The sequence below is a fragment of the Bos taurus genome, chromosome 16 (assembly GCF_002263795.3).
Source record: "Bos taurus isolate L1 Dominette 01449 registration number 42190680 breed Hereford chromosome 16, ARS-UCD2.0, whole genome shotgun sequence".
Lineage (NCBI taxonomy): Eukaryota > Metazoa > Chordata > Mammalia > Artiodactyla > Bovidae > Bos > Bos taurus.
The window spans coordinates 5,313,149-5,601,506 of record NC_037343.1 but is presented as its reverse complement, the minus strand read 5'-3'; the positions used below and the strand labels follow the sequence as shown (position 1 = coordinate 5,601,506).

Genomic DNA, 288,358 nt, shown 5'->3' with positions numbered 1-288,358 from the left:
GATAGTACTGCTGCCTTGTTTAACTCCAAAGAGAAAAACAGAATTTGATTAACCGAGTGCACATGTTCCTTTAAGTTACTCTTAATGTCCTTAGCTTGAATGCAATGCCATACAAATTTATGTGGCTGCTATTTTTATTTACTTTGCATTATTTTGATTAATATCTTAAATGGAAAGCCAAATATTCCCTCTTCACTGACCAGTAATGGCCCTTTAACTGCAGTAGGGAAAAAAAAAAAAAAACATGTTGTGTGAAAATTGGTGATAACTGGCACTTAAGATCATAAAAATAGTTCTTTATACTTGGCTGCCTTAAGATGCTGTTTGCCCAGAGCTCTGAAAGACCTTAAGATAGGCAGTAATACTACAATACTACTGAATTTTTGTAGAATTGTTACATTTGATAGTAAAACTTGCCTGTTTAATCTCAAAAAAAAAAAAATGGCTATGGCTATGTCACATTTCTGCAATGGTATCTTATTTTTAAAAAAGGCATGGTATCAATTTCACTATCATTATTCGGAATTCTTTATCAGGTAGATTCCCTATCTCTTCCTCTTTTGTTTGGTTTGGTGGGCATTTATCCTGTTATACAGAGTGAAGTAAGCCAGAAAGAAAAACACCAATACAGTATACTAACGCATATATATGAAATTTAGAAAGATGGTAACAATAACCCTGTGTACGAGACAGCAAAAGAGACACTGATGTATAGATCAGTCTTATGGACTCTGTGGGAGAGGGAGAGGGTGGGGAGATTTGGGAGAATGGCATTGAAACATGTATAATATCATGTATCAAACGAGTCACCAGTCCAGGTTCAATGCACGATACTGGATGCTTGGGGCTGGTGCACTGGGACGACCCAGAGGGAGGGTATGGGGAGGGAAGACGGAGGAGGGTTCAGGATGGGGAACACAGGTATACCTGTGGCGGATTCATTTCGATATTTGGCAAAACTAATACAATATTGTAAAGTTTAAAAATAAAATAAAATTTTTAAAAAAATTAAAAAGGCATGGTATCTTATTTTAAAAATAATGCAAATTGTTCCTTGTTGCAATATAACAAGGTTCATGTAAATAACTGATTAAAGCTTAAATCAGAAAAGGCTAGGTCCAGGGGTAGCACACTATACCCCCAGGTAAAGTCCAGCCCTGTGCCTTTTTTTATAAACAAATATTTATTACACATTTTGGAAATGAATCACTGTGGATTATTTTACTGTATGCATATTCTATGAAACATCATGAGGTGGAAAAACATACTAGTTCTGGAATTAGAAGAACAGGATTCAAATTTCTTCTCTATATCTTAATGGTAAAGTTAACTGAGTTCATTAAGACTTGGTTCTTGCAGATACAAAGACTCAAGCTTGCCCAACATAGAATTATTGCTAAATACACATATCGTGACATACATGATAAAATTTGCAAAATCCAAGGATGAAGAGAAAATATCCTAAATCTCCAAAACTAATTAAAAACAAAAACAAAAACATGCTAGACTGTTACTTTAAAAGGAATGAGACTAAATAAGCATTTCAAACTTAAAAATGTGGAGAAGCTTCAAAAAAGTTTAGAGACTCTATCAGTGATGAAAGAAATAAGAGTATAGGACCAGAGAAGGTATCATTGACCTTTGTTAAAGGTCCCGGTCTTTGTTAAAGAAAGGGATTAAGATATGCAAAAATTCAAAGTTTATAATTCACAAAGCAAGCATACATTTGAAAATTACTCAGTAAAAATAACAGTAAAATGTAATTATACTACATCTCATTTTAAATATTAATAAGAAATAGTGAAAAATGCATCATTCCCCAATTAAATTTAGATATAAACATTCAAATGGTTCCCCTGACCTCAATCATTTGGATATTAAGAATTATTCATTGTTTGTTTCTCTGGTTGGGTAAGAAGGTAAAATATATCTTAATGTCTAGTTTGAGGGATAAACAAGGATGTTATTTTTCTGTGTGATGTGATCAATGGAAAATTGTGCTTCTCTGTATTTATCATAAATTTTTAGTTAATAGAATGATATTATTCAAAAAACAAAAACCTGTTTTCTTCTGACAATTGACTTGATCTGAAAATAGACATCAGGATTCTGGTTTCTGAGGAGAATGGGAAAGAAAGAAAAAGAAAGCAGATGAGTTGTAGGATAAATCTGTACTTTCATCTGTTAGGATATTAATTAGTCAACCAAGGCTAGGACCATGGAGAATTCATTCAATACGTCTGTATAGTTTTCTTTCAAGAGAGCCCACATACAAAATTACATAATTTTACATAATACAACCCACAAGACATAATTTAATCTTCATTAATAAGTACCTCCAATTCAGGTACTTGTTTAAAAAAATCAGATAACTGAAAAAATTCAGTCATCTGAATTTTCTATAACTTTTCTTTACCTAGAAATCCTAATGCAGTGAGTAATTAAGTTAATAAGAGAATATATTAATAGACGAAAAAATTTTAATTTGATTGCTTAGTAAGGTAAACCATTATTCATACTTTAATTTTTATTCCACATGAAATCCTGTGATTTTCCAGTAATAAAACATGGAAGACTATATTATGTATATAGAGGATACTTTCCAGCTCGTGTAGGTAAACAGTTTTCTTATTGCTGTGATCAATATTTTGTGACTTCTTCACAAATTTCCTGTGATTTCATGATTTGCATAGCATAAGGTTGGTTTACATAAGTACCATGCCTCAACAAGTAAATCATTTTAATTTTCTATGTATAAATCTTTCAAACAGAGAGACACAACAGTATGTATGGGTTTATACTATTGTCAAAAGAAAAATAAGGCCAAGGGATAAGTTCTATGAGCAAAAACCCTCAAGTAGTTCTTCCTTTCATAAGGAGCTCTTCATGGAAATCACATGACAATTATATCTGCATCATTTATACATATTTTAATCATAAAAACTGAAGATAAATAACATGAAATGTTGATATTTAATTTTTAACAAGCATGTGGTAATAGTTTTCATTTCTATGAAGTTACATGTTATATTTGAATACTAATACATTCTTGTGTAAGTACTATAAAGTTAATTTTAGATGCGTTATTTTACCAAATTCATGTTAATTTTTCTTTCATATTATTTTTATGATCCTTAGGAAAAATGTACTTTCAATTCTTTGGAAAATGGATATAACCCAAGTCGTAAAGAAAATTATTTATAGGGTAAAACTGTAAGGGTTTTCTGCTATGATGGCTACAGACTTCAAAATAATTAGAACACAATAAGCTGAACAGAGAAAGGCTGGTCTCCTCCTCCCAGATTAATTACTAGTAGGTTAAAATATCATCACACCCTTCAGTTCAAGGCTTTTTCACTTTAAAACATCCTGTGATTAAAAACTAATTTAGCTAGGAGTCTTACCAGTTTTCTGATATAAACTCATTTATTTCTAGCTGAGACCTTTATGCTAATTGTATCTACTTCTATCTTAGGAGAGTTTTATGTCAGAGTCTTTTCTCCTAAGCCTAAAAGTTATGTTCCTAAGCAAAGGCATGAGTCCATAGTGCATAATCTTCAAATAATATGATGTATGATTTATATGTTAGAAACTCTAGGATAGATGAACTTGTGAAAAATTCTCTTATGAAGTCCTCATAAACCTCTAGTTAATGGAGATAGAGAAACACTTCTAGAGTGGGACAAATTCGGCTGCGCTGAAAGTTTTCCTGTACCACCACACAGATGTTTATGAAGATTTTCTATGAACAACTTGCTGAGTTTATCTTATTCATCGCAAAGTCACACAGTGGTATTTTTGAAGTTGGGGTACTTTGACCCCATATCAAACTCATTTTATACTAATTTGTGATCAATTCACTCTAACCCTCTTTTATAGAAGAGAGGAGGTGTCTATTATTATTTTTTAACTAGTATAGCTTTGCTTTAATTTCTTAAAGTTTTAAGCTAGCTGGCTATGTGATACATTATGAAATTTGAAATAAATTACTTAAATCTTTGTTACTATCACTCTATTGCAGTATTAGTGAAAATTAAGACCATTCTTTAACATTTTACTTTCTTGTAACTAGTTATAAACAATAGAATTATCTCTGCATTTGATCTTGATAAGAATAAAAGAATATACAACCATTAGAAATATATTTGGGAAAGCAAACTCAGCATATGAACTTTAAGTGTGTTTTACAGTAGAATTTTATTTAATCTTTAAAAATTGACTTGCCTTGTTGAAAATTATTATTTTTCCCAATTAAGTTTTCTTTGGTGTATATGTCACAGCTTCTAAGTTTTGCATATTAATTCAGAAAATACTGCTATAAAACAATATAACACATCTGTAGTGGCTTATTTTATTACTAGCATGGGAAAATGCATAAGTATAATTAAATTAAGAAAAATAGTCAAAAAATAAATATTTCAGAGACATTAAGTGTTGAGAAAATGTTTTTTTTATTTTGTATAATTAATTCAGAAGAGTAATCTATAACTGGTATTCTTGGATTTTTTCAATCCTTTGTACATACTAATTGGAAAATCCCTTTCCCCTTGAGGTGGGACTCAGTCAGACTGCCAACTAATTAATATTAGAAATGAATTTTTGATCCCATTATCCCTTAGAGTCCAGTGACAGGCCAGTATTTGAGAATTCCGGAGCCAAGAAAAGTGGTGTTGGAGAAGACCCTTGAGAGTTCCTTGGACTGCAAGGAGATCAAACTAGTCAATCCTAAAGGAAATCAGTATTGAATATTCATTGGAAGGACTGATGCTGAAGCTGAAACTCCAATACTTTGGCCACCTGATGTGAAGAACTGACTCATTTGAAAAGACCCTGATGCTGAGAAAGATTGAGGGCAGGAGGAGAAGGGGACAACAGAGGATGAGATGGTTGGATGGCATCACCAATTCAATGGACATGAGTTTGAGTAAGCTCTGGGAGTTGGTGATAGATAGGGAAGTCTGGCATGCTGTAGTCCATGGGGCCACAAAGAGTTGGACAAGAATGAGTGACTGAACTGAACTGAGTCAAGAGTGATGGCATGTGGTTCAGGCTGAATTACTAATACCTGGATGAGTATGAGAACTGAGATGGAGGCACCACAGTCTCCATAGTGTGTGGTGAGGATAGCTGGCCTGATAAACATACATCTTATGCTAAGTGCTCTTTCAGATGTTCTTTTCTTCAAGATGAACAGGATTAACATTAATTGTCAGAAATATTTTATTTTTTTAGTAAATTTGACTGGTCTAAAGTCATTTTTAAGGAATGATTATTAAAATTAAGGTTTTTCCTTCTAATTTGATGTAAACTGGAAGGAGGGGATGTTTTGAAGTCCAAAACTCACTCATTACAAGAATGATAGTGTATTACAACCTTTTGAATTATTTTGATCCTGAGTTTCTGTTTATGCCTCCTACTTTGAATGTTAATTTCTGCAGGCCCTGAGAGTAACTCTTCATTTTCCATCTTGGACAAAAATTGAGGACAATGATACGGATCTCTTTTATGTTTGCCAATCAGCTAGAAACAGAGGTTCAGCCTCTGGGAAGCTGAGTCTATGATGAGCATCCCAAGGCAAGGGAAGAGTTTTGTGTAGAGCTTTGGCAACAAACCAATATTTGGAAAATGTCAAGGTGAATAGATTCTACTCAAGATGTGGGAGAATTTTATGAGCTGAGGCTGATAGGAAGCAAAGGAAAGATTATCTGGGTTATTTCAAGGCATATTAACATTTGGATTGATTTTATGATTGATGAAAAGCCATAAGGAATTTTAAGGAAAGGAGTGATATAATTTTATTTGGGTTTTTCAACGTTTTTCTGTATGATATACTTATGATGGACAAGAGAAGACTCATACAGGGTGAGAAAGAGTGGGGATTAGATAGGGTCATGACTGAAGAGATGCAGAGAGGGGATTTGGTATATATTTCCCTGGTAGAAAGCATAGATAATGCCACTAAACACTGAGTGTCAGAGAGACTAAAAGGTGAAGGAATTTACATACTTGTTTACCATTTATAAATAAGCAAGAAAGTAAATGGAAATAACTTTGTAGGTGGGGAGGACAGAGAAGACTTTGGGAAAAGCATCACAACTTTGACTTGAACATCTTGTGGTTGGGCTGCCCGTGGACCATAAACACTGGATATGCCAACTACAGTATTAATACATGAATCTACTCAGGAGATATGCATGGGAGATGATCACTCTGTAAAAGGTGACATTGAGTTGGAAAAGAACGTGGAATGAAAATAGAAAAGAGCTCAAGACTGAGCCCTGAAGCATTCCGAAACTGAGGTGTTCAACAGAAGAGGAATAGATGGCAAAGTAGACAGAAAAATGGAGGACCCAGAGAATTTAAGGTAGACATGTCAGAGTGAATGTTTCATAAATGTGGAGAGAAGAAAATGATTTAAGAAAGACAAAATACAGTAGATTGATTAACACTGGTTCCTGAGGAATCAGGCTGAAATGACTATTGCTGTCTAAGGGTAACAACCAAGCTTATTTTAAGCTTTTTCATTCTTCCTAATCTGTAAAATGATTTTATATTTACAAATGCTCTAATATTTCAAAGGATTTTTTAGTTAATAAATTATTCATGTATAATTATTTTGGCAATGCCTGTCATACAACTAGGATTCCCAGGTGGTGCTACTAGCAAAGGACCCATCTGCCAAGGCAAGAGACATAAAGAGATCAGCATTCCAACCCTGGAAGATCCCCTGGATGAGGGCATGGCAACCCACTACGGTATTTTTGGCTGGAGAATCCCATGGATAGAAGAGCCTGGTGGGCTACTGCTCATGGAGTTGCAAAGGGTGGGACACGAGTGAAGCAACTTAGCACACATGTTCATGTCATACAATCAGTTTAAGGAAATTGTAACATAATTACATCATTAGAAAAGTGAACAGTGGTAAATAGTTCTAATTCAGTTGATACGTCCAGTTAGAAGACTACAAAAATGTGATGAATTTGGCTATATAGAGGCCAACAATAAATGTAATAGAGACTGTTTGGGATGGAGTAAATACAGCAAAACCTGCATAGAACCTGCTGAGAAAATGATTTAGAAACTTACAGCAAAAGAGATACTGATGTATAGAACAGTCTTATGGACTCTGTGGGAGAGGGAGAGGGTGGGAAGATTTGGGAGAATGGCATTGAAACATGTAAAATATCATGTATGAAACGAGTTGCCAGTCCAGGTTCGATGCACGATACTGGATGCTTGGGGCTGGTGCACTGGGACGACCCAGAGGGATGGTATGGGGAGGGAGGAGGGAGGAGGGTTCAGGATGGGGAACACATGTATACCTGTGGCGGATTCATTTTGATATTTGGCAAAACTAATACAATTATGTAAAGTTTAAAAATAAAATAAAATTAAAAAAATAAAACTGTAGCTTTTCACTGTAATAAACCATAACCGTAAGTAATAAAAAAAAAAGGAAACTTAATATAGCATGCAGACATAACTATTTCAAAGGTTTGGTTGTGGCAGAGAACAGGAGGTTCAGGAGATATTGCTTGGAGAATTATGCACTGAATGAAGTATCGTTTTAATGGGAAAGATGCGAGTGTGAAGCGGGTGAGCTAGAAAGGGAAGTGGGCAGAGACAGAACACAGGTGGGAGAGGAACCAGTGGGGCTGAGAAAGTTCTGGGCTTTGGTGACAACTGCTCTACTTTCCACTTTCTGTCAGGTGAAGGAAGGGAAATGGGTATGTAAATCTAATGCTGAAAAGAAACAGGTGCTGATGGTTCCTGTTTTCCTTTGAGGAAGGAAACAAACTCACATGAGACTGAGTGGTGCACAGGCGAAGAAGGAGAAGGAACTCTGGGTAGAGAAGAAAAGCCTGAAAATAGAGATTTCAGACAAACACACAGGGTGAGTTTATTATAGAAATGAGATAGGCTTATTCGACAATGTTAGAGCCCAGGTAAATTTCACTTTTCAGGCTGTCAGCAAACACCTCATATGTGAAAAAGGTCAGCTTTCTTTCCAATCCCAAAGAAAGTCATTGCCAAAGAATGCTCAAACTACTGCATAATTGCACTCATCTCACATACTATCAAAGTAATGTTCAAAATTCTCCAAGCCAGGCTTCAACAGTACATGAACCATGAACTTCCAGATGTTCAAACTGGATTTAGAAAAGGCAGAGGAACCAGAGATCAAATTGCCAACATCTGTTGGATCATGGAAAAAAGGATAGAGTTCCAGAAAAACATCTACTTCTGCTTTATTGACTATGTGAAAGCCTTTGATTGTGTGGATCACAGCAAACTGGAAAAATGGGAATACCAGACCACCTGACCTGTCTCCTGAGAAGTCTGTATGCAGGTCAAGAAGCAACAGTTAGAACTGGACATGAAACAACAGACTGGTTCCAAATAGGGAAAGCAGTACATCAAGGCTGAATATTGTCACCGTGTTTATTTAACTTATATGCAGAGTACATCATGAGAGACGGTGGGCTGGATGAAACACAAGCTGGAATCAAGATTGCTGGGACAAATAATAATAACCTTAGATATGCAGATGTGACTTGTGACTTGTGATATGTGACTTGTAGCTCCATTTAGCTACAAGTCAAATGGTGACCTATTTAAGATTCCCCCATTATTTATCCCACCCGTCCACTGTAGGACTGTTTGTTCTCACTCACACATCCATCCACGCTCGCTCTGTCGCACCTTGGTTTGTAATGCAGATGGGCTTTGCTTTGTCGTTTCGGTAGCCTGTGTTTCAGTTGGGGTGCTAACTCCCTTCGCTTCCCAAGGGGACCCCACTGCACTGCATATACATCTCTAGACGCTGTAATAAAATACCTGTTTTCACTTGAAAAAAAAAAAACTTATAGCAGAAAGCAAAGAAGAACTAAAGAGCCTCTTGATGAAAGTGAAAGAGGACAGTGAAAAAGTTGGCTTAAAACTCAACATTCAGAAAACTTTGATCATGGCATCTGGTCCCATCACTTCATGGGAAATAGATGGGGAAACAGTGGAAACAGTGACTGACTTTATTTTGAGGGGCTCCAAAATCACTTCAGATGGTGACTACAGCCTTGAAATTAAAAGATGCTTCCTTCTTGAAAGAAAAGTTATGACCAACCTAGACAGCATATTAAAAAGCAGAGACATTACTTTGCCAACAAAGGTTCATCTAGTCAAAGCTATGATTTTTCTAGTAGACATGTGTGGATGTGAGAGTTGGACTATAAAGAAAGCTGAGCACTGAAGAATTGATGCTTTTGAACTGTGGTGTTGGAGAAGACTCTTGAGAGTCCCTTGGACTGCAAGGAGATCCAACCAGTCCATCCTAAAGGAAATCATTCCTGAATATTCATTGGAAGGACTGATGCTGAAGCTGAAACTCCAATACTTTGGCCACCTGATGAGAAGAGTTGACTCATTTGAAAAGACCCTGATTCTGCAAAAGTTGGAATGCAGGAGGAGAAGGGGATGACATAGGATAAAATGGTTGGCTGATATCACTGACTCAATGGACTCGAGTTTGAGTAAGCTCTGGCAGTTGATGATGAACAGGGAAGACTGGCATACTTCAGTCCATAGGGTTGCAGTTAGACATGACTGATCGACTGAACTAACTAACTAACTAACTAGACCAAGAGAAAATGGTGAAAGACACAAGCCAAGAATCTGCCTTTCAAGAATTATCAGTCTAGTATGAAAAACAAAACAATGAATTAAGGTAAATAATGAATTGAAAGGTAACAATACTTCTATATTTTTTCAAACAAGTGTATTTGGAGAACAAAAATATCCAAGCACTTCAAAGTAGGAGGGGCTGAGGCTCTAGTTCATGTAGGAAGATATCTATTAAAGAAAGGGTGGAAACCGTTCATCAGCATAAAGACAGGAGTCTGTGCAGCAGTTGAGGCACCAAAGAAATTGACCTCTTTCAAAAATTGTGAATGGATTCCAGGGGGAGATGGATGACATTGGACATGTAGGCAATAAATTGATATTATAAAATTTGAAATTTACTCTAAGGGGAAGCTTTTCAGATCATAATGGCTTTCTTACAGGCACTCTCTTTATGTGAAGACAACAGTTGGAAAATCCCCTACAGCCAAGATCTAGTCTTGTTTTTGTTAGAATTGCAACAAATAAGAATAAATACAATACATTACAATAAAATAAGAATTTTATATAAGATAAGCACAAAAGACTTACCTGGAGGACCAGTGAATAAGAGTCCTCCTGCCACTGCAGGAAACCCAGGTTGGGTCTCTGGTCCTGGAAGATTCCACATGCTGTGAGGCAACTAATCCCATGTGCCACAACTACTGAGCCAAATGTTGCAGCTACTAAAGCCTGCATGCCAAGATTCCATGCTACACAACAAAAGAAGCACTTCAATCAGAAGCCTGAGCATCACAACTAGCCCCACTTGCCACAACCAGAGAAAGTCTGTGCATAGCAACGAAGACCTAGCACAGCCAAAAATAAATAAATGAATTTTTTTCTAAAGATAAGCACAAAATATATAAAGGAAAACACATACCAATAGAAGTATTGCTATGTGGAACTTTGGAGTAACATTTTAGGAAAGGAATCCCAAAGGTTCTCATCAAGAGTGATCTTTTCAACTAAGTTACAAAACTCAGCATTAAAACAAAAACGTGTATACCTGTGGTGGATTCATGCTGATGTATGGCAAAACCAATACAATATTGTAAAGTAATTAACCTCCAGTTAAAATAAATAAATTTATATTTAAAAAATTTTAAAAAAAAACAAATTTATTGAGTTATTTTTTGTGGCATTACTTTAAAAAGTCATTAACTTACATCTAGCTTTATGATTGGGCTTCCCTGGTGGCTCTGTAGTAAAGAATCCACCTGCCAATGCAAGAGACTCAGGTTTGATCCCTGGGTCGGGGGAATCCCCTGGAGAAAGAAATGGCAACCCACTCCAGTATTCTTACCTGGGAAATTGCATGGACAGAGAAGCCTGGCAGACTACAGTCCATGGAGTCACAAAGAGTTGGACACAACTTAGAGACTAAACAACAGCAACTTTATGATTAGGTAATCAGTTCAGTTCAGTAGCTCAGTCGTGTCCAACTCTTTGCGACCTCATGAACCACAGCACATCAGGCCTCCCTATCCATCACCAACTGCCAGAGTCTACCCAAACCCATGATTAGATAATAATCATTGACTTTTAGGTAGCATGAATGTTCTATTTTGGAAAGAATCTAATTTTTAAATTCCAGTTTGGGATTTTATAAATTACTTAACAAAATAGGAAGATTCTAAATAAGAATAATGCAATTGTTGATAATATGTAACAATGTCACGAATTTCATAAATTTTAAAAAATTTCAGGGACAAAGATGCTTGGGGCTGGTGCACTGGGACAACCCAGAGGGATGGTATGGGGAGGGAGGACGAAGGAGGGTTCAGGATGGGGAACACGTGTATACCTGTGGCAGATTCATGTTGATATATGGCAAAACCAATACAATACTATAAAGGTAAAAAATAAAATAAAATATTAATAAATTGAATCAGAATAAATAAAATGTATTAGTAGTTAAAGTACAGCAAGAGAAGATGCTGAAAGGTACTGCTGCTGCTGCTAAGTCGCTTCAGTCATGTCCGATTCTGTGCGACCCCATAGACAGCAGCCCACCAGGTTCCCCCGTCCCTGGGATTCTCCATGCAAGAACACTGGAGTGGGTTGCCATTTCCTTCTCCAATACTTACAGGTACAGCAAGAAGATATTTATATCTCATATATCTTTAAATATAAAGATATTTATATATCATATACGTAATAAAGACACTTAGAATTTGCCTTTGTGGCCTTGAATGTGTTTACTCATTTTGTTTCATATTTAAATTTGACATTTAGTATTTGCAGCCATAATGTTGAAATTTAGAGCTACCCTTGAAAAGGTAAGATCTTAAATTATAATCATTGTAAGCATGTTGTTTATAGTTTAATATGTGTCTAAAGAGGAAAAAGATAAACTAGTAATAGAATTTTATGAATCTTTCTGTCTTGATATTAACATCATTTATCTTGACAAGTGTGAAGCTATATCTTACTGATTGATAAATACTCATGTGATCAAACTGTGAGTAGTAGTTACCAGGAAAATATAACTAGCATTGCAGAAATACCATTTTTGTTTTTATATGATACTCTTTCTTTTAAGACCTTTGAAACCAGGAATTACAGTTGAGAAAATATCCATTTGATACATTCCTGTAGGAGTTTTACGTCTCTTAAACCTTCTGATAACTATAATTTCTCAGTCTGTTTCAAATTCAGCAAAGAGAATTTACTATGCTGGGGGAGGATGGGTTCAAGCCCTCCCTGTCAGTAGGTAACTCTGTCATTGGAGGCACTTGGGGTGGGGCCAGGAATCTGCCCTGACTGACATATTTCCCTGTAAGTGATTTGTCCTGACCTTTGAGTGACCATCTTGATGACTGACCAGAAGAATCTTAGTTACCTTCTTTCACATTTCTCTTAGAATAAATTCTTTCCTGTGGTTTTCCATATTCATGGTTTTCTGCATTCAAAGACAGCCCTGGCTGTCCAGACTTATTTACTCATCAGATTTCTAGTCATTAGTTATTCCAAGAAGAAGGTAGGGCTTAGGCTCAGTCTCTGTGAGAGTGAGGACTCACAGCTGTTTTGTTCCATGACATACTGTCTATACCCCAAAACAGGCTGACAGATGGGAGATATTCAATAGGGATTTATTGAGTTAGTCAATAAATTTCAGTGCTTATTTATCTTTGCTTTTCCTAAACACATTCTTGTCAATGATATTTCCAGTTTTTCAAAATCAAACCGCATTTTCCCCTCTTCTCTCTCTGCAAATGAGCTCACCTCATTTCCTGTCAGAAAAACCCAGGGTAACATTAGGCAAGAAAATTCTCAGCTGTTCTTTCTGCCTTCTACCACAACTTCTGCTTCAATCATTACTCTCAGAATTTTCAGATCTCAGAGTTTTCTTTCTTAAGATTAATCCTATAACTGTATTCAGTGTAAAACAATCTCTTTCAGCTATAACAGGCCTTATTATCCTCTCTATTTTTATTTTGTACCTCCCTCTAGTCTAGCTTTTCACTCTTCTCATATGTTTATTTTCTCTGAAGAAGCAAATTGGTTTTCCTTCCAGAAACAACTCTATCTGCTTTCAGTTACCACTTCTTGAAGATTGCTACTTTGTTTTGTTTCCCTCAGTACTCTGGACCACTCCTAAAAGCAGGGTAAATTCTCAAGCCTCTAGTGTGTTTTGAATTCATCTCCTTATTTTATTTTTCCAGGGTTGCATTTTGAAATAATTACTTTCTTTGGCCAGTCACCTGACTTTTTCTTTATGCTGTTCATCCTCCCTTGACTCTGATCATTAACAGTTTAATGCAGGAACACTACCAAAGACCTACACTGATATTTTGTCAAATTCTAAAAGAACTCCAAGATGTATTGAATATTTGAAATATATAGCTATATAAAATGCTTTCATAGACCATACTGAACTCCTGCAAAGGCCAGCAAAAATTTCTTGTTAGTTAGTGTTAGCTGCTCAGTCATGTCTTGACTCATTGCGACCCTATGGACTATAGCCTACCAGGCTCATCTGCCCATGGGATTCCCCAGGCAAGAATAATGGAGTGGGTTGCCATTCACTTTTCCAGAGGATCTTCCTGAGCCAGGGATCAAACCTGGGTATCCTGCATTGCAGGCAGATTCTTTAACGTCTAAACCACCTGGGAAACCCAAGTTATATGATAACCTGGAGTGAAAAACAGTTTCTAACAGTCTCAGAGTATATACTGGAAAAAAGGTGGCAACTTTAAGCCCTAGTTTCTTATTTCAGGTCTTTCTTGTTTTTTGGGGAATCATGCAAGAGATCTGCTTAAATATATTCAATATAATATAGGTATTTTTCTTATTAAATTACATCATCTTTCATGAAAAATACATTTAAATAAGAAACTATATATTTTATTTCTATAATCATTTTTAATGTTTTAAGATTGTGAATTAAAAATAATGCAGAACTCCCTGAGATCAAAAAACAAATGAATGTGAACATTTGCACAGAATCAAGTATAGGACCAAATTTGGTCAGATGATGACTATTTACTGTGTAGATAAGTGAATCTCTGATGCTTTTCCAGCCCCACAGTGCACAATATCTTTATAATGGGTACTTTCTCTGAAACTTCACAGACTGAATGCAGTACTTATGTGCACACTTAATATCCCATTTCATGCATTATGATCAAGAAAAACTTGGTTGGTGGACTTTATAGACAAACATTCTAATTTAATCATACTCTTTACTCCATAGTTACTTTTTGTAGCAATAGATGCTTTGGTTAGTCCTTTCAAGGGATATTTTCCTTTTATAGCAACAGATGAACTTCAGAAGTGTAAACCATTAAGATTAAGTGTACATGAGGCACGCCGGTCAAATGAGATGAATTTGATCATAATACCAAAATAAGGTACAGATGTCGAGGAAAACATAAACATTCAATCTGTATAAATGGTGGGACCCTGAGGTAACCTGTAGAGGTAAGCTCTTGCATATAATATTTACAAAAATTCATTCTATTTCTTTCTAACTTTTACAAGTAGTGTCTTTGTGTCTTTTAAAGACATCTAGTTATTTATCAAGCTGGAAGATAATTTAGAAACTCCAAAACACTGTCTCTAAATATTAACTGCATCATGTGCACTAGTCAATTAATTATGTACTGAACCATGCAGAAATTTGGTGGCTTTAAATTAACATCTGGGCAGTAAGTGTGCTCATTACTATAGGAAAATCAATGTTTCTTATTTGACATATTACACACAATTGTGCCTATGCCTGAAACTATTATATATTTATCTATGCATCTATCTTCCTATGCATCTATCTATCTAGACATCTATTTATTTATAGTTGTCTAAAAAATTCTGAGTTGCACTGACACCACCAATTCCAACTGAATAGCACAGGGTTCATTCCAGTGTTTCGCTTTTCACACACGTATTTCTCTTCTGCAACTGCAGGATACCTTGACTCACTATCTTCAATACTTTTATCAATCTCTACAAACCTAAGAAATACCTAAAAAAAAACCTAAGAAAGTAGCTTCATTTCAATACAAAAAGAAATCTACTGTGTACCATTCAACATGTTTACAGTTCTTTTTAAAGGGAAGCAAGTCACATTTATATGTAGAAAAATGCATGTGTACTACATTTTCTTCTGGAAGCTTTATAGTTTTAGAATATCTATTTATGTATTCCATCTACCTTATATTAATTTTTGAGTAAGTGGGGTTTAGTGTCATTTTTAAAATTATGAGTAGTCAGTTCTAACAACATGAATGGAATAGACTTTGAAATGAAAATCAACTCACTATGGAAATGCTGATTTATTTCTGGTTCTCTATTTAGTCCATTTGTCCATCTCTTCTTACTCTAACCACTTTGCCTTGATAACTACAGTTTTATAGTAAGTCTTGGAGTATGTTGCACATTTTCAATTGTGTTCTTATTCAAGATTGTTTTAGTTATTCAGGTCTTTTCAGTAACATAGAAATGTTAAGGAAAGCTTATTAATTTCTATAAAATATCCGTTTATATAATTAAAGGGACGGTATTGTATAAGGAAAGACAAGTTAGGGAGAATTGACATGTTAACCATATGGAGTGTTCAATCCATAAACATGATATATCTCTTCAATCATTTGCTTCTACTCCTGTTTTCCTAGAAATGTCTTAAATATAGAAAATTACACTTCTAAAAATTATTCATATTTTATTTATAACATCACAAATACAGTTCTTCAATGTTACATTTTCTATCTGATTTGTTGCAAATATGAATTAATGCACTTGATTTTTGTATATAGATTTTATACTGTGTACTATATTGCCTTATTCATATTAGGAATCGTTTTGTGGATCTGTTAACAGTATTTCTCCTGGCAATTATATCATTGTAAATACAAGATTTTTATTCTGCCAATTCATTTTTACTTTGATTTCTTAAACTTTCTTATTATATGGGTCAAGACTTTAAACTGTTGAAGAAAGTAGTGACTATAACCATCTTTGTCCTATTCTTTACACTGGTAGATGGTATACAACATTTTATATTCTGTGGACTTATTATTTCCTTCCTTAAAATTACTTGCTTTTTTAAAATATTACTTTCTCATATCTTAAGATAGAAAATTAACACATGCATCTAAACAATTCTTTTAAAAATATAACCTGTAAATTATACTTTTAAGTACTCTTTAGCTGTATCTCAAAAAACTTTACATCCATTTTTTTCTCTTTAAATCTATGTAAAATCATTTGCTCTCTTTTAAAGAGCTTTTTTGCAGTATGATCATTATATAAATTACTACACATATTTCTTGTTTCCAATTTAATGAGTATAGTAGATATTCACAGAAATAATTTATTCTTAATCATTTCTAATCTAATTCTGTTGTCACAGAACACACTGTAAAATTTCAATATTTTGCCTTTTTTCATGTTTTGTTATTGCACAGCATACTTTCTATCTTCGTGAAAGTTCCATTTTTAGATAAAAACATATATATACTCCAACTGCTGGATCAGGTTAAAAAGATTCATATGTTCTTCAAATTCATCTATGTCTTTAAATATTTTTCTAATTGTTCTATCAATCAAAGTAAGAAGGCTCTCAGTATGATTAACCAGGATTGTGAATTTGTCTATTTCTTCCTTTAGTTCTATCCATCTTTCCTTCATTTATTTTTGGATACATATACTTCTATGAATGCTCATCCTTGTGAATTAATCTTTTTATAAGTATAAACTATTTCTTTAAAATTTTTAATATTCCTTGTCTTGAAGTCTACATTGTCTTATAATAATACAGTTAATTTAAAAGAGTGGATTTCTTTTATGTAATAAATTCTCCTGATATTTGAAGTAATTAATCTTCTAAAATCATTCTTTCTAAATTAGAGGCAAAAATAAAATAATAAAAGCAGACTAGCTACAAGCTTATTCCCTCATCTCGCAAATCTGGGGAAACCAAATTTATTTACTAACAGAAAAAGAAAATGGCAATAATAGCAGTACACATTGAAATCAATGGCATACAGAAAAGAGCAACGATGTTTATAGCTTTAAACCATGCTATAAAGAAATAGCAAACTAAAATAAATAGGCATTACAGTCTAGAATCTAGAAAAGAATATAACCCAAAGAACATGTAAGAAAAATAACTAAAGCACCAATTATTATTTTTAAAAACATAAGAACATAAACAACTTGTCTGCATAATGACAGCTTTTAAGGAAATTTAGTAGCTAGTTCAGCTTCTGGAAAGATGTAAAAGAAAGTACAAATTAAGATTATTTAGACAAAAATAGCTAGACATAGAAGAAAATAAATCCTTGAGAATACACTGAAAAAATATGGCAAGATATCTAAAAGATAAATAAGAAAAGTATTTTTAAATTTTATTTTATTTTTAAACTTTACAATATTGTATTGGTTTTGCCATATATCAACATGAATCCGCCACAGGTATACACACGTTCCCCATCCTGAACCCTCCTCCCTCCTCTCTCCCTGTACCATCCACCTGGGTCGTCCCAGTGCACCAGCCCCAAGCATCCAATATCGTGCACCAAACCTGGACTGGAGACTCGTTTCATATATGATATTATACATGTTTCAATGCCATTCTCCCAAATCATCCCACCCTCTCCCTCTCCCACAGCGTCCAAAAGACTGTTCTATACATCAGTGTCTCTTTTGCTGTCTCGTATACAGGGTTATTGTTACCATCTTTCTAAATTCCATATATATGCGTTAGTATACTGTATTGGTGTTTTTCCTTCTGGCTTACTTCACTCTGTATAATAGGCTCCAGTTTCATCCACCTCATTAGAACTGATTCAAATGTATTGGATAAGAAAGCTGTGGTACATATACACAATGGAGTAAAAAAATATTTTTTATAAAATGAAAAACACTGATCTATATGTATGGTTCAGTTCCTCAGTTTTGTCTGACTCTTTGCCACCCGATTAACTGTACAGCCCACCACGCTTCTCTGTCCATGGAATTTTCCAGAAAATAATACAGGAGTGGGTTCCCATTCTCCTCTTCATGGGATCTTCCCTACCCATGGATTGAACCTGCAGCTCTTGTGTCTCCTACTTTAGCAGGAGGGTTCGTTACCACTAGTGCCGCCTGTGAACCCCACAGTTCACTGAAGGATCATTTATACCCTACTGGTCACACAACTAAAGCCTGGATCTCTAACCTGTTAAAGCAGGTGCGTTCAGCAATGTGTATATCCCTTAACAGTGTAGGCGAGTTAGTAAACTGTACCTCCATGATAGTTCTAAACTGTAAACAGTACACTCTGTGAACAGTACCAGTGAACAAATCCAGGTCTTACCTTCTTCAAGAATCTGTTTTAAATTAATTGATTATAAACTAAGTGTAATTTCTCCTTTAGATAATCAGCTCCCACTGACAGAAAATCTTGTGAGAGTTTTAATCCAATACCAATATATCTGATTATAGATACCTGTTTCGTTTTTTATTTAAGGACCCTGATATCAGATTTCATTTAGTGCCTGTAATTGAGTGAGAAGTTCACTCAGAACATCCTAATGATTAGAAATAATTAAAATCAGTTTTACACATATGACACAAAATGGACCAAAGGAAGAACATACAAGGAAGACCATGACACTATAAACCAAATATGATATACTAGGGTGCTAAATAAGCTTAAGAATATGATATATATATAAGCATTATTGTTCTATCATTTATGTTATATTATTAGTGCCTTTTTATTGAAAATTATTCCTTTACTATTTTAACAGGATTTTTAATCAATAAGTCAGATTTTAATACTTTTAGAAGCACAAATACAACAACGCTCACCTCCATCTCAGATCCCCAATACTCAAGATATGACAACTACAATGAAATATCAGGATGGAGAAAACATATCTATTCTCTGTGAAGAAAATTACCAATTCAAGATGCAGAAGAAATTGTGTGCAAGGATGGTAGATGGCAGTAAATCTTACATTGTGTTGGTCAACAGTACATAACTTGCTTTATAACATTCTTTTAAATAAGATATATATTCCTCTATGCTTTGTACAAGCTGGAATCAAGATTGCCAGGAGAAATATCAATAACCTCAGATATGCAGATGACACCACCCTTATGGGAGAAGTGAAGAACTAAGCCTCTTGATGAAAGTGAAAAAGGAGAGAGAAAAAGTTGGCTTAAAGATCAACATTCAGAAAACTAAGATGATGGCATCCAGTCCCATCACTTCATGGCAAATAGATGGGGAAACATTGGAAACAGTGTGGGACTTTATGTTTTGGGGACTCCAAAATCACTGCAGATGGTGATGGCAGCCATGAAATTAAAAGCTGCTCATTCCTTGGAAGGAAGGTTTTGACCAACCTAGACAGCATATTAAAAAGCAGGGACATTACTTTGCCAACAAAGGTCCATCTAGTCAAGGTTATGGTTTTTTCCAGTAGTCGTATATGGATGTGAGAGTTGGACTATAAATAAAGCTGAGCGCCAAATAATTGATGCTTTTGAACTAAGGTGTTGGAGAAGACTCTTGAGAGTCCCTTGGACTGCAAGGAGATCCAACCAGTCCATACTAAAGAAGATCAGTCCTGGGTTTCATTGGAAGGACTGATGAAGCTGAAACTCCAATACTTTGGCCACCTGATGCAAAGAACTGACTCACTGGAAAAGCCCCTGATGCTGGGAAAGATTGTGGGCAGGAGCAGAGGGGACGACAGAGGATGAGATGGTTGGATGGCATCACTAACTCAATGGACATGAGTTTGGGTAGATTCCAGGACTTGATGGACAGGAAGGCCTGGCGTGCTACAGTCCATGGGGTTGCAAAGAGTCTGACATGACTGAACGACTGAACTGAACTGAAATTTTGTATGGATCAAAGATGAAGGTCTCTTTACCTTGAAACAATAAATCACAGTTTAAATATATATATTAATGAACATTCTTTTACTTCTGCTGCTGCTGCTGCTAAGTCGCTTCAGTCGTGTCCGACTCTGTGCAACCCCATAGATGGCAGCCCACCAGGCTCCCCTGTCCCTGGGATTCTCCAGGCAAGAATACTGGAGTGGGTTGCCATTTCCTTTTCCAATGCATGCAAGTGAAAAGTGAAAGTGAATTCACTCAGTCATGTCTGACTCCATGGACTGCAGCCTACTAGGCTCCTCTGCCCATGGGATTTTCCAGGCAAGAGTACTGGAGTGGGGTGCCATTGCCTTCTCCATCTTTTACTTCTAGTATGAAGTAAATAGGGGAAAAATTTAGGGGTTACTATGTAAATACCAGGTAAAATTTACACTTATGCATATTTTTTTTTCTTAATGATCAAAAGGACAATAATAAAGGACCAATTTGTCTCCTTAGTATGGGAGTTGTTGACCTGGAAGATGAGTCCCCAGAATATCTGACATAAAAGTACAGTGTAGGGTTATAGGAAACAGAGATCCTGTTCTTAATAGTAAATAGGGGAAACATTTAGGTGCTACTATGTAAATACCAGGTCAAATACACTTATGTGTTGGGGGCCAGAGTGAGGTACTCCGCCCATGTCAAAGGTCATGAGGAAGGAGGCTCGGCATACGCAAAGGCGGGATCCAGCCTCAGGAGTCCCCCTGGAAATCCTCGAGCGTCTACCCCCATAACCAGAGCCTGCCTACTTTACTACTTTGTGCTCTCACCTACACCTCTGACTTTACGGGGGGCTGTCCCCCACCACCTCTTTCGGAGAAGGAGTTAACCTAGAGCTCCAGTCAATAAAAACTCTTGGGCGTGACAAGAGTGTTTTAACCTACAAACTCCTCTGAAGTTTCTCTAGCCTGCCTGACAGGCTCGTCCGGCCACATGTGATTGCTCACAGCCTCGTGAAAGGCACGAGATGCTTTAAACCCTCTAAAAACAGGTTCTTTAGAGAAGTTAGAAAACTATAAGTATAGTGGGCTGATTAGAAATTGTGTTGGTGAAGGGTTTTCCATTTGTTGAGCCAATGTTTGTTGCTAAGTCTCCATATCCCCTGCCCTTACACACATTAATGAATATATAGAAGGAATAAGTATTAACCTTTGATATTAATCACGTTAGACCTTAGGCTAAGTAAATTCTTTCCTTAACTAAAACCCACTATACCCTCACCCTGTAGGAATATAACTTTATTTGGGTGGCGTCTGTTTTGAGAATAATCACCCCTGGAGAAATAAGTGTCCTGGTTGACTGACCGCTGTCACAAGGAGAGGGTCGTAAATTGTCAGCAGGCCCCCCTGGCCAGAAGATGATGTAACACCCCTAAGACCTCTGTATACATTTGTATGAAGCACCTGACTTTGATAAAAGTCAGGACTGCTGACCCCGCATGACTTTTGCATAACATCTCAGTGTATAAAAGTAGACCATGGAAAATAAAGAATTGGGATCAGTTTCTCGAAATACTGGTCTCCCCATGTCTCTCTCTCACTCTGGCTGAGTCTCCATCTGGAGCGCGGAACCCACCAAGCTTACTAATTTTGCCTGGGCTTCTAAGATCCGACCGGGGAGGCCTCAGTGTCTCCTCTCCTTTGGGAGAACGGAAGGACGCCTGCGGCCTATGTAAGTGGTGCAAGCTTCTTGTCTTGAAGTTTTATTGGTCCCCCGCGTAAACCAAGCTACTCAGCCTCTTTTCTCCACTGAATTTTCCTACTGAGCTATCCTCATTCTATTTCTCCTTACATCTCTAATTAATATCTAATTGAAGCTATCGTATCCTGATCCTCACCAACGCCGTCCCTGCTTCGAACTCCCTCGATCAACCGAGGCTGGACCCCGGCACTTATGCATATTTTTTTTCTTAATGATCAAAAGGAGAAGAATAAAGGACCAATTTGTCTCCTTAGTATGGGAGTTGTTGATCTGGAAGATGAGTCCCCAGAATATCTGACATAAAAGTACAGTGTAGGGTTATAGGAAACAGAAATTTTGTTCTTAATAGGCACACAAAAATCTCACATGCTCCATGTCCCAAGGCAAAGGCAATAATTGGAAAGAAGCCTGGATTAGACTGACTTGCTGGTCTTTGTGAACCTCTCAGAGAGTTGGGGGGGTGGCAATTTTGGGGACATAGATGCTGGTGTGAGCCATTATGAAAGTTCATTTTACTATGTAAATGCCACTGCCAAGTGCCACACTGGAGTCCTCCTTATAGATTACTAGCACCAGAGGCTTCCCAACCCATGAGTATGACAGCACCAACTCCAGGCCCCACTGGGCCCCAGCTGCTACACCTGGATCTCATCCTGCTCCTGTATATGATAGCACCAGCCCAGGTACCTTTGGGCCCTGCAGCCGGCTTTCCCAGGACGTCATCTTGCCAAATAGTAGGCTGCAGCCACTGCATAATGCACTTACAGCTGACCAAGTTGGGGTACTAGCCCTGCTTACCAGTGTCCCCACAGTAGTTGGGCTTGCTACAACAGAAGGACATCCCTATAGCATTTATATCTGATGTACAGATCCTACAGAGGGTAGGATGTACCCTACATGCTTCAGGGCCCCAAAGACTTTTCCTACATAAGACTACCTCTCCAAGCTCAGGAATACACCTAATGTTAGGAAAAAAGCACAGAGAATTAGGTAAAATGAGGAGACAAAGAAATACATTTCAAAAGAAGGAACAAAATGAAATCTCAGAAAATAACACTAAACAAAATGGAGGTATGCAATCTACCAAGTAAAGCATTCAAGGTAATGACCATAAAGATGCTCAATAAACTCTGGAGAAGAATGGATGAAAAAAGTGAGAGTTTTAAGAAAAAGGTAGAACATTTAAAGAAGAACTAAATAGAACTAAAGAATGTAATAGCTGAAATGAAAAATACACTAGATAAAATCAACAGCAGATTAGAGGATTCAAAAGAATAGATCAGTGATCTGAAGACAGGGTAGTGGAAACCACCCAAATAGCACAGGAAAAAGAAAAAATGAATTTTTAAAAATGAGTATATTAAGAGATATATGGGCAACAGCAAATGCAGCAAAATTCTCATTATAGGAATCCCAAATGGAGAGAGACAGAGTCTTATTTGAAGAAATAATAGCTGAAACTTTCTAACCTAGAGAACAAAACAGACTTCCAGGCCTGGAAATCAGATTCCCAAATAAGATGAACCAAAAGAGATCTAACCAAAGCACATTGTAATTTAAATAGGAAAAAAATAAAATAAAGAATCTTAAAAGCATCATGAGAAAAGCCACTAGTTACATACAGTGGGACTCATAAGACCATCAGCAGTTACTGCAGAAAGTTTGCAGGCCACAAGGGAGTGATACAACATACACAAAGTGATGAAAGGGGGGGAAAAATTACAACCAAAACTACCATATCCAGCAAGACTATCATAGGATAGATCACCAGTTTTAGAGATCTGCAAATAATGTGTTCAGCAGCATTAAACTTACTTTACAAGAGATATGAAAGGGACTTTCTAAGATGAAAAGAAAAGACTGCAATTAGACATAAGAAAATTACAGAAGAAAGAAGTTTACTGGTAAAAGCAAACTTATAGTAAAGGTAGTAGGTGCTAGTGGGAAGATTAAAAAATAAAAACAGTAACATTATCTGTATCAGCAATAAGTAGTTAATAGAAACACAAAACAAAAGTATATAAAATACGAGGTGGAGAACAAAAATGCAGAGTTATTAGAACATTGAAATCATAACAAGAGTCTTTTGTTGTACAAATGTACAAGACTAAAAATCAACTATCAGGAAAAAATAAAAACTGCCAGAAGTACAAATAGCTAGAGGTTAAACAATATGTTACAAGACAACCAAGGGGTCTCTGAAGAAATCAAAGACAATGTAAAAAATACCTGCAAACAAGTGAAAATGGAAATAAAATGATCCAATATGTACGAGACTCAACAAAAGCAATTCTAAGAGGGAAATTTATAGTGATACAGGCCTATCTCAGAAAAAAAGAAAAATCTCAAATAAGCAATCTAATATAAATCTAAAGAAACTAGAATGATAAATATAAACACAACCCAAAATTTGTAGAAGGAAAGAAACAATAAAGATCAGAAGAGAAATGAATGAAATAGATACTAAACAAAATAGAAAATATCAATGAAACCAAGAGCTAATCATTTGAAAAGATAAACACAGTTCCTAAACCTCTAGAAAGATTCATCAAGAAAAAGAGGAGGGTTTGAATCAATAAATCAGAAACAAATGAGGAAAGGCCATAGAAATATAGAGAATTAAAAGAGATTACTGTGAATATTACACACAAATAAAATGGACAATCAAGAAGAAACTGATAAATTCCTTGAAATATGCAATTTCTCAAAACTAAATCAGGAAAAAAGTAAAAAATACAAACAGACTGATTATTGATATTAAAACTGAATCAGTATCTTGAAAACCCAAGAAATAAAAATCCATAGCCAGATTCACAGGTGAATTCTGCCATTTACAAAAGAGTTAACACTTATTCTTCTCAAAATAGTCCCAAAAGAAATTGAAGAGGAAGGACACTTCTGAACTTATTCTGCAAGGTCAGTATCATCCTGATGCCAAAATCAAAGACATTACATAAAAAGAAAATTACAGTCCATATCATTTATGAAAATAGGTATAAAAATTCTCAATCAAATATTAGCAAACCAAATTCAACAATACATTGAGAGGATTACACACCATGAGCAACTGTGACTTTTCTCAGGGATTCCAGTATGTTTCAATATCAGCGAATCAATGTTATACATACCAACAAATTGAGAAATAAAAATAATATTATTATCTCAATAGATGCAAGCAAAACTTTTGATAAAATTCAATATCTGTTTATGTTAAAGCTCTCCATGTAGTGGGGAAACATACCTAAACATAATAAAGGCCACATACAAGAAACATCCAGCCAACATTGCATTCAACAGTGAAAAGCTGAGGGTCATTTCCTAAAACCCAGGGAAAAGATGAGAATGCTCAGTCTCTCCACTTTTATTCAACATGGTATTCTGCTAAGATGGCGGAGGAATAGGACAGGGAGAACACTTTCTCCCCCACAAATTCACCAGAAGAACATTTAAACGCCGAGTAAATTCCACAAAACAACTTCTGAATGCTGGCAGAGGACATCAGGCACACAGAAAAGCAACCCATTGTCTTTGAAAGGAGGTAGGAAAAAATATAAAAGACAAAAAAAGAGACAAAAGAGGGAGGGACAGAGCTCCGTCCCGGGAAGGGAATCATAAAAAGAGAGAAGTTTCCAAACACCAGGAAACATTCTCACTGCCGAGTCTGTGCCGAGCCTTGGAAGCACAGAGGGCAACATAACAAGGAGGAAAAATAAATAAACAATTAAAACCCACAGATAACCAGCCCTACGGTAATTCCCCCAGCAGAGAAGCAGCACAGACGCCTGCATCCGCCATTAGCAAGTGGGGGCTGGGCAGGGATGCGCTGCACGGGCTGCATCGCTTAGAGTAAGGATCTGGCCTGAATACCCCGAGCGCTACCTGAGCGAAATAATTTGGGCTAGCAAAGCAGACTGTGGGATATCTACCACGCAAAAAGCCAGCCCTAACCTAAGACACCGCCAGGCCCGTGCACAGAACAAAGGACTGTACAGAGATAGCCGGCTACAGACCATCCCCCTTCAGTGACAGGCAGCCAGAGCCAGAAGGGGGCAATCGCAGCCCCAGAGAGACATTATCTACAAAACTGTAAGCAGGCTTCTTTGCTAACTAAAACTTCTTGGGGTTCTGGACAGTCAACATCCACCTGAGAAGGTGCGCCAGTTGTACACCCAGATAACCGAGCGGCGGGGAGGCGATAAGTCGCAGCAACCGTGCTCACCAAACACCTCATCATCTGAGCTGCTCCGACCTGGGAAGGGCACAAAACTCAGGCCCAACTGAGTCTGTGCCTCTGAGGACTACCCGAGTGCCTGAACCTGAGCAGCTTATATCTGGGAGGTGCAAGCAGCCCAGGGCCAGCTGCGGATGGTTCCCGGCAGAGCAACCTAGAGCCTGAGCAGTGTGGGAATGGACGCTACACGCACCGTGAGCAGGGGCAGGCCCAGTGTGGCTGAGGCACTGGGAGCACACGCCAGTGTTACTTATTTGCAGCGTCCCTCCCTCTCCACAGCACGATTGAACACGTGAGCCTTAAAAAAAAAAAAAAAAAAAAAAGTGTCCACCACTGCCCCCTTTGTATCAGGGCAGAAATCAGACACTGAAGAGACCGGCAAACAGAAGAAGCTATAACAGAGGGAACCGCCTTGGAAGCAACAGGCAATAGATTAAAACCCCATGGTTAGTACTGACTACATAGGAAGGGGCCTATAGATCTTGAGAAATATAAGCCAGAACAAGGAACTAGCCAAAAATGAACTGACCCTACAATACCCACAACAACATCAGAGAAAGTCCTATATATATTTTTACTACATTTACGATCATTCATTCTTTCTTTTTTTTTTAAATTTTTAAAAAATTTTAAGTCCTCTATTACTCCTTTAATTTTCACTTTTATAACCTACTTTTTCACTTTTTTACTTTGCAAAAAAAAAAAACAAGAGACCCTTTTGTTTTTTAAAAAGGCAAACTTCATATATATATATATATATTTTATAACTTTTGTGACCTTGTTTTTTTTTTTTTTTTCCTTCTTCTTCTTTTCTTTAACATTGTATTTTGAAATTCCAAACTCTGCTCTAGATTTTTAATTTTAGTTTTTTGGTATTTGTTATCAATTTTGTACCTTTTTTTTTTTTTTTATAACTTTTGTGACTTTTTTTTTCTCTCTTTCTTTCTCTTCATCTTTTCTTTAACATTGTATTCCTGAAATTCCAAAGTCTACTCTAGATTTTTAATTTATGCTTTTTGGTATTTGTTATCAATTTTGTACCTATATCTTCTTTATAATTTTTGTGACTTTGTTTTTGTTTTAATTTTTCTCTTTCTTTTTCTTCTTCTTTTCTTTAACATTGTATTTTTGAAATTCCAAACTCTACTCTAGATTTTTAACTTTTGCTTTTTGGTATTTGTTATCAATTTTGTACCTATATTTTCTTTATAATTTTTGTGACTTTTTTTTCTTTTTCTTTTTCTCTCTTTCTTTTCCTTCTTCTTTTTTTAACATTGTATTTTTGAAATTCAAAACTCTACTCTAGATTTTTAATTTATGCTTTTAGGTATTTGTTACCAATTTTGTACATTTAAGAACCCAATCTTCAGTACCCATTTTTTACTAGGGAGCAAGATTACTGGCTTGACTGCTCTCTCCCTCTTCGGACTCTCCTTTTTCTCCACCAGGTCGCCTGTGTCTCCTCCCTAACACCTCTCTACTCTACCCAACTCTGTGAATTTCTGTGTGTTCCAGACGGTGGACAACACTTAGGGAACTGATTACTGGCTGGACCTGTCTCTCTCCTTTTCATTCTGCCCTTTTATCCTCCTGGCCACCTCTGTCTCCTTCCTCCCTCTTCTCTTCTCTGTATAACTCCATGAACATCTCTGAGTGGTCCAGTTGTGGAGTGCACATAAGGAAGTGATTACTGGTTAGCCCACTCTCTCCTCTATTGATTCCACCTCATCTCATTCGGGTCACCTCTAACTCCCTCCTCCCTCTTCTCTTCTCCATGTAACGCTGTGAACCTCTCTGGGTGACCCTCACGGTGGAGAAACTTTTCATCTTTAACCTAGATGTTTTATCAATGGTGCTGTATAGAAGAAGTTTTGAGACTACTGTAAAAATAAGACCAATAACTGGAAGCAGGAGGCTTAAGTCCAAACCCTGACTCCAGTGAACATTAATTGACAGGGGCTCATCAAATGCCTCCATACCTACACTGAAACCAAGCACCACACAAGGGCCAACAAGTTCCAGGGCAAGACATACCAAGCAAATTCTCCAGCAACACAGGAACACAGTCCTGAGCTCCAATATACAGGCTGCCCAAAGTCATCCCAAAACCATAGACATCTCATAACTCATTACTGGACACTTCATTGCACTCCAGAGAGAAGAAATCCAGCTCCACACACCAGAACACTGACACAAGCTTCCGTAAACAAAAAACTTTGACAAGCCACGTGTACAAACCCACACACAGTGAGGAAACACCACAATAAAGAGAATTCCACAAACTGCCAGAATACAGAAAGGACACCCCAAACTCAGCAATTTAAACAAGATGAAGAGACAGAGGAATACCCAGCAGGTAAAGGAACAGGATAAATGCCCACCAAACCAAACAAAAGAGGAAGAGATAGGGAATCTACCTGATAAAGAATTCGGAATAACGATAGTGAAATTGATCCAAAATCTTGAAATCAAAATGGGATCACAGATAAATAGCCTGGAGACAAGGATTGAGAAGATGCAAGAAAGGTTTAACAAGGACCTAGAAGAAATAAAAAAGAGTCAATATATAATGAATAATGCAATAAATGAGATCAAAAACACTCTGGAGGCAACAAATAGAATAATAGAGGCAGAAGATAGGATTAGTGAATTAGAAGATAGAATGATAGAAATAAATGAATCAGAGAGGAAAAAAGAAAAACAAATTAAAAGAAATGAGGACAATCTCAGAGACCTCCAGGACAATATTAAATGCTACAACATTCGAATCATAGGGGTCCCAGAAGAAGAAGACAAAAAGAAAGACCATGAGAAAATACTTGAGGAGATAATAGTTGAACACTTCCCTAAAATGGGGAAGGAAATAATCACTCAAGTCCAAGAAACCCAGAGAGTCCCAAACAAGATAAACTCAAGGCGAAACACCCCAAGACACACATTAATCAAATTAACAAAGATCAAACACAAAGAACAAATATTAAAAGCAGCAAGGGAAAAACAACAAATAACACACAAGGGAATTCCCATAAGGATAACAGCTGATCTTTCAATAGAAACTCTCCAAGCCAAGAAGGAATGGCAAGACATACTAAAGTGATGGAAGAAAATAACCTATAGCCCAGATTACTGTACCCAACAAGGATCTCATTCAAGTATGAAGGAGAAACCAAAAGCTTTACAGACAAGCAAAAGCTGAGAGAATTCAGCACCACCAAACCTGCTCTCCAACAAATACTAAAGGATATTCTCTAGACAGGAAACACAAAAACGGTGTATAAATTCGAACCCAAAACGATAAAGGAAATGGCAACAGGATCATACTTATCAATAATTACCTTAAACGTAAATGGGTTGAATGCCCCAACCAAAAGACAAAGACTGGCTGAATGGATACAAAAACAAGACCCCTACATATGTTGTCTACAAGAGACCCACGTCAAAACAGGGGACACATACAGACTGAAAGTGAAGGGCTGGAAAAAGATTTTCCATGCAAATAGGGACCAAAAGAAAGCAGGAGTAGCAATATTCATATCAGATAAAATAGACTTTAAAACAAAGACTGTGAAAAGAGACAAAGAAGGTCACTACATAATGATCAAAGGATCAATCCAAGAAGAAGATATAACAATTATAAATATATATGCACCCAACATAGGAGCACCGCAATATGTAAGACAAATACTAACGAGTATGAAAGGAGAAATTAACAATAACACAATAATAGTGGGAGACTTTAATACCCCACTCACACCTATGGATAAATCAACTAAACAGAAAATTAACAAGGAAACACAAACTTTAAATGACACAATAGACCAGTTAGACCTAATTGATATCATCAATTTGGGACATTTCATCCCAAAACAATGAATTTCACCTTTTTCTCAAGTGCACACGGAATCTTCTCCAGGATAGATCACATCCTGGCCATAAATCTAGCCTTGGTAAATTGAAAAAAAATTGAAATCATTCCAAGCATCTTTTCTGACCACAATGCAGAAAGATTAGATCTCAATTACAGGAGAAAAACTATTAAAAATTCCAACATATGGAGGCTGAACAACATGTGGCTGAATAACCAACAAAATACAGAAGAAATCAAAAAAGAAATCAAAATTTGCATAGAAACAAACGAAAATGAAAACACAACAACCCAAAACCTGTGGGACACTGTAAAAGCAGTCCTAAGGGGAAAGTTCATAGCACTACAGGCATACCTCAAGAAACAAGAAAAATAAATAAATAATCTAACTCTATACCTAAAGCAACTAGAAAAGAAAGAAATGAAGAACCCCAGGGTTAGTAGAAGGAAAGAAATCTTAAAAATCAGGGCAGAAATAAATGCAAAAGAAACAAAAGAGACCATAGCAAAAATCAACAAAGCCAAAAGCTGGTTCTTTGAAAGGATAAATAAAACTGACAAACCATTAGCCAGAATCATCAAAGAACAAGGAAGAAAAATCAAATCAATAAAATTAGAAACGAAAATGGAGAGATCACAAGAGACAACACAGAAATACAAAGGATCATAAGAGACTATTATCAACAATTATATGCCAATAAAATGGACAACGTGGAAGAAATGGACAAATTCTTAGAAAAGTACAACTTTCCAAAACTCGACCAAAGAAATAGAAAACCTTAACAGACCCATCACAAGCACGGAAATTGAAACTGTAATCAGAAATCTTCCAGCAAACAAAAGCCCAGGTCCAGACGGCTTCACAGCTGAATTCTACCAAAAATTTAGAGAAGAGCTAACACCTATCCTACTCAAACTCTTCCAGAAAATTGCAGAGGAATGTAAAACTCCAAACTCATTCTATGAGGCCACCATCACCCTAATACCAAAACCTGACAAAGATCCCACAAAAAAAGAAAACTACAGGCCAATATCACTGATGAACATAGATGCAAAAATCCTTAACAAAATTCTAGCAATCAGAATCCAACAACACATTAAAAAGATCATACACCACGACCAAGTGGGCTTTATCCCAGGGATGCAAGGATTCTTCAATATCCGCAAATCAATCAATGTAATACACCACATTAACAAATTGAAAAATAAAAACCATATGATTATCTCAATAGATGCAGAGAAAGCCTTTGACAAAGTTCAACATCCATTTATGATAAAAACTCTTCAGAAAGCAGGAATAGAAGGAACATACCTCAACATAATAAAAGCTATATATGACAAACCCACAGCAAACATTATCCTCAATGGTGAAAAATTGAAAGCATTTCCTCTAAAGTCAGGAACAAGACAAGGGTGCCCACTTTCACCATTACTTTTCAACACAGGTTTGGAAGTTTTGGCCACAGCAATCAGAGCAGAAAAAGAAATAAAAGGAATCCAAATTGGAAAAGAAGAAGTAAAACTCTCACTGTTTGCAGATGACATGATCCTCTACATAGAAAACCCTAAAGACTTCACAAGAAAATTACTAGAACTAATCAATGACTATAGTAAAGTTGCAGGATATAAAATCAATACACAGAAATCCCTTGCATTCCTATACACTAATGATGAGAAAATAGAAAGAGAAATTAAGGAAAAAATTCCATTCACCATTGCAACAAAAAGAATAAAATACTTAGGAATATATCTACCTAGAGAAACTAAAGACCTATATATAGAAAACTATAAAACACTGGTGAAAGAAATCAAAGAGGACACTAATAGATGGAGAAATATACCATGTTCATGGATTGGAAGAATCAATAGTGAAAATGAGTGTACTACCCAAAGCAATTTATAGATTCAATGCAATCCCTATCAAGCTACCAACGGTATTCTTCACAGAGCTAGAACAAATAATTTCACAATTTGTATGGAAATACAAAAAACCTCGAATAGCCAAAGCAATCTTGAGGAAGAAGAATGGAACTGGAGGAATCAACTGGCCTGACTTCAGGCTCTACTACAAAGCCACAGTCATCAAGAGAGTATGGTACTGGCACAAAGACAGAAATATAGATCAATGGAACAAAATAGAAAGCCCAGAGATAAATCCACGCACATATGGACATCTTATCTTTGACAAAGGAGGCAAGAAACGGAGAAAAGACAATCTCTTTAACAAGTGGTGCTGGGAAAACTGGTCAACCACTTGTAAAAGAATGAAACTAGAGCACTTTCTAACACCATACACAAAAAATAAACTCAAAATGGATTAAAGATCTAAACGTAAGACCAGAAACTATAAAAATCCTAGAGGAGAACATAGGCAAAACACTCTCTGACATACATCACAGCAGGATCCTCTATGACCCACCTCCCAGAATACTGGAAATAAAAGGAAAAAATAAACAAATGAGACCTAATTAAACTTAAAAGCTTTGGCACAACAAAGGAAACTATAAGCAAGGTGAAAAGACAGCGTTCAGAATGGGAGAAAATAATAGTAAATGAAGCAACAGACAAACAACTAATCTCAAATATACAAGCAACACCTACAGCTCAACTACAGAAAAATAAATGACCCAATCAAAAAATGGGCCAAAGAACTAAATAGACAGTTCTCCAAAGAAGACATACAGATGGCTAACAAACACATGAAAAGATGCTCAACATCACTCATTATTAGAGAAATGCAAATCAAAACCACTATGAGCTACCATTTCACGCCAGTCAGAATGGCTGCGATCCTAAAGTCTACAAGCAGTAAATGCTGGAGAGGGTGTGGAGAAAAGGGAACCCTCTTACACTGCTGGTGGGAATGCAAACTAGTACAGCCACTATGGAGAATAGTGTGGAGATTCCTTAAAAAACTGGAAATAGAACTGCCTTATGATCCAGCAATGCCACTGCTGGGCATACACACTGAGGAAACCAGAAGGGAAAGAGACATGTGTACCCCAATGTTCATCGTAGCACTTTATAATAGCCAGGGCATGGAAGCAACCTAGATGTCCATCAGCAGATGAATGGATAAGAAAGCAGTGGTACATATACACAATGGAGTATTACTCAGCCATTAAAAGAATACATTTGAATCAGTTCTAATGAGGTAGATGAAACTGGAGCCTATTATACAGAGTTAAGTAAGCCAGAAAGAAAAACACCAATACAGTATACTAATGCATATATATGGAATTTAGAAAGATGGTAACAATAACCCTGTATACGAGACAGCAAAAGAGACACTGATGTATAGAACAGTCTTATGGACTCTGTGGGAGAGGGAGAGGGTGGGATGATTTGGGAGAATGGCATTGAAATATGTATAATATCATATATGAAACGAGTCGCCATTCCAGGTTCGATGCACGATACTGGATGCTTGGGGCTGGTGCACTGGGACGACCCAGAGGGATGGTATGGGGAGGAAGGAGGGAGGAGGGCTCAGGATGGGGAACACATGTATACCTGTGGCAGATTCATTTTGATATATGGCAAAACCAATACAATATTGTAAAGTTAAATAAAATAAAAATAAAAAAACATGGTATTCTAAGTCCTAGACACAGCAATCACACAAGAAAATAAATTAAAGGAATTCAAATTGCAGAAGAAAAAAAAAAGTAAAACTGTCACTATTTATAGATAACATAAAACTGTACATAGAAAAACATCATCAAAAGCTATTATAACTAATAAATGAATTCATTAAATTTGAAGGATAAAAATTAATATACAGAAATATGTCACATTTCTGTGCTTGAACATCAAATTTTTAGAAAAGAAAATCAAGAAAACAACCCCATTTACAACTGCATCAAAAGAATAAAATAGCTAGTAACAAATCTAACCAAGGAGGTAAAAGACTTGTACTCTGAAAACTGTAAGATATTGATGAAAAAAACTAAAGATGACAAAACAAATGGAAAGATATAATGTTCATGAATTTGAAGAATTTGTATAGTTAAAATAACCTTGCTACCCAAGGCAATCTACGACAATGCAATCCCTCTTAAATTACTAATGGCATTTTTCACAGAATTAGAAGAAAAAAAAAGTTTGCAATTTGTACAGAAGCACACAAGAACCAGAATAGCCAAAGCAATCTTGCAAAAGAAAAATGGAATTGGAGGGATCAGACTCCTTGATTTCAAACTCCATTACAAAGCTGTGATAACTAAAATAGTATGACACTGGCACAAAAACAGATACATATATCTATGGGAACAGAATAGACAGCCCAGAAATATACTCAAAATTATATGGCCAATTTATCTATGACAAAGGAGGCAAGAATATAATGGGAAAATTATTGCCTCTTTAATAACTGGTGTTGGGAAAACTGGAGAGTTACATTCAAAAGAATCGATCTTGGCTAACTTTCTCACACAATATGCAAAAATAAACTAAAAATGAGTTAAAAACTTAATTGTAACTCTTGAATCCATAAAACTCCTACAAGAAATCATGGGCAATATGCTCTTTGACATCAGTTTTAAAGCGAAGAAGAACTAAAGGGTCTCTTGATGAAAGTGAAAGAGGAGAATGAAAAAGTTGGCTTAACTCAACATTCATAAAACTAAGATCACAGCATCCAGTCCCGTCACTTCATGGGAAATAGATGGGGAAACAATGCAAACAGTGAGAGATTTTATTTGGCGGGGGGAGGGGGGAGGGCTCTGAAATCACTGCAGATGGTGACTGCAGCCATGAAATTAAAAGACACTTGCTCCTTGAAAGAAAAGCTATGACCAAGCTAGACAGCATATTAAAAAGCAGAGACATTACTTTGCCAACAAAGGTCTGTTTAATCAAAGCTATGGTTTTTCCAGTAGTCATGTATGGATGTGAGAGTTGGACTATCAGAAAGCTGAGCACTGAAGAATTGATGCTTTTGAAGTGTGGTGTTGGAGAAGACTCTTAAGAGTACCTTGGACTGCCAGGAGATCCAACCACTAAATCCTAAAGGAAATCTGTCCTGATTATTCATTTGAAGGATTGATGCTGAACCTGAAACATCAATACTTTGGCCACCTGATGTGAAGAACTGATTCATTTGAAAAGACCCTGATGCTGGGAAATATTGAAGGAGGGAGGAGAAGGAGTCAACAGATGATGAGATAGTTGGATGGCATCACCGATTCGGTGGACATGAGTTTGAGCATGCTCCGGGAGTTGGTGATGGGCAGGGAAGCCTGGCATGCTGTAGTCCATGGGGTTGCAAAGAGTTGGACATGACTGAGCAACTGAATTGAATTGAACTGGAGGGGATATGTCTCCTCAGGTAATGCAAGCAAAAGTAAAAGTTAGAAAATGAGAGTACATCAAACTAAAAATCTTTCCCATAGCACAGAAAACTATCAATAAAATGAAAAAAGGCAGCCTACTGAATGGGAGAAGATATTTTGCAAAGGATATATCCAATTAATATTCAAACTACACAAAGAATTCATGCAATTCAACATCAGGAAAAAAAAGAAAAGAAATCCAACTCAACTAAAAAAAAAAAAAAAAATGGCCAGAAGACCTAAGTAGATTATATTTCCAAGAAGACATAGAGATGGCCAACAGACCCATGAAAAGATGCTCAACATCATTAATCTTCAGGCCAAGTTCCAAGTTCAGTTGCTCAGTCATGTCCGACTCTTTGCGACCCCATGAATTACAGCACGCCAGGCCTCCCTGTCCATCACCAACTCCCAGAGTTCACACAGACTCACGTCCATTGAGTTGGTGATGCCATCCAGCCATCTCATCCTCTATCGTCCCCTTCTCCTCCTGCCCCCAATCTCTCCCAGCATCAGAGTCTTTTCCAATGAGTCAACTCTTCGCACAAGGTGGCCAAAGTACTGGAGTTTCAGCTTTAGCATCATTCCTTCCAAAAAACACTCAGGGCTGATCTCCTTTAGAATGGACTGGTTGGATTTCCTTGCAGTCCAAGGGACTCTCAAGAGTCTCTCCAACACCACAGTTCAAAAGCATCAATTCTTCGATGCTCAGCTTTCTTCACAGTCCAACTCTCACATCCTTACTTGACTACTGAAAAAACCATAGCCTTAACTAGACGGACCTTTGTTGGCAAAGTAACGTCTCTGCTTTTGAATATGCTATCCTGGAATGTGAAGTCAAGTGGGCCTTAGAAAGCATAACTATGAACAAAGCTGGTGGAGGTGATGGAATTCCAGTTGAGCTATTTCAAATCCTGAAAGATGATACTGTGAAAGTGCTGCACTCAATATGCCTGCGAATTTGGAAAACTCAGCAGTGGCCACAGGACTGGAAAAGGTCAGTTTTAATTGCAATCCCAAAGAAAGGCAATACCAAAGAATGTTCAAACTACTGCACAATTGCACTCATCTCACACACTAGTAAAGTAATGCTCAAAATTCTCCGAGACAGGCTTCAGCAATACATGACCCGTGAACTCCCAGATGTTCAAACTGGTTTTAGAAAAGGCAGAGCAACCAGAGATCAAATTGCCAACATCCACTGTATCATGGAGAAAGGAAGAGAGTTTCAGAAAAACATTTACTTCTGCTTTATTGACTATACCAAAGCCTTTGACTGTGTGGATCACAATAAACTGTGGAAATTTCTGAAAGAGATGGGAATACCAGACCACCTGACCTGCCTCTTGAGAAACCTGTATGCAGGTCAGGAAGCAACAGTTACAACTGGACATGAAACAACAGACTGGTTCCAAATAGGAAAAGGAGTCCGTCAAGGCTGTATATTGTCACCCTGCTTATTTAACTTATATGCAGAGTACATCATGAGAAACACTGGACTGGAAGAAGCACAAGCTGGAATCAAGATTGCCGGGAGAAATACCAATAACCTCAGATATGCAGATGACACCACCCTAATGGCAGAAAGTGAAGAAGAACTAAAGAGCCTCTTGATGATAGTGAAAGAGGAAAGTGAAAAAGTTGGCTTAAAGCTCAACATTCAGAAAACGAATATTGTGGCATCTGGTCCCATCACTTCATGGGAAATAGATGGGGAAATAGAGGAAACAGTGAGATATTTTATTTTGGGGGGCTCCAAAATCATGGCAGATGGTGATGGCAGCCATGAAATTAAAAGACACTTACTCCTTGAAAGGAAAGTTATGTCCAACCTAGATAGCATATTCAAAAGCAGAGACATTACTTTGCCAACAAAGGTCCATCTAATCTTCAGGCCAATGTATTAAAACCATAGTGAGATGTCCCTTCACACTTGTAACAATGGGTAATATAAAAAAGAAAATAGCAAGTATTGGCTAAATGTGGCCAAAAGGGTGTCTTGGTGCACTGTTGGTGGAATTATAAATTGATAGAGCCACTGTGGAAAAGAGTATGGAGTTTACTTAAAAAGTTAAAAGTAGAACTCCCATATGATCTATCTATTCCACTTCTGGGCATTTGTTCAAAGGAATCAAAAGCACTAATCCAAAAAGATATAAGCACTAGTGTTCATTGCAGCATTATATGCAGTAGGCAAGGATAGGAAGATGAGTGGATAAACACACACACAAAATGAACTATTACTGAGCCGTAGAATAGGATATATTTCCATTTGGAACAACATGAATGGGTCTAGTGTGTATTATGCTAAGTGGTGTAAGTCAGATAGAAAAAGACAGATACCACATGTTCTCACTTATATGTGAAACATAAATATAAAACAAACAAAATTAAAGGAACAGGCTCACACAGAACTAATGGGTTGTTGCAAGAATGGAGGTGGGGGTTGGCAAAATAGATGCAGAGGATTTAGAGGTACAAACTCAAGTTATGCATTAAAGAAGCCATGGGGATATAGTATACAGCATACAGAATATGGTCAATAATATTGTAATAACTTTGTATAGGGACAGATTTTTACTAGATCCTGGTAGTCATTTTATAATGTATGAAAAACCAAATGATTTTGTAGCACACCTGAGGTTAACATACTGTTATACATCCAACATTTCAATAAAAATTCATTAAAAAAAAAAAGAATGCAGGGGCATACTGAACAAGTGGATAGTACAAGAGTATTTATAGAGACAGTTGGATTGCAAGTTTCAATTATTTGTCAGTCTTAAAACCCTTTAACTTGTTCAACTTATTCTATTTTAATTTAAACATTATATTTATACTTCACCCTTTGATCTCTGTTCTTCATATAGAAAAATATTCCATGTTTTCAACCATGTTTTCAACCCTCAAATAGACCATTAAATCATCTAGCTCTGTAGAAGAAAGGAGAGAAATACATGACATGGACCAAAGCTGTATGCACATGGCACCAAGTTAAGTTATATTTGTGAAGAAGGCTTCAGGATATTTGAAGAAGATGTAATAACATGCTATATAGGAAAGTGGAGCTCTTCCCCTCAGTGTATAGGTGAGGACAGTATGCAAACCAAATTTCTATATTAAGTATCATTCATTGAAAATGATCAATTGCAATCAAAGTCATGAGACAGGTTCCTTTAGATTTCTAAATATATCAAATAATTTATTTATTTATAAGTTATTTAGGAATTAATGTACCAGGGTAGCTCAAACAGTAAAGAATATGCCTGCAATGTGGGAGACCCAAGTTCAATCCCTGGGTTGAGAAATCCACTGGAAAAGGGCATGGCAACCCACTCTAGTATTCTTGCCTGGCAAATTCCATGGACAGAGGAACTTGGTGGGCTACAGTCTATGGAGTCGCAAAGAGTTGAAAATGACTGAGTGACTAACACTTTTAGGTTTTAATATGTAATTTCTATATTTATACACTTAATTGATTTTTACATACTCCAATTAATCATTTGTGTTAATTTAATTTGTTCCATATAGAATCAGTTTTCAATCTGGCAATTTTTTTGTAATCTTAGCAACTGCATGTGTAATAAAATTAAACCTAACTATTCATATAGGTAAACATATTCATAGTCCTACCTATTCATAGAATTTGCAGCATTTGCATTGCCACCAAGTTCTTTTCTGAAAAATTTCTTACGTTCTTCCTACAATGTCCCTTTTAATTTCTTACAATATATAGTACTTTTCCTAAGGTGATGAAGTCCTAACGTGTTTATTTTTATTACTCATGATTGATTAGAGAAGCACTGATAGTCTTTTTTATATATCAGTGTTGTTGGTTTCAAGTTTGTGCTCAAGGGGATAGTTGGACAAACACCAGAATGGTAATTTTAGGACATATTCTTGTACTTCTCTCTGATTTTCTAGAAGTTATAGTATAATCATTCATTATGTTCAAATAAAACTACCAAATATGATGAGCAGTTCATCAAAGTAAGTTTCAGAGTTAGTGAAACATGAAATCGTTGTTTTATGTATTCCTAGGACTCATTTGTGGACTTCCACCTTATATATAGAATGGTGCTATATCTCATTAGAGAGACATTTACCAATATGGAGAAGTTACTTAACAACAGCGATGAGGGGTTTAGGATAGAGGGACTCGCATGCATCTATAGGACATTTAGGAGGGAAATGCTCCCGTTCACCAGAATGCATAAGTATAGTGTTTTTCAGTCTATTCTAAAGCTGACAAATATCTTTAATTCAGAGCATAAATGGTATAAATATGAAATTAACCAGTAATTCTAGAATCTAACAACGTATCTATGGGAAGTTCTGAACTGAATTAATAACTCTAGTAATTGTAAACGTTTGTCTCAAATTGTCTCATCTTAAGAAGCTAAATAGTAAAAGTTTGGTAACACGAGCTAAATTATCTCCCTTTCACATCATCTTGGATGTAGTTTGGACATCCTCTAATATACATTCTCAGATTTCTTGTCTCTGTTCCTTCATCATGGCTGACCTCTGCTCATCAGTCTTATCACTACTCCATTTGCTATCAATTTATCAATCATTTCTTTATAACATGCAATTTTCTAAGATATTTAACAGAGTTCAAGGTAACAGATTTTGAAAGAAGCAAGAAATAGAAACACATTCATAATGTAGGTGACTTGAAATTGGGAAAAATAATTTAAATGTGAGAAGTATGCATTCCTCTCTCTTAGAACATCACCATTCCCATATCATAATTTTGATGAATATAGAGACAGTCAATGTGACTGACTCAAGACTTCTGACATTTAAGTTATAAGAAAAATGTTATACAATATTTATTGGTTTGATATGTACCTATTTTTTTGGAATATAATTATTGGGTGGTATGTATTTTTAAAGATGTATTAAACAAATACATCCTTTTTCTTTCAGATACAGATTGTGTTAACTTGCCCAGCTTTGAATATGCAGTCCTCATAGGCTGAGAGAAAAAATTATGTAGGTCAGGAGAACAAGTGGCTTTTAAATGTTGACCATATTATCAGTTGGATGGATCCAATATTATACAGTGTATTAAGAGAAAATGGACAGGAAGGCCAGCATGCAGAGGTACTTAGGTAAAATTTTTTAATTTATGTATTAAAATATATTAAGAAACACAGTGAGGAAAATTGCCTCCACCATGATGAGAAAGACATAGATTATTCTTAAGCCAAGTCAAAGAAGGTTTATGCCTGAGCATAAAAAGGGATGGGAGTTTCCCAGGTGGCACTAGTGGTAAAGAATACACCTGACAGTGAATGAGACATGGTTTTGATCCCTGGGTTGGGAAGATCCCCTGGAGGAGGAAATGACAACCCACTCCAGTATTATTGCCTGGAGAATTCCATGAATAGAGGAGCCTGGTGGGCTAGAGTTCGTGAGGTCGCAAAGAGTCAGACAGACACCACTGAGCATCTGAGCATGCTCACACACATAAAAAAGGATGGAATTGTGTACTCAGTGGTCAGTCTATAGCCAAATAATTCTGTAGCCCAGTACATGGTCCATGCACAGCAATCTCAGCATATTCTGTAAACTGTTAGATATGCAAGCAGATTCACAGGTTCACTGAGATCTGATGAATCAAAACCACTGGGACTGCAATTCTGGCACTATTTTAATGATTCTCAAGGGATTCTGTGCACATTTCAGTCTAGAAGCCATGGCAACAGCCTCTTGTACGTTACATGCTCTGAATCTCACTGAGGAGTTACACATCACTCACTAGGGTGTCCTTAAGCATTTGTCATTAAGTTCATTAATATCATTAAAGAGCAGTTTTGTAAATTTACACTTATTTTTCTATATCTTATGTTTGGAACTTTTAATTAATCATCTTCTTCCTTAAAATATGGTATTATTCAGTGTGTTAATTCGTAAGTCTCTAAAGAAGTACTTACTGTGTTTATTTTTCAAAAGGCCTAAAGTTACAGCTCTTTTTTTAATTTTAATTAATTAATTTATCTTAATTGGAGGCTAACTACTTTACAATATTGTGGTGGTTTTTGCCATACATTGACATAAATCAGCCATGGGTGTACATGCGTTCCCCATCCTGAAACCCCCTCCCACCTCCCTCCCCATCCCATCCCTCAGGGTCATCCCAGTGCACCAGCCCTGAGCACCCTGTCTCATGCATTGAACCTGAGCTGGCGATCTGTTTCACATATGATAATATACATGTTTCAGTGCTATTCTCTCAAATCACACCACCCTTGCCTTCTCCCACAGAGTCCAAAAGACTGTTCTTTACATCTGTGTCTCTTTTGCTGTCTCGCATATAGGAGGAAAGAATATTTCTAAATTCCATATATATGCATTAGTATTGCCAGGAGAAATATCAATAACCTCAGATATGCAGATGACACCACTCTTAAGGCAAAAAGTGAAGAAGAATTAAAGAGCCTCTTGATGAAAGTGAAAGAGGAGAGTGAAAAAGTTGGCTTAAAGCTCAACATTCAGAAAACTAAGATCATGGCATCCGCTCCCATCACTTCATGGGAAATAGATTGGGAAACAGTGGAAACAGTGACTGACTTTATTTTTCTGGGCTCCAAAATCACTGCAGATGGTGATTGCAGCCATGAAAGTAAAGATGCTTACTCCTTGGAAGGAAAGTTTTAACCAACCTAGACAGAATATTAAAAAGCAGAGATATTACTTTGCCAACAAAGGTCCATCTAGTCAAGGCTATGATTTTTCCAGTGGTCATGTATGGATGTGAGAGTTGGACTATAAAGAAAGCTGAGCACCGAAGAATTGATGCTTTTGAACTGTGGTGTTGGAGAAGACTCTTGAGAGTCCCTTGGACTGCAAGGAGATCCAACCAGTCCATCCTAAAGGAGATCAGTCCTGGGTGTTCATAGGAAGGACTGATGAAGCTGAAACTCCAATACTTTGGCCACGTGATGCAAAGAGCTGACTCACTCGAAAAGACGCTGATCCTGGGGAAGATTGAAGGCAGGAGGAGAAGGGGATGACAGAGGATGAGATGATTGGATGGCATCACTGATGCCATCAATGGACATGGGTTTGGGTGGACTTTGGGAGTTGGTGATGGACAGGGAAGCCAGGCGTGCTGTGGCTCATGGGGTTGCAAAGAGTCAGACACGACTGAGTGACTGAACTGAACTGATACTGTTTTGGTGTTTTTCTTTTTTATTATTATTTTATTTTATTTTACAATATTGTATTGGTTTTGCCATACATCAACATGCATCCACCATGGGTGTACACGTGTTCCCCATCCTGAACCTCCCTCCCACCTCCCTCCCCATACCATCCCTCTGGGTCATCCCAGTGTACCAGCCCCAAGCTTCCTGTATCCTGCATGTTTTAATGCCATTCTCCCAAATCATCCCCCCTCTCCCTCTCCCACAGAGTCCAAAACACTATTCCATACATCTGTGTCTCTTTTGCTGTCTCACATACAGGGTTGTCATTACCATCTTTCTAAATTCAATATATATACATTAGTATACTGTATTGGTGTTTTTCTTTTTGGCTTACTTCACTCTGTATAATAGGCTCCAGTTTCATCCACCTCATTAGAACTGATTCAAAAGCATTCTTTTTAATTGCTGAGTAATATACTATTGTTGTATATGCACCACAGCTTTCTTATCCATTCGTCTGCCGATGGACATCCAGGTTGCTTCCATGTCCTGGCTATTGTAAACAGCACTGCAATGAACTTTGTGGTACACGTGTCTCTTTCAATTATGGTTTCCTCGGTGTGTATGCCCAGCAGTAGGATTGCTGGGTCATATGGCAGTTCTATTTCCAGTTTTTAAAGAAATCTTCAAACTGTTCTCCATAGTGACTGTACTAAGTTACATCTCTTAAACAGGATGAATGTAAACCAAATCCTAATGTCAAATGATATTTTATTATGTTTTTCTTATGGCTTATAAATTCATATTGAATTTATATACTTTATAATTATTATGTTACTATCCTTAAGAAAGAGATGTCTAGAAAAGCTCTTATTTTTGCTGGCCTAGAAAATGTGCATCACATTTCTAGTGAAGGATAAGGGAGAGATTTAAGACACAGAAACTTAATTCATACTGAAAAACATTGTTTTATTTCCTTTCCCTTAATCTTACATGTAAACTGATTAAAACTAGCAGTCTTTCATAACAGATTAACTATTGAATCTAAACGACCATGGAATATATTTGACCTCCCATTTCCTCCTTGCTGTTCATGATGATCATTATATTAGACATACTTTTCTTTCCTTTCTATTCAGATGCTTCCTGTGTGTATCCACCTCAAGTGGAAAAAGATATTATACAAAATCAGGAGTCTAGATATCAGAGTGGTGAGAGAGTATATTATGAATACATTGGGAATTATGACATTTTGGGGGAAATAGATGTGATATGTTTAAATGGAACTTGGGTAAAACCACCTCAGTGCAAAGGCAGAGTATCTTATCCATCCCAATAATCAATTTAGAATACATATTAGGGACAAAAATCTGTTATTATAAATATATGATGAAGTAGCTTTTCTGTAATAATTTTATTTTTTTTAATTTATTTATTTAAAGATGGTGCTTATTTTTTTTATTTTTTCCTTTTTTTTAAATTTAAATTTATTTATTTTAATTGGAGGCTAATTACTTTACAATATTGTATTGGTTTTGCCATACATCAACATGAATCCCCCACGGGTGTACACGTGTTCCCCATCCTGAACCCAAATCTAGTTCTATTATGAACTGAATAAGTATTTGACATTTATTTTATGAAAGAGTTGGACTTCCCTGATAGCTCAGTTGGTAAAGAATCAGCCTGCAATGCAGAAGATTCCGGTTCCATTCCTGAGTTGGGAAGATCTGCTAAAGAAGGGATAGGCTACCCAGTCCAGTATTCTTTAGCTTCCTCTGTGGCTCAGCTGATATAGAATCTGCCTGCAATGCGGGAGACCTGGGTTTGATTCCTGGGTTGGAAAGATCCCCTGGAGAAGAGAAAGGCTACCCACTCCAGTATTCTGGCCTGAAGAATTCCATGAAATGTGTATAGTCCGTATGGTTACAAAGAATCAGACATGGCTGAGAAACTTTCACTTCATCACTTCCCTTTCTCCATCACTTCCCTTCACTTCACCTGAAAGAGTTAGCAAGATTTGAACAGTTGGCATCGTGGAACATTTCCTATCATAAATATTAAGACAGTTACTTCTTGAAGAATAAAAGTGTTAAAGATACATTTGACTTGTATAAGTACATTTGACTTTTGATAGATATTATGCCATACTTTTTTTGGAAAAAGTGCTCAAATATCAGGATCAATAGAGTTTTCATCCATGACCATAGAGCCAGGAAGAAGTGACAACAGTTTTCCAGTGCTGGAAATTGGAGCCCATCCATTTTAAATATAGCCCAACAAAGCCAATACAATATTGTAAAGTAAAATAATAATAATAATTTTTTAAAAGAAAAAATATATATATATAGCCCAAGAAATTCTGCTTTGAGACATGGAATAGGCAGCCAGGACCTGGTCACAGAATGTGACATAAATTGGGGCTCTTCACATATGGGTGATATTTAAAAGTATGTAACTAGCTGAACTCATTCAGAGAATTAGTGTACACATAAACATAAAGAGTCTGAATCTTGGTCCTGGAACACTTCAGTGTTTAGAGTTCAGGAAGGGAGGGAATCCAACCAAGAAATACGTTACCCACTTCTAGTTTTTCAAGTTAACTTTTGCCTGGTATATATTTTTTGCAGTCTTCCACTTGACATGTTTTCATGTTTGAAGTGACTTTCTTGTACACAGCATACAGCCAAGATTTGTTTATGTGTTCACCTTGCAATTTTCAGTCTTTTATTTGATCTATTTAGACCATTTACATTTAAAGTAACTATTAACTATTTTAGGGATAATGTCTGCCATTTTACTGTTGCTTTATATGTGTTTTCTCTGTTTCTCAATCCCACTTTGTTTTCTTGTCCTCCCTGTGAATTTTTGAATATTATGAAATAATTTAACTGTGATACATCTGCATTGCTTTGCATGGTTTTGTTAGTAATTGCATTAGTTATTAAGATACACAAAGGTAGCTTATCACTCCCTACTGTTGCTGACATTTTACCACCTCGGGTGGCTTACTTCCATTTGCATTTATTTATTCTCCCCAAGTTTTTAACATAAATGTCTGTAGTACTCTCTCTATATCCATAGAGCACCATATCAAATGATAATTTTGCACAATCATAATCTAATAAAATCAGTAGGGAAATTATAGTCTTATTATATTTGTCCATATTTAAAAGAAATCAATTCCATTGTTTTTTCCTTCCTAAAGTCTCAATTCTTTTTCTGTTTGCTATTTGAAGAATTCTTCAAGTACAGATCTGCTGGAGGAAGATTCTCTCAGTTTTCTTTTGCCCAAGAATGACTTTATTTCTCCTTTTATTCCTAAAGGATAGTTCATTCATTATGGAATTTGGAGTTTCCAGTTCTTTTCATCCAGCATTGGAAAACTGTTGTCACTTCTTCCTGGCTCTATGGTCATGGATGAAAACTCTACTGATGCTGATGTTTGAACACTTTTCCCAAAAATGTATGGCATAATATCTATCAAAAGTTACTGAGATTTTCCCCTGAAATTTCTGGCAATTTGATTATGATGTACCTTTGTTAACTTTTTATTTTGTATTAGTGTATAGCCAATTAACAATGTTGTGCTAGCTTCAGGTGAACAGCAAAGGGGCTCTATATGCATCCATTCTCCTTCAAACTCCCCTCCCACCCAGGTTGTCACATTACATTGAGCAGAGTTCCCTGGCTATACAGTAGGTCCTTACTGGTCATTCATTTCAAATATAGCAGTGTGTGCATGTCCGTCCCAAACTCCCTAACTATTCCTTCCCCCATCATTTATCCCAGCAACCGTAAGTCCCTTCTCTAAGCCTATGAATCTGTTTCTGTTCTGTAAATAAGTTCATTTGTATAATTTCTTTTAAGATTCCACTTATAAGAGATATCATATGATTTTTCTCTTTCTCTGTCTGACTTAACTTCACTTAGTATAATACTCTCTAGGTCCATCCATATTGTTGAAAATGACATTATTTCATTTCTTTCAATGGTTGACTAATATTCCATTATATATATATATATATATATATATATATATATTAGTTATTAAGATACACATTTTTAGTTATTAAGATACACATTTCTCATAATGTATTCTGCATAGAAATTAAATAAGCAGGGTGACAATATGACCCCATGAACTATACAGTCCATGGAGTTCTCTAGGCCACAACACTGGAGTGGGTAGTTTTTTCCTTCTCCAGCAGATCTTTCCAACCCAGGAATTGAACTGGGGTCTCCTGCATTGCAGGCAGATTCTTTACCAACTGAGCTATCAGGGAATCCCCATATATATATATATATATATATATATACACATATACATCTCACATCCTCTTGATCCATTTCTCTGCTGACGGGCATTTTCATTGATTCCATGTTTCATGTCTTGGCTATTGTAAACAACGCTGCAATGAGCACTGGGGCACATATAACATTTTGGGCCATGTTTTTCTCCAGATAAATGCCCAGGTGTGGGATTGCAGGGTCACATAGTACTTCTATTTTTGGTTGTTTAAGGAACCTACATACTGTTCTCTATAGTGGCTGTACCAATTTATATTCCCACCAACAGTGTAGGAGGGTTGCCTTCTCTCCACACCCTCTCCAGCATATTGTTGGTGGCTTTTTTATGATAATCATTCTGACTGATGTTAGGTGATATTGTATTGTAGTTTCTATTAGAATTTTTCTAGCAATTAGTGATATTGAATATCTTCATGTACCTCTTGGACATCTATATGTCTTCTTTGGAGAAGAATAAAATATCTACTAATAAACCCACCTAAGGAGACAAATGACCTGTAATCTGAAAACTACAAGACACTGATGAAATCATTAAAGAAGACAAAGATGGAAAGATATACTATGTTCTTCAATTGGAAGAATCAATATTGTCAAAATGACTATACTACCCAAGGCAACCTATATAGATTTAATGCAATGCCTATCAAATTATCAATGGCATTTCTCACAGAACTAAAACAAACAAACAAACAAAAAAAAAACTTAAAATTTGTATGGAGACACAAAAGACCCCAAAGAGCCAAAACAATCTTCAGAAACAAAAATGGAGTTGGAGGAATGACACGTCCTGACTTGAGACTATACTACAAAGCTCTAATCATCAAAAGAGTTTGGTGCTAATTATGATGTATCTTGACATTATTTTTTAGGATTTATCCTGTTTGGAATTCACTCAGCAATTTTAATATATAGATTTGTACCTTATGCCCTATTTGAGAAATTTCATCCATTACTTATTTTCAATAATTTAAAAAGTATTTGTTTTACAGTGTTGTGTTTGTTTCTACTGTACATTATAGTGAATCAGCTATAAATATACAAATATCCGCTCTTTTCTTTGCCATTTAGGTCATCACAGGTACAGGGGACTCAGCCATTATTCTTTTATCTCATTTTCTTTACATTTGCTTTCAGAATCGTATTTCTCATGGGTCCTTGAAGCTCTGTACATTTTCCTTTCAGACTATTTTCAAAGTTAGCTTATATTCAAATTTATTTATCCTTCTGCCATTTGCAATATATTATTGAGCCATCCCATATGGTCTTTTAGTAAATTAATCTATTTTCCAGGTCTATCAATTGAATTAGATTTTTAAAAATCATTATCCAATAATTTCAATCTATGTCATCTCAGTGTTGTCTTCTGTTGATTGTTTTCTTTCTGTTGGGGCTTTCATGGCTTTTGGTATGATGAGTGATTTTCAACTGTATTCTGGACATTTGAGGTATTATATCTGGAGACTAAGGACCTTATTGGAATCCTTTAGTTGGTCTCTTATTTTCACTGTTGGCTATCCAGTATAGAATTATCAGTATTAATATTAGTACTTAGAAAGCATCACTACAAACAAAGCTAGTGGAGGTGATGGAATTCCAGTTGAACTATTCCAAATCCTGAAAGATGATGCTGTGAAAGTGTTGCACTCAATATGCCAGCAAATTTGGAAAACTCAGCAGTGGCCACGGGACTGGAAAAGGTCAGTTTTCACTCCAATCCCAAAGAAAGGCAATGCCAAAGAATGCTCAAACTACCGCACAATTGCACTCATCTCACACACTAGTAAAGTAATGCTCAAAATTCTCCGAGACAGGCTTCAGCAATATGTGAACCATGAACTTCCTGATGTTCAAGCTGGTTTTCAAAAAGGCAGAGGAACCAGAGATCAAATTGCCAACATCTGCTGGATCATAGAAAAATCAAGAGACTTCCAGAAAAACATCTATTTCAGCTTTATTGACCATGCCAAAGCCTTTGACTGTGTGGATCACAATAAACTGTGGGAAATTCTGAAAGAGATGGGAATACCAGACCACCTGATCTGCCTCTTGAGAAATTTGTATGCAGGTCAGGAAGCAACAGTTAGAACGGGACAGGGAACAACAGACTGGTTCCAAATAGGAAAAGGAGTTCGTCAAGGCTGTATATTGTCACCCTGTTTATTTAACTTATATGCAGAGTACATCATGAGAAACGCTGGACTGGAAGAAACACAAACTGGAATCAAGATTGCTGGGAGAAATATCAATAACCTCAGATATGCAGATGACACCACCCCTATGGCAGAAAGTGAAGAGGAACTCAAAAGCCTCTTGATGAAACTGAAAGTGCAGAGTGAAAAAGTTGGCTTAAAGCTCAACATTCAGAAAACAAACATCATGGCATCCGGTCCCACCACTTCATAGGAAATAGATGGGGAAACAGTGGAAACAGTGTCAGACTTTATTTTTCTGGGTTCGAAAATCACTACAGATGGTGACTGCAGCCATGAAATTAAAAGACGCTTACTCCTTGGAAGGAAAGTTATGACCAACCTAGATAGCATATTCAAAACAGAGACACTACTTGCCAACAAAGGTTCGTCTAGTCAAGGCTATGGTTTTTCCTGTGGTCATGTATAGATGTGAGAGTTGGACTGTGAAGAAGGCTGAGCACCAAAGAATTGATGCTTTTGAACTGTGGTGTTGGAGAAGTCTCTTGAGAGTCCCTTGGACTGCAAGGAGATCCAACCAGTCCATTCTGAAGGAGATCAGGCAAAACTAATACAATATTGTAAAGTTTAAAAATAAAATAAAATTAGAAAAAAAAAAAAAAAGAATGGGATTTCTTTGGAAGGAATGATGTTAAGCTGAAACTCCAGTACTTTGGCCACCTCATGCCAAGAGTTGACTCATTGGAAAAGACTCTGATGCTGTGAAGGATTGGGGGCAGGAGGAGAGGGGGATGACAGAGGATGAGATGGCTGGATGGCATCGCTGACTCGATGGACGTGAGTCTCAGTGAACTCCGGGAGCTGGTGATGGACAGGGAGTCCTGGCGTGCTGTGATTCATGGGGTCGCAGAGAGTTGGACATGACTGAGTGGCTTATCTGATCTGATCTGATCTGATCTGAACACATTCAAATATTTGCTAGAAAGTCAACCCAATTTATACCTTCTTCATACAAGTAGGGAAGATTTCCTGAGTCTCAGTCTATTGATAGATTTCCCCTAACACTTTCTTTTTTTGCACTTCTATGACAAAAATGTAGTAATAATGTATATTATATCTAGATTTTTTTCTCAGTGCCCTCTCATTTGCTGTACAAGGCTAATATGGGTTGGTGGAAAAACTGTATGATTGCTCTCTGCCCTTGTATCAACCACAACATTTACCAATCCATTTCTACAAGTTTTCCTTATGCCAGCTATTGTGGCATATAAAGATAAAACCAGGCATGAAGAACAAAAGCCCCTAATTAAGCCAGTCATTATAATGAGAGGACAAATTTCTTAGAGACCAGTCAGGTCAAAATGTAGCAGTCTCCATTCACAGACTTTTCAATGTGTTTTCAGGGCATTAGAACATATTTGAATTTCATTTAACCTGTATCTCATTAAAGATGAATGGAAAAATCTGTTTATCTTTGAGGAAGTTACTTGCACTTTCTATTTCAGACTCCTAATGATATAATGTAGGAAATAGACCAAAACAGAGAATTTCTAAATCCTTGTCACTCTTCTGAGCATATGATATCTTTTTTCATAAGCCAGTTTCTTTCTGTGACAGATTCCAATAAAAACATTTCCAAAACAAGAGGATTCAACTTCCAGGGGCTAACACACTGAATTCTATTCCTGGGTATGCCACTTCAGATCAGATCAGATCAGATCAGTCGCTCAGTCATGTCCGACTCTTTGCAAGCCCATGAATCGCAGCACGCCAGGCCTCCCTGTCCATCACCAACTCCCGGAGTTCACTCAAACTCACATCCATCGAGTTGGTGATACCATCCAGCCATCTCATCCTCTGTCGTCCCCTACTCCTCCTGCCCCCAATCCCTCCCAGCATCAGAGTCTTTTCCAATGAGTCAGCTCTTCACATGAGGTGGCCAAAGTACTGGAGTTTCAGCTTTAGCATCATTCCTTCCAAAGAAATCCCAGGGCTGATCTCCTTTAGAACGGACTGGTTGGATCTCCTTGCAATCCAAGGGCATATAATTGAGATAATTTATTTAATCTCTGAATGTTGAAGCTAATTTTGCTGTGTGGATAAAAGAATAGCACTGTTTCATCAAAGCTAATGGAGGTGATGGAGAAGGCAATGGCACCCCACTCCAGTAATCTTGCTTGGAAAATCTCATGGATGGAGGAGCCTGGTGGGCTGCAGTCCATGGGATTGCAAAGAGTCGGACACGACTGAGCGACTTCACTTTCACTTTTCACTCTCATGCTTTGGAGAAGGAAATGGCAACCCACTCCAGCGTTCTTGCCTGGAGAATCCCAGGGATGGCAGAGTCTGGTGGGCTTCCATCTATGGGGTCGCACAGAGTCGGACACGACTGAAGCGACTTAGCAGCAGCAGCAGCAGCAGTGGAGGTAATGGAATTCCGATGAGCTATTTCAAATCTTGAAAGATGATGCTGTGAAACTGCTGCCCTCAATATGCCAACAAATTTGGAAAACTCAGCAGTGGGCACAGGACTGGAAAAGGGCAGTTTTCATTCCAATCCCAAAGAAAGGTAACGCCAAAAAATGCTCCAACTATGGCACAATTGCATTCATCTCATATGCTAGTAAAGTAATGCTCAAAATTCTCCAAGCCAGGCTTCAACAGCACGTGAATTGTGAAATTCCAGATGTTTAAGCTGGATTTAGAAAAGGCAGAGGAACCAGAGATCAAATTGCCAACATCAATTGGATCATCAAAAAAGCAACAGAGCTCCAGAAAAAATCTACTTCTGCTTTATTGACTACACCAAAGCCTTTGACCATGTGGACCACAACAAACTGTGAAAAACTCTTAAAGAGAAGGGATTAAAAGACCACTTGATCTGCCTGTTGAGAAATCTGTATGCAGGTCAGGAAGCAACAGTTAGAACTGGACATGGAACAACAGACTGGTTCTAAATAGGAAAAGGAGTACGTCAGGGCTGTATATTGTCACCCTGCTTATTTAACTTATAGTCAGAGTACATCATGAGAAACGCTGGGCTGGAGGAAGCACAAGCTGGAATCAAGATTGCCAAGAGAAATATCAATAACTTCAGATATGCAGATGACACCACCCTTATGGCAGACAGTGAAGAAGAACCAAAGAACTTCTTGTTGAAAGTGAAAGAGGAGAGTGAAAAAGTTGGCTTTAAGCTCAACATTCAGAAAACGAAGATCATGGCATCTGGTCCTATCATTTCATGGCAAATAGGGAATCAGTATAAACAGTGACAGACTTTTTTGGGTGGGCTCCAAATTCACGGCAGATGGTGATTGCAGCCATGAAATTAAAGACCTTACTCCTTGAAAGAAAAGTTATCACCAACGTAGACAGAATATTAAAAAGCAGAGACATTACTTTGTCAACAAAGGTCTATCTAGTCAAAGCTATGGTTTTTCCAGTAATCATGTATGGATGTGAGAGTTGTACTATAAAGAAAGCTAAGTGCTGAAGAATTGATGCTTTTGAACTGTGGTGTTGGAGAAGACTCTTGAGAGTCCTTTGGACTGCAAGGAGATGCAACCAGTGCATCTTAATGGAAATCAGTCCTGAGTATTCATTAGAAGGACTGATGCTGAAGCTGAAATCCCAATACTTTGGCCACCTGATGTGAGGAACTGACTCATTTGAAAAGATCATGATGCTGGAAAAGACTGAAGGTGGGAGGAGAAGGGGGCAACAGAGGATGAGAGGGTTGGATGACATCACCGACTCAATGGACATGAGTTTGAATAAACTCTGGGAGTTGGTGATGGATGGGGAGGCCTGGAGTGTTGCAGTCCATGGGGTCACAAAGTGTTGGACTCGACTGAGTGACTGAACTGAACTGAACTGATTTCAAAGAGGTGTTGTAAAGAGTTGCTTTTGTTGTTTAGTCGTTAAGTTGGTTCAACTGTCCTGTGAACCTATGGACCATAACTGGCTGGGCTATTCTGCCCATTGGATTTCCGAGGCAAGATTATTGGGGTGGATTGCCATTTCCTCCTTTTAGAGATACTTCCAACCCAGGGATTGAACCTGAGTCTCCTGCATCGTCAGGGGGATTCTTTACCATGGAGCCGCCAGGGAATCCCTGTAAAGAGTAGACAAGATTATTTGTTACGAGGCTGACCAGAATGTCCACATCGTTCTTCAACACAACTGAGAGATACTTGCGTTGATACTTTGCCTTGAGAATTCCCCAATATGATACTCCCCAAATAAACCCCTCTTTGATTAATTGAGCTTTTGCTTCAAAAAATGAAAGCATTTACACATAAGTGCACTAGTTTTCTTAATTTCATTCTTCTTCTCCCCACACTTACTCTCACTGCTTACCATATATCTGTACCCCAGAGCAAACAAGAATTTCCCAATGCTCCTACAACTTATTACATTCCTAGGCCCTTAGCAGCTTCAGTCAGACTCACCTCTGGAGCAACTGGGCAACTCTAGCTCCCTTGGAGGGTCCTTTCATGGTAAAGCCAGTTTAATTCAGTTCAGTCCTTCAGTCGTGTCCAGCTGTTTGTGACTCCATGAATCGCAGCATGCCAGGCCTCCCTGTCCATCACCAACTCCTGGAGTTCACTCAAACTCACATCCATCGAGTTGGTGATACCATCCAGCCATCTCATCCTCTGTCGTCCCCTACTCCTCCTGCCCCCAATCCCTCCCAGCATCAGAGTCTTTTCCAATGAGTCAACACTTCGCATGAGGTGGCCAAAGTACTGGAGTTTCAGCTTTAGCATCATTCCTTTCAAAGATCACCCAGGACTGATCTGTTTTAGAATGGACTGGTTGGATCTCCTTGCAGTCCAAGGGACTCTCATGAGTCTTCTCCAACACCACAGTTCAGAAGTATCAATTCTTCGGCACTCAGCTTTCTTCACAGTCCAACTCTCACATCCATACATGACTACTAGAAAAACCATAGCCTTGACTAGATGGAACTTTGTTGGCAAAGTAATGTCTGTGCTTTTGAATATGCTATCAAAGTTGGTCATAACTTTCCTTCCAAGGAGTAAGCGTCTTTTAATTTCATGGCCGCCATCACCATCTGCAGTGATTTTGGAGCCCCTCAAAATAAAGTCTGACACTGTTTCCACTGTTTCCCCATCTATTGGCCATGAAGTGATGCGACCAGATGCCATGATCTTAGTTTTCTGAATGTTGAGCTGTAAGCCAACTTTTTCACTCTCCTCTTTCACTTTCATCAAGAGGCTCTTTAGTTCTTCACTTTTTGCCATAAGGGTGGTGTCATCTGCATATCTGAGTTTATTGATATTTCTCTTGGCAATCTTGATTTAAGCTTGCACTTCCTTCAGCCCAGCATTTCTCATGATGTACTCTGCATATAAGTTAAATAAGCAGGGTGACAATATACAGCCTTGACGTACTCCTTTTCCTATTTGGAACCAGTCTGTTGTTCCATGTCCAGTTATAAGTGTTGCTTCCAGATCTGCATATAAGTTTCTCAAGAGGCAGGTCAGGTGGTCTGGTATTCCCTTCTCTTTAAGAATTTTCCACAGTTTGTTGTGATCCACACAGCTTCCCTTGTGGCTCAGACGGTAAAGCGTGTGCCTACAATGAGGGAGACCTGGGTTCAATCCCTGGATCAGGAAGTTCCCCTGGAGAAAGAAATGGAAACCCACTCCAGTATTCTTGCCTGGAAAATCCCATGGACAGAGGAGCCTGTTAGGCTACAGTCCATGTGGTCGCAAAGAGTCGGACATGACTGAGCGACTTCACTTCACTTCACTTCACACAGTCAAAGGCTTTGGCATAGTCAATAAAGCAGAAATAGATGGTTTTCTGGAACTCCCTTGCTTTTTCCATGAGACAGTGGATGTTGGCAATTTGATCTCTGGTTCCTCTGCCTTTTCTAAAACCGCTTGAAAATCTGGAAGCTCACGGTTCACATTTTGCTGAAGCCTAGCTTGGAGAATTTTGAGCGTTACTTTACTAGCGTGTAAGATAAGTGCCATTGTGCGGTAGTTTGAGCATTCTTTGGCATTGCCTTTCTTTGGGATTGGAATGAAAACTGACCTTTTCCAGTTCTGTGGCCACTGCTGAGTTTTCCAAATTTGCTGGCATATTGAGTGCAGCACTTTGACAGCATCATCTTTCAGGATTTGAAATAGCTCAACTGGAATTCCATCACCTCTACTAGCTTTGTTCGTAGTGATGCTTTCTAAGGCCAACTTGACTTCACATTCCAGGATGTCTGGCTCTAGGTGAGTGATCACACCATCGCGGTTATCTTGGTTGTGAAGATCTTTTTTGTACAGTTCTTCTGTGTATTCTTACCATCTCTTCTTAATATCTTCTGCTTCTGTTAGGTCCATACCTTTTTTGTCCTATCTTTGAATGAAATGCCCCTTGGTATCTCTAATTTTCTTAAAGAGATCTATAGTCTTTCCCATTCTGTTGTTTTCCTCTATTTCTTTGCATTGATCACTGAGGAAGGCTTTCTTATCTCTTCTTGCTATTCTTTGGAACTCTGCATTCAAATGCTTATATCTTTCCTTTTCTCCTTTGCTTTTCACTTCTCTTCTTTTCATAGCTATTTGTAAGGCCTCCTCAGACAGCCATTTTGCTTTTTTGCATTTCTTTTCCATGGGGATGGTCTTGATCCCTGTCTCCTGTACAATGTCACGAACCTCCATCCATAGTTCATCAGGCACTCTATCTATTAGATCTAGTCACTTAAATCTATTTCTCACTTCCACTGTATAATCATAAGGGATTTGATTTAGGTCCTTTTCCAGTGGTCATGGTTCCACTTGGAATTTCCTTCACTATCAACCATTGGTGTTGGAGAAGACTCTTGAGAGTCCCTTGGACTACAAGGAGATCCAACCAGTCCATTCTGAAGGAGATCATCCCTGGGATTTCTTTGGAGGGAATGATGCTAAAGCTGAAACTCCAGTACTTTGGCCACCTCATGCGAAGAGTTGACTCATTAGAAAAGACTCTGATGCTGGGAGGGATTGGGGGCAAGAGGAGAAGGGGACGACAGAAGATGAGATGGGTGGATGGCATCACTGACTCGATGGACTTGAGTCTCAGTGAACTCCAGGAGTTGGTGATGGACAGGGAGGCCTCGTGTGCTGCGATTCATGGGCTTGCAAAGAGTTGGACACGACTGAGCGACTGATCTGATCTGATCTGACTAACCATTAGGAGGTTTTTAGGGTCCTTATTTTCTCCTTACCTACTGTTTGGTAGATATATTTGTATCCCTGTTTAATCAAAGAAATAATGCAATTCTTCTATACCTCAGTTCACTGTCAGTTAAAAACACCTTTTTTTTTAAGGTTACTCCCACCTTTCAGCCCACTCACTTAGAGCCGAAGGCTCTTTACTTCCTACTGCAGGAGGAGCTGGTGAATTTCTCTGGGGAAATAGGCTAGAGGTTTGATGTTTCCCTTAGAGGAGCAATCCCACGTCCAAGGAGCGGTGGCTACATGGGTGGAGGAGGACTGAGAGGAGCTACTCCACGTTCAAGGTCAGGAGGGGTGGCAGTGAGGAGATAAGCCTCGTCCAAGGTAAGGAGCAGTGGCTGCGCTTTGCTGGAGCAGCTGTGAAGAGATACCCCACGGTCAAGGTAAGAGAAACCCAAGTAAGATGGTATGTGTTGCCAGAGGGCATCAGAGGGCAAACACACTGAAACCATAATCACAGAAAACTAGTCAATCTAATCACATGGACCACAGCCATGTCTAACTCAATGAATCTAAGCCATGCCGTGTGGGGCCACCCAAGATGGCAGGTCATGGTGGAAAGATCTGACAGAATGTGATCCACTGGACAAGGGAATGGCAAACCACTTTAGTATTCTTGCCTTGAGAACCCCATGAACAGTATGAAAAGACAAAATGATAGGATACTGAAAGAGGAACTCCCTAGGTCAGTAGGTGCCCAATATGCTACTGAAGATCAGTGGAGAAATAACTCCAGAAAGAATGAAGGGATAGAGCCAAAGCAAAAACAATACCCAGTTGTGGATGTGACTGGTGATAGAAGCAAGGTCCGATGTAAATAGCAATATTGCATAGGAACCTGGAATATCAGGTCCATGAATCAAGGCAAATTGGAAGTGGTCAAATAGGAGATGGTAAGAGTGAACATCGGCATTTTAAAAACCAGCAAACTAAAATGGACTGGAATGGGTGAATTTAGCTCAGATGACCGTTATGTCTACTACTGCAGGCAGGAATCCCTCAGAAGAAATGGAGTAGCCATCATGGTCAACAAAAGAGTCCGAAATACAGTACTTGGATGCAATCTCAAAAATGACAGAATGATCTCTGTTCATTTCCAAGGCAAACCATTCAATATCACAGTAATCCAAGACTATGCCCCAACCAGTAATACTGAAGAAGCTGAAGTGGAATAGTTCTATGAAGACCTACAAGACCTTTTAGAACTAACACCCAAAAAAGATATCCTTTTCATTATAGGGGACTGGAATGCAAAAGTAGATATGGAATGAAGCAGGGCAAAGGCTAACAGAGTTTTGCCAAGAGAATGCACTGGTCATAGCAAACACCCTCTTCCAACAATACAAGAGAAGATTCTACACATGGCCATCACCAGATGGTCAACACCGAAATCAGACTGATTATATTCTTTGCAGCCAAAGATGGAGAAGCTCTATACAGTCAGCAAAAACAAGACCAGGAGCTTACTGTGGCTCAGACCATGAACTCCTTATTGCCAAATTCAGACTGAAATTGAAGAAAGTAGGGAAAACCACTAGACCATTCAAGTAAAGCCAGACTGACACCTAAAACTCACAGTTTCATGTAAGGAAAATAAGCTTTTGTTCTCAGACATCTTTATTCCATTTTCAATGAGTAGTTCAGTTCAGTCGCTCATTCGTGTCTAACTCTCTGTGACCCCGTTGACTGCAGCATACCAGGCTTCTTCCTGGTCCACCACCAACTCCTGGAGGTTTCTCAAACTCATGTCCGTGTCCAGACTCAATGACTGGATGTATGCATTTATTAGGTATAATGCACTGAGTGGAAGGTCCACTCCAGATGTCCACTTGATTGTCTTCGCTGGTGCAATACATTGATGTCTTATCCACCAGGTCAGACCGTCTTTTCCTTCTCTCTCCAAGACTGCAGTGGTAGGTTACCACTGTTCTATATTGAAAATATTCTCTCTTGGGGCTAATGAAATCTCCATTGGTGATGGCTGGGGGTGGCCCTCAAGGAATGCCTAGGAAATGGAGAGGCAAGTTAAAATTTCATGGGTATTTTTTGTTGTTGTTGTTGCTATATTTAATTACAAATTTGAGTAACTAGTTTAAAAAATGATCAAATGTCAATATTGAGAACCTTTCTGCACTTGTATAATATTTGCTAATGTATAGACATGTTTTTACAAGATTGCAGATTCAGTTCAGTTCAGTCGCTCAGTCATGTCTGACTCTTTGCAACCCCATGAATCGCAGCACGCCAGGCCTCCCTGTCCATCACCAACTCCCAGAGTTCACTCAGACTCACGTCCATTGAGTCAGTGATGCCATCCAGCCATCTCATCCTCTGTCGTCCCTTTCTCCTCCTGCCCCCAATCCCTCCCAGCATCACAGTCTTTTCCAATGAGTCAACACTTCGCATGAGGTGGCCAAAGTACTGGAGTTTCAGCTTTAGCATCATTCCTTCCAAAGAAATCCCAGGGATGATCTCCTTCAGAATGGACTGGTTGGATCTCCTTGCAGTCTAAGGGACTCTCAAGAGTCTTCTCCAACACCACAGTTCAAAAGCATCAATTCTTTGGCGCTCAGCTTTCTTCACAGTCCAACTCTCACATCCATACGTGACCACTGGAAAAACCATAGCCTTGACTAGATGGACCTTTGTTGGCAAAATAATGTCTCTGCTTTTGAATATGCTATCTAGGTTGGTCATAACTTTCCTTCCAAGGAGTAAGTGTCTTTTAATTTCATGGCTGCAGTCATAGGTAACCTCAATATTGTGATCTTTGATCCTCTCAAGTATTGCTGTTTCAATAAATGGGTCCACATATTATTATAGTCCATATACTTCTTATTTTAAGTGAGAATTTATATGTTAACTTTTTAAAATTCAATTATTTCTCTTTAGAGAGCATTTGGATTTATTCTATTGGTTTTTAATATGTATAACATACAGGATAGATTATCAAATAAATAAAAATCAAAGTTCTAGCACAACTAATAAAAATAGATAAAGCACAAATACACAACATTATACAGGACAAACACAACAATCATAGATTCAGAATTATAAAACTGATTGAATGTTTCTACTCTGCTTAATTTTCAAAATAAGAATGTTAGAAATAAAAATATATTTTGCCAGTATTGACTCAAGATAAGGTAGCATATAAAAAGACAGAAAAAATTACATCAAAAACTACTGCTGAAAAGATATGAAACACAGATATGACCATGAACAGGTTTCACATAATATTTAAGTAAGAGGCAATTCTTAGTTAATTTAAATTATTCAAGAGCATATAAAATATTTCTATCACATTTGGTATGAATATCTTAAAGTAGACGTTTATTTTTGGTTAAGAAAATATTTTATACTGTGAAAAAATTTCATAATTACTGTTGAATTCTTTTTAATTTAAATAAAAATCAATGTTAAGTCCATTGTCTAGACAGAACCATTGCTAACTATTATATCATATTACATAATGTGCAGTCTTATTTATATATCATATATATATATATATAAATGTGTAATCTTAAGTAGACAAACATATACAGATAACATATTTTTTTAAATGTATTTTTCACCTAAGGACTACTAAAAAGCAAAGACATTACTTTGCCAACAAAAGTTTGTCTAGTCAAAGCTATGGTTTTTCCAGTAGTCATGTATGGATGTGAGAATTGGACTAGAAAGAAAGCTGAGCACCGAAGAATTGATGCTTTTCAACTGTGCTGTTGGAGAAGACTCTTGAGAGTTCTGTGGACAGCAAGGAGATCCAACCAGTCAATCCTAAAGGAAATCAGTCCTGAATATTCATTGGAAGAACTGATACTGAAGCTGGAACTCCAATACTTTGGCCACCTTTTGCAAAGAACTGAGTCCTTGGAAAGGACCATGATGCTGGGAAATATTGAAGGCAAAAGGATAAAGGGACGACAGAGATGGTTGGATGGCATCAGCAATTTAATGGACATGAGTTTGAGTAAGCTCCAGGAGTTGGTGATGGAAAGGGAAACTTGGCAGTGCTGGAGTCCATGGGGTCGCAAAGAGTTGGACATAACTGAGCAACTGAACTGAACTGGTGTACTATTTAAGAGTACAATCATACTGTCTGATTACATTTGGAATAGTTCTCTCTTTCGTCTAGCGAATTTTCTCATTTTTTTAAGGGCTGCTTCTAAAGTCTCATTTTTATTTATTTATTTTTCTCTCCAAACTTTAGACTTTTTATTTTATATTGGGGTATAGCCAATTAACCATGTTGTGGTAGTTTCAGGTGAACAGTGAAGGGACACAGACATACATATATATTTTAATTTTTATTAGAACATGTGCATTGTTTCTTCTAGCAGATCATTTCCAGACATTGTTTAGAATGTGCACAATATTTCAATTCTATTTATTTTTCATTATCATAAAATAATAATGAAGGTAAAATTTGTACATTAGTCCTTGTAAAAACTCATAGCGATTTCTTAAAATTATAGATTGTAGAATTTCTGGATTAACAGCAGGCATACAGTTAAGGTTTTTGATATATACTGTGTCCTGGTCTGTTAGAAAATTCATCACCAATCATTCTACTGCCAGATGAGTTAGATAATGTTGATTTCTTTACATTATCACCAAGCCCAGGCTTATATCCTCTTTATACCCTTTGTAAATTTGCTAAGTACTTCTTCCTTTGTATGTATTAAAGCGTAAAGAGTTCATACTTCAAACAGCTCATAGGAGAGATATCATGTCACTGTTTAGACAAAGAATAAGAGAGCAGGGAGAGCCCAGGGCTTGAACAGATGACTTGAGGTTAAGAGTTGACAGAGAGGAGGCAAGACAGTTTCACTAATCTTGGATTCATTTCCTTCACTAGAGAGAATAAGTTTCAAACTGGAAGGTGTTAAACCAACAAAACAGGAATTTGGGGACTGTTCTAAATAAGTTCAAGACTTTGTTTAAAATAAATGATACCGCAAAATGTAGGAAAAAAAAAAAAAAACAAGAGGAACTAGATGCTAGGGACATTGTGAGCACCTTTAAGAATGTGAGTGTTTTCTTCAAATATCAGAGAGATATTATTACCAAAAGGAAAGAAATTTATTTTTTGTAATCCAAGAGGGAAACTCTAGAATAGAGCATGGAATAAAAGGGGCTAGGGGTTTCAACTCATGTTCACAGTTGGTGTCTCCGAATCCCAAAAGACAGTATTGCCTGAGAGAATACATTCAGCAGCTGATGGGCTACCCTGGATCAGCCGGGGCTGGTCCTCGGCAATGGGCCAATGAGTTGATTGCTAGAGGCAAAGATAAAAAATAACTATGTTGTACACATTCCATTAACTTCCTCAGCATGCATAACTCCATGACAAATGTGAAAGGCTACAGTTTGAAAGAAGTTCAAGGACTAGACTGAACTCCATGTATTTTATCTGGCTTTTCTTATTTCTCATTTTCTATCCTCTCATTACTGAAAGAAATATTTCATCTTTAATTTCTTATGGCTCACTCTGTTTCTTAATTTCTTGGTTTCATTTGAATTGTACCCAGTTCCAAAATAAAACAATCCTTTTGTAGATAGACCTCTCTGATAATTTTCTCCTTAAAATCTATTTTTTCTTACAGTAGAATTGCCACTATTTTTTTTTTCTTTTTGGCATGTTCTGGATATGTTGTATATTAACACTGCTATATCATTTGATTTTAGGCAAGTTTCTTGTAAATGCAACAAGATTTGTGATGCTTTTCTGATCCTATTTGAAAATTTTGTTTTTCAAAAATGATTTTAAACCATACATATATACTGAACTAAATATGTTTTACCTTGATTTTGTCATCACTTCATTATGCTCCTGAATAACAGTCAATGGTAAGCTTGTAACAATGAAAAGCAGATTTGTCCCCAAATAATAAAGGGGCTTATTTCTGGCAAAAGTGACAGATACTATCCATGCTATTTTCTTTTCTTTCTTCTTATTTCCTACCTGAAGCAAATAGGTGAACCTCTTTTAGTTGCTCTAATAATTTGAAAGATAAATAACCAATTTTTTGTTCCATTAGGAATTTATTTCATGTATGTTATATACACAAATGACACAGGTATTGATGTATTTTCTCCATTTTGGTGTCCAAATATTTATTTTCTATTCATGTCTGGAATGATAGGTCCATGAATCAAGGCAAATTGAATGTGGTCAAGCCGGAGATGGCAAGAGTAAACATCAATATCTTAGGAATCAGTGAACTAATGGGTGAATGGGGAATGGATGGGAATTTAATGGGCAAATTTAATTCAGATGATGATTAAATCTACTACTGTGGACAAGAAACCCATAGAAGAAATGGAGTAGCACTCATAATGAACAAGACAACAAAATATACACTTTTGGGTGCAATTTCAAAAATGACAGAATGATCTTGGTTCATTTCTAAGGCAAACTATTCAACACCACAGTAATCCAAGTCTACACCCCAACCACTAACAGTAAAATATATAAATATCCTTTTCATCATAGGGGATCAGAATGCAAAAGCAGAAAGTCAAGAGATACCTGGAGTAACAGGCAAATCTGGATTGAGAGTACAAAATGAAGCAGGGAAAAGGCTAACAGAGTTTTGCCAAGAGAACACATGCATCATAGCAAACACCCTCTTCCAACAACACGAGACAACTCTACAAACAGACATCACCAGATGATCAATACTGAAATCAGATTGATTATATTCTTTGCAGCTGAAGATGGAGAAGCTCTATACAGTCAGAAAAAAAATAAGACCGGGAGCTGACTGTGGTTCAGATTATCAGCTATTTATGGCAAAATCAGACTTAACCAAAGAAAGTGGAGAAAACCACTAGGCCATTCAGGTTTGATGTAAATCAATCCTTTATGATTATACAGTATATGAGACAAATAGTTTCAAGGGATTAGATCTGGTAGAAAGTGCCTGAAGAATTATGAGTGGAGATCCATAACATTGTACAGGAGGTAGTGTGCAAAACCATCCCAAAGAAAAAGAAATGCAGGAAAGCAAGTGGTTGCCTGAGGAGGCTTTACAAATAGATTAAGAAAGAAGAAAAGTGAAAAGCAAAGGAGAAAGGGAAAGATATACCCAACTGAATGCAGAGTTCCAGAGAAAAGCAAAGAGGGATAAAAAGGCTTTCTTCAATGAACAATGCAAAGAAATAGAGGAAAACAATAGAATGGGAAAGAGTAGAGATCTCTTCAAGAAAACTGGAGATATCAAATGAACATTTCATGCAAGGACAGGCATAATAAAACACAGAAATGGTAAGGACCTAAAAGAGGCAGAAGAGATTAAGAAGAAGTGGCAAGAATACACAGAAGAACTATACAGAAAAGTGTTAAAGACCACACACAATGATGTGATCACTCACCTAGAGCCAGACATCCTGGATTGTGAAGTTAAGGGTGCCTTAGGAAGTATTACTATGAATAAGGCTAGTAGAACTGATGGAATTCCCACTGAGATATAATACTAAAAGTATTATATACTACTAATGCTGTTAAAGTGTTGCACTCAGTATGTCAGCAAATTTGAAAAACCCAGCAGTGACCACAGGACCAGGAAAAGTCAGTTTTAATCCCAATTTCAAAGAAAGGTAGTGCTAAAGATTTTTCAAACTAATGAACAATTGTGCTCTCTTCACATGCTAGTAAGGTTATGCTCAAAATCCTTCAAGCCAGGCTTCAGCAGTACTTGCATCGAGAACTTCCAGATGTAAAAATTGGGTTTAGAAAAAGCAGAGGAAGCAGAGATCAAATTGCCAGCATCCGTTGGATCATAGAAAAAGCAAGGGAATTCCAGAAAATCATCTACTTCTGTTTCATTGACTTGTAAAAGCCTTTGACTATGGGTCACAACAAACTGGAAAATTCTTAAAGAGATGGGAATACTAGACCATCTTACCTGTCTTCTGAGAAATCTGTATGCAGATCAAGAAGCAACAGTTAGAACCCTACATAGAACACTGACTGGTACAAATTGGAAAAGCAGTATAACAAGGCTGTGTGCTGTCACCCTGTTTATTTAACTTATATGCAGAGTACATCATGCAAAATGCCAGATTGGAAGAGTTAGAAGTTGGAATCAAGATTGCCGGGATAAGGAGGGCCGCTCTCTGGCCTGAATAGACTAAGACAATACTACTTGGGTTGGCTGGACAGCTGGGGGATTGGGCTGGAGAGGCGACATAGTAAATTGGGAAGAGGATGGACGGGATAGTCTGGATGCTTGAACCAGTGTAGGGAGGGTTGATGACTGCAAGACCCGAGCAGCAGTATCCTTTATACCAGAAAGCTGGCAGGAACTATGGGGAAAAAAAAAAAAAAAAAACAAGAAGAAAAGTGGAGGAGGTGCTAGAAGAAGAGGAAGAAGAAGAATATGTGATGGAAAAAGTTCTAGACCGTCAAGTGGTAAAGGGCAAAGAGGAGTATCTCCTAAAGTGGAAGGGGTTCTCAGATGAGGATAACACATTGGGAGCCAGAAGAGAACCCAGATTGCCCTGACCTCATTGCTGAGTTTCTGCAGTCACAAAAAAACACAAGACAGATAAATCAGAGGGAGGCAAGCACAAAGCTGATTCTGATTCGGAAGATAAGGGGGAGGAGAGCAAACCAAAGAAGAAAAAAAAAAAGAGTCAGAAAAGCCACAAGGCTTTGGCTGGGGTTTGAAACCAGAGTGGATTACTGGAGACACAGACTCCAGTGGAGAACTCATGTTCCTGATGAAATGAACTCTAATAAGGATGACCTGGTCCCTGCCAAGGAAGCCAATGTCAAGTGTGCACAAGTTGTCATACCCTTCTATGAGGAAAGGCTGACATGGCATTCTTACCCCTAAGAGGATGATGACAAAAAAATGACAAGAATTAACTCTCTTGAATACCAGCCCCTGTCACATCCAACTGGGGGTTTCAAGTGGGGAAAGAAGGAGTTCTACTTGTCTTGACACCATAAAGGTGGCTTGAGAAGATGTCCTTTGAAGAGCCAGTATAGTTTCTGTGCCCTACAGCAGCCCAAGTGCTTTAAAGCCATTCAGTGCTGTATAGTTTGCACACCCATCCTGGTGGAGGGGAAGGAGTGTCGGTGTTTCAAGGCAGCCTGTTCTGAACTTTGCTTAAGAAAAAAGCGGATTCATTTCGATATTTGGCAAAACTAATACAATATTGTAAAGTTTAAAAATAAAATAAAATTAAAAAAAGAAAAAAGAAAAAAGCAGAGGGCCTCCTATGAAGGACAAAATGCAGAATGGGATATGGGAGAGCAAGAGACACTGTAGATCTTCAAAGAGTGTCTCCACAACCCACACAGCCTTCTTCCCGATAATGTTAACTCCACATTTTTACAGCGTGGCATGTGTGTATCTTTTGTCTATTACTGGTGTATTATTTGGGATGGGTGGGATGGGGTGGGAAAGAAGGGAGATGGGTTAGGATAATTCTTGTTAAGATTTGGGGAAATGGTGAAGCAAAGGCAAGAACAACTAATGATAATTGGGTTCTGTGTCCATAATATTGTATCCTTTCAAAAAATGTCATTGGCAACCTAAATGAGGACTGTGAGAGACTGTTTAAAAGCTGTGAATGCCTGAAACTTAGAAGCCAAGGTATTCCCTGCCTGAGCTTAATGCTGCTCCCAACAAAGGACTAAGAAGCTACCAAAGCTGCCATTTGGGGGATGGAAATTGGTTGAGGAGAAAAAGTCTTATTGGAGTGTATACACAGGTAGATCATTCTGTCTTAGAGGTATTAATTCATGAAATTGACAAGCCTTTCTTTTCCTATTTTGAAGTTATAAATATCAGCTTCTCCATCCAAGCCACTGGTGAAGTATTTAGGGAAGGGTAGAGAGTAGTATAGGAGGGAGGTGAATAGGGAAAGACAAGGGCCATTGCTCATAGGTTCGAAAACTCTTGGAGCCTCTGTTTTTTTAACTTTGAAACTATTGGTGGCAGGGTTCAGCACAAGTTCAAGAGTTTCAAAAGCCCTGGTCTCAGGAGAAGATTTAATTTTCATACTGGGGCAGTGGTTGACTTTAAAACAAAACAATTTTTTTAATCCTAAGAATGAACTAAAATTCAAAATGCTGTCTTGAATCATGAGATCCATCAGTTCTTGACATCGTCTAGAGCTGCATCTAGAAAGGAAAAAAAAAGTGAAAAGTGAAGTCTCTCAGTCGTGTCTGACTCTTTGTAACCCCATGGACTGTAATCTACCAAGCTCCTCTGTCCATGGGATTCTCCAGGCAAGAGTACTGGAGTGGGTTGCCATTTCCTTCTCCAGGAGATCTTCCCAACCCAGGGATCAAACCCAGGTCACCCATGGTAGATGCTTTACCATCTGAGCAATGTGTGTTAGGTTTCTGTGAAAACTTTTGTTTAAAAGTAAACTTCATATCAACACTGTCAGTTTTTTGTCTTAATAAAGCTATATAGATTTATAAAAAAATGCTTGGAGAAATATCAATAACCTTAGATATAGATGACACCACTGTAATGTCAGAAAGCAAAGAGGAACTAAAGAGCATCTTGATGAAAGTGAAAGAGGAGAGTGAAAAGCTGGCTTATAACTCAACATTCAAATAAAAAAGATCATGGCATCTGGTCCCTTCATTTTATGGCAAATAAAAGGTGGGGAAGTGCAAGCAATGACAGATTTTCTCTTCTTGGGCTCCAAAGTCACTGTGGATGGTGACTGCAGCCATGAAATTTAAAAATCACTTGCTTCTTGGAAAGAAAGCTATACAAACATAGACAATGATTCATGTTCATGTATGGCAAAACCAATACAATATTGTAAAGTAATTAGCCTCCAATTAAAATAAATAAATTTAAATTTTTTAAAAAAGGGAAAACAAAGAAAAAGAAAACAAGCAAACATAGACAGCATATTAAAAGGCAAAGACATCATTTTGCTGACAAAGGTCCATTTTAGTTAAAGCTATGGTCTTGCCCGTAGTCATATATGGACATGAGAGTTGGACTATAAGGAAGGCTGAACACCAAAGAATTGATGTTATTTTGAATTGTGGTGCTGGAGAAGACTCTTGAGAGTTTCCTGCAGAACAAGGACATCAAACCAGTCAACCCCAGAGGAAAGCAACACTGAATACTCATTGGAAGGACTTAAGCTAAAGCTGAAGCTCCAGTACTTTGGCCACCTGAGGAGAACAACTGACTCATTGGAAAAGACCCTGATGCTGGGAAAGATTGAAGGCAAAAAGAGTAGAGGGTGACCAAGGATGAGATAGTTGGATAGCATCACCAACTTAATGGACATAAGCTTGTTCAGACTTGGAGAGATAATGAGAGATAGGGAAGCCTGGTGTGCTACACTCCATGGAGTCTCAGATAGTCAGACATGACTTAGTGACTGAACATCAGCAACAATCCATCTCTTATATAATAAAAGTGTAGCCTGTGGGGTTTTTTTTCTTTCATTTTCTAGTTTTATGGATATAGTTTATGACTTTAGAAATTGTTTTCAAATTGTTATTACATTGCAAAGTTTCACTATTTAACAACTAGTTCTGTTACTGTATTTACTTCTACAACTTTGTTGAAAATATAACATTCTTCGAAATTTGTTTCTGCCAGTTTTGTTTTTGCCAATTTTCTACCTCACCAGTACTCATCATTATCCTTTAAAAATACTTACGATTGCATGAATTTATCTTTCTTTCTCCCAGGAAGTATGCTTCCTGGAAAGTATACAGGTGTTATTTTTGCGTCCTTGCTTATATTCTAATGTACATGTGTAGTCTCTAGATGTTAATAAAACATTAGAAAATCTATCTTCTGCAAATTAGTGTTGTGAAGGATTGATGTGATGTCAATGTATATTAATTTCTTTTGCAGATATTATTCTTATTAATTTCCCATCTGCACTCAATTTTTTTTTTCTCATTTTTCCCTGAGATACAGAATATTCTCTAGTAATGGCTAGGTATGGACTTACTGTTTTCCCTTCTGGAACTTTTGTTACATATATTTTGAATCATCTTACTCTTTTATACATAACTTCTCTTTTCTTCTTTCTCCTTTTGCTTAATTCTAGGAGAATTTGATTAATTTTTTTATTAGTCTCCAATTTTCTACAATATTCAGTGTGTTTATTCAGATTTTTTTAGTCTGATATTTGTGCTTTTTGTTCATATGCAAACCTGTAATATATCATAAGATCAATGATTTTTATTTTATACCATTGAGAAGGTCACTCTTATTCACTAACACACACAAAAAAGAGAGTACTGTCAGAGAATGTATACATTGCACTTGGAGAAAGAAGTGTTTACATTTATCCTAATTTTATTTTATTGGGTTATAGATTCTATGATCGGTAAAGTCTTTGTTAACGAAGTTGCTGAAGGCCATAAGCTATTTTGGGGTGTTCATCAGGACAGTATAGATTCACCAATTTTCTCTAACTAGTTCAGTGGCTCCCACTGGGAGTGAGATTGAGATTGCACCATATGCTGAGCAACAGTGAACACCAAAGGTGGGGCTGCTGCCCACTAAACATAAAGTCTGACATTTTCACGGGATCTCTGTTGTGGGTTGAATAGTGTTCCCTAAAAATGTGTGTTGAAAATCTAATCCCCAATGCCCGTGAATGTGACATTATTTGGAAATAAGGTAGTTGTAGACATAATCACATTAATATGATGTCATTAGGATGGGCCCTAATTGAAAAGATTGGAGTACTTATTAAAAAAAAAGAAACTTGGACATCAAGACCCACACAGAGGAGAGTGCCAGGTGACGATACAGACACAGAGAAAAGATGGCCATGGGAAGACAGAGACAAAAACCCGAGTGATGTATAAAAGGCCAAGGAAGGCCTGAGATTAATATAATCTGGAAAAAAAAATCAAGAAGGGATCCTGCCTCAGAGGCTTTGGAGGGAACATGTTCTGCTGACATGTTGATTTTTTACTTCTAGACTTCAAAACTGTAGAAGAATAAAATTTATTGTTGTTCTGAGCTACCCAGTTTGTCACACGTTGTTATGGCAGCCCTAGCAAACAAGCAGTGACATCACCTTTAAGATCTGCTTTCTACACAGCTGCTTCATGATCTCTTTCTTACAGCAATGTCTTCTCTGGGTTCTGGCTCCATGTGTGGTTTGCCTGTGCCCTCTCCACATTTTCTCATTTTCTTACTTTCTACCTAGTGAATACCTAACTTTTGTTGTATGCACTGCTCTGGTTTCCGGCAAGGATACAGAATTTTCCTCAGATCTTATCATACCTTTCTTCATTTCAATTAGGCGTTGAAAATCTGTCTTCAACCTTTTTAAGAGCAAATGGAAACAGCCTAGTCCTCCTTTCTGGGATATGCCCAGAAAGTAGAATTTCTGTCCTGCAACTCTTGAACCAAGAGCTGTTGCTTGCAAATCACCCTCTATTACAAGAAAAATTGACTCTGGATCCAAGTAGCTGTCTATATCTATGTGAGCCACACCATTCATGGGAGTTTAATATGATTTTCCTTGGGAAAGAAACAGAATTGGAGTCAGGTAGACTAATCTGAAAGTGAAAGTCGTGTCCGACTCTTCGCAGCAGCAGCAGACTAATCTGAACTTTTGATAGTGTATAACAAGTTATTCCCATCTGACTATTACTTTCAGAAGAGCACATGCAATTCTGATGGTTCTGTAGATTTTTTACATTTTGCAGAACCTCACCAGACTGCCTCAGAATTAGCCACCCACTAAGCATCACTTTCAAAGAGATCTCCACTCTAGATTTGCCTCTAATTTCTTATTAAAATATAAAGTTACTTGTGGACTTGTGTCCCACCAGTATAATTTTTCTTTCTTGGTTATTCAAACAGTTTGCATCTCCTAAAATATTTTTTTTCCTTATCTTGAGTAATTCATTATTTATTTCCCTGTAACAAATGGAGTTTTCCTGCAAATATTCCTTGAAACTTTCTTATGAAATAAGCATTTCAACCAATTATTAGAGATAACCTGTAAGACCAACTCTTACATCTGCCTGATTGCACATGTTTGACAAAATTGCCTTATCACTAAAATTTGGAAAAATTGTATATGATCTTATTGATACTTTGACACCGTGGGAACACTCCAGTGATGGGTTTACTCACATTTACAGACATCTTTGGCACTTGACTATGTGAGACTTTGTAGACACGTGATAGAGAATGATTTCCTGTGATACCCAGGATAGCGTTCATATATTAATGATGTCCCAATGGGAAACTCAGTTTCATTGGTTTGGATATTCAGTTTAGCAAATTGGAAATGATCTAGGGCATTACAGTGACCTAGGGACCACAAACTCAAGAACATAAGAGTTAAAAAAAAGATATCTAATGCCATTCTTCTTTCTCTAGTATTAGATTTGAGGTCACACAAAATAAACTTTTATTTTGGAAAGATAATGTCCTTGTAATCTTTGAAGGGAAATTTCCATTAGCATGTATCCATTAGAAAGCAAACTATCTGGAAGTCTATTTTGCTATCTGGACCTTCTATTTATAGCATTTACTGTAAAAGACAGCTTCCATTCAATATTTCACATTTTCAGGGAGACAGAGAGAGTGTTTCTGCCCAGCTTCCACTTGGTTTGGTGTCTGTGTACTTCAGTGCATCAAAACCCCAGTAAAATAAATTTAAATTAAAAAAAAAAAAAAGAAAACAGTAGAGGGCTTATAAGCATGAATGCAGAACTCAAGATATTTTCTGAAACTTAGAAGCAATCACTAGCTTTCTAGGTCTGATTCCTAGGAAGGGCATTGCAAAACAATGAGGTAATAAATATCTCCTCAAAATGAAACCAACAACAACAAATCTACAGTTATTATAAGAAAACATGGTTTGACATGTATGTTGAATAAAAGTCTAGCTTTAGCTTTAAAACCCTGTGCTTATAGCTCTAGGCTCAATGAGTAAAGACTCATTTTGTATTCACTTAGCAGGAAATCAAAAAATATATATATACTTTGAAAAATAGAAATCATTTCCACTTTGTTTTGATAATTTATCCTTTAGTTTCTATTGAGCTCTCCTCTTCTTCCCTTTCAATTTTTTTCATAGAGTGAAAGTTATGCTAGATACAATTCTGCACCCAGACAATTCTGTCTGATTTGCAAACCAATTTATCCTCTCTTCAACATAATTAAATACTTATCCTCAATATGAAAATTTGATTCATTTTCAATATATTTCAATTTATTTACCCTTTACAGGATATATTTTGATCTGTATTGCCAGTTTCTTTTTTAACTTAGAACTTGAATATTAGATATAACTAGATTCTAGCTCAAGGAGTTTCCCCTTATAAATAAAACCTACTGGACAGAGGAGGCTGGTAGGTTCCTAGTCCATGGGGTCACAAGAATAGGACATGACTTAGCGACTAAACCACCACTACCAAAGGCCAAATGAATATGAAGATGGTATGGCAGATCTCCAGTCTAAAAAATCTCCCTGATAAAATTATGGCTGCCATCTCAGTACAGGTTGTTATTGTTCTGCCATCCAGTCATGTCTGACTCTTTGCCTCCCTGTCCCTCACCATCTCCCGAAGTTTACCCAAGTTCATGTCCATTGCATCAGTGATGCCATCCAGCCATCTCATACTCCAACTCCCTCTCCTCCTTTTGCCCTCAGTCTGGTGAAAAAAAAAAAAATCTCAGAATTTAGATGATTGCCTCTCTCTGTTAATTCAGTGACTCTAAACTAGGTCTCTGTATTTGTAAACAGGCACATTAGGAAACTCCAAGTTGAAACCATGGTGTTTCTGGAGAAGAGTGAGGACAAAAATGACTTGAGTGTCTGTTCTTGGTCTGTTTCTTTTGAGAACCGCTCTTTTCTTTCAGAGATTTCCAGAAGTGAATATGTTATGTGAAAGAGTCACTTCAACAATTTCCTTTCTCCTTCTGTCTTCACTTTCTGAACGTTCATGTCTTTGTGGTGTTGATTACCTTAGGAAACCTTCTCCAGACCTTAGAAATACACTCTTTTGCATGTTCTCATTCAGTTTATGTTTCTTTGTTTTTTGTTTTTTCTTTTCACCAGAGAAGGAAAACTTCAACATCTGAAATTAGTGTAAAGCTAAGGGGCAAGTCTGGAGAAGGCAATGGCATCCCACTCCAGTACTCTTGCCTGGAAAATCTCATGGATGGAGGAGCCTGGTGGGCTGCAGTCCATGGAGTTGCTAAGAGTCGGATAGGACAGAGCGACTTCACTTTCACTTTTCACTTTCATGCATTGGAGAAGTAAATGGCAACCCACTCCAGTGTTCTTGCCTGGAGAATCCCAGGAAAGGGGGAGCCTGGTGGGCTGCCATCTATGGGGTCGCACAGAGTCGGACACGACTGAAGCGACTTAGCAGCAGCAACAGCAGCAGCAGCAAGGGGCAAGTCAGCCTTCTATTCACTTAGAATTTGGTTCAGATGGTAAAGAACCTGCCTGCCAACTCAGAAGATGCAAAAGACTCAGGTTCTGGTCCTGAGTCAGGAAGATCCCCAGGAGAAGGAAATGGGTACCCACTCCAGTATTCTTGCCTGAAACATTACATGGACAGAAGAAAGTCTGGCTCAGTCTGTCAGACATGACTGAGCATGCACACACATAGCCCATATTGGCTAAAACAATCTTTGTGTTTAGTTTACAATGTAGCCCAATTTCTATAGGGAATGCACAGCATTCTCCAGCCAAATAGGCTATATATAGCAATTTTGCATGCTTTGTTTTCTGCTTGTCTGTGTTTCTCTCCAAAATTTATGAAGATGGTCAATTTACCCCAATTTAGGTTCAATGATATTTTCTTTCAGTTCCTATTCTTTGACAACATTTTGCTTCTAATTATAATTAGATGGACTTTCCTCGTGGTCTGGTGGTTAAGAATTGTCCTTGCAATACAGGGGATTCAGGTTCCATCCCTGATTGGGGAACTGTGATCCCACATACTATGAAACAACAAGGCTGAACACCAAAATTGCTGAGCATGTGTCTCTGGAGCCCACGTGCCACAACTAGAAAGACTGCATACCACAGCTACTGAAACCCTGTGCTCTGGGGCCCAAGCATAGCAACTATTGAGCCGTGGCTTCACAACTAAACAGCTTGTGCACACAGAAAAAGACCCCACCTGACCCTACAAAGATTCCTCATGCTGCAACCAACACCTGATAAAGTTAAATATATAAATAAAATAATCTAAAAGGACGTATTGTATAGCACAACACCTGCTTCCTCAATCTGCAAGGCAGGAAGCCTAGTTCGATCCCTGGGTCAGGAAGATCTCCTGAAGAAGGAAATGGCAATCCCCTTCAGTATTCTTGCCTGGAGAATGCCATGGACAAAGGACCCTGGTGGGCTATAGTCCATGGGGTCACAGAGGGACACGACTGAGTGACTAGAACCAAAGATCATCAGAATCTTACATGTTGATGTCTCTTAAAACTATTTATGATTGATTTGGCATTTAATTTTGTCAAGTGCACAAATAAGCACCACCTTGTAATTACAAAAATTTGGAGAGTCTTATTTAGATATTCTGAAGCCTTTTGGAATGTGAGGTAGTGTGCAGTAAGCTGGAAGTGCACAGCGAGGGGCAGGACCTCTCCAGATTCCTTTCCCCTGACTGTCACTGGTGCAGGAGATGGTGCTTGCCCCAGTGAGGCTGAAGCTCATCCCTTTCTAGATGCAGGTCACACATATAACTGACTTCTTTTCTGAAAGGAAGGGCTTCCAGAGGTTTTCCTCTGTGTCTCCAACTAAGGATATCAGGTTGATGTGGACATAAAATTTCTGGAAAGAAAGTAAAAGGTATGTTTTATTGAAGAGTTTTCACCAGAGGTAATCTGCAGTCATAGGGTGCTATGGTTGGTACTACCTAAAAACACAGAATGGACTAGATCAACTGAGATTTCAATCTCAATTTTTAATCAAAACTGTATAAAAGAATTTGTTTGTCCTGAATAGTCCAGGCTTTTAAGTATTCTGAATAGAGAAATTTACACCTTTAGTTAAGTACCAAAACTTTTAAAGAAGCAAAAGAATCTCTTGGAGGATAAGTCATTCATTTACTCAATGTATATTAATTGAGTACTTATTCTGTGTAAGCCATTCATCAGGGTCTGGTGATAAAATGGTGAAAAACATAGATAAATTCCTTGTCTTCCAAGGAGCTTACATTCTCAGGAAAGATTTCTACATATATATTCCACATATACTAATCATCTAATCATTGCATATTGGAGACTCATAATCAGCTTATTGTTGCTGAATCTTTCAGCATAATTACCTAGATACAAGTTCTGAGAATTTAAGGAGTCTTAAACAGCTCAGCCCAGAGAAGGCAATGGCAACCCACTCCAATATTCTTGCCTGGAAAATCCCATGTATGGAGGAGCCTGGTGGGCTGCGGTCCATGGGGTCGCTACGAATCGGGCACGACTGAGCGACTTCACTTTCACTTTTCACTTTCATGCATTGGAGAAGGAAATGGCAACCCACTCCAGTGTTCTTGCCTGGAGAATCCCAGGGACACGGGAGCCTGGTGGGCTGCAGTCTATGGGGTCGCACAGAGTCGGACACGACTGAAGCGACTTAGCAGCAGCAGCAGCAAACAGCTCAGCCTGTGTAATGTTGTTCCCCATTTTCCCCTTATTCCTGCACTGCTTTGATCTACCATCTCCATAAAAAGTACTTTAATTTTTTTTTTCTCTTTCTTGTGCCGCCTCTCCACTTAAAGTATAAATAACACAGGACAGGGAGTTTGCTCCTCTTGTTCACTGCTATAACACCAGTGCCTGGAAGAACAGCAAACACAGAGTATACACTCAATAAATTGAATTAAATGAATGAATGTTTTATACTTGTATATTAGCAAATGCAAAAACCATAGAGTACTTCAATGACATTAACCAAAAATGAAGAAAATAATAAATTGGTCAAAGCTTCACATTAGCTAATCTTTCCTGATTTAGAGGCAAACTACAGCAGGGTTTATCATGTTAAACAAAGAATTCTAAATGGCAGAGCCTGGTCAGATGGTTCCCAAAACATGTGATGAACTTGAAAGTGAATTACAAAAAATTGAATCACAATAAAATACTCATAAAACAAGCAAATACTTGTCAATAATTAGAATTAGAAAACAGAGAAACAACTGCTGGAGAGGCCAGGACTCAAGTTACAAACAGATTAAAGGGAGAGATAGGCCTTCCCTGTTATCCCTTCTATGCACATTCACTGAAGCACTGCTATTTCAAAGGCTTTCCATTCCAACCAAGACACAGTAACTAGCAGAACTGCCTTTTAATTGGAATCTAAGGAAGTAAATATTTGTGAATATGGGAACAGTTTCAACCAAAATGCCATTTTATTTGCAAAAATCTCATCATTTTGAGGATCCGAAACCAGCAGGTGGCAGGGGTGCGGAGACCACATCAGTCTTGAAAAGTCACAGCTTCCGGAATGGTGAGGGATAACAGCAAAGCACAGTTGAATGGTCACATTATACAGACCCAGCCAAAGATGAAGAAGGCATTTGTAGCATAGCTGCCATCTCCTTGATCCTGGATCCAGACTCAGAGAAATCAGTCTCTCTCTGAGCATCCCATGCTGATAAATCGTCTCATAGTCATTGTTAGAATAAAACATCCTCCAAGTGTAGGCACTGGAACAGCTAATAAAGCAGCTGCCAGTTTGGATTAATAAAGCAAAGAACATCTGGAAAGAGAACAATGACTATTCATTTATCTCTATATTTGTGGTGGTGATGTAGAAAGTTCACAACAGCATGTTGGGCTACAAAAGAGTAACTGTGAATATCCTGGGAGCAAAAATGAAAGGAGATTGGAAAATCCTCCAAAATTCTCAATGTATGTTGAACCCTTGAGTGTGTGTGTGCTCAGCCACTCAGTCATGCCCAACTCTTTGCAACCCTATGGACTGTAGCCCATCAGGCTCCTCTGTCAATGGGATTTTCCCTGGCAAAAATACTGGAGTGGGTTGCTATTTCCTCTACCAAGGGATCTTCCTGACCCAGGGATGGAACCTATGTCTCTTGCATCTCCTGCATTGCAAGTGGATTCTTTAGCACTGAGCCACCAGGTAAGACTGGTGGCTTAAATTTATTATGGTTCCTAAATTTATTAGGTGCTGGTATTTGGCTGCTGGCAAGGATTCTTTGGAACATTTTGAGATCAGGTGTTTTATGGCTCATGCTTTATACTTCCCATGTAGAGATGTGCATGCTGTGATGGGTCTAAGATGCTGATAAACAAGTGAATGACTTTAGTTAAAACATTAACATCAGCCACCATAATCCCATTTCAGAGCCCTTAGCCTGTTACTAACCAGGTGACATATGATTGGAAGAACTATAATTATACCTTCACTCCTACTACAAAATTTACTTTTGATGGTTAAAAGATTTCTGAAATAATTCTTAAATGATCTCAGTTATTTTTAATAAGCTTTTCCCACATATCAATCTTTTTCTGGATCTCTGAAAATTGCTCTTTTTCTTTAATGCTTGGAGACTATGATTTCTTCACTTAATGTGTCACCTATATATGTTCATAACTAGTAGCTGTACTTGTGTTTTTGAACTTGCCATTTAATTTATGTTTCAGGTTTTCCTTCATATCTCATGTTACTAGTTCCACCTGTTCTTCACTCTTACTTTCCATATACACTTCCCAAACTTAATACCTCTGAATATTTCCTTTATTTTTTTCCAAATCACACTAAACCCTTTTTTAAATGAAGTTCAGTTTCAGTGTTCAGCAGGCCAATCAGCTCACACTCATCCCTCATCACAAATGAAGGATACTTTTGCTCCAAGGTGGAAATTAAGTGCAAAGAGTACACTTCCATTAGGAAATTAGTACAGAAAGTCAGCACAAAATTTCACTAGGGGAAAAAAAAAACACCAGGAATGAGATTTTCCCATGAGGGACAAAGAGACTGATCTGCAAACCAGAGAGTATAGGCACACTGGGGGGCTGCCGGGCCCCAATCTCCCTGGGATGTGCAGCACAGAGAAGCAGTCCCTCTGAGATCATAGCTGGGCTATAGAACACTTCCTGTCCAGGAGAAAAGTCATCCTTGTGGCTTGGAGTGTGTTTACCATGCAGAATTTCTGGAGGTGGCTGACATACTGGAGAAAGAGAAACAAAGTCCTCTTAATTGTGTGAAAATAACTTTTCCTCATTGATGAGCTAGCCAAGAGACTCATAACCATATGTCTATAGTTTTAACAGTTGTGGTAGACTAACATTTTATTGATGGCAAATTTAAACAGAGAAAGAGAGTCTTGTTAAAAGAACTGATACATTGCAGCACAGTGACTAGAACTGAGACATCCTCGGTTCATGGTTTTCCACCTAAAGTATACTTCTGAAATGACATAGCAGACAGTTCCCATCCACATTTTGTTCTATTGATATCACTGTTCACTCAATATACAGTTGTTAGATTGATGGATTTTTATATCTTCATACCTCCTTTCTAGAAAGGCATCACCAATTTACATCCACCTTCTTGGCAATAAGAATTGCTTGTGCTCAAATCTCATCCAACGTGTTGCCCAATCACCTATCACACTATGCTGTGACCAACAAAATTCAGACATCTCTTTCCAACTCTGCAGTGTCCACCTGCCATGTTTTGGCAGAGAAAATCAGTCTCCTTTCTGCACTCTATAGAGCCAAGTCCTCCTCAACCATTCATTTCATTCCAATGAAAAGAGAATCATTGAGTGAAATCTTCTGAAAAGCCTACAGTCCTCACAATAAGGCTGCATATTCTATACCATAATTCGTATCTGAGTCTCTGTCTCTATATACAGTTGGTTTGAACCCAGAATCAGAATACATTTGAATCTCTTAAATTACGTAAAACTGTAGTAACATGAAAAGTCATTTCAGCTTGGCTTAAATCAGGTCAGTTTCTCAGCCTAGACTTTAGCTTTCTCAAGAATAAAATGGGGCATTGCACTAGAATAAATTACCCCTTTAAGGACTTTGTAAATACTCTGATGTTGTAATATCGAATTTCAGGGCTCATCAGTCCCTTGTTTCCCTTGATTAATAAGTGCACTGTGGTGTGATATTTAAGTACCATGCTGTTAAATCTCTGTTGACTAAGCCTCACACTTCTGCATTCTCCTTTGGCTGCTGAGGCTACAAGCCTGAAAGCTAAAATTGATTGTCTTTCTTGCCAGCTGTGTCCTGGTTAAGCTGACAGTTGAAGGCATATATACTAAATTAAAAGGCAGGAAGATGATAGAAGTCATTCTTGTAGACGGGCTCAGGAAGTGGCAATTGATGGCTCTTTCTTAGTAGCAGCAACTTTAATTCCAGCAATGGCAATGACTGCATGCTCCAGCAACCTCAGCTACCTTCTGGCAGCAGTGGCAGCTTCTGCAACATGAGCAGCTGAAGGAAATACCTGTTCACTGACAGTTTCAGGCACCTGTGCTCTAGTCCAGAGGAAATGGCAGGTTTCTGAGCTCTGGTAACATTTCCTGCCTCCTTTAGCTCTTCTTGCCCTTTTAACACTTACTGCCTGCACTAAACCCCTCACTCCTTCAAATATATAGACTAGTTTTTTTGTTTGTTTGTTTTCACGGCTCTAAAATCAGGTAGACTTAGGTTCCGGTCCTCCCCATAGTTCAGTTCAGTTCAGTCGCTCAGTCGTGTCCAACTCTTTGAGACCCCATGAACTGTAACATGCCAGGCCACCCTGTCCATCACCAACTCGCAGAGTCTACCAAAATCCATTTAAATTGAGTTGTTGATGTCATCCAATCATCTCACCCTCTGTCATCCCCTTCTTCTCCTGCCTTTAATCTTTCCTTCAGTCTTTCCCAGGGTCTTTTCAAATGAGTCAGCTCTTCGCATCAGGTGGCCAAAGTATTGGAGTTTCAGCTTCAACTTCAGTCTTTCCAATGAACACCCAAAACTGATCTGCTTTAGGATAGACTGGTTGGATCTCCTTGCAGTCCAAGGGACTCTCAAGAATCTTCTCCAAAACCACAGTTCAAAAGCACCAATTCTTCGGCACTCAGCTTCCATCACAGTCCAACTCTCACATCCATACATGACCACTGGAAAAACAATAGCCTTGACTAGATGGACCTTTGTTAACAAAGTAATATCTCTGCTTTTTAATATGCTATCTAGGTTGGTCATAACTTTCCTTTCAAGGAGTAAGCGTCTTTTAATTTCATGGTTGCAATCACTATCTGCAGTGATTTTGGAGCCCAAAAAAGTAAAGTCTGACACTGTTTCCACTGTTTCCCCATCTATTTGCCACAAACTGATGGGACCGGATGCCATGACCTTAGTTTTCTGAATGTTGAGCTTTAAGCCAACTTTTTCACTCTCGACTTTCACTTTCATCAAGAGGCTCTTTAGTTCTTCACTTTCTGCCATAAGGGTGGTGTCATCTGCATATCTGAGGTTATTGATAGTTCTCCTGGCAATCTTGATTCTAGCTTGTGCTTCATCAAGCCCAGCATTTCTAATGATGTACTCTACATATAAGTTAAATAAGCAGGATGACAATATACAGCCTTGACATACTCCTTTTCCTATTTGAAACCAGTCTGTTGTTCCATGTCCAGTTCTAACTCTTGCTTCCTGACCTGCATACAGGTTTCTCAAGAGGCAGATCAGATGGTCTGGTATTCCCATCTCTTTCAGAATTTTTCACAGTTTATTGTGGTCCACATGGTCAAAGGCTTTGGCATAGTCAATAAAGCAAAAATAGATGATTTTCTGAAACTCTTTTGCTTTTTTGATGATCCAGCAGATGTTGGCAATTTGATCTCTGGTTCCTCTGCCTTTTCTAAAACCAGCTTGAACATCTGGAAGTTCACGGTTCCCATATTGCTGAAGCCTGGCTTGGAGAATTTTGAGCATTACTTTACTAGCATGTGAGATGAGTGCAATTGTGTGGTACTTTGACCAATCTTTGGCATTACCTTTCTTTGAGATTGTAATGAAAACTGACCTTCTCCAGTCCTATGGCCACTTCTGAGTTTTCCAAATTTGCTGGCATATTGAGTGCAGCACTTTCACACCATGTTCTTTTAGGATTTGAAATAGCTCAACTGGTATTCCAAGATCTCCACGAGCTTTGTTTGTACTGATTCTTCCTCAGGCCCTAATGTGAATGACTTCACATTCCAGGATGTCTGGCTCTAGGTGAGTGTGAGTGATCATACCATCGTGATTATCTGGCTCATGAAGATCTTTTTGGTACAGTTCTTCCGTGTATTTTTGCCACCTCTTCTTAATATCTTCTGCTTCTGTTAGGCCCATGCCATTTCTGTCCTTTATTGAGCCCATCTTTGCATGAAATGTTCCCTTGATATCTCTAATTTTCTTGAAGAGATCTCTAGTCTTTCCCATTCTATTATTTTCCTCTATTTCTTTTCACTGATCACTGAGGAAGGCTTTCTTATCTCTCCTTTCTATTCTTTGGAACTCTGTATTCAAATGGGTATATCTTTCCTTTTCTCCTTTGCTTTTGGCTTCTCTTCTTTTCAAAGCTATTTGTAAGGCTTCCTCAGACAGCGATTTTGCTTTTTTGCATTTCTTTTTCTTGGGGGTGGTCTTGAGACCTGTCTCCTGTACAATGTCATGAACCTCTGTCCATAGTTCATCAGGTACTCTGTCTATCAGATCTAGTCCCTTAAATCTATTTCTCACTTCCACTGTATAGTCCTAAGGGATTTGATTTAGGTCATACCTGAATGGTCTAGTGGTTTTCCCTACTTTCTTCAATTTAAGTCTGAATTTGGCAATAAGGAATTCATGATCTGAACCACAGTCAGCCCCATAGTTGCTATCTTAATAATCCTGAACAGTTATCTAACCTGTCTAAGACTCAGTTTCTCTGTAAAACATGAAAAGAATATTAATTACCTCATGCCTTTATTTTAAGAATTAAGTGCAAGGGCTGACCTGATAGCTCAGTTGGTAAAGAATCTGCCTGCAATGCAGGAGACTCCAGTTCCATCCCAGGGTCTGGAAGATCCACTGGAAAAGGATAGACTACCCACTCCAGTATTCTAGGGCTTCACTTGTGACTCAGTTGGTAAAGAATCCACCTGCAATGCAGGAGACCTGAGTTTGATCCCTGGGTTGGGAAGATCCCCTGGAGAAAGGAAAAGCTACCCACTTCAGTATTCTGGCCTAGAGAATTCCCTGGACTGTATAGTCCATGGGGTCGCAAAGAGTTGGACACAACCAAGCAGCTTTCACTTTCACTTCATTTAGACTACATAATGGTGCTTAACAAGAGGACTCATTATGTATTAGCACTTACAGTACTCAAGAGTAACTAATGCATTTTTTAAAAAATATTATTTTAACTTAAAAGAAGAAGTAACTGAAAGATTATAGAGAGTATCAGTGGTGATATGTGCAGAAAATTTGTTTATAAAAATCGCAAGGGGATTGTGCATTCTTTGCCCTGATTTATCTTTGCTTCTGAGTTTGAACATGTACACATATGCACATACCTGCTTTATTTCATGTTTCCTCCCAAGAAAGTGTACTCTTACACACTGCTCATTACACATCTTCCCCCCCGGGACAAAAACAAATCTCCTTAGCCTCCTACAACTCGTGTCATTTGTAGGCACCTTCATGGCCTCAGTCAGACTCACCCCTGGAGCAACTGAGCAGCTCCAAATCCCACATATTTTGGGCCTGGAAATGAACAATGGAGAGTCCTTTCATGGTAAAGCCAGATTGACACATAAAACTCATGATTTCATATTAAAAAAAAAAAAAAAAAAACAACTTTTGTTCTCAGTTCAGTTTAGTTCAGTCGCTCAGTCGTGTCCGACTCTGCAACCTCATGAATCGCAGCACACCAGGCCTCCCTGTCCATCACCAACTCCCAGAGTTCACTCAGACTCATGTCCATTGTTCTCAGACATCTTTATTAAATTTTCAATGATTAGAGGTGTGCATTTATTAGATATAATGCACTGAAGGGGAGGTCTGCTCCAGATGCCCACTTGATTGTCTTCGCTGTTGCAATATATTGACAGTTCGTTCACCCATGAGGTCAGTCAGCTTTTGCCTTCTCTCTCCAAGATTGCAGTGGTAGGTCACCACTGTTTCATATTTAAAATATTCCCTGTTGGCGCTATTGAAATCTCCATTGGTAATGCCTGGGAGTGGCCCACAAAGAATGCCTAGGGAAATGGAAAGCAGTGAATTAAAATGACTATTGAGAGAAATCAAATGAGTCACTAAATGGCAACTATCTTTATTTTACCTTTATTATTAGATTTGAATCTTTGCTAACCTAGATAAGCTTTTACAAAGTTTTAATTTACATGGTCATGCCTAAATACAATTTGAGTATATTTGGGTAAGCATGAGAAGATTTATGAAGCTGTAGACTATGCTGAATATTTTGAAAATCTAAATGATGTAAATAGAAATATAAATTACTAATATTCACTAAAGTAGATATAGAAAGATAGTATAGACCAAGAAATTGTAAAAATAGAAAAAAAAATTCACAAAAAAGTTATATCATAGTTTCATGTAGTATATACTTCTAAATGTAATTTTGAATGTTTCACAAGATATAAATGATAAAACTTACCAATTCATTTTATCAAGCCTAAGTTTGATTTCATAATAGTGTACGCCTGTAAAAGTGACCACAGAGTAGCCTACAAGAAATGTCAGACACAGTTTTAAATGTAAAAGTAGGACATGACACATGACAGGACATGGAAAAAGTTGTATTTTTCTAACACTATATAACTGGAGTAAATAACATCAACCAAATTTCTAAAACAAAATTAAAAATGAAAATTCTTAAGGAAGTCTTTGCTTCTGGTACTTTCAATAATTGACATTAATTATCTCTCCACCCATTTCCCACTTACCTCTGGAGAAAAACTAGAAGTGATGTAAAAATATAAAATATGTATCAGGGTGCTAACAAATGAGGGACTATGGTCTCATAGAAGATAAAAATCCAGGAAAGAATCTAGCATTTGAGCTGCTTTTCCCTTGGGAAAATTAGTTGATTCAGGAAGGGGCATTTGATAGGCTTATTGAGTCAAAGGCTTTCCTGATATCAGGGCTTCCCTGAAAGCTCAGTTGGTAAAGAATCCACCTGCAATATGGGAGACCTCAGTTCCATTCCTGGGTCGGAAAGATCTGCTGGAGAAGGGATAGGCTACCCACTCCAGTATTCATGAGCTTCCCTTGTGGCTTAGCTGGTAAAGAACCCGCCTGCAATGTGGGAGACCTGGGCTTAATCCCTGGGTTGGGATGATCCCCTAGAGAAAGGAAAGACTACCCACTCCAGTATTCTGGCCTAGAGAATTTCCTGGACTGTATAGTCCATGGGGTCCCAAAGAGTCAGACACAACTGAGCGACTTTCACTTCTCTTTGAGTCAAAGGACAAAAATTGCAGTTCAGGGCCTTCAAATTAGAAATTTTATTAATATCTCTTGATATGTACTGAGACTTTAAAAAACCAGGCTCTGTGACTCAAGATTATTGGAATTATTCTTCAGGCACTGGTGGCCCAGAAAAATTAGTTTTTGAAATTGAATTAAAGTCAGATTGCTAGGGTCCCCAGGTACCTGGCAGGAACAACAGCAACAATAAAATCCCTCTCTGGAAGAAAATTAGTCATCCAAAACCTTGAATTTATTTCTACAGAAAAGCTTGCAAATATCATTCCTGATACACAATTAAAGGTATCCAGGTACTTGAACAAGTAAAATAACAAGAACAAAACCTAGCACAATCACTGACAATAGAAAGTGACCCATTAGTACTCCAGATATTGGAATTTTTGTTATCAGATTTTATAAAACTATATCATTATTACTAATAAAGGATAAAATACACAAAATGGAAATTTTTGGTAAAAATTAAAAACAATTGAAGTGACAGGGCAAATTTTGAAAGAACCTAATAAAAGTTCTACAATTATAAAATGCAGTTAACTGAAATTCTGAATTTGGATAAGATTAGTGGCAGTTTAGATACAGTTGAAAATTTAATCATTGGAAATTAGAATAGAAGAAAACATCAAGAACACAGGGCAACAAAAGAAACCTAAATACAGACAGGAGAGTAACAGTCTTGTAGAATAGAGGAATAAGGATAAGCACATGTTTAAGATAGAAAAATAAGGCATCCCACAATGAAGGGAGAGAGATAATAGTGCATAAACAACATGTGAAGAAATAATGATAGAGATTTTTCCAAAACTGTTGAAAGACATCGAACCACAAATTCAAAACACAATACAAACCCCAAAAAAACAAATACAAAGAAATCCCTACCTAGATGCATTATTAATATTGTAAAATATCAGAAGCAATTTTAAAAGCAGTCAGAAAACAGGATAACTTTCAAAGAATCATACTTAGAATAATGTTTAAAACCTTTATTGCCAGAAGACTTATAATACAGAAATGCTTAAAGATTATTCTTTAGGCTGAAGGAAAATAGTGTCACATAGAACTGATAGAAATGCAATATGGAAGAAGTATAACAGAGTTAACATGTGGATAAATATAAATAAATACCACTTTTATAAAAGCAGCAACTATAATGTCTCATGAGATACAAAATGTATGTAAAAAATAGTAGGAAATGGCAGGAGGACATAAATGGAGTTAAGATTGCTATGGGTTCTTGCATTGTTTGGGATGTGGTAAAATCATTATTTATAATAGATTATATAATTATAATAGGTTATAATTAAGATAAATTCAATTATAATAAATCAAGGATCTATATTGCAGTCTCTAGGATAATAAATAAAATATACAAATAAATAAAATAACAAAATTTGCTTGAGGAGAAAAAATAGGGTAATAAAAATGATTAATTTAAAAATGTTAGGAAGAATAAAAGAAAAACTTAAACAAAAAATAAATAACAAGATGCTAGACTTAAACTTTACTATATAAGTAACTATATTAATTTGAAATATTCTAAGCATTTCAATTAAAGGCAAAGATTTTCAGAGTGAATGAAACAACAAAATCTGAGTATATGATGTTTACAAGAGATAAATTTTATTTTATTTTTAATTATTTTTTGGCCATGCTGGGCAGCTTGCAAGCTCTTACTTAGTTTCCTGACCAGGGATTGAACTCAGGCTCTCAGCAGTGAGAATAAACAGTCCTAACCACTGAACTTCCAGGGTATACCCTGATAAATTTTAAATGTAAGACAAAGAATGGATGAAAGTAAAAGATTTGAAACATATGTAATACAAAATCAGAAAAGAAAGGTCAATATTTCTATATTAATATTATAAAAATAGATTTTAATGAAAGAAATATTATGAAAGGTAAAGAGGGACATTTCATTATGATAAAAGAGTCAATTCAGCAAGAAGGAAAAATAATAGAGATAGACAAATCTAGTCATATTCAGTAATCATAGTGGTTTGAATGGCAACTCCCTAAAAAGATATTTCATGTCCAAATCCATGGAACTTGTGAATGAGAATTTGTTTGGAAAAAGAGTCTTTGAAGATATAATTAAGTAAAGAATCTTGAAATGAGATCAACTTGGATTAACAGAGTGGATCTTCAATCTAAAGTGAGCTTGTAAGAGAAGAGAAGGGTAGACATACACAGAGGAAAGCATGTGCAATGGAGGCAAATAGTGGAGAAATATATCTGTAAGTGAAGGAATGCCAAGTATTGCATCAACCACCACAGGTAGGAAAGAGGGATAGGACAATTTTTTTTTTTTTTTCCCTCCCAGGAAAAGGAATCAATCTTGCTGACATGTTTATTTTAAACTTCTGGATTTTGAACTGTGAGACAAAATTTTCATTTTAACCTATTAAATTTGACTACACTAAAGGCTTTGACTGTGTGGATCACAACAAACTGGAAAATTCTTCAAGAAGTGGGAATACCAGACCACTTTACCTGTCTCTTGAGAAACCTGTATGCAGGTCAAGAAGCAACAGGTAGAACTGGACATGGAACAATGGGATGGTTCCAAATTAGGAAAGTAGTATATCAAGGCTATATACTGTCACACTGCTTATTTAACTTATATGCAGAGTACATCATGTGAAATGCCAGGCTGGGTGAAACACAAGCTGGAATCAAGATTGCCAGAAGAAAATATCAATAACCTCAGATATGCAGATGAAACCACCCTTAGAGCAGAAAGTGAAGAGGAACTGAAGAGCCTTGAGATAAAGGTGAAGAGGAGAGTGGAAAAACTGGCATAAAACTAAACATTCAAAAAACTAAGATCTGGAGCAGTTCCAAGATGACAGAGGAATAGGACAGGGAGACCACTTTCTCCCCAAAAATTCATCAAAAGATCATTTGAATGTTGAGCAAATTCCACAAAACAGCTTCTGAACACTGGTGGAGGACACCAGGCACCCAGACAGGCAACCCAACCTTTTCAAAAGGAGTGGTCTTAAGGCTACTATAAGAAAAAGACTGAAAGCCAGAAAGCCAGAGACAGAAGGCTTAACTCCAGAACTTTAGAACATCAGAAAACTCCTGACTCCAGAGGATGTTAATAGACAAAAGCTCAATCAAAAGTCTCCATACCTACACTGAAACCAAGCTCCACCCAAGAGCCAACAAGTTCCAGTGCAAGACACACCATGTTAATTCTTCAGCAAAACAGGAACACAACCCCAAGCATTAAAGAGAAAGCCCAGAGATAAATCCACGCACATGTGGACACCTTATCTTTGACAAAGGAGGCAAGAATATACAATGGATTAAAGACAATCTCTTTAACAAGTGGTGCTGGGAAATCTGGTCAATCACGTGTAAAAGAATGAAACTAGAACACTTTCTAACACCATATACAAAAATAAACTCAAAATGGATTAAAGATCTCAATGTAAGACCAGAAACTATAAAACTCCTAGAGGAGAACATAGGCAAAACACTCTCTGACATACATCACAGCAGGATCCTCTATGACCCACCTCCCAGAATATTGGAAATAAAAGCAAAAATAAACAAATGGGACCTAATTAAACTTAAAAGCTTCTGCACATCAAAGGAAACTATTAGCAAGGTGAAAAGACAGCCTTCAGAATGGGAGAAAATAATAGCAAATGAAGCAACTGACAAACAACTAATCTCAAAAATATACAAGCAACTCCTACAGCTCAACTCCAGAAAAATAAATGACCCAATCAAAAAATGGGCCAAAGATCTAAATAGACATTTCTCCAAAGAAGACATACAGATGGCTAACAAACACAGGAAAAGATTCTCAACATCACTCATTATCAGAGAAATGCAAATCAAAACCACTATGAGGTACCATTTCACACCAGTCAGAATGGCTGCGATCCAAAAGTCTACAAATAATAAATGCTGGAGAGGGTGTGGAGCAAAGGGAACCCTCTTACACTGTTGGTGGGAATGCAAACTAGTACAGCCACTATGGAGAACAGTGTGGAGATTCCTTTAAAAACTGGAAATAGAACTGCCTTATGATCCAGCAATCCCACTGCTGGGCATACACACTGAGGAAACCAGAAGGGAAAGAGACACGTGTACCCCAATGTTCATCGCAGCACTGTTTATAATAGCCAGGACATGGAAACAACCTAGATGTCCATCAGCAGATGAATGGATAAGAAAGCAGTGGTACATATACACAATGGAGTATTACTCAGCCATTAAAAAGAATACATTTGAATCAGTTCTAATGAGGTGGATGAAACTGGAGCCTATTATACAGAGTGAAGTAAGCCAGAAGGAAAAACACCAATACAGTATACTAACGCATATATATGGAATTTAGAAAGATGGTAATGATAACCCTGTATACAAGACAGCAAAAGAGACACTGAAAAAATATATATATAAATTTATTTATTTTAATTGGAAGATTAAAAATGAAAAAAAAAAAAAAAAGAGAAAGGCTGCCCAAAACCATCCCAAACACATAGACACCCCAAAACTCACCATTGGACATTTCATTGCACTCCAGAGAGAAGAGATCCACCTCCACCCACTAGAACACAGATGCAAGCTCCTCCAAACAGAAAGTGTTGACACACCACTGATCCAACCCCACCCACAGGAAGCAGATTCCACAATTAAGATTAACCATGAACTCCCAGACTGCAGAAAGGGTACCACAAACACAGCAATCTAAACAAAGTGAAAGGGCAGAGAAATATTCAGCAGGTTAAGGAACATGATAAAAACCCAACAAACCAAACCAAAGAACAGGAGATAGGAAGTCTACCTGAAAAGAATTCAGAATAGTGGTAGTAAAGATGATCCAAAATCTTGAAAACAAAATGGAGTTACAGATAAACAGACCAGAGACAAGCACTGAGAAGATGCAAGAAATGTTTAACAAGAACCTGGAAGAAATTATGAAGATTCAATCAATAATGAATACTGCAATAGCTGAGATTAAAAGCACTCTGGAGGGAGCCAATAGTAGAAGAACTGAAGCAGAAGAGAGGATAAGTGATGTGGAAGATAAAATGGTGGAAATAAGTGAAGCAGAGAGGGAAAAAAAAAAAGAAAAAAAAAGAATTAAAAGAAATGAGGACAACCTCAGAGACCTCTGGGACAATGTTAAGTGCCCCAACATTCGAATCATAGGTGTCCCAGAAGAAGAAAACAAAAAGAAAGGGCATGAGATAAATATATGAGGCTATTTCCCTCTCCCTAAAATGGAGAGGGAAATAGCCAACCAAACCCAAGAAACCCAGAGAGTCTCAAATAGATAAACCAAGGCAAAACACCCCAAGAAACATATTAATCAAACTAACAAAAATTAAGCACAAAGAGCAAATATTAAAAGCAGAAATTGAAAAGCAACAAATAACACACAAGTGGATCCCCATAAGGATAACAGCTTATCTTTCAATAGAAACTGTTCAGGCCAGAAAGGAATGGAAAGACATACTTAAAGTGATGAAAGAGAAAAATTTACAACCAAGATTACTCTACCCAGCAAGGATCTCATTCAGATATGAAAGAGAAATCAGAAGCTTTACAGACAACTAAAAGTTGAGAGAATTCAGCACCACCAAACCAGCTCTTCAACAGATGCTAAAGGATCTTCTCTAGACAGGAAAGACTAAAGGTTTATAAAAACAAACCCAAAGCAACAAAGTAAATGGTAATGGGATCATACTTATCAATAATTACCTTAAATGTAAATGGGTTAAATGCTCCAACCAAAATGAAAAGACTGGCTGAATGCATACAAAAACAAGACCCCTATATATGCCATCTACAGGAGACCCACCTCAAACCTAGGTACATATACAGACTGAAAGTGTGGGGCTGGAAAAAGATATTTCATGCAAATGAGACCAAAAGAAAGCAGGGGTAGCAATACTCCTATCAGATAAAATAGACTTTGAAATAAAGATCATGTTAAGAGACAAAGAAAGACACTACGTGATGATCAAAGGATCAATTCAAAAGAAGATGTAACAATTATAAAGATATATGCACCCAACATAGGAGCACCACAATATGTAATGCAAATTCTAACAAGTATGAAAGGGAAAATTACAGTAACACAATAATAGTGGGAGACTTTAATATCCCACTCACACCTACGGATAGATCAACCAAACAGAAAATTAGCAAGGAAACATGAGCTTTTAAATGATACAATGGACCAGTTAGACCTAATTGATATCTACAGGGCTTTTCACCCCCTTAAAAAAAATGGATTTCACCTTTTTCTCAAGGGCACAAGGAACATTTTCCAGGATAGATCATATTCTGGGCCATAAATCTAGCCTTGGTAAATTTTTTAAAAAATTGAAATCATTTCAAGCATCTTTTCTGATCACAATGTGGTAAGATTAGATGTCAACTACAGGGGGAAAAAAAGGCTATTAAAAACACAAACATATAGAGGCTAAACAACACGCTTCTGAATGACAAGCAGATCATGGAATAAGTCAAAAAGGAAATCAAAATATGCATAGAAACGAATGAAAATGAACACACAACAACCCAAAACCTATCGGATTCAGTAAAAACAGTGCCAAGAGGGAGGGTCATAGCAATACATGCTTACCTCAAGAAACAAGAGAAACATCAAATAAACAACCTAACTTTACACATAAATCAACAAGAAAAAGAACGGAAGAAGTTCAAAGTTAGTAGAAGAAAAGAACTCATAAAAATCAGAGCAGAAATAAATGAAAAAGAAATGAAGATGACTATAATAAAAATCAACAAAACTGAAAGCTGGTTCTTTGAGAAGATAAATAAAATAGACAGTTCTATTTCCAGTTTTTTAAGGAATCTCCACACTGTTCTCCATAGTGGCTGTACTAGTTTGCATTCCCACCAACAGTGTAAGAGGGTTCCCTTTTCTCCACACCCTCTCCAGCACTTATTATTTGTAGACTTTTGGATCGCAGCCATTCTGACTGGTGTGAAATGGTACCTCATAGTGGTTTTGATTTGCATTTCTCTGATAATGAGTGATGTTGAGCATCTTTTCATGTGTTTGTTAGCCATCTGTATGTCTTCTTTGGAGAAATGTCTATTTAGTTCTTTGGCCCATTTTTTGATTGGGTCATTTATTTTTCTGGAGTTGAGCTGTAGGAGTTGCTTGTATATTTTTGAGATTAGTTGTTTGTCAGTTGCTTCATTTGCTATTATTTTCTCCCATTCTGAAGGCTGTCTTTTCACCTTGCTAATAGTTTCCTTTGATGTGCAGAAGCTTTTAAGGTTAATTAGGTCCCATTTGTTTATTTTTGCTTTTATTTCCAATATTCTGGGAGGTGGGTCATAGAGGATCCTGCTGTGATGTATGTCAGAGAGTGTTTTGCCTATGTTCTCCTCTAGGAGTTTTATAGTTTCTGGTCTTACGTTTAGATCTTTAATCCATTTTGAGTTTATTTTTGTGTATGGTGTTAGAAAGTGTTCTAGTTTCATTCTTTTACAAGTGGTTGACCAGATTTCCCAGCACCACTTGTTAAAGAGCTTATCTTTAATCCATTGTATATTCTTGCCTCCTTTGTCAAAGATAAGGTGTCCATATGTGCATGGATTTATCTCTGGGCTTTCTCCAGCAAACCTACTGCTGGGCATGCACACTGAGGAAACCAGAAGGGAAAGAGACACGTGTACCCCAATGTTCATCGCAGCACTGTTTATAATAGCCAGGACATGGAAACAACCTAGATGTCCATCAGCAGATGAATGGATAAGAAAGCTGTGGTACATATACACAATGGAGTATTACTCAGCCATTAAAAAGAATACATTTGAATCAGTTCTAATGATGTGGATGAAACTGGAGCCTATTATACAGAGTGAAGTAAGCCAGAAAGAAAAACATAAATACAGTATACTAACGCATATATATGGAATTTAGAAAGATGCTAACAATAACCTGGTGTACGAGACAGCAAAAGAGACACTGATGTATAGAACAGTCTTATGGACTCTGTGGGAGAGGGAGAGGGTGGGAAGATTTCAATGTCTACATGACATCGAAACATGTTGAATATCATGTAAGAAACGAGTTGCCAGTCCAGGTTCGATGCACGATACTGGATGCTTGGGGCTGGTGCACTGGGACGACCCAGAGGGATGGTGTGGGGAGGGAGGAGGGAGGAGGGTTCAGGATGGGGAACACATGTATGCCTGTGGCGGATTCATTTTGATATTTGGCAAAACTAATACAATTATGTAAAGTTTAAAAATAAAATAAAATTTTAAAAAAAATAAAATAAAATAGACAAACCATTAGCCAGACTCAAGAAAAAAGGGGAGAAAAACCAAATCAATAAAATTAGAAATGAAAATGGAGAAATTACAACAGACAACACAGAAATACAAAAGACCATAATAGACCTCAGCTGCTGCTGCTGCTGATGCTAAATCACTTCAGTCGTGTCAAACTCTGTGCAACCCCATAGATGGTAGCCCACCAGGCTCCTCTATCCACGGGATTCTCTAGGCAATAATACTGGAATGGGTTGCCATTTCCTTCTCCCCATAAGAAACTACTATAAGCAATTATATGCCAATAAAATGGACAACTTGGAAGAAATGGACAAATTCTTGGAAAAGTATAACCTTTCAAAATTGAACCAGGAAGAAATAGAAAATCTCAACAAACCCACTGCAAGCACAGAAATCAAAACTGTAACCAAAAATCTTCCAACAAACAAAAGCCCAGGACAAGAGGGCTTCACAATTGAATACTACCAAAAATTCAATGAAGAGCTAACACTTATCCTAATTAAACTCTTCCAGAAAATTGCAGAGGAAGGTGAACTCCCAAACTCATTCTATGAGGCCACCATCACCCTAATACCAAAACCAAACAAAGTTGCTACCAAAAAAGAAAACTACAGGCCAATATCACTGGTGAACAAAAATGCAACAATTCTCAACAATTCTAGCAAACAGAATCCAACAATATATTAAAAAGATCATACATCATGACCAAGTGAGATTTTATGCATGGATGCAAGGATTCTTCGATATTCCCAAATCACTGTGATACACCATATTAACAAACTGAAAGATAAAAACCATATGATTATCTCAATAGATGCAGAGAAAGCCTATGACAAAATTCAACACCCACTGATGACCAAAAACTCTCCAGAAAGCAGGCATAGAAGGAACATCAATTCAATTCAATTCAGTCACTCAGTAATGTCTGACTCTTTGTGACCCAATGGACTGCACCACTCCAGGTCTCTCTGTCTATGCCAAGCCTCTCTGTCCACGCCAGGCCTCTCTGTCCATCACCAACTTTTGGAGTTTATTCAAATTCTTTTCCATTGAGTCGGTGGTGCCATCCAACCATTTCATTCTCTTTCGTCCCCTTCTCCTCCCATCTTCAATCTTTCCCAGCATTGCGGTCTTTTCCAAGAAGTCAGTTCTTCACATCAAGGTATTGGAGTTATAGCTTCAGCATCAGTCCTTCCAATGAATATTCAGGACTGATTTCCTTTAGGATGGACTGGTTGGATCTTCTTGCTGTCTAAGGGACTCTCAAGAGTCTTCTCCAGCACCACAGTTCAAAAGCATCAATTCTTCGGTGCTCAGCTTTCTTTATGGTCTAACTCTCACATCCATACATGACTACTGGAAAAACCATAGCCTTGACTAGATGGAACTTTGTTGGCAAAGTAATATCTCTGCTTTTTAATATGCTGTCTAGATTGGTCATAACTTTCCTTCAAAGGAGTAAACATCTTTTAATTTCATGGCTGCAGTCACCATCTCTAGTGATTTTGGAGCCCCTCAAAATAAAGTATCTCGCTGTTTCCACTGTTTCCCCATCTATTTGCCATGAAGTGATGGGACCAGATGCCATGACCTTAGTTTTCTGAATATTGAATTTTAAGCCAACTTTTTCACTCTCCTCTTTCACTTTCATCAAGAGGCTTTTTAGTTCTTCTCTTTCTTCCATAAGGGTGGTGTCATCTGCATATCTGAGGTTATTTATATTTCTCCCAGCAATCTTGATTCCAGCTTGTGCTTCCTGCAGCCCAGTGTTTCTCATGATGTACTCTGCATATAAATTAAATAAGCAGGGTGACAATATACAGCCTTGATGTACTCCTTTCCCAATTTGGAACTAATCTGTTGCTCCATGTCTAGTTCTAACTGTCGCTTCCTGACCTGCATGCAGATTTCTCAAGAGACAGGTCAGGTCCCACCTCTTTCAGAATTTTCCACAGTTTGTTGTGATCCACACAAAGGCTTTGGCATAGTCAATAAAGCAGAAATAGATGTTTTTCTGGAACTCTCTTTCTTTTTCATTGATCCAACGGATGTTGGCAATTTGAAGGAACATACCTCAACATAATAAAAGCCATGTGTGACAAACTCACAGCAAACATTATCTTCAATGGCAAAAAATTGAAAGCATTTCCTCTAAAATCAAGAACAAGACGTGGATGCCCACTCTTACCACTACTATTCAACATAGTTTTGGAATTCCTAGCCGCAGCAATCAAAGAATAAAAAGAAATAAAAAGAATCCAAGTTGGAAAAGAAGAAGTAAAATTCTCACCATTTCACATGATCCCCTACTTAGAAAACCCTAAAGATACCAAGTAAAAACTACTAGAGATAATCAATGAATATAGTAACTTTGCAGGATATAGAATAATACACAGAAAAGTATAAAACAGTGATGAAAGAAATCATAGATGACACAGATAGATTTAGAAATATACTATGTTCAAGGATTGGAAGTATCAATATAGTGAAAAATGAGTACAACACAATCTATAGATTCAACACAATCCTTACCAAGCTAACAAGGATATTTTTCAAAGAACTAGAACAAATTATTTCACAATTTGTATGGAAACACAAAAACCTGGAATAGCCAAAGCAATCTAGAAAAAGAAGAATGGAACTGGAGGAATCAGCCTTTCTGACTTCAGATTATACTACAAAGCTACAGTCATTAAGACAGTATGGTACTGGCACAAAGCCAGAAATTTAGATCAATGGAACAAAATAGAAAGCCCAGAGATAAATCCATGCACCTAAGGTCACCTTGTCTTTGAAAAAGGAGGCAAAAATATACAATGGAGAAAAGACAAGCTCTTTAACAAGTGGTGCTGGGAAACGTGGTCAATCACCTGAGAAGAATGAAACTAGAACACTCTCTAACACCATACACAAAAAATAAACTCAAAATGGATTAAAGATCTAAATGTAAGACCAGAAACTATAAAATTCTTAGAGGAAAACATAGGCAGAACATTCCCTGATATAAATATCAGCAAGATCCTCTATGAGCCACCATTCAGAATAATGGAAATAAAAAACAAAATAAACAAATGGGGCATAATTAAACTAAAAAGCTTTTGAACAATGAAGGAAACTTTAAGAAAGGTGAAAAGACAGCCTTCAGAATGGGAGAAAATAATAGCAAATGAAACAACTGACAAAGAATTAATCTCCAAAATATACAAGCAGCTCAATACCAGAAAAATAAATGACCCTAAAAAAAAGTGGGCCAAGGAAATAAACAGACACTTCTCCAAAGAAGAGATACATATGGATAATAAACACATAAAAAGATACTCAGCATCACTCATTATTAGAGAAATGCAAATCAAAACCACAATGAGGTACCATCTCACACAATTCAGAATGGTTGCCATCAAAAAATCTATAAACAATAAATCCTGGAGATGCTGTGGAATAAGGGGACCCTCTTACACTGTTGGTGGAAATGCAAACTAATCCATCTACTATGAAGAACAATATGGAGATTCCTTAAAAAACTGGAAGTAGAACTGCCATACAACCCAGCAATCCCACTGTTGGCGTAAACACTGAGGAAACCAGAATTGAAAGAGACACATGCACCCCAACATTCATTGCAGCACTGTTTGCAATAGCTAGGACATGGAAGCAACCTAGATGTTCATTGGCAGATGAATGGATAAGGAAGTTGTGGTACATAGACATAATGGAATATCACTCAGTTATTTAAAAAAAAAAAAAAAAACATGCATTTGAGTCAGTTCTAATAAGGTGGATGAAACTGGAGCCTGTTATGCGGAGTGAAGTCAGAAAGAGAAACACCAATACAGTATATTAAAGCATATTAATGAAATTTAGAATAACAGTAGCAATGAGCCTATATGCAAGATAGCAAAAGAGACAAAGATGTAAAGAACAGACTTTTGGACTATGTGGGAGAAGGTAAGGGTGGTATGATTTGAGAGGATAGCATTGAAACGTGTATGTTACCATATGTAAAATAGATGATCAGTGCAAGTTCAATGCACGAAGCAGGGCACACAAAGCTGGTGCTCTAGGGCAACCCAGAGGGATGGGGTGGGGAAGAGGTGGGAGGCAGGTTCAGAATGGGGGATACATGTGCACCCATGACTGATTCATGCTGATGTATGGCAAAAACTATCACAATATTTAAAGAAATTAACTTCCAATTAAAATTCATTAAAAAAAAAAAAAAACGAAGATCATGGCATCTGGTCCCATTACTTCATGGCAAATAGATGGGAAAACAATGGAAATAGTGACAGACTTTATTTTCTTGGGCTCCAAAATCACTCCAACAGTGACTGCAGCCATGAAATTAAAAGATGCATGCTCCTTGGAAGAAAAATCATGACAAACTTAGATAGAGTATTAAAAAGCAGTGACATTACTTTGCCGACAACAGTCTGTAAAATCAAAGCTATGGTTTTTCATGTAGACATGTGTGGATGTGAGAGTTGGACCATAAAGAAGGCTGAGCACTGAAAAATTTATGCTTTTGAATTATGGTGTTGGAGAAGACTCTTGAGAATCCCTTGGACTGTAAGGAGATCAAGGCAGGCCATCCTAAAGGAAATCAGTCTTGAATATTCATTGAAAGGACTGAAGCTGAAATTGAAGCTCCAATACTTTGGCCACCTGATGCAAAGAACTAGCTCATTTGAAAAGACCCTGAGGCTGGGAAAGATTGAAATCGGGAAGAGATGGGGATGACAGAGGATGAGATGGTTGAATGACATCACCGACTCAATGGACATGAGTTTGAGTAAACTCAGGCAGTTAGTGATAGACAGGGAGGCCTGGCATGCTGCAGTCCATGGGGTCGGAAAAAGTCAGACCTGACTTAGCAACTGAAAAACAACAACAAAATTTGTGGTAATTTGTTTTGGCAGTCCTAGGAAGGTAACATATATTTTACACATTCCTCTCAATAACAGAGAATGCAAGTGGAAAGAAAAAAAAGCATCAGATCAGATCAGTCGCTCAGTCGTGTCCGACTCTTTGCGACCCCATGAATCACAGCACGCCCGGTCTCCCTGTCCATCACCAACTCCCGGAGATCACTCAGACTCACGTCCATCGAGTCAGGGATGCCATCCAGCCATCTCATCCTCTGCCGCCCTCTTCTCCTCCTGCCCCCAATCCCTCCCAGCATCAGAGTCTTTTCCAATGACTCAACTCTTCGCATGAGGTGGCCAAAGTACTGGAGTTTCAGCTTTAGTATCATTCTTTCCAAAGACATCCCAGGGCTGATCTCCTTCAGAATGGACTGGTTGGATCTCCTTGCAGTCCAAGAGACTCTCAAGAGTCTTCTCCAACACCACAGTTCAAAAGCATCAATTTTTCGGTGCTCAGCCTTCTTCACAGTCCAACTGTCACATCCATACATGACTACAGGAAAAACCATAGCCGTGACTAGACGAAATTTTGTTGGCAAAGTAATGTCTCTGCTTTTGAACATGCTATCCAGGTTGGTCATAACTTTCCTTCCAAGGAGTAAGTGTCTTTTAATTTCATGGTTGCAATCACCATCTGCAGTGATTTTGGAGCCCAGAAAAATAAAGTCTGCCACTGTTTCCACTGTTTCCCCATCTATTTCCCATGAAGTGATGGGACCGGATGCCATGATCTTAGTTTTCTGAATGTTGAGCTTTAAGCCAACTTTTTCACTCTCCTCTTTCACTTTCATCAAGAGGCTTTTTAGTTCTTCTTCACTTTCTGCCATGAGGGTGGTGTCATCTGCATATCTGAGGTTACTGATATTTCTCCTGGCAATCTTGATTCCAGCTTGTGTTTCTTCCAGTCCAGCATTTCTCATGATGTACTCTGCATAGAAGTTAAATAAGCAGGGTGACAATATACAGCCTTGACATACTCCTTTTCCTATTTGAAACCTAGGCTGTTGTTCCATGTCCAGTTCTAACTGTTGCTTCCTGACCTGCATACAAATTTCTCAAGAGGCAGATCAGGTGGTCTGGTATTCCCATCTCTTTCAGAATTTTCCACAGTTTATTGTGATCCAACAGTCAACCGCTTTGGCATAGTCGATAAAGCAGAAATAGATGTTTTTCTGGAACTCTCTTGCTTTTTCCATGATCCAGCAGATGTTGGCAATTTGATCTCTGGTTCCTCTGCCTTTTCTAAAACCAGCTTGAACATCAGGAATTTCACGGTTCACATATTGCTGAAGCCTGGCTTGGAGAATTTTGAGCATTACTTTACTAGCGTGTGAGATGAGTGCAACTGTGCAGTAGTTTGAGCATTCTTTGGCATTGCCTTTCTTTGGGATTGGAATGAAAACTGACCTTTTCCAGTCCTGTGGCCACTGCTGAGTTTTCCAAATTTGCTGGCATATTGAGTGCAGCACTTTCACAGCATCATCTTTCAGGATTTGGAATAGCTCAACTGGAATTCCATCACCTCTATTAACTTTGTTTGTAGTGATGCTTTCTAAGGCACACTTGACTTCACATTCCAGGATGTCTGGCTCTAGGTCAGTGATCACACCATCGTGATTATCTGGGTCATGAAGATCTTTTTTGTACAGTTCTTCTGTGTATTCTTGCTGTCTCTTCTTAATATCTTCTGCTTCTGTTAGGTCCATACCTTTTCTGTCCTTTATCGAGCCGTCTTTGCATGCAATGTTCCTTTGGTATCTCTGATTTTCTTGAAGAGATCCCTAGTCTTTCCCATTCTGTTGTTTTCCTCTATTTCTTTGCATTGATCACTGAAGAAGGCTTTCTTATCTCTTCTTGGTATTCTTTGGAACTCTGCATTCAGATGCTTATATCTTTCCTTTTCTCCTTTGCTTTCCACTTCTCTTCTTTTCACAGCTATTTGTAAGGCCTCCCCAGACAGCCATTTTGCTTTTTTGCATTTCTTTTCCATGGGGATGGTCTTGATCCCTGTCTCCTGTACAATGTCATGAACCTCATTCCATAGTTCACCAGGCACTCTATCTATCAGATCTAGGCCCTTAAATCTATTTCTCACTTCCACTGTATAATCATAAGGGATTTGATTTAGGTCATACCTGAATGGTCTAGTGGTTTTCCCTACTTTCTTCAATTTCAGTCTGAATTTGGCAATAAGGAGTTCATGGTCTGAGCCACAGTCAGCTCCTGGTCTTGTTTTGCTGACTGTGTAGAGCTTCTCCATCTTTGGCTGCAAAGAATATAATCAATCTGATTTTGGTGTTGACCATCTGGTGATGTCCATGTATAGAGTCTTCTCTTGTGTTGTTGCAAGAGGGTGTTTGTTATGACCAGTGCATTTTCTTGGCAAAACTCTATTAGTCTTTGCCCTGCTTCATTCCGTATTCCAAGGCCAAATTTGCCTGTTACTCCAAGTGTTTCTTGACTTCCTACTTTTGCATTCCAGTCACCTATAATGAAAAGGACATCTTTTTTGGGTGTTAGTTCTAAAAGATCTTGTAGGTCTTCATAAAACCGTTCAACTTCAGCTTCTTCAGCATTCCTGGTTGGGGCATAGACTTAGATTACTGTGATATTGAATGGATTGCCTTGGAAACAAACAGAGATCATTCTGTCATTTTTGAGATTGCATCCAAGTACTGCATTTTGGACTCTTTTGTTGACCATGATGGCTATTCCATTTCTTCTGAGAGATTCCTGCCCGCAGTAATAGATATAATGGTCATCTGAGTTAAATTCACCCATTCCAGTCCATTTCAGTTCGCTGATTCCTAGAATGTCGACATTCACTCTTGCCATCACTTGTTTAACCACTTCCAATTTGCCTTGATTCATGGACCTGACATTCCATGTTCCTATGCAATATTGCTCTTTACAGCATCAGACCTTGCTTCTATCACCAGTCACATCCACGGCTGGGTATTCTTTCTGCTTTGGCTCCATCCCTTCATTCTTTCTGGAGTTATTTCTCCACTGATCTCCAGTAGCATACTGGGCACCTACTGACCTGGGGAGTTCCTCTTTCAGTATCCTATAATTTTGCCTTTTCATACTGTTCATGGGGTTCTCAAGGCAAGAATACTGAAGTGGTTTGCCATTCCCTTCTCCAGTGGACCACATTCTGTCAGATCTCTCCACCATGACCCGCCCATCTTGGGTTGCCCCACAGGCATGGCTTAGTTTCATTGAGTTAGACAAGGCTGTGGTCCTAGTATGATTAGATTGACTAGTTTTCTGTGAGTATGGTTTCAGTGTGTTTGGCCTCTGATGCCCTCTTGCAACACCTACCATCTTACTTGGGTTTCTCTTACCTTGGGTGTGGGGTATCTCTTCACAGCTGCTCCAGCAAAGCACAGCCATTGCTCCTCACCTTGGACGAGGGGTATCTCGTCACCACCGCCCTTCGTGACCTTCAATGTGGGATAGCTCCTCTAGGCCCTCCTGCGCCCATGCAGCCACGGCTCCTTGAACGTGGGGTTTATATTATAAACTGATGGTCACAGAACTGGAGATCCCTTAACTGGCCAGAGTTTCCAGGCCCTGTGTCTGGGGAAAAAAAGAGCTCCTGCTCTGAAGGATTTGCACATGGGTCTGCCTGTTAATGGGGATGTGCTGGTGTAATGAGCTTTTAATTAGGTCAGCTCAATGCTTGACCACACAGAACTGTTGGGCCCGCGTCTAAGGAGCCTACTCACGGGTATGGGTTACAGTATTTTTACTATACTAAAAAAAACATAGTAAATCATATTTCCCTAAGAGACAGTTATAGAAAATGTCATAAAACAACTACACCTTCTTTTCTAGGGCATACATAACTTTTTTCCAAAACTGTTAATATTTGGGGCTATAAAACACTTTTCAATAAATTTCAAAGAATTAAACAAAAATATCAATAACTAAAAAATCTCCAAGTGTTTGAAAATTATGTTACATACTTCTAAATAAACTATTGATAGAAGAAGAGATCAAGAGGGTAATTAGGCAATTTTTTCATATAGTGATAATGAAAATGTAAAGATTGTGAGATGCAAATACAGAAATTTTTGAGAAAAATTTATATATGTAAATGTATCTTTTATAAAAAAATGAGTCAAAAACAAAAGTATCTAAGCTTGTATATCAAGAATTAATAAACAGAGAATACCAAATTAAGCTCAAAAAAAGTATCAGAAAGGAACGAATAAATCATGTCAATAAAATAGAAAATAATTATACACTATAGAAAATTAAAAGTTGTTTTTCAATAAATCTTGATAAACTCAGTAGAAATAATCAAGAAAAAGTAAACGTTAAATATTGTCATTAGCAAGAAATAAAGTAGGAATATCACTACATATCTCATAGCTATTAAAGCATAATAAGAAGCTGTAATAAACAATATTATACCAATACCTTAGCAAATGTAAATGAAATATATTCATTGAAAAATACAACCTATCATAACTTATTAAATAAGATATTAAAAATCTTAAAAGATCACAGCTAGTGAAGAAGTTAAATCAGTAATTAAAAGCCTAACAACAAAAACTCCCATCCAGATTACTTTACTACTGAATTATTCCAAAGATATAAAGAAAAATAATATTGTTATATAAATAATTCCAGAGAAGAGAAAAGAATGAATACTTTCCAAAACACTTTGTAAGACCAGCATAATCTTGATACCCCAAACTGACAATGGCATTAAAAGAGAGAAAAAAAAAAATTAGAGTTCAACATCTCTTGAGAACATAAATGCAAGTTTTCTAAACAAAATATTAAGAAATTGAATGTAGAAGTATTTATAAAGGATAGTATAATGGTCAAATAGAATTTTTATTAACAAATTTGAAATATTAATCCAATGCTATAATCTTGCAGTAAAAATATTAGCAACCACACACACATCATACACAACAATCATTTATAACACATTATTAGAAAGATGGATTTACTCTAGTAACTCTATTTTAGCTTTCTAATGATCAATCAGTACAATAGAAAATATCAATAAATGAGAAACATGTGATTATCTCAATAGATGAAGAGTGATAAATTAGAATGCACATTCATCATAGTTTCCAAGGATGTGGAGCCGCTGGACAATTCATATTGGACATATTGGACAATCATGCTTCTGATAGGAGTGTAAATTTGTACAACCATTTTATAAAATCTTTTGGCGGTATCTACTAAAACTGAATAGGTTTATACTCAGCAATTCCACATATAGAAATATAAAAAATTTGTACATTTTGCATGCATAGATTTGGACATATACAAAGATTTGCAAGTTTATATAGATTTCCATATGTACTTGCAAAAAAACTGCTGATATTTAAAGTTAAATTTAGAAATTAATTAAATTCTTACAATGAAATATAGAGCAACAGAAAAGATCCAATTAATCTTACATGAATGAGTCTCCTAAGTATAACACTGATTAGAAGCTGGACACAAGAATAAACATTTTTTGATCCCTTTTATATAAAACTTAAGAGGAGGCAAAGCTAAACTTTGGTGATAGAAGTCAGAATAATAGTTACCTTGAAAAGATAATAACTTAGAAAAGGCAATAGGGGAAGCCTGAGCTGTTGATAATGTTCTATATATTATCTGAATTCTGTTTACATGGGTGAGTCACTGTGTAAAAATTCATTGAACTGAATGAATAAGATTGTATGCCTTACTATATATGTGTTAAACTTCAATAAAAAGTCTGTATAGTTCTATTTCTAGTTTTTTAAGGAATCCCCACACTGTTCTCCATAGTGGCTGTACTAGTTTGCATTCCCACCAACACTGTAAGTGGGTTCACTTTTCTCCACACCCTCTCCAGCATTTATTGCTTCTAGACTTTTGGATAACAGCCATTCTGACTGGCGTGAAATGATACCTCACTGTGGTTTTGATTTGCATTTCTCTGATAATGAGTGATGTTGAGCATCTTTTCATATATTTGTTAGTCATCTGTATGTCTTCTTTGGAGAAATGTCTGTTTAGTTCTTTGGCCCATTTTTTTGATTGAGTCATTTATTTTTCTGGAATTGAGCTGCAGGAGTTGCTTGTATATTTTTGAGATTAGTTGTTTGTCAGTTGCTTCATTTGCTATTATTTTCTCCCATTCTGAAGGCTGTCTTTTCACCTTGCTTATAGTTTCCTTTGTTGTGCAGAAGCTTTTGATTTTAATTAGGTCCCATTTGTTTATTTTTGCTTTTATTTCCAATATTCTGGGAGGTGGGTCATAGAGGATCCTGCTGTGATGTATGTCAGAGAGTGTTTTGCCTATGTTCTCCTCTAGGAGTTTTATAGTTTCTGGTCATACATTTAGATCTTTAATGCATTTTGAGTTAATTTTTGTGTATGGTGTTAGAAAGTGTTCTAGTTTCACTCTTTTACAACTGGTTGACCAGTTGTCCCAGCACCACTTGTTAAAGAGATTGTCTTTTCTCTGTTGTATATTCTTGCCTCCTTTGTCAAAGATAAGGTGTCCATAGGTGCATGGATTTATCTCTGGGCTTTCTATTTTGTTCCATTGATCTATATTTCCGTCTTTGTCCCAGTACCATACTGTCTTGATGACTGTGGCTTTGTAGTAGAGCCTGAAGTCAGGCAGATTGATTCCTCCAGTTTCATTCTTCTTTCTCAAGATTGCTTTGGCTATTTGAGGTTGTTTGTATTTCCATACAAATTGTGAAATTATTTGTTCTAGCTCTGTGAAAAAATACTGTTGGTAGCTTGATAGGGATTGCATTGAATCTATAGATTGCCAGAGGGACGGTATGGGGAGGGAGGTGGGAGGGGGGTTCAGGACGGGGAACATGAGTTCACACGAGGCAGATTCATGTCAATGTATGGCAAAACCAATACAATATTGTAAAGTAATTAGCCTCCAATTCAATTCCAGAAAAATAAACGACCCAATCAAAAAATGGGCCAAAGAATTAAATAGACATTTCTCCAAAGAAGACGTATAGATGGCTAACAAACACATGAAAAGATGCTTAACATCACTCATTATCAGAGAAATGCAAATCAAAACCACAATGAGGTATCATTTCATGCCAGTCAGAATGGCTACGATGCAAAAGTCCACAAGCAATAAATGCTGGAGTGGATGTGGAGAAAAGGGAACCCTCTTACACTGTTGGTGGGAATGCAAACTAGTACAGCCACTATGGAGAACAGTGTGGAAATTCCTTAAAAAACTGTAAATAGAACAGCCATACGACCCAACAATCCCACTGCTAGGCACACACACAGAGGAAATCAGAATTGAAAGAGACATGTGTACCCCAATGTTCATTGCAGCACTGTTTATAATAGCCAGGACATGGAAACAACCTAGATGTCCATCAGCAGATGAATGGATAAGAAAGCAGTGGTACATATACACATGGAGTATTACTCAGCCATTAAAAAGAATACATTTGAATCAGTTCTAATGAGGTGGATGAAACTGGAGCCGATTATACAGACTGAAGTAAGCCAGAAAGAAAAACACCAGTACAGTATAAATGGCACCCCACTCCAGTACTCTTGGCTGGCAAATCACATGGACAGAGGAGCCTGGTAGGCTGCAGTCCATGGGGTAGCTAGGAGCTGGACACGACTGAGCGACTTCACTTTCACTTTTCACTTTCATGCATTGGAGAAGGAAATGGCAACCCACTCCAGTGTTCTTGCCTGGATAGTCCAAGGGACGGGGAAGCCTGGTGGGCTGCTGTCTATGGGGTCGCACAGAGTCAGACACGACTAAAGCGACTTGGCAGCAGCAGCAGCAGCAATGCATATATATGGAATTTAGAAAGATGGTAATGATAACACTGTATGCAAGACAGCAAAAGAGACATAGATGTATAGAACAGTCTTTTGGACTCTGTGGGAGAGGGAGGAGGGGGATGATTTGGGAAAATGGCATTGAAACATGTATAGCATCATATAAGAAATGAATCACCAGTCCAGGTTTGATGCAGGATACAGGAAGCTTGGGGCTGGTGCACTGGGATGACCCAGAGGGATGATATGGGGAGGGAGGTGGGAAGGGGGTTCAGGATTGGGAACACATGTACACCCATGGCAGATGCATGTTGATGTATGGCAAAACCAATACAATATTGTAAAGTAAAAAAAATAAAATAAAATAAATAATTTTTTTAAAAAATCTAGCAAACTTTTAAACGTAGAATCTAAACAAAAAATATACAGATGTTCAGTGTAAACTCCTTTTGATTTTTGTATACATACAGCTTTTTATAATAAATACGATGATTCTAAAAAAAATAATAAATAAAAGAGAAGTAATGCCAATCTCACCTAAATTCTATAGGAAAACAAATACAAGGGACATTACAAGATGGTTTTATGAGATTATCATAAGTTTAATACTGAAATGTGATTTTTTAAATTATGAGAAAGAAAATTACAGTCTAATCTCCCTAAAAGATATTAAGGATAGAGTAATAAAAGTGTTCTAAAATTAATGGTATTGGTTATACAAATGTGATTTTATTAAAAATCATTGAACTCTATACTTCAAAAGGCTTTTTAATATGTGAATTATACATCAAAAATATATAATATGTGTTACAAAAGCATATTAAATAACAAATAAAAATTTTAACATGTTATGACCAAGTTGATTTATTTCAAGAATGTAAAATTGGAATATGAATCCGTTTTTTTTTCCAAAAATTCTTAGCAATGAGAAATATAAAATATAAAGGAACTTCCTTAATCTGAAAATGGCTATTTACAAAAAGCCCACAACAAATATCAGATTAATAATGAATTATTTTGTTGAATTTTTCCCTTTGAGATGAGGAACAAGACAAGGATTCCACCAGTGTGAAACATACTAGCAGTCCTACCTAGCAAAAGAAAGAAAGAAAGGAAGAGAGGTAGGAAGGAGACAGAAAGAAAAAACAAAAGGTGGAGAAGGGACAAAAGGAAGGGAAGGGAAGAAAGAGAGAGAAAAAAGGTAAGAAGAAAGAAAGGAGGGACATTCCCTGACATCCAGTGGTTAGGACTCAGTGCTTTCACTGACATGAGACCAGGTCCAATCCCTGGTTAAAGAACTAAGATCCTGGAAGCCATGTGGCACAGCCAAAAAATTTAACAAAAAAAAAAAAAGAAAGAAAGAAAGTAAAGCAATGGCAAAACAGAAAGAAAGAGCAAGGAAGGAAGGGACAGAGAAAGAGAAGAAAGAAGTAGGAGTAAAAGGAGGGAGGGAAATAGGAAACTTACAGTTATCTCGTGTTTTTCTGAAATGTCATTCAGGTCAAATTGGAGTTGGTTTTCCCAGACTTACTTTGTTTGGAAGGTTCTAGATTGGGGTTAGAGCTTTAGAAGTCAGCATGAAATTCTGAGGCAGAAATGAAGCAACAGTCATTCCACTCTGAAGGTCGTCCTTGGTCAGTGGAGGCAAGGGGATAAATGCACAGAACAAATGGTCAGGTTCCCATTTGTCCTTGCTCTCCTTCTACACCCAGCTCACTTCAACTGCTGTCCTGCTTCCCTACAGTGATTCCATCCCACTCTCAGATGCTTCACTGTGAGCTTACAGAAGCAGTAATCAGGAAAAGCAAAAATCTTTCATAGATTTCTACACCAGTCCTCTTCCCAGGTCTATCCCAGCTGTCAGATGTGCTTAGTTTGCTAAAAGCCTCAACTCCAAGACAGCTGGTTAGTGACTCCTCTGATCTTTTTAGACCAACTCCTCAGGAAACTGGATAAAGTTTAATTCCACAATAAATCTCTTGTTGCATAATAAGAATAATAGTTCTGCTTTCATATTTGAACCAAAATTTATCCCAGAATAACAGTGGAGTCTGGGATTGGTTCTTTGATACAATTAGATTTAAAGGAATTAAAGCTGCCCAAGAAAAAGGCACACATGTAGTTTATGGAATGTAGGGGAAAATCACCTCAGTCAACACCCACTGACACCTACAATCAACAGAATTAAGATTTGGGATGACCAAGTGGCTGCTGTCCTATAACATTTGAGGGAAGGCATATAATGGGGTTGCTGCTTGCTTCTAAGTGCATCAGAGAACTTAAGAGAAAGAAAATGGTGAGTTATAAAGCTTTCAATTACTGCTCAAGGTTTGGATAGGAAAGCTTCTATATCTACCCTAAAAGAAACACTTGTATCCTGTAGCCACAGGACCAAGATTTTTGAAAACCAAATACACTACATAATACTGGGAGTGAATTGCAATACAAATTGAATTCACAAATTCACAGAGTTTCTTACACTAAAGTTTGGCCATTGATTAGAAGAAGGATTGACTGAAAATTGAGATGGAGATATATGGAAAAGTTCTAATTAAACTGAACACCTTGAACCTGGAAATTCTACTGAACCTCCTTTACTAGAAGGAGCAGCCATTCCTCCTTGGTCTGAGGAGACACGCTTTCTATTTCCTGAAGAAGTATTGCTATGGAATCAGAATGCTCAGTTAAATCTGAATTTCAGAAAAAATAATGAAAATTTTCTAAGTATAGAAGTATATGCCAAATATTGCATTGCACATATTTATACTATAGAAATATCTGTTGCTTCTCTGAATTCAAATTTAACTGGGCATCTTGTAATTTTATTTGCTAACTCTGGCAACCCAAATTGCAAAGACTGCTAATTCTCCTCAGAACATACCCCTACCTCTTTGCACTGTTTCTAGTCCTTTAACCAGATTTGAGCCTTGGTAGGACCAGGGAGAGTAAGGGAAATAACACTTATGACTTGTGAGCAGAACAAAATACACCAAAAGAATTGAGATTCCGAATTCAATATGTTAGCTTGAATGTGGCTTAACAGAATGAAACGGAAATACCAGGACACGATCATTGTACCACAGAGGAAGACACCCTGTGGCATGGGGACTTAGGAACACAAGAGTGAATTTATCATTTGCATGTGTGTGCTTAGCTGCTCAGTCGTGCCCGACTCTTTGCGACCCCATGGAGACCTGTTTATCTACTCCCTGTCTCCACGGTGCGCATAGGCTGAAAGTGAGACCTTTTATCCAAGGCTTTGGGAAACTCATTTATGGAGAAGTTTCAGCATTCTTGAGGAACTCTGTGCTGGCTATTTTCTGTAGGACAGGAATGACAGTGGGAATGGTAGCTACTAAATGAGGTTCTCTGAATCCAATGGAGATGAAAGGACTTCAGGATCACAGAGGTCACATAGTAGCACTTAGCTACCAGAGACAATTGAAAGAGAAATCAGAATGATTTTTCTGCAAAGATCTTTGCATTGGCTAGTTGATCATGGAATCTCTAAAACTGAAGCAGATGTATAGTGGTCTAAAGTATTATTTGATTTGTATGAGCAGAGAAGATGATGTTGTTCAGTCAATAAGTCCTGTCTGACTTTTGGTACTCCATGGACACCAGGCTTCCCTGTCCTTTACTATTTCCTGAAGTTTGCTCAAACTTACGTCCATTAAGGAAGTGATGCCATCCAACCACCTTTTCTCCTCCTGGCCTCAATCTTTCCCAGCATCAGGGTCTTTTCCAGTGTGTCAGCTCTTTGCATCAGGTGGCCAAAGTACTAGAGCTTTAGAGAAGATCTAGATCTAGTGAACAGAAGTCTGATTGAATCAATACAAAAGAAAGCAGTAGTTATTTGTCAACCAATTCTAAGACTTGAGACCAATGTGGAGACCTAGAGCAGCTTCAATAAATGGGAGACTGACTAGCTCTTCTTGAGGAAGCATATGCTATACAGCCAAAACGTATACCGTTGTTTCCTTGCTACCCTTCATCAAGGAGGCTTAAAGCCATTTGCCAGGGTTGAATATAGAAAAAGTTACAGAATTATAGAGATGAAAATATAAAAATAGGTCTAGATATACTACTTTTATAGTCATCGTTATATTACTGTTTCTTCATGATATTCTGTTATGACTGAATATAATTCCAATGTATGGAGGTATTTCTTCTAATTATGCATGGATATTTTATGTTTATTAGGGGACTCTCTGTAGTCATTTTCAATAAGTCTTTTTCCTTCCAGTAGTTATTTCCAAACCATAATTTGAACCATGAAATGCATTTAGGTTAGTTTAATGTGCTTGCCATTATAATGTATACTGCAATAAAAATTTACAATCTGCTTTATTTCCTAAGTATAAATTCTAGGGCCCCTGATGGCTCAAAGGGTAAAGAATCCATCTGCAATGCAGGAGACACAGGGGACATGGGTTCAATCCCTAAGTCAGGAAGATTCCCTGAAGGAGGAAATGGTAACACACTCCAATATTCTTGCCTGAAAAATCCCATGGACAGAGTAGCTTGGCAGACTACAGTCTAAAAGGGTTGCAAAGAGTCTATAAGAGGAGAATATGGTTATATATATAGCATCACCAACTAAATGGACATGAATTTTAACAGACTCTGGAAGATAGTGAAGGAGAGGGAAGCCTAGTGTGCAGTCCATGTGGTCACAAAGAGTCAGACACAGCTTAGCGACTGAACAACAACATAAATTCTATGTAGCAGATCAAAATACAAGCTCATTTTTGAAGCTTATATTACATTATGACTTTCAAGAAAGTGTGTTAAACATTTGGTACATGAAAGCAAATTACTCCATAGCTTCATCAGCCTTGGAGAGTATCAGTTTAAAAATTTATGTGAGACAGCAAAAGAGACACAGATGTATAGAACAGTCTTTTGGACTCTGTGGGAGAGGGAGAGGGTGGGATGATTTGGGAGAATGGCATTGAAACATGTATAATATCATATATGAAACAAATCACCAGTCCAGGTTCGTTGCATTATACTGGATGCTTGGGGCTGGTGCACTGAGATGACCCAGAGGGATGGTATGGGGAGAGAGGAGGGAGAGGGGTTCAGGATGAGGAACAAGTGTAAAAAAAAAAAAGACTCCAAGCTTCCACTGCAGGTGGCGTGGTTGGTTCAATAACCCTGCAGGCTGTGTGGTGTGACCAAAAAAAAAAAAAATTTTAATTTTATAAATAAATCGAGTGTTTTAGAAAGACTCAAAAAATTTGTTTTTACTAATTTTCTATGCAGAGTGGTTATTATACTGGGATTGGCAGAACCAACATAATTTCAAATTAATAGACATGAAAATGAAATTTGAAGGCTTTTATGCATTTAAGTCCCTAGGTTCAGAAACTCTCAACCCAGAATAAAGAAGTACTTTGAAAAACAGTTGCCAGAACCTCACATGTATTTCTGAGACCATTATAACTATATTCAGCTATCTGATTGACAGGATGCAAAAATCAATTAAGATTTTTTATAACTTCAGGGAAAAATTGAGAATCTCTTGGTAAAGTAATGGACAAGAATATTTAACTCACTCTCACAAATCTGTGGGTCATTATCCCAGGTGACAGAGTTGCCAGAGATGATGAGTGCAGCAGAGGATTGACTCTACTCGGTATCTAGAGACAAAGAATAATGAATACTGTATTGTAAATAAACACTTAATCCTGCTTAAACTACAATCTTGGAAAATTCAGAAAGACAATTTCCATTTATCAAAGTACTATCACTTTCCCAAATGTTATGCCTTTATTTGGACATTAACATGAAAAGTGTATTAAAAAGCAGAGACATTACTTTGCTGACAAAAGTCCGTATAGTCAAAGCTATGGTTTTTCCAGTAGTCATGCATAGATGTGAGAGCTGGACCATAAAGAATACTGAACACTGAAGAACTGATGATTTTGAACTGTGGTGTTGGAGAAGACTCTTGCAAGTCCTTTGGAGTGCAAGGAGATCCAACCAGTCAAACCTAAAGGAAATCAACCCTGATTATCCATTGGAAGAATTGATGCTGAAGCTGAAGCCCCAATACTGATAGGTGAACAATGTTGGATTCATGATCTCCAAAGAAGATGTAGCTTCAGGACCAGGGACCAGCCTTGATCACTCAAGAGCTTTTGTGTAGCAGAGTTTTATTAAAGTAAGAAAAGGGAAAGAGAAAGCTTCTGACATGGATATCAGAAGGGGGACGGAGAATGCCCCCAGCTAGTCTTATCAAGGCCTTATATACTTTTTTCAGACCCACTTCCACAACATACATTTTAAATTAACAATATTAGAATGAACAATAGAAAGATCTTACCAGACCCACTTCCATAATATACATTTTAACATGACAAGTTTAGTCAGAAAGTTCTTGTTAAGGAGAAACATGTCCTCAAGCAAGATACATTGTTATATTGACTAAGACAAAACAGTGTAGAAAAGAACATTTGTCCTTTTCTCCTTGAGAGCCCCAGACCTCTTTCTCCTTCTTGAGGGCTCTGGACTCCTTTCTTCTCCTCAGGAACCCTGGACTTCTTATCAACCTAGCTAGGAGATGACTCTTTCCATACTTTGGCCACCTGATGCGAAGAGCCTACTCATTAGAAAAGACCCTGAGGCTGGGAAAGATTGATGACAGGAGAAGAAGGGGGGCAACAGAGAACGACATTGTTGGATGGCATCACGGACTCGATGGACATGAATTTGAGTAAGCTCCAGGAGATGATGAAGGACAGGGAAGCCTGGCATGCTGCAGTCCATGGGGTCACAGAGAGTCAGACATGACTGAGCGACTGAACAACAAATTTTCTTCTTCAGATCTTCTAAATTAGATATCTCTTCTTTATTAGGTTAAGGCACATTTTTATATACATCTAAGATAAATGATTCATCAAATTAGAATCAAAGGAAATCCAAAGAAGATAAAATTAGTTGAGCACTTATTTCATATCATAAACGTTACAGGCAAAAATTCTCAATTAGTATGCCAAAAGGTGTTCAAAGCTTGCCATACAATTTAGAAAAACTGATGACATTTATTTCTGTTTCAACTGAAATTCTGTGTACTCATGGACTGTTGGGCTGCATTGTTCATGAAAATTGGTGGAGAATAAGATTGGATATTACTAAAAGTTAAGAGAAATAGTGTCAAATAAGTCAAGTGTTTCTTTGGTGTGGCTTAGAATATTGTCTTATGAATATATAAGAGACTATGGCACAAAATTTTTTCAAACAACAAAATAGATCAAATAGAGATCAAATGAAAAGAGTGACAGCTGTGGAAGTTCTTGGAAAAACCTGAAGCATTGCTACGTTGAAGTAGTGATTGTGTTGTCTTTATTAATGCCTTCAGGATTGTTTTCAGGTTTCTTAATGCCTTTCGGAACATCTTCAGAAATGAACATATTCTAAATTGCACCGCAAATTCGCAGAAACACAAATAGACAACAAATGGAGGAAAGGAAGGCTGCAATCCTCCCACTATGTGTGCCCTTCCTTCTATCTGTTTGCCATAGAGGCAGAAACCACGGAGACGCTTCTGGCTTTTGACTTCACAGAGATTATTTCTCAAAGTGCTCTTTTTATTTTCTAATCATGACATTGGGGATAAAAATGGTGAAGTTCTAACTTGAGTCCACAGTTCTCCTTTTACTACTATTGTTTAGTGTTGCATAATGAACACAGAATGAATCAAAATGTAACCTTGTTTTCATTGGTTATGGGGACCCTTAGAGAATGTTTTCATGTACTAAATTTGTCTCCCAAAAATACATTAAACAATTGAGTAAACAATAGCCAGATTTCTTCCCTTTCATGATGTTGAGAAAGAAAGAGAGGTAAAACTCACGCTTCTTTTTAAAAGAGGAATCCAGAATTTTTATATCCATTTCAACAGTCTGTAGCCTTTACATCCATCCTACCTTCTTGGGTCACCTGGGGAAGAGGGAGTTGTAGGGTCATATCAGCTAAGCCACGGTTCAGGAAAAGTCATGACAAATTCAATGCCAGAAGCCACAAGCAGTCTGTTAGTAAATGTGTCTAGATATTTGATAATCTTCTACATAGAGCCAAGAGTAGAACAGAGAGACCTTTCAATATTTGTGTCACTTCCTTTTTTATTTTCTATTTTTTTTTCAGAATGATAATTTTTTATTTTTTAAGAATGTCCTGAATCTATGCATACATGAACCAGATAGATGAGTTAGCAAAAAAATAAGAAAAAAAAATATTTGTGAATTATTTAGATTAGGACATTGAAATCTTTGATAAGAAGAACCTCTCTTTAGCAACTTCATAGTAACTTAAAGTAAACCTTTTTATTTTGAGATAATCATAGATTCATATGTAGTTGTAGGAAATAATACAGAGAGAGCCCAGGCACCCTCTACTAATTTTTTCCCATTGGTAACATCTTGCAAAACTATGGTATTATGTTAAAACCAGGATATTGACATAGATATGATCCATTAATTTTATTTATATTTATTGTTTTATTTGTATTAATTTGTGTGCATGAATGCACATGCTTGCATGTGCATTTATATCTATGCAATTTTTAGTAGACTATTTTTAAGAGCAGTTGAAGGAAGACTGACCAGAAGGTACAGGGATTTACAATAGACTCCCTGCCTTGACATATGCATATCCTCCCACATTTTCAGCATCTCCACTAGAGTTGTGCAAGCTTCCTTGATGGCTCAGCTGGTAAAAACAAAAAAACAAAAAACTTCCTGTAATGTGAGAGACCGGGGTTTGATCTCTGGGTTGGGAATATCCACTGCAGAAGGGAATGGCTATCATTCCAGTATTCTGGCCTGGAAAATTCCATGGACTGTATAGTCCATGGGGTCACAAAGAGTCAGACACGACTGAGCGACTCTCACTTACTCCCTCAGAGCTATGCATTTCTACACTGATACATCATTATCACTCAGAGGTTGCTATAGTCCATGGATCACAAAGAGTCAGACACGACTGAGCGACTCTCACTCACTCCCCCAGAGCTGTGCATTCCTACACTGATACATCATTCTCACTCAGAGGTTGCTATACATCCCATGGGTTTGGATAAGTGTAGAGTGACACACGCTCACCAGTGTAGTATCACATGGACTAGTTTCACTGCTCGAAAAACTTCTGAGCTCAGCTGATTCATCCGTCCCTACTCTCAGTCTCTGAAAACCATATTATTACTCCATAGTTTTGCCTTTTCCAGAATGTCATATAAACAGAACCATACAATAGCTAGCCTTTCTAGATCAGTTGCTTTCATTTAGTAAAATACATGTAAGTTTCTTCCATTTTCTTTTCATGGTTTGATAGCTCATTTATGTTTTCCAGAGTGAATTTCCCATTTTAAATTCCTATCAACAATGTATGAGACATCTATTTCCTCCACATCCATGCTAGCATTTGGTATTTTTACTGTTTTTATAGTACTCATGCAGATAGATGTGCAATGCTGTCCCACTGTTGTTTTAATCTGCACTTTCCTAATGGCTAATGAAGTCGAATATCTTTTCATGTGCTTGCTTTCCAAGTGTATATTCTGTTCAGTGAAATATATATTTGTGTCTGTACTGGGTTTTACAGTGTGCCTCCAAATTTGTGTCCACCTGAAACCTCAGAATGTGACTTTACTTGGAAATAAGGTCTTCACAGATGTAATATGTTAAGGCTTTGGTTAGGTAGGCCCCATCCACAAGGACTGGTGTCCTCAGGAAGAAGAGGTAAATCTGGGCACAGAAGGAAGATGGGGTTAATATATAGAGAGAGGCAAAGCCATGGGAGATAGAGGCAGAAATAGCAGTTTTCAGGCATGCAATGGACATTTTTTATAGACATAGAATTCATATTTGATAAGTTCTTTTATTTCAGTAGCTGAAATAGGTTGTGCCAAATCCCTCTTATATCCACATTTTCAGATAAGAAAATGCCATCGCTCTCATTCCAACTGGAGTTCCCCTAGAGATAAGGTGTCCTTTCTCTCTGGTTGCTTCAAAGATTTCTTTTCAAGAGGGTTTATAATAACTTGTTTAAATAATTTTGTGATGGCTGCTTTAAAGTATATATAATAGTTCCAACATCTAATTCATCTTGGTATTGGCATCAGTCGATATCTTTTATCAATCAAGTTGTGAGCTTCCTGGTTCTTGATGTGACAGTTTTCTACTGTATCACAAACATGTTGAATATTATAAGATTCTCGATCTTATTTAAACCTATTTTATCAGGCAACCATCTTCTTTAGGTTAGTGTGTAGATTCTGGACTAATTTTATGAGATTTAGTTCCAGTTTAGCTTTAGTTTTCTAAGTCTCTCAATGGTATTCTGATCTGCTTTATTTTTCTGGCTCCCACTTTAATCTTCAGTGTATCTCTGTTGATGCTGCCTGTAAGAATAAAACTGCTTCCCTGGGCTGCCTGCTGTTGCTAGGTGTGGAATGGGGGATATTCAAACCTTGAGATAGAGAGTAAATTCTCTGGCCTGCTCTCTGGCTACTTTCTAAGGGTGGGCTTCCCACTTCACCAGAGTTGGTGCCACCAAAGGAGGGAAGCATCTAATGAGGCTGCTTTTTGCTGCTGGGTAGAATACTAGGGCTTCCCAGGTGGCATTAGTGATAAAGAACACACTCACCAATGTAGGACACATAAGAGACTCGGGCTCTATCCCTGGGTCAGGAAGTTCCCCTGGAGGAGGGCACGGCAACCCACTCCAGTATTCTTGTCTGGAGAATCCCATGGACAGAGGAGCCTGGCAGTTTACAGTCTATAGGGTTGCACAGAGTCAGACATGACTGGAGCATCTTAGTATGCGGAAGACTAGGAGACTTGAGTCTGGGCGCTTTTTCCCACCATGTGGAGGATCAAGAGACCCTGAGACTGGTTCATCTTCTGCTGCTGGATTAGTGGTACACTACCATAGGTGTAGGGTCAAGAGATACTGATTCTGATCTGTTTTCTGCTACAGTGTGGAAGGCTGGCACCCTGGGCCTTCTGGCATGTCTGATGTGAGTGGAGGAGTCTTCCTGCTGCTATCTTGAAGTCTAGGTCTCACCAAGCAGGTTCTTCTGGTGCTATTGGAAGCAGAGAATAAACCCACTGCTGTTGGCCATTGTAGGGCATAAGATATGTCAGTCACCCAGGTTCTGCTATTGACATGGCTGCTGGTGGACTGAGATGTGCTGTTTCTGATGGGTGGGATGTGGGAAGGACAGGCTTCCCCCCTCCCTGATTGCTCCCTATTGTGCTAGGCAGACTGGGCCAATGCTATCCCTAAGGATGGGTTTCTTCACTACATCCCTGCTGAGCTTCCCCTCCTCCAGTCCTTTAATGGGAGAGTAGCCTTCTGTTTCTCTCTGCTTGTTGACTATTCTGGCTTACAGTCTTCTACAGCACTTATCTTTTGAGATAAAAGGAAAATCCAGGGAACTCACCACAGGATCATTCTTTAAGGTCTGGGGCCCCTAACCAGCCCACTTTCTTTCTACCTTTTGTGGTTATCTTATGGTTGTATGTTGAACAGTTTCCAGGGTATTTATTCATATGCAGAGAGAGAAGCAGGGAAAAGCGAAGCTGGAACTAGAAGTTCAGTAACAGGTCTTTAAAAACCGTCTATAAAAGTTAATAATCAGTCATTGTAGAAAAAAGTGAAAGACACAGAAAATTCCAGTAATGACAAAAAATTACCTAAAATCTCTCTTTCAGCATAGTTAATGGTTTAGAGAAGAGCTTCTCAAAATTCTCATTTGCATGGAAATCACCAGGGGATCTTGTGAAAATGTGATTATGATTCAGTGGGTATGCAGATTTTGCATTTCTAACAAGCTTCCAGGGGATGCTGACCTTGCTGGTCTGTGCACTGTGCTTTGGGTCCAGAACTTAGAGGAAGTTCTTTCAGTCTCTTATGTGAAGAAATACACGTGTAACATGAATGTTAGCTGTCAGGTGGTTGTGGTTAAACTGGACTGGGACCTATATTTCACAGCCGTATGAGAGTCCTCCTTCACCCGCATGATGTCTGTGTGTCTTAGGGCTTATTTTCCCACACTTCTTTCTGCTTCCACTCTGCTGTGTCTATCCCTGCTGGCTTTGGGTTCTGTACTACATTTCATCTAGCAGCAAAACCCAGGACTTTGTGGGTTTCTCCCCCAAATCCACTTGTGCAAAGAATTTTTGTTGCATTTTGGGTGAGTTTTAGAAAGTGTTACCCTGGGAAGTGAATGCCATCAGTGATTTTATTCCATCCCTCACTTGTCTTTCTCCTCCTTCTTCTCTGAAATAACAAGCAACTTTCTCTCCTTGCTTTGGTTTGGAGTTGCCTTAGTCCTGAGTTTGGAGTCTCGCCTTTTTTAAATATAACCTCTATCCTAAAACTGTTTTCATTATATACAATAGCACACCTACATTTGCTCTTCAGATTTCCTTTTGGGGCCTCATTGAGACTGATACTCCTGGGTTCTCTCTTTATCTCTACCTGCCCATCATGAATTCTCAGACTGGTGAGTTTGGGAGAAGGATAAGGGCAATTAATTTCAAACTTCTTCATCTTGCACCACACTCTCACTCTTCATGCCTGCAGAGAGGATGCATTCTGGTTCATTCCCAGCCATATGCTAAAGTGCCTCTCCTACCCCTGTGGTGAGTGGGGGTGGGTGGGGGAAGCTGACTGTTATTCATCTGTGCCCAAGAACAGGAAAGTACATTTAATTGCAGGATTTTAAAAATTAGTTCATTGATCCCTGACCTAAAGTTATATTCTCTACCAATCCCTTTCAGCAATAAAGATATAATTTGAGCTTCATCTGTCTGATTCCTCAGTTGGTCCAGAAATTTGGTGGTGAAAATATGTGAATTGCTCATTGGAATCCTTCCTGCAAGCTCTAGCAAATATACTATGATCAATCCCCAATATTTTATTGCAGAATAATATTCCATCACTTAAAGTGAAGTCGCTCAGTCGTGTCCAACTCTTTGCGACCCCATGGACTGCAGCCTACCAGGCTCCTCCACCCATGGGATCCTCCAGGCAAGAATACTGGAGTGGGTTGCCTTTTCCTTCTCCAAGGGATCTTCCCGACCCAGGGATTGAACCCAGGTCTCTCACATTGCAGGCAGACGCTTTAATCTCTGAGCCACCAGGGAAGCCCATTCCATCACCTAAAATGGACCACAATTTACTCAAACAATCCCCTATTGTGAATATTAGGTTATTTTCCAACCTTTCCAAACCTTTAGATTCTTTTAGACTCTTCAGAGGGCTTCCCTTGTAGCTCAGTTGGTAAAGAATCAGCCTGCAATCCAGGAGACCGAGGTTTGATTCCTGGGTTGGGAAGATGCCCTAGAGAAGGAAATGGCAACTCACTCCAGTATTCCTGCCTGGAGAACCCATGGACAGAGGAGCCTGGCAGGCTACAGTCTATGGGATTGCAAGAGTCAGACACGACTGAGCGACTAAGCACAGCACACACAGACTCTTCTGATAAGTTTAACTTCTTGGCAAAAATATATTGCTTAAATTGTGCTAAATGGTATAAATTTGTATCAATTTATACTCTTACTAAGGAGATCAAACCAGTCAATGTTAAGGGAGATCAACCCTGAATATTCATTGGAAGGACTGATGTTGAAGCTGAAGTTCCAGGGTTTTGGTCATTTGATGCAAACAGATGATTCATTGGAAAAGTCCCTGATCATGGAAAAGATCAACGGCAAAAGAGGGCATTAGAGGATTAGATGGCTGGATGGCATCACTGATGCTATAAACATGAACTTGGGCAAACCCCGAAGATGGTGAAGGACAGGGAGGCCTCGCATGCTGCAGTCCATGGGGTCTCAAAGAGGTGGACATGACTGGGCAACTAAACAATAACAACAGTACTGTTATTAGAAGTTATGTCAATACCCATTACACTGAACTTCATCAATAGCAGCTGTACATAAGGATTTTTCCTCTTTTGTTTATTGCTATTCTTAGTATTTGTGGGCTCTGAATAAATACTTTTGTATTCAGATCACATCACATCAGTCATTCAGTCGTGTCTGACTCTTTGTGACCCCATGAATCACAGCATGCCAGGCCTCCCTGTCCATCACCAACTACCAGAGTTCACTCAGAGTCATGTCCATCGAGTCAGTGATGCTATCCAGCCATCTCATCCTCTGTCGTCCCCTTCTCCTCCTGCCCCCAATCCCTCCCAACATCAGAGTCTTTTCCAATGACTCAACTGTTCGCATGAGGTGGCCAAAGTACTGGAGTTTCAGCTTTAGCATCATTCCTTCCAAAGAAATCCCAGGACTGATCTCCTTCAGAATGGACTGGTTGGATCTCCTTGCAGTCCAAGGTACTCTCAAGAGTCTTCTCCAACACCACAGTTCAAAAGCATCAATTCTTCGGCGCTCAGCCTTCTTCACAGTCCAACTCTCACATCCATACGTGACCACAGGAAAAACCATAGCCTTGCTTAGACAAACTTTTGTTGGCAAAGTAATGTCTCTGCTTTTGAATATGCTATCTAGGTTGGACATAACTTTCCTTCCAAGGAGTAAGAGTCTTTTAATTTCATGGCTGCAGTCACCATCTGCAGTGATTTTGGAGCCCAGAAAAATAAAGTCTGACACTGTTTCCACTGTTTCCCCATCTAGTTCCCATGAAGTGATGGGACCGGATGCCATGATCTTCATTTTCTGAATGTTGAGTTTTAAGCCAACTTTTTCACTCTCCACTTTCACCTTCATCAAGAGGCTTTTTAGTTCCTCTTCACTTTCTGCCATAAGGGTGGTGTCATCTGCATATCTGAGGTGACTGATATTTCTCCCGGCAATCTTGATTCCAGCTTGTGCTTCTTCCAGCCCAGCATTTCTCATGATGTGCTCTGCATATAAGTTAAATAAGCAGGGTGACAATATACAGCCTTGACGTACTCCTTTTCCTATTTGGAACCAGTCTGTTGTTCCATGTCCAGTTCTAACTGTTGCTTCCTGACCTGCATACAAATTTCTCAAGTATGTCAAATAGGATACTATTGTTATTTTCATTTGTATTCTATTAATAGCAAGGCTAGACCCTTCCACACCTATTGACAATTTATACCTTTTTCTTTTGTTAATTGCCACTTTGTATCTTTTGATCATTTCTCTATTTAGATGTTCATGTTTTGTTTATAAGGTCTTTCCATATTTTTTTTCATTTCCATTTCATTTGTTTTTAGTAGTAATATATGTCTCAATTCTATTAATCTCTCATTGGATTCTGCCTTTGCTTGAGATCAACCCATTGACTTGGAATATTCTTAAATTTGACACACTTATTCCTTTTTATTTAATTTTATCTAGGAGTCATATATAATAACATTTATTTATTTTATCAATAGGAAATTTATTGTGGTACATAAAATGCAATAAGCATTTAATATTATTAAAAAATACTAGTATGCTTATGCTTTGAAACACTACATGATACCTTCGTATCACATGATTCCCTTTTACAAATTTGGGTCTATTTCCACTATTCTGTCTTCCAGATCACTGATTTGTTCTGCATTTTCTATTCTGTAATTGAGTCCCTCTCATTAATTTTTCATTTCAGTTATTGTATTATTCAGTTCTGATATTTCTTGTTTGTATTTTCTCTTTATTGAAATTCTCACTATGTTCATCCATTCTTCCCCTGAATTTGATGAGCATTTTTATGACTATTATTTTGAACTCTTTATCTGCTAAATGCTTATCTCCATTTTGTATAGTTCTTTTTCTGGGCTTTTGTCTTACTCTTTCACTTGAAAGGTATTCCCTTGTTTCCTATTTTGCCTACCTCTCTGCATTTGTTTTTATATATTAGGGACATCGGCTACATGTGCCAATCTTAAAAGAGTGGCCTTATGTAGATGGTGTCCTGTAGAGCCCAGTGACATAATCCCTCCTGGTCACCAGAGCCAGGCACTCAAGGCTATCCCCTGCATGGGTTACCCGCATCCTTCTGTTGTGTTTAGGTCATGACTTCTACAAACACACTGGTGGGAAGGACTGATCCCCAGCCCTGGTGTCTGGGAGGCCTAGTTGCAATTACTGCAGGCTTGCTGATGGGAGGGGCTAGCCCCCCCCCCCAGAATGTGAATCACTTTGGAGGGTCACTTGTCCTGACCAGAGACATGCAATGGGTAGGATGGGGTGGGAGCATCTTTAGAGGAACTGATTGAAGCTGGAGGGTTGGGTAGAGCAGATTCTTAATGGAATGTTGGGATAGGGCACACAGTGTTACTTATGTTTGTGGAGAGTGACAGAAAGGCACCTACCAGCACTGGGCCAGCTATATGGAAGGAGAGAGAAAAATGGCACCTACCAGCACTTTCATCCCCTGGTACATGTACCCCTGGTACATCCCCTAGTGCCCTAAAACTAGACAGTAAATCACCTTCTTATAAAATCCAGGCATTTTTAAACTGCTGCTCTGTCTGTGTGGGACTCAGAGCAAGTGAACCCTTTAAGAGAAGAGTCTCCCACTGCCCTCTGGATCTCCCAAACATAAGCCTGCTGTCTTTCAAAGCCAGACACCATGGTAATTTTCTTTTTGGTGCAGATGCCATAGGCTGCAGAGCTCAACGTGAGGCTTGGGCACCTCACTCCTCAGAGGGGAACCCTATGGTTGTGATTTTCTTCTGGCTGTGGGTCACTGTATTGGGGATGTGGGTTCTGATGAGATCACATCTCTTCTCCTCCTCTGCATCTCAATGTGACCATGTATATATATATATACTTAGTTGTTGACAATCTGTTCCATTAGTTTTCAGAGATAATTATTCTATATATATATTTGTAGCCTTGGTATGGGTCACTAAAAGTCGGACATGACTGAGCGACTTCCCTTTCACGTTTCACTTTCATGCATTGGAGAAGGAAATGGCAACCCACTCCAGTGTTCTTGCCTGGAGAATCCCAGGGACGGGGGAGCCTGGTGGGCTGCCGTCTATGGGGTCGCACAGAGTCAGACACAACTGAAGCGACTTAGCGGCAGCAGCAGCAGCAAGAAAAGGCATGCTTAGAAATTTTCTACTCCACCATCTTGATCGGGCCTCCAAACACAGACTGTCTTTTTTTTTTCCCTTAGTTTTATTTATTTATTTTTTCTTTTTTTTATTTTATTATTATTATTTTTTTTTTTTACTTTACAATATTGTATTGGTTTTGCCATTCATCAACATGCATCGGCCTCGGGTGTACACGTGTTCCCAATCCTGAACCCCCCCTCCCACCTCCCTCCCCATACCATCCCTCTGGGTCATCCCAGTGCACCAGCCCCAAGCTTCCTGTATCCTGCATCGAACATGGACTGACAATTTGTTTCTTATATGATATTATACATGTTTTAATGCCATTCTCCCAAATCACCCCCCCTCCTCCCTCTCCCACAAAGGCCAAAAGACTATCTTAATTTCAGAGATTGCTTTAATTCTCCTTTCCAATATAGATGCCTTTTATTTATTTCTCTTCACTAACTGTCCTGGCTAAAATTTCTAGTTTAATGTTGAATAGTTGTGTGACACTTTGAATTTATACAAATGTGTATGTGATGTGGTATACATGTGTCTCTATGTGTGTTTGTATACTATAGAAATATATTTCTAGTTGTTGATCATGATAAAATGTTTGAAAACCACTGTTTTATAGAAGCTTTTGCCCATTTGCACTAGGAAACCTGTATAAGAAAGTTTATATCAAAGATGCTTATAAAAACAAAACAAAGCAAAACAAACTAGAAATAATCCAAATATCTAATAAAAAGAACAAAGAAATAAATTGTATTGTATGTGTAAAAGAGAGTACCAATCTAAATGAAAATGAGTTAACCACAATCACCTGAATGAATGTCAGAAAAAAATCATTAAATCAAAAGCAAGATGCATAAAAGTACATACAAAATCATGTCATTTATATAAAGTTCAAAATATGTATAATAAAAAATATAATGGTTAGGACTACATATGAGAGAAATAGAAAACAAATGTAAGGGATAGACAAAATTCATGATGGTGGTTACTTTTGGAGAAGTTTTGAAGAGTGAAGGAAAGAAAATAGAAAAGAGCACACAACATTAAAGGTATAGGTTCAGGTCAGTTCAGTCACTCAGTCATGTCTGACACTGTCCATCCCCATGGGCTGCATCATGCTAGGCTTCCCTGTCCATCACCAACTCCCAGAGTTTACTCAAACTCACATCCATCTAGTCAGTAATGCCATCCAACCATTTCATTTTCTGTTGTCCCCTTCTCCTCCCACCTTCAATCTTTAACAGCATCAGGGTCTTTTCCAAGGAGTCAGTTCTTCACATCAGGTGGCCTAGTATTGGAGTTTCAGCTTCAGCATCAGTCCTTCCAATGAATATGCAGGACAGATTTCCTTTAGAATGGACTGACTGGATCTCTTTGCAGTCCAATGGACCTCAACAGTCTTCTCCAACACCACAGTTCAAAAACATCAATTCTTCAGTGCTCAGCATTCTTTATACTTCAACTCTCACATACACACATGACTACTGGAAAAACCATAGGGTTTTGTTGGAAAAGTAATGTCTCTGATTTTTAATATGCTGCCTAGGTTGCTCATAGCTTTTCTTCCAAGTAGCAACCATCTTTTAATTTCATGGCTGCAGTCACCATCTGCAATGATTTTGGAGCCCAAGAAAATAAAATATCTGTCACTGTTTCCATTGCTTTCCCATCTATTTGCCATGAAGTGATGGGACCAGATGCCAACATTTTACTTTTTGGAATGCTGAGTTTTAAGCCAACTTTGATCTTCACAACCCAGATGATCATGATGGTGTGATCACTTACCTAGAGCCAGACATCCTGGATGGGAAGTCAAGTGGGCCTTAGGAAGCATCCCTATGAACAAAGCTAGTGGAGGTGATGGAATTCCAGTTGAGCTATTTCAAATGATGCTGTGAAAGTGCTGCACACGATACACCAGCAAATTTGGAAAACTCAACAGTGGGCTCAGGACTGGAAAAGGTAAGTTTTCATTCCAACCCCAAAGAAAAGCAATGCCAAAGAATGCTCAGACTATCACACAATTGCACTCATCTCACACGATAGTAAAGTAATGCTCAAAATTCTCCAAGCCAGGCTTCAACATTACATGAACTGTTAAATTTCAGATGTTTAAGCTAGATTTAAAAAAGGCAGCAAAACCAGAGATCAAATTGCCAACATCCGGTGGATCATTAAAAAACAAAGTGAGTTCCAGAAAAACTCCTACTCTGGCTTTATTGACTATACCAAAGCCTTTGACTGTATGGATCACAACAAATTGTGGAAAATTCTTAAAGAGATGGGAATATCAGAGTAACTGACCTGCCTCTTGAGGAATCTGTATACAGGTCAGGAGGCAAAAGTTAGAACTGAATATGTAACTCTAGACTGGTTCCAGTTGCGAAAGGAGTACATCAAGGCTGTATATTGTCAAAATGCTTATTTAACTTATATGGAGAGTACATCATGAGAAACGCTGGGCTGCAGGAAGCACAAGCTGGAATCAAGACTGCTGGAAGAAATATCAATAACCTTAGCTACGCAGATGACAACACCCTTATGGCAGAAAGCGAATAAGAACTAAAGTGCCTCCTGATGAAGTGAAAGAGGAGAGTGAAAATTTGGCTTAAAACTCAATATTCAGAGAAGTAAGATCGTGGCATCTGGTCCCATCACATTGTGGCAGATAGATGGGAAAACAATGGAAACAGTGAAAGACTTTATTTTGGGGGGCTCCAAAACCACTGCAGATGGTGACTGCAGCCATGAAATTAAGACACTTGCCCCTTGGAAGAAAAGCTATGATCAACCTAGACAGCTTACTAAAAAGCAGAGACATTACTTTGCCAACAAAAGTCTGTCTAGTCAATGCTTTGGTTTTTCCAGTGGTCACATATGGATGTGAGAGTTGGACTATAAAGAAAGCTGAGCGCTGAAGAAATTGATACTTTTGAACTGTGTGTTGGAGAAGACTCTTGAGAGTCCCTTGGACTGCAAGGAGATCCAGTCAGTCCATCATAAAGGAAATTAGTCCTGAATATTCATTGGAAGGACTGATGCTGAAACTGAAATTCCAATACTTTGGCCACCTGATGAGAAGAACTGACTCATCTGAAAAGACCCTGATTCTGGGAAAGATTGAGGGTGGGAGGAGAAGAAGACAACAGAGGATGAGATGGTTGGATGGCATCACCAACTCAATAGACATGAGTTTAAGTAAACTACAGGAGTTGGTGACAGACAGGGAAGCCTAGTGTGCTTCAGTCCATGGGGTTGCAGAGTCGGACACGACTGAAACAATGAACTGAACTGTACTGGATGCTTGGGGCTGGTGCACTGGGAAGACCCAGAGGGATGGTATGGGGAGGGAGGAGGGAGGAGGGTTCAGGATGGGGAACACGTATATACCTGTGGCGGATTCATGTTGATATATGGCAAAACCAATACAATATTGTAAAGTTAAAAAATAAAATAAAATAAATTTTAAAAAAAGATCTTTTCTTTCACTTTCTTTTTTTTTAATTTTATTTTATTTTTAAACTTTACATAATTGTATTAGTTTTGCCAAATATCAAAATGAATCCATCACAGGTATACAGGTTCTTTAGTTGTCTTCATTTTCTGCCATAAGGGTGGTGTCATCTGCATATATGAGGTTATTGATATTTCTCCCAGGAATCTTGTGGGATTGTGCTTCAATCTTGTGTTTCATCCAATGCAGGATTCCGCATAATGTACTCTGCATAGAAGTTAAAGAAGCAGGGTGACAGTATACAGCCTTGATGTACTTCTTTCCTGATTTGGAAGCAGTCCATTGTTCCATGTCCTGTTCTAACTGTAGCTTCTTGACCTGCATACAGACTTCTCAGAAGGCAGGTAAGGTGTTCTGGTATTCCCATCTCTTTCAGAATTTTCCACAGTTTGTTGTGATCCACACAGTCAAAGGTTTTGATGTAGTCAATAAAGCCAAAGTAGATGTTTTTCTGGAACTCTCTTCCTTTTTCCATGACCAAATGGATGTTGGCAATTTGATCTCTGGTTCTTCTGTCTTTTCTAAATCAAGCTTGAGCATCTGGAAGTTCATGGTTCACGTATTGTTGAAGCCTGGCTTGGAGAATTTTGAGCATTACTTTACTAGCATGTGAGATGAGTGCAATTGTGTGGTAGTTTGAGCATTCTTTGGCATTGCCTTTATTTGGGATTGGAATGAAAACGGACCTTTTCTAGTCCTGTGGCCTCTGTTGAGTTTTCCAAATTTGCTGGTGTATTTCATGCAGCACTTTCACAGCATCATCTTTTAGGATTTGAAATAGCTCAACTGGAATTCCATCACCTCCACTTGTTTTGTTCGTAGTGATGCTTCATAAGGTCCACTTGACTTTGCATTCCAGAATGTCTGGGTGTAGGTGAGTGATCACATCATCATGCTTATCTGGGTCATTCAGATCTTTTTTGTATAGTTCTGTGTATTCTTGCCACCTCTTCTTAATATCTTTTGCTTCTGTTAGGTCCATACCATTTCTGTCCTTTATTGAGCCCATTTTTGTGTGAAATGTTCCCTTTGTATCTCTAATTTTGTTGAAGAGATCTCTAGTCTTTCCCATTTTATTATTTTCCTCCATCTGTTTGCATTGATCACTGAGGCCAACTTTCTTATCTCTTCCTGCTATTCTTTGGAACTCTGCATTCAATCAGGTATATCTTTCCTTTTCTCCATAGTACTCAAGTACTTAGTAATCAAAGGGACTAGTGATGTTTTTAAGGCTGGTGGCATATGCACTGAAATTCATTTCATTTTATTACTATTTTTATGTTTCAGTTATATTATTTTGTATGTATTGTAAGTAAGCAATAAGTAATAAAAGCAGATCAGAACTTAAGATATAAGGTCCTCCTTCTTTTTCCTTAATTGGTTGTCTCCTGCAGCAATAAGCCAAGAGTATGTCCGCTGCATGATACCTGCATAGTGTACACTTCTGTAGGGGTGCTTGAACAATTAAGATTAGCCCATCCATCACATCTGCTCCATCATCCCAAATAAAGAGGTCTTTCCTACTTTTTCCTGATTCCAACATTTCTAAGCCTTATTGTTTTAAGAATGTAGGTATGTTTGTTTCATTTATATTTTTACAATGCTGGTCAATCTCATCTAGTGAATGTTTCACTTTGCTTTAGGTACCTTAATTCAGTATGAAAAGACTATCCTCACCCCTCTAATTTCTATCTTGGATACAGGTTTTTCCTATTTTTTTCAAATATTTGTTTAGTCATTGCCAAGTGTAGTTAAATGCCTGGGTTCAAGTCACCACCTCTACTTAGAAACCTTAAAGTTATATTTTGAGTGAATAAGTAGTTTGACTCTGAGACTATTATTTAGAGGCTACTGTTACAATTCTAGAACTGTTATCCAAAACAATGCTACTGCCAACTCACCCTTTATTACAAAAATAATTAAAAGTTGATCCAAACCAAGTGACTTTGTTGATCTTCATTTTGCCATTTATGGGCTCTAGAAAAGATCCACATGATTTACCTGTGGGAAAGAAGCAGAACATGGGAACTTGGGTGTAAAATACTCTGAACTTCTAGTAATACATAAGATCTCAACCTGGCCATAGATTACTGAAGGGCATTTGTAGTTCCGCAGATTTGCTACCTTGAGGAAACTCACAAGACTGCCTCAGAATCACATACCTTCCACCCATCATTTTAAAAAAGACCTCACCTCCAGATCTGTCTCATCCTCATATTGTTTGCCTGTCAAAAAAAAAAAAAAAAAAAGTAAACTTTATTACTAAAATGCTGACTCTGTAATTCAACCAATATAAATCAAAAGACTTGAAGTTTGGGATTCTCTCCCCACCTACACTTTCCTTCCTTTCCTGAGTCATTCATTAGTTAGTTTCAGTTGTATAAACGGGACATCCCCTAGCAAATTTTCCCTCAGTCATGCCTTCTGATGGTCATTTCCTGTGAAATGAATTTGTAATGAGCATGATAGGGACTCAAAGCAGTAGGAAGATACAATCTACAAAAATAAATCTCACGTCTATTATACTTTAGGCAAAGTTACCAAGACTTGTGTCTTCATTTCAAAATTTGAACAATTGATCAGATCTTAAGGATTACTGACTGATACAGAGGAGTTCTCAATCCAGATAGAGATAAAGGAAATCCCTGTATTCAGTTGTTACATGTACAGTTGTTTTCCGGGCTTGGCCAAATAGAGTTTTGTAGGCAGGTGATAGAGAACACTTCCATAATCACCAAGGCTGCATTTATACTTCAAAGTTGTTCCAACAGGAAACTCATCTTTGTCCATCAGTTCTGTAAGCATGGGGCTCCACTGGGGCTTTGCGTTGACCTGGAGAGAAAGACCACAGTGACATCAAAGTTAGTGGAGAAACTTCCGGTATACTTTATCTTTTTTTCTCTCCAGTGTGTTTCATAGGTGTAGCAGTAACCACTGTTGAAAGTCTGTTGCCAAGTCAATGATTCAGCACAAAGAAATTTCAGCACTTAGTTTGTAGACAAAACTCAACAAATATGAAGCAATATTTTAATGTGTATTTTAAATATTGGACTCAGTTACTATACCTTAAAACCTCAGGCATGTGTGCGTGTGTCTGTGTGCATGCGCTCTGTCACTCAGTCACATCCAACTCTTGTGACACCACGCAATGTAGTCCCTCAGGCTCCTTTGTCCATGGAATCTTCCACAAAGAATACTGGAATAGGTTGCCATTTCCTATGCCAGGGGATCTTCCCAAACCAAGGACTGAACCCTCAGCATCTCCTGCATTGGCAGGAAGATTCTTCTTTTTTTTTTTTTTCTAATTTTATTTTATTTTTAAATTTTACATAATTGTATTAGTTTTGCCAAATATCAAAATGAATCCGCCACAGGTATACACGTGTTCCCCATCCTGAACCCTCCTCCCTCCTCCCTCCCCATACCATCCCTCTTGGTCGCCCCAGTGCACTAGCCCCAAGCATCCAGTATCGTGCATCGAACCTGGACTGGCAACTCGTTTCTTACATGATATTTTACATGTTTCAATGCCATTCTCCCAAATCTTCCCACCCTCTCCCTCTCCCACAGAGTCCATAAGACTGTTCTATACATCAGTGTCTCTTTTGCTGTCTCGTACACCGGGTTATCATTACCATCTTTCTAAATTCCATATATATGCGTTAGTATACTGTATTTATGTTTTTCCTTCTGGCTTACTTCACTCTGTATAATAGGCTCCAGTTTCATCCACCTCATCAGAACTGATTCAAATGTATTCTTTTTAATGGCTGAGTAATACTCCATTGTGTATATGTACCACTGCTTTCTTATCCATTCCTCTACTGATGGACATCTAGGTTGCTTCCATGTCCTGGCTATTATAAACAGTGCTGCGATGAACATTGGGGTACATGTGTCTCTTTCCCTTCTGGTTTCCTCAGTGTGTATGCCCAGCAGTGGGATTGCTGGATCATAAGGCAGTTCTATTTCCAGTTTTTTAAGGAATCTCCACACTGTTCTCCATAGTGGCTGTACTAGTTTGCATTCCCACCAACAGTGTAAGAGGGTTCCCTTTTCTCCACACCCTCTCCAGCATTTATTATTTGTAGACTTTTGGATCACAGCCATTCTGACTGGTGTGAAATGGTGCCTCATAGTGGTTTTGATTTGCATTTCTCTGATAATGAGTGATGTTGAGCATCTTTTCATGTGTTTGTTAGCCATCTGTATGTCTTCTTTGGAGAAATGTCTATTTAGTTCTTTGGCCCATTTTTTGATTGGGTCGTTTATTTTTCTGGAGTTGAGCTGTAGGAGTTGCTTGTATATTTTTGAGATTAGTTGTTTGTTGGTTGCTTCATTTGCTATTATTTTCTCCCATTCTGAAGGCTGTCTTTTCACCTTGCTAACAGTTTCCTTTGATGTGCAGAAGCTTTTAAAGTTAATTAGGTCCCATTGTTTATTTTTGCTTTTATTTCCAATATTCTGTGAGGTGGGTCATAGAGGATCCTGCTGTGATGTATGTCGGAGAGTGTTTTGCCTATGTTCTCCTCTAGGATTTTTATAGTTTCTGGTCTTACGTTTAGATCTTTAATCCATTTTGAGTTTATTTTTGTGAATGGTGTTAGAAAGTGGTCTAGTTTCATTCTTTTACAAGTGGTTGACCAGATTTCCCAGCACCACTTGTTAAAGAGATTGTCTTTAATCCATTGTATATTCTTGCCTCCTTTGTCAAAGATAAGGTGTCCATATGTGCGTGGATTTATCTCTGGGCTTTCTATTTTATTCCATTGATCAATATTTCTGTCTTTGTGCCAGTACCATACCGTCTTGATAACTGTGGCTTTGTAGTAGAGCCTGAAGTGAGGTAGGTTGATTCCTCCAGTTCCATTCTTCTTTCTCAAGATCACTTTGGCTATTCGAGGTTTTTTGTATTTCCATACAAATTGTGAAATTATTTGTTCTAGCTCTGTGAAGAATACTGTTGGTAGCTTGATAGGGATTGCGTTGAATCTATAAATTGCTTTGGGTAGTATACTCATTTTCACTACATTGATTCTTCCAATCCATGAACAGGGTATATTTCTCCATCTATTAGTGTCCTCTTTGATTTCTTTCACCAGTGTTTTATAGTTTTCTCTATATAGGTCTTCAGTTTCTTTAGGTAGATATATTCCTAAGTATTTTATTCTTTCCGTTGCAATGGTGAATGGAATTGTTTCCTTAATTTCTCTTTCTATTTTCTCATCATTAGTGTATAGGAATGCAAGGGATTTCTGTGTGTTGATTTTATATCCTGCAACTTTACTATAGTCATTGATTATTTCTAGTAATTTTCTGGTGGAATCTTTAGGGTTTTCTAGGTAGAGGATCATGTCATCTGCAAATAGTGAGAGTTTTACTTCTTCTTTTCCAATTTGGATTCCTTTTATTTCTTTTTCTGCTCTGATTGCTGTGGCCAAAACTTCCAAAACTATGTTGAATAGTAATGGTGAAAGTGGGCACCCTTGTCTTGTTCCTGACTTTAGAGGAAATGCTTTCAATTTTTCACCATTGAGGATAATGTTTGCTGTGGGTTTGTCATATATAGCTTTTATTATGTTGAGGTATATTACTTCTATTCCTGCTTTCTGGAGAGTTTTTATCATAAATGGATGTTGAATTTTGTCAAAGGCTTTCTCTGCATCTATTGAGATAATCATATGGTTTTTATTTTTCAATTTGTTAATGTGGTGTATTACATTGATTGATTTGCGGATATTGAAGAATCCTTGCATCCCTGGGATAAAGCCCACTTGGTCATGGTGTATGATCTTTTTAATGTGTTGTTGGATTCTGATTGCTAGAATTTTGTTAAGGATTTTTGCATCTATGTTCATCAGTGATATTGGCCTGTAGTTTTCTTTTTTTGTGGGATCTTTGTCAGGTTTTGGTATTAGGGTGATGGTGGCCTCATAGAATGAGTTTGGAAGTTTATCTTCCTCTGCAATTTTCTGGAAGAGTTTGAGCAGGATAGGTGTTAGCTCTTCTCTAAATTTTTGGTAGAATTCAGCTGTGAAGCCGTCTGGACCGGGGCTTTTGTTTGCTGGAAGATTTTTGATTACAGTTTCAATTTCCGTGCTTGTGATGGGTCTGTTAAGATTATCAATTTCACCTTTTTCTCAAGCGCACATGGAACCTTCTCCAGGATAGATCACATCCTGGGCCATAAAGCTAGCCTTGGTAAATTCAAAAAAATAGAAATCATTCCAAGCATCTTTTCTGACCACAATGCAGTAAGATTAGATCTCAATTACAGGAGAAAAACTATTAAAAACTCCAACATATGGAGGCTGAACAACACGCTGCTGAATAACCAACAAATCACAGAAGAAATCAAAAAAGGAAGATTCTTTAACACTGAGCCAGAGTGTTAGAAATACTAACACTCTGAGATAATTACTCAGACTTTTTAAAATTTTCAGCTGTTCATAGTTTCTAAACAAAGAAAGCAGTGTTTTTAACAGTTTGACAGTATTCCATGAGTTATAATGTGCTTTTTTTCAATTTAAACATTTGATAATGACCATTGTTTCTTCATTGACCCACGGTTTACTTAGAATAGTTTTGCAGAATTTACACACATTTGAGGAAATGTCTTTAGATATATATTTATTACCAAATTTTGAGGTTAATTGAGTTTGTTTTATGGTTTAGTATATGATCAAATGAGACAATTGTATGTGTATATATTTGTAAAAACTGTGTGTCTGCAATAATGGGTGCAGTGCTGTAGGTGTATCAGTGAGGCAAAATCATATTTGTTTAAATCATCTGGATACTTACTGATTTGTGGGTGTCTGCTTATTGTACCAGATAATGTTCCATCTATTGTACATTTTTCTTATTTTTCTAACTCTGCTCTTTTTTTTTTTACTATACATATTTTAATGTTTTTATATATGTATAGTGATGTACTTTTATGTATTTTAAAATTATATTTCCTAGTAAATAGACTCTTTTATTATTACAATATATATCTCCTTATCTCTAGTAATGAATCTTGCCTCAAATTATATTTTCTATACTTTACTTGTAAGGCAAATAACAAACAAAAAAAAAGTTTACAGATTTAACCCTCAGTAAATTGAGGGAGATGGTGAGGGACAGGGAGGTCTGGCATGCTGCCATCTATGGGGTTGCAAAGAGTAAGATACAACTTGGCGACCGAACAACAACATATCTATATTTGTTTTGTTTTGTTTTTCTAATGTGGACCATTATTAAAATCTTTATGGAATTTTTTACAACATCACTTCTGTTTTCAATGGATCCATTGAATCATCAAAAAAAAAAAAAAAAAAAAAACCATAAGAATACCAGAAAAAAACATCTACTTCTGCTTTATTGATTATGCCAAAGCCTTTGACTGCGTAGATCACAAAAAAAAAAAAAAAAAGCTGTGGAAAATTCTTCAAGAGATGGGAATCCCAGACCATCTTACCTGCCTCTTGAGAAACCTGTATGCAGGTCAAGAAGCAACAGTTAGAACTGGACGTGGAACAACAGATTTGTTCCAAATTGGGAAAGGAGTACATTAAGGCTGTATATTGGTAACCCTGCTTATATAACTACTATGTAGAGTACATAATGTGAAATGCTGGGCTGGATGAAGCATACGCTGGAATCAAGATTCCAGGAGAAATATCAATAACCTAAGATACACAGATGACACCACCCTTATGGCAGAAAGTGAAGAAAAACTGAAGAGCCTCTTGATGAAATTGAAAAAGGAGAGTAAAAAAGTTGGCTTAAAACTCAACATTCAGAATAAAGATCATGGCATCTGGTCCCATCACTTAATGGGTAATAGATGGGGAAACAGTGGAAGCAGTGACAGACTTTATTTTGGGGGGCTCCAAAATCACTGCAGATGGTGAGTGCAGCCATGAAATTAAAAGATGCTTGCTCCTTGGAAGGAAAGCTATGATCAACCTAGACAGCATTTTAAAAAGCCAAAACATCACTTTGCCAACAAAGGTCTGTCTACTCAAAGCTACGGTTTTCCCAGTAGTCATATGTGGATGTGAGAGTTGAATTATAAAGGAAGCTGGGCGCCAGAGAATTGATGCTTTTGAACTCTGGTGTTGGAGAAGAGTCTTGAGAGTCCCTTGGACTGCAAGGAGATTAAACCAGTCCATCCTAAAGGAAATCAGTCCTGAATATTCACTGGAAGGACTGATGCTGAAGCTGAAGCTCTAATACTTTGGCCATCTGATGTGAAGAACTGACTCCTTGGAAAAGACCCTGATGCTGGGAAAGATTGAAGGCAGGAGGAGAAGGGTACGACAGAGGATGAGATGGTTGGATGGTATCACCAACTCTATGGACATGAGTTTAAGCAACCTTCAGGAGTTGTTGATAGAGAGGGAAGCCTGGAATGCTACAGTCCATTGGGTCACAAAGAGTTGGACATGACTGAGCGATTGAATTGAACTGAACTGCTTCTGTTTTATGTTTCGGTTTTTTGGCCATGTGGCTTGTGGAATATTAGCTTGCCAACCAAGGATCAAACTCACACCTATGCATTGGGAGGCCAGGTCTTAACCACTGGACCTCCAGGGAAGTTCCTATCACTGTTTTAAATATAAACACAGAATGATAATTCAAAGATGAAGATTGTCATAATGCCACATTTGTCAAATCAGCTTTCTTTTGGTTCATTTTTGCATAACATACTTTTCCATCTTTTTGTATTCATTCATTCTGTCTCTGGGGCTTCTCTTGTGGCTCAGCTGGTAAAGAATTCTCTTGCAATGTGGAAGACCTGGGTTAGATTCCAGGATTGGGAAGATCCTCTGGAGAAGGGAAAAGCTACCCATTCTACTATTCTGACCTGAAGAATTCCATGCACTGTATAGTCCATAGGGTTGCAAAGAGTAGGACACGATTGAGCAACTTTCTCTTTCATTCTGTCTCTGAACATGTGTATTATTTTTGTTTTATATGGAACAAATAGTTTTCATTTTTACTTTTATTCATTTTTTATTTATTTAGGCAGGCTGCTTGGCATGCCTTGTGGGATCTTAGTTCCTCGACCAGGAGTTGAACATGGGCCCAGGCAGCAAAAGCACATAGTCCTAACCATTGGACTACCAGGGAATTCCCTATAGTTTTTTTTTGTTTGTTTGTTTTTTAATTAACTTACTTATTTTAATTGGAGGATAATTTATTTACAATATTGTGCTGGTTTTTGCCATATATTGATATGAGTCACCCACGGGTGCACATGAATCCCCCTAACATGAACCCCCTCCTACCTCCCTCCCTACCCTCTCCTCTGGGTTGTCCCAGAGCACCATACATCGAACTTTGTGTGCCCTGCTTCATACATCAAACTTGCACTAGTCATCTATTTTACATATGGTAATATACATGTGTCAATGCTATTCTATAGTTTTTATTTTTAATTATGATAGAGTCCCCAAACTTAATAAGTTCACAGCACTCTTAGAGTCTTAGTAATTTTTTCATGTCATTTCTAGCCAAAGGAAAAATACTTAACAGTTTATTTACTAAATAACTAGGCCCAAACAGCTCAGTAAGTCTTGTGCCCCCCATAATTCTTAATAACAGAATGTCAAATGCTGCTCAGCTTTGCAAACCTTGAAATCAGATTGCAAACCATCATTTAATTTCTGATTCCAGATTAACTTTCACTTGGTACTTTTTCTTTATCACAGTCATTGCTGAAAACCCAGCTTTGCAAAGATTTGACATCATCCAGTAGAACTTACTGCAATCTAACATAACTGGGACCTACTCTGAGCTAGCAGTTTGCAAAATACGTGAGAGATATCAAATATTGCTGTGTTTCCACTGAATATTTAAAATATTCCATAGGCCCCTTGTGAATTTATAAAAGCCCCCGTGGTGCCTCAGTCCACAGTTTTGGAAATGCAGTACTATGACAATCTTCATCTTTAAAATAGAATTGTCTGTTCATATTTAATATAATTATTGATATATTTGGGATTCTAGCAATCATTTTACTATGTGTTTTTAATTTGTCCTATGTTTTCTATGTTCTTTATTTTCTTCTATGGTGCCTTCTTGTTATTAATTATATTTATTATTTTACTCATTTCTCTTTATTATTAAATTATTAATATACTAATAATTTTATTTTATTGTTATTTAAAGGTAATGTGCACCCTTAACATAGGAAAGGTAATTAACAGTTATAATTTCCCCAACAATGCAAGAACCACAGAAAATGTTAACTTCATTTACTTCCTGCCTGTCTTTTGTTCTATTATTATCATGTATTTAAATTCTACATACATTTTAAACTAAGGATTGGGGGAAGGAGGAGAAGGGGACGACAGAGGATAAGATGGCTGGATGGCATCACTGACTCTATGGACGTGAGTCTGAGTGAACTCCGGGAGTTGGTGATGGACAGGGAGGCCTGGTGTGCTGTGATTCATGGGGTCACAAAGAGTCGGACACAACTGAGCGACTGAACTGAACTGAATCATAATCAGATCAGATCAGATCAGTCACTCCCACCAAACCACTGACAAACATGAGAATTCCTGAAGAAATTGGATTGAACTAGCCATTAGGTCTGCATAGTTGCTATTTACGTTTTTTCCTATTTAATGGCTTTTATCAAAATTAAGGGATTTAATCTGTGTATCCTATCTGAGCAAAGGATGGTGATCCAAGAAAACACACATTTCTTACTTATTTTTTCTAACATTAGACAGTCTTATATCTATTACTACACATTCTCTTTATTAAATAGCAGCTATTAAGCTAGAGTGTCCTTGTCTATTTCTTTCTTCATCTTGTATCATCTTAGTCCTCTAGCTGAGCTATAGTCCTTCCCACCAAAGCCTTTTTACCTCTTCTTTAAGATATATGTTCTTTCTTCTGTCTGTGATATTCCCTCCATGTGATTACTTTTATCTTCACTGTAACTTTCACTCTTCCAGATGTCTACTAAAATGCTGCTTCCTTATAAATGATTGAGTCCCTTTGCTATTCACCTGAAACTATCACAGCATTGTTAATCAGCTATAACCCAACACAAAATAACACATTCCAAAATAAATTAAAATGCTACTTCCTTATTTAAGCCTTCCCTGACCCTCCCAGGGATTTCAAATCTGAACTATTTCCCTCTGCCCCATCACATAATAATTTCTAATAAGACCCTTGCCTTTTCCTTTTGTATCATTTAGGGTTTTTTTTTTTTTTATGTTCATATGCTTTTAAACATATCTAAGTGTCTCAATAGATATTAAACATGCATATTATGAAGGCAAGAAACTCCATGATTTTTGGTCTAGCACTCAGTTATAAGCAGTCAGTGCATATTTGCTGCAAAGAATAGGTGAATGATGAATTACCTAAAAAACTTTTTTAAATATCAAGAAATCAGGCTATATCCCTAAAAGCTGTAATTGAGTGGGTGTGGGTAATGGCCCAAGAAAACATCTTTTTAAAAAGTTTCAAGGTGATTTTGATAGATAATAGCACTTTGAGAACCACTGGGACAAATAGGAAAAAATTACCAAAACTACCAAAAACTAAAAAACAACTCCTGTGATTTCAAATAAGATGCCTTCACCTTTTCTATAGTTGTATGTATGATGAATATAATTTTGATAGTGATCTCATCCATTGGTTCTGAACAAGGAAAGAGATTCCAAGTGGAGCTTCTGGTGCCAAAGTTTTACTAGGAGAGGCTGAATGTCACAGCAAAGCTCACAAGAAGAAAGAGACCTAAAACAACAAAGCAAATGTAATGAACTATTCTTGGAATGGCATGCCCTTCCCTTCAGTTCAGTTCATTTCAGTCACTCAATCATGTCTGACTCATTGCAACCCAATGAACCGCAGCACGCCAGGCCTCACTGTCCGTCACCAACTCTCGGAGTCAACTCAAATCAATGCCCCTTGTGTCGGTGATGTTATCCAACTACCTTATCCTCTGTTGTCCCCTTCTACTCCTGCTCTCAATCTTTCCCAGTATCAGGTCTTTTCAAATGAATCAGCTCTTCGCATCAGGTGGCCAAAGTATTGGAGTTTCAGCCTCAGCATCAGTCCTTCCAATGAACACCCAGGACTGATCTCATTTAGGATGGACTGGTTGGATCTCCTTGCAGTCCAAGGGACTCTCAAGAGTCTTCTCCAACACTACATTTCAAAAGCATCAATTCTTCAGCGCTCAGCTTTCTTTATATTCCGACACTCACATCCATACATGACTACTAGAAAAACCATAGCCTTGACTAGATGAACCTTTGTTGGCAACGTAATGTCTCTGCTTTTTAATATGCTGTCTAGGTTGAACTTCCAGATGTTCAAGCTGGTTTTAGAAAAGGCAGAGGAACCAGAGATCAAATTGAAAACGTCCGCTGGATCATCAAAAAAGCAAGAGAGTTCCAGAAAAACATGTATTTCTGCTTTATTGACTATGGCAAAGCCTTTGACTGTGTTGATCATGATAAACTGTGGAAAATTCTAAAGGAGATGGGAATACCAGACCACCTGACCTGCCTCTTGAGAAACCTGTATGCATGTCAGGAAGCAACAGTTAGAACTGGACATGGAACAAAGACTGGTTCCCAATAGGAAAAGGAGTACATCAAGGCTGTATATTGTCACCCTGCTTATTTAACTTATATGCAGAGTACATCATGAGAAATGCTGGGCTGGAAAAAGCACAAGCTGGAATCAAGATTGCCTGAAGAAATAACAATAACCTCAGATATGCAGATGACACCACCCTTAAGGCAGAAAGTGAAGAGGAACTAAAAACCCTCTTGATGAAAGTGAAAGAGGAGACAGAAAGAGGAGGGTGAAAAAGTTGGCTTAAAACTCAACATTCAGAAAACTAAGATCATGGAATCTGGTCCCATCGCTTCATGGGAAATAGATGGGGAAATAGTGGAAACAGTGTCAGACTTTATTTTTTGCGGGGGGGGGGGGGGTGCGCTTCACAATCACTACAGATGGTGATTACAGCCATGAAATTAAAAGATGCTTACTCCTTGGAAGGAAAGTTATGACCAACCTAGATAGCAAATTAAAAAGCAGAGACATTACTTTGCCAACAAAGGTTTGTCTAGTCAAGGCTATGGTTTTTCCAGTGGTCATGTATGGATGTGAGAGTTGGACTGTGAAGACAGCTGACTGCTGAAGAATTGATGCTTTTGAACTGCGGTGTTGGAGAAGACTCTTGAGTCCCTTGGACTGCAAGCAGATCCAACCAGCCCATCCTAAAGGAGATCAGCCCTGGGATTTCTTTGGAAGGACTGATGCTGAAGCTGAAACTCCAGTTCTTTGGCCACCTCATGTGAAGAGTTGATTCACTGGAAAAGACCCTGATGCTGGGAGGGATTGGGGGCAGGAGGAGAAGGGGATGACAGAGGATGATGTGGCTGAAGGGCATCACCGACTCCATGCACATGAGTTTGGGTGAACTCTGGGAGTTGGTGATGAACAGGAAAGCCTGTCACGCTGCGATTCATGGGGTCGCAAAGAGTCGGACATGGCTGAGCAACTGACCTGAACTGAAATGAGGTTGGTCATAACTTTCCTTCCAAGGAGCAAGCATCTTTTAATTCCATGGTTGCAATTACTGTCCACAGTGATTTTGGAGACAAGAAAAATAAAATCAGTCACTGTTTCCACTGTTTCCCCATCTATTTGCCATAAAGTGATGTCATGATCTTACTTTTCTGAATGTTGAGTTTAAGCCAATTTTTCACTCTCCTCTTTAACTTTCATCAAGAGGCTCTTTAGTTCTTATCCACTTTCTGCCATAAGGGTGGTGTCAGTTGCATATCTGAGGTTATTTATATTTCTCCCGACAATCTTGATTCCAGCTTGTGCTTCTTCCAGCCCAGCATTTCTCATGATGTACTCTGCATAGAAGTTAAGTAAGCAGGGTGACAATATACAGCCTTGATGTATTCCTTTTCCTATTGGGAACCAGTCTCTTGTTCCATGTCCAGTTCTAACTTTTGCTTTTGACGTGCATACAGGTTTCTCAAGAGGCAGGTCAGGTGGTCTGGTATTCCCATCTCTTTCAGAATTTTCCACCGTTTATTGTGGTCCACACAGTCAAAGGCTTTGGCATAGTCAATAAAACAGAAAGAAATGTTTTTCTGGAACTCTCATGCTTTTTCCATGATCCAGAGGATGTTGGCAATTTGATCTCTGGTTCTCCTGAATTTTCTAAAACCAGCTTGAACATCTGGAAGTTCACAGTTCACGTATTGCTGAAGCCTGGCTTGGAGAATTTTGAGCATTACTTTACTAGTGTGTGAGATGAGTGCAATTGTGTGGTAGTTTGACCATTCTTTGGCATTTCCTTTTTTGGGGATTGGAATGAAAACTGCCTTTTTCCAGTCCTGTGGCCACTGCGAGTTTTCCAAATTTGCTGGTGTATTGTGTGCAGCACTTTCACAGCATCATCTTGTAGGATTTGAAATAGCTCAATTGGAATTCCATCACCTCCACTAGCTTTGTTCATAGTGATGCTTCCTAAGGCCCACCTGACTTCACATTCCAGGATGTCTGGCTCTAGGTAAGTGTGAGTGATCACACCTTCATGATTATCTGGGTAGTGAATATCTTTTTTGTACAGTTCTATGTATTCTTGCCACCTCTTCTTAATATCTTCTGCTTCTGTTAGGTCCAAACCATTTCTGTCCTTTATTGAGCCCATCTTTGCATGAAATGTTCCCTTGGTATCTGTAATTTTCTTCAAGAGATCGCTAGTCTTTCCCATTCTGTTGTTTTCCACTATTTCTTTGCATCGATTACTGAGGAAGGCTTTCTTATCTCTCCCTGCTATTCTTTGGCACTCTGCATTCAAATGAGTATATCTTTCCTTTTCTCCTTTGCCTTTCACCTCTCTTCTTTTCACAGCTATTTGTAAGGCCTCCTCAGACAGCCATTTTGCTGTTTTGCATATCTTTTTCTTGGGGATGTTCTTGCTCCCTGTCTCCTGTACAACATCATGAGCCTCCATCTATAGTTCATCAGGCACTCTTTCTATCAGATCTAGTCCCTTAAATCCATTTCTCAATTCTACTGTATAGTCATAAGGGACTTGATTTAGGTCATACCTTAATGGTCTAGTGGTTTTCCCCATGTTCTTCAATTTAAGTCTGAATTTGGCAATAAGGAGTTCATGATCTGAGCCAAAGTCAGCTCCTGGTCTTTTTTTTTTTTTTTTTTTTGCTGACTGTATAGAGCTTCTCCCTCTTAGGCTGCAAAGGATATAATCACTCTGATTTTGTTGTTGACCATCTTGTGATGTCCATGTGTAGAGTCTTTTCTTGTGTTGTTGGAAGAGGGTGTTTGCTATGACCCTTCCTTTAATTACCTAAAATTCACCTGTGTTCTGGCACAGTATATATAATAACTAAAAATGAAAATTTGGATGAAGTGAAAGTGAAAGTCACTCAGTCATGTCCAACTCTCTGCAACTCCATGGTCCATGGAGTTCTCCAGGCCAGAATATTGGAGTGAATAGCCTTTTCCTTCTCCAGGGGATCTTCCCAACCCAGGGATCAAACCCAGGTCTCCCACACTGTAGGCAGATTCTTTATCAGCTGAGACACCAGGGAAGCCCAAGAACACTGGAGTGGGTAGCCTATCCCTTCATTGGATCTTCATGACCCAAGAATCTAACTGGAGTCTCCTGCATTTCAGGCGGATTCTTTACCAACTGAGCTATCACGGAAGCCTGAAAACTTGGATAATATCCCAAATAAAAAGGAATATATGAATCTGAGAAAGGTTGATTTAGTTTCTTTGCCCTTCTTCATTGTCAATCCCTCAAATTAGGGCTTGTTCCTACAACAAACATATTAATATAAACTCTATAAGCTCAAGATCTACCATAGTTTAAAAAAAAAATTTTATAGCTTTATTAATATATACTGGGCTTCCCAGGTGGCGCTAGGGGTAAAGAACCTGTCTGCCAATACAGGAGACAAAAGAGATGCCGGTTCAATCAACTCACTTCAGTATTCTGGCCTGGAGAATCCCATGGATAGAGAAGCCTGGTGGGCTACAGCCCATGGGGTCAAAAAGAGTCGGACATGACTGATGCAGCTTAGCATGCATGCAAACATGCATTAAGCTATATTACATACAGTAACTATACAATTTGTTGACTCGACATATGTATACACTATGAAATGGTCACCAGAGTCAAGACAACAAACTTTTCCATCACAGTATCTATCTACAGTTTCCTAATGTTTATTTGTAATCCGTTCATCTCTTTATCTCCTTCTCTAGGCAAATTCCAACTTGCTTCCTGTTACACAAGTTGATCTGACTCCTAGAATTTTGGATAAACTGAATTACTCAGTTTGTACTTTTTATTTTTATCTAGCTTTCACAAAGCATAAATGTCTTGCAAATCATCTGGATTGTTACACATAAAAATTTAAGTGGTTTTGTTTGTTTACTGAGTAACATTCAGTTGTAAAAATACACCTTAATTTAGTTTACCCTTTCAGCTGTTGAAGGACATTTGTATTGTTTCTAGTTATTGGCTATTACAGATAAAGCCACTATAAAAATTCTTGAACAAGTCTTTATGTGAACATATGCTTTCATTTCTCTTGAGTAGATACCTAGGTGTAAAATACTTAGATATATGTGTATTTAACGTTTTAAGAAACTGTCAAAATTTTGTTTCCAAAGTGGTTGTATCCTTTTAACAATGAAGAATGCTTGATAACTACAGTTTACCTTATAGCTAATACTTGGTATAGTCAGTTTTTGAAATTTAAGTCATTCTAGTGGGTGTATGGAGGAAGCAATGGCAACCCACTCCAGTACTCTTGCCTGGAAGATCCCATGGACGGAGGAGCCTGGTAGGCTGCAGTCCCTTGGGTCGCTAAGAGTCGGCCTCGACTGAGCGACTTCACTTTCACTTTCATGCATTGGAGAGGGAAATGGCAACCCACTCCAGTGTTCTTGCCTGGAGAATCCCAGGGACCGGGGAGCCTGGTGGGCTGCCGTCTATGGGGTCACACAGAGTCGGACACGACTGAAGTGAGTTAGCAGCAGTAGCAGCAGTGGGTGTATAGTGTCATTTCATTGTTATTTTTGTCTTGGGTGTCACTGTCCACTTTGAAATACACCTGATTCAAACTTACTTAAACCAGGTTGATTTATTCTGTACTATAAGCACAAACTACCCACTATTTCTTTCATGTCTGTTCAAACATGAGCTGTCAACCTAGAGTATACTCTCTTCCTCATTCCTCATATTCTGCTCTTGATAAAGGGACCTGAAAATGTTTTACTTAAGTAATTCTATTATTTAAAAGAAAAAGAGCATGCACTTAAACATTTTTATTTATTTTATATTTAAATATATTCATATATTTTATGATGTATATTATATGCTATGCATTTGGTGTACTATATAACATTTAATATTATGCAGCACATACTTTGGTATAATGCATAATATATATTGTATTTTCTAGATGGTATAATATAATATCTACTTTGGTATAGTTTGGTATTAAATAATATATAATATTTAGTATGCATAATATACATTATATAGGTTAACATGTTATATATAAACTATGTATACAAACTATAAGAAGTCAATAGTAGATGTTAAATTATAATATATTATATGACATAATAAAGCTATTATATCTATGTTTAATTATACTAATATAACTTAATTATATTAATATCAATAATTATATACAATTATTATGCAAGTTATTTACAATTATTATATAAGCTATATATAATAATTATATATGCTATATAATATATATTGAATGTAAAGCTATATTTCAACTTGTCTCCTTAATTCTTCCTATATTTTTTTCATTTTTGTCAACTTTTGGTCAATCGTGATTAAACCAACAGGATTTCTTCCTCTTAATGTCTGTGTGGAGAGGACAGTCAGCCATGTCATTCAATTGCTTGTTTGAGTTGGCCCTATTAGAATTATTTTATTCATTATCTCTATATAGGAAAATTTTGAAGTTACTTGTCCAATTGTGAAAGTTATATTAGATAAAACCAGGTAACACAAGCATAAATCTTCTCATCTGAGCATATATAAACTGAAACAAGTCAGGAATTATAGAAAGCCAACTCCTTTCTACCCCACATCTTTACACAACACGGTAACAGTGAGATCTGACCTGAGGGCCAAGTGAGGGCACCAGAGTCGGCTCTATCTTCAACACAGTCCTAGCAAGGTTTGTGCTATGCTAATTTTTACCTAAAATAAATATATTCATGAAACATCCTTTACATTTTTTTTTTTTGATTCACTCTTCAATTGCTGTTAAAGCCATGCTTCTTCCACTAAGCCTAAGATCACTGAAGCTGAGATCTCTCCCTTTTCAATCACTCCGAGGCCCTCAGACTCTTGTATGACTTTTTAGTCATGGTTTTGTAGATCCCCGTGGGGATTTTCAGGTTACAAAACACTGTCACATACAGTAAGTCATCTGACTTTCACACTAACCCTCTCAGATAGCAGAATATTAATTATGTTTATTGTATATATGTGGACTCTCGAGATCAGGGATGTTACTGACTTGCTGGTCCAAGGCTTCCAGCTAGTAGATAGCGGAGGCTGGACAAACCAGAACCCTGGCCTTTTAGTTCAGATGTCCTAAAATCCCACCACCCTACTTTATGCACACATCTTGAAGGCACAGCTCTCTCTTCCATTTCTTACAAACTCCAAAGTGCTGTGTACACTGTCAGCATTCCATCAGCATTTTCTAAATTACTTTTAGCAAGTAAATTGCTAGATAGTTTAGGCTGTTTCACACTTTGAAGTTATTATAATAATCCTAGTAAAATTTTTTTTGCAATTAATAGTATCTGGGAGTGTACTACAATGGTAAACTTAATAAACACAGACAAGCTATAACAACATTTCAATAAGAAGGGAACCGGGTACTCACAAAGTCCACAAAAATTCTAAATACAGATTGCTTAAATTTCTTGGCATGCTACTCTTCTGAAAATAAAGCTTTAGGTTTTACCCCATTTCTTCACTTGACAGTTTCTTTATGACATCTAAGTAAGTAAGCGTTAGTTGCTCAGTCGAGTCTGACTCTTAGAACCCCATGGACTGTAGCCCACCAGGCTCCTCTATCCATGGAATTTTCCAGGCAAGAATACTGGAGTGGGTTGCCATTCCCTTCTCTAGGGGGTCTTCCCCGCCCAGGGATTGAACTGGGGTATCCCACATTGCAAGCAGATTCTTTACTGAGTCACCAGGGAAGCCTATGGCATCTAAAGAGATAAAATATTAATAACAATTTCTGTGGAAACTTAGTTTACTCTCTTAGAAGGGAAGGCATGATCAAATACTGAATGCAAAATGCCTAGCGATGACAAAGAGCAAACTGAGTTGCCAAGAAGAGGCTCGACAAAAAAGAAAAAGACTGTCACTTCAACCAAGATGTCCACTTGAATGAGTTGACCCAACTAAGAAGACTTCTAGGGAAGCCAAAAATAAGAAGGGTTCTAATCTCTGCTTGCCTATTTGAAGTGAAAGGAAAGAAGAGAGGACACCACCTCAAAATTTTCATAACACTTATAATAGGCTTTGTTTTGTTGTAAATGACTTGACTAAACTGGGACAATATGTAAATATTACTCTCCACTCCTACCTGCAGTCATTACACTGAGTGAGGGTTCTGCAGTTCAGCTAGCTCTTCTAACCCCAAGCACCTGGCATTTGTCTTAGCACAGGTGCTCAGTAAATGCATGTTCATGATGACAGTGGTTGTTTAGGGTGCTGAATGGGGAGTGAATATAACCAGATGCGAGCACTTTGCAAGTGATAATTGGCACCCCGGGTCTGCTTGTTCAAACACCCTCGTGTAGGAAGGGCTGAAGTAATGAGGATAGATATTAAGTGGCAGGCACCGTGTTAAAACTTTGACAGGCTCTCTGCCAGTCAGGTAGCAATTCCATGAGGTGCAGAGATGGGTGACGAAGAAACACAAGGAGTAATTTTCCTCACAGTTAACATGTTTCAAGGGTTAGAACTCACCTCAGTTGAATCCCCCAACACCCTTTTCTTTCCCTATGACCTTCGCCACATTCTGCTATAGACAGTCTCTGTACAAATAAGGTAAACGCAAGGAATTCCGTGCGGCACCCAGTCATCATCTGCACTGGGCACAGCATAAGCCCCACGAAGAGAGGTGGAGCAGTGCCACCAGGAGGCCGGAACACAGCGGGGAGTCCCAGAGCCGACCTGCCTTCTCGCGCGCTTAGCCCTTGGAAAGATACACTCTCGACGCGGGTGCCAGCGAGGACAACGCTCCCGCGCGCACCTCACCCCCGGCAGCCCGGCGCGCGAGTAGCGCCAGAACCGCCCGCAGGGCTCCTCCCGAGCCGGAGAGCGGGGCTTCGGCAGCTGGAGAGGGTCCCGTTTCCACGGAACAGAGGTTCCCATCCGTCCCAAGCGCCTCTAGTAACCAGAGACGGTCTCGGAGAAAATCGAAGTCGGGGAAAGTGCCGCGGAGAAAAGGACCACACACCGGATGTAGCTCCCAAGGTTTGGGAAGTGCAACGAAGGTTCCTCCCAGAAAACTGTTGACCACAACTTCCCTTTGGTGAGCGAGGTCTTGTTTACTCCGGGTTTCCCTTGTTACTAACAAGTCTCGCTCCCAAGGAACACCTTAGAGATCTTGGTACAGAAAGAAAATTAGGCAGAGCTTTCAGCTCCTTGATGTGTTCTATGTATGAGGATGGGCAGCTAGGGACAAAAGCGGTGGATTCTCACAACTTCGCTTTCATACACCCCTGAACGATTTTTCCCTTCTCAAGAATCCACGTGGGTAGTAGGTCAGCTAAAGAAATGCCTGCATTCTGCCTAAGAGACTGTTGCAGGCAACGTGAACAGTGTACAGAAAATGAAAATCCAATGTCTTTATGTTGAATTGAGATACACCAAGCCATTGAAAGTTCTTTTGAAAGAGAGGGACTCTGTGGGAGAGGGAGAGGGTGGGGAGATTTGGGAGAATAGCATTGAAACATGTATAATATCATGTATGAAACGAGTCGCCAGTCCAGGCTCGATGCATGATACTGGATACTTGGGGCTGGTGCACTGGGACAACCCAGAGGGAGGGTATGGGGAGGGAGGAGGGAGGAGGGAGGAGGGTTCAGGATGGGGAACATAGGTATACCTGTGGCGGATTCATTTTGATATTTGGCAAAACTAATACAATATTGTAAAGTTTAAAAATAAAATAAAAATTTTAAAAAAATGAGAGTGACTTAATCAAATTTGCATTTTTAAAAGTATGATTCTGATATGATACCCCTTATGTATGGTATCTAAAAAAATGATACAAATGAACTTAGAAAACAGAAAGAGACTCACAGACTTAGAGAAGAAACTTCTGGTTAGAGCAGGAGAAGGGATCCTTAGGACGTTCGGGATGGACATGTACACACTGTTATATTTAAAATTGATAATCAGCAAGAATCTACTGTATAGAACATGGAACTGCTGCTCAATGTTATGGGACAGCCTGGATGGGAGAGGGCTTTAGGGGAGAATGGATACATGTGTATGTATCCAGTCCCTTTGCATGGCTCAGTCCCTTTGCTGTTCACCTGGAACTACTACAACTTTGCTAACTGGCTATGTCCCTGATAGCTCAGTTGGTAAAGAAGCTGCCTGCAATGCAGGAGACCCTGGTTTGATTCCTGGGTCGGGAAGATCCCCTGGATAAGGGTTAGGCTACTCACTCCAGTGTTCTTCTGCTTCTCTTGTGGCTCAGCTTGTAAAAAATCCGCCTGCAATGCCGGAGACCTGGGTTCGTGTTGGAAAGATACCCTGGAGAAGGGAAAGGCTATTCACTCCAGTATTCTGGCCAGGACGAGTCCATGGGGTCACAAAAAATCAGACACAACTGAGTAACTATCATTTCACTTCACCTCAATACAAAATAAGAAGTTCAAAAAATAAAAAATTTAAAAATTTAAAAGTATGATTTTGTCTGTAGTTTAGAGACTAGATAGGAATAAAGGAATAGTGGATGGAGATACCAAGAAGGAGGCTTTTAACATCATCAGGATGAGATTTGGTGGTAACCATGACTGGGATTCGCTAAGAGTCAGACACGACTGAGCGACTTCACTTTCACTTTTCACTTTCATGCATTGGAGAAGGAAATGGCAACCCACTCCAGTGTTCTTGCCTGGAGAATCCCAGGGACGGAGGGGAGCCTGGTGGGCTGCTGTCTATGGGGTCGCACAGAGTCGGACACGACTGAAGTGACTTAGCAGTAGCAGCAGCTGCAGCATGACTGGGATTAAAGTAGATAATTAAGAAAGATATTGGACTGTTCTATACATCAGTGTCTGAAATGAGTCGCCAGTCCAGGTTCGATGAACGATACTGGATGCTTGGGGCTGGTGCACTGGGACGACCCAGAGGGATGGTACGGGGAGGGAGGAGGGAGGAGGGTTCAGATGGGGAACACGTGTATAGCTGTGGTGGATTCGTGTTGATATATGGCAAAATCAATACAATATTGTAAAGTTAAAAAATAAAATAAAAAGAAAGATATTGGAGATAGAATGAGCAAAATTTGCTCAAGCATTGGATTTTGGCAAATTTCTTAAAGTTACTGGTAAGGAAAAGACGAGAATCAATAGTTAGCTTTAGGATTCAAAATGAATGATAAAGGTGTTTATTGAAATAAGAAGTACGGGGGAGGTACAAGTAAGAATTAAAAGATGAGAGAAGTGGGGATGTGTGGTAGGCAGAAGAATGGTTCCTAAGATGCCCCTGTCCTATTCCCCACAACCTGTGTCATGTAACCTTATGTGGCAAAAAGTATTATGCAGGTGTAATTAACTTAAGGAGTTGGAGGTGGGGAGGTTATCCTCTATTATCTTGGTGGGCCGTTTAATCAAAGGGATTCTTATAAGAGTAAGGCAGCAGAACAGAGAGGGAAAAGGCAATGTCTGAAGCAGAGTTAGAGTGATGCCACCACAAGCCAAGGAATCCCAGCTACCTCTAAAATCTGGAAGAGGCAAGGAACAGCTTTTTCCCTGGAGCTTTCAGAAGGAGTCAGTCCCATCAACACCTTGATTTAGCACTGTAATACTCATTTTTAACATCTAACCTCCAGAACTGTTTTTAAAATCTACACCTTTTCAAAATTCAAGGTAATTTGTTATAGCAGTATCAGGAAACCCATATGGAGGGGATGGGGGTAGTCTGATCAGGGGAGAGTAATGAAGGTTTTTTGGATTTTTAACTGAGAAAGTTATGGAACTTTTAGCCATGGAACAAATGGAGTGTAGTGAGGGCCAAAAGGTGTGAGAATATTCTAGGAAAAGGTTGAGAGTATAGTTTGTTGATATGAAACTAGACTTCTAGAAAGGCCCATTGAGAGGACTTTTGTAAAGGAAATGGATGGAAGACAATCAAAAATCTCAGGAATTGTTGGATCTGTTAAGGAACAAAATGTACAATAAACAATAGATCAGGATAGAAACATATGAACCACATTGATCCAGAGGTCTTAAAAATTTTTTTGTTGAAGTATAGTTGATATACAATACTATTTTAGTTTCAGGTATATAACATAGTAATTCAAATTTTTATAGATTATATTCCATTTAAAGTTATTATAAAATATTGTCTATACAGTAATTCCCCTACATATGAATCTTCAAGTTGTGAACTTTCAAAGATGCAAATGTGTATTTACATGTCCAATCATGTAAGTTAGTCCACCTGTCTGGTGTACTTATCATGTTCACACCATCCTCTAGAAGTGGTTGCATTTTTTGCGTACTTTACTGTACAGTATGGTATAGAGTCCAATAGTGCAGTATCCTTATTTCAAGCCCAAAATGTCCAGAGGCAAGTGTAAAAGCAGCAGTGATGTAGTTGGTACTACTGTCCTTTTCAAGATACTATACTGTAAGATTTTAAATGTTTATTTTGTGTGTTTGTCTTTTTTTTTTTTGTATTTGTGTGAAAAGTATTATAAACCTATTATGGTGCAATACTAGACAGAAGGTTGTTAGTTGGTTACCGAGGCTAACTTTATGAGACTTACGAACAAATTGGTCTTATGAAGGTACTCTCAAAACAGAACTTGTTCATATGTTGAAGAATTACTATACTCAATATATTTCCTGTGCTGTATGATGTATCTTTATACCTTATGTATTAAAACATAGTGGTTTGTGCCTCCTAACCCCCTATCCCTGTCCTCTCCTCCCGCTCTCTCCCCACTGGTAACCACCAGTTTGTCCCTTATATCTGTGAGTCTATTTCTGTTTTGCTGTATTCATTCTTTTGCTTTATTTTCTAAATTCCACACACAAATGATCACATACAGTATTTGCCTTTTTTTGTCTGACTTATCAACTAGAGGTTTTTTAATATTTTTGTGTATTATGGACCCCTTTGCCTATTTGATCAAGCAGGACTCCTTCTCAGAATTGTTTTTATAAATGCATAAAATAAAGTACACAGAATTACAAATAAAACTGGTTATACGGAAATATAGTTCTAGTCATGAATTTTTGGAGGTCTGTGGTGACCAAGACAAAAACCCTAGATTTAAAAATTAGTAGAAGCAAAAGTCATTTGTTTCTAAAGCTAGAGTTAGAGCAAGTCATATGGAGAGTGGAGTAATTTCAAATATCAAATGCTGTAAAGGGGGAGGAGGGGTATGAGGATTGAAAAGGCTTCAAATATTTCAGTAAATATGTTAGCTCTTCTCTCCTCTGTGCATAGATATGGTTCATGGTGGAATAAAGACATTCAAGGTTGGAAATTAATCTTCACTCATTATCTCTTCACTGTTGGAGACCCACATACACACCGTCCAGCAAACCTGCACTCACTCAGCATGTACAGCCTTAGTTCACACAACAGTCCAAAATACTGTCTTACTTCATTAGTCCTTTTATTAAAGTCTCAGTTCCTACCCTCACTAGGTGAAGAAGGGCAGTGTCCCAAAGGCCAGATATGTTTTTAATCTTCCATTCTTGTCCATTAGACTCTCTCCTAAGGCGCTATTGCGATAAAATCAACTTTGATCACATCACATCACAACCCCCTTGTATTTTTTTAATCAATAAATTTATTTTAATTGGAGGATAATTGCAATGCTGTGATGGTTCCTCCTCCCCATCCCAACAGTTCAGGTCGTCACAGAGTGCTGGCTTTGGGTTTCCTTTGTTACACATCAAATTCCCATTGGCTATCTATTTTACACATGGTAATATATAAGATTCAATGCTACTCTCTCAAATCATCACACCCTCTCCTTCTCCCATTGTGTCCAAAAGTCTGTTCTTTACATTTGTGTCTTTTTTAATATTTTAATACTTTCCTTTTTAATACTTTGATACCACTCTTTCAAGGATTTGATATCATCCTTTCAAGATATTCTAAATAGAGCAATGGAAGAAGAAGCCAGATCATAGTAGGCTGTGGAAAAAGAAATAGAAGATTGAATTCCCCAGGCTTACATCACAAGCTATCAGAATATGCCACTCATTACCACTTCTTTTTACACTAGTCTCCTAGCATCTGCTTTCTTCCCTCATTTCTGAAAGGTTTTAGCTCCTACCTCATGGCAAACTTCTCTACCATTACTCCTGTCATAATCCTCAGTGATTTGATATTCAGTGATGGTATTTTCCAAATACCTTATCTTTTTTCAACAATCCTGTCCTTTCCTCTATTCTGCCGCTTATGCCCATGGCCATATCTTAGACCCTGTCATCATCCATAAATACAGTCCCTCTATAATTTTGGCCATCCCACTGTCCAACCACCAATCCTATCCTTCTAGTTCACCTCTAGTACCTTGATCCCAACAATCTTGGTATCTCTCAGTACCTACGATCCGTTTATCTTTTCTTTCAATTTCACACACCCTTAGTATCCCCACTTTCATCCTGACAAGATTCAATTCAATTCCATGGTCCATCATTATAATCACTATCTTGCATTCTGCCTCAGCCGCCTTGCCCTTCTCCCAAGTTATTGTATTTATTATGTGAACAATTTTGCTTAGATTCATTTCTCCACAATTTTGCCCCTGTACTCATGAAACTGAATGTGGCTGGAAAAAAAAAAAAAGTACGTCCATGAGGACTAGTCTAATGACAACTCACTTCAAATGGACCTTTGTAATGCGGGCTGGTGTTCTTACTATACTTACCTAATCCATTTACTCTCTCATTCTTCCAAGTGACTATCAATTTTTTTTTTTTTTTTTTTTGGCATTGAACTCTCACTTCTCCTCCATTGTTCTTAATATGTTTAGAGCTTTGCTTCTCTTTTTTTTTTAAAGGAAAAAATAGGAAAAAAATTAAAAAAAAAAAAAAAACTTCTCTCAAAATTTAATCTGAATATTTCTATCCGGTTTAGATAATTTATCTCCTGTTCATAGGGTTATATAGTTCACACCTTATCTAAGGCTAAATTTGCCACTAATGCACTAGATTCTATCTGTTCTTTCTTGCTCAAATACATCACTCTAGGAATTCCCCTCTCTCTCCAGAATTATTACTTCCCCTTTTCTACTGGATTTTTACCATAGCATGCAAACAAATTTCTCCAAATGCAGCAGACATAGTCCCTCTTTGATTTTTTTTAATTATTTTTTAATTTAAAAAAATTTTTCGCCTAATATTTCTTTTGCTTGCAACCCAATCTGATGAGATATCTATATCTGCAGAGCTACCTCCTTCATCCCCTTGAGTTTCTATTTTTATTTAAGTGTTACCTTCTCAATGAAGTCTTCTCTGGCCACTATTTACAGCTGCACATCCATTCAGAACTTCCTTTCCTCTTTATCTGCTTCATATAATGTTAAAATTTTTACTTATTTTTTCATTTTATTTCCATCTGACAATCTGCTTGTCATTTGCCTCTCCTCACTAGAATAAAAGCTACTTGAGAAAACATGTTCATTTATCACTGCTATATCCCACAACCTAAAACATTGCCTAGCACGCAAGAATGGGTACCATAATTATTGGTAAGTGAATAGATGAAATGGTTAAATCTGCTAAGTTCAACCACTTTTTCAGAAAATTTGATGGTAAAGAAAAGGGAGATAGTTTAAAAGAGAAAGCATGGATGGTTTGGGGGAGGATTTGTTTCAGGGTTGGGGGTGGATATGTGTTGCTTTAACTGAACCCATTCTTTTGGAATTAAGCCCCTGATTTTTCCTGATTCCACAGTTCCATATGGTTCAGATGGATCACAATTTCTCAAATATGACAGTATTGACATATTGAACCAGACAATTCTTTGTTTGGGGGCTGTCCTGAGCACTGTAAGATGTTTAGCAGCACCTCTGGCTTCTACCCACTAGATGCCAGTAGCATTCCCCTCCTCCAGCTGTGACAACAGCAAATGTCTACAGGTATTTCCAAATGTCCTCTGTGGGGTGTGGGGGACTGGGGGGAGAGAAGGGAGGGTGTGATTACCCCACTTGAGAAGAACTAAGGTAAATCAATTCTATCCCCAGTTCTAAGCCTAGGCAAACAGCTTAGCCCTTGTCATCTGCTTATTCACTGCTCTGATCTAGTAAGTGGTTCAGCTGAGAACATTGTCCCAATTTGGGCAAGTAAGAGTTAGTGAAGGCACTTTTGAAAGAGTTATTGGACCAAAGAAGTTCTTTGTGCTGGAATGCTAAACTGACAGGGCTTCCTAGGTGGTGCTAGTGGTAAACGACCTGCCTGTCAATATAGGAGACCCAGGTTTGATCCCTGGGTCAGGAAGATCCCCTGGAGAAGGAAATGGCAACCCACGCCAGTATTTTTGCCTGGGAAATCCCATGGACAGAGGAGCGTGGCAGGCTACAGTCCATGGGGTCACAAGAGTTGGACACGACTTAGTGACTAAACCACCGCCACCAGAGAAGGAGGCCAGCAGAAAAAAACAAAACCAGGGAATGAAACAGATTCCTAAAGATATGATTTGAATATTTAATTCCCATTTTGACTGAAACAAGCTGCACCCTTGACCTTTTCTGTCATGCGACATAAAATTCCTTCTTGGTTTAAACCAGTGTGAGATGGATTTCTGTCACCTGCAGCTGAATAAGTACTGGCTTGAACACATTTTGTAGGTGAAAAAAGGCAGGCAGTGATGAGAGAAAGTATAACTGAGGGAGCAATGTCCTGGAAGAAATAGAAAGGGATGAGAAAACTGTATAGTCTGTAAAAAGTGGTAAGTGGAATTGAGAATAAGGATGGATAAACTTGAGAGGTGAAGAAAGAGGAACTAGAAAGCTATCCTGTGATATTTTCATCCTCTGCTAAGATAAGGAAGGTGGTAAGATATAATATGGGGTTTTCCAGGTGGCTCAGTGGTAAAGAATCCACTTGCAATGCAGAAGACACGGGTTTGATCCCTGGGTCAGGAAGATCCTCTGAAGAAGGAAATGGCCACCCACTTCAATATGCTTTCCTGGAAAATCCAATGGACAAAGGAAACTGGCGGGCTATAGTCCGTGGAGTCGCGAAGAGCCAGACACAACTTAGTAACTAAAAAACAACAGGTTATAGTAGATGGCTTGAGGTGAATGAACAAATGAGTTGGAGAAATGAAAATGTACTGTGAATGAATAAGATACCAAACTACATACCAACTGAAAGCAATTTCTTAAGGAGATATCTGTACACTCATGTTCATGTGTGGGGAGGCTAAGTTGCTTCAGTCCTGTCTTACTCTGTGCAACCCTATGGGCTGTAGCTCGCTAGGCTCCTCTGTCCATGGGATTCTCCTGGCATGAATACTGGAGTGGGTTGCCATGTCCTCCTGCAGGGGATCTTCCCAACCCAGGGACCGAACCAGCATTTCCTGTGTCTCCTGCATTGGCAGCTGGGTTCTTTACTATTAGCACCGCCTGGGAGACCCATTCATGTTCATAGCAGCAATATTCACAATACCCACAAGGTGAAAACAACCCAAATGTTCATTGACAGATAATTAGATTTTAAAATATTGTATATACATACAATGAAATATTATTCAGCCTGAAAAAGAATTCTGACACATGCTACAACACAGATGGACATTGAGGACATTATACTAAGTGAAATAAACTTGTCACAACAGGACAAGTAACTGTATGGTTCAACTTATATATGAGGTATCTTGAAGTAGTTATGAAATTCATATAAATGGAAAGTAGAACGGTTGTTGGCAGGGGCTGAAAGATGAGGGGAATGTGGACTTACTCTTTAATGGATATAGAGTTTCAGTTTTGTAAATTGAAAAAGTTCTGGAGATCTGTTGCATAGCAATGTGAATATACTTACACTTCTGAAGTGTACACTTAAAAATAGTTAAGACTAAATTTTGTTACATGTTTTCTTTACTACAATTTATTTTTTAAAGATGTCAAAAACAGCCTACAGAATCTAGAAAAGTGGGAGTAAATCTGTGGTAGTGAATGAGCAAGATTTTATTTTCTCAATAATTTAAATACTGGAACAGAGAACACTGACAGCCAGATTTAGAGTGTGGTAGGAGACAATGAGTGCACTGGGGGAAGGTGTTGCTGGATAAGTGTTGAGGATGAGGGAATTCAGTTTGTGGGTTGAGTTTGACTAACGTGACAAAATGGTGGGCTCCAGGATGCATAATTGTTAAATCAAAAATTCTAAAAACCCTAAAACTATGTCTGCTATTCAAGAGTTCATTAACTCCAGAAAAAAGATCACAAAAGGCAAGATTTTTTTTAAGATAAAATTTACTTGAATGACTAATGTACACATTATCAAATGACATTTTACAAACAACTATAGTTACTTCTGAGTTAAAGCTTCAGAATTACAACTTGACTCCTATAATTTTAAAAAAGATGTGCAAACTGGAATTACTGAGTGATTATAGAAAGGCAAAAATATATTCGATGAGAAAAACTCAAATCAAGTGGAAATAAAAGTGAGATGTTTAACTAAATCAGAGAAGGATGCTCTTATTAAAATAAAAACAGGTTTCCCAACAAATGTATGCCTATCATAACCACAGGATATGCTTCATACTTTGCTTAAATAATTAAAACCACACTATAATTAAAAGTATATGGTAACATAAGTATGTTGATTGCAGTATATATGTCTAGATTCTTTCTAGACACAAGGAAAGCTCTTTTTAGTGCCTTCCTTAAAAATGTAACACTTCAGATATGTAACTGTTTATAGCCATAGCCTGTCTCCAGGTACATCACAGTGAGGCTTCAAAAAGTCCTTGAAATGCACATGGCGGTAAAACTGGGCTCCCATCTTTACCATCATCAAGCAACTTTTCTTTGTTCTGCTTGAGACCGATTGCATATAGGAGTTAAATCTTATGAAACAATCTCACTGATGTTGAGACCATACTAATCCACCTATTGATAGTAGAATGGTTTCTTTCCAACCATCAGTAGGGTTCCAAGCGGTGAGGCATACTGAAATAGATTAATTTCTATTTAGGAGGTGGCATGAAAAGCAGTGATGCAACTCAAAGTTTAAATATGAGTGTTAACCTTATCTTTATATATACCAATTACAAGTGCTAATAACAATGAAGTATCATTCAATTAAATGGTCCATCATATTACAAGAAGCAAATAAATAATAATTAAATTTTGCATTGATAGATATGAATAAAAATAAATGAGGAAGAAATTAAAACAATGGTCTCCTACTAACTTACTCATATATTCATTCAACAAACATTTACATGATAGCTTTACTTTGGGCCCCCAGGGCTTTGGTTTTAGAGATCACTCTGGCATAGTCTCTCCCATCCTCTTCTCTTTTTCTGCAACTCATCGGCAACAAGCCATCTTTTTCTTCCTCAACTGCCACAGCAGTTTTTCTCTGTCTAGTTTATGGCACTGAATGTTACACTATGATATGTATATGTCTTATTTCTCTGACTAAAATAAGTTCCAAGAGGGTAGAGGTGGTATCTTCATTTTATATTTTATAACTCATATAGGAGAAAGCAGCTTGAAGTCATATTTGAGCTTGAATTCTACCTTTGTCAACTACTGACCCCGAGTCTTTGGTCAAGAGAATTTTTTCTTCCTGGTTTTGTCACCGAGGATATTATATGCCCATTCAGGTATTGCTGCTGCTGCTGCTAAGTCGCTTCAGCCGTGTCCGACTCTGTGCGACCCCATAGACGGCAGCCCACCAGGCTCCCCCGTCCCTGGGATTCTCCAGGCAAGAATACTGGAGTGGGTTGCCATTTCCTTCTCCAATGCATGAAAGTGAAAAGTGAAAGTGAAGTCACTGAGTCTAGTCCGACTCTTAGTGACCCCATGGACTGCGGCCCACCAGGCTCCTCCATCCATGGGATTTTCCAGGCAAGAGTACTGGAGTGGGGTGCCATTGCCTTCTCTGACTAAGGTATTACCTTGGAATAATACACACCTTTTACAGTTGCAGTGAAGGCTAAATGAGATAAGGCATGAAAGAGCCTTAGCAAACCTCAGGGGGGCTCTTCATGTTGCCTGTCAACCTTTCTGTACTCCCTATCATTCAGGCTTCACCTATCATGGTGACAAATTAATACCTTCTCCTTCTCCTTCTCCTCAAGTCTTTAACATCTCCTTTTCTTATCTCCTTGTCAGCTGGTCATTTTGCTTTTTATTCACTGAGAACACAGAGGCATCAGAAGAGAGCTTCTACATGTGTTTTCCCAATCACATCTCCGCACCTGCCTTCATCTGCTCCCATGTGTTCTGCCTTTCCTGTTACTAAGGCCAGGCTCCTGGCTAAGGTCTACCTCCTGCTTGAACACTAGATCCCATTCCTCCTAGCTTAGGACATTGCTCCCACAATTTTTCCTTTTCTTTCCCTGTCATTTCCTTCCTTCCCCCTAGATCATTCTCTTCAGCTTATAGGAATAGCAGCTATTTCTCCATTGTTACAAATATGTCCCTTTGCTTCTTATCCTTGCCATTACTCTATTTATCTGCTCCTCCCTGTAGAAAAGATCCTTGAAAGAGAAATCTCCAATTTCTCCCCTTTCATTCTCTCTTAAACACTTCTGTCAGCTCCAATTTGCTTCTTTTCCCCTACACCAAAACTGTTCTTATCAAGATTACCAGCAAATCTTATGCCAAACCCAGGTCAGTTTTCATATTGATGTTCCTTGATCTATCAGCACATTTGACAGGGTCTATCACTCCCTCCTCCTTAACGTCCTCTCTTTGCATGACTCCTGGAACACCACACTCTGGGGTTCCCTCCTGTATCAGAGCAGCTTCTATGCTCTTGTGTCAGCTCCTTCCCACTCGATGACTCCTAATGTTGGAGGATCCAGGGCTCAGCATTCAGACCCATTTTCTTCCCTTGCCTATCTCACTCCCTTTATTGACCTTACTCGGTTTCATTACTCTGTATATCCATACACTGACAAGACCCAACTTTGTATCCCAAGTCTGGTCCTATTCCTAAAATGCTGAGTTGTACATCCAGCTATCTTTTTAGCACCTGTATGTGGATATCTATTAGATATCTTACATTTAACATGTCCAAAGTGAACTGCTCATGTTTCTCTCCGGTCTTGATTTCATTCTCAGTTGTCTTAATTAACAGCAATTCTATACTTCGGGCTGCTCAGGCCAAAAACTCCAGTCATCATCATTGACTTCTCCCTTTCTCTCATACCCTGATACAAACTGTCAGCAAATTCTACTGTCACTATCTCAAAAATGTATGAAGAATCTGACCTCTCCTCACCAGGCTGGTAATAGCAATTCACAACTTTAATTAGAGTTTTGTGATAGCGTCCACATGGAGGCCCCATCTTTCACCTCTGGCACTTACACTCTCTTCTTGATGAAGAAGTTAAAGTGATCATTTGCTTCCCTGTTTAAAATCCTTCAATGATTCTCATCTCAGAGCAAACACCAAGTTCATTACAATGACCTACCATACCCTATAGGGCCATCAATCTTCACCCTCCTCCTTGTGTGTGCCTCCAACGCAGCAAGAACATACCACCTGATCCGGTGTTTGTGCTCACTGTTCTTTCTTCCTCTATAAGGCTGTCCTTGCTTCACACTAGTCTTTGCTGAACTGTCATTTTCTTAGTGAGGACTTCCCTTCTAACTCTTCTTCCCTATCTAGCCCCTTTTCTGGTTTATTTTTTCTCACAGTATTTATTGATTGATTGATTCTTATTTTGTTACGTATTTACATATTTGTTGAATAGATGAATAAATTTAAAAAAACAGGGACATGAGTTGGTAATGTGAAGCAAGTAAACAGATTTTGTGCATAATTATTAAAGACCTATGCAACAGAGCCATATATATTTAGTACTATACTTATTGATAAATATAAATTGAAAGAAATTTTGACATAGAAATTAATAAAATATTTAAAACTTCATTAGATACCAGTTTGTCTTCTGATTAGTTTGCTGGGCTGTATGGGTCAACAGAGTATATGTCTAGTGTTTCTAAATGAACATCTTCTTTATAGTTTGTATTTGTGTAGTAATTGCTAAATGGAAAAAAAAAAGAAAAGAAAAAATAAATTCTTTATTCACTGGCCAAGATTACTATATAAAGGTGTAACAGTTGTTTTCTTTTTTGCAATTCCCAACACATAGTAAGTACTTTTTATGGATGATTTCATTTTATTGTCTTAACTATCTTATGAAGTAATCACTATAATTCTCATTTTTTGAAAAGACCCATAAAAATAATTTGCTAAGCTACTAAGTGTCCAAATCAGAAGTTGGCAAAACCAATACAATATTGTAAAGTAATTAACCTCCAATTAAGATAAATAAATTTATATTAAAAAAAATAAGTTTACATTGGGCAGCTTTATCCAGGCCTTTTAATGACTAATAATTAGGACTCCCAGATTGAAAAAATTTATAAAGAAGCTTTCACTTTATAATATGATTATAAACTTACCTTTGGAGGGTCAATCTTCCAAACTAACTTGAAAAGAAATTTTTATATTTGATATTTAATTCAAAATACTTATATAATCATGCAGCACTAAAAATTTTAAATGACTTTTAAGACATTTTTACTTTTTTTCTTTCAAAGCACATGTACTTTGCTGTGCTTCTAAAACATTTTGTCAAAATTAGCAAAAGACAATAAAAGGTGATTGCACTATCATGTAGAACTCTGAGATAAAATAATACAAAATTACTAGGAAAGAAAGTTTACCACTAAGGGTACTTACAACTTGCCACTCACTATCACATTTAAGAGGTCAATTTACATATTTAGCAGGAAGAGACATTAAAATTATTACAGAAGATAATTTTTAGGTTAATGTGAGATTTAGGTTTTATTGAAACATCTTAGAAGGCAAGAAGAGAATAACATAGTCTCTTCTTCACATGTTTGAATAACTTCAAAATATTTAATTTTGTTAGTAGACATTGATTTTTAAATTATCCATTACTCATCTTACTTACAAAAAGTATTTAAGGCAGTTCAAATGTCTGTATTAAGTATAAGAAACTAAACTGAAGTCAGTTAGAAAATGGAAATAAAACAAGTGATGCTTAGGAGTTTAATTAACATATATGTTTAGTTCATAATCAACTGAGGTTCTTATGTATAGTGTTTGATATAAACATGTTAATAACTTTGTTAATAACTTTAATAATCAGATAGGAATATTACAAATTATTTATGCTTATAGGTGTTCCCAAAGTTTACAAATTTTCCTACACATGTAATGCTCTGATAGCAAACTTTGTAAAAGGAAGGTAGGAGATAGAGACCACCTTTTCTATTTACTTAAATGTCTTTTTAAATTACTCTTGACTAAAATTATGTTCTAACTTCCTGTGAGAAAAGCCATGCAAATGACATCTCTATGTTTGTTTTCTTGAGACCTTTAACTCTCCTGAATTCTATGAAGCCATTTTCTCCCAACTTTCTTTCCTCTTACTTCTGACAGTTCCTTCCCCCTCTTGCCTTTTAAGTATTACTGTTATTCTTACATCTGTTTTCATCCTTGTTCTAATCTTCTATTTTGTTTGGTACCAAGGCTTAAATTGTGATTTAAGCATCATCTACCTGAGTTCAGGCCTCTCTCTTGAGTCCTGGAAGAGAGTACCTAGAAGTAGCAGATCAGAACTGCACCATTTTCCCCCACAAACCTATCCCTCTCCGTTTTTTGTGAACCATTGGATCCATCCAGTGGCACCCACTTGATTCATACTTTGTGTCCCCTTCTTCCCACATTTAAAAATTCACTAAACCTTGAAATACTGATTGAAGGCGGGAGGAGAAGGGGACAGCAGAGGATGAGATGGTTGGATGGTATCACCAACTCAATGGACATGAGTTTGAGTAAGCTCCAGGAGTTGGTGATGAACAGGGAGGCCTGGTGTGCTGCAGTCCATGGGGTCACAAAGGGTCAGACACGACCGAGCAACTGAACTGACTACACTGAAATCCTGAAAAGCCTATTGTCTTCATAGTGAAAATATTTCCTTTTAAGATTTTTTTGGACGTGGACCATTTTAAAAGTCTTTATTGAGTTTATTACAATATTGCTTCTGTTTTATGTTTTGATTTTTTGGTCAGCAGGCATGTGGAATATTAGTTCCTAATCAGGTATTGAACATATACCCCTGCGTTGGAAGGTGAAGTTTTAACCACTGGACCACCGGGGAAGCCCTTGAAGATATTTCCTACATCTATTGCATCCTCTTGATCCTCACCACTGCTGCTTTGGTTGACAACTCAGTACTGCCCCTTTTTAAAAAACCGAAAATCTGCACATATTGTTTCTTTGCTTAAGATTCTACAGGGTAAACACCAACTCCTTGTCGTGGCATACAAGGCTTTTGATGATCTAACTTTCAGACCATCTTTCCCCAAGACTGTTAAACATCAGTCCCATGAGACGTTAAAGGCATTTTATGAGAAAAAAGTTCAGCAGCCCAACTCGTCTGCAAGACTCGTTTTTGAAAAATTAAATGGGCTTCTTTCGTGTAGGACCTTAAATAGTCTCATGGTCATTGTGAATCCCCATGAGAAAAATGTAGCTTGAAGCATATCCCAATATTATTTGTTCATAGAACATCATTTCCCCTGAAATCATTCACAAAACAAAGGTTATGTGATAAACTCTGATAAACACTACTGCCTAAAGTACCTCCGACTGTAGACCCTTGCCAGACCTACTGCATTTAGGCCCTTCCAGGCTTAGAACAAACTATTCAGGTTCAAATATGCCATTATTACATAATTTCAGTGTTACCCCCTTCATGTCTGATGCCTACTCTAGGCATTACAGAACTGTGAACAGTGCAATCAGATCACTTAGATAGATCCAAATGATTGGCTTGTTAAAGTAATTTTGCTGGAATTTGTGGGTGACATGTTTATGGTGACATGATTTGGTCATCCCCCACTGGAAGTTATATGAGATTTGGTAAGACATTACCTGATTATCCTCCCTATCACTAGCATTTATTGATCCTTAAGAACCTGGGCACACAGAACATTCCCTGGCTGATAATTGACGATATCATTTGCTAAAAGTGTATCCTTTGTACCTACCAGAATATTCTGCAATTTCCATACGATTTTATGTATCAGAGGGGATCTTTTATGTCACTTAAACTTATGCTAACTTCAATGTTTCTCAGGCATGTCAATTGCTTATGTAGTTCTTATAATATATGATGGAAAAACAAGTCCCAAACTGCACCTTCTACTTGGAATACTTTTCTCTACTTGTCTACACTCTGTGAGGCATACCTGCAACATCTTCTCCACTATGAAAGCTTTTCTGATCAAAATTCCTAAGTACTGACCATTTGATTGCATCCCCACCAAACATTACTTAATCTACTCTGGCAATAATACTTTATGGATACAAATTTTTTTTAATAATAAATTTAAAATAAAATGAAAAAGTATGTCTAATTTATGTGTGATAAAACATAATATAGCAAAATGTAGAAACCTAGTAGTATATTTAAAGAGTCATGAAAACAACAATTGAGTTGTTTAAAGATTGCTTAAACAAATAGAAAGGCCTAGTATGTTTCTGTATGAGAAAGCATTTACAGAAAATGTGCCAATTCTCAAAGGTTAACCTATAGACATAAATGTAATCACAACATATATGTCTTTAGAAAATGACAGATCATCTAAAACTCCTATAAGAACAAACAGAAGAAAGAGGAAAATCTTTAAAAACTATAATGAGGGGATTCTTGTCTTGTTAGAAGTTATAATATCAGAAAACTATACTATTTGAATGCAAAGTGTTTGTGATAGAAAAATAGACACATCAATGAAACAATAAAAAAAGAATCCAGAAATACAATATATCCAGATATATTATTTGATATATGATCAAATTGGAGCTAACTTTCTGGAAAACCATTTGGCAATATTAACTAAGCATCTAAATGTTCATACACTTATTCCTAGAATTCTAAGGATCTAAGCTAAGGAAATATGGAGATGTAGAAAAAGTTTCTTTAGGTTTTTCTTGTTTTTATTTATTATGAAAATAAATGCAGAAGCAGCTTAAAACCTACACAATATGGATACATATTATAGAAAAATATGCAATCAAATTGGTAAAAAGAAAATGTGATTTAAATATAAAAATAGGCTAAATGAAAAAAAAATTAAGGCAGGATTAAAAAAAAATAAGGCCAATATTGCAGTTTAAAAAAAAAGAAATAAAATAATCATATAGGCAAATGCCAAATATCAGCAGTTTTTATGACTGGGACTTTTTCCTATTTTTTAGATTTTTTATTATGTATAAATAAATATTATCTTATCTGTATAAATACCATTCAAATAAAATGAATGCTCGTTATCTTTTAAGTTCTTGCAGAAAGGATATTCTATTTAACACAAGATGCCTTATTCCAGTTATCACATTGCAGTATTTATTTCATTTAACTTGTGCTTCTGTGTTTAGTTTCAGGAAAGAAGTCAAAATCTTTTGTGTATTTTTGTCAAGCAGGCCTCAAACTTACCGTTCTCTGTGTTTTGATATCATGTATAAGGCGACAGCACCCAAGCAGAAAAGAGCTATTACCCCAGCAGAAAAACCTAAAATACAAAACAGAGTATTAAACGATAGAAAAATGTAACCTACATTGTTTTGAAGTGATTGTGGGGCCTGTTCCTAGTGGTGGGGAAAATGTTATGTGACTTTTTTGCTTATTCTTCTTCAGCCATACAGATACTAAATTCCAAAATAGTTGTATGTGGGCTTACGTTTTGGATTTAATCCAGTTCATATTTATTCTAAAGCACCAAGCATTTGATCACAAGGTTCCAGTCAAGTTTAGGTTCAGCTTTTCTGTTCTTTTCAGTTTTATCAGTAATATTCTTGTCACTGGAGTGAAATTAGAAGCTCAGGACACCAGGATTCCGTGACTTTTCATACAATATTTAACTCTCAGTTGTGAAATATATTTTGCCACTGCAGAATAAATGAATCTGTTTTGATAGCAACCAAATTATGCAAAAGACCAATAGTTAAACGAAAGTTTTGTGTGTGGCACTCACTAGCTCAGTCATGCCGTACTTTTTGCGACCCCATGGACTATAGCCTGTGAGGCACCTCTGTCATAGAATTCTCCAAGCAAGAATACTGAAGTAGGTTGTCATTTCCTTCAGGGTATCTTCCCAACTGAGAGATTGACCTCACATCTTTTGCATCTTCTGCACTGACAAGTGAATTCTTTACCTCTGCACCATATGGGAAGCCCAAACTTTTAGTAAACCTAAACTTTTGAACTAAAAACTGGGAGTAGCTGATCAAGTCATTCATTTCATCCCATCCAAAAGTGACAGTTTGTGATGTGAAGTGCACATTAAAAGAGCCTTAGAACACTTAAAAAAAAAAAAAAAGTACAATTTCTCATGAGTTCAAATGAAAAACTTAACAGGCAGGATACAGGGCTTCCCTGGTGGCTCAGATGGTAAAGAATCTGCCTGCAATGCGAGAAACCTGGGTTGGATCCCTGGGTTGGGAAGATCCCCTGGAGAAGGGAATGGCAACTCACTCTAGTATTCTTGCCTGGAGAATTCCATGGACAGAGGAGCCTGGTATACCACGGTCCATAGGATCACAAAGAGTTTGACATGACTGAGTGACTAAGCACAGCACATATCAGTTCTGTTCAGTTGCTCGTCTGACTTTTTGCGACCCCATGAACTGCAGCACTCCAGGCTTCCCTGTCCATCACCAACTCCTGGAGCTTACTCAAAGTCATATCCATTGAGTTGGTGATGCCATCCAACCATCTCATCATCAGTCGTCCCCTTCTCCTCCTGCCATCAGTCATTCCCAGCATCAAAGTTTTTTCAAATGAGTCAGTTCTTCACATCAGGTGGCCAAAGTATTGGAGTTTCAGCTTCAGTGTCAGTCCTTTCAATGAATATTCAAGACTGATTTCCTTTAGCATGGACTGGTTGGGTCCCCTTGCTGTCCAAGGGACTCAAGAGTCTTCTCCAACACCACAGTTCAAAAGCATCAGTTTTTTGGCCCTCAGCTTTCCTTATAGTCCAACTCTCACATTCATACATGACTACTGGAAAAACCAAAGCTTTGGCTAGACGTACCTTTGTTGGCAAAGTAATGCCTCTGTTTTTCAATATGCTGTCTAGGTTGGTCATAATTTTTCTTCCAAAGAGCAAGCATGTTTTAATTTCATGGCTGCAGTCACCATCTGCAGTGACTTCTGAGCCCCCAAAAATAAAGTCTGTCACTGTTTCCATTGTTTCCCCATCTGTTTGCCATGAACTGATGGGATCAGATGCCATGATCTTAGTTTTCTGAATGTTGAGTTTTAAGCAGCTTTTCACTCTCCTCTTTCACTTTCATCAAGAGGCTCTTTAGTTCTTCACTTTCTGCCATAAGGGTGGTGTCATCTGCATATCTGAGTTTATTGATATTTCTCCAGTGCCTCAAAATTTACATATATTTGTATAAATTACCTTAGAAGTTTTATTGAAGAATTTAAGAAAACTTACCAGCAATAAGAGGAGCAAGTGAACCTAAGGAAAATACAAAATCATGAAAACATTAGTTTAGTTGCATGGCTCCACATAGCTCCAAATACCATGGATGTCCCAGAAATTAACACTCAGATCCCTCTTCTTTAAGTCTACTTAAAAAGATGTATCAGAACACTGAATTATACCCAATCTTTCTTCATTCTTTATGTAACAACTTCATTGGCCTTTAAATTTTTTTCCACTTTAAGGTGAGGTAGTTCACTCATGAAAAAAAAAAAAATAATAAGCTCAACTTTATAATCAGGGATTTCTCAGGTCAGAATGGAAACAACGATTACAACAGTTTAGTTAGCATATTTTTGGAGGTCCCTGTCATATCAGTAAGCACTTATAAATCAAGATTCAGCAATAGCAGAAGTCTCGGGAGCAACTTCTTTCAAAATACAGTCTGTCTTTTGTATCTGTGGATTCAACCAACCACTAATTAAAAAATATTTGAAAAAGTAAAATATTCCAGGAAGTTCCAAAAAGCAAAGCTCACGCTGTTAGCCCAGCATCTATTTACATAGCATTTACATTGCATTGGGTATTATAAATAATATAGAAATGACTTCAAGTATATGGGAGGATGTGCACAGATTATATGCAAATACTATGCCATTTTACATAAGGGACTTGAGAATCTGCAGATTTTTGTATCTGAGGGGGTCCTAGAACCAATTCCCCTGAAGATACCAAAGGACCACTGTATAAGGCTGTGAGCTTTGCACCTTTTAAATCAGTGCTCATCTCTCTTTATATTCTTTCTTTACTTTCCCAATCTTCAGAAAGTCTCACTTTTACTACAATAGACCACTGACTTCAAATTCTTCTGTTACTATACCACTGATCACAAACCTACGTCACTTTGAAACCCAGGAGTCCCTGAAATTGGATAACCCTCTGTCTCTTCTTTCCAGTGAAACAAGTAGAAGCTGCAGAGAAGCTCTTTGCACTTACTGGGTGATTTGCAAACAGCCAAGGGAGGGTTCCATCGGTGATCTTCCTGACACTGGCTCTGGGGACTGCCTTCTAGGGTATACCCGTCTTCACACATTAAAGTGACAACAGCTCCATATTGATACATTCTTCCAGGCTCCAGCCCATTCTGGATTCCATTTATATGTTCTGGGAAGCTACAGTTCACCTCTGAAATTAAAGGAATCTAATTGAATCTGTGTCATATTTTGACCTTTAACTAAGAATGTAGATACTGCCCTTAATGGAAAGATTTATGAAACCAATTTATTCTATTCTCAGTTAGTAAAACTTCACTGAAATAACACAAAATTATATCCTAGGCATAGACTTTTAGTGTCAGCCATCTACCTCAATAACACCCTGGTTATCAAATAACTTTCTTTCTTGTGCTTTAGTCTCTAAACCAATAATGAATAATTTTTGTGGCTTCTTAGAGAAATGATGCAGGATGAATGAGTAATGTTAAGACTTCTGAATTATTTCCTCAACTTCTACTCTTGTTCTCTAACTCTTCTTAGATGTGAATGCTTCCTCTTTTCTTCTTTAGTCTTTGCAGTGTAGTGGCCAATAGTGTGAGATTTTGGATTTGAACTAACTCTAGGGCTTTCAAGTTGTTTGACTCTGTATAAGTTATAAATCTCTCCATTCTTCGAGGACCTCATCGATAATACAGGAATAATGACACCAATCTCATACGGTTCTCATGAGGATTAAATGACAGAAGGCATGCAAAGTGCTGTGTGCCCTAAGTGCTCAACTAATATTTAGTAGTAACTCACCACTCATATTTCATATGCACTATTTATGGTAGTAAAAATGACATTCTGAAAAACTTTTATAAGTATACCCATAATTCTACCACCACTTACAGGGAAATATGCTCAAAAAAGTATTTTTAGGAGTATTTTGTCAAATGTACACTTATCATAACTAACCACAGTGCACATTCGATCTGTATTAGTTGTTTAATCTACATAAAGACTTCATCTTTCCATATTTAAGTGACTACATATATGATAGCTCATATAGACTAAGGCCTTCAGTCATTTTCTTTATTTTGCAATATTTAGATTACTTCATCTATTAATCCAATTAAATATATTTAATTGGATTAAATACATTAATTAAATGATCCAATCAATGCATCTATTTGGCTATTTTAAGTTGAAAGTACTTAGGAGAAGGCAATGGCACCCCACTCCAGTACTCTTGCCTGGAAAATCCCATGGACAGAGGAGCCTGGTAGGCTGCAGTCCATGGGGTCACTAAGAGTCAGACACAACTGAGCGACTTCACTTTCACTTTTCACTTTCATGCATTGGAGAAGGAAATGGCAACCCACTCCAGTGTTCTTGCCTGGAGAATCCCAGGGACGGCGGAGCCTGGTAAGCTGCCATCTATGGGGTCTCACAGAGTCGGGCACAACTGAAGTGACTTAGAAGCAAGTTGAAAGTACTTAACTGAAAATATCTACTTGGGACAAATTTTATTTAAAAAATAAGAAAACAAATAGAGAACACACCTTTACAATATGGAGCAGGTTGGTTCCAGGTTCCTTCATGTGTGCAAAGAAGGAGTGCCTCTCCCACAAGCAGATAGCCTTGGTTGCAGCTGTACAGGATTGACATTCCAGGAGAAAATCGAGTTATGTCTCCACCAGTATGATTTCCATGGGAGATTGTAAGTGGACGTTGACAGCCAAAGAAAGCTTAGACATCAATATGAAAGGATTTTTAATTTAGTACAGAGGAACACATAGCCAATACTCTCTGTAGTTGATAACAATACATAAAGAAGGCAGGCAACAAGCCAACTGATCAGTATCCAAAAATACTCATTCCACCCAAACCAAGCAGTATAGGACAGATATTTGCATTTCCTACCTACACCATATATGATCTGAAAGCAAATGTCAAAAGTAAGATAATGAAACATCAGTGGTTGCAGCCTACAATTGTAATCTATCAAAGAATAGTAATGTTTTCTCTTTATATGGTAGAAAGGCTATAGTCAAGTGTCACGCCTTCAAATATCTACAGGCACCAGGAAGTGATGCCAAGTTATAGAGCACCTATCTTTCTAAAAATGGCAGCCACTGCCTAATTCAAGCTACTGGTACCTTGCAGGAAAGCAAAGGGGATCCTCACTGTATCACAGATTCACAGTTTATCTTGGGCAGTAGGGATGGGTCTCACTTAAAATAAGACTGCTGTGCTAGACAAAAATAAACAGTTCTGAATTCAGTTCTTGGTTGCCAGTTGGCATTCTCTGTTGCAGATAGCCACTGACAGGGATAAAACCACCAATGACAACTAAAATTACAAGACAATTAAGTGGGTTTTAAGGCTAGTTCCATTCTCCAGAATACTCAAATATATCTTTCTGGCTGATAGCACAGCCTTAAATATGAAATTATCAAGCAATGTTACTGCCAAACATTTGCTGAAAAAGGTATGTGCATTTTTGCTATTCTAAACTAATAAAAATAATAAATTTGGAAGATCCTATCAATTTAGAAGTTAACTGTTATCCTTTCATGTACCTTTTGTCAACATGCTTGGAAAGAAAAAGGAAAACAAAAAATGAGCTGAGAAAATAAGACAAGCAAGTGTTTTGTAAAATAATATGATTACCTAAGCTTTTAACTTGCCTTTCTATAGGTGAAATGACAAGTGCACATTCAAAACCCCTTTTTAAAAATTCTATGTAACACCCCATATTTTGTTCCTTAAAATATCTTACCCTTTTTGATGCAAGTTGGTACACCTGGCACCCATTTGTTGTTGGTATGGCATCTAATCAAGTGACTGCCATTCATGATGAAGCCGGGATTGCAAGCAATATGTAATATGTCATTGTGGGAATATGAAGAATAGGTTTTATTTAGCTTGTGTCCATGCATGACTTCTGGGTTAGGGCAGTGAGTCACAGGAGGAGATTTTAAGCACTGCGGGGCACGTCCACTCCAAGATACAAGTCCTTTAGAATCACTTATGCACCGTATACTTTTCTCTCCCAGGAGATCAAATCCTTGATCACATTCATAAGAGACTTCGCTTCCATATGGAAAGCCTCCTGGCAGCACACCTCTGTACCTCCCATTGTTAATCACCGGTGGGTCCTGACAGTGGATAACTGCAGAAGAGAACAGGAAATTCTGCTTCAGCTGGTACACCATAGTAGACAGTCTTCATTCAGATACAAATGCCACTATGCAACTGTGTGTACTGCTGCTGCTGCATTGCTTCAGTCATGTCTGACTCTGTGCAACCCCATAGACAGCAGCCCACCAGACTCCCCTGTCCCTGGGATTCTCCAGGCAAGAACACTGGAGCGGGTTGCCATTTCCTTCTCCAATGCATGAAAGGAAAAGTGAAAGTGAGGTCTCTCAGTCGTGTCCGACCCTCAGCGACCCCATGGACTGCAGCCGACCAGGCTCCTCTGTCCATGGGATTTTCCAGGCAAGAGTACTGGAGTGGGGTGCCATCGCCTTGTGTGTACTGCACATAGCTATAAAGTTGTTTCTTGGAGGAGGAAATGTCAATCCACTTAGTTCTTGCCTGGAAAACTCCATAGACAGAGGAGCCTGGCAGACTACAGTCCATGAGGTTGCAAAGAGTTGGACATGGCTGAGTAACTGAGCACACATAAAGTTATTTAAATTTTAGATGCTGAATCATAATTTCTTTAAAAAACTTCATTGAATTTTTTGACTCTATGAATAATACATACTCATTCCAAAATAATTCAGAAAATAGAGTATAAATATAGACAAAGGAATAAATACAGCTATGTTCCCATGAAATAAATAGTTTATATTGTTATTTTTTTAATTTTTAGCAATTAGCAGGCTTACTGCAAATACAGTCATTCCTCAGTACCCACAAGGGACTGATTCCAGGGTCCCCCATCAGTACCAAATTCCAAGGAGGCTTAAGCTTCTTATATAAAATGGCATAGTGTTTGCATTTAACTTATGCACAGACTCCTATATATTTTAAATCACCTCTAGATGACTTATAATACTGAATACAACATAAATGCTATCTAAATATTTACAAATACAATGTAAATGCTAAGTAAATAGTACGCAGTGCATAACAAATTCAAGTTTAGCTTTTGGAAACTTTCAGGATTTAAAAATATATATAATATAAATAATATAAATATAAATAATGTAAATGTAAATAATATATAATATATATATTATTTACAGTTGGTTGACACAAAGTTATGAAGCCTGCAAATACAGAGGGTCAACGGTATTCATTTCCTACTTGACAGTTTTGTTTCCCACTGCCAGTACTATCTAAATACCAAAACATGTTTTATATAAACTAAGCTAGAACACATACACTGCTGAGGCATAGAATAGCTCTGCAGTGACCTATCCTCTTTACCTCTCTACAACCCCATGGACTTTTTTTTTTTTTTTTAACTTACTTTCACAAACTGGAATCCTTTGGAACCAAACCCTATTTTCATCATCTTGACATTTTTGAAAAGCATATTTCATCATCCGGTACCTAGAGAGAGATTATAATACATTTTCTCTTCTTAAAAATCACATCTCTGAAACCTAGCCTCCTCAAACCAGTAATATAGAGGCACTTCTAAATAAGAAATTTGGCACAAAAGAGTCAAAAGTCTTGGCCCTTCAAGTAAGAAAACTGCTTTAGACTTAGGGTGCTCCCAGCAAAGGCATTTTCATGTCAATAAAGGACTGAAAAGTTAGAGATGCTAGTTAGACCTTTATAACCTCGCATCCTCTGTTAAAGTGACAATGAAGAACCTTAAAAGGGAGTCACCAGGACAAATTGAGGCTAGAATTAATGCATAAAGCAAGATGGAGACCCTTTATGAGAATGAGTCTTACTAACCCTTCTTGGCAAGATATATTAGCTGGTACCACGAGTGAATCAACTGGAGGTTCTCGAACATCTTCTTCCAAAGGTTGGCATTGTGCTTCTAGAGGAGCAAAGTTGAAATTACTTATATATGCTTGATATAAAAGAGAAAGACAACTCAGGAACTGAAAATACCTTCACACCGAGGGACAGACGGACTCCAATTTCCTGAAGGCATACAATGAATGGATCTGTTTCCCACAAGCAAGTAACCAAGGTCACAGGTGTAGTCTACAGTCATCCCAGAGACAAAGAGGACCCTATTTCCACCTGTATGCCGACCATGGTGGAGCCCAGAGGGTGGCTGACAGCCTGGAGAGAAAACTTCCCACATAAATACCAACAAAAACTCAAGAACACTAAATACACAACATTTGACAATAGACAATCTGAAACTTTTAAGCAAAACAGCAAGCCCTTATTCATTACTGAGTGCTTTCTGCTCTTTTGAAGGAAACTGCCACCTTAAAAACAGATCTTCTGAATTATCTACCTTGACTTTATCCCATATCCAAGGGAGCATTTGGATAAAGAACATATACAACACGAATAGACTGTTTTAATACAGAATGGGATGGTAATCTATGCCCCTTTGCTTTTTCCCACAACTCTAGCTTTGAGTGGGAGGTAACAAACAAGAATAAACAAATAAATACCTCCATTTTTTCTCCACTTGATTTTTACCTTTTTCACAAACTGGTATTTCAGGATCCCAGGTGTTATTGGCTTTGCAACGAACCTGACTGCTGCCCTTCAAAATAAATCCATCATCACACTTGAATATCACACTGTCATTGTAGAAATATGGAGCTTCCTTTCCAGATATCTTGTATCCATTTGCAACATGGACATGCGAGCATTGAACAGCAGGGAGGGAGAGTTTACAGAGAGGAGCAGGGCCACTCCAGATGCCTGTCTCTTGATCATTGCTTATACAACGAATTGTGCTCTCCCCAATGAGGTTGTACTTCACTCCTCTTTCTGGCCCAGGGTTACATGTGTAAGTGACTGTAGTTCCATACAGGACATCTTCTGAAGAACTGCCTGTGTGTACTCCATTGTAGATAACAGGAGGTGGTGGGCAGGTGATATCTGGAGGGAGGAAAACTTACTCTACAATTCTGTTTCAGTATTAAACACCAAAGAAAAGAAATGAAGCTGATTATAAATCTTTTATCAGGTTTCCTAGAGAATATGGGTGAGATATGATTATGTTTTGTGTCAAAACTCATCATGTATGTAAAATTCAATTTAAAAGATTTCATTGAAAAAATCTTTGCAATGTGTTAAAAGATGTATATAAATATCATATTGTGACTAAAGTCTGATAGCAAATTATTAAGAAAAGAATTCTTTTTATAACAACCAATACGTCAATAGGCAGACAGAATGAAAATCACAATCACAGAAAACTAACCAAACTGATCACAGGGACCACAACCTGTCTAACTCAACAAAACTATGAGCCACCAGGATAGATGGGTCATGGTTGTGACTTATGACATAATGTGGTCCACTTGAGAAGGAAATGGCAAACCACTTCAGTATTCTTTCTTTGAGAACCCCATGAACTGTATGAAAAGGCAAAAAGATATGACACTGAATGATGACCTCCTCAAGTTGGTAGGTGCCCAATATGCTACTGGAGAAGAGTGGAAAAATAACTCCAGAAAGAATGAAGAGACAGAGCCAAAGTGAAAACAATCCCCAGCTGGGGATGTGACTGATGATGGAAGTAAAGTCTGATGCTGTAAAGAACAATATTGCATAGGAACCTGGAATGTTAGGTCCACAAATCAAGGTAAATTGGAAATGGTCAAACGAGACGACAAGAGTGAACATCAACTGTTTAGGAATCAGTGAACTAAAATGGACTGGAATGGGATAATTTAGTTCAGATGACCAATATATCTATTACTGTGGACAAGAATCCCTTAGAATAAATGGAGTTGCCCTCAAAGTCTACAAAATAGTCTGAAATGCAGTACTTGGGTGCAATCTCAAAAATGACAGAATGATCTCTGTTCATTTCCAAGGCAAACAATTCAATATCACAGTAATCCAAGTCTGTACACCAACCACTAATGCTGAAGAAGCTGAAGCTGAAAGGTTCTAGGATGACCTACAAGACACTCTAGAACTAACACCCAAAAAAGATATTCTTTTCATCACAGGGGACTGGAATGCAAAAGTAGGAAGTCAAGAGATACCTGGAACAACGGGCAAGTTTGCCCTGGAGTACAAAATGAAGCAAGGCAAAGGCTAACAGAGTTTTGCCAAGAGAATGAACTGGTCATAGCAAATATCCTTTTCCAACAACACAAGAGATGACTCTACACATGGACGTCACCAGATGGTTAATACCAAAATCATATTGATTATATTCTTTTCAGGAGAAGATGGAGAAGCTCTATACAATTAGCAAAAACATGACTGGGAGCTGACTGTGGCTCAGATCATGAACTCCTTATTGCAAAATTCAGACTTAAATTGAAGAAAGTAGAGAAAACCACTAGACCTTCAGGTAAGACCTAAATCAAATCTCTTCTGATTATACAGTGGAGGTGACAAATAGATTCAAGGGATTAGATCTGATAGACAAAATGCCTGAAAAACTATAGATAGAAGTTCATGACATTGTACAGGAGGTAGTGATTAAGACCATCTGAAAGAAAAAAAAAAATGCAAAGAGTCAAAATGGTTTCCTGAGGAGGCCTTACAAATAGCTAAGAAAAGAAGAGAAGTGAAAGGCAAAGGAGATAAGGAAAGATAAACCCATCTGAATACAGAGTTCCAAAGAATAGCAAGAAGAGATAAGAAAGCCTTTTTCAAGTGATCAATGCAAAGAAATAGAGGAAAACAATAGAATGGGAAGAAACTAGAGATCTCTTCAAGAACATTTAAGATACCAAGGGAACATTTCATACAAAGATGGGCACAATAAAGGACAGAAATTGTATAGACCTAACAGAAGCAGAAGATATTAAGAAGAGGTGGCAAGAATACACAGAAGAGTTATACAAAAAAGATCTTCAAGACTCAGATAATGATGATCCTGTGATCACTCACCTATAGTCAGACATCCTAGAGTGCGAATTCAAGTGGGCATTAGGAAACATCACTGCAAACAAAGCTAGTGGAGATGATGGAATTCCAGCTGAGCTATTTCAAATCCTAAAAGATGGTGCTATGAAAGTGTGGCACTCAATATTCCAGAAAATTTGGAAAACTCATCAGTGACCACAAGAATGGAAAAAGTCACTTTTCATTCCAATCCCAAAGAAAGGCAATGCCAAAGTAGCTTCACACTACCACACAAATGTTTACCCACTAGTAAAGTAATGCTCAAAATTTTCCAAGCTAAGCTTCAACAGTACTGAACCAAGAACTTCCAGATGTTCAAGCTGGATTTAGCAAAGGCAGAGGAACCAGAGATCAAATTGCCAACATCCATTGGATTGTAGAAAAACAAGAGTTCCAGAAGAACATCTACTTCTGCTTTATTGACTATGCCAAAGCCTTTGACTGTGGATCACAACATCACAACAAATTGTGGAAGATTCTTAAAGAGATGGGAACCCCAGACAACCTTACCTGTCTCCTGAGAAATTTGTATGCAGGTCAGGAAGTGACAGTTAGAACCAGATATGGAACTACAGACTGGTTCCAAATTGGGAAAGGAGTACATAAAGGCTGTATATTGTCACCCTGCTTGTTTAACTTATATGCAGAGTACATCATACAAAATGCTGGGCTGGATGAAGCACAAGCTGGAATAAAGATTGCCAGGAGAAATATTAATAACCTAAAATAAGCAGATGACATCACCCTAAGGCAGAAAGTGAAGAGGAAGTAAAGGGCCTCTTGAAGAAAGTGAAAGAAGAGAGTGAAAATGCTGGCCTAAAACTCAACATTCAAAAAATGAAAATCATGGCATCCAGTCCCATCACTTCATGGCAAACAAATGGAGAAACAATGCAGTGAGAGACTTTATTTTCTTGGGCTCCAAAATCACTGAAGATGGTGACAACAGCCATGAAATTAAAATATGCTTGTTCCTTGGAAGAAAACCTAGACAGCATATTAAAAAGCAGAAACATTACTTTGCCAAAAAAGGTCCTTCTAGTCAAAGCTAGAGGGCTATGAGGGCTTCCCTTATAGCTCAGTTGGTAAAGTATCTGTCTGCAATGCAGAAGACCCGGGTTCAATACCTGGGTCAGGAAGATACCCTGGAGAATGAAATGGCAACCCACTCCAGTATTCTTGCCTGGAGAATCCCATGGACAGAGGAGCCTGGCAGGCTGCAGTCCATGCGATCACAAGAGTCGGACATGACAGAGCAACTAAAGAGAGAGAGAGAGTCAAAGCTATAGTTTTTCCAGTAGTCATGTGTGGATGTGAGAGTTGGAGCATAAAGAAAGCTGAGCAACCAAGAATTGATGCTTTTGAACTGTGGTGTTGGAGAAGACTCTTTCAAGTCCTTTGGACTGCAAGGAGATCACATCAGTCAATCCTAAAGGAAATCAGTCTTGAATATTCATTGGAAGGACTTCTGAAGCTGAAACTCCAATACTTTGGGCACCTGATGCAAAAGACCCTGATGCTGGAAGGACTGAAGTCAGGAGAAGAAGGGGACACCAGAGGATGAGATGGCTGGTTGGCATCACCTACGTGTTGGACATGTGTTGAGCAAGCTCTGGGAGTTGGAGATGGACAGGGCAGCTTGGCATGCTGTAGTCCATGGAGTTGCAAAGAGTCGGATATGACTTAGTACTGAACTGATATGAATAGGTCAATAAACAGCACAGAGGAATAGAATTAAGGTTTTTTGAGATGGTTTATCTTTGTGTTGTGATGGTATGGTAGGTTAGCCAAGAATTTTTATTGTTTACTGAACATCTACTTTTTGATAGACAATGTTCTCATCCTTAATGTAGGGATAGTAGCATTTAATTATAACAACTTTGAGGTCTGAAATCTTATGGCAACATTACAGATAAGAGGCCTGAGTTCAGAGGAATTACATAAATTGCCCCAAGTCAATAAGTAGAAATAGAATCTGAGTTCAGATCCCATCTCAGTCCTCTTTCTTACCACTAAGCTAGTATACCCAGACTTAAGGATGATGGTTCATATACTTACTGACTTCATTACTCTTATTCTCCCAAATCACATAAGAGAATCAGTAGTTAAATGAGTTCACATTAAGTGATTGCTATGCTTCGAGTAAAAGAGGAGGCAACAGAAAGCAAAACTGTGCAACTATAACTATTGACAGAGAGAAAAGAATGGAATCTAATATTCATAATCCCATAACATGTCTAAAACAGAAATCTCATAGGAAGCTAAAGTGAAAGTGAAAGTGAAGTTGCTCAGTCGTGTCCGACTCTTTGAGACCTCATAGACTGTAGCCTACCAAGCTCCTCTGTCCATGGGATTTTCCAGGCAATAGTACTAGAGTGGATTGCCATTTCCTTCTCCAGGGGATCTTCCCAACCCAGGGATCAAACCCGGGTCTCCTGCATTGTAGACAGACGCTTTACCATCTGAGCCGCCACAGGAAGCTAGATCCTCTGTTATTCATATTCATTGATCTCACATTATTCTAGATCCCCTGTTATTTTTCTACTTACCTTTACAAAGACGAATTTCCATAAACCAAGGAATTGTGCCTTGACACTGCTGATAGACACTTTCACCCAGTCGGTACCTAGGGACAAAGAGTCAAGACATTTTGTTATCTGTGGACCATTAGCCTAAGCAAAAGCTATTGGCTCAATAGCACATATTACTTTCAGGACAGGCAACTATAGGAACAAAAATGTAGCCACCAGGAGCACAACCCATCCACTGAACAGCATAGTCTCCATTAATGGAAAAACAGAGTGATCAACATGTCCACAAACCCATGAAGAAGGTCTTTGAGATAAACTCTTAACACAGGGCTTGCAGTGTACCTACTGTAGTCTGAGATAGTCCTCACTTACCCTTCATCACAAGAAGAGTTAACATCTGGTCTAATAAATTGGTTCTTGGGTTTTTTAAAGACTTGCTTTCCGACAGGTTCACATTCTGCCACTAAGAAAAAAAAAAAAGGAGAATGAGAAATCAACTGAAGGCCATTTCAAAACCAAAAAAAAAAAAAAAAAAAATCAAAATTCAGAGCCTGGCACCTTTGCATGTGGGAGCAGTGGGCATCCACACTCCATCAGGGGTACAATGTATGGATTCTTCTCCCACCAGCTCATAGCCAAGGTCACAGCTGTATTTTATGGATGTCCCAGGGTCAAAGCGAACCCTGTGTCTGTCTTCCTTCTGCCCATTGAGGATTTTAGGAGGGGCTTGACAATCTAAAAGAAAGGCAGATAATTTTTCTTATGTAAACAACAGAAAAAACTGAGCCAAAGATATTGATATCAATGCTACAATGCCATTCTGGTGGCAGTTGTACAGTACAGCCGTAATCTTGCAGCCCAGTTTTGGGTAACTTTAGGTCAGTGGTTATCTTTTTCTTTTTCTTTTTTTTTCTGCATTTAGGCTGCTGTAGATTGTTTTCCATTCCAACTGAGTGCTCCAACTCATTTGCTGTCTCTTCCTGTTTTAAGGAACCCTCTTGTATGCTTCTAATGGGAGATTCTGATCTATCTATAGGGTGGGATTTTGCTGAAGTCTCTTTTAAGAAATCACTGTTAAGACAAGCAAACATTTTCTCCAGTTTTTTTTTTTTTTTTTTTTTTCACTTTAAAGAAAGGGACAATTTAGTGATCCCTAATGTTTTTCCTCCAAGGATACTTCCACAAAATGAATGGTAGTGTTTTAAAAGGCTTCTGTATAACTGATATTCACTATATTTGATGAGGGTGGGCTTCCCTGAAAGCTCAGCTGGTAAAGAATCCACCTGCAATGCAGGAGAACCCGGTTCGATCTCTGGGTTGGGAAGATTCCCTGGAGAAGGGATGGGCTACCCATTTCAGTATTCTTGGGCTTCCCTGGTGGTTCAGATGGTAAAGAATCTGCCTGTAAGGTGGGAAGATTCCAACTCAAGGATGGGGAAACAATGGAAACAGTGGCAGACTTTATTTTCTTGGACTCCAAAATTGCTGCGCATGGTGACTGCAGCCATGTAATTAATAGACACTTGCTCCTTGAAAGAAAACGTATGACCAACCTAAACAGCATATTAAAAAGCAGAGACATTACTTTGCCGACAAAGGTCTGTATAGTCAAAGCTATGGTTTTTCCAGTAGTCACATATGGATGTAAGAGTCAGACCATAAATAAAGCTGAGCAACAAAGAATTGATGCTTTTGGACTGTGGTGTTGGAGAAGATTCTTGAGAATCCATTGGACTGCAAGGAGATCCAACCAGTCAATCCTAAAGGAAATCAGCCCTGAATGTTCATTGGAAGGACTGATGCTGAAGCTCCAATACTTTGGCCACCTGATGTGAACAGCTAACTCATTGGAAAAGACCCTGATGCTGAGAAAGATTGAAGACAGGAGAAGGGGATGACAGAGGATGAGATGGATGGATGTCATCACTGACTCAATGGACCTGAGTTTGAGCAAGCTCTGGGAGTTGGTTATGGACAGGGAGGCCTGATGTGATGCAGTCCATGGGGGTCACAAAGAGTCGGACATGATTGAGTGACTGAACTAAACTGATACTTGGTATAATTGAGGGGACTGGAAGCTGGAAAAGGTCCTGCTGAAGTCCATAACACCTTCTCTAATGTTTCTAAAGAAGAAATCAGTAGCATTTATTCTGAACATTGGAATACCCACCCTTTTCACAGACTGGTACTGACGGTTCCCATGTGCCTTGGGCATTACATCGGACTGCCCTGCTACCCTTCATGGTAAAGCCAAACATGCAAGCAAATACCACAGTGTCATTATAGGAATATTGATCTCTCTGCCCAGATGATATTTGGCCTCTTGGGATCTGAGGAGGTGGACACAAAAGCTCAGAAACAGAAAGTTCACAGCGTGGGGCAGGTCCGCTCCAGGTCCCAGTCTTCTGACTATCGGTGGTACAACGGATAGTTCTCTCCCCAACGAGGATGAAGTTCACTCCTTTCTCTGGGCCTGGGTCACAAGTGTAACTGACTGTGCTTCCATATCGAAAGATCACTGAAGAGGTGCCTGTATGTCTTCCATTGAGTATAGGAGGAGGTGATGGGCAAAGAATTTCTAGAAAATTAGAGAGATAGTTGACAAGATTACAGCTGTACTATCAACAAAGAATGTCTCCGGTGTTTCTAGATGCCACTCTCATATCCTCGGTTCAGGGACAATAGTGTTTGAATCTGTGATGAATCTGTCAAAGCAGCTATAGCAAAATAATTCAGAAAGTATGATCTAAAATTTTGTTCCTGAATATATCTACTTTGCTGATCCTTTTATTTCTTTTACCAAGTATATAATCTCCATTATGTGCATGGCCTGGATGGCAATTGTACATAGCTTTCAGAGAAAGAAATGCTCAGGAACCCTGTTTTACCTGAGTAAGCAAAGGATAAAGAGATAATACAAGGATGCTTCAGTGAAGAATATATCCCTTAAAATCTAAAGATTTCTTCACAGCCTGTGCAAGTCAGTGAAACTTTGAGCCATGCTGTGCAGGGCCACCCAAGATGAATGGTCATGGTGGAGAGTTCTGAAAAAATGTGATCCACTGGAGAAGGAAATGGCAAACTACTTCAGTACTCCTACCTTGAGAACCCCGTGAACAGTATGAAAAGACAAAGATCTCTAGAGGAGATCTTTGTTCTATAAGATCTGTGTAGTAACAACTAGACAAAAAACTTTCAGTTAAGCTGAGGAGGCAGTGTCTTGCTGAACCTCTGGCCAAGGAGCAAGTTACAAACTACAGTTGCCTAACTTACCTTCACATGCTGGCATCCTGGTCCAAAAAGTACGCTGTCCAAAAATTACACACTGACTAGAAAGTGGTCCTTGTAACCGATACCTGGAGACAAAGGGAGGTCATTCAGAATGATTAGGCAGAATGAAAGCCTCTATTAAAAATCCAAGATAAATTCACTTAATTTGTGGGCACTAACTTCTTTTTATCAGCATTATCTCACAACCTCAAGCTGTCCATCGACCCTCATAGTTTCACAGTTCACACCATGCACACATAAGTCAAATGAATGAAACCCCATTGGGCCTCTAGACACTCACCCTTCATTACAGGAAAAGTTCACAGTTGCACCAACCCCAAAACTAGTGGGCCTCTTTATCTGCCCATTGAGAAATGGTCCTGGAGCTTCACACTCTGCCTCTAAGAAAGCAATCCAAAGATGAGCAAAATATGGCAAGTAACATAATAGCCCAAATTCTTAACCCAGATGATTGTCAATTTAGAGTACCTTTACATGTGGGAGCAACAGCACTCCAGTCTCCCGAAGACAAACAGTGAATGGTGTTTTCTCCAAGAAGTAAATAACCAGGTTCACAACTGTAGGTCACAGTCAATCCTGGAGCAAAGGAGCCAACACTCTCCCCTGTGTGATGCCCATTGGCAATTGTGGGAAGTGAAGGACACTCCAGGGGGATATCTTTACAGACACATTAGGAAAAAGGTCATCAGATAACAGTTCCTTCACAGTCTATATTTTGATTTAGTACATACATCCAAATAAATGATACATGATGTATGGCAAACAGTCATTATTAATATTCAACTCAGTCTTTTAAAGATTAAACAGGTGTGGTTTAATTATATCCATTTTATACTACAAATAGTACATTATATTTTAGTTATACTTTATGAATTATATTTACCATGTGAAAACCTTCAATTACCAAAAAATAAAGTCCATTTTTCACTCATACTCCCATTCTACCCTTAAGCCTATTCTATGCTCCAAAAGTAGCATGCTGTTATTTATAAGATTATCCTGCCAGATATCAGTAATATAGTTTGTTTTTATCCTATATGTGATATATACACACACATTTTTCCTTTGTGTGATGCTCAATACATATTGTTCAATGCCTTGCTTTATTTGTTTAATAATCTATGTCTTTCCATGTCAATACATAGAGGCCTATCTAAGTCTTTATAAAGACTTAATTGTTTTTCAGGCTTCCCTGATGGCTCAGATGGTAAAGAATCTGCCTGCAATGCAGGAGACTTGGGTTCCATCCCTAGGTCAGGAATACCCCATGGAGAAGGGAATGGCAACTCATTCTAGTATTCTTGCCTGGAGAATTCCATGGACAAAAGAGCCTGGCAGACTCCAATCTGTGAGTCTCAAAGAGTCAGACATGATTGAGTGACTATCAAACACACACACAATTGTTTTCCATGGTCACCTCATTTGTGACTATCTTCAGAATGCCCCCAAGATTTTATAGATAGAATCGTATTTTGATTATTTTGATAGTACAATTTTTGTCAAATATTGCCAGATCCCATAATTACATAACTGAAATTCAGATTTAGAGTTCAAGCAACGTAAGTCAAACAAAATACAAAGAAAAGGAACTTACAGTAGTTCCTGTTCTCAAAGTTGTTGTTCAGTCACTAAGTCATGTCCAACTCTTTGCAACCCAATGGACTGCAGCATACCAGACTTCCCTGTCCTTCACTATCTCCTGGAGTTCGCAAAAACTCATGTCCATTTTCAAAGTAACTTGATTTGAAATGTTATAGCTTAGGAGATGAGTTTGGAATATAGTGTGGATCACTCAGAAAGTATTTATAGAGGTCAAAGGGAATGGCAAATCATTTCTGCCGTACTACATTAACAGCTCTTATAGATAAATTTTAAATCCATTTAGTATGTTTTTGCTTTAGGAGCCCACATTTCTTTTCATTTGACAATACCTTAGATAGACAGTTTAAACTATCCACTTTCCACAGTCCAGACTAACTCTGGCCTCTATCATTGTGAGATATTCCATTCAAATATTAGGTGTGTTCAGTTAGATTTTCCCATTATATTTTAAAATTATTTGCTCTATTGATGAATGAACATTTATATCCCTCTACAACTAAGGTAAAAAAAAATAGGAAACTGTCATTTTCACCCTTTCCCTTGCTTCCTCCCTCCACCCTTACCATTTACACATTCACACTGTTCTTCCTTCAGAATGATCCCAAACTTAACCTGCACAGAAATGGAAGGGACCAAGCTTCTGGTTCAATTGTACTTTCATTCTACTCACCACTCTCACAGGTTGGTAATGGTGTCGGACCCCACCTTCTATTTGCTCGGCACCAAACAGTTTTGTTTCCTTTCATGGTGAAATTGGCATTACAGGAAAATGTCACAGCATCACCGTGTCTGAATGGTGGTCTAGATGTTTTACTTCGGTATCCCCCTGGTACTATGGGTTCAGAGCAAACAGAATTTCTATCGTAATATTCACAGATAGGAGGAGCTTTATCCCAGATTCCATTCACATTGTCTTTACTTATACAAAAAAGACGTCTTTCTCCAATGAGGCGGAAGGCACTCTGACATGTATAGGTCACCACAGCATTATGAGCTACAGGACCAGAATAATAACTACTGCGTCCATTTTTGATAGAAGGAGGGGGGTCACAAAAAATCCCTGCAAAGTAGGAAAGAAAATATGTGGTCACACTGATCATGAAAATAAGATTCAAATTTAGATAAAAGATCCAAATATAGGTCATGTCACTGTTTCAGAAATAGATTAGAAATTCATATAATTTCTTTCTTATTCATACTCACTCTGACAGCTCAGTAAGAGCTGTCCCTAAGCTGCTAAATTCTTACCTTTCTCTTGATCTTCAGCAAAAAAAGCAATTAGGACCAAACAATAACAATGAAACAGAATTTATTGAATAGTTCTGTGTCTAATCAACTTTAATAATGAAACAAAAGGTAAATAGTACATGAAAATAATGTTAATGACGTACTAATTACATGTGTACAATTTGGGCTCAATAGGCCTGGTTTCAAATCCCCACAGTCATTCAATAGCTGCGTGACCTTAGGCAAGTCTCACCCTTTTTAAGCCTCAGTTTCCTAATCTAGTAAGAAGGTAGCTGAAAATGACAAGTACAATACCTGGAACATGCTAATTATGCAACACCTATTTCAAGCACAACTGGGGCTATTAAGTATAGAGACCACATTCTGTCCTGTTACAAAAGATACTGCATCCTCACTGCAAGTCAATTGTCTTCTTTTAATGCTTGTCTCCTTTGAAGAAGCCACAGGAAATGGTTTCAAATAATATCTTTTATTTACTTGTCCTATTGGGCATGAAGAATATTAATTGTTTATAGCTGTGTTAGTATATGTACACTTTTCCTGAGTGAGTCTCAGAATAAAGAAAAAACTGCCAACCTCTGAAACTTCTGGTTGATTTCCATTTAGCTCCAAGATTTGCTCATCAGATGAGGAAGTGGCATTACCATGTCAGTGCATCAGTGCTATTCATTTTCAGCTGGAGTAACTTTTGAGAGCCTTTATCCTTATACACATAGAATACTCAACACCATTTGTAGTCAATTGAATAAAGTTAGTTTTGGCCTGCATTCTAAAACATACAGAAGAGTGGCATGTATATGTTCAAAGCATACATGTTGATAGATTTTATAATTGATAAATGCATAAGAACAGACCAAAAATCAAGAGGCACAATCCATACTTGATTACTTTTGCTTTCTACTCACGTTCACAGACAGGAAATTTATTACTCCAGAAAACTCTCATTCCTTCTGAGACACACTGACTAGAAGACTGGCCATTTAACCGGTACCTTAAACAATAAGGGGCAGCAAATTATCACCAGAACAAACCAATTCTCCGTTACATGGAAACTAAACACTTCTTTCAAGAGTGTGGGATTAATGGGGTCTATCTTCATAAGAATTTTCCCTAAGGAAAAAGTCCAAGATTGAGAATTAGCTAAGTTATATGAAGACTTCAGACCAGCTAAAAACACAGAGCAAACAGTCCTGATGGTCTGCTCTTTCCTTGAGTTCTTGCTTTAATCTTCAGCATCCAAATGTTAAGATTTTCTTGACCATTAGAAGGAAACAACCTTAGTTCCTAGTGAAGAAAACATCAAAGACTTTGTTTCTTAAGCTCACTTCAAAGAGCCCCTCTTACTGAACCCTCAACGTCCATTCAGTCTCCATAAAAGAAATCTTAACTTCTGAGCCTAATCTTTGCTTTTGCAAATGATGAGAGGACAGTTCCCAACTTTGGCTGACCATGCACACATTTGGAGAAAATAAATGGGATTCTTTTAACAACAGAATTCTTAATCATAAAAGGTAAAGAAAAGGAAAGAGAAAATCAGAGGCAAAGAAATGTAACTGTCTTTAAAGATCACACTTAGCAATGACTAGCTATGGGTCACTTTGCACTCACCCTTTATCACAAACAAATGAAACCTCTGCCCCAAGCTGGAGATTAGGAGGAGCTACCACACGACCATTGAGAAGTTGGTTTGGAATGTCATCACATGATTTCACTAGGAAAAAAGAAACAAGGCTGGCACATGAAGAGTCAGGAAACAACTGAGTTTCCTTGAGATGAAATAGACCTTTATGCACCTTCACATTTGGGTACTAGATGGCTCCAGGTTCCCAAGGATGTACATTGTATAGGATTAGTTCCAATGAGAGTGTAGCCAGGCTCACAGCTGTAGGACACTTCCTGTCCAACTGCAAAGAATTCCTCATCCAATTGGTTATAATTACCATGGTGGGTATGTGGAGGTGGTAGACACCCTGAGAAGAAAACAGGACCGGAGGCCTGTTATTTCTAAAATAAGAACTTTCTTCTCTACAACCTAAGCCAATTTAGGGTTGGCAGGAGTTGGATAAAGGTGGTCATGTCAGCCCTCCTAAGTTTAAGGCAAACACGCTTTTGGGTGAGACAGAATGACGCTACTATATGTTACATATTTTAGACATGATGAACTTTGCATCTATCTCCTCTGTATCTTGATCTGTGCCAGGAAATATGACCCCTCCTCATCATTTTCCTGTTTTATTTAAATGGATATCCTCTCACTAATACTGTAGCCAAGGGAACCAAACTATTATAATGCCTTTTTTTTTTTTTTTTTAACCACCAAAATATCCCCTTTCTTCCTGGTCCTCACACCAATGATGAAGTGTTTAAGTCTTGGGGAAGGAACTCCAAATGGTGCCAGGTTTTTAGGAAGTCGGGCATTTCTCAATAAAAGTAGGAGAAAGAGGGGAAATGGGGGAAGTGACTCAGTCTTAATTCTAACCTTATTCCATAAAGGCTACATTTTTCAATAGAAGAATGTATAAAGCGTATAGTAATTTAAATCTAATTCTGATCAATTTTCCCTACTGGCCTGGCTAATGGGATTAAGAGTTAATTTTATCCTCATTTAAATAAAATCTAACTACATACAATTTTAATCATATAAAAATCTTTGATCATTGGCTCTGGTACTATCTGCTTTTTTTTTTTTTTTTTTAGTGTCTTCTGATTTCCCCTAAATTAATGTATATCTAGCTCTGTCCCAGAATATAGTAAATTTCTCATCTCTTCAACATTTAGATACTACTTTCAAAGTTTACTTTAAAATTTTTTTTCCCACTTACCACATCACCCTATTTAACCCCCCAAATAATATGTAATTATTTTATATTGTTAGGTTGATCATGTTTCCATTATAAAATTATAAATATCTTTTAATTTGTGTCTATCTATTGATTGTGAAAACTGATAAACATATTTTACTATTGTGATTATGCAACTATTATTCACATAATACCACTGTATCATGATTGGTCAACAGAAAATAACAGAATTCTATATCACTAAAACTACTATTTAATAGAAAAACTTGAATTTACTTTTTAAAATCCAGATACATAGCAGAATTATTTTGGATTCTTTTTTGAAAAATAAAAATGTCCAGGTATTGCTACTTTTCTCTCCAGAGCTCCAGGTGTGTTTCTAATGAGCAGATATGTTTAAAAGCAACTGGACTATATAATGATCTCTTACTTTTATCTAGTTTGTTGCACCTTTTCTATTTCATATTCAGTGCTCCCATTTCACTTAGTTTATGTTTTCCAATTTCTCTGTCTCTTTTTTGTTGTTATTGCTGCTATTCTTTCTCAAGCCTTTATCAAGCATAGTAGAAAAGCTTTTGTACACCTATATGTATGTAGTATTATAATAAAAATATTTTAGAAAATTTATGAATCTTTGCCTAGCTACTTTTAAATTCTTTAACCAGGATATCCAACAACACACACTGTCTTTATCATCCTCTTCTCATAGGTATCCTACATATATCTCTCCCAAAATCTCATTTTATTTCTAGATCCCCAAAGTTGCAGCCCAACTCACCCTTGAAGCACTTTGGCAGTGGAGGATTCCATTTGCTGTTTGGTTGGCACCATACTGTGTTGCTGCCTTTCATGGTAAAGCCAGGCTTACACTTAAACATCACAGAGTCATTTAAAGAAAATGAACGCCTAAATCCAGATTCCATAGCTCCATTTTCAACTTCTGGAATTGGGCATTTGACTACCGGAATACACTGAGGGGGAGGGCTGTTCCAGATGCCAACTTGATTGTCTTTGCTGGTGCAATATATTGACTTCTCACCCAAGAGGTCAAACAGCTTTTTCCCATTCTGTCCAACATGGCACTGATAAGTAACCACTGTTCCATAGTAAAAGTAGTCTCTATTGCTGCTCTGAAAGTCTCCATTAGAGATGGCTGGGGGTGGCTCACAAGGAATAGCTTTGGCAGTGTGGTAGATAGGAAAAGAGAGAAGGTATTTAAATATTATATCTTCTGTAACAAACACATGAAAAGATGCTCAACATCACTTATTATCAGAGAAATGCAAATCAAAACCACAATGAGGTACCATCTCACGCCAGTCAGAATGGCTGCTATCAAACAGTCTACAAACAATAAATGCTGGAGAGGGTGTGGAGAAAAGGGAACCCTCTTACACTGTTGGTGGGAATGCAAACTAGTACAGCCACTATGGAGAACAGTGTGGAGATTCCTTAAAACACTGGAAATAGAACTGCCATATGACCCAGCAATCCCACTGCTGGGCATACACACTGAGGAAACCAGAAGGGAAAGAGACACGTGTACCCCAATGTTCATCACAGCAGTGTTTATAATAGCCAGGACATGGAAGCAACCTAGATGTCCATCAGCAGATGAATGGATAAGAAAGCAGTGGTACATATACACAATGGAGTATTACTCAGCCATTAAAAAGAATACATTTGAATCAGTTCTAATGAGGTGGATGAACTGGAGCCTATTATACAGAGTGAAGTAAGCCAGAAAGAAAAACACCAATACAGTATACTAATGCATATATATGGAATTTAGAAAGATGGTAACAATGACCCTATATGCGAGACAGCAAAAGAGACACAGATGTATAGAACAGTCTTTTGGAATCTGTGGAAGAAGGCGAGGGTAGGATGATCTGAGAGAATAGCATGAAACATGTATATTATCATATGTGAAACAGATTGCCAGTCCATGTTAAATGCATGAGACAGGGTGCTCAGGGCTGGTGCACTGGGATGACCCTGAGGGATGGGATGGGGAGGGAGTGGGATGAGGGTTCAGGATAGGGAACACATGTACACCCATGGCTGATTTATGTCAATGTATGGCAAAAACCACCACAATATTGTAAAGTAATTAGCCTCCAATAAAATAAAAAGAAAAGAAATTTAAAAATAAATGTAATATCTTCTGGGAATTTTGTCTCAACTCTTGCAAACCAAACTTCCACTTCACCTACAATTAACCCATATTGCTGAGATTCTGTAAGCTCATCTCAAAGATGGTTCTAAATGGAAAGTATCAAGGTAGCAAGGTACATGGAACTGGCCTAATAAAACCCCCTAAATATGACTTAGTCACCAGTCCTCACCCCCAGAGTACAGATAAACTCTTACAAAAGGTACTTAGAGTGCCATAAATTCTGCTTGGATTTAAGCTGGCAGAGTGGAGTCTTGTAGCATATTTTAGACTTGAGCAATTATTCACTGTGAACTAACTTACCATCAAGGTACAGTAAGTGAAAGAAAGGGTAGTGGGATTGGGGGCATGGAAGAAAATAAATCACAGATTTGTGTCCAGATCTGCTCAGAACAAGTGTAACCTTCCTGGGTACTTATTTTGATGTGTAGATGCCCACTTTCCCTCTAGAGGGGGACAAGAACAAAAATTCTACTCACATTCACAAAGGGGTAGGTCCTTATCCCAGGTTACTGTATTGTCTGAGATAAGACATGTAGCAGATGTGTCACCAATGAGTCGATATCTAAAGATAAAGAGATGAGTGATCATCTCCCAGCTGGACATTTTAGAAAAGCTTAGAACTTTTTCCACTGAAAGAATGGCAAAGAATAGAATATCATGGTGAAAGTAATGGTGAAGGACTATGGACATATACATAAGATTCAACAATGTAAAGACAAATGAAATTTGACCTCCTGGTCACTAACACTGAAGATTTAAAATTGGAAGAGGAGTAGCGCAAATTTTTTCTCTTCTAAGGATCCACTCTAGTGGGTCATCCTAAACAGTTCTCCCTGGAGCATATCAGAGAGGTGATTCTTTTTATTTATCCATTTTTAAGGGTGGGTGGCAATTACTCATATCTTTTTTTTTGGAAGACAGATGATTTCCATTGAAACTACTGTTCTAATATCCACGTACTCTGGAGATGTCTCCTGCCAACTCACCCTCTGTCACAAGAAAATGTAATTGTTGCCCCAAACATGATACCCTGAGGTGTGTGGACAGAGCCATGGAGGAGTTCTCTAGGAACCGTACATGATTTACCTACAAGGGAGAACAAAACAGAAAAAAAAAAAAATCGGGATTGGGATTTTAGGGATTTTTTTCTGCTTTTATTAAATTCCAATATGACTGGACTGGCTGAGTAGCCTACCCATGCTTATGCAAAGAACTTTTGGACATTTAGAAAATTTTTATCTTTCAACTCCATAACACTATTTGTTTAAAACCTGTAGTCTATATTTCTAAGTGTGGATGAAAATATTATTTGTGGTCAACCATAATTTATAGTCTCTCAGTTCAGTTCAGTCACTCAGTCATGTCCGATTCTTTGCGACCCCATGAATTGCAGCATGCCAGGCCTCCCTGTCCATCACCAACTCTCAGAGTTCACTCAAACTCATGTCCATCGAGTCAGTGATGCCATCCAGCCATCTCATCTTCTGTCGTCCCCTTCTCCTCCTGCCCCCAATCCCTCCCAGCATCAAAGTCCCAACTCTTTGCAATCCCATGGACTGTAGTCTACCAGGCTTCTCTGTCCTTGGGATTTTCCAGGCCAAGAGTACTGGAGTGGGTTGCCATTTCCTTCTCCAGGGGATCTTCCTGACCCAGGGATTAAACCAGGTCTCCTGCATTGCAGGCAGATGCTTTACCCTCTGAGCCACCAGGTACTGTAATTTATAGTCTCTCCTCCCTTTTATACTCTGTCAGTTGATGGCAACATCTAGCAAGTCTTGTGGCTTAAAAAAAAAAAAAAATATATCATTTCCTTTCTATAGCTCATTATTTACCACCTGTCCTTAATTCAATTGATCATCAAGTTTTCATGACTAGATTTCAGAAATCTCTCTCCAAACCAATTATTTTGCTACTACTAAAATCTCTCATTAAATCACTGAGTAATAAAATGTACCTTTCTAATGCCGGTTGCCACTGGTCCAGTAAATGTTTCATGCCACTGCACACATTATCATTTAGAATCACAAATGCAGTCATGCTACTCCCCACATTCAAAAAATTACAATCACTTACCAATGTTCATTGGGGAAAAAATGTATGGCCCACGACAGTTAAGTTCCAGTCCTCATCATTTACTATTTCTCACCATGAACCTTGTGTTCCAACCACAATTTTTTTTTCTATTTTGTATTTTTCAAAGACATCATGTTCTTCCATATCTTTATATGTTGACATATGCTATTATTTTCTGTCTGTAATGCCCAGATGTCCCGGTTCTCCTAGATAGCACTTATTATTTATTCTCTGTGATGTCATATAATTTTATCTCTATAGATTAAAAAATTATACCATAGCACAGTGTTTGCTTAAAAGCCAGTCTCTACGAATAGTATAGGAGTTCCTCAGAGACTAGCATATTAATTTATATATCTCTCCCCAACCCCACCATCTAGCTTCATGCTTTATACCTAGTGATTATTCAAATATATTTCTTGAATTGAATTGGGTAAGATTGAGGTGAAACTAATATTAGAATTAGTTTGTACTAATTGGCTCAGACGGTAAAGCATCTGCCTGCAATGAGGGAAACCCGGGTTTGATTCCTGGGTGGGGAAGATCCCCTGGAGAAGGACATGGCAACCCACTCCAGTATTCTTGCCTGGAAAATTCCATAGACTGGGGAGACTGGTAGGCTACAGTCCATGGGGTCGCAAAGAGTTGGACACGACTGAGCAATTTCACTTTAATATATATATATATATATATATATATATATATAAAGATATATATATATATATAAAGATATATATACTTAAAGTTATATATATTAAGATATATATAACTTTTAAGATCACTATAACACAGTACAGAGACCATAGAACAAAGTCATGAAAATTATAGGATAAACAGAGTTGGCCAGCTGTGATGATTTAACTCCAATACCCAATATCTAATACCCTTAGGAGTAAAAGAAAACATGGAGAATCTAGGAACTCATTCATTTGAGATTACTGACTAATCTTCTTATCTTTTATCTTGAAAATTACAGGTTAGCCCATAGAGACATGCTATAGACTCAAAGATTCTTCTATTACAGATTACTCACGTTTACAGAATTGCTGAGCATTTGACCAGTTGGAGGTCTTTAGGCAGGTGACAAAGAATGACTTCTTGAAATACCCAGGAAGGCACTCATATTCCCAAGTTTTGCCAACAGCAAACTCAGACTGATCACTCTGAATTTTAGGCTTAGCAAAAGGATATCTTGGCAGGAATTTACACTGACCTAGAGACAAAGATCACAGGAATATCAAAACTGAGAGGCTAAAATCTCTACTGTGCTTCTGTATGGTCACAAGTTACAATGACAAATTTGATCTTTAGAAATTAAATCTAATATGTAGATATTTGGGGGAGTCAAAGAAAATGTATCTTACAGTATGAACGCATATACAGAGAAACAAGCTCAGGAGTTCAAAGACTTTTTATGACAGACTTCAGAAGAAGAGCTGGAGAAAATAATTTTTTAATAAAATGCCACAAAGACTCTGGAGTTCCACCTTTATAAAATCTCATAAAAACAAACTAAAATGGTATAAAAACTTTTCTTCAATATCACAGGAAACAAGTATATCAGATTTTGTGACCTCATCTCATGTAAGAACCTCCAAAATTACTTTTATGAATTAGCATTCCTATTTTAGTCTTTAAAACTTTAGGCCCTAGTAAGGAGAAAATGCTGGGCTGGAAGAAGCACAAGCTGGAATCAAGATTGCTGGGAGAAATATCAATAACCTCAGATATGCAGATGACACCACCCTTATGGCAGAAAGTGAAGAGGAACTCAAAAGCCTCTTGATGAAGGTGAAAGAGGAGAGTGAAAAAGTTGGCTTAAAACTCAACATTCAGAAAACGAAAATCATGGCATCTGGTCCCATCACTTCATGGCAGATAGATGGGGGAACAGTGGAAACAGTGTCAGACTTTATTTTTCTGGGCTCCAAAATCACTGCAGATGGTGACTGCAGCCATGAAATTAATAGACGCTTACTCCTTGGAAGGAAAGTTATGACCAACCTAGATAGTATATTCAAAAGCAGAGACATTACTTTGCCAACAAAGGTTCGTCTAGTCAAGGCTATGGTTTTTCCAGTGGTCAAGTATGGATGTGAGAGTTGGACTGTGAAGAAGGCTGAGCGCCGAAGAATTGATGCTTTTGAACTGTGGTGTTGGAGAAGACTCTTGAGAGTCCCTTGGACTGCAAGGAGATCCAACCGGTCCATTCTGAAGGAGATCAGCCCTGGGATTTCTTTGGAAGGAATGATGCTAAAGCTGAAACTCCAGTACTTTGGCCACCTCATGCAAAGAGTTGACTCATTGGTAAAGACTCTGATGCTGGGAGGGATAGGGGGCAGGAGCAGAAGGGGACGACAGAGGATGAGATGGCTGGATGGCATCACTGACTCGATGGATGTGAGTCTGAGTGAACTCTGGGAGTTGGTGATGGACAGGGAGGCTTGGCATGCTGCGATTCATGGGGTCGCAAAGAGTCGGACACGACTGAGCGACTGAACTGAACTGAACTGAACTGAAGGAGAAAATAGAATTGTTTTTTATTCTTCATTATTTTTTCCATTAACCTAATGGAGTAATATGCCCCCAAAAACATTTAGTAAATACTTTCTGATGGGTACCAGATAAAAGGAGATAGTTGTTTCAAGATATGTCTCTGTGACTTAAAGTAATTGTGATTATGATGATTAAAAAGAAACAAATCTTATTCTAGGAGGTGAGGAAAAAAAAAAAAACTGTAATGACCTGATGCTTTACAGTGTACCTTGAAAAGAATTTTTCTAGATATGAAAGACAGTTCAAGTTTCATCTCCACAATGATGGTATATTTGAATATCAAATCTATAAATCTCCTTTTTCAAACAAATCTGAAACAGTTACAGGTGCAAGTCAAAGAACAAACATGGACTAACTGACACAAAGGAAAACACAGACCTCCCAAGATTATAGCTGAATCCAGTGTTTTTGTAGCCAACACTTCTATTGGTGGAGTCATACAGACAGGAGTCTCTGGTGGAGGCATAGGCCAAACAACAGGGAGGGAACACAGCCCCGCCCGTGCACAGATAATTGGATTAAAGATTTACTGAGCATGGCCCCATCCATCAGAACAAGACCCAGTTTCCCCCACAGTCAGTCTCCCCGATCAGGAAGCTTCCATAAGCCTCTTATCCTTATCCCTCAGAGGGCAGAGAATGAAAACCACAATCACAGAAAACTAACCAAGCTGTTCACATGGACCACAGCCTTGTCTAACTCAAGGAAACTGTGAGCCATGCTGTGTAGGGCATGGGGAGAGTTCTTACAAAACATTGTCCACTGGAAAAAGGAATGGCAAACCACTTCAGTATTCGTGCCTTGAGAATTCCATAAAGACTATGAAAAGGCAAAAAGATAAGACACTGAAAGCTGAAATCCCCAGGTCAGTAGGTGCCCAATATGCTACTGGAGAAGAGTGGAGAAATAACTCCAAAAAGAATAAAGAAACTGAGTCAAAGTGAAAGGACCACCTAGTTGAGGATGTGACTAGTGATGGAAATAAAGTCTGATGCTGTAAAGAATGGTATTGCACAGGAACCTGGAATGTTAGGTCCATGAATTAAGGAAAATTGGAAGTTATCAAACAGGAGGTGGCAAGAGTGAACATCGACATTTTAGAAATCAGTGAAATAAAATGGCCTGGAATGGGAGAACTTAATTCAGATAACCATTATATTTATTACTGTGGGCAAGAATCCCTTAGAAGACATGGAGTCTCCCTCATAGTCAACAGAACAGTCTGAAATGCAGTACTTGGGTGCGTTCTTAAAAATGACAGAATGGTTTCTGTTCATTTCCAAGGCAAACCATTCAGTATCACAGTAATTCAAGTAATCCCCAACCACTAATGCCAAAGAAGCTGAAGTGGAACAGTTCTGTGATGACCTACAAGACCTTCCAGAACTAGTACCAAAAAAAAAGATGTCCTTTTCATCATAGGGCACTGGAATGCAAAAGTAGGAAGTCAAGAGATACCTGGAGTGACAGGCAAATTTGGCCTTGGAGTACAAAATGAAAGGGCAAAGGCTAACAGAGTTTTGCCAAGAGAATGCATTGGTCATAGCAAACACCCTTTTCCAACAATACAAGTGATGATACTACACAGGGACATCACCAGATGGTCAATACTGAAATCAGATTGATTACACTCTTTGCAGCTGAAGATGGAGAAGTTCTATACCCTTAGCAAAAACAAGACTGATTGTGGCTGATTATGGCTCAGATCATGAATTCCTTATTGCAACAATCAGACTTAAATTGAAGAAAGTAGGGAAAACCACTAGACCATTCAGGTATGACCTAAATCAAATCCCTTATGATTACACAGTGGAGGTGACAAATATACTCAAAGAATTAGATGTGATAGAATCCCTGAAGAACTATGGACGGAGGTTCATGACGTTGTACAGGAGGCAGTGATCGAGACCATCCCCAAGAAAAAGAAATGCAAAAAGGCAAAATGATTGCCTGAGGAGGCCTTACAAATAGCTGAGAAAAGAAAAAAAGTGAAAAGCAAGGGAGAAAAGGAATGATATACTCATCTGAATGCAGAGTTTCAAAGAATACCAAGGAGAGATACAAAAGCCTTCCTCAGCAATCGATGCAAAGAAATAGAGGAAAATAAAAGAATGGGAAGACTAGATATTGCTTCAAGAAAATGAGATACCGAGGGAAAATTTCATGCAAGATTGGGCAAAATAAAGACCAGAAATGGTATCGACCTAACAGAAGCAGAAGATATTAAGAAGAGGTGGCAAGAAAACACAGAAGAACTACACAAAAAATATGTTAATGACCCAGATAACCACAATGGTGTGATCACTCACCTAGAGACAGATATCCTGGATTCGGAAGTTAAGTGGGCCTTAGGCAGCATCATGACAAACAAAGCTAGTGGAGGTGATGGAATTCCAGATGAGCTGTCTCGAGTCCTAAAAGATGAATCTGTGAAAGTGCTGCACTCAATATGCCAGCAAATTTGGAAAACTCAGCAGTGACCACGGGACTGGGAAAAGTCAGTTTTCATTCCAATCTCAAAAAAAGGCAATGCCAAAGTAGCCTCAAACTACCGCACAGTTGCATTCATCTCACACCCTAGCGATGTAATGCTCAAAATTCTCCAAGCCAGGCTTCAACAGTACCTGAACCAAGAATTTCCAAATATTCAAGCTGGATTTATAAGGCAACGGAACAAGAGATCAAACTGCCAACATCCATTGGAACATAGAAAAAGCAAGAGTTCCAGAAAAACATCTACTTTTTCTTTATTGACTATGCCAAAGCCTTTGACTGTGTGGATCACAACAAACTTTGGAAAATTCTTAAAGAAATTGGAATCCCAGACCACCTTACCTGTCTCCTGAGAAATCTGTATGCAGGTCAAGAAGCAGCAGTTAGAACAGGACATGGAACAACAAACTGGTTCCAAACTGGGAAAGGTGTATGTCAATGCTGTATAATGTTACCCTGCATATTTAACTTATATTCAGAGTTCATCATGAAAATGCTGGGCTGGAATCAAGAATGCTGGGAGAAATATCAATAACCTCAGGTATGAAGATGACAACACCATTATGGCAGAAAGTGAAGAGGAAGTGAAGAGCCTCTTGATGAAAGTGAAATAAGAGAGTAAAAAAGCTGGCTTAAAGCTCAATATTCAAAAAATGAAGATCATGGCATCTGGTCCCATAACTTCATGGCAAATTGATGCAGAAACAATGGAAAAAGTGAGAGACTTTATTTTCTTGGGCTCCAAAATCACTGCAGATGGTGACTGCAGCCATGAAATTAAAAGATGCTTGCTCCTTATAAGAAAAGCTATGACTAACCTAGACAGAATATTAAAAACCAGAGACATTACTTTGCCGACAAAGTTCTGTATAGTCAAAGCTATGGTTTTTCCAGTAGTTATGTTAGGATGTGAAAGTTGGACTATAAAGAAAGCTGAGCACCGAAGAATTGATGCTTTTGAACCGTGGTGCTGGATAAAACACTTGAGAACTCCTTGGACTGCAAGGAGATCCAACCAGTCCATCCTAAAGGAAATGAGTCCTGAATATTCATTGGATGGACTGATGCTGAAGCTGAAGCTCCAATACTTTGGCTACTTGATAGGAAGAACCAACTCTTTGGAAAAGACCCTGGTGCTGAGGAAGATTGAAGACAGGAAGAGAAGCGGATAACAGAGGATGAGATGGTTGCATGGCATCACCAACTCAGTAGACATGAGTTTGAGCAAGACCTGGGAGTTGGTGATGGACAAGGCAGCTTCACGTGCTGGAGTCCATGGGGTCACAAAGAGTTAGACACAACTGAGTGACTGAACTGGTCGACAGGATCTAAGAATAGCCTTTACTGTTGGGACCCATGTCACACTGTAGGTCTCCTGTTTCTTTTCTCAACTCCTCTGTTTTCCTCCATTAACAACTACAAATGTCTTCAAGCATATACTTTTGCAAAACAGCAAGACTCTATGGGGAAAGTCAGGGTTTGACCTCAATGAAGACCAACTTCACGACCCTGTCATTATTTGTATCAATTCACCCTAATCAAATGATTTAACCTATACATATCCAATGTGAATAAGAACAACCCTAAATAATTCCATAAGCTGAAAACCTGTCTGAATTTACAAGATTTTTTCAGTAGTGATGACATGGACTAAGATGCAACCAAGATCTTGGAGAAGCAAAATGTAGAAGTTAATTTATAACATGACATTTGGGGGTGAAATTAAGTAAGAATCACACTTTCTGGATGAGAAATATTAGGAAATTCTTATCTTCAAAGAGACTTAGGAACTTTCTCTCTTTGCGGGGACATCAACTCTTATTAGTAGGGCTTCCCTTGTGGCTCAAATGGTAAAGAATCTGCCTGCAATGCAGGAGACCTAAGGTTGATCCTAAGGTTGTAAATATACAAGCAACTCCTACAGCTCAACTCTAGAAAAATAAATGACCCAATCAAAAAATGGGCCAAAGATCTAAATAGACATTTCTCCAAAGAAGACATACAGATGGCTAACAAACACATGAAAAGATGCTCAACATCACTCATTATCAGAGAAATGCAAATCAAAACCACTATGAGATACCATTTCACACCAGTCAGAATGGCTGCGATCCAAAAGTCTACAAATAATAAATGCTGGAGAGGGTGTGGAGAAAAGGGAACCCTCTTACACTGTTGGTGGGAATGCAAACTAGTACAACCACTATGGAGAACAGTGTGGAGATTCCTTAAAAAACTGGAAATAGAACTGCCTTATGATCCAGCAATCCCACTGCTGGGCATACACACTGAGGAAACCAGAAGGGAAAGAGACACGTGTACCCCAATGTTCATCGCAGCACTGTTTATAATAGCCAGGACATGGAAGCAACCTAGATGTCCATCAGCAGATGAATGGATAAGAAAGCAGTGGTACATATACACAATGGAGTATTACTCAGCCATTAAAAAGAATACATTTGAATCAGTTCTGATGAGGTGGATGAAACTGGAGCCTATTATACAGAGTGAAGTAAGCCAGAAGGACAAACACCAATACAGTATACTAACGCATATATATGGAATTTAGAAAGATGGTAACGATAACCCTGTATACGAGACAGCAAAAGAGACACTGATGTATAGAACAGGCTTATGGACTCTGTGGGAGAGGGAAAAAAAAAAAGAAAAGACTGATCCTTCCACTCTATAAGGGACCAAATTCAAGGACTCCAAAAGCAGTGCTGAGTCCAATATTGAAACAGCTTTTCACAAAGATATACGTGACTGTGTTGCTGCTGCTGTTTAGTCGCTAAGTGGTATCCGACTCTTTGTGACACTGTGGGCTGGAGCACACCTGGCTCTTCTGTCCATGGGATTTCCCAGGACAGAACGCTGAAGTTGGGTTGCCATGTACTTCTCCAGAGGGTATTCCTGACCCAGGGATGGGACCCACATCTCCTGCTTGGCAAGTGGATTCTTTACCACTATGCCACCTGGGAAGCCCTTGTGTGACTATATGGAATTAAAAATAAACTCATCTGTTTTCTCATTAAAAAAATAAATAAATAAAATAAAATCAGGACTAAACATCAGTATAAATAATGATAGGATCTAAAATAGAAGATAGTGACAAAATATTGACATACACATCACATAAACCATGTTAAAACTAAGTATGCAAAGGAGTTTCTAGAAACAAAAATATATTTAATTCTTTATTTGTGTTTAAGGAGATTTACCTGAACTGGCTTAGAAGTCCATTTGAAATGAATAAAGAACAAATATATAGGATAATAAAAATAAACCTGAAATTTAAGACAGATAGCAGATAGAAGGAGAAAATATTATAGATAATGAGAATTATTATGATCAAATATCAAAACACTGGTTTCCTTACTATTTGATAATTTTTGAATGACCAGTGCAGGTATTAACCAAGATACTGTCTTAAATACAGAATATGCATCAGTGAACATTAGACACAAGGTTCTCACCTTCATGGAATTTATATTAAAATAGAGGGAGGTAGACTATAAATAAATAGATGATATATAAAGGAAATAAACAGAATTATGTATCAAAATGTAATGGACTAGGAAAAGAGGAGACAGGATGGCATACAACTTCAGTTATGATGATTAAGGAAAACCTATGAAGAATAGACATTTGAGTTATGACTGAAGGATAAGAAGGTGTCAGCAAGGTAAGGTGCTGGGTAAAAGCAATGGATTTGCTATGCCTTAGGAATAGACTAGGGCTTCCCTGGTGGCTCAGATGGTAAAGAATCTGCCTGCAATGTGGGAGACCTGGGTTCAATCCTAGGGTTGATAAGATCCCAGGGCATGGCTACCCATTCCAGTATTCTTGCCTGGAGAATTCCAATGGACAGCGGAGACTGGTGGGCTATAGTCCATGGGGTCACAAAGACAAAAGGCAAGTGTGGCTGGAATTTGGTGATCAGAGTGAAATGGGATGAAGCTAGAAAGCCCAGCAGAAAGAATTGCACAGGGCTTCTTAGTCTACAGTAGGATGTCACCATGTTCTTTTGGGTGGATGTCATTGGAGAGTTCAAGCAAGAGAGTCATGTGATCTAGTTTAACTTTTAAAAAGAATAATCTGGTAATTGGATGGAGAATGGACTGGACTTTTACTTTCAGAAGTAGGAAGTACAATCTGGGGGCTATTAAAGTAGATTAGCCCAAATAAAATAAAGCTTGGATACAAGGAGACAGAAACAGATAAACTAGGAATATACTATAGAAATAAAATTGGTAGGACTCCATTGTACTAGATGTGGGGCTAAGGGAATGGGAGTATTCAGTAATGGCTTCAGGCTTTTTTAAACAAAATTTATTTTATTTATTCATTTATTTGACTGCACTGGGACTTATTTGATGCATGTGGGATCTAGGTCCCTGACCAAGGATCAAACCAAAGCCCCCTGCATTGGGAACACAGAGTTTTAACCACTGGACCACCAGGAAAAACCTAATAAATGGCTTTTAAGCTTTTGATTTGAGCTACTTGGTTGATGGTAATACAATGTATTGAGATTGGAATGGACCTGTGTCTGTGTGCGTGTGTGTGCACACGTGCACGTGTGTGTGTGCACGTGTGCACATGTGTGTGTTGTGGGGAATGTACAGAATTGGTTCCACTTTAGACTTGGTATATTTAACATACTCAGTGGACATTAAGATGCAAATGCAATTGCATGCACAAATTTGAGTCTCAGGAGAGAGCTCAGGGCTACAGATAATACGTATGAGTCATCAACATATAAATAGTATTTAAAGTCATGAGACTGGATAGCTCTCTTAGGAATAAAGTATGGAGGAAAACAGAAGAGGCCCAGGACTGAACCCTAAGACCCTCTAAAAATATTAGAGATAGGGCAAAAGAGACTAAAGGTAACCAGAGAAAATAGGTAAAAATAGGAAAAAATAGATAAGAGTGTCTTGTTTTGGAAGATGATAATGAAAACTGTTTCAAGAGGCAGAAGTCAGTCAGCTTTTGCTGAAAGACTGAGAAAGATAAAGATAGAAAAATGACCATTGGATTTGTTAGCAGAAGGTCAGTACTGACCTTGATGAGAATAGCTTCAAGACAATAGTGTGGAAAGAAGCCTGTCTGGGAAGGATTAATGAGAAAAATAAGTGTGAGAAAGTAGTCAATGAGAATTTTTGCTGAGAAAGATGAGAAAAAGGACAAAAAAATGGAATGCCACTGGATCATGAAAAGCTTCTTCCTGCAACCAAAGAAAGTATGCCCTGGGGCATATTTAACTGCTGGTGGGGATCATCCAAGGGAGAGATACAAATGGATGATACGAGACAGGGGATATCTGCAGAGGTAAAGTCTTTGCACAGGAAACAGAGGATGGATTGTGATCATGAACACAGAAAGAGGAGATGACTTTTGTCAGGAGGAAGGATACTTCTTCCATTGTTATAGAAGAAAATAGAAATTTCTTACTGAACTCCTAGATATATGCAAATGCTGGGGATTCATCAGGCAATAAGACAGATAAAGGCCTTGTTCTCATGGCCTGGTAAGGGAACAAACAAGTAAATAAATTAAAAGGTTTTATATGATGATAGGTGCTCTGTGGAAAAAAGAACATGGTTATGTGATAGAGTGACCTGGGGCAGGAGCTACTTCAGGTAAGAGTCAAAGAGTCAGAGAAGAATAACAGTGGGTCTGAGACCTGAATGTTGAGGAGACAGGTAAGGGGTGACCTGTAGACAAGTATTTATCAGAGGAAAACTAGTGCAATAGCTAAACAAGTGTGACTCCAATTAAGGAACAGAAAGAAGGTCAGCATGGCTGGAACAGAGGTGGTGAGTGAGGAATATAGAGAATTTCAGAGAGAGGCAGAGGCTTGGCATTGAGTTTAAGGAGCATGGATTTTGTCTCAGTGTGATGGGAAACCCTTGGCAGGTTTTAAGCAAAGGAGAGAAAAGGATCTGATTTCAGACAGAGGTAAATGATTGGAAAATAGGGGAATTTCTTTTAATGATTTTGTTTCCTTAGTGTTGAGTGAGGTGAGGCTGTCAGTCAAGGTAAGAGTGAAATTTAAGAGTATAAGAAATTTGAATTGGTTTATGCAAATAGGCAAAAGGGGAAAAACAAAACCACTCTGAGAAGGAAATTTGGTCTTTAAAACTTTAAAAATTGCTTCAGAATTTTTCAGAATGCTTGTTAAATCTTGGATTTCTAAGCCAACTCCCAGACATATCTCTGGAAGGTAAGATGGAACCTAGAAACCAAAAGTCACCATAATTCCTCAAAAAATTAACAATAGAACTATCATATGATTCAACAATTACATTTCTAGGGATATATACAAAGAAAATGAAAACATTAACTTGAAAAGATATCTGTACCCCCATGTTCATAGCAGCATTATTTATACACGTAAACATAGCCAACGCATGTAAATAACCTAGTTGTCCATCAACAGATGAATGAACGAAGAAGTTGTGGATGAATATATACAATGAAATATTATTCAGCCATTAAAAAGCAAGGAAATCCTACCATTCACAACAACGTGGATATTTGAAGGCATACTGAGTGAATAAGTCAGAGACATACAAATAATGTATCATTTCACTTATATGTGGAATCTAAAAACAAAAATACCAAACTCCAAGGAAAAAAGAGATCTGATTTACCATTACTGAAGACAGAGCATGGGAGGAGAATTGGAGGAAGATGATCAAAAGTTTTAAATTTCCAGTTATATGAAAAATAAGTATAGCAATGTAATGTACAACATGATAACTATAATTAACATGGTTTTATGATGTGTGGGAAAATTGTTAATAGAGTATGTCCTAAGTTCTCATTGGGCTTCACTCATGGCTCAGAGGTTAAAGCATCTGCCTGCAATGCGGGAGACCTGGTTTCGAACCCTGGGTTGGGAAGATCCCCTGGAGAAGGAAATGGCAACCCACTCCAGTATTCTTGCCCGGAGAATCCCATGGACAGAGGAGCCTCGTGGGCTACAGTCCACAGGGTTGCAAAGAGTTGGACACGACTGAGCTACTTCACTTCACTAAGTTCTCATCACAAGGAGAAATTTTTTTTCTTTTCTTTTTATCTTGTGTTAACTAAATGGATGTTAACTAAACTTACTGTGGTAATCATTCTACAGTATGTGCAAATCAAACCATCATGCTGTACACCTTAAACTTAGTGATGTATATCAGTTATTTTTCAATAAAACTGGAAAAATATATGTATGCATACTTTTTGTAAAAGGAATGTCAAGAGTTTCTTAAGCATCCTCAGAGGCAGGAACTGGCCAAGAGCCAAGGGATGGACAGGGGAGGGTACATAGTAGGAAGAGGGTATGAGCAGAGCATGAGCAAGAGATCATAGGGTGATAGTCAGTCAAGACGAGCAGGAAGTGGTAGGGAATCAGGAGGGGTACGCTTAAGTGAGATCCAAAGTCTTAATTCCACAGTCAGTAGGAAGCCCTTTTAGATTTTTGAGCAAGGGAGTGAAATAATGAAAAAGATATTTTTAGTTTTCATGATTGGAAAGGTTGGACAAGTATCAGAATAACCTGTAAGAGAGGAGGTTGTTACAAAGGTAATCATAATGAGAATGATCAGAATACTGGTGTGAGAATGATAAGACAAACAACAGAAGCACACTAGTTATGACAGCTGGCAGTTCAGTAAACCTGCTCTTTCGTGTGTCTGGAGTTAAGTGACTGAGAGGATAGTTCTGCTCTGGTACTGGAAGGGGATGCTCTGGCATCCTTGGGGGAACAATGAATTGGCAGGGTTGCTAAAGAAGTTGATTTTCAATTGATAACATCCTCTCTGAAATTTAGAAAAACGAATGGAACGCTGGCAAGAAGTCTGGTCAGGAACAATGCCACAAAGATGTGTTAGAGAAAGTTGTGAAAGTACATTTGTTCAAAGAGAGTTAATAGGTAGGAGAGAGAGATAGTGGTTTGGGGAAATGTTCAATTAAGGGTCAGGAAAAAGTTGAATGTTAGGAAGTTGACAAAGTAAATTGTAATAGAACCAAAGTATGCAATATCCCCTAGCAAGCTGGCAGTGGTCAAGCTTAAATGCTGACTCCATCAAAACAGATCCAGATAGTCATCTTATTACTGGCATTTAGTAATAACACCAAACATCCAGCTTTCATTTGCTTAATTTCATCTGCTATTCAGGGCAGTCCAGTAAGGGTAGGGCTGCTTATCAATAGCTTCCTTTTAAAGGTGAAGAAACTGAGGCTTGGGAACTAAATGACTTGCTAAAAGTCACGTAGGTATTGAGGTCTGTATACAGTAAATTTCTTATCCACTGTCCTCTGAAAATTATTAGACAGTTATACCTAGCCTATTACCAACAGACTCCAATCTTAATTTACAATTTAAATTACAATTTAAAATTAAACCAATCTGGAGGAAGAAAATTATAATAAACGTTGAATGACACTTTCTGGTGCCCTTGACAATAAATAACACAAAGAACTGCAGTATTTTATTCATATATCAGCTTTTCTAAGTAGCTCCAGATGTTTAGCATTTAGGATCTCTCTACCAATATCACATCAAAATTTAAAATATATATATATATACGAGAATCACGCCTGGGAATCAGACATTGTTCCTTTTTGGGAAGCTAGCGGGAGGCTGTGCTGTTTTTATTGGCAGGGGGGCGTTCAGTGTGTGCAGAAACTCCCGCGCCTAGCGGAGCATGCAACTGCACTCAGCACAACTAGGTTTCGGATAAGGGTCTCGGCATTAGCGCTCGCAGACCTGAGGGACCCAGAGCGCTGAGCACATGCTGAGTCCCGGCCGCTCGGAGCCCGGCGAGCACGGGGCGGGCACGTCACGCCACAGGATACACTGGACAGATCACATAGTGCCATTCCGTCATGCATCCAGCGATACTGGTGGCCCCAGCACGGGAGCAGCGAGCGAAGACCTTCAGGACCAAGAGAGGTGCCCCAAACGAGCGAGAAGCAGGCAAGGTTGTCCCACCTTCTCACTTTTGACTGCTTCCTTTGCATCGTGGCACAGAGGCCATCCCGGTCCCAGAAGCTTCCCTACCTCCATGATCCCATTCCCAGCTCACCGAGGACCCCCGGCGCGAGAAGAGTCAGGAAAACCCAGATCGGGCCCGCGGCGCCCATGCCACGGCTGCAGCCCCAGCGGCGGGATGCGTTCTGAGACCCGCGAGCCTCCAGCAGCTCCGAGAAGACAGGGCTAGAGAAGCTGGCAGCTGCAAGCAGGGGAAGGTGGGCCCTTAAGTAGTATCTGGCACCACGTGCTAGCCTGAGTGCACACCTGCAGGCTGCTGGGGGCGGGACCGCACCGTGAGGGTGGCAGAAGGAGCTGCGGGTTGGCCCGGGGCCGGCGGGCGGAGAAACTCTGATTCACTGTTTGGCCCAGACGCCAATCTTTAGTGCACTCGCTTTCCAACTTTTTGGACCGCGCAGCCCAGGGCATCTACTTTTGCCGCTGGGGCTCTGAAGCAAAATAGCACTACCCTGACCGATCTATGAGGCTCTCCTGTCCTGTCCTGTTCTATCATCTCCTCTCCTCCCCCGTCCAACCCTTCCTCCCTCTGCTCACTCTCCCTTCCCCTCCTCTCCCCTTTCCCTTTCCGCTTCCCTCACTTTCTCTCTCTTGAAAATTCTGGTTTGGATCCGCTAAATTCATTTCAAAAGTTATTCATGTTTCCAACCTTCCGTTTGAAAACCGTTTACTTACAAAGGAAACTAAGGAATAGCAACCACCTCTGATGTCCTTTTCTTTTTATTTTGCAATAACTAAGGCAGAAAAGTTGCAAAAATAATACAAAGGATCCCCACACATTCATCACTCAGATTACCCAAATGTTAACATTTCACTATATTTTCTTTTTCATTCTCCAGCTCTCCCTCTTTCTAGATAAATAACTATGATATAGTTATATAGAGATTTAGATATATACACATATAGGTTTATAAGTGTATATGATTACAATTATATAAATTTTTACTTTAGAACTCTCTGAGATAAGTTACAGGCATGATGCCCCTCTTCTAAATACTTCAATATGTATTTCCTAAAAACGAGAATATAGTCTTACATAATTTCAGTACAATGAGCAAAAACAGGAAATTAACGTATTACCTAAGGGACAGACCATACAGATTTCTCCAATCATCTAATAGTCGTTATTATGGCAAAAAATGTGGGGGAAGGCCAGTGCCAATTCATGCACAAAGGAACACACACCCACTCTTTTCTGGTGCTGAGTCATTCTAGGATCATTCATTGCATTAGATTGTTGTTGTTGTTATTTTTTCTCATTTATTCCGATAAAGTCTTTTTGTTTTTCTGTTTTCCTGACCTTGAAATTTTTGAAAGCACACAGCAATTATTTTTGTTTAATGACTTTTAAATTAGTTACCTATTTCTAGTAGTAAATTACCCTTATTAATTTAAAGCAAGAATAAACACACATTATCTCACACAATTGCTGTGTGTCAGGAATTTGAGAGCGTGATAAGCAAGGTGGTTCTGGCTCGAGCACTTTCATGAGGTTGCAGTCCAGACATTGGCCAGAACTGCAATCATCTGAAAGTTGGACTGAGACTGGAGGGTCTAAGTCTAAGATGACTTAACCACATGGCTGTAGGTTGGAGGTCAGAAATCCTCACGAGGAGGACCGTGCCCTAGGACTATTTGAGTGTCCTTGTGATATGCCAGCTGGCTTCTTATAGAACAAGAGAAAAAAGCAGAAGTCACAATGTCATTTAAAATTTATTGTCAGAACTCATACTATATTACTTCCATAGTATCCTGTTGGATACTTGTGATGGTTAATTTTATGGGTCAGCTTGACTGGTCTATGAGATGCCCAGATATATGGTCAAAAATTATTCTGAGAGTTTCTGTATGGGTGTTCTCAGATGATATTAACTTTTTTGGTAATATATATTTATTTTAACTATTTCCAGTTTTGTTGATATATAATATTGTATTAGTTTAAGGTGTACATCATAATGATTTGATATATGTACATATTGAAAAATGATTAGAATGGTAAGTTTAGTTAACATCCATCACCTCACATAGTTACAGAGTTTTCTTATAATAATTTTTAAGATCTACTCTCTCAGCAACTTTCAAATATGCAGTACAGTATTGTTGACTATAGTCATCCTGCTATGCATTATATACCCAGAACTTATTTATCTTATAACTGGAAGGTTGTGTCTTCTGACCACCTTCACTCATTTTCCCCACTTCCCACCTGCCGCTATCTCTGGCAGCCATCAATCTGTTCTGTAATTATAAGTTCATTCTTTTTAGATTTCACATGTAAATAAGATCATACAGTATTTGTCTTCCCCTGTTCAACTTGTTTCACTTAGTATAATGCTTCCGAAGTTCATCCATGTTATAAAAAATGGCAAGATTCATTCTTTTTATGGTTGAATATATATATATATATGCACATTTTTATTTTCCTCTCCTGATGTATACACAGAAGTGGAACTGCTGGATAATATAGCAGTTCTGTATTTTATTTTTTTGAGGAACTACTCTTTTTCCATAGTAGCTCCATCAATTCATATGAATCCTTTTTATACACATCCTATTCAACACTTGTTATCCCTTATCATGGTAGCCATTCTAACATGTGTGAAGTGATACCCCATTTTGGTTTTGGTTTGCATTTCCTTGATGATTGATCATGTTGAGCATCTTTTTATGTGTGATATGTAGAAGCTTTTTAGTTTGATGTAGTAATAGTTGTTTGTTTTTTGCATATGTTGTCTTTGGGTGTCAAATCAAAGAAAAAATTGTCAAGACCAATGTCAAAGAGCTTACCCCCATGTGTTCTTCCAGGTATTTAATGTTTCAGGCCTTACATTCAAGTCTTCAATGCATTTTCAGTTGATTTTTGTGTATGGTGTGAGATGGTTCAGTTTCTTTCTTTTGCTTATGGTTGTAGAGTTTTACTAACACCATTTACAGAAGAGAGCATCCTCTATTCATTGTTTATTCTTGGCTCCTTTGTTGTAAAATAATTAATCTTATATATATGGGTTAATTTTTGAGTGCTCTATTGTTTTCCATTGATCTGTGTGTCTGTTTTTATACAAATACCATACTCTTTTGATTTTTATAGCTTTGTAATATAGTTTACATGAGATAATGTAAAATATATGTGTTGATCTCTGCTCCTTGTTCCTGGCACAGAGCTCCTAAAATCCTTGATATTTTCTAGGTGTTTACCAGGAGAATATCTTGTTCTAACATATGTCTTTGATTCTACCCTAACACAGCTCATAAAACCCTAGTAAATTTTCATGATATGAGCACTAGGAACATCTTTTGTTCTGTTGAGGTGACTCTTGCAGGACTTCTGGATGGAGGCTTGTCACTAGAAAGACAAAGTCATCATTAGAAGCTTGCAAGTTTTGCCCCCTCCCTTTCCCATCCTCCAGAGAGGGGAGAGGCTAGACATGGAGTTAATAATTGACCACCCCTACATGAAGAAACCTCTATAAAATCCCAATAGTGCAGCCATAGAGAGCTTCCTGGCTGGTGAAGACATTCGCACCAGGAAGGTGACATACTCCCAGTCCACGTGTACAGAAGTTCCTACATTTGGGTCCCTCCTAGAGCTTGCCCTAAGTATCTCTTCATCTGGTTGTCCATCTGTAACCTTTATTATGGTGGTGAGGTGAAGGTGTGCTCAGTCATGTCTGACTCTTTGTGATCCCATGGGTTGTAGCCCATGAGGCTCCTCTGTCCATGGAATTTTCCAGGCTAGAACTAGTGGAGTGGGTTGCCATTTCCTTCTCTAGGGGATCTTCCCAACCCAGGGATTGAGCATGCTTTTCTTAGCATCTCCTTCAATGGCAGGCAGATTCTTTACCACTGAGCCACCAGGGAAGTTCATCCTTTATTATATCCTTTAATAAACTGATAAATGTGAGGCAGTGTGGCCCTGAGTTTTATGAGCTTCTCTAGCAAATTGATCAGACTCAAGAAGGAGGTTTTTTTAACCTCCAATCTATAGCCAGTTGGTCATGGCCACAGGAGATAAACTGGGTTTCTGAACGGCAACTGAGTTGGGATGAGAGTAGTCTTGTAGGGCTGAGCCCTTAACATGTGGGATGTGATGCAATCTCTGGGTATAAAGTGTCATAATTGTAGTTCAGGACACTCAGGTGATGTTGCAGAGAATTGCTTGAGGTGGGTAAATTTCTCCAGGCATTTGGTCACCAGAAGTGTAAAAAGGAATGTTCTACTAATGGTAAAGGAGACACACAAGAAAGAAACACACAGTGGGGAACAATTGGGTTTTTCCCTACATAGGGGAAAAAAAAAAAAGCTGGGTTTTTTTCTTTTTTTCTTTATAGTTTGAAATTAGGAAGTGTGATGCCTCCAGTTTTGTTTCTTTCCCAAGATTGCTTTGGCTATTAGGGGTATCTTGTGGCTTCACACAAATTTTAGGATTTTTTTTTTCTGTTTATGTTGAAACTACCATTGAAATTTTAATTGGGATTGCATTGAATCTGTGAATCATTTTGGGTAATATGGGTATTGTAACAATATGAACTCTTTCAATTCATGAGCATAGAATATTTTTCCATTTATGTATGCCTTTTGTCATTGCCCTCTCCAGTGGACTATGTTGTGTCAGAACTCTCCACCATGACCTGGCTGTCTTGGGTGGCCCTACATGGCATGGCTCATAGTTTCATTGAGTTAGACAAGGCTGTGGTCCATGTGATCAGTTTGATTAGCTTTCTGTGATTGTGGTTTTCATTCTGTCTGCCCTCTGAGGGGTAAGGATAAGAGGTTTAGGGAAGCTTCCTGATGGGGGAGACTGACTGTGGGGGAAACTGGGTCTTGTTCTGTGGGTGGGGCCATGCTCAGTAAATCTTTAATCCAATTTTCTGTTGATGGGTGGGGCTGTGTTCCCTCCCTGTTGTTTGACCTGAGATTAAACAGTGGTGGAGGTAAAGAAGATAATGGCAACCTCCTTCAAAAGGTCCCATGCATCCACTGCTGCACTCAGTGTCCCCGACCCCATAGCAGGCCACCACCAACCCACACCTCTGCCAGAGACTCCTGGACACTCACAGGCAAGTCTGGGTCAGTCTCTTGTGGGGTCAGATTAGGGTTTTTTCCAGTAGTCATGTATGGATATGAATGTTGAGCTATAAAGAAAGCTGAGCGCTGAAGAACTGATGCTTTTGAACTATGGTGTTGGAGAAGACTCTTGAGAGTCCCTTGGACTGCAAGGGCATCAAACCAGTCAATCCTGAAGGAAATCAGTCCTGAATATTCATCAGAAGGACTGATGCTGAGGCTGAACCTCCAATACTTTGCCCACGTGATGCAAAGAACTGACTCTGGAAAAGACCCTGATTCTGGGAAAGATTGAAGGCAGGAGAAGGGAACGACAGAGGATGAGATGGTTGGATGGCATCACTGACTGGATGGACATGAGTTTGAGCAAACTCTGGGAGTCGGTGATGGTCAGGGAAGCCTGGCATGCTGCAGTCCATGCAGTCGCAAAGAGTCAGACGTGACTGACTAAACTGTATTTATGTCTTTTGTAGGCATTTTTCATATTATTTTTTCTATTTTACTTTATTGACGTATAGTTGATTTACAATATTATATTAGTTTCAGATATATGGCATACAGATTAAATATTTTTATAGATTATATTCCATTTAAGCTTATTACAAAATAATGGCTACATTTTCCTGTGCTACATAACATATCCTTGTAGGTTATTTATTTTTGTATGTGATAGTTTGTGTCTCTTAATTCTATACCCCTATTGTGACCATTACTCTCTTCCCATTGGTAACCATTGGTTTTTTCTGTATGAGTCTGTTTCTATTTTTGTTGCATACTTTTGTTTCATTTTTTAGATCCCACATATAAGTGATACCATTGAACAATTGTGTTTCTCTGTCTGACTTTCTTCACCCTCTAGGTTTATCCACATTGCTGCTAATGGCAGAATTTCATTCTTTTTATGGTTGAATAATATTTCATGTATACATGCGTGTGTGTATGCCATATCTTCTTTATCCACTCATCTGTTTATTCTTAGAAAATCAGTTTATTGGCAATCCATATGCTTTCTACAAAAAAATGTATCATAAAGACAAAGATAGGTTAAAAGTAAATGACTGAAAAGTTATAACATGCAAAGAGTAACCACAAGAAAACTGGCACGCCTAAGCTAGTATCAGACAAAGATTTGAAGGCAAAGAATTTTACAAAAGCATAAGAGGGACAATATATAATATTAAAAGAAACAATCACCAGGAAAAAAAAATCCTAAATGTACATACATTTAATGAAAAATCACAAAAATTAAAGAGGCAAAAACAAAGAACACAACACCAAACAACTGCTAAAATACCCAACTACAATGAATCTATTTTATTTTTTTCAGCACACATGTATCACTTGCCAAGGTAAACCACATAGTGATCCACAAAGTAGGTTTCAAAAAAGTCAAATATTTGGTACCTTATGAAATATATTCTCTGGTCATAGTGAAATTAAATTGGAAATCAATAAACATTAGATACTTAGAAAATCCCAAATGTTTAAATGCTTATAAATGATACTTCTAAATAACCCATCTCCTTAAGAAAAAAATCCTGAGGGATTAAAATTTTTTGAAACTGAATGATAATAAAGACACAGTACACAAAAAATGCTGGGATGGAACTAGAACAACATATAGATAGAAATGTATGGCATTACAAGTTTGAAATGACATCCAGGACTGATATTGAAGCTGAAACTCCAATGCTTTGGCCACCTGATGCAAACAGCTGACATTTGAAAAGACTCTAATTCTGGGAAAGATTGAGAGCAGAAGGAGAGGGGGATGACAGAGAATGATATGGTTGGATGGCATCACCAACCCAATAGATTAGAGTTTGGGTGAACTCCGGAAGTTGATGATGGACAGGGAGGCCTGGTGTGCTTCAGTTCATGGGGTCGCAGAGCGTCAGACACGACTGAGTGACTGAACTGAACTGAACTGAATCTGTTGATGGATACTTTCATATCATAACTATTGTAAATAATGCTGCTATTAACATTGGAGTGCATGTGTCTTTTTGTTTACTTCAGATATGTATTCAACAGTGAAATTGCTGGATCATATGATAATTCTATTTTTACTGTTTTGAGGTATCTATATATTATTTTCCACAGTGGATACACTAATTTATCTCAACTATGTACTGTGGTTCCATTTTGTCCACATCATTGTCAACTTTTGTTATTTGTAGACTTTTTGATGATAGCCACGAGTATGAAGTGATTTCTCACTGAGGTTTTGATGTGCATTTCTCCGATGATTACCTGTGGTGAGCCTCTTACCATGGGCTTATTGGCCATTTGTGTATCTTCTTCGGAAAAAATGTCTTTTGGAGTTATCTGCCCATTTTTTGATTTCTTCTTTTTGATATTGTGTTGTATAAGCTGTTTATATATTTTGGATATTAAACTCTTACTGGTCATATCAATTGCAAATATTTTATTCCATTTATTTGACTGTCCTCTCATTTTGTTGACGGTTTCTTTTACTGTTGAAAAGTTTTTTTTTACTTTAATTTGGTCCCATTTGTTTATTTTTGCTTTTATTTCCTTTGCCTTAAGAGTCAGATCAAAGAAAAATATTGCTACTGTACATGTCAAAGAGTGTTCTACGTATGATTTCTTCTGGTATTATGGTTACAGGTTTTACTTTTAGCTCTTTAATCAATTTTTAGTTTATTTTGCATATGGATACAGGAAATGTTCTACTCTCATTGTTTTATAGATAGCTGTCTGATTTTCCCAGCATATTTATTGAAAGGCATGTCTTTCCTCCATTGTATATTTTTGCTTCTTTGTTGTAGATTAATTGACTATATGTTTGTAGGTTTGAACATTCTTGGCTTTGCCTTTCTTTGAGATTGGAATGAAAACTAACCTTTTCCAGTCCTGTGGCCACTGCTAAGTTTTCCAAATTTTCTGGTGTATTGAGTGCAGCACTTTCACAGAACCATCTTTTGGGATTTGAAAAAGCTCAGCTGGGATCCCTTCACCTCCACTAGCTTTGTTCATAGTGATGTTTCCTAAGGCTCACTTGACTTCACACCCTAGGATGTCTGGCTCGAGGTGAGTGATCACATCATAATGGTCAGCTGGGTCGTTAAGATGTCTTTTGTATAGTTCTGGGTATTCTTGTCACCTCTTCTTAATATCTTCTGCTTCTGTTAGGTTCATACCATCTCTGTCCTTTACTGAGCCCATCTTTGCATGAAATGTTCCCTTGGTATCTCTACTTTTCTTGAAGAGATCTCTAGGTTCTTCCCATTCTATTATTTTCCTCTATTTCTTTGCATTAATCACTTAAGGAAGCTTTCTTATCTCTCCTTGCTATTCTTTGGAACTCTGCATTCAGATGAATATGTTTTTCCTTTTCTCCCTTGCTTTTAACTTTTTTCTTTTTTTTTATTTTTATTTTTTAACTTTACAATATTGTATTGGTTTTACCATATACCAACATGAATCTGCCACAGGTATACACGTGTTCCCCATCCTGAACCCTCCTCCCTCCTCCCTCCCCATACCATCCCTCTGGGTCGTCCCAGTGCACCAGCCCCAACCATCCAATATCGTGCATTGAACCTGGACTGGTGACTCATTTCATATATGATATTATACATGTTTCAATGCCATTCTCCCAAATCATCCCACCCTCTCCCTCTCCTACAGAGTCCAAAAGACTGTTCTATACATCAGTGTCTCTTTTGCTGTCTCGTATACAGGGTTATTGTTACCATCTTTCTAAATTCCATATATATGCATTAGTATAATGGCATCCCACTCCAGTACTCTTACCTGGAAAATCCCATGGATGCAGGAGCCTGGAAGGCTGCAGTCCATGGGGTCGCTGACGGTCGGACATGACTGAGCGACTTCACTTTCACTTTTCACTTTCATGCACTGGAGAAGGAAATGGCAACCCACTCCAGTGTTCTTGCCTGGAGAATCCCAGGGATGGGGCATCCTGGTGGGCTGCCATCTATGGGGTCACACAGAGTCGGACACGACTGAAGTGACTCAGCAGCAGTAGCATACTGTATTGGTATTTTTCTTTCTGGCTTACTTCACTCTGTATAATAGGCTCCAGTTTCATCCACCTCATTAACTGTTTTTCTTTTCTCAACTATTTGTAAGGCCTCCTCAGGCAACCATTTTGCCTTTTCGCATTTCTTTGTCTTGGGAATGGTTTTGATCATAGTCTCCTGTACACTGTTACAAACCTCCAACATAGTTCTTCAGGCACACTGCCTATCAGATCCAGACCCTTGAATCTATTTGTCATTTCCACTGTGTAATCATAAGGGATTTGATTTAGGTCATACCTTAATGGCCTAGTGGTTTTCCCTACATTCTTCAATTTAAGTCTGAATTTTGCAATAAGGGGTTCATGATCTGAGCCACAGTCAGCCCCTGGTGTTGTTTTTGCTGACTGTTTAGGGTTTGTCCATCTTCAGCTACAGAGAATATTATCAATCTGATTTCACTATTGACCATCTGGTGATGTCCATGTGTAGAGTCTTGTGTTGTTGGAAGAGAGTGTTTGCTATGATCAATCGTTCTCTTGACAAAACTCTGTTAGCCTTTAGCCCTGCTTCATTTTGTACTCCAAGGCCAAATTTGCCTTTTACTCCAGTAATCTCTTGACTTCCTACTTTTGCATTCCAGTCCCCTATGATGAAAGTCACATCCTTTTCTTCGGTGTTAGTTCTAGAATGTCATGTAGGTTTTCAGAGAACTATTCAACTTCAGCTTCTTCAGCATTAGTGTTTGGGGCATAGACTTGGATTACTGTGTATTGAATGTTTTGCCTTGGGTTCTGGCCTCTGTATTCAGTTCCACTGACTTATGTGTCCATTTTAATGTCAAACAGTGCAGTTTTGATCACTGTAGCTTTTTATTATAGTTTGAATTCAGAGAATGGATACCTCCAGTTTTGTTCTTTTTTCTCAACTTGGCAATTCAGGGTGATTCCATATAATTTTTAAAGATTTTTTCTAGTTCTGTGAAAAATATTATGGGTATTTTGATAGGGATTGCATTCAATATGTAAATTATTTTGGGTAGTATGGACATTTTAACAATGTTAAATCCTTTAATCAAAGAACATGGAACATCCTTCCACCTCTTTGTATCATTTTCAGATTCCTTAATTAATGTTTTATATTTCTTAGAGTATGGATATTCCTCCTCCTTGGTTGAGTTTATTCCTAGGTATTTTATTCTTTTTGATGCAATTGTAAATGGGGTTATTTCCTTACTTTTTCTGGTAATTCATTATTAGTATATAGACAAGTAACAAGTTTCTATATATAAATATTATATTCTACATCTTAACCAAATTAATTTATTAGTGCTAATAGTTTTGGTAGAGATGCTAAAGCATTCTATATAAAGTATCATGCCATCTGCAAAGCAAACAATGGAAGCTTTACTTTTTCCCCTTCCAATTTGGATGCCTTTTAATTTTCTCTTGTCTGATTACTATAGCTAGGACTTCATATACTATGTTAAAAAGTAGCAAAAGTGGGCACCCTTTTCTTGTCTCTGGTTTTAGAAGAAAGGCTTTCAATTTCACCACTGAGTATGATGCTGGTTGTGGGTTTGCCATAAGTGGCCTTTATTATGTTAGAATATATGCCAACATATACAGGATATTTACCTCTATATCAGCTTTGATAAGACTTTTTATCATGAAGAGATGTTAAATTTTGTCAAATGCTTTTTCTGCATCTATTGAGATGATAGTGTGATTTTTATTCTTTCTTCTGTTAATGTAATGTATCATACTGACTGATTTGCATCTCTGAAATAAATTCCACTTGATTTTTGTATATGATCATTTTTTTATATATTGTTAAATTTTGTTTGCTAAGATTTTTGCATCCATATTCATCAAAGATATTGCCTGCAATTTTCTTTTTGTGGTATCTTTGTCTAGTTTTGGTATCAGGATCATAGTGTCTTCATAGAATGAACTTAGGAGTCCTCTGAAATTTTTTGGAATAGGAGTGTAGATATTTATATCTTTGAGAGCATTTCCCTGTGAATCTGTCTGATTCTGGACTGTTATCTGCTGGAAATTTTTTAAATTAAAAAATTCAATTTTACCACTAGTGATTGGTATGTTCACATTGTCTGTTTCTGATTCAATTTTGAAAGGCTATATATTTCCAGAAATTTGTCAGTTTCTTCTAGGTTGTCCAATTTGTTGGCAATACTATAACTTTGTAGTATTCTCTTATGATATCCACAAGACCAGGAGCTGACAAATTCATATTTAAATTGAATAAAGTAGGGAAAACCACTAGATCATTCAGGTATGGCCTAAATCAAATCCCTTACAATTATATAGTGGAAGTGACAGAGAGATTCAAGGGATATGATAGACAGTGCCTGAAGAACTATGGATGGAGGTTCATGACATTGTATAGGAGGCAGTGATTAAGACCATCTGCAAGAAAAAGAAATGAAAAAAGTCAAAATGGTTGTCTGAGGAGGCCTTACAAATAGTTAAGAAAAGAAGAGAAGTGAAAGGCAAAAAAAGAAAAGGAAAGATATACCCATCTGAATGCAGAGTTCAGAAAAGCAAAAACAGATAAAAAAAACCTTCCTCAATGATCAATGAAAAGAAATAGAGGAAAATGATACAAGGGGAAGAAACTAAGATCTATTCAAGAAAATTAGAGATACCAAGGGAACATTTCATGCAAAGATAGGCACAATAAAGGAGAGAAATGGTATGGACCTAACAAAACAGAAAATATTAAGAAGAGGTGGCAAGAATACACAGAAGAACTACTACAAAAAAAAAGAACTAAATGAACCTGATAAACATGATGGTGGGATGATTCACCTAGAGCCAGACATCCTGGAATGTAAAGTCAAGTGGGCCTTAAGAAGCGTCACGACAAACAAAGCTAGTGGAGTTGATGGAATTCCGGCTGAGCTATTTCAAATCCTAAAAGATGGTGACATGGAAGTGCTGTACTCAATATGTCAGCAAATTTGGAAAACTCAGCAGTGGCCACAGGACTGGAAAAGGTCAGTTTTCATTCCAATTCCAAAGAAAGGCAATGTCAAAGAATGTTTAACCTATAGCACAATTGCACTCATCTCACAGGCTAGCAAAGTAATGCTCAAATTCTCCAAACCAGGCTTCAACAGTATGTGAACCATGAACTTCCAAATGTTCAAACTGGATTTAAAAATGGCAGAGGAACCACAGATCAAATTGCCAACATCCACTGGATCATAGAAAAACCAAAAGAATACCAGAAAAGTATCTACTTCTTCTTTACTGATTATGCCAAAGCCTTTCACTCTGTGGATCACGATACACTGTGGAAAATTCTTAAAGAAATGGGGATCCCAGACCACCTTACCTGCCTCCTGAGAAACCTGTATGTAGACAAAGAATCAACAGTTAGAACAGGACATGGAACAGACTGTTTCCTAATTGAGAAAGGAGTACATCAAGGCTGTATATTGTCACCCTGTTTATTTAAATTATATGCAGAGTACATCATGCTGGATGAAGCACAAGCTGTAATCAAGACTGTTAGGATAAATATCAATAACCTTAGATACACAGATCAGATCAGTCGCTCAGTCATGTCCGACTCTTTGCGACCCCATAAATCGCAGCACGCCAGGCCTCCCTATCCCTCACCAACTCCCGGGGTTCACTCAGACTCATGACCATCGAGTCCATGATGCCATCCAGCCATCTCATCCACTGTCATCCCCTTCTCCTCCTGCCCCCAATCTCTCCCAGCATCAGTCTTTTCCAATGAGTCAACTCTTCACATGAGGTAGCCAAAGTACTGGAGTTTCAGCTTTAGCATCATTCCTTCCAAAGAAATCCCAGGGCTGATCTCCTTCAGAATGGACTGCTTGGATCTCCTTGCAGTCCAAGGGACTCTCAAGAGTCTTCTCCAACACCACAGTTCAAAAGCATCAATTCTTTGGCACTCAGCCTTCTTCACAGTCCAACTCTCACATCCATACATGACCACAGGAAAAATCATAGCCCTGACTAGACGGACCTTTGTTGGCAAAGTAATGTCTCTGCTTTTGAATATGCTATCTAGGTTGGTCATAACTTTCCTTCCAAGGAGTAAGTGTCTTTTAATTTCATGGCTGCAGTCACCATCTGCAGTGATTTTGGAGCCCAGAAAAATAAAGTCTGACACTGTTTCCACTGTTTCCCCATCTATTTCCCGTGAAGTGATGGGACTGGATGCCATGTTGAGCTTTAAGCCAACTTTTTCACTCTCCACTTTCACCTTCATCAAGAGGCTTTTGTGTTCCTCTTCACTTTCTGCCATGCGGGTGGTGTCATCTGCATATCTGAGGTTATTGATATTTCTCCCAGCAATCTTGATTCCAGCTTGTGTTTCTTCCAGTCCAGAATTTCTCATGATGTACTCTGCATATAAGTTAAATAAACAGGGTGACAATATACAGCCTTGACATACTCCTTTGGAACCAGTCTGTTGTTCCATGTCCAGTTCTAACTGTTGCTTCCTCACCTGCATACAGATTTCTCAAGAGGCAGATCAGGTGGTCTGGTATTCCCATCTCTTTCAGAATTTTCCACAGTTTATTGTGATCCACACAGTCAAAGGCTTTGGCATAGTCAATAAAGCAGAAATAGATGTTTTTCTGGAACTCTCTTGCTTTTTCCATGATCCAGAGGATGTTGGCAATTTGATCTCTGGTTCCTCTGCCTTTTCTAAAACCAGCTTGAACATCAGGAAGTTCACAGTTCACATATTGCTGAAGCCTGGCTTGGAGAATTTTGAGCATTACTTTGCTAGCGTGTGAAATGAGTGCAATTGTGCAGTAGTTTGAGCATTCTTTGGCATTGCCTTTCTTTGGGATTGGAATGAAAACTGACCTTTCCAGGCCTGTGGCCACTGCTGAGTTTTCCACATTTGCTGGCCTATTGAGTGCAGCACTTTCACAGAATCATCTTTCAGGATTTGGAATAGCTTAACTGGAATTCTATCACCTCCACTAGCTTTGTTCATAGTGATGCTTTCTAAGGACCACTTGACTTCACATTCCAGGATGTCTGGCTCTAGGTCAGTGATCACACCTTCATGATTATCTGGGTCGTGAAGAAATTTTTTGTACAGTTCTTCTGTGTATTCTTGCCATCTCTTCTTAATATCTTCTGCTTCTGTTAGGTCCATACCATTTCTGTCCTTTATCGAGCTCATCTTTGCATAAAATGTTCCTTTGGTATCTCTGATTTTCTTGAAGAGATCCCTAGTCTTTCCCATTCTGTTGTTTTCCTCTATTTTTTTTTTTTTTTTTTTTTTGCATTGATTGCTGAAGAAGGCTTTCTTATCTCTCCTTGCTATTCTTTGGAACTCTGCATTCAGATGCTTATATCTTTCCTTTTCTCCTTTTGCTTTTCACTTCTCTTCTTTTCACAGCTATTTTTAAGGCCTCCCCAGACAGGCATTTTGCTTTTTTGCATTTCTTTTCTATGGGAATGGTCTTGATCCCTGTCTCCTGTACAATGTCACAAACCTCATTCCATAGTTCATCAGGCACTCTATCTATCTGATCTATGCCCATACGACCATTATGGCAGAAAGGAAGAGGAAGTAAAGAGCCTCTTCATTAAACTGAAAGATGAGGGTGAAAAGACTGGCTTAAAATTCAACATTCAAAAAACTAAGATTATGGCATCTGGTCCCATCACTTCATGGCATATAGATGGGTAAACAATGGAAACAGTGAGAGACTTTATTTTCTTAGGCTCCAGAATCACTGAAGATGGTGATTACAGCCATGAAATTAAAAGATGCTTGTTCCTTGGAAGAAAAGCTATGACCAGCATATTATTATAAAATATGAACAGCTCATTTATAAAAGCTATAAACAGCATATTTGAAGGCAGATATTCCTTTTCCAAGAAAGGTTCATCTAGTCAAAGCTATAGATTTTCCAGTAGTCCTGTATGAATGTGAGAGTTGGGCTATAAATGAGGCGGCTAAAACTGGAGCCTATTATACAGAGTGAAGTCAGAAAGAAAAAAAACCTATATAACATATTAATGCATATATATGAAGTTTAGAAAGATGGTAATGGTGACCCTATATGCAAGACAGCAAAAGAGACATATGTAAAGAACAGATGTCTGGACTCTGGGAGAAGGCAAAGGTGGGATGATTTGAAAGAATAGCATTGAAACATGAATATTAGCATACGTGAAATCAATGACCAGTCCAAGGTTGATGCATGAAACAGGGCACTCAAAGCCAGTGCACTGGGACAACATAGAGGAATGGGATGGGGAGGAAAGTGGGAGGGATTTCAGGACGGGGGGACACATGTACACCCATGGCTGATTCATGTCTGCTGCTGCTGCTGCTGCTGCTGCTGCTAAGTTGCTTCAGTCGTGTCCGACTCTGTGCAACCCCAGAGATGGCAGCCCACCAGGCTCCCTCGTGCCTGGGATTCTCCAGGCAAGAACACTGGAGTGGGTTGCCATTTCCTTCTCCAATGCATGAAAGTGAAAAGTGAATGTGAACTCACTCAGTCGTGTCAGACTCCTAGCGACCCCATGGACTGCAGCCTACCAGGCTCCTCAGTCCATGGGATTTTCCAGGCAAGAGTACTGGAGTGGGGTGCCATCTCAGTATACGGCAAAAACCACTACAATATTATAAAGTAATTAGCCTCCAATTAAAATTTTTTAAAAAGTTAAAAAAAAAAAAAAAGCTGAGCACCAAAGAATTGATGCTTTTGAAATGTGGTGTTGGAGAAGACTCTTGAGAATCCCTTGGAATGCAAGGAGATCCAATCAGTCCATCCTATAGGAAACCACTCCTGAATATTCATTGGAAGGACTTATGCTGAAGCTCTAATAACTTGGCCACCTGATGCGAAGAACTCACTCATTGGAAAAGACCCTGGGAAAGATTGAAGGCAGGAGGAGAAGGGAACAACAGAGAACGAGATGGTTGGATGGCATCACCGACTGGATGGAAATAATTTTGAGCAAGTTCTGGGAGTTGGTAATGGACAGGGAAGTCTGGCATGCTACAGTCCATGGGGTTGCAAAGAGTCAGACAGGACTGAGTGACTGAACTGAACTGATAACCTTGTCCTTTAAGCTTTTAACAATTTAAGATTGATCAGGTACTAAAGCTCAATATTTTTACACCCTTCTACCCACAATTTTATGTTTTTTATATCACAATTCACACCTTTTTTACCTTGTATATCCATTAATGAATTATTGTAGTTATAGTTACTTTTACTACTTTTATCTTCTAACCTTCATACTAGATTTATAAGTGATTTATCCACCACCATTACAACACTGGCTTCCCTCGTAACTCAGCTGGTAAAGTTTCTGCTTGCAATGCAGGAGACCCAGGTGTAACTCCTGTATCAGGAAGATCCCCTGGAGAAGGGATAGGCTACCCACTGTAGTATTCTTGGACTTCCTCGGTGACTCAGATAGTAAAGAATCTGCCTGTAGTGTGGTAGACCTAGGTTTGATCCCTGGGTTGTAATAGGGCATGGCAGCCCACTCCTGTATTCTTGCCTGGAGAATCCCCATGGACAGAGAACTCCCATGGACAGAGGAAACAGGCAGGCTGTAATCCATGAGGTCACAAAGAGACATATGTGACTGAGAGACTAAGCACAGCACAACACATCACAACATTAGAGTATTCTTAATATAACTAAGATCATGGCATCTGGTCCCATCACTTCATGGCGAATAGATGGGAAACAATGGAAACAATGACAGACTTCATTTTTGGGGGTTCCAAAATCACTGAAGATTGTGAATGTAGCCATGAAATTAAAAGATGCTTGCTCCTTGGAAGAAAAGTTATGACCAACCTAGACAGCCTATTAAAAAACCGAGACATAAACTTTGCCAACAAAGGTCCTTCTAGTCAAAGCTATGGTTTTTCCAGTAGTCATATATGGATGTAAGAGTTGGACTGTGAAGAAAGCTGAGAGCCGAAGAACTTATGCTTTTGAACTGTGCTGTTGGAGAAGATTCTTGAGAATCCCTTAGACAGCCAGAAGATCAAGCCAGTCCATCCTAAAGGAAATCAGTCCTGAATATTCTTTGGAAGGACAGATGCTGAAGCTGAAACTCCAATACTTTGGCCACCTGAGGCGAAGAACTGACTCATTGGAAAAGACCCTGATACTGGGAAAGATTGAAGGCAGGAGGAGAAGGGGATGACAGAGGATGAGATGATTGGATGACATCACTGACTGGATGGACATGAGTTTGAGTAAGCTCTAGGAGGTGGTGATGGACAGGGAAATCTGACTTGCTGCAGTCCATGGGATCGCAAAGAGTCTGACATGACTGAGTGACTGAACTGATTCTGATTCTAACTGAATTTAACTATATATTTATTAATATCTTTTCCGATGAGACTGATACTTTTATGTTTTTCTGTTCCTAATTGGCTCTTTTATCTCAGGTTTAACTGCTTAACTGTTAAGTCCCTTTAACATTTCTTATAATGCTGGTCTTATGATTATGAATTCCTTTCACTTTTTCTTGTCTGGAAAACTTTTCCTTTTTCTTTGAATTCTCAAGGACAACTTTGCTGGACACAATATTCTTGATCAGCAACTGAATATATCACACTACTCCCTTCTGACCTGCAAAGATTCTGCTGAAAAATCTGCTGCCAGTATTATGAGGGTTCTCTTATACATAATACATTGCTTTTCTCTTTCTGCTTTTAAGAATCTTTAACTGTTTAACTTATATACAGAGTACATCATGAGAAAAGCTGTGTTGAAAGAAGCACAAGCTGGAATCAAGATTGCCAGGAGAAATATCAATAACCTCAGATATGCAGATGACACCACCCTTATGGCAGAAAGTGAAGAGGAACTAAAACGCCTCTTGATGGAAATGAAAGAGGAAAGTAAAAAGTTGGCTTGAAGCTTAACATTCAGAAAACTAAGATCATGGCATCTTGTCCCATTACTTCATGGGAAATAGATGGGGAAACAGTGGAAAGAGTGGCAGACTTTATTTTGGGTGGCTCCAAAATTACTGCAGATGGTGATTGCAGCCATGAAATTAAAAGACACTCCTTGGAAGGAAAGTTATCACCAACCTAGATAGCATATTAAAAAGCAGGGACATTACCTTGCCAACAAAGGTCCATCTACTCAAGGTTATGGTTTTTCCAGTAGTCATGTATGGATGTGAGAGTTGGACTGTGAAGAAACCTGAGCACCGAATAATTGATGCTTTGGAACTGTGGTGTTGGAGAAGACTCTTGAGAGTCCCTTGGACTGCAAGGAGATCCAACCAGTCCATTCTAAAGGAGATCAGTCCTGGGTGTTCTTTGGAAGGAATGATGCTAAAGCTGAAACTCCAGTACTTTGGCCACCTCATGCCAAGAGTTGACTCATTGGAAAAGACTCTGATGCTGGGAGGGATTAGGGGAAGGAGGAAAAGGGGATGACAGAGGGTGAGATGGCTGGATGGCATCACCGACTTGATGGACGTGGGTTTGAGTGAACTCCAGGAGTTGGTGACGGACAGGGAGGCCTGGTGTGCTGCAATTCAAGGGGTCGCAAAGAGTCGGACATGACTGAGTGACTGAACTGAACTTTTGACGATTGAGTTATGATGTATTTTGGTTGAAGACTCTTTGAATTAATATAATTGGAGCTCTCTAGGATCCTGGGACCTAGAGGTCCATTTCCTTCCCCAGGTTAAGGAAGTTTTAGCTATCATTTCTTTGAATAAGCTTTCTGTTCTTTGTGTTCTGACAGGGAGATGGGTGTTTGGACATGTCCATAGGAAAAGGGGAGTTCAAGAACCTCCTGTGTAACCATCTTGGACTGGAATCCCTGAGATTAGCATGTAATATCAGTAGACTGATAAAGTATATTGTCCTGCCTAATGTGGGTCCAAGGTAAGGAGCACTGGTTGCGCTTTGCTGGAGCAGCCGTGTAGAGATACCCCACACCAAAGGTAAGAGAAACCCAAGTAAGACGGTAGGTATTGCAAGAGGGAATCAGAGGGCAGACACACTGAAACCATACTCACAGAAAACTAGGCAATCTAATCACACTAAGACCACAGCCTTGTCTAACTCAATGAAACTAAGCCATGCTCGTGCAGCAACCCAAGATGGGCGGGTCATTGTGGAGAGATCTGACAGAATGTGGTCCACTGGAGAAGGGAATGGCAAACCACTTCAGTATTCTTGCCTTGAGAACCCCATGAACAGTATGAAAAGGCAAAACGATAGGATACTGAAAGACAAACTCCCCAGGTCAGTAGGTGCCCAGTATGCTACTGGAGATCAGTGGAGAAATAACTCCAGAAAGAATGAAGGGATGGAGCCAAAGCAAAAACAATACCCAGCTGTGGATATGACTGGTGATAGAAGCAAGGCCCAATGCTGTAAAGAGCAATATTGCATAGGAACCTGGAATGTCAGGTCCATGAATCAAGGCAAATTGGAAGTAGTCAAACAAGAGATGGCAAGAGTGAATGTCGACATTCTAGGAATCAGCGAACTGAAATGGACTGGAATGCGTGAATTTAACTCAGATGACCATTATATCTACTACTGCGGGCAGGAATTCCTCAGAAGAAATGGAGTAGCCATCATGGTCAACAAAAGAGTCCAAAATGTGGTACTTGGATGCAATCTCAGAAATGACAGAATGATCTCTGTTCGTTTCCAAGGCAAACTATTCAATATAACAGTAACCCAAGTCTATGCCCCAACCAGTAATGCCGAAGAAGCTGAAATTGAACGGTTCTATGAAGACGTACAAGACCTTTTAGAACTAACACCCAAAAAAGATGTCCTTTTCAATATAGGGGACTGGAATACAAAATTAGGAAGTCAAGAAACACCTGGAGTAACAGGAAAATTTGGCCTTGGAATATGGAATGAAGGAGGGCAAAGACTAATAGAGTTTTGTCAAGAAAAGGCACTAGTCATAACAAATACCCTCTTCCAACAACACAGGAGAAGACTCTATACATGGACATCACCAGATGGTCAACACCAAAATCAGATTGATTATATTCTTTGCAGCCAAAGATGGAGAAGCTCTATACAGTCAGCAAAAACAAGACCAGGAGCTGACTGTGGCTCAGACCATGAACTCCTTATTGCCAAATTCAGACTTGAATTGAAGAAAGTAGGGAAAACCATTAGACCATTCAGGTATTACCTAAATCAAATCCCTTATGATTATACAGTGGAAGTGAGAAATAGATTTAAGGGCCTAGATCTGATAGATAGACTGCCTGATGAGCTATGGAATGAGGTTTGTGACATTGTACAGGAGACAGGGATCAAGACCATCCCCATGGAAAAGAAATGCAAAAAAACAAAATGGCTGTCTGGGGAGGCCTTACATATAGCTGTGAAAAGAAGAGAAGCGAAAAGCAAAGGAGAAAAGGAAAGATATAAATATCTGAATGCAGAGTTCCGAAAATAGCAAGAAGAGATAAGAAAGCCTTCTTCAGCGGTCAATGCAAAGAAATAGAGGAAAACAACAGAATGGGAAAGACTAGGGATCTCTTCAAAAAAATCAGAGATACCAAAGGAACATTTCATGCAAGGATGAGCTCGATAAAGGACAGAAATGGTATGGACCTAAAAGAAGCAGAAGATATTAAGAAGAGATGGCAAGAATACACAGAAGACCTGTACAAAAAAGATCTTCATGACCCAGATAATCACAAAGGTGTGATCACTGACCTAGAGCCAGACATCCTGGAATGTGAAGTCAAGTGGTCCTTAGAAAGCATCACTATGAACAAAGCTAGTGGAGGTGATAGAATTCCGGTTAAGCTACTCCAAATCCTGAAAGATGATTCTGTGAAAGTGCTGCACTCAATAGGCCAGCAAATGTGGAAAACTCAGCAGTGGCTACAGGACTGGAAAAGGTCAGTTTTCATTCCAATCCCAAAGAAAGGCAATGCCAAGGAATGCTCAAACTGCCACACAATTGCACTCATCTCACACGCTAATAAAGCAATGCTCAAAATTCTCCAAGCCAGGCTTCAGCAATATGTGAACCATGAAATTCCTGATGTTCAAGCTGGTTTTAGAAAAGGCAGAGGAACCAGAGATCAAATTGCCAACATCTGCTGGATCATGGAAAAAGCAAAAGAGTTCCAGAAATACATCTATTTCTGCTTTATTGACTATGCCAAAGCCTTTGACTGTGTGGATCACAATAAACTGTGGAAAATTCTGAAAGAGATGGGAATACCAGACCACCTGATCTGCCTCTTGAGAAATTTGTATGCAGGTCAGGAAGCAACAGTTAGAACTGGACATGGAACAACAGACTGGTTCCAAATAGGAAAAGGAGTTCGTCAAGGCTGTATATTGTCACCCTGCTTATTTAACTTATATGCAGAGTACATCATGAGAAATGCTGGACTGGAAGAAGCACAAGCTGGAATCAAGATTGCAGGGAGAAATATCAATAACCTCAGATATGCAGATGACACCACCCGCATGGCAGAAAGTGAAGAGGAACACAAAAGCCTCTTGATGAAGGTGAAAGTGGAGAGTGAAAAAGTTGGCTTAAAGCTCAACATGGCATCCAGTCCCATCACTTCACGGGAAATAGATGGGGAAACAGTGGAAACAGTGTCAGACTTTATTTTTCTGGGCTCCAAAATCACTGCAGATGGTGACTGCAGCCATGAAATTAAAAGACACTTACTCCTTGGAAGGAAAGTTATGTCCAACCTAGATAGCATATTCAAAAGCAGAGACATTACTTTGCCAACAAAGGTCCGTCTAGTCAAGGCTATGGTTTTTCCAGTGGTCATGTATGGATGTGAGAGTTGGACTGTGAAGAAGGCTGAGCGCCGAAGAATTGATGCTTTTGAACTGTGGTGTTGGAGAAGACTCTTGAGAGTCCCTTGGACTGCAAGGAGATCCAACCAGACCATTCTGAAGGAAATCAGCCCTGGGATTTCTTTGGAAGGAATTTTGCTAAAGCTGAAACTCCAGTACTTTGGCCACCTCATGTGAAGAGTTGAGTCATTGGAAAAGACTCTGATGCTGGGAAGGATTGGGGGCAGGAGGAGAAGGGGACGACAGAGGATGCGATGGCTGGATGGCATCATTGACTCGATGGACGTGAGTCTGAGTGAACTCTGGGAGTTGGTGATGGACAGGGAGGCCTTGCGTGCTGCGATTCATGGGGTCGCAAAGAGTCAGACACGACTGAGCGACTGAACTGAACTGAATATATTACTATCATTATTTATTGTGATTGCCTTTGATTTGACCAATGGGAGCCCTTAAAATAGCTCCTGTGTCATTTTGAATGGTTTCTCCCATTTCTTGAGCATTTCTTTTCTGGCAGAGTAAGATGTCCCAGACTCACCTTATATTTGTCCAAACCCAACACTAGAACTTGCCATTTATCCAAAGAATTCTGATTCCTTTAGGAGAGAATGGTGTCTGAAAATCAAGATCTGAATACTAAGTGTGTCCATTTCCAAGCTACTGCATTGCTTCCAAATGCTCAGAAAGCAGACCTGGAAAATATTTGTATGTATATCTATATCCATACCTATTTAAATCTATTTCAATCTATATTTATTTCTAAGTCATAAATTCATATCAATTCTTCAAATTTTGTTCCAAAACCTTTTAGGTGTTATTTTAACCTTCCCTCTTTCCCTTGTAACTCTCTTTCCAGCAGTATGATGCCAAGTTCCCATTCAGTTCAGTTCGGTTCAGCTCAGTCATGTCCAACTCTTTGCAGCCCAATGAACCGCAGTATGCCAGGCCTCCCTGTCCATCACCAACTCCTGGAGTCCATCCAAACCCACATCCATTGTATTGGTGATGCCACCCAACTATCTCATCCTCTGTCATCCCCTTCTCCTCCTGCCCTCAATTTTTCCCAGCATCAGGGTCTTTTCAAATGAGTCAGCTGTTCACATCAGGTGGCCAAAGTATTGGAGTTTCAACTTCAACATCAGTCCCTCAATGAACACCCAGGACTGATCTCCTTTAGAATGGACTGGTTGGATCTCCTTGCAGTCCAAGGGACTCTCAGGAGTCTTCTCCAACACCACAGTTCAAAAGCATCAGTTCTTCGGCGCTCAGCTTTCTTCACCATCCAACTCTCACATTCATATATGATTACTGGAAAAACCATAGCCTTGACTAGATGAACCTTTGTTGGCAAAGTAATGTCTCTGGTTTTTAATATGCTGTCTAGCTTGGTCATAACTTTCCTTCCAAGGAGTAAGTGTCTTTTAATTTCATAGCTGCAATCACCATCTGCAGTGATTTTGGCGCCCACAAAAGTCAGCCACTGTTGCCACTGTTTCCCCATCTATCTGCCATGAAGTGATGGGACCAAATGCCATGATCTTAGTTTTCTGAATGTTGAGTTCTAAGCAAACTTTTTCACTTTCCTCTTTCAGTTTCATCAAGAAGCTCTTTAGTCCATAGGGTGGTGTCATCTGCATATCTGAAGTTATACATATTTCTCCAGGTAATCTTGATTCCAGCTTGTGCTTCCTCCAGCCCAGAGTTTCTTATAAGGTACTCTGCATATAAATTAAATAAGCAGGGTGACAATATACAGCCTTGATGTATTCCTTTTCCTATTTGAAATGTCTATTTTTCCATGTCCAGTTCTAACTCTTGCTTCCTTACCTGCATACAGGTTTCTCAAGAGGCAGGTCAGGTGGTCTGGTATTCCCATCTCTTTCAGAATTTCTCAGTTTATTGTGAACAAAAATAGTCAAAGGCTTTGGCATAGTCAATAAAACAGAAATAGATGTTGTTTTGGAACTCTCTTGCTTTTTCAATGATCTAGCAGATGTTGGCAATTTGATCTCTGGATCCTCTGCTTTTTCTAAATCCAGCTTGAACATCTGAAAGTTCATGGTTCATGTATTGCTGAAGCTTGGCTTGGAGAATTTTGAGCATTACTTTACTAATGTGTGAGATGAGTGCAATTGTGTGGTAGTTTGATTACTCTTTGGCATTGCCTTTCTTTGGGATTGGAACGAAAACTGACCTTTTCCAGTCCTGTGGCCACTACTGAGTTTTCCAAATTTGCTGGTTTTTTGAGTGCAGCACTTTCACAGCATCATCTTTCAGGATTTGAAATAGCTCAACTGGAATTCCATGACCTCCACCAGCTTTGTTCATAGCGATGCTTCCTAAGGCCCACCTGACTTCCCATTATCCCTAATCTATTAATATATTTACTCAGCCCTAGAATACACAGAGAGAAGTTTTACAATTTCTAGTCCTATACTCTAGTGGAAATCAAACCTACTAGTTTAAAATGTTTTTGTTTTTGCTTTTCACTTTAAAACATAAAAATAACATTGTTCTCTTCAAATGTTGATTAGATTAATTACCCCCACCCTGTAGTGTGGGTATATTATACTACTAAATCTATTTGTTTTTCTTTGTATTTCATTTTAGTTTTTTCCACATTTTTTTTATTTTCTAATTTTTATATCAGTAGACATTAACCTAGTTCCAAATATCAGAACTATATAAAAAGATGTGATCAGAAACATTCTCCTGCCCACCACTTCTATTCTGTCCCTTTCCTTTATACTCCATTTCTACCTGCTTCTTATAGGTACCCAGTTTCACTAGTTTCTGGCTTATTTACCTTCTTAAATTTTCCCCAAATGATCAGACCATGCATGTCTTCTTATTTCTCTTTATTACATAAAAAAAAGCACCGTATATGCACTTCACCCCATATAACAGATAATGCTGGAATTCACTACATATAAGTTCAGAGATATTTCTCATTCTTTTTACAGTTTATAGCACCTCATTATGTAAATAACCATTTCAAATGCCAAAAGATGATACTGTTAAAGTGCTGCACTCAATATGCTAGCAAATTTGGAAAACTCAGAAATGGCAACAGGACTGGAAAATCTGTTTTCATTTCAATCCTAAAAGAAGACCAATGCCAAAGAATGTTCAAACTACTTTACATTTCACATGCTAGTGAGGTAATACTCAAAATCCTTCAAGTTAGGCTTCAACAGTACTTGAACCAAGAACTTGCAGATGTACAAGCTGGATTTAGAAAAGGCAGAGGAACCAGAGATCAAACTGTCAGCATCCCTTGGATCATAGAAAAAGCAAGGGAATTTTTTTAAAATCTACTATACTGCTTCATTGACTACAGAAAAGCCTTTAACTCTATATATCACAACAAACTGAAAAATCCTTAAAGAAATGGAAATACAGGCCATCTTACCTACCTCATGAGAAACTTGTACGCAGGTCAAGAAGCAACAGTTAGAACCAGGCTTGGGACAATAGACTGGTTCAAAAGAAAAGAGTATAACAATGCTGTATATTGTGAACCTGCTTATTTAACTTATATTCAGAGCACATCATATGAAATGTCAGGTTGACTGAATCACAAGCTGGAATCGAGATTGATAGGAGAAATAGCAACAGCCTCAGATATGCAGATGACACCACTCTAATGGAAGAAAGAGAGGAGGAACTAAAGAGCCTCTTGATGAGGGTGAAAGAAGACAGTGAAAAAGCTGGCTTAAAACTCAACATTAAAACACTAAGATCATGGCATCCAGTCCCATCACTTTATGCCAAATAAATGGGGAAAATGTGGAAACTGTGGCAGATTTTATTTTCTTGAGCTCCAGAATCTCTGCAAACAATGACTGTAGCCACAAAATTAAAGGATCTTCTTTGGAAGAAAAGCTATAACAAACCTAGAAAAGCTATAACAAACCTAGACAGCATGTTGAAAAGCAGAGACATCATTTTGCTGACAAAGTCTGTATAGGCAAAGAAATGTTTGTTCCAATAGTCTTGTATGGATGTGAGAGTTGTACCATAAAGAAGGCTGAGCATGGAAGAATTGATGCTTTCAAACTGTGGTACTGGAGAAGACTCTTGAGAGTCCTTTGGACAGCAAGATCAAACCAGTAAATCCTAAAGGAAATCAACCATAGAAATTCACTGGAAAGACTGATGCTGAAGCTGAAGCTCCAATACTTTGGCCACCTGATATGAAGAGCCAGCTCACTGGGAAAACCCCCATGCTGGGAAAGATGGAGGGCAGGGGGAAAAGGGTGCAACAGAGGATAAGATGGAATGGTATCGCTGACTAAATGAACACGAGTTTGAGCCAACTCTGGGAGATTGTGAAGGACAGGGAAGCCTGGTGTGCTGAAGTCCATGGGGTTGCAAGGAGTCAGACACAACTTAGTGACTGAACAGCAACAACAGTAGCCCTCTACCCACCTTCTATGAAAGTCTCTTCTGTAAGGCTGCTAATTCCACTCAGGGGCTCTGCCCTCATGAGCTACTTGGCTTCAGCAATATATGAACTGTGAACTTCCAGACGTTCAAGCTGGCTTTAGAAAAGGCAGAGATCAAATTGCCAACATCCACCAGATCATTGAAAAAGCAAGAGAGTTCCAGACTATGCCAAAGCCTTTGACTGTGTAGATCACAATAAACTGTGGAAAACTCTGAAAGAGATGGGAATAGCAGAACACCTGACCTGCCTCTTGAGAAACCTATATGCAGGTCAGGAAGCAACAGTTGGAACTGGACATGGAACGACAGACTGGTTCCAAATAGGAAAAGGAGTACGTCAAGGCTGTATATTGTCACCCTGCTTACTTAACTTATATGCAGAGTACACCTCTATCCACCTTCTGAGTCCTCTGGTGGCTCAGAGGGTAAAGCGTCTGCCTGCAGTGCCGGAGACCCGGGTTCGATCCCTGGGTTGGGAAGATCCTCTGGAGAAGGAAATGGCAACCCACTCCAGTACTCTTGCCTGGAAAATTCCATGGACTGAGGAGACTGGTGGGCTACAGTCCATGGGGTCACAAAGAGTTGGACCCAACTGAGCAACTTCACTTTCACTTTCATTTTCACCCACCTACCACGTGAGGATACAGTGAAAAGATGGCCATCTTTGAACAAGAATCAGCTTTTCAATAGACATCAAACGCTCCAGTACTTTGATTTTGGGATTCTCAGCTTCCAAAATTGCTGCAACATCGCAGGAGCGGCCTAAAGGAGCTACCCCACATCCAGGGTCAGGGGTGGCAGCCGGGAGGAGCTACCCTGCGTCCGAGGTCAGGGGCGGCAGCCGAGAGGAACAACCCCTCGTCAAAGGAGCGGTGGCTGCACAGGCCCAGGAGATCCGAGAGGAGCTACTCCATGTTCAAGGTCAGGAGGGGTGGCGGTGAGGAGATACCCCTTGTCCAAGGTAAAGAGTAGTGGCTGCACTTTGCTGGAACAGGCATGAAGAGATACCCTATGTCCCAGGTAAGAGAAACCCAAGTAAAACGGTAGGTGTTGCGAGAGGGCATCAGAGGGCAGACAGTGAAACCATAATCACAGAAAACTAGTCAATCTAATCACATGGACCACAGACTTGTCTAACTCAGTGAAACTAAGCCATGTGGTGTGGGGCCACCCAAGATGAGCAGGTCATGGTGGAGAAGTCTGACAGAATGTGGTCCACTGGAGAAGGGAATGGCCTTGAGAACCCCATGGACAGTATTAAAAGGTAATGTGATAGGACACTGAAAGAGGAACTCCCCAGGTTGGTAGGTGTCCAATATGCTACTGGAGATCAGTAGAGAAATAACTCCAGAAAGAATGAAGGGATAGAGCCAAAGCAAAAACAATACCCAGTTGTGGATGTGACTGGTGATAGAAGCAAGGTCCAATGCTGTAAAGGCCAATATTGCATAGGAATCTGGAATATCAGGTCCATGAATCAAGGCAAATTGGAAGTGGTCAAATAGGAGATGGCAAGAGTGAACGTTGACATTCTAGGAATAAGCAAACTAAGATGGACTGGAATGGGTGAATTTAACTCAGATGACCATTATACCTACTACTGTGGGCAGGAATCCCTTAGAAGAAATGGAGTAGCCATCATGGTCAACAAGAGTCTGAAAGGCAGTACTTGGAAGCAATCTCAAAAATGACAGAATGATCTCTGTTCATTTCCAAGGCAAACCATTCAATATCACGGTAATCCAAGGCTATGCCCAAACCAGTAATGCTGAAGAAGCTGAAGTTGAGCAGTTCTATGAAGACCGACAAGACCTTTTAGAACTAACACCCAAAAAAGATGTTTTTTCATTATACTGGACTGGAATGCAAAAGTAAGTAGTAAGGAAACACCTAGAGTAACAGGCAAATTTAGCCTTGGAGTAAGGAATGAAGCAGGGAAAAGGCTAATAGAGTTTTGCCAGGAGAACGCACTGGTCATAGCAAACACCCTCTTCCAAGAACATAAGAGAAGAGTCTACACATGGACATCACCAGATTTTCAACACTGAAATCAGATTGCTTATATTCTTTGCAGCCAAAGATGGAGAAGCTCTACACAATCAGCGAAAACAAGACCAGGAGCTGACTGTGGCTCAGATCATGAACTCTTTATTACCAAATTCAGACTTAAATTGAAGAAAGTAGACCATTCAGGTATGACCTAAATCAAATTCCTTATGATTATACAGTGGAAGTGAGAAATAGATTTAAGGCACTAGATCTGATAGATAGAGTGCCTGATGAACGATGGACGGAGGTTCATGACATTGTATAGGGGATGGGGATTAAGACCATCCCAATGGAAAAGAAATGCAAAAAAAGCAAAATGGCTATATGGGGACGCCTTACAAATAGTTGTGAAAAGAAGAAAAGTGAAAAGTAAAGGAGAAAAGGAAAGATATTCCCATCTGAATGCAGAGTTCCAAACAATAGCAAGGAGAAATAAGAAAGCCTTCCTCAGCGATCAATGCAAAGAAATAGAGGAAAACAACAGAATGGGAAAGACTGGAGATCTCTTCAAGAAAATTAGAGATACCAAGGAAACATTTCATGCAAAGAGAGGCTCGATAAAGGACAGAAATGGTATGGACCTAACAGAAGCAGAAGATATTAAGAAAAGGTGGCAAGAATACACAGAAGAACGGTACAAAAAAGATCTACATGATCAAGATAATCACGATGGTGTGATCACTCACCTAGAGCCAGACATCCTGGAATGTGAAGTCAAGTGGGCCTTAGAAAGCATCACTATGAACAAAGCTAGTGGAGGTGATGGAATTCCAGTTAAGCTATTTCAAATCCTGAAAGATGATGCTGCGAAAGTGCTACACTCAATGGGCCAGCAAATGTGGAAAACTCAGCAGTGGCCGCAGGACTGGAAAACGTCAGTTTTCATTCCAATCCCAAAGAAAGGCAATGCCAAAGAATGCTCAAACTACCGCACAATTGCACTCATCTCATTCGCTAATAAAGTAATGCTCAAAATTCTTCAAGCAAGGCTTCAGCAGTACATGAACCGTGAACTTCCAGATGTTCAAGCTGGCTTTAGAAAATGCAGAGGAACCAGAGATCAAATTGCCAACATCTGCTGGATCATGGAAAAAGCAAAAGAGTTCCAGAAATACATCTATTTCTGCTTTATTGACTATGCCAAAGCCTTTGACTGTGTGGATCACAATAAACTGTGGAAAATTCTGAAAGAGATGGGAATACCAGACCATGTGACCTGTCTCTTGAGAATCCTGTATGCAGGTCAGGAAGTAACAGTTAGAACTGGACATGGAACAACAGACTGTTTCCAGATAGGAAAAGGAGTACTTCAAGATTGTATATCGTCACCCTGCTTATCTAACTTCTATGCAGAGTACATCATGAGAAACGCTGGGCTGGAAGAAGCACAAGCTGGAATTAAGATTGCCCAGAGATATATCAAGAACCTCAGATATACAGATGACACCATCCTTATGGCAGTAAGTGAAGAGGAACTAAAAAGCCTCTTGAAAGTGAAGGAGAGTGAAAAGGTTGCCTTAAAGCTCACATTCAGAAAACTAAGATCATGACACCTGGTCCCATCACTTCATGGGAAATAGATGGGGAAATAGTGGAAAACAGTGTCAGACTTTATTTTGGGGGGCTCCAAAATCACTGCAGATGGTGTGTGCAGCCATGAAACTAAAAGACGCTTACTCCTTGAAAGGAAAGTTATGACCAACCTAGATAACATATTAAAAAGCAGAGATATTACTTTGCCAACAAAGTCCGTCTAGTCAGGTTATGGTTTTTCCAGTAGTCGTGTATGGCTGTGAGAGTTGGATGGTGAAGAAAGCTGAGCACCGAAGAACTGATGCTCTTGAACTGTGGTGTTAGAAAAGACTCTTGAGAGTCCCTTGGACTGCAAGGAGATCCAACCAGTCCATTCTAAAGGAGATCAGTCCTGGGTGTTCATTGGAAGGAGTGAGGCTGAAGCTGAAACTCCAATACTTTGGCCACCTCATGCGAAGGGTTGACTCATTGGAAAGACCCTAATGCTGGGAAGGATTGGGGGCAGGAGGAGAAGGGGATGACAGAGGATGAGATGACCGGATGGCATCACCGACTTGATGGACATGGGTTTGGGTAAACTCCAGGAGTTGGTGATGGACAGGGAGGCCTGGCATGCTGTGATTCATGGGTTCACAAAGAGTCAGTCCTAGGTAAATGAGACAAATAATTCTACTGAAAACAACTCTAAATGCTAGATGTGGGACTTCCCTGGCAGTCTAGTGGTTAAGACCTATGCCTCCAAGGCAGGGAGTACAGGTTCGATCCTTGGTTAGGGAACAAAGGTCCCACATGCTGCACAGTGAAGCCAAAAACAAAACAAACAAACAAAAAAAAAATGCTAGATGTGTATATGTGTATGTATATGCATAAGTGTATAGATATGGGTCTACTTATCTATCTAGATATCCATATAAGTATATGTAATGAGAATATGTAAGTGGAATTATCAGGGCAAAATATAAGAGAAAGAGACAAGTCAGTTAAGTCTTCTAGGCGGTGTGGGAGAATTTGAGTGTTGATCCTGAAAGTCTCTTGTGCCACTGAAAACAGAAATCAAGGCTCACAAGATGACTAAAATTAAAAAAAAAAAAAAATCAGACAATAAAAAGTGTTTTTAAGCATATGAAAAACCAGTATTCTTTTATACTGCTGGTGGGAATATAAAATTGTGCAAGTTATTTGGAAAATAGTTTGGAAATTTCTCAAATGATTAAACCCAGCAATTTTACCTCTTGGTAAAAATCCTAGAGAATTAAAATATGTGTTCATACTAAAACTTGTAGATGAATGTTTATAGCAGCATTATTCTTAATAGCAAAAAGGTGGAAATAATCCAAATGTCAGTCAGCTGATGAATGGATACACAACCCATATGATGGAATATCATTCTGCCTTAAGAGGAAAAAAGTACTGATACATGTAACAAGTTGGATAAACCTTGAAAATATGCTAAGTGAAAAAATGTAGTTGCAAACTTTTGTATACTGTATAATCCTTTGATATGAAAATCCACAACAGGGAAATCTACAGAGACACAAAGTAGAACAGTGATATCACTTCTTGGCCTTTTGCCTGAGAGCAAGCATGGTATCTATTCTTATCAGAAAGTAGATTTGTGGCTGCTTGTTGATCAGATCAGTCGCTCAGTCGTGTCCGACTCTTTGTGACCTCATGAATCGCAGCACGCCAGGCCTCTCTGTCCATCACCAACTCCCGGAGTTCACTGAGATTCACGTCCATCGAGTCAGTGATGCCATCCAGCCATCTCATCCTCTGTCGTCCCCTTCTCCTCCTGCCCCCAATCCCTCCCAGCATCAGAATCTTTTCCAGTGAGTCAACTCTTCACATGAGGTGGCCAAAGTACTGGAGTTTCAGCTTTAGCATCATTCCTTCCAAAGAAATCCCAGGGCTGATCTCCTTCAGAATGGACTGGTTGGATCTCCTTGCAGTCCAAGGGACTCTCAAGAGTCTTCTTCAACACCACAGTTTAAAAGCATCAATTCTTCAGTGCTCAGTTTCTTCAGAGTCCAACTCTCACATCCATACATGACCACAGGAAAAACCACAGCCTTGACTAGATGGACCTTTGTTGGCAAAGTAATGTCTCTGCTTTTGAATATGCTATCTAGGTTGGTCATAACTTTCCTTCCAAAGAGTAAGCATCTTTTAATTTCATGGCTGCAGCCATCTGTAGTGATTTTGGAGCCCAGAAAAAAAGTCTGACACTGTTTCCACTGTTTCCCCATCTATTTCCCATGAAGTTATGGGACTGGATGCCATGATCTTCATTTTCTGAATGTTGAGCTTTAAGCCAACTTTTTCACTCTCCACTTTCACTTTCATCAAGAGGCTTTTGAGTCCCTCTTCACTTTCTGCCATAAGGGTGGTGTTATCTGCATATGTGAGGTTATTGATATTTCTCCTGGCAATCTTGATTCCAGTTTGTGTTTCTTCCAGTCCAGCGTTTCTCATGATGAACTCTGCATATAAGTTAAATAAATGGGGTGACAATATACAGCCTTGACGAACTCCTTTTCCTATTTGGAACCAGTCTGTTGTTCCATGTCCAGTTCTAACTGTTGCTTCCTGACCTGCATACAAATTTCTCAGGAGGCAGATAAGGTGATCTGGTATTCCCATCTCTTTCAGAATTTTCCACAGTTTATTGTGATCCACACAGTAATGAGGGGATAGGAGGTTGATAGCTAAAGGGTACAAGATTCCTTCTTGAGGTGATGGAAATGTTCTAAAGTCAACTGTGGTGATGGTCCCATACATTTATGAATATATTAAATCATTAAATTGTATATTTTAAGTGGTTTAACTATACAGTGCATGGCATTGCTATGTATGCTGCTAAGTCACTTCAGTCGTGTCCAACTCTGTGCAACCCCAGAGACATCAGCCCACCAGGCTCCCCCGTCCCTGGGACTCTCCAGGTAAGAACACTGGAGTGGGTTGCCATTTCCTTCTCCAATGCATGAAAGTAAAAAGTGAAAGGGAAGTCGCTCAGTCGTGTCCAACTCTTAGCGACCCCATGGACTAGAGCCTACCAGGCTCCTCCATCCGTGGGATTATCCAGGCAAGAGTACTGGAGTGCAATGCCATTGCCTTCTCCGTTGCTACGTATAGCTATTTTTTTTAAACCCTGAGGATATAGGCTGTCTGGGGAGGCCTTACAAAAGGCTTTGAAAAGAAGTGAAGTGAAAAGTAAAGGAGAAAAGGAAAGATATAAGCATCTGAATGCAGAGTTCCAAAGAATAGCAAGGAGAGATAAGAAAGCCTTCCTCAGTGATCAATGCAAAGAAATAGAGGAAAACAACAGAATGGGAAAGACTGGAGATCTCTTCAAGAAAATTAGAGATACCAAGGGAATATTTCATGCAAAGATGGGCACGATAAAGCACAGAAAATGTATGGACCTAACAGAAGCAGAAGATATTAATAAGAGGTGGCAAGAATACACAGAAGTCTGTACAAAAAAAAATCTTCATGACCAAGATAATCACCATGGTGTGATCACTCACCTAGAGCCAGATATCCTGGAATGTGAAGTCAAGTGGGCCTTAGAAAGCATCACTATGAACAAAGCTAGTGGAGGTGATGGAATTCCAGTTAAGCTATTTCAAATCCTGAAAGATGATGCTGTGAAAGTGCTGCACTCAATAGGCCAGCAAATGTGGAAAACTCAGCAGTGGCCGCAGGACTGGAAAACGTCAGTTTTCATTCCAATCCCAAAGGCAATGCCAAAGAATACTCAAACTACTGCACAATTGCACTCATCTTACATGCTAGTAAAGTAATGCTCAAAATTCTCTAAGCCAGGCTTCAGCAATATGTGAACCATGAACTTCCTGATGTTCAAGCTGGTTTTAGAAAAGGCAGAGGAACCAGAGATCAAATTGCCAACATCTTCTGGATCATGGAAAAAGCAAGAGAGTTCCAGAAAAATATCTATTTCTGCTTTACTGACTATGCCAAAGCCTTTGACTGTGTGGATCACAATAAACTGTGGAAAATTCTGAAAGAGATGGGAATACCAGACCACCTGACCTGCCTCTTGAGAAATCTGTATGCAGGTGAGGAAGCAACAGTTAGAACTGGACATGGAACAACAGACTGGTTCCAAATAGGAAAAGGAGTACGTCAAGGCTGTATATTGTCACCCTGCTTATTTAACTTCTATGCAGAATACATCATGAGAAACGTTGGACTGGAAGAAACACAAGCTGGAATCAAGATTGCCAGGAGAAATATCAATCACCTCGGATATGCAGATGACACCACCCTTATGGCAGAAAGTGAAGAGAAACTAAAAAGCCTCTTGATGAAAGTGAAAGAGGAGAGTGAAAAAGTTGGCTTAAAGCTCAACATTCAGAAAATGAAGATCATGGCATCCAGTCCCATCACTTCATGGGAAATAGATGGGGAAACAGTGGAAACAGTGTCAGACTTTATTTTGGGGGGCTTCAAAATCACTGAAAATGGTGACTGCAGCCATGAAATTAAAAGACACTTACTCCTTGGAAGGAAAGTTATGACCAACCTAGATAGCATATTCAAAAGCAGAGACATTACTTTGCCAACAAAGGTTTGTCTAGTCAAGGCTATGGTTTTTCCAGTGGTCATGTATGGATGTGAGAGTTGGACTGTGAAGAAGGCTGAGCGCTGAAGAATTGATGCTTTTGAACTGTGGTGTTGGAGAAGACTCTTGAGAGTCCCTTGGACTGCAAGGAGATCCAACCAGTCCATTCTGAAGGAGATCAGCCCTGGGATTTCTTTGGAAGGAATGATGCTAAAGCTGAAACTCCAGTACTTTGGCCACTTCATGCGAAGAGTTGACTCATTGGAAAAGACTCTGATGCTGGGAAGGATTGGGGGCAGGAGGAGAAGGGGACGGCAGAGGATGAGATGGCTGGATGGCATCACGGACTCAATGGACGTGAGTCTGAGTGAACTCAGGGAGTTTATGATGGACAGGGAGGCCTTGCGTGCTGCGATTCATGGGGTCGCAAAGAGTTAGACACGACTGAGCGACCGAACTGAACTGAACTGAGGATATAGGAAACTTGAAAAGAAATAATAGAAAAAAGATGTAGCAAGCAAATACCAATAAAAGATCTAATTTAAGGTCTAAAGCATTACTATAGATAAAGAGAGTCACTAAATAATAGTAAATGAGGTATTCACTCAAATGATGTAAGATTTTGTATTTGTTTGTATATTGTAACATAGCCTCAAAGCATTTAAGGCAAGTTGGACAGAACTACAAGAAAAAATAGACAAATTCACAATTCAAATTCATAGACAAATTTTAATTTGTGAAAAGTGGAAACATTATCTGCTCAGTCACATCCAACATTTGCAACCCCATCGACTGTGGCCCCCCTGGCTCTTCTGCCCGTGGAACTCTCCAGACAAAAATACTGGAGTGGGTATTCCCTTCTCCATGGGGATCTTCCTGACCCAGGTATCAAACTTGGATTTCCTTCTTTGCAGGCAGATTCTTTACTGTCTGAGCCACCAGGGAAGCCCTAAATTTTAATTTATCTGTCAATAATGGTTAGAATGAACAGACAGAAAATTTGCGAATACATTGAAAATGTGTGAAATGTAATTAGCATGCATTTTAGATATATGTATGTATGTATGTATGTCTATAAAACATGTGCTGTGCTGTGCTTGGTCATTCAGTCATGTCCAACTCTTTGCCACCCCATGGATTGTAGCCTGCCAGGCTCCTCTGTCCATGAGGATTCTCAGACAAGCATACTGGAGTGGGTTGTCATGCCCTCCTCTAGGGGATCTTTCCTCCCCAGGCATCAAACCTAGGTCTCCAGCATCGCAGGCAGATTCTTTACTGACTGAGCCATCAGGGAAGTCCAACAAATGCAAAATACACCTTTTTATTTCCCCCAAGCACACAGGGCTAATTTGCAAACATTAGTCGTAGATAATAAAGTATGTCTCAAAAACTTCAAAACTTGAAATCATGCAGTGTATATTCTCTGACTTCAGTGCTATTAAACTAGAAATCAGTAACTAAAAGATAAATAATTTTTTAAATCCATGTCTTTGAAAACTGAGATAGGCCTGTCTAAGTAACACATGGACCAGAGGGGAAAAATCACAGTAGAAATGAACATATAATCACATTAAAATCTGTGAAATTCAACTACTGCAGGTTTCAGAATGAAATTCAAAGTCACGCATGGATGTATTGAAAAGAAAAAGTCTGAAGAGCATGCTTTTCATGAAGCTAGAAAAAGAAATTAAAAAAAAAAAGTAGAAAGAAGACAATACTTAAAATAGGACTAAAAATTAATCAAGTAGAAAATAAATAAAAGCCAAGTTGGGTTCTTTAAAAAGTCTAATTGGACAGATGACTAATAAGAGTGATCAAGATTAGAGAAAAGGATAAAAATAAAAGTAATGGTGAATATTGAAAATGTAAAAGGGGTCGTTACTGCAAATAAATCAAGAATGAATACTAAGTTTGTTGAATGAACCAGCCCATAAGTCCCTTGAAAAATGCCTCTCAGTCTGTGATTTACCCAAAGATAAAGCAGATTCTTCACTATCTGAACCACCAGGGAAGCCCAGTAATCCACTTCCCTTGTGGCTCAGACGGCAAAGCATCTGTCTGCAATGCTGGAGACTGGGGTTCAATCCCTGGGTTGGGAAGATCCCCTGGAGAAGGAAATGGCAACCCACTCCAGTACTCTTGCCTGGGAAGTCCCATGGACAGAGGAGCCTGGTAGGCTATAGCCCATGGAGTCGCAAAGAGTCAAACAAGACTGAGCTACTTTACTTATGATCATTTTAGAAACTTCCAAACTTCTGGTGAATTATAAAGGAGATTGATATCAAGTCATCATAAAGTATCTTTAGTCTCTGTTTCCTGCAACAAAACTATATTTACTCTTATGTTACCATAGACTTCTGGCTCCAGCATGAAACAAGTGCCATTATAAGAGTGGAGCTACCACATCTTCATATTGTGATTTTCAGTAGTGACAGGATCTGGGATGAGAGCCTTCTGGAATATTGCCAAGAACATATACATATAGTGGGTGTAGAGGCAAGATAGAAAGTAAGAGAAGTAAATCATTCTCTATGAAATTTAATTTTTCCCAGCTTAAATAGTGTTTAAAAAAAAATGTGTCATTACCTTAATACGGAGTTTTAAAAACATCTGCAATAGTTTTACCATCTAATTAATTAGATTAACATCACTTGGAATGTGGTTCTCTTGAATACAACAAAAAGTAATGTGTGTAAAAAAAGCAATAATCCCTAGGGATTTTTTGGGGAAAAAAGATATGGTCAATCCATATAAAAGCAGAAGAGGAACTGCTCCTTTGGGGAGTTTCCACATTTGCTTAGGGGTGTGGAATGCTGTACCCTCAATGGTAAAAGAAGTTCATTCAGGAGTCACATAAGAAAAAATGTTCCTTCCCTTTTGAAAAGCAGAATTAATGTAGTTTCAGATTAGGTAGAATCAGTGTCTACATTCTGGCTAGGACAATTCCTTCGCTTTCCCAAACTGTTTGATTATTTCAGAGTGGCCAGTTTAAAACAAGCACCTCATATACTAAGTGGCCTGAGAATACTTCTATCACATATTAATCAATGAGTAAACTGTCCATAAAAAATAGTCAAACATCAATTTACAATTCAGAATCTTGAGGCTAGGTGGTGCTGCTAAGGGTGACAATGGTGGAGGGTGGTCAAGAGGCTAAGTGATAGGGACATTTACAGGGGTTTTGTAGTCTGCCTAAGTCTTAGACATTCATTTCATCACCATTTCTGTTTTCATTCCTTTGCAGTCAAGCAGAAGAGATTTTGCTACTATTTGGATCTAACTTCCTACAAAACTCATGGGTTTACATACCATACTTTGTTCTTTCAGATCCTATGTTTATGGATTACTGAAGCAAAGACTTGGCCAATTACAATTATCAGAAATGCAGGACCTCTGAACGTTTCCCTTCAAGCCCTTGGGAAAGGAGACTGATTGCTGTCATTTGGGGCATCCTGTCTTGCCTCCTGAGGTAGCCTGATTAAGAAGAGCAGTGAGGTGACAGTAAGTAGTGGGGAGAGTGTCCTTTCACACTCCTTCTAGACTTCTCCACACTTCTTAATGGTTCCTTTGTTTCTCCTACTTGGGCTTTGTCCAAACTTTCATTTAAACAAAGATCTTGGGTTTCAAGAAGACACAGGGCTGTCATGGCTCATCATCTCCCATTTCTGTCTGACATGTGAAGAAATCTTTAGTTGATATTCCTTCACTTTAAAAATAATTCTAAGAAAGTAGTTTACTGGTAACACTAATTTAAATTCCAAAAACTTACAACATAATTCTAATTTTTTAAAAATCACTTTCCCTACATACACACTGAGGAAACCAGAAGGGAAAGAGACACATGTACCCCAATGTTCATCGCAGCACTGTTTATAATAGCCAAGACATGGAAGCAACCTAGATGTCCATCAGCAGATGAATGGATAAGAAAGCTATGGTACATATACACAATGGAGTATTACTCAGCCATTAAAAAGAATACATTTGAATCAGTTCTAATGAGGTGGATGAAACTGGAGCCTATTATACAGAGTGAAGTAAGCCAGAAGGAAAAACATAAATACAGTATACTAACGCATATATATGGAATTTAGAAAGATGGTAACAATAACCCGGTGTACGAGACAGCAAAAGAGACACTGATGTATAGAACAGTCTTATGGACTCTGTGGGAGGGGGAGAGGGTGGGAAGATTTGGGAGAATGGCAATGTAACATGTAAAATATCATGTAGGAAACGAGTTGCCAGTCCAGGTTCGATGCACGATGCTGGATGCTTGGGGCTGGTGCACTGGGACGGCCCAGAGGGATGGTATGGGGAGGGAGGAGGGAGGAGGGTTCGGGATGGGGAACACATGTATACCTGTGGTGGATTCATTTTGATATTTGGCAAAACTAATACAATTATGTAAAGTTTAAAAATAAAATAAAATTGGAAGAATTAAAAAAAAAATAAAAAAATAAAAATCACTTTCCCTAATTCACTCATTAATCCAGTATACTTTTAAGCTTTTCACTGAATATTTGAAGATTGAGAAAACATAGAGCCAAATTTTACACTTCAGTATTTAGTTGAAATATATATACAAGCTTACAAAGAACAAAAGTATAACTTTAAAAAGACAGTTTTGGCGATTGTAAATAGTGCTCCTAAGAACATTGGGCTGCATATACCTTTCTGAATCAAAATTTTCTCTGGATATATGCCTAGAAGTGAGATTGCAGGATCATAAAACTATTTTTTATTTTCTCAAGGAACCTCCATATTGCTCTCCGTAGTGACTGCATCAATTTACATTCCCACCAGTGGCATAGGAGCATTCCCTTTTCTCCATGTGGTATATGTATACAATGGAATCAGTTCAGTCTCTCAGTGTTTGACTCTGCAACCCCATGGACTGCAGCATGCCAGGCTTCCCTGTCCATCACCAACTCCTGGAGCTTACTCAAACTCATGTCCGTCGAGTTGGTGATGCCATCCAATCATCTCATCCTCTGTCGTCCCCTTCTCCTCCTGCCTTCAATCTTTTCCAGCAGCAGGGTCTTTTCCAATGAGTCAGTCTTCACATCAAGTAGCCAAAGTATTGGAGTTTCAGCTTCAGCATCAATCCTTTCAATAAATATTCAGGACTGATTTTCTTTAGGATGGACTGGTTGGATCTCCTTGCAGTCCAAGGGCCTCTCAATGGGATACTATATACCATATAAAAAGATTAGGTTGGTGCAAAAGTAATTGTGGTTTTGCATTGTTGAAATTTGCTGTTTGATATTGGAATACATTCTTAAATAAATGTGGTTATGTTACAAAAAAAAAAGACAGTTTTGTAAGTCCAGTATATTTGGTGTTCTAACAGGAAGAAAAATTTTATAAGTCTGAGTTCAGTTTGTGTATTTAGAGGAATTAGAAAGAATTATTCTCAGCACTGGAAATAAGACAAAGATTAATCAAGTTAAGTAGTTTTGAATTTCCATCAAAATTTATAATCTGTAAAATTAGTAATTAATGTAAGTAGTGTTATCAACCCAGTGAAAAAATTAATTAGCTCATGACAAGAATAATGATATACATTAGAAATTGATACACTTGTTAAAGCAATTTTTAAGACCTCTGTAAAAGCTCCAAATCAGTATGCTCACTTGAGTTCACAGGATTTGAAAATTAATATAAAAAGCCATGTTTATAAAAGCGGAAGCAGTAAACAGCAGAAATAAACATAGTAAAACTTTAATTTTACAAACAATTTGAAAGATGTCCTTTTAAATATAATTTTATTTTATATTTAATATATAGTTGATTTAAAATATTGTGTTAGTTTCAGGCATACAGCAAAGTGATTCAGTTAAACATATAAATATATCCATTCTTTTTCAGATTCTTTGCCCATCTAGATTATTACAGATTATTAAGGAAATTTCCTTGTGTTATACTGCGCATCCTTGTTGATTATTTATTGTATATATATGTTCATCCAAAACTCATAATTTATCCCTTCCCTCCACGTTTTCCATTTGGTAACTATAAGTTTGGTTTTGAAGTCTGTGAATCTGCTTCTGTCTTGTAAGTAAGTTCATTTGCATAATGTTTTAGGTTCCATATATGTGTTATCATATGGTATTTGTCTCTCTAATTAACTTCACTTATGATAATCCATAGGTCCATTCACGTTGTTGCAAGTGGCAAAGCTAGAGAAATCAAAACAACATGGTTCAGTTCAATTCAGTTGCTGTCATGTCCGACTCTGTGACCCCATGGACTGCAGCATACCAAGCTTCTCTGTCCATCACCAACTCTTGGAGCTTGCTCAAACTCATGTCCAGCAAGTCAGTGATGCCATCCAATCTCATCTTCTGTTGTCCCCTTCTCTTCCTGCCTTCTATCTTTCCCAGCATCAGGGTCTTTGCCAATGAGTTAGTTCTTCACATTAGGTGGCCAAGTGTTGGAGTTTCAGCTTCGGTATCAGTCCTTCCAATCAATGTTCAGGTCTGATTTCCTTTAAGATGGACTAGTTTGATCTCCCTGCTGTCCAAGGGACTCTCCAACACCACAGTTCAAAAGCATCAATCCTTTGGCACTCAGCTTTCTATCTAGTCCAACTCTTACATCCATACTTGACTACTGGAAAAACCATAGCTTTGACTAGATGGACTTGTGTTGGCAAAGGAATATCTCTGCTTTTTAATATGCAGTCTAGGTTGTTCATAGCTTTTCTTTCAAAGAGCAAGCGTCTTTTAATTTCATGGCTGTAATTACCATCTGCAGTGACTTTGGAGCCCAAGAAAATAAAGTTTGTCACTATTTCCATTGTTTCCCCATCTATTTGCCACGAAGTGACAATATGGTGCTGGCACAAAAACAGAAATATAGACCAATGGAACAAGATAGAAAGCCCAGAAATAAACCCACACACCTGTAGTCAATTAATCCACAACAAAGGAGGCAAGAATATACAATTAAAAAAAAAAAAAAAACAGTCCCTTCAATAAATAGTGCTGGGAAAACTAGACAACTACATGTAAAAGAATGAAACTAGAACATTCTCTAACACCATACCAAAACAAATAAATAAATAAATGCAAAATGAATTAAAGGCCTAAATGTAAGACTGGATACTAAAAGTAAGATAAAACTCTTAGAGGAAAACATAGGCAGAATACTCGTTGGCATAAATTGCAGAAATATCTTTTTGGATGTACCTCCTAGAGTAATAAGACTACAAACAAAAAATAGGACATAATTAATCTTTAATTTTCAAATCCTGTGAACTCAAGTGAGCATACTGATTTGGAGCTTTTACAAAGGTCTTAAAATTGCTTTAACAAGTATAGCAACTTCTAATGTATATCATTATTCTTGTCATGAGCTAATTAAAAAGAAAGATAACCCATAGAGTGAAAGAAAATATTTGCAAAAGAAGCAACTGATAAGAGGTTAAATTCCAAAATACAAACAGCTCATATAGCTCAAATCAAACAAACAAGCAAGCCAATCAAAAAATGGACAGAAGATATAAATAGACATTTTCCCAAAGAAGACATACAGATGGCCAAAAAGTGCATGAAAAGATGTTCAACATCCACTACTATAGAAATGCAAATCAAAACTACAGTGGGGTATCACCACACACCAGTCAGAATGACCATCATCAAAAAGTCTACCAAGAATAAATGTTGGGAGAATGTGGAGAAAAGGGATCCCTTCTATACTGTTGGTGGGAATGCAAATTGGTACAACCCTTATGAAGAACAGTATGAAAGTTCCTTTAAAAAAAAAAAAGTTAAAACTTGAACTACAATAAGATCCAGCAATCTCACTCCTGGGCATATATCCAGAGGGAAAGAAAAACCATAATTTGAAAATATACATGCATCCCAATGCTTATTGAAGCACCATTTATAATAACCAAGACATGGAAGCAACCTAAATGTCCATCTACAGAGGAATGGGTAAAGAGGTGGTACATATATACAGTGGAATATTATTCAGCCTTTATAAAGAATGAAATAATGTCATTTGCAGCAATCTGGATGGACCTAGAGATTATGAAAAGTCTCTTTTTTAAAATTTTTAGATCATTAGGTAATACAAAACAATTTGAGATTATGCTATTATATATATATAAAATATATAATATAAATGGTAGATATATATAAATAGTATATATATTATATGTATATGAAGAATTGATGCTTTTGAACTGTGGTGTTGGAGAAGACTCTTGAGAGTCCCTTGGACTGCAAGGAGATCCAACCAGTCCATTCTGAAGGAGATCAGCCCTGGGATTTCTTTGGAAGGAATGATGCTAAAGCTGAAACTCCAGTACTTTGGCCACCTCACGCGAAGAGTTGACTCATTGGAAAAGACTCTGATGCTGGGAGGGATTGGGGGCAGGAGGAGGAGGGGACGACAGAGGATGAGATGGCTGGATGGCATCACCAACTCGATTGCCATGAGTCTGAGTGAACTCTGGGAGTTGGTGATGGACAGGGAGGCCTGGCGTGCTGCGATTCATGGGGTCGCAAAGAGTCGGACACGACTGAGCGACTGATCTGATCTGATATATATATAAATGGTAGAATTAGATAGCTAACATCTGCAAATGCAGCAAGTAGATGAAAAGGTCAAAGTTTATAAATGATCTATCTATAACTGTAATCACAAGACAATAGAGTCAATACACTAAAACACACACTTTTGATTCTAGTTATTATGGAACAAAGAGCCATAAAATCAGATGTGACAGCAGACAGGAAACTTAATCTGTCACCCTCCAAACTCTAAATCTCACATAAAATAAATAAATTCTTGACAGTTAACATATAGGTTTAACTGGTAGTTGGTAGCCATTTCAAGTTCCATTGCAATATAGAGCAAATAAAAGAAAATAAAATCTTGCTTCAGAAGTTTTAGAAGACATTTCATAAAACAAAGTTAAATAATGCGTGAAAATAATTAATGAGCCAACCGTGAATCTAAATATATTTCCTCCTCCTCTTAGCAACCATTTATCTTTCAACAACTTGCCTGGTTTCAGCCACTATAAGTCATAGGCTATAATTCCCTAGTCTATTGTAAATCATACATCTGAAATTTTATATCTCTGAAACACTTTGAGAATTAGAAAAAGTAACAAATAGTGAGCTTGTGCAAAGTGATTAGACATGCATTTTTTCCTCTTGGAACCTTTTGCTATTTCCTTGGTTGGTGATTTTGAAAGTTTAACAGTAGTCATGAAAATGTGTTGACATACTCTTCACCACTTTGTAATAGCTTCCAAAACTGGAGTTCAGTTCAGTTCAGTTCAGTTGCTCAGTCGTGTCTGACTCTTTGTGACCCCATGAATTGCAGCACGCCAAGCCTCCCTATCCATCACCGACTCCCGCAGTTCACTCAGACTCACGTCCATCGAGTCAGTGATGCCATCCAGTCATCTCATCCTCTGTCGTCCCCTTTTCCTCCTGCCCCCAATCCCTCCCAACATCAGAGTCTTTTCCAATGAGTCAACTCTTCGCATGAGGTGGCCAAAGTACGGGAGTTTCAGCTTTAGCATCATTCCCTCCAAAGAAATCCCAGGGCTGATCTCCTTCAGAATGGACTGGTTGGATCTCCTTGCAGTCCAAGGGACTCTCAAGAGTCTTCTCCAACACCACAGTTCAAAAGCATCAATTCTTTGGCATTCAGCTTTCTTCACAGTCCAACTCTCACATCCATACATGACCATTGGAAAAACCATAGCCTTGACTAGACATACCTTTGTTGGCAAAGCAATGTCTCTGCTTTTCAATATGCTATCTAGGTTGGTCATAACTTTCCTTCCAAAGAGTAAGCATCTTTTAATTTCATGGCTGCAGTCACCATCTGCAGTGATTTTGGAGCCCCCAAAAATAAAGTCTGACACTGTTTCCACTGTTTCCCCTAGCAATTCACTCCAGTATTCTAGCCTGAAAAATTCTGAGGACAGAGGGACCTGGTGGGCTGCAGTGTATGGGGTCGCAAAGAGTCAGCCACAACTGAGCACAATAACCTCCAGAACAGGCCTCCTTATAAGCAAAAAGAGCCCGATGCTGGGGAATGTGGCTTCAGCCTCTACATTAGTTTTGGGTAGAGCAAACTGCATGATCATATACTGGAACTGTTTTAAGCCTCAATAAGTGGTGATGGTGGTTACTTGTTTGCTTGTTTCTCCCTTCTTACTGCATTCGTTCAGAATTGTTCCTGTATTGCATCACTCTTTCCTTGGACTTTTAACATTAACCTTTAACCTGTAACTTTAATTTCTTCAACTGTTAAAAATTCATTTGATTATGAGTAAATTTTGTCATGATTCTCCTACTTCACTGAAGTTCGTTTAGACAAATAAAGACAACTTCCACTGAGTCAGAAGTTGGTTCCCTAGTTTCAACATGTAATAATACCTCACATGGTTTCTTCTTTCCATAATTTTTTTTTCATGGCTAGCTTACTTTCAGTTCTTTTCCTTTGTGTCTGTATTTATTACTTTATGAGCTACTTCTGCCAGTATTAACATAATACAGAAGGGAAAGTCTTCAAGAATTTTGAGTAGTTATCAAGGAGCTTAATGTTACACTATTGTTATAAAATGAATGGATACAATGATGTCTGTAGCATTTACCTTTCCAGGAGGTGTGGGTACTGGTGGCAAATAAATACCTGCCAATATCTAGGCTGTCAGTTTTTTTGAAAGCATAGTGACCACTGCTCCTCTATAGTAAGACTTCCTAAAGAGACTTCTATTTTGAGAAAAATCTGCCTATAATCTGCCTCGACTTTCATAGTAAGTGTAATTCAGTTTATCTGGTACTTACCTTTGCTTTTCTGAGAACTGAAGGAACTATAAGCCCTTATAAGTTTAAACATTTACAATTCTGAATCTCCAAGAGAACTGGTCAACCCCACCATCATATACTGCCGCCTTTTGCTGCTATTTAAGAGCTATGTTCCTGTGGGTTCTGACATGGAGATAGAATTTATTTTTGGAAAGAAATCACAAGCAAGGGCAATGATATATTTACAAGTTTGCATCAATATACTCATTTATTTTGTAATCCATCCATTTTTTATTTTGTAATTCATCCATTCATCCAAAAGTGCTTATTGAACAAATGGTGTGGGATAGGCATTAGTGGTACTGCAGAAGACTCTTGAGAGTCTGTGGAACTGCAAGTAGACAAAGCAATCAATCCCAAAGGAAACCAATGCTGAATATTCATTGGAAGGACTGATGTTGAAGATGAAGCTGCAGTACTTTGGCCACCTGATGCAAACAGTCAACTCATTAGAAAAGACTCTGATATTTCAGGAAAGATGGAAGGCAAAAGGAGAAGGGAATGGCAGAGGATACGATGCTTAGATAGCATCACCAACTCAATGAACATGAGTTTGACATGGGGTCGCAGTCGGACATGACTTAGCAATTGAACAGCAGCAAGGAATTATTCTAATTGCTGGGCAAAATAGGCAAAAATCTCATTCTACTGTCCTCAAAGGGTAGCTTCAAATACCTGTGAATAACAAAATGATTCAAAGATTTCAGCTCCCCAGAGATTTCCGTATCACTGAAACCTCCTCTCCTTTCTAGGAAGCACTGCATCTTGTGCAAAGTGATAGTGCACATCACTTACCTGATGCATGACAAGACCGAATTTTCTGGTAGACAAAATGTGTGGTTCACAAAAAACAAAGAACCATCAATCTTTGCCATAGAGATAGGCAATTCTTCCTTTAAATAATTTCATTTGTATCAATATTTTCCCAATCCTTTTCTTTCATTAAGCATCCATTAGATATTTTTCAGCTTTCTGCTTTTATATGACTACATACTATTTATATATTTCTCCTATAATTCTCTGTTATTTGCAGTAACTCATGATCAAATGGGTATTTTGTTCTACACTTCATGAAATATTTTCTCCTAAATAATATCATTAAGTTTTTCTATGCTGGATAAAAATATTTGACTCTTGTTTCCTAGTCAAGGAAAACTGCATAGCCAGTATATATCAAAATATGCTTAATTTCATTAGTAATAAAGGGATTACAGATTTAAACCAATATTATTGTACACCTACTAGGCTGGCTAAATTTTAATTTTGTATTTGCAACAATGACAAGCATTGATAAGAATGTAACACAAAGGGAATTTTCACACCCCTCTGGTAGGTGACTAAATTAGAAATTGTTTTGAGAATAATTTAGTCACATCAAGGAAAATTTTGTATATATGTATATGTTGACTCAATTTCCACTTCTAGATATATACCCAAAATAAACTCTAGCATGAAAACTGCATTTATATAAACATATCATTTATACATCAGTGAAAAGGGTTGAATTAAAGTTGTATGTATTAACGTAAATTCTCCAGAACATACTCTTGATCAATGATTGAAAATTGCAGGCTACATGAAGGATGATACCATTTATGTAAAAGATACAAGTACACAAAACAGTATTGATTTGCATCCATTAAAAAATGCATCCATTTTTGTCAAGGTCCTGGTTCCTACTCAAGGAATATGCATAGCAATTTCTTTGAGTTCTTCTGCGGAACTGGGGCCCCACCCAGGTAGAGGATGATAATTTCAGGCTGGGCACAAGATTCCTGGAGCACTCTCCTCACCACCACCAAATCACACACCCTGCAGCCCTCACCCCAAATTTTGCCTTCCTTTTCTGGGTCCAGTGATGACCATCCTGCTTAGCCTCCTGTTTGACCTCTGTCTGTTTCATCTCTGACACGGTCCAACAGTTTCAGGTAACTTGCTATAACTACAAGGGTGGAAGCTGGTTTCAGATATGGAATGCCTTGACTTAGATGAGATAGAGACTTTTCTGCTAAGCAGGACTACGTCCATGCCTAGCAGGAAGTAGTTACAGAAGGAAGAGACCCCCATCCCAATTCCCAGTATCTTGAGTATGAAGTCTCTCAGAGTGGAGTTGTTAGAGGAAGGACACTGACTGAAACCAACCACCCTGGTCAGGCACCATAGTAATCATCTGCATGAATTATTTTATGACAGGAGATCCTGGTAAGAAACACAGAACTTACAAGTCAGCACTGATTGGCCAAAGACAACCTGGAAACTAATCCCATTACCATAAAACCCAGGACTGAGAGCCATGTGGCAGAGCAGATCTCTTGGGTTCCCTGCCCTACTGCCCTCCTCCCAGGCATGCTTTCCCAATACAGTCTGTTGCTTTGCCTAAATAAATAAATAAACAATGCATCCATTTTTAGTAAAAGGATATGCATAGAAATGATGAATAACACTTTAAGGATCACTGTTATCTCTAAGCAGGCAAGTAGGAGAATTGGATTAGACAAAGGTGCATAGGGGACTTAAATTCATATCTGTAATTTTATAAAACATCTGAACTAAATTTATAAAATGGTTACATCTGAAAAAAATTGGGTTTGAGTTCAGTTATTCATTATTCTATTTTTCCTGGATGTTTGAAATATTTTAAAGTGAAAAAAGATAGTATATGTCAATGGAATAAAGGTGGTTTGCAACAGAAGTTAGGAAACCTGGGATCAGCTGGAAATATGTATCCTGTCTTGTGCAGTGAGCAAACACTGAATTTGGAATGATCTGAACATCTACTAATTAGAGAAACTATTTAATCAGGTTATATGAGGCCTTAGTATCTGCACATCAGAATCATGTGAGGTGTCTACAAAAGTAAATTGAGGTTGACTCTTAGAGATTCTGATTTAATTGACCTAAAGAGGACATCAGTAATTTTTAAAAAGTTCCCTGAGTAATTCTAATATACAGTCAGTGTTGAGAGCCAAAGGCTGGGGTAAAATATCCCTCAATACATCAATACTTGTATCTTTTATTCTAACTTAAGTAACTTTCTGAGGTTTAGAGTTGGATACAGAAAAGGGAGGAGAGATTCCATGTAGGATACATGACTATTCTGATCACTGGAAAATTTATATAATTGATAGAGAAAGTTCTTGGAAGTTCTGTTAGTGTAAGACTATCTACCATCCAAAAAATAATCCATAGTTCTTATGTTGATGAAAGCCAGTTTCTGAAACAGTGAAGTCAAAGATTAGGCCTTGGAATGTAGAAACACACATATTTACCTTGAGAAACCTTCTTGGGTGGCCAGCCAGTCAGATTTTCTCAACATCTCACCCTTTCTTTCTACCTGATCATATAGATCCATATAAAATGTTTGACTTATCATTATCCTCAAGTAAAGTGCAAATATTTTAATATGCCATATAAGACTTATGAGCAGGACCCTTTCATCTTTTTGCTCTTGACTTCCCTTCCACACTACTGAATCACATGCCTTACCACCTAAAGTTGCCAAATCTCTGAGCTTTCATCCTCGAACAAGCTATTCCCTCCCCGATATATTCTTCCAACTCCTTTTACATAATTATTACCATTGCTCCTCTTTTGGACTACTACCCATCTCTCAGGCTTCAAGCTTGGAGCTCACAACCCCTGGGGAATACTTCTTTTTTACCGTTTAACTGTGCTCAGTGTTATTAGAGCTAGAAGGAAGTGTGCAATGCACAGGAAATAAATGAACTTTTAAAAGTCATATTTCTATCTGTTAGAATGAACAAGTTTCTTTTATCATGGGTTGCCTTTATCTCAGAGGGAGGTTCACCCCTTTCCCACCCATACAATATTGCTACCATTTTGTGCCTGTGTATTCTGTTGCTCAGTCATATCCAACTCTTTGCAACCCAATGGATTGTAGCCCACAGGGCTCTTCTGTCCGTGGAAATTTCCAGGCAAGAATATTGAAGTAAATTACCACTTCCTCCTCCAAGAGATCTTCCTGACAGGATCAAACTCACATCTCCTGTGTCTCTTATATTAGCAGACAGATTCTTCCCTGCTAAGCCACCTGGAAAGGCCTGCAAAATGATTTCTCTCAAAACATTGAGTCTCCTATATTTTTTTTCTCCTCCTGAAGTGTTTTTTTCTTCATTCACACATTTGGCATACATTAATCAAGAATTTACTCTGCTCTAGGCCTTGAGCTGATTCTTGGGGAAACAGTTTTGGTAAGGTTCATTAACTCCGACTCATCCTTAGGGTATGATTTCAGGCCTTACTTCTCCCAAGGAACATTCCTGAATCCTCACATTCAGGCTTATGCCCCTCCAGCATCTCCCACAGTATTCTGGACTGCCCGAATCCTAGGGCTTTGCATACTCTAAAATCCCCTGTTTATTTTCCTATATACCTCTATTCACCTTCAGGCTTTAAAATCTGTGAAGAAAATTTTACTTTGGGCTTCCCTGGTGGCTCAGCTGGTAAAGAATCCACCTGCAGTGTGAAAGACCTGCATTTGATCCCTGGGTTGGGAAGATTCCCTGGAGAAGGGAACCCAGGCCAGTATTCTTGCCTGGAGAATTCCATGGACTGTATAGTCCAAGGGGTCACAAAGAGTTGAACACAGCCTAGCATCCCCCCACTGGCATATCCCCACTACCTAAGCAATGCCTGGTACCATATTAGGGCTTAATACATATTTCTGGATATTTTTTGATCAGTTCAGTCACTCAGTCATGCCTGACTCTTTGTGACCCCATGGACTGCAGCACACCAAGCTTCCCTATCACTAACCTCTGAAGCTTACTCAAACTCATGTCCATCGAGTCGGTGATGCCATCCAACCATCTCATCCTCTGTAGTCCCCTTTTCCTCCCACCTTCAATCTTTCCCAGCATCAGGGTCTTTTTCAAGGAGTCAGTTCTGCGCATCAGGTGGCCAAAGTATTGGAGCTCCAGCTTCAGCATCAGTCCTTCCAAAGAATATTCAGGACTGATTTCCTTTAGGATGAACTGGTTGGCTCTCCTTTCAGTCCAAGAGACCCTTAAGAGTTTTTTCCAACAGCACAGTTCAAAAGCATCAATTCCTCAACAGTCAGCCTTCTTTATAGTCCAACTCTCACATCCATACATGACTACCAGAAAAAACATAGTTTTGACTAGACATACCTTTGTTGGCACAGTAATGTCTCTGCTTTTTAATAAGCTGTCTAGGTTGATCATAACTTTTCTTCCAAAGAGCAAGCAACTTTTAATTTCATGGCTGCAGTCACCATCTGCAGTGCGTTTGGAGCCCCAAAGAAAAATAAAGCCTGTCACTGTTTCCATTATTTCCCGATCTGTCATGCAGTGATGAGACTGGATGCCATGATCTTAGTTTTCTGAATGTTGAGTTCTAAGCCAACTTTTTCACTCTCCTCTTTCATTTTCATCAAGAGGCTCTTTAGTCCTTCTTCGTTTTCTGCCCTAAGGGTGTTGTCATCTGCTTATCTGAGGTTATTGATATTTCTCCTGGCATTCTTGATTCTAGTTCGTGCTTCATCCAGCCCAGCATTTCGCATGATATAGTCTGCATATAAGTTAAATAAGCAGGGTGCCAATACACAGCCTTGATGTACTCCATTCCCAATTTGGAAGCAGTCTGTTGTTCCATGTCCAGTTCTAACTGTTGCTTCCTGACCTGCATAAAGATTCCTCAAGAGGCAGGTCAGTCTGGTATTCCCATCTCTTTAAGAATTGTTCACAGTTTGTTGTGATCCACACAGTCAGAGGCTTTGGTCTAGTCAATAAAGCACAAATAGACATTTTTCTGGAACCCTCTTGCTTTTTTATGATACAACGGATGTTGGCAACGGATATTTGTTGATCAGATCGATCAGATCAGTCACTCAGTCGTGTCTGACTCTTTGCGACCCCATGAATCTCAGCACACCAGGCCTCCCTGTCCATCACCAACTCCCAGAGTTCACTCAGACTCACGTCCATCGAGTCCATGATGCCATCCAGCCATCTCATCCTCTGTCGTCCCCTTCTCCTCCTGCCCCCAATCCCTCCCAGCATCAGAGTCTTTTCCAATGAGTCAACTCTTCACGTGAGGTGGCCAAAGTACTGGAGTTTCAGCTTTAGCATCATTCCTTCCAAAGAAATCCCAGGGCTGATCTCCTTCAGAATGGACTGGTTGGATCTCCTTGCAGTCCAAGGGACTCTCAAGAGTCTTCTCCAACACCACAGTTCAAAAGCATCAATTCTTCAGCGCTCAGCCTTCTTCACAGTCCAACTCTCACATCCATACATGACCACAGGAAAAACCATAGCCTTGACAAAATGAACCTTTGTTGGCAAAGTAATGTCTCTGCTTTTGAATATGCTATCTAGGTTGGTCATAACTTTCCTTCCAAGGAGTAAGCATCTTTTAATTTCATGGCTGCAGTCACCATCTGTAGTGATTTTGGAGCCCAGAAAAATAAAGTCTGACACTGTTTCCACTGTTTCTCCATCTATTTCCCATGAAGTGATGGGACTGAATGCCATGATCTTCGTTTTCTGAAAGTTGAGCTTTAAGCCAACTTTTTCACTCTCCTCTCTCACTTTCATCAAGAGGCTCTTTAGTTCTTCACTTTCTGCCATAAGGGTGGTGTCCTCTGCATATCTGAGGTTATTGATATTTCTCCCAGCCATCTTGACTCCAGCTTGTGCTTCTTCCAGTCCAGCATTTCTCATGATGTACTCTGCATATAAGTTAAATAAACAGGGTGACAATGGATTTATGCTATCAACATCCAGGAATGTAGAACCAGGATTTGAGGGAAAGATAGAATATGAAATATAGATTAAAAATTTGCAGCCCAGAAAAGGTATGAAGTGATAAGTAGCTATGAGATCTATGAGTTAATTCACACAGAAAGCAGAAGCACAGAGACTGATCTTGGAAGATATCTTTTGTCCGATGTGAAAAGGCCTGTAGTTGATGATGCTATTGCTAGAGGTCCCCTTGCTGTTTTAAATCTACATGACTAAGGCTGTTTACTGCAAGCATTGGGATTCCCAGTACTTGGGCTTCTTTCTTATGATGAAGGAATATTGTGCCCAAAGCAGGCAAGTCAGAACTGTTTGAAAGCCATGCTCCCCTAAGCAATTCTCAAGTAATGATAAATGCAGCATTGGTAGAAAAACATCCCACTTCCCTGCTTCTCTGTTGACCCCAAAGTAGTACCATAAGTCACTCTTCTTACAACAGCTGTATATACTCTATGGTCTTTTATAAGTTTTATCCAAATGCAAGAATATTTTTCCATAGTATAGTATAATTATGATATTATATATTTTATTGCCACTTTATTGTTTAAAATTATTTTCATATTAATTATTTATTTTAATCCTCACAATAACCTTGTGATATGTTTCACTTATCCTAAGCCCTACATTTAAAAAATACATTTCCAAGGTGGTGTCTTCCGGCGGGGTCGAGGGGCAGCAGCGTACGGTGAAGGACACAGGCCATGGAGTTTGAACCCCTTGAAAGATTGAAATCATGGCAGGTCCAGAAGCTGATGCCCAGTTCCATTTCACTGGTATCAAAAAATATTTCAACTCTTACACTCTCACAGGGAGAATGAATTGTGTGCTGGCCACATACGGAAGTATTGCTTTGATAGTCTTATACTTCAAGTTAAGGTCTAAAAAAACTCCAGCTGTGAAAGCAACATAAACAGATTCTGAGCTGTACATTATCTGTTAAGTTCCCATGCCTGAAGAAGCTAATGTCAACTCATCATGTGATACTCAATTTGTACAATAAATTATGAACCTGGAAAAAAAAATAAAAAATAAAAAATACATTTCTAAAACTTTCATACATATTACTTTAATATTCAGATAATATTCCACCAAACATATTCCAAAATTGACCTAACCACTTACCCAATTTAATGATAACTCCAGATTCCTATCCAAAAGATTGAATGACAGCTGATAAGGTTTTAGGTTTACAGCATTTATACAAAGTCTTATTTTATAACACCTGGTTGTTTTCCAATTTAATTGGTGAATCAAAATCCTATCTTCCTTCTGGAATGTTCCTTCCTTGTATTCCCTCCTAGACACTAATTTATTTGAAGACCCTTCTAACATTAACCTAATTTTTAATTTTAACATTGCTATAGTACCTTAAATTATTTTAGTGTGAATAATATGATAATATTGTGGCGGTACAGGGAAATCCAATAATTTCTCTCTCAGTGTTATCTCTCCCACTCCAGCCCCAAGGAATCCACAGGGTGCTGTATGCATCTAATTCTCTTTCTTTGAAGAATATTATTCTTTGTAGTCTAAGTTTCTGGTTCTCTTTCTATTTCTTATGCCTTATTTATGATATAAATCCAGAGATATTGTAACTCCAGAGAGCCCAGATTAAATTTCCACCTCAATAACCTGAATTTAGTCCAGTTCTTTTCTTTAACTGGCTCTTAAATTACCACAGTTATTGATTGCCCTCTCCCTGCCATCCCATTTTCCTACCTTCTACATGCAGAGCAAATCACTCTCCAGTTCTGGTTGTCAACACAGAGTATATAAAGTGTTAATTGTATCTCCCACCATGGCTTCCCATCTCCATTTATATGGGGCTCCTTTTTCTCAAAGTGGTATCTTAATGGTATCTTAGGTTCTTCTTCAACAGACCAAAGACTGGAGATTCAGATTCTAGTCTCATGTCTATTACTTTCTAAGCGAAAGACAGGCCAAGTCACATTTCTTCTCTGGATCTGTTTTCTCATTTGTAACAGGGGTTTACTTTATACCATTTAAGAATTGTTTCAACTCTGTGTGCTATGATTTTTAAGTCTCTTAGTACTTTCAGGACTGACCTACTGAAACTAAGTCTACAGTCTCACCCATAGAAACTCTGCTTTTATCCCACCCTTTTCAGTTCAGCTGTCCTTGCTCTGAGGAAATGAATTACTGTCCAAGGACCTGGGTTGCCACATGTTAGTGTGCATACAGCAGAACCAGAATACAGAAGTAGATAAGAGATATTGTAGAAATAATTGCTGAGTGTTGCTGGCTTATGTTCATGCTGACTAAAGAAATTTGTGCTTTGTGAAAGTTTTAATAATAACAGTTTTCTTTCTAACATGTTTTTTAAATGAGCAGCAATGGTAAGCAATACAGTTGGCTATTTGTACAAAAGAGCCTTTGGTCCTTTTGGAAAACCCCAATATCAAACTAAGAAAGACCGGTGCTTTCTGCAGGATTGCAAAGGAGTATATCTCACCCCAGAATTTTCATGAAATCTAAGAAACACCTATGTTCTTAAATAATCTAGTGAAATGACTAGACAGCAGAAAAAAATATCTAGTGTTTGGTTTTGTTTCTTAATTTCTCCAAATTTTCTTTCAGGTCATGTTTTTCAGGATATTTACATAACAACAATTAATAAATACAAATTAAATCTTAACTTCACTGAATACTTCATTATATCATTTGGTCAAGAGTATGATCTTTTTGGGTGGGGTTGGGGGGAGCAGGGAGGTGTTTAGGAAATGGCAACCCACTCCAGTATTCTTGCCTGGTAAATTCCATGTTCAGAAGGTCCTGTTGGGTCACAGTCCCTAGGGTCACAAAGAATCAGACACAACCTACATGCACACACACACACATGATCTTTTCTAAGGATTTGGAATTATAGCATTTAAGAACTGGAATGGACTTCTGGAAATAACATAATTTGGTGGTTTCCAAATATGTCTGGTCATCACAATCACCCAGGAGCATGTTAAAGATCTGGGGTCCTGTACCACAACCCAACTAAGTCCAAATAACTTAGAAGCCTCAGGTGAAGAATCTAGAACTTCTGCTTTTAATAATCTCCCAGGTGATTGTTTGGATGTGGTCAGTTTGGCACCAATATTTGAGCAATTTTGAGCAATTTTTGAAGGCCATTGAACATTTTATTCTGATACTTTATGCAAGATTTTCTGTGTTAGTATTATCCCCACAGAGGTTTACTAGTTCCCTCTTGGCCAAAATTTGTTAAACCATTTATACTTGCTTGGGCATGTAGACAAAATTTGCCTACCTGCTCTTTTCACCCATTGGCCTATCCGACTCTTACCAGTCGGAACTACACATAATGAATTTAATTCTTTTTTTTTTTGCAGGGGGGGGTGGGTGGATGGGGTAGGATGATCTGAGAGTATAACATTGAAACATGTATATTACCATATGTGAAACAGATCACCAGTCCAGGTTCGATGCATGAGACAGGGTGTTCAGGGCTGGTGCACTGGGATGACCCAGAGGGATGGGATGGGGAGGGAGGAAGGAAGGGAGGTTCAAGATGGGGACACATGTACACGCATGGCTGATTCACGTCAATGTATGGCAAAAAAACCACAATATTGTAAAGTAATTAGCCTCCAATTAAAATAAATAAATTTAAAACAAATAATGATAATTCCACTTCACATATTTGACACCAGCTGTGTCTTTCTCTTCTATAGGCCAAACATTTTGCTTCTTTTGCTAACTTTAATTATGGATTCAAGTTTTTGTACCATTGTCTTCATCCACATTTGAATACAACCCGATTTGCTTATGCTCTTTCTAAAATACAATAGGCAAAGCTGATTGCAACATTTTTCAGTATAAACAGTGAAGAAAAGAATGAAGTTATCATTTCTCTTTTCCTGATCACTATCCTTGAATTAATGTGTTCCAAACTAGCAGTAGTGGTTTAGACTATTTAATCATATTATTGGCTAATATTGAGTTAATTAAATCCTGAAGTTGTTCTAACATGGGCTGCTCTTAAGCCATATTAATTCCCATACTGACCTTATACATTTGAATATGTTTTAAAAGTAATTAAGCACATAGTATTTAAAGTTATATTTACAGTATTCTCCATGTTTCACTTGAACTGAACTTTTCCTAAGTCAATATTATTTTGGATCCTCATCCTTTCAACTAGCTCTGTTTATTCATTCTTGTGCATCCATGCTAAGTCACTTCAGTCATGTCTGACTCTTTGTGACCCTGTGGACTTAGCCTGCCTGGCTCTGTTCATGGGATTCTCCAGGCAAGAATACTGGAGTGGGTTGCCATGCCCTCCTCCAGGGGGTCTTCCTGACCTAGGAATTGAACCTGAGTCTCCAGTGGCTCCTGCATTGCAGGTGGATACTTTACCACTGAGCCACCAGGGAAACCCCTATTCATTCTTGCTACATATCAATCACACATTTTATACACAAGCCATAAATAATTCTTCCAAGTCATCTATTGAGCCAAAATCAGGTTTCCATTTAGGGTGAGCTATCAACTGCAAGAAATAATTATTTTGTGAGGACTAAGGTAAAAATAAAATGAGTTTAACTTAAGCACAAACTAGTAGGCCATGCATATGTTCACAGTAGTGTTTCATAGTCAATGAATTCTATTTCCTTACATGTGAACTTTAAAAGGGTTTAATTTCTTCTGCCTGAAATTAGTGAGTCTTAGAAAGGCAATGCCAAAGAATGCTCAAACTACCGCACAATTGCACTCATCTCACACGCTAGCAAAGTAATGCTCAAAATTCTCCAAGCCAGGCTTCAGCAATACGTGAACCATGAAATTCCTGATGTTCAAGCTGGTTTTAGAAAAGGCAGAGGAACCAGAGATCAAATTGCCAACATCCGCTGGATCATAGAAAAAGCAAGAGAGTTCCAGAAAAACATCTATTTCTGCTTTATTGACTATGCCAAAGCCTTTGACTGTGTGGATCACAATAAACTGTGGAAAATTCTGAAAGAGATGGGAATACCAGACCACTTGATCTGCCTCTTGAGAAATTTGTATGCAGGTCAGGAAGCAACAGTTAGAACTGGACATGGAACAACAGACTGGTTCCAAATAGGAAAAGGAGTTCGTCAAGGCTGTATATTGTCACCCTGTTTATTTAACTTATATGCAGAGTACATCATGAGAAATGCTGGACTGGAAGAAACACAAGCTGGAATCAAGATTGCTGGGAGAAATATCAATAACTTCAGATATGCAGATGACACCACCCTTATGGCAGAAAGTGAAGAGGAACTCAAAAGCCTCTTGATGAAACTGAAAGTGGAGAGTGAAAAAGTTGGCTTAAAGCTCAACATTCAGAAAATGAAGATCATGGCATCTGGTCCCACCACTTCATGGGAAATAGATGGGGAAACAGTGGAAACAGTGTCAGACTTTATTTTCTGGGCTCCAAAATCACTACCGATGGTGACTGCAGCCATGAAATTAAAAGACGCTTACTCCTTGGAAGGAAAGTTATGACCAACATAGACAGCATATTCAAAAGCAGAGACGTTATTTTGCCAACAAAGGTTCGTCTAGTCAAGGCTATGGTTTTTCCTGTGGTCATGTATGGATGTGAGAGTTGGACTGTGAAGAAGGCTGAGAGCTGAAGAATTGATGCTTTTGAACTATGGTGTTGGAGAAGACTCTTGAGAGTCCCTTGGACTGCAAGGAGATCCAACCAGTCCATTCTGAAGGAGATCAACCCTGGGATTTCTTTGGAAGGAATGATGCTAAAGCTGAAACTCCAGCACTTTGACCACCTCATGCGAAGAGTTGACTCATTGGAAAAGACTTTGATGCTGGGAGGGACTGGGGGCAGGAGCAGAAGGGGACGACAGAGGATGAGATGGCTGGATGGCATCACTGACTCGATGGACGTGAGTCTGAGTGAACTCCGGGAGTTGGTGATGGACAGGGAGGCCTGGCGTGCTGCAATTCATGGGGTCGCAAAGAGTCAGACACGACTGAGCGACTGATCTGAGCTGATCTGATCTGATTACCATTTTATTCTAGATGTTCTCTGGTTAAACTGACTTACACAATTAATTTCACTTCCTCCCTTCCCCCATGAGTTTTATCTTAAATTCTTTTAAGACTTCCCATAGGAAATAGGAACCAAGGTACACTGCACTTGTTTCTCAATTCTTCTTTTTCTGGTCCTTCTTAGGTTAAACAGTGTTTGTGACAACAGTAACTTTGAAAGTTGGTCTTAAGTCTCTGATTGTTTTTGGTTAAAAAATAAGCTAGTATTAGGAATAATCATATAATTTTCAATAAAGCAAATGGACAATCTTTAAGCCAAAATATAAATGTTTCTACTTTGTGGCACTTAAAGATATAACTGATGCACAGTTAGTTTTAGAACTCCAATAAAAATTTGAATGCCACGTATACAGGGTTGTTGTTACCATCTTTCTAAATTCCATATATATGCGTTAGTATACTGTATTGGTGTTTTTCTTTCTGGCTTACTTCACTCTTTCACCCAGTTTCATGCACTGGGATGACCCAGAGGGATGGTACGGGGAGGGAGGAGGGTTCAGGATGGGGAACACGTGTATACCTGTGGCGGATTCATGTTGATATGTGGCAAAACCAACACAATATTGTAAAGTTAAAAAATTAAATTTACAAAAAATTTGAATGTATCATCCCTAATCCCAAATTGTATCTATCCTGTCTAATAAATCACTTTCAACTTTTTCTCTTCTGTGGATTCCTTTTGTTATTTTTGTAGTTTCTGCCACCATCATCTCTAATGTAGTCTTCTACAATAGCTTCCCAAGTCCTCTCTTTTTTCAGTCTCCAAAGGTCAAATATGGAGGAGAATATTTTTAAAAAGAAAATGTTGAAATAGATATAAAAAAAACTATACTATTTTACAGTAAAGTCTATCACACAGTTATTATACAGTAATGTTACAATAAAATTATTCTCTGGGTATTATTCATATAATAGAGAAGTTGTGACATATCTCTTCTCCTTTCTTAATTATGGACAATAAGAAGGCAAAATAACAGAATGTCTTAATATTTTCATTATTTAAAAATACATAAATTAGTTCCATGTAATGTAAATTTTGGCTGCATTTGTTTATAGTCTGTGGAACTCCAGCTGTTTTCCTTGACATGTCTAGCTCCAGAAGTTTGTATTGAGGAACTGATAAGTCAGAGGCAGGGTATTTCCCCCATCCCTCCAGGCAATGGTTGCCATCCCTAGCAAGTTGTCAGAATTACTTGGGTAGCCTTTGTTTAATATACAGATTTCCCACGCCCCACCTGAGAACTACTGAGTCTGGTTAACCTTGGGCAGGCTGGGAATTTATGAATTAAAAAAACTCCACAGGTGATTCTGATGATCAACCAAGGTTGTGAAACCACAGACTTAGGAAACTCTGGCTAATGGGTAAGAGAAATTTGAATGCCATTGAGAGGAAGTATGCCCTCTAAATATAAAACTTTACAGTTGCCAGCAGATGAACACATGTAAATGAAGTCTCTGAGAATGAATTCAGAGACTGAACATGCAAAGCTATCCCTAGTGGATTTTTTTTTTTTTTTTTATAATATAAATGCCAAGTGTCAGGGTTAAAAGTGATAATTGTCATTATATTGACTTTGAAGAGTGAAGTTAAAATTTAGCATGGTTTAAAGCAGATTCTCCCCAACAAATTACTTCCTTGGTAACACCCCACACTCTGTTACATCATAATATTACACCACAACATTGCATACAAAGTTACTAATTCAAACATCCTGTTCTCTGTCTATAATTTCCTTTACGTTCAGCTTACTTACTTAACCACTCATTCTTGACCTTTGATTGACTGCACAGGACTTTCTGTTGTGCTTCTCTTTCCTCCTAATCCACCTGCCCACTCTTTCTTCAGTTCCTTAATTAATCTAGAGACTATAGAGCTCAAATTCAATAGTAGTCCTGCCAATAACAAATGCTCCTTTGCCTTTTTGCTTTCTTGTAAGTATTTAGAAAGCCCCAAACCTGAATCAGCCCTATATTCCTCTTTCTTTGCACATTCTTTTTCAACTGCACGTTGCAATGGCAGATAAATCCAGGGTTGCTGTTCAGTTGCTATGTTGTGTCCAACTCTTTGTGATCCCATGAACTGTAGCACACCAGGCTTTCTTGCCCTTCATTATCTCCCTGAGTTTGTTCAAACTCATGCCCACTGAGTCAGTGATGCCATCTTACCATCTCTTCCTTTATTGTCCCCTTCTTCTCCTGCCCTCAATCTTTCCCATCATCAGTGTTTTTCCAATGAATCAACTCCTTGCATCAGGTGGTCAATATTGGAGCTTCAGCTTTAGCATCAGTCCTTCCAATGAATATTCAGGGTTGATTTCCTTTAGGATTGACTAGTGTGATCTTTTTGCTGTCCTCTCCAGCACCACAGTTCAAAAGCATCAATTCTTCAACACAGCCTTCTTTATGGTCCAACTCTCACATCCATACATGACTACCTGAAAAACCAATGCTCTGACAATATGATCATTTGTCAGCAAAGTCATGTCTCAAACTATGTAGGTTTGTCATTGCTTTTCTTCCAAGGAGCAAGAGCCTTTTAATTTTGTGGCTGCAGTCACTGGTCACAGTGATTTTGGAGCCCAAGAATATGAAACCTGACACTGCTTCCACTTTTCCCCCATCTATTTGCCATGAAGCATATTGAAAAGCAGAGACATTACTTTGCCAACAAAGGTCCACCTAGTCAAGGCTATGGTTTTTCCAGTGGTCATATATGGATGTGAGAGTTGGACTGTGAAGAAAGCTGAGTGCTGAAGAATTGATGCTTTGGAACTGTGGTGTTGGAGAAGACTCTTGAGAGTCCCTTGGACTGCAAAGAGATCCAACCAGTCCATTCTGAAGGAGATCAGCCCTGGGATTTCTTTGGAAGGAATGATGCTAAAGCTGAAACTCCAGTGCTTTGGCCACCTCATGTGAAGAGTTGATTCATTGGAAAAGACTCTGATGCTGGGAGGGATTGGGGTCAAGAGGAGAAGGGGATGACAGAGGAAGAGATTGCTGGATGGCATCACCGACTCAATGGACATGAGTTTGAGTGAACTCCGGGAGTTGGTGATGGACAGGGAGGCCTGACATGCTGCGATTCATGGGGTTGCAAAGAGTCGGACACGACTGAGCGACTGAACTGAACTGAACTGATGAGATCAGATGTCATGATCTTCATTTTTTTAATTTTACATTTTTCAAATTTTGAATTTTTTAGTTTTGAGTTTTAAGCCAGCTTTTCTACTCTCCTTTCACCTTCCTCAAGAGGCTTTTTAATTCCTCTTCACTTTCTGCCATTAAAGTGGTATCATATGCCTACCTGAGGTTGTTCATATTTATCCCAGCAACTTTGATTCCAGCCTGTGAGTCATCCAGTCCAGCATTTTATATGATGTACTCTGCATATAAGTTCAATAAGCAGAGTGACAATATACAGCCTTGTTATACTACTTTCCCAAATTTGAACCAGTCTGTTGTTCTATGTCAGTTCTAACTGCTGCTTCTTGTCCTGCATACAGGTTTCTCAGGAGGCAGGTAAGGTGGTCTGGAATTCCCATCTGTTTACGAATATTCCAGAGTTTGTTGTGAGCCACACAGTCAAAGGCTTTAGCAAAGGCAATGAAGCAGAAGTAGATTTTTTTTTTTAATTCAGTGTAACCAGTTTCAAATGGGTCTTCCACCTTACAATTTTTTCTTCTTGTTAACTCACTTTTTCAGTTATTACTTTGTATCTTCTTTATACCCCCACCCTTCCAAACACACTGCCTCTTTCTTGCTTTCTCACATCATTTGTAGCAGATGAGATTGTTTCTTTCTTCACTTGTAAGCCATAAGAGATATAGTCTCCCAAATTCCTACTAACCAATTCTATGAATCTCTATCTGCGTTCATCTTTTCCTTCTTTCCAGTCTGTACTTCTGATTAAAATCAATCTTTTCACATGGGTCTTGGAGTCTACTCTTTCCTTATTTTTCATAAACATTACATTACTAAATAATTCCTCTTTTCTGCATGTTAAAGTGATTCCTAATGTTGTGTCATTCCCAGTGACATTTAAACATGCATAAAAATGTTTTAAAGAATATTTTTACTTCTATAGTCAGACCCCATTCTAGCTAACACCTCCGTTTCCATGTTTCCCCTCACTTTTAGAGCCAAAGTTATAAAAAGACTTATAGATTCTTATTTGTTTCAATACCATTTACTGATATTCAATCTAATTTGGCCTCTGAGGTTAATAGTCCCTTCAATATTGCCAAGCCAATGGACATTTTCCAGTTCTTGGCACATGTTAGCACTGTTAACTTCACTTTACCTCTTGAAACAGTGCCATGGTTTCCATGAATAGTATTATCTATTGTTTTTCTACCTAGCTTTCTGGTCATTCTAACTTTCTATAATTAAACTTTTTTTCTGCAGATTCATCTTCCTCTGCTTGTTAATTAGATGCTTAAATTTCTCAAGGCTGAAGCCTGGTCTCTCTACACATTATATTACATTTTTATAGGCAAATAAATAATTTACCAAGTATATGTACATAGCTTTAACAATTATACATCTAGCTCACACCTCTCTTCTAAAACAGTATATATTTTGTTTCACATCTCCACATGAATCCTTCAGTCGCAATATGTCAAACACCAGATTTCCTCCAAAACTCACTGCTCTCTCCAATCTTTCTAATCACTTGAATAGTTACACAATGCACTCAGATGCATAACTTTAAAATCTCAGATTCACCTGTGATACTGTGATCTTGTCACACTCCAAAAGTTAATCATCTTTGAGACCCATCTATTCTTTATTCTTTTTTATCCATTCATATTTTCCATATCGTTTGTCACCATATTCTAAGCTACCACCATCTCTAACGTGAAATAATGTACTAATTGCTTAATTAATTTCTCTTCAATTCTTGTTCCTCACCCTTCTAATCCATTTTTGACAATATACATAGTGATCTCTTCGAAGGCTATTCTCATGTTGTTCTTCTTAGATAGAATAAGTTTCTTAATGTTATTTAAATGATAACAATTTTCAAAAATATTGCCATCTTTACCAATCCCTCCAGTTTTAAAAAAGTTTAAAGACTTTCCATTGTTTTTAACCTAAAGACAAAAATCCTTAACATCCTTGAAATCCTTAATGTACAAGAAGCTGAATTGTCTGGCCCTTGCCAATTTTCTGAGCTTTGCCTTCTACCACTATCCTCCTAGCTTTCTCTCTGGTCCTGAATTATGCCACAGGACTATAATATTCTTTGGAATGGAAGATGAACCACAGACTAATTAAGACAGAAAAATTGAGAGTTGATGTAATAAGGAGAACAGAAATGATGAATTGATGGCACTTCCAGGTGAAAACAAACTACTTCTAGTGGTAAAACAGGTACGAGGAAAAATATTTTTCTGAATCAACAGCTACATAGCAGATAGGATGGACTGTGTCAGTTGGCACCATCAAACGGAGTCATCATTTCATTAAGTTAATGATAAGCCTATATATTAATAATTTTATGACCATTTTTCTCCTCATAGGCCAAATAGGTGAGTTGAATGATGATGTAAAAATCATAATCTCCAGTTCTTTCAAGTCTCTGATGGTTCACTAAGCTCTGCAATTTCTTAGGGAAACAAATTGCTTTTGGTTCACTTTTTTGGTAGTAGTAGCAGTACTCTTGCCTGGAAAATCCCATGGGTGGAGGAGCCTGGTAGGCTGCAGTCCATGGGATTGCTAAGAGTCAGACATGACTGAGCGACTTCACTTTCACTTTTCACTTTCATGCATTGGAGAAGGAAATGGCAACCCACTCCAGTGTTCTTGCCTGGAGAATCCCAGGGACGGGGGAGCCTGGTGGGCTGCCGTCTATGGGGTCTCACAGAGTCAGACACGACTGAAGTGACTTAGCAGCAGCAGTTCTAGGGGTTTCCACTAGCCATTTTGTCTGGCTTTCCTATCAGAATAACTCTCATTATGCCAATTAAAGAAACAGTATTTGGATTCTTCCAGTTGTTCAGTATGTATATTTCAACCATGCATTCAAAAGTTGGAAAATATCTTTTAAATGTGTCCAGGGACCACATGAGCTCGCTATGATATGGACCTTAGTTCAAAGCTCCACTTATCATTCACCTGTATCAGTCAAAAGGACAACTTTAATCCATTAGCCAAAGCCTAGGACATCTGTGGGTCAATACTTTCTTATTACTGCTTTGACACTGATTTTAATTACAATAACCATCTAGTCTCTGTTGAATAAGTGATACTACTTGACCCTTACCACCACTACAGGATTCAATTATTCCCACTGAATTCAAAGAGGCATTTCAATTCAATTCAATTTCAGTTCAAAGAGTCAGAATTTCCTGCCATTTTTCCTATCATTGAAACGTCAGAATCTCTGGCCCTCAAAGAAAATCTAGTACAGAAGACTTAAAGAATCTTGAAATTTCTCCCACCAATGTATTTCTCTAGCTCTTGGGAAGGTATCATCCTCTGGATTCTCCCTTAGGACATATTATGTGAAATATTAATAGCTCGTACATAATCCATTTCAGAATTCCAATACCCCTTAATGTTTGAATAATAAGAAAAAACTTACATATTTACAAATGTAATTACCACTCTGCTACTCTTTATTCCTTTGTGTAGGTCAGTATTTCCATTCAATATTTTCTTTCTGCCTGAAAATTTTCCTTTTGCATTTCTCTTAGTATGGATCTGATGATGATGGACTTATGGATTTTTTGTATGTATAAAAAAGCCTTTATTTTTCAAAGATATTTTCACTGGGTATAACATTCTAGATGAATGTTTTTTCTTTCAGTTTTTAAAGACATTGCTGCATCTTACCCTTGCTTGCATGGTCTATTACAATGAATCTGCTATTATCTTTACTATGACTTCTCTGTACATAGGGTGTTTGTCTCTGACTACTTTTAAGATTGTCTCTTTATAATTAGTTTTGAGTAATTTGATTATGATGTGCCTTGGTGTAGCTTTTCTCCTCATGTTTCTTGTACTTGGGATTCATTGAACTTTTCTGCATAATGTTTTTCATCAAATTAGTAAAATTTTTTATGATTAATTCTTCCAATAATATTTTTTTTTCTGTTCTCTTATTTTCTCCACTTTGAGAACTCAAGTTGCATGCATATTAGGTCACTTGAAGTTATCCCACAGCTCAAACATACTCCCCTTTTTTATTTTTCCTTTATTTCATTTGGATAGTTTCATGCTGTCTTCATATTTACTAATCACTTCTGCAATGTCTAATCTACTGTTAATCTTATCCACTATATATTTCATTTTAATCTCTAGAATTTCAACTTGGATCTTTTAAAAAATACCTTTCATGCTTTGGTTTATCTTTTCATACTTATGAAATATGGCTATAATAACTGTTTTACTGTCCTTGCCTGCTCATTCTAACATCCACATTAATTCTGTGTATGTTCAATTGATTGATTTGTTTCCTCAATATGGACTGTTTTTCTTGCTTTTTACATAGCTGGTAATTTTTTTTTCATATTGTTTTATTTTTTTAATATAAATTTATTTATTTTAATTTTTTATTGGATATTAGAAACTATGAATTTTACCTTGTTAAGTGATGGGTATTTTTGTACTTCTATATATTCTTGAGCTTTGTTCTTAGGTGCAATTTACCTACCTAAAAACCATCTGATCCTATTGCATCTTATTTTTAAGATTTTTTTTTTTTAGATGAGACCAGAGCAGTGCTCAATTCAAGGCTAAAAACACCTGGTATTCTAAATAATGCCCTATGAATTTTGAGGATTTTCCAGTCAAGTCTCTGGGAACAGACATTGTCCCTGACCTTTTGTGAGCAGCAGGCCTTGTTACAACTAATTTAGGGGGTGGCTCTTTCCTTGGCCACAGAAAATTTTCTCACATTAATTGTTACTCAACTGAACACTCAAGCAGGTCCTCTACAGATCTCCAGAGTTCTCATTTTGTGAATCTCTCTCTTCTTCATCTCTGTCCTGTGAACTCTACTGTCCTTGGTCTCCTGGTTTACCAGGGCTCAATACTATCTTCTCAACTCATGGAGTTTATTGCATTCCACCTCACAGGGATCACTGTTCTTTGTTCTGTCATAACCAATATCTTCCAAATGACTATTTTATATATTTTAAACATTTTACAGATGGAAGAGTAAATCTCATTCCTATTCCTTTGTCTTTACCAGATGCAGAAATTTTCTTGTATTTATACACCCTCCTCTACAATATACCAAGGAAATTCTGGCATTTCAGTTTTATCCAGCATGAACCACTTTTGGGTCCACCAACATGTCAAACCAGCAGTCAACCAACATGTTAGAGTCACTCCCGGTTCCCTAAGCAAATACATCAAAATCAGCATTTCTTCTTATTGTGAAATCTGGTAAAATATTACCTTATCTTGTATTTCTTACACCCTGATCCAACAGTGTTAGGACTCACTCTTATTTTCTAATGTATACTCACTATGGATATAAATTAGAAAAAGCTTGAAATTGTTTTCATGCATATGGGGCCTCCTCCCAGGGGCACATATGTACCCAAGCCGTGACAACTGATAGAATTTAGAAATGGTTATAGATCTAGAAGAAATGAGAGCTGGTGGAGGTAGGTCTTGATGAGCATCAATAGGCATTTCTCTGAGAAGTTCATTAAAACTTCTTCAAGATCAATATTTCTATTACTCTGTAACTCAGCTACACTTAGAATTTGACTGTAGGTTTGTTTTTCAGAAATTTTGACTCTGGCTATAAAAGATAAATGTCTTTCATGACATTCAAGATTTTTTTTTTCATGTTCCTGTACTAACCTTTAATTGAGACTGTAGAGAGAGCCTTGAGCATATCATTTTTTTTTCCTCCATGCTCTCCAATGCATTTAGAATCAATCAATGGACCATAGAGTCTTTAGGGTCTCTTCATTTCCATTAAAATTAGCTCTATTGGCTAATGAAAAAAAAAAAAAAGAAATACATTTATTTCCTCCACAGTTTCATGAGGCACATATGCTTGTTTACACATCTCCTAAGCTTGGAATTGTTCATATTTGTCCAGTGTATGCTAAGCAGCTGGAGTCTGCTTAGCATACTCCAGGTAAAGACTTTAAGAATATGTATTTGAAAATCATCACAGTGACTCTTTCTTTGGGGTTAAAAGACTTTGGAACTATAAAGTTAATGCTTTGAGTTGTAGTATTTTAGTCTCATTTAGGTAAGATTAATTTAGCTTTTGGTCCTGACTGTGTAATTAAAATTTATTTAGTCATGGTAAAAGTTTGTTTTGAGTTTTCTAGAATCAGAACTATAAGTTCAGCTAGAACTCTTGACTCAAAAACATTTTGTAAACCTTATTACTAAATGCAAACCATCATAAGAAAAGTGTATTAGTCAACACTGCAATAAATGTTGTGTAACAACCTATCCTAAAATTCATTGCCATTTTAACCAATACTTTTTTCTCATGATTATGCTTCTTCAGGTAGACTGCAGGTTGGTTGATCTATGATGAGTTCAGCTGGTGACTCTGCTTTAGAAGGAGTCATCTGAGCTTGGCTCTAGGCTATGGGTTGGATTCAGCCATCTCCCATGTTTTTATTCTAGGGTCAAGTCTGAATGTCAGTGGCTACACAGAGTATGCTCTTTTCATGACAGATTATTGAAGTGTCAGAGGACAATCCAAACAGCAGAAGCACATTTAAGATTTCTACTTTTGTCAAATGTACTGAAGTTTCATTGCCCAAAGCAAGTAGCTTGGGTGAAGCATAGGGCTGTAAACTCATCTACAGTGGAAAGATACTGAATATTTGCTAAATTATTCTGGATCAAATGATTCTATTCCTAAAAATCTAGCTTAGAGAAATATCCTGAATATACAACATCAAGAGATAATTAAGTAAAGAATATAGCCAGGAAATATTATGGACTTTCACCAAAATAATTATGACAGTACTTATGAAATATAGAGAAGTGAAACAAGCAGCATGAAGCAGAAATAAAAGAACTGTCAGTTATAAAAACAAATTTCTTCAGCATTTTAGAAGAATGGCAAAATTCTTCTTAGGGAAAGATTGCTCTTTTGTTTAGGAAAGGTTTATGAAGGAGATTCTCTGGTTCTACAAGAGAAGACCATGGGCCAGTCCATATATGGGGAGATTTAGACAATTAGCAGCCTATTTCCACAGCATATTAAGGTAACAGGGGTTTTAAGTTTATGCATTCATTGGCAGTCTAAAAGATAGAAAGGTTAGTTAACACTGCAATAAATCTTCTGTAACTACCTTTCAGGGAAGAGCAAAAAGAAAGTTAACACTAAAACTGCAGGCCAGGGACTAAGGAAGAGTTGTTCTTGTAATAAAAAATGGACATCTAATTTCATAGGAATACTTGATATTAATGTTTAACTTTACAATATATATATATTTATATACATAGTTTTTTATTAGAAGAGAATAATAAATACTCAAAACCAGTTAACATTTGGATAAAAAGATAATGATGCTTTACCCATCAGTTGCAGAACTGACTAACTAGTTGGTTGGTTAATTAGTTGGCTGGATATATATATACTGGGCCTGCAGGTTAGTGAACTTGAGCAACATTGACACCCATTATTTGGTTTTAAGTCATTTCCTATTTTTTGGCAGTAATATTCCTCTGCTATTACTGATGGTGGTGGTTTAGTCACTAAGTTGTGTCTGACTTTTCCAATCCCATAGATTGTAGCCCACAAGGCTCCTCTATTCATGGGATTTCCCAGACAAGAATACCGGAGTGGGTTGCCATTTCCTTTTCCAGAGGATCTTCCAGACCCAGGGACTGGACCCAAGTTCCCTGCACTGAAGGAAGATACTTTACCTCTGAGCCACCAGGGAAGCCTCTGCTATTGCTAAACGTTTATAACTATACCTTTTTTTTTTTTAAACATCTAGCAATCTAGCAGCAATCTGTTTTTTTTTTTGTTGTTCAGGGGAATGTGGCAGTGGGAGCTAAGTGATGAGAGGAAATGGTAGCAGTTGCAGGGGAAGAGTTAGATGAGTTTCATTGATCCTCAGGAGTGCTGCCCAATAAAACATTCTGCAGTGATGGAGTGCTCTAGGTATGTCTGCTCTAATATGATAGCCACTAGCCACATGTGCTTGCTGTATTTGCAACATGGCTAATGTGACTGGGGAACTAAATTCTCAGTTTATGTTAATTTAACTAATTTAAATGTAGGTAACCACATAGGGACAGTGATTATCATATTGGACAACACATAGTGTTTAGATAAAACCAGAAATAGCAGGTGAAAAATAAATGACCAGAAGCAGGTTCTCTGTCATTCAGAAACCCCAGAACTAGTAGAGCAGGCACTAATTTTTGGAAATCATATGAAATATTAGTTTAACATACTTAGTTATTTGAGAAATGGTGATTAACATGTTGAAAGATAACATATATAGTATGAACTTAAAGTTGTAAAGTACATTTCTGTGTTTAGAGAAAAATTGGAAGATTAGTTTTCAAAACGTTAGCTTTAGGTGCTATGATTATAAATAATTTCTATTTTTTCTATTTATTATATTTCTCAAATTTTCTCCAAAATATGCATAAATTTTTAATTTGTAATGTTTATTTGTCTGGATAATACTTTAAAATATTAATAACCCCCCCCCCCACCAAATCTCCCTATTTCCTTCCCTTATTGAATTGATCAGGTAACTGACAATGACTTAGGACTTCCTTGTTTCTGGGAAAGTATGTGGTTGGCCAGAAAGCAGAAGTTACATGCAAGACTTCTGGCTTTTTGAAGGTGGACAGGTTTGCAAAAATTTAAGAGAAACTGGAGATATGGAAGAAACAATAGGAGGGGATGAAACTTGCCCCCAGGGAGTAAAATAATTTCTAGAGACTGAACAAGTGGTCTGAGCATTATAGAGTACCAAGCACCAGGATAGGCTTTCTGATAATGCAGGGGTCTTGTATGACCTCAGAGGAAACGTATGTATGCTACATGTAAGAACTGAACTTAGAGACTCTGGGATTCCCTGCTTTCCAAGAATGCCCCATGTCTCAAGGGTGGTGGAAGCAACAGAAAGCTTCCAATTCTGAAGCATTCAGTCAGTAGCAAATAACATTTCAGTGACTTTAAGGCCCAAACCCCAACACCTTGTCCCTTGGACCTCAATACATCTCTGGGGTAGGTGAGGGGGCACAAGAAGAAATGAAGAGGAATTTTCAACCAACTGGCTGGAAATATTTAAAAATTTAATTGACTTAAGTAATTTTTTTTTAAAGAACATGAAGAAAACGGAACCGTTATGCATTGCTGACAAGGATGAAAAATGGAACAGCCCCTGTGGAAAACAATTTGTCAGTTCCTCAAAAAAGTAAACATAGAATTATCATATGATTTAGAAATTCTACTTCCAGGGACACACCCAAAAATTTCAAAACAGAGACTCCAACATGCACTTGTACACCAATGCTTATTGCAGCCTTATTCACAATAGCCAAAATGTGGAAATAATCCAAATACATTAACAGAAAATGGAATCTTTTAAAAACAGTATGCGATCATTAGGGAATTTAGGATAGACATGTACACACTGCTGTATTTAAAATGGATGACCAACGAGGACCAACTGTGTAACACATGGAACTCTGCTCAATATTATGTGCAGCCTGGGTGGGAGGGGGTTTGGGGGAGAATGGATACATGTATATGTATGGCTGAGTCCCTTCACTGTTTCCCTGAAACTATCACAACATTGTTAATCAGCTATACCATAATACAAAGTAAAAAGTTTTTAAAAAATCAGTATATACATGAAATAGAATATTATTCAGCCAATAAAATAGAATGGAATTCTGGCATGCTGAAACGGATGAACCTTGAAGACATTATGTAAGTGAAATAAGTAGACATGAAAGGACAAACACTGTTTGATTCCACTTACATAATGTACCTAAAATAGGCAGCTGCATAGAATCAGAATATAGAATAGGGATTACCAAAGTCTAAAGGGAAGGGAGAATAGGAAGTTACAACGGGTACAGAGTTTCAGTCTGGAATGATGAATAATTTCAAAAAATGGATGGTGGTGATAGCTGTGTAACCCAGCAAAAACCTACAGGCTCTTTCCCAAGTAAAAAGACCCCTCTATGCCCTCTGTCTTTTGTTGTAGAAAAGATGAAGTCTCCCAGGTCTCCCAGAGTCACAAAAGAGCAAGCTTCGTAGTTAATGATTAGGACAATAGGGTCACAGACTCTATGCATATTCTTGAGTAGTTTTACAGATACTATAACTCCCACCAGATGAAAAAGACTAACTGCATGATGCCCACACTCTAGCTATGACATACGTTGCTCCATCTATGCCATTTACGGCTAGCACAATTCCAGGAACTAGCCTCAAGAGAATGATGCTAAGCTTCTTGCTCATAACAATCTATATATTTGTAGGCATCAAAATAGCTGTAGCTTGCTCTGCTCCTGTATGTAATTGGGCAATTTAAAATGTCAGCAAAGAGATGATACAGACCCATGTTGATATCCTGCATTTTTGTTTCATTTATAACTTAGTTATAAAACTGAGACTGACATGTACACAATACTATATATAAAGTAGATGGTTAATAAGGACCTATAGTATAGCACAGGGAACTGTACTAAATAATCTGTTGCTGTTTTGTTCTTGTTATTGTTGTCATTGTTCAGTCACTCAGTCATATCCAACTCTTGTGACCCCATGGACTGCAGCACACCAGGCATCCCTGTCCTTCACCATCTCCTGAAGCTTGATCAAACTCATGTCTATTGAGTCAGTGATGCCATCCAACCATCTCACCCTCTGTCATCCTCTTCCCCTGCCTTCAATCTTTCCCAGCTCTATTCACATAATGAACAGAACCCATAATGAATAGGCTCTATGCATCAGGTGGCCAAAGTATCAGAGCTTCAGCTTCAGCATCAGTCCTTCCAGTGGATATTCAGGATTGATTTCCTTTAGGATTGCCTGGTTTGATCTCTGTGCAGCCCAAGGGATTCTCAAGAGTCTTTTCCAACACCACAGTTCAAAAGCATCAGTTCTTCAGTGTCGGCCTTCTCTATGGGCCAACTCTCATATCCATACATGACTACTGGAAAAACTATAGCTTTGACTACACAAACCTTTGTCAGCAAAGTAGTATCTCTGCTTTTTAATATGCTGTCTAGGTTGATCTTAGTATTTCTTCCAATGAGGAAGTGTCTTTAAATTTCATGGCTGCAGTCACCATCTTCAGTGATTTTGCAGCCCAAGAAAATAAAATCTGTCACTGTTTCCATTGTTTCCTCATCTATTTGCCATGAAGTGATGGGACCGGATTCCACGATCTTAGTTTTTTGAATGTTGAGTTTTAAGCCAGTTTTTTCACTCTCCTCTTTCACCTTCATGAAGAGGCTATTTGGTTCTTCTTCACTTGCTGCCATTAGGGCTGTGTCATCTGCATATCTGAGGTTATTGATATTTCTCCCTGCAATCTTAATTCCAGCTTGTGCTTCATCCATGACCTATACTGGAAAAGAATCTTTTAAAAAGTGAGTATATATATATATAAAATATATAACTGATTCACTTTATATTATACATATGTGAGTGTGTGTGTGTGTGTATATATGTATATATATATATGTATATATATATATATATAACTGATTCACTTTGCTGTATAGCAGGCACTAAACATTCTAAATCAACTATACTCCAACAAAAATTGTTAATTGTTTTTAAAAATATTGAGATCACAAGGTAAACTTCAAGTTATCTCCTGACTTGTGATCTACTAAATGCACACAATATCTTTCCTAACGTTGATTATTCCCTAAATAAAAAGTAGTAGGAATGAAGAATTAAGTAATTGTCTCCACCTTCAGAAGCTCCCTTAGCAATTCTTCAGACAGAAACTCAGATGAGACAACATCTGAAGAAAGAGTATGAGGAGTCAGCCAGCCTGCATGTAATGGAAAATGATGCAGACCTTCACCTCCTGCATTGATGATTCATTCAGATTCTTCCCCTTTTTTTCCTTTAGAAACTGTCATGACTGAGAAAAATCTCTGGAGTTGGTCTTGGGACATGAGTCCACTTTCTCCCTACATTGCCAGCTTTTCTGAATAAAGTAACTTCCCTTTCTACCAGTTTTTGCCCCTTGATTATTTGCTTTTGAGAGGCAAGCAGCTGAACCTGAATCTGGTAACAGTCACATAATATGGTGAATATATGTGTAAAATGCCACTGAATTGTACATTTAAATGTGGTTACAGTGGTAAGTTTTGTGTCAGTTAAAAAAAAATCCCAAAGAGAACCATTAAATTTGCCCCCGCCATTCCTAAGGTTTATTAACTTGATTCAAAATACCCTTTACTCAAGTTAATTTGGCCTCAGTGATAAGACAATAATATCCTTTCAGGTTTCAAATTTATGGCCCATGTGTTGAGGTCTTTTCAGTGAGAACACAAATTATCTCCTTTTGAGCTTCAAGAATATTCTGTCTTTGTCCTTCCAGCATTTTTTCTCTGACTTCAAGTAATCTGTTATACATATATATAGCTAGCACTCAGCCCAATACTTGAGAGTACCCCTCTGTAGATTTCTATACAGCTCCTTTTCTGTCTGACACTCAACCCTGCAAAATACTAGTTGTCTTGCCAATACCACCTCCAGTCTCTGCCTGTCAACCCAGTGAGACTGCTGTCTTTCAGTATGGTAGCTTGGTAACCATCTCCAGGTAGCAAGCTGTTCCTGCAGTGAAGCTCAACTTGTCTGTTTCCCTTCTTTCAAGGATCACAATCCTATCCTGCTGCTTCTACAATGTCTGATGCAAGGTGACCCTCAGGTGGATTTATGGAACTCTTTCTATGTGTAGCTCTCTCCACTCTTCCCAGGAAACTCCTGCTACTTCAGCCTCCCTGGACATGGATTTCCTCCCTTAAATTCTTTGAGCTGACTCTGGTCTGCTTGGACATTTCCTCTCTCTGTTGTGATCCAAAATATGTCATCACATAGAAGCTAGAGCAACTGTAGGGATTAGCTAGTTTTTTCCCTTTTCTCAGGCTGATATTTAATATAAAAACAATTATTCTCTATATTTTATCAACTTACTTGCTTATAAATCAGGGCAAATCTGGTTCTGGGTATTCTCTCTGGCCATATATGAAAGTGAGAATTACTGTATTTTTAATTTTTAGAATCTGTTTTGCTTTTTTAAAACATGACTGATCCTCTTTACTATGTGTCATTCTTGCAATAAAATTTCTATTCCTTCTCTTTGAGCATAGTGACTATTTTTAAGGCATGCTCACATTTTTCTATTATCTGTATTTCTTTCAATGGGATTTCTCTAGTTCGTTACTCTCTCTCTCTTTCTCTCTGTATCTTGCCCTCTTTCTCTCTCCTGCCACATTCATCTCCCTAGCTCTTAGTCTCCTCTAGTGGGTTGCCTGGAGAATCCCAGGGATGGGGGAGCCTAGTGGGCTGCCATCTATGCGGTCGCACAGAGTCAGACACAACTGAAGCGACTTAGCAGCAGCAGCAGCAGCAGTGGGTTACACATTTTTACCAGGCACTCTTCTTCAGTTGAGTTGTTTCCACAAGAATGAAGTATACTACTTTGTGGGTTCCCTGTGGTTCAGGAGCACATCTGATTTTGCCAAGGCCCCACGAGTTTCCATGTTTATAGAATTGAGCAGTTGGGGTTTTCCACATAGACAAGACAATGCAAATTCATGCGACACACTCAGGTTTAGCGGCAGACTTGTGTTTCTTTTTTCCCTCCCTTTTGCTTCTTTATTGCCTCACTGGCATAGGTGGCAGGGTATTTCACTTTCTATTTTATGGACTGGCTCTCAGATGTGTGAAAGGGCCCGGTTCTAAGTGTGAGGGTTCTCTGGGACTTTGCACTCAAGTCTAAAACCCTGATGTATTTTAAAACCACAGTCCCCATAGGGACTTCATTCTGTCTCCTCCATGGCTCACTGGGTTTAGCTCTTTCTCACTACATTGATTTTGAAGATTCTATTCTTTCTTCTACCTAGGTATCTCTCATTTTTAATTTAAAGTTCAGTTAAGTATTTTCAAAATTAATTTGGGTTTGTAGTATCCATTTTTTCTAATTATTTTGTATGTGATGAAAAGTTTCAGAAGTCAATCTTGTCGACTATATTGCCCTGATGTATGTGTAGTATTAAGAAGTTCATCATCTCTCCCCTCAGTTTCCAGAATCATAGCTTTTAACATTTGATGAATGTACTATTCACTCCATTTTTTTCTTCCAGCAAGAATGTTAGACTTTAGTGTGGGAATTTACTTCCTTATCTGATTGTGATGTACTTAAATGGCATGTTGTTTTAACTTGTACACTCTGAGTCTCTTAATGCAAGACCAGCCAAATACAGCATGAAATAAGTGTCTATTGAAAAGAGCACAAGGGAGCTTTCTAAAAGTTTATTAAAAACTTGTATGTATTAAGCTTAATTTCTTTAAAATGAAATTTAAGACAAAAATTTCACTTTTTGACACAAGATTATTGCTAATTATTTAAGTATGTAAATAATCCCTAAAGTAGTACATTAGAAAAAAAATCAATAAGAAATAATATCTCTTCATAGAAGCAATGTTCCAATTAACTAACCTGTGAATGCTAAGTCTCTTCAGTTGTGTCTGACTCTTTGTGACCCTATGATCTGTAGCCGCCCCCCGCCCCCCACCCCAGCTCTTCTGTCCATGTGAGTCTCCAAGCAAGAACACTGGAATGGGTTGCCATGCCTTCCTCCAGCAGATCTTCCCAACCCAGGGATCAAATCCATGTCTTTTACATCTCCTGCATTGACAGGCATGTTCTTTTCCACTAGCACCACTTGGGAAGCCCCCACTAACCAAGGAAGTGATAAAATAAAACCAATCCTCTGAAATCTTGTAGATATCACTAAGTGATCAAGATATATAAAGATGCATAGAGAATGATAAAATAAATATACAGCAAACAGCCTAAGAAACAAAACCTTACAAGTATGGGTGCGAGATCTCGAAGGACTGGGTGCTGGCACTGTTGAGAACCTATGTTTGGACCACCCAGAGACAGCCTCAGTGTCTGGAGCCAGAGCAGAATGGGATGCAGGGGCCAGATACCCTTCTGTGAGAAGGAGGTGAGAGCTATGGGAGCCTTGAAATCTCACACCTGTTTCTTGTAGCTTCACAAGGGGTGATGTCCCAGAGGGCTTGTGCAGTGCAGGACTGAAAGAGCCTCCAGTTGACCTCCTAGTTGGAGACTTCAGTAGTTGGAGGCACCCCATTTCCCCCTTGCTTTAAGAAAATCCCTAAAGACACTGAGCTGGAAACTTATGCAACTGAGTTGCTCCAGACTTCCCTGAAGGAATTTTTGTTGCTTTCTGAGGAGAAATGAATCATTTGGAAAACTTGGGACTCTGGATAGCTTTTTGGACAATTTAACTAAGGATGACACAGAGAGAGGGCAGGGTGGGGGATGATAGGAATTTGAGAAACTTGAGCACAGCAGGGGGGTAATTTATTTGCATTTCTGATTCCTACATCAGGATCTTAGGGAACTCTCTCCAGAAGTATCCAGGATCTCTGGAGGGGCAAGTCCTAAGGGGTAAAGGCAGGTTTTAGGAGTGAGGCGGATCCAGTAATAAGCATGACAAATACAGTATACTAACGCATATATATGGAATTTAGAAAGATGGTAACAATAACCTGGTGTACGGGACAGCAAAAGAGACACTGATGTATAGAACAGTCTTATGGACTCTGTGGGAGAGGGAGAGGGTGGGAAGATTTGGGAGAGTGACATTGAAACACGTAGAATATCATGTAAGAAACGAGTTGCCAGTCCAGGTTCGATGCGCGATACTGGATGCTTGGGGCTGGTGCACTGGGATGACCCAGAGGGATGGTGTGGGGAGGGAGGAGGGAGGAGGGTTCAGGATGGGGAACACATGTATGCCTGTGGCGGATTCATTTTGATATTTGGCAAAACTAATACAATTATGTAAAGTTTAAAAATAAAATAAAATTTAAAAAAAATAAATAAAGGGCCTGTTGTCAAATTGAGAGCAGAGGGCAGGCAATGTTGCATCCCATGAGGGACTCCTCCTTCAGAGACGAAATCTAGAAGAACCCTTAAAGAAAAAACTCTGGCTAATACTGAAAATGAAAGTCGCTCAGTCATGTCCAACTCTTTGCAAGCCCATGGACTATACAGTCCACGGAATTCTCTAGGCCAGAATACTGGAGTAGGTAGCCTTTCCCTTCTCCAGGGGATCTTCCCAACCCAGGGATCAAACCCAGGTCTCCCGCATTGCAGGTGGATTCTTTACCAGATGAGCCACAAGGGAAGATAAAAAAAGGGATACTAAAAAAAAAAAAAGTAAATTAAATCAGATATCTATGATTTAAACGCAGTTTTAAAATTTAAATTAGAGTTTACTAAGAAAGAGGGAAGGCAGCAATGATAATGGGATTCTCCAAAGTCAGATTGGGACATCCCTGAACTTAAGTTTATCCTTTTGGCACTTATTTAAAAAAAGAAGAAGAAGAAAGACTAACTTTATTGACAAAGAAAATGTTAATTGTAGAGGAAGGATCCTGTCCTGGAAGAACTCACATCCAAGCTTGCTTCACTTATTTTTACAGCAGATTCTCTGCAAGGATTGCTCAGAGAATTGACTCACTCCAGTACCAGGGACTTTTGAAGCAAAGGTCAGGAATTCATTTCCAAATCTCAGTTAAACTGTAGAATCAGCTTACTAATGCCAGAAGAAAGTTTTGAGAGTCCTCAGTTTAACTTATTCAATTTGCAGGTGAGAGCACTAAGGTCCTGAAAGGAAGGTGAGAACAAATCAAGGACAACTGGGGCTAGAATCTGATTTCCTAACACCCAGCTAATGTTCTGTCCAGATACAACTCAAAAGCTCTTCTGGGCTGGAGAACATGCTCCAAGTTGGCCTATTTGGGAAAGAAAATTAAGATAATATTAACCTCTCGTTGAGAAGTCATTTGTCCAAACATAATGGGACCTTTCCAAGGGCAGAAAAAGATGTGAGCTAGCCTGTACTTATTTATTACCCATGACAGGAAGGAACAAAGTCTAGATTTCCAAACTCAATTTTTTCCTAAAATACAAATCTGTGATTAGCTTTGAGTATGTCCGTTTGGATTTAAGGCCACAAGTAATTCCAGTTTCTTCTGTTATCAGTAATGGTGATAAGGAAGACTGTGTTTAAGATTAGCTCTTTGAATTTTGCCTCTCATTATGTCTAAAAGGAGGACCTAATGGTGGCTCAGACTGTAAAGAATCTGCCTGCAATGCAGGAGACCCAGGTTCAATACCTGGGTCAGAAAGACCTCCTTAAGAAGGGAATGGCTACGCATTCCAGTATTCTTTCCTGGAGAATTCCATGGACAAATGAGCCTGGCAGGCTACATATAGTCCATGGGGTTGCACAGACTCAGACATGACTAAGCAACAAACACTGTTTTCTTTTTTCATCTCTAAAAGGAGCTTGGAGTGGGAAGGAGGAAGGCAGGAGGCAGAAATTGAGAGAAACTGAGGTTGCAACTCATTTACCATTCTTCATAGAGTATATGCTCAGAATATACTTTTCTACAACTATATGCAATGCCTTCCTAAGGTACAATTAAATACAGGGACCTCCAGGTAGATTTGGAAATTAGTTGTTCTGATGCTACAGAAACTTGACAGGAACAGAAGATGTGACAATTTTTATCTCTGTTCTCTATTCCTATTGTCTCATGATTTTATATAAGTCACAGTTCCTTTGATGGGAATAAAGTGAAATGAGAAAAGGAAGTGTAAGAGGAAGGAAACAAGAACTTTTTCAAGAGAAAGAATCTGATCTTACTCTTCTCTACAGCCAGCCTCCAGCCTCTGCATGCATACTTCTTTGCACAGTGACTTCTACATACGATAAACAAATACAGACGCTCAGTTTGCTTCCTTTTTTTTTTTTTTTCTGTTTTCTTTTCTCTTCTTTATTTTTTTCCTGTTATAAACAAATGTCTATTTATCTATACAGCATCTTCTCCTAGTTACTCCTCTAATTTATATCAGAAATCTTAACCTACCAGTAATCCGCCCTACAGTGCTTTAAGAAGATATCTACATACGATAAACAAATACAGACGTTCAGTTTGCTTCCTTTTTTTTTTTTTCTGTTTTCTTTTCTCTTCTTTATTTTTTTCCTGTTATAAACAAATGTCTATTTATCTATACAGCATCTTCTCCTAGTTACTCCTCTAATTTATATCAGAAATCTTAACCTACCAGTAATCCGCCCTACAGTGCTTTAAGAAGATATCTATATACGATAAACAAATACAGATGCTCAGTTTGCTTCCTTTTTTTTTTTTCTGTTTTCTTTTCTCTTCTTTATTTTTTTCCTGTTATAAACAAATGTCTATTTATCTATACAGCATCTTCTCCTAGTTACTCCTCTAATTTATATCAGAAATCTTAACCTACCAGTAATCCGCCCTACAGTGCTTTAAGAAGATAGCTGTAGGAAAAGAGTGGGGAGGTAGAAAAATATGTTGTTGTTGTTGTTGTTATTGCTTAGTCGTGCTTGACTCTTTGCAATCCCAATAGGCTGTGGCCCTCCAGGTTGTTCTGTTCATGAGATTTTCCCAGACAAGAATACTGGGGTGGTTTTCCATTTCCTTCTCTCTGGATCTTCCTGACCCAGGGATTGAACCTGCGTTTCTTGTGTCTCCTGCATTGCCAGCTGGATTCTTTACCACTGAGCCACCAGAGAAGCCCCTCAAAAAATATACAATTTGTATAAATTGTATGTATTTAAAGCCTTTCAATTTTTGAAGATTTTTTAAAATTTAAATTATCAGTTCAATTCAACTTGATATATATATCAAGTATATATTACTTCCATGAAGTATTTCTATCTTATCTGCCCATAATCTTCTTACATTTAGGGACTTCATTATTCTCTTCAGTATGTAATTTTACAATAATTTGCTTTCCTATTAGGCATAAGCATTTAAATGAATATTAGCTCACTTAATCTTTATAATTGCAAGTGAGAAAAGGTCTTGTAAAAAGTAATGAATTTTGAATTAGGAAATATACCATAAATTTCTATCTCTGCCATTTATCTGTTTATTGAGATTGGTTAAGTTATAAGATCTCTCTGCACCATATTTTCTTCATTATACAACAGAGTCATAAACACCTTTACTATTGTCCTGGCAAAGTTGTAGGAAGGGGTAAGTGAAACCATGTGTGTAATTAACACAGGAAGTACTACAGGTTTGTCTAATATTTATTGACATTGCTATGGATAAAGAAATGAAGACTCAGAAAGTTTTTAAATGAGGGAGAGCCTCATTTAATTAAATTAAATACTTTAATTACAAACTATTAAATTTTCTATTTGAACTTTTTATTTTTAATAAAAGTGCTAATGACAAACCTGAGCAAGGACACAGCAGAGCTGATAAAATTGCCGTGTAGCTAAGCGACTTCATCACATAACTAAGAAGTACCAGCGTCTTTACTATATATTTTTAGATTATAATTTTACATTTTTTAGGAAAAGACCTTGTTAGAATTTCAAAAACTTGCTACTATTTACATAGAAGAATGTAAAATTTAAAGTTAACACTCAGCAGGAAATAGTATTTCCTCCCAGTATAACAGCAAAAGAAATTCTGTAGACTCTAATGATGTACCCAATAACAACCACAATAATTCCTATTTATTCAGCACTGCAGCTGTTTCACAGTGTAGAAATAGAAGATAAGGAAAATAAAATGTTTCTTTTTTGTACAAATATCAATAGCTGAAATATATTCCTACCACTAGATGGAGACATAAACATAATTGACAAAATTGACTTATTTAAAAGGAGAAAAGCACATCACCTAACAGTTGCATATGGAAAAGTATATACACATCAGCTATGTAATGTGATAATTTGGAAAAATCTTATTTAACTAATTATAAAAATATAAAACAATGACATGAAAATTACAATAACTCAAATTCAGTATAATTCCTGTACTTGTGATGATGAAATAAACAATTTTACTTGTTCTCTTTCTGAGTCATCAGAAAAGATAAATTATAAATTTATCAGAAATTATAAGACTAGATGATTACTAGTTTTCCTAAAATCTAAAGACAACACAGTGCTTTTTGTTTCAATAATTTTTCTACAATGAATAGTTCTTTTGTTTTGATTTGAATTGGGATTTTTTCCCCATAAAGTAAATGATTGTTTTCTTGGGAACAGTGTGGCGTACTGTGCTATAATAAATTACCTAAACTTAGTGAAAGCCCTTTTTTTCTGAATGGGATTTTCAGTAGGGGAAAGCCTGAACTGGCTGCTTAACTATAAGCCAACCTGGTTAAAATGTATTTCCCACCATCTCTCCTACAAAGACTCTCAGAATCATATTATACTATATTCCTCCTTTGGGTATGGTTTGTGACATACTTCCTGAAAGTATAGCCTTCTGAGGGTTATTTTAATAATGTTAGCTGGGGTTCAGTTAAGTTCAGTTGAGTTGACTGAACTGAATCCCATGAATTGCAGCACGTCAGGCCTCCCTGTCCGTCACCAATTCCCGGAGTTCACTCAAACTCATGTGCATCGAGTCTGTGATGCCATCCAGCCATCTCATCCTCTGTCGTCCCCTTCTCCTCCTGCCCCCAATCCATCCCAGCATCAGAGTCTTTTCCAATGAGTCAACTCTTTGCATGAGGTGGCCAAAGTACTGGAGTTTCAGCTTTAGCATCATTCTTTCCAAAGAACACCCAGGACTGATCTCCTTTAGAATGGACTGGTTGGATCTCCTTGCAGTCCAAGGGACTCTCAAGAGCCTTCTCCAACACTACAGTTCAAAAGTATCAATTCGTCGGCGCTCAGCTTTCTTCACAGTCCAACTATCACAGCCATACGTGACTACTGGAAAAACCATAGCCTTGACGGACCTTTGTTGGCAAAGTAATGTCTTTGCTTTTCGATATGCTATCTAGGTTGGTCATAACTTTCCGTCCAAGGAGTAAGTGTCTTTCAATTTCATGGCTGCAGTCACCATCTGCAGTGATTTTGGAGCCCCCCAAAATAAAGTCTGACACTGTTTCCACTGTTTCCCCATCTATTTCCCATGAAGTGATGAGACCAGATGCCATGATCTTAGTTTTCTGAATGTTGAGCTTTAAGCCAACTTTTTCACTCTCCTCCTTCATCAAGAGGCTTTCTAGTTCCTTTCACTTTCTGCCATAAGGGTGGTGTCATCTGCATATCTGAGGTTATTGATATTTCTCCTGGCAATCTTGATTCCAGCTTGTGCTTCTTCCAGCCCAGCGTTTCTCATGATGTACTCTGCAAATAAGTTAAATAAGCAGGGTGACAATATACAGCCTTGACGTACTCCTTTTCCTATTTGGAATCAGTCTGTTGTTCCATGTCCAGTTCTAACTGTTGCTTCCTGATCTGCATACAGGTTTCTCAAGAGGCAGGTCAAGTGGTTTGGTATTCCCATCTCTTTCAGAATTTTCCGCAGTTTAATGTGATCCACATAGTCAAAGGCTTTGGCAAAGTCAATAAAACAGAAATAGATATTTTTCTGGAACTCTCTTGCTTTTTCGATGATCCAGCAGATGTTGGCAATTTGATCTCTGGTTCCTCTGCCTTTTCTAAAGCCAGCTTGAACATCTGGAAGTTCACAGTTCATGTACTGCTGAAGACTGGCTTGGAGAATTTTGAGCATTACTTTACTAGCATGTGAGATGAGTGAAATTGTGTGGTAGTTTGAGCATTCTTTGGCATTGCCTTTCTTTGGGATTGGAATGAAAACTGACCTTTTCCAGTCCTGTGGCCACTGCTGAGTTTTCCAAATTTGCTGGCATATTGAGTGCAGCACTTTCACAGCATCATCTTTCAGAATTTGAAATAGCTCAACTGGAATTCTATTACCTCTACTAGCTTTGTTCGTCCTGGTTATAATATTCAAATTCAGTTATCTGTTTTATCAAAGATTTAGATGCTTATGAGTCTTATATTCAAGGAAGAACTTTGAAATTTTATTCCTATTATTCAAAAGATAAAGTAAAATCCAGGGTTTTATTGAATCCCTTATTCAAAAAGAGAACTAGGAATTTGCTGTATGACACAGGGAGCTCAACCTAGTGCTCTGTGACAACCTAAAGGGGTGGGATGGGGTGGGATGTGGGAGGTAGGTTCAAGAGGCAGGGGGCATATGTATGCCTATGACTGATTCATGTCGATGTATGGCAGAAACCAACAGACTATTGCAAAGCACTTATTCTTCAATTAAAAATAAATCATTTTTTAAAGAGGTCTATGTCTCTTTTAAATGAACAAATGTTTGAAGATTGAATGATTAAGCTAAGGTGGAGTGTATGGTACCAGAGGTAAGATTAACTTCCATGTGGGACTCAGAGGGAAGGTTGTCTGCTATTTCTCCCTGTTGGTGGTTGTTACTGAGTTTGGAGCCACAGGATCCAGATTTTTTTGTTGTTGTTTTAATGACCCGATGAAATCTATAAGCCTTTGAACTTGATGATGGGTGATTAAATCCTACATTTCTGGTGTAATAGTTCACCTGATTAGAACCCTAGTCTGATTAAGGCCAGGCAACAGGTTTCTTTCTTTGGACGAAGTGAGGGCCCAGAAGGAAGGTTTTGTTTTTGCAGTGGCAGTGGGCAGCAGTGGAGCTCTGGAGCTCTGTAAACTAATCTCTGACCTCCCCAGATATTTTGCTTTAGTAGCAGGACACTGCCGCCCTCTGGTGGATAAATATCCAGTGTTATGTTCCGGTTCCCTGAAGCCCATTCTTGGCAGTGATTAGGAACCTTTGGGTAGAACAGTGGTCTACAAGGCCAATCTCTACCTGCCAAGATTCAGAGTTAGTTATCTCTTTTCCTTGGGCAAAAAAGGATGTCTATAATCTCCTTTGCACCATCATTTGATGAAATTCTACCACTGAAGTTTATTGTTTTTTCTTCTCTGAGTTAAAAGATGGGGAATGGGCTATCCGAGTGAAATTCACAATTTCTAAATAGGGGCTCTAGCCTTTCAGAAACCAGAGAAGGAGATGGCACCCCACTCCAGTACCCTTGCCTGGAAAATCCCATGGATGGAGGAGCCTGGTGGGCTGCAGTCCATGGGGTCGTGAAGAGTC

General features: G+C 38.3%; 2 protein-coding genes and 2 pseudogenes across 5 annotated transcripts; 2 read left to right on the top strand and 2 right to left on the bottom strand.

The window, feature by feature from the left end:
- The first annotated feature begins 64,131 nt into the window (after positions 1-64,131).
- LOC786152 (chromobox protein homolog 1-like) lies at positions 64,132-64,977 on the top strand (annotated as a pseudogene).
- An 8,549-nt stretch (positions 64,978-73,526) lies between these two features.
- On the bottom strand, positions 73,527-145,529 carry CR1L (complement C3b/C4b receptor 1 like). Its single transcript, XM_024976607.2, is given in 16 exon segments — positions 73,527-73,700; positions 73,702-73,810; positions 74,743-74,814; positions 75,206-75,333; positions 76,816-76,926; positions 77,004-77,085; positions 77,088-77,171; positions 81,693-81,790; positions 81,940-82,082; positions 82,084-82,229; positions 110,054-110,126; positions 127,067-127,189; positions 127,259-127,290; positions 127,728-127,786; positions 127,788-127,897; positions 145,230-145,529. Coding segments are annotated over 16 exon segments (1,827 nt in total). The 3' UTR covers positions 73,527-73,543.
- Positions 145,530-154,818: 9,289 nt separating this feature from the next.
- Positions 154,819-204,095, bottom strand: CR2 (complement C3d receptor 2). Of its 4 annotated transcripts, NM_001198991.1 has the most exon segments (27): positions 154,819-155,538; positions 158,488-158,593; positions 163,083-163,158; positions 165,091-165,114; positions 166,075-166,263; positions 167,618-167,803; positions 168,838-169,230; positions 170,539-170,621; positions 170,976-171,063; positions 171,138-171,314; positions 171,687-172,094; positions 176,636-176,712; positions 176,990-177,080; positions 177,176-177,352; positions 178,788-179,195; positions 179,891-179,973; positions 180,189-180,288; positions 180,377-180,565; positions 182,181-182,570; positions 183,664-183,749; positions 184,367-184,469; positions 184,552-184,728; positions 186,338-186,736; positions 188,215-188,300; positions 188,725-188,824; positions 190,845-191,024; positions 203,947-204,095. In NM_001198991.1, coding segments are annotated over 26 exon segments (4,419 nt in total). In that variant the 5' UTR covers positions 204,005-204,095; the 3' UTR covers positions 154,819-155,538; positions 158,488-158,502.
- A 52,631-nt stretch (positions 204,096-256,726) lies between these two features.
- Positions 256,727-257,071, top strand: LOC100297121 (up-regulated during skeletal muscle growth protein 5 pseudogene; annotated as a pseudogene).
- Positions 257,072-288,358: the final 31,287 nt, after the last annotated feature.

Bases quoted from the DNA above. Each gene is read 5' to 3' on its own strand.
- CR2 (XM_024976066.2), bottom strand. From the start codon at position 204,004: ATGGGCGCCGCGGGCCCGATCTGGGTTTTCCTGACTCTTCTCGCGCCG. The intron at 182,571-183,663 runs GTGAGTAGAAAG...CCTACTTTGCAG, and splicing joins TAAATTTCCTGTCTGTGAAC to GGATTTTTTGTGACCCCCCT. The intron at 179,974-180,188 runs GTGAGTGTCTAG...CTTTGTCTCCAG, and splicing joins AACTTTTCCTGTAATGAAGG to GTATCGGTTACAAGGACCAC.